The sequence below is a fragment of the Echeneis naucrates genome, chromosome 17 (assembly GCF_900963305.1).
Source record: "Echeneis naucrates chromosome 17, fEcheNa1.1, whole genome shotgun sequence".
Classification (NCBI taxonomy): Eukaryota; Metazoa; Chordata; class Actinopteri; order Carangiformes; family Echeneidae; genus Echeneis; species Echeneis naucrates.
In genome coordinates, this window is record NC_042527.1 from 10380181 (window position 1) to 10585355 (window position 205175).

The 205175-nt window shown below is 41.3% G+C and overlaps 16 protein-coding genes across 23 annotated transcripts; 7 read left to right on the plus strand and 9 right to left on the minus strand.

Annotated features, from left to right (window-relative positions):
- Positions 1-15056: 15056 nt before the first annotated feature.
- ccl20a.3 (chemokine (C-C motif) ligand 20a, duplicate 3) lies at positions 15057-15790 on the minus strand. Its single transcript, XM_029525421.1, has 4 exons — positions 15668-15790; positions 15403-15511; positions 15234-15308; positions 15057-15118 (listed from the first exon to the last, which is right to left on the minus strand). Exons 1-4 carry the CDS (start codon positions 15732-15734, stop codon positions 15073-15075), a joined length of 297 nt encoding a protein of 98 aa, XP_029381281.1. The 5' UTR covers positions 15735-15790; the 3' UTR covers positions 15057-15072.
- Positions 15791-18687: 2897 nt separating this feature from the next.
- On the plus strand, positions 18688-19535 carry ccl20a.4 (chemokine (C-C motif) ligand 20a, duplicate 4). Its single transcript, XM_029525570.1, has 4 exons — positions 18688-18838; positions 18974-19082; positions 19191-19271; positions 19365-19535. The coding sequence occupies exons 1-4, from the start codon at positions 18772-18774 to the stop codon at positions 19396-19398; spliced, it is 291 nt and encodes a 96-aa protein (XP_029381430.1). The 5' UTR covers positions 18688-18771; the 3' UTR covers positions 19399-19535.
- Positions 19536-20355: 820 nt separating this feature from the next.
- On the plus strand, positions 20356-26546 carry capn10 (calpain 10). Of its 2 annotated transcripts, XM_029524214.1 has the most exons (14): positions 20356-20596; positions 21008-21241; positions 21521-21652; positions 21748-21944; positions 22097-22326; positions 22406-22547; positions 22814-22980; positions 23068-23324; positions 23409-23611; positions 23984-24027; positions 24136-24239; positions 24943-25136; positions 25249-25294; positions 25534-26546. In XM_029524214.1, exons 2-14 carry the CDS (start codon positions 21098-21100, stop codon positions 25561-25563), a joined length of 1890 nt encoding a protein of 629 aa, XP_029380074.1. In that variant the 5' UTR covers positions 20356-20596; positions 21008-21097; the 3' UTR covers positions 25564-26546. The 2 variants fall into 2 exon arrangements, with proteins under 2 accessions (XP_029380074.1, XP_029380073.1); XM_029524213.1 differs by having other exon boundaries at positions 23984-24239; positions 25534-26545.
- A 120-nt stretch (positions 26547-26666) lies between these two features.
- On the plus strand, positions 26667-30647 carry eif4e2 (eukaryotic translation initiation factor 4E family member 2). 2 transcript variants are annotated; one of them, XM_029524219.1, is made up of 8 exons: positions 26667-26813; positions 27671-27779; positions 27862-27996; positions 28122-28226; positions 28311-28463; positions 28570-28710; positions 29255-29330; positions 29426-30647. In XM_029524219.1, the coding sequence occupies exons 1-7, from the start codon at positions 26794-26796 to the stop codon at positions 29288-29290; spliced, it is 699 nt and encodes a 232-aa protein (XP_029380079.1). In that variant the 5' UTR covers positions 26667-26793; the 3' UTR covers positions 29291-29330; positions 29426-30647. The 2 variants fall into 2 exon arrangements, with proteins under 2 accessions (XP_029380079.1, XP_029380078.1); XM_029524218.1 differs by having other exon boundaries at positions 28570-28706; positions 29426-30645.
- Positions 30267-33871, minus strand: LOC115057605 (phospholipid scramblase family member 5). The gene is made up of 7 exons (XM_029524771.1): positions 32939-33871; positions 32765-32842; positions 32460-32652; positions 31394-31505; positions 31209-31308; positions 30932-30990; positions 30267-30725 (listed from the first exon to the last, which is right to left on the minus strand). Exons 1-7 carry the CDS (start codon positions 33285-33287, stop codon positions 30699-30701), a joined length of 918 nt encoding a protein of 305 aa, XP_029380631.1. The 5' UTR covers positions 33288-33871; the 3' UTR covers positions 30267-30698.
- A 153-nt stretch (positions 33872-34024) lies between these two features.
- Positions 34025-40083, minus strand: chrng (cholinergic receptor, nicotinic, gamma). 2 transcript variants are annotated; one of them, XM_029524217.1, is made up of 12 exons: positions 40053-40083; positions 38675-38811; positions 38546-38590; positions 38296-38420; positions 37786-37941; positions 36890-36987; positions 36609-36809; positions 36400-36514; positions 36196-36310; positions 35805-36069; positions 35590-35723; positions 34025-35499 (listed from the first exon to the last, which is right to left on the minus strand). In XM_029524217.1, exons 1-12 carry the CDS (start codon positions 40081-40083, stop codon positions 35278-35280), a joined length of 1644 nt encoding a protein of 547 aa, XP_029380077.1. In that variant the 3' UTR covers positions 34025-35277. The 2 variants fall into 2 exon arrangements, with proteins under 2 accessions (XP_029380077.1, XP_029380075.1); XM_029524215.1 differs by lacking the exon at positions 40053-40083 and adding an exon at positions 39417-39520.
- Positions 40084-43086: 3003 nt separating this feature from the next.
- On the minus strand, positions 43087-45041 carry prss56 (serine protease 56). Its single transcript, XM_029524779.1, has 7 exons — positions 44937-45041; positions 44573-44762; positions 44365-44473; positions 44119-44275; positions 43838-43980; positions 43516-43675; positions 43087-43283 (listed from the first exon to the last, which is right to left on the minus strand). Exons 1-7 carry the CDS (start codon positions 45025-45027, stop codon positions 43087-43089), a joined length of 1047 nt encoding a protein of 348 aa, XP_029380639.1. The 5' UTR covers positions 45028-45041.
- A 9926-nt stretch (positions 45042-54967) lies between these two features.
- On the plus strand, positions 54968-64755 carry vwa5b2 (von Willebrand factor A domain containing 5B2). The gene is made up of 23 exons (XM_029524780.1): positions 54968-55106; positions 55863-56078; positions 56819-57044; positions 57165-57322; positions 57522-57653; positions 57748-57872; positions 57984-58160; positions 58241-58351; positions 59042-59244; positions 60136-60250; positions 60378-60563; positions 60647-60863; positions 60946-61107; positions 61147-61283; positions 61541-61763; positions 61848-62186; positions 62297-62446; positions 62844-62936; positions 63014-63064; positions 63508-63619; positions 63787-63910; positions 63997-64168; positions 64298-64755. Exons 1-23 carry the CDS (start codon positions 54968-54970, stop codon positions 64753-64755), a joined length of 4026 nt encoding a protein of 1341 aa, XP_029380640.1.
- A 240-nt stretch (positions 64756-64995) lies between these two features.
- On the minus strand, positions 64996-70569 carry alg3 (ALG3 alpha-1,3- mannosyltransferase). 2 transcript variants are annotated; one of them, XM_029524622.1, is made up of 10 exons: positions 70285-70569; positions 69468-69728; positions 68706-68805; positions 68456-68603; positions 68138-68298; positions 67837-67957; positions 67530-67735; positions 66678-66754; positions 66424-66568; positions 64996-66329 (listed from the first exon to the last, which is right to left on the minus strand). In XM_029524622.1, exons 2-10 carry the CDS (start codon positions 69646-69648, stop codon positions 66149-66151), a joined length of 1320 nt encoding a protein of 439 aa, XP_029380482.1. In that variant the 5' UTR covers positions 69649-69728; positions 70285-70569; the 3' UTR covers positions 64996-66148. The 2 variants fall into 2 exon arrangements, with proteins under 2 accessions (XP_029380482.1, XP_029380481.1); XM_029524621.1 differs by having other exon boundaries at positions 69468-69778.
- On the plus strand, positions 69732-73519 carry mul2 (mitochondrial E3 ubiquitin protein ligase 2). Its single transcript, XM_029524623.1, has 6 exons — positions 69732-69785; positions 70316-70450; positions 70847-70934; positions 71053-71173; positions 71364-71595; positions 71731-73519. The coding sequence occupies exons 2-6, from the start codon at positions 70334-70336 to the stop codon at positions 72244-72246; spliced, it is 1074 nt and encodes a 357-aa protein (XP_029380483.1). The 5' UTR covers positions 69732-69785; positions 70316-70333; the 3' UTR covers positions 72247-73519.
- Positions 73520-74566: 1047 nt separating this feature from the next.
- On the minus strand, positions 74567-150355 carry ece2a (endothelin converting enzyme 2a). 3 transcript variants are annotated; one of them, XM_029524935.1, is made up of 4 exons: positions 150224-150355; positions 148788-148952; positions 117000-117283; positions 74567-74862 (listed from the first exon to the last, which is right to left on the minus strand). In XM_029524935.1, exons 2-4 carry the CDS (start codon positions 148945-148947, stop codon positions 74626-74628), a joined length of 681 nt encoding a protein of 226 aa, XP_029380795.1. In that variant the 5' UTR covers positions 148948-148952; positions 150224-150355; the 3' UTR covers positions 74567-74625. The 3 variants fall into 3 exon arrangements, with proteins under 3 accessions (XP_029380795.1, XP_029380793.1, XP_029380794.1); XM_029524933.1 differs by lacking the exon at positions 74567-74862 and adding an exon at positions 87629-88132; XM_029524934.1 differs by lacking the exons at positions 74567-74862; positions 150224-150355 and adding exons at positions 87629-88132; positions 149981-150108.
- On the plus strand, positions 78376-81536 carry camk2n2a (calcium/calmodulin-dependent protein kinase II inhibitor 2a). The gene is made up of 2 exons (XM_029524936.1): positions 78376-78850; positions 79522-81536. The coding sequence occupies exons 1-2, from the start codon at positions 78682-78684 to the stop codon at positions 79590-79592; spliced, it is 240 nt and encodes a 79-aa protein (XP_029380796.1). The 5' UTR covers positions 78376-78681; the 3' UTR covers positions 79593-81536.
- A 3508-nt stretch (positions 150356-153863) lies between the features above and the next one.
- Positions 153864-160510, plus strand: map6d1 (MAP6 domain containing 1). The gene is made up of 3 exons (XM_029525385.1): positions 153864-154632; positions 155095-155425; positions 159648-160510. The coding sequence occupies exons 1-3, from the start codon at positions 154166-154168 to the stop codon at positions 159723-159725; spliced, it is 876 nt and encodes a 291-aa protein (XP_029381245.1). The 5' UTR covers positions 153864-154165; the 3' UTR covers positions 159726-160510.
- A 791-nt stretch (positions 160511-161301) lies between these two features.
- yeats2 (YEATS domain containing 2) lies at positions 161302-182165 on the minus strand. 2 transcript variants are annotated; one of them, XM_029524505.1, is made up of 30 exons: positions 182016-182165; positions 181464-181569; positions 181240-181337; positions 180992-181084; positions 180650-180883; positions 180418-180536; positions 179458-179619; positions 178186-178297; positions 177636-177680; positions 177385-177553; positions 177070-177312; positions 176192-176359; positions 175000-175091; positions 174106-174291; positions 173749-173977; positions 173247-173405; positions 172104-172231; positions 171217-171363; positions 169833-170015; positions 168218-168590; positions 168006-168140; positions 167431-167559; positions 166766-166916; positions 166394-166470; positions 166225-166304; positions 165327-165531; positions 164510-164745; positions 164322-164396; positions 164040-164113; positions 161302-162756 (listed from the first exon to the last, which is right to left on the minus strand). In XM_029524505.1, the coding sequence occupies exons 2-30, from the start codon at positions 181561-181563 to the stop codon at positions 162648-162650; spliced, it is 4311 nt and encodes a 1436-aa protein (XP_029380365.1). In that variant the 5' UTR covers positions 181564-181569; positions 182016-182165; the 3' UTR covers positions 161302-162647. The 2 variants fall into 2 exon arrangements, with proteins under 2 accessions (XP_029380365.1, XP_029380366.1); XM_029524506.1 differs by lacking the exon at positions 167431-167559.
- A 3525-nt stretch (positions 182166-185690) lies between these two features.
- On the minus strand, positions 185691-201469 carry klhl24a (kelch-like family member 24a). Its single transcript, XM_029524470.1, has 8 exons — positions 201280-201469; positions 199694-199812; positions 198759-199603; positions 196897-197081; positions 193032-193150; positions 188286-188474; positions 187012-187200; positions 185691-186886 (listed from the first exon to the last, which is right to left on the minus strand). Exons 2-8 carry the CDS (start codon positions 199766-199768, stop codon positions 186686-186688), a joined length of 1803 nt encoding a protein of 600 aa, XP_029380330.1. The 5' UTR covers positions 199769-199812; positions 201280-201469; the 3' UTR covers positions 185691-186685.
- Positions 201470-203632: 2163 nt separating this feature from the next.
- On the minus strand, positions 203633-204592 carry LOC115058276 (probable G-protein coupled receptor 148). The gene has a single exon (XM_029525589.1). It carries the CDS (start codon positions 204590-204592, stop codon positions 203633-203635), a length of 960 nt encoding a protein of 319 aa, XP_029381449.1.
- Positions 204593-205175: the final 583 nt, after the last annotated feature.

Below are 205175 nucleotides of genomic sequence, written 5' to 3' on the forward strand. Positions count from 1 at the left end.
CAGTCACTTGCATAAACACCCACACGGTTAAATTTGTGAAAGAGCTGTGATTGAAGCTGCAACTAAATTAAGAGGGAAGCGAGATTAGAAGCTTAAAGGAAATCAAGCCAAGGCTGGTGCTCTCATTTGGATGTTTCAAATTAGACTGAATACTGAATAAATCTAGGTGCTATCCTTCTGAGAGCATCAATCCCACCAGTTATGCAAATTAGCCTTCAAATTCACACAATAATCAGATGATGTGCTGCTTTGTTGAGATTTGAGCGTGCTATTTTATCGGTTTAACAGAGACAAGAGGAGAGCGCCTTTCAAAATAAAAAAAGAAGAAGAAAAAAGAAGAGCTAATTTGTGGTCGACGGCCTCTTGACTGTCGTAAAATTGTATAGTCACAATGAAATGGGTGTGATCTTCCACTTGGTGCTTCCTTCCTTCCAGTCGTACGGTCTGGGCCCAATAAAGGCCTGTGTGGTGCAGCGCAGACATGCTGCCTCTCTGCTGTGTGGAGAAATGTGTTCAATCACCATGGCTACTGGTCAGAGAAGAGCCCCCACTGTGGTTATTAGGATCTCTCTGCCTGCTCGCACACCGGCTCTGTGTGCAGGTTAACAACTCACGGCCTTTATTATGAATGCAAGGGTGTATCTAACAGACACCCTGCAGGTCAGGGGGTTAAGATTCAGCATTGCAATAGAGAAGAAGGGACGGAGTTTCCAATTTAAAGCATCATCTCCATGCAAAAAAAAAAAAAAAACAAACAAAAAAAAACCACCAACATGGACTACCTCAGTCTATGCCGCCTCCCAACAGTAGCACTGATGTGAGAAGGGGAACATGAGAAAGCTTTGAGCAGTATTGATTCAGCCGAGTACTCTCGGAGCTAGTACCAGAGGATCTGAAGAGAGAATTATCCATGCACCATTTCCTCCCCTGCTCCCTATGTGGAAAATTCTGCAGTTCCAGCTTTCTCGTAGCCTACATACAGCACACACATACACACACACACACTCAAGATCCCATACACACTCATGCATAGAGGAATACACACAAACAGAAAGCCATGCGCACACACAAAGACTTTTGTTGAGGTTTGATGATGAAAACTAATGCTTGTTTGATTTATTTTTAGTTGTTCCCTTCCGTCTGATTAGTGAAGCGTATTTTATTTTTGTCGGATCAATCTTAAAATAGGACAAACACTGACAAAAAAGCAAAACATCTTTTTGCAATGGTGAAAAGCGTAGTGCTTCTCTACATGCTACATCCTTTTTTCCAACAGGAAATTGCATTATGGGGATATTAGTGACCTTATACCAGGTCCTTGAGGTCATTATAAGCACTAATAGCCACCACAGACAGACTTAACCTAAGTGCTCCAATTTAACAGTTAGTCCATGTGAAGAGATTATTGAAAGCCATAACTGCACAGTATAAGTCCACCAATGAAATCTGAATTTTGTGAGACACAGGGCATTGTCTGCATATGCCGCTTGGCCCCATCCCTTCTCCACTCCCCACCCGGTCTCTCCTGAATAATACAGGACAGGCCGCCTCCCCCCTTCTCGCTCCTCGGGCAGCCAATCGCAGACGAGCATTTCATCAAGCTATCTCCTGTGAGCCAATCCCATTGCTCCCGGCGATCCCTGTAAACCGGATGCCCTCCCCTCTGCCTCTCACACAGACGTAATCCGTGGATCAGAGGAGCCAGCCACTCAGTCGCTGTGGAGTTGGTGCCGGATGGAGGTGATGGGAGCGAGAACAGCAGAATAAGAAGAAATCACATCATCCATTATCAGCATCGGTGAATCCTGCAGTTTTTTTTTTACAAGCAATGGGAAAGCTGTGTAAGTATAACCCTCATGTAAAAAAAAAAAGAAAAAAAATAATTGCATAAACTATAATATAGAGGGGATTGTCTGTGTAACCCATCAGAATCTGTGCGCATTTGGCGCTTTAGTTTAGAGGCACCGATGCCTGTTTAATATGGATAAATCTGCTGACTGTGCACGCGGAATCAACGCCAAAACTCACTCTCGTGGCACCATAAGGATTTGGTCCGGCAGCGACCGCGTCTCGAAAAATCAGCGCATGTGAATTTTATCCAACATGCCAACGGATGAATAAGCGCGTCTTTTCATCGGGTCATTTCATAAGGACACCCGTCTGAGTCGAAGGCAAAACGTTATTTCCCGGCGCTCTGTGGAAGAGGAAGCCCTTTAATGCACGCTTTAACTTTTTTTTTTTTTTTTTAACGCAGCCGGCCGGGCGCATCGACGGTACATAGTGTACAGGAAAAAGGAAAAATGGGCTGTTTGTGGTTTTGGAAAGTTTCAGCCATATGTTTAACCAGCCAAAGCAGCCCGGAGGGATCCCGGCAGGAGCGTCCCAGACAATATAAGTTTGATTCATTTCACTCATCAGACAGTCTCTTGTTCCTATCGAGGCCTGAAAGTCGGTGAACACTGATAAATGGTGGCTATTATTTTTCAGCTGAACAATGCGCAAGGGCTTTGTGTGGACCATCTGTCATTGTATCGACATTACAGCACCCCCCCCTCCGCAAATGGTTCATGTGAGACACCTGAAGAAGCAGAAAACAGACGGCGATCGTTCAGAGCCGCCACCCGTCTCTCACCGAGCCGTGGATGGGTGCGTAACGTAGCCAGAAAATTAGAGCGGCTCTAGGCTCTGGATCAGACTGGTGTTATTGAACTGTGTTACTGTGCTGTGCAACAGAATCTATGCATAGTCATGATGTTTTCTCTAGCTTTTTTTTTTTTTTTTACTGAGGACACTAACTGGAGTAGTGCGCCACACGCATGGTTTTGCGCATCCTGAATTCACGTTACAGTCTTTGCGCATCTGACTTCCTTCCCGGAATGTGGGCTTGTTGCACATGGCAGGAACAGCCTGCCTGCCATTTTCAGGGTGGGCACTCCAAGTGGATGCAGACTGAACAAATAAAAACACTTCATCATGAGGCAGTTTTTTTGTTTGTTTGTTTTTATTGTTGTTGTTGTTTATTTTTGTAGGGGTGGGGGCAGCGGCTTCATGTGCCACTTCCCCATAGTTGGTAGTTTAAAGCAGCTGAGACTGACTTAAAAAAAAAAGAAAGCAAGAAACTGCATGCTTAGTCTCTCAGCTTGCAGTGCCAAGCACTAATATGCCTTAAGGTTAATGAGGCAGTCTCCATAAATTCTTCTGCCATCTGGATATAGTAGGTCTAGACGCTTAGTGCAGCAATACATTTTACTGGCAATGGATTTTACTCAGCATGTTTTAATGAAAGAAAGGCGTTGTAGAAAAACAAAAATTTACATAAAGTTCACAGTCTTATAACTGCTTGCACATTGCATAATTTAGTTGGAGGGGGGAAATATGTGTAAGAATGATCTCAATATAGAGCAGCGTAGTGAAGGATGGTTACTGATGTGATCAGCTGTGAAGGCACCACTGCCATGCCTATCAGGGCTGAGTTACATATAATTCACTTTAGCTGTGTCCCTCATGAAGACAAAAAGCAGTGACCTCCTTCTCAAAGCAAAAAGCAATGACTGCCCAAATGCGTGACTGGGTTTAATTTAGTTTGGAGTCACTCTCAGAGAGTTATGAGGGACGGATGATTGGATGGAGCAAAGCCACTGTCTTCCTGCTAAGTGTAATGTGGGCCGAGGGGAGGCTGGATGTTGGTTTATCTTATCTCCAGCTGAAGCTGTGATCATCATGCCTGCGTAGCTCATTATCACATGTGATGAGTTTCATCAGCCGCACCCGGCAATTATATAGAGAAGCAACTTGCTATAACAATGGAGAGGCTCCATCGCAGTTGTTCCTCCACAGTTACACAGCACTAGTCCCTGTAAGTGGAACAGCATTGGCATCAGGGAGACCATCTCACGTCTCCCACCGTCACATGACTCCCAGCTGTTCTTTTCCTGTTGAACAAACAAATGAGCAGGAAGAAAAGTACTTCCGCACTCTCTTCTCCTTGATTGTTTTCAATCATTAAAATACAATAAGCAAACTTCATTAATTCATTTTTTCCTTGCGCCATCTGGAATACATGGAGAGCTTCAAGTCCCGGGGCATAATTAACTGCATTTACAGAAGAAGCACGAATGCTTGTGTAACTTTATTGTTCAACTATGGATTTAAAACTGCAAATCCTATAGCAGCTGTTTAGCAGACACACTTGGTTTGTTTCCATGTGTTACAGGTAAATGAAGTTACGGGTTGAATGAGTTCATAGCAGCAGGAGCCTGTGTGCACATTTGTGCTTCCCTTTGCGTGCCGTTGTGGTGTTGGGTTAAATGGAAAGGTTAGGTAATGGGGACCCCTACTCTCTGCCTCGGGCATCGCAACATACTACCTATCTAGATGAGTAGATGACCTCTGACCTCTTGTCTAGCCAAAGGCCTAGGTCTGCTCGGGTCAGGCCAGGTGACTTTCAAGAGCCCAGTGGCCTGGTTAGGAGCACATGGCATTTGAACTCTTTCCACTTCAGGACCAAAGGTGCTCTTTTGCTTAATTAATAAAACTCCAAAGGCTTGCCTGTGACTGTGTTACACTTAAAGTTATGGATTAGAAAACACTGATTAAGACATTTGGCGAATCAACTTGGCTTCTAAATAATAATAATAAACGTAGAGCATCTGCTGAAATAATCACATAAAAAAGCAATTGAATTTTTTTTTGTCCCTGGCATTGCAAAGTGAGGATATTCTCTGATGATTCAAAAGCTCTTTTATCTGGATGTATGGGAAATAACAGATATTCTAGTGACTCGTCATAGCCAGCTTTTGGATCTGCCATTTGACTTCACTCTCAGTTTACATATGAGACGGTGCAGCTGTTGTGTGGCCACTTTTATCGTGAAGTATGGTAGCTGTAAGACAAAAACATTGCATTAGTGCCAATCTTGTCACAGCAGAGAAAAACAGCCTGTCTCAATTCTGTCACAACACGCTCACTATTGTGTCACCGTGCAAGAAACTCCCCATGGAAATTTTGGAATCTTTCCCATTGTTCCTAAAGGAAAGGGGGCTTTCATATGGATGTGGGGAACGCCAGGAAATGACAGGCATTCTTTGTGGACTATTTGAAAATAAACTTGTGGGTCCTCGCTTCCCTGTCGACAGCTAAGCAAAAACTAGAAATAAGAAGAGAGGATTATAGTCTTAACAATCCCTCAATGGCATTTTCACTTTCTTACGTTTCCTTCTGCAATTTGTCCCGAAAGTATATTTTCTTCTTCAGCGTACTGGAGACGTGCCATCAGAGTTTCAGCTAAAGAGCTTTTGTTGAGGGCTTTTCAGTCTTTTCTCTGCAGTTTCTTGAATGGGTGCATTCATATTTCCCTCCTTATTTGTCCTTATTTTGCCTTATCTTTCTCCCCTAGCTTTAAACACAGCCCTGGTGCTTGAGCTCTGCTTTATGAGGTGTGACAGTGAGATCTGGCTGCCGAGGCAGGCTGTGTGGACTGAAACGCAAGGCTTTACATTCATCCAGCTGCACTCAGGCCTGAGGAGGACCTAAACTCAATTCACCCCATACAGTATCACATACAGGAACTTCCTTCATTTTGCTGAACAGGCATGAGTTGAGAATTGAAAGGAGGGGGAAAAAAGGCCTGCCTTCCTTAACCTCAGAGCTCCCAGAGTTGCTGCCTTTAATGAGGAAGAAACTTAAAACTCAGAAGAAAAGCCAGCTGGTCCTGATTTAGGGTTGTAAAAATCATATATGACATTTTTCCTTCAATGCCAACAAATATAACGTAAGTGCAGTTTGGTACCAGGTGTTCTTAGGTCTTCTAAGCTTTGTACAACTTCATCATTTAACAGGTCCCTCTCTCTGGGATGGTCAGACTCGCCGAACCTCAGACTAATACTCACACCTTACACCCCCCCACCCCACCACCCCCCTCCGCCCCGACCCTTTCACTCTTCTTTTTCTGTCTCTCTTCCTCCTCCTCTTGTTGTTTTTCCCACCAGGCCAGTGGTAGTTCCCAGGTATTTGACCAGTGTAGCGTAGCTAGGAGGTTGGTTGTTCTGTCCCCCTGTGAGACAAAGGCAGCGTGCCTCAAGGAGAGGGATGAAAGGAAACGGGGCTGTGCAGCCACTCCTTTTTACAATGGGAAACCTCTTTAGTGAGGTTGTAGAGCAAATAACCACCTTCTCTCTTCCTTTTTTTTTTTCTAAGAAGCACTAAGACCGTGGGTCTCTCTCTATGTTTTTATGGTCGTACGAGCAGTGCTGTGTGTTTACATATAGATGTACATGCAAAGAGGAAAGGGCGTCCTCATGTCTCCATTGAACAATTTTAGGCTTCCTCTTCCTTACACCTTCCTAATTTCAGCTGACAGATGGTGCCTCTGTAAAGATGTTTCCTGTATTTAAGTTGGTGTTTTTTTGTGGTTTAAACTGCAGAGAGAGATTTACACTGATGCTTTAATGCAACAAAAGGAAAGCTTTCAGTCATGTAAATGACAGCGACTATCAATCTATTGTTATAAGTACGAACATTTTTATTTAGAAGGGCATTTCAGGGGGTTTTCGTACTGGTGATGAAGTTATTAACCATTACAATATGAGAAATCTACACTCATGTATTAAACAAGGCTATTAAAAATCTTGTCTGAAAGCAAATAAATATTAGCCATAAAATGCATTTATGTGTTAAATGAGAAACGTTTGCAGTGATAAGAGTGCTGATGGGTTACGTGTGCACATATTTTAAATTCAGTATGTGATTCAGTGAGACCACATGACTACTCAGTGCTTGTACTGTCTCTAACCCTGCTTTGGCTACTTGAATCTAAAAATATCGTTTCAAATAAATTTTAAAGGTTAAATATTTTTTGCTTCAAGTTAAAAGAGAGCACGTATATTAAAGATGGAAAAGTAAATTCTAAGTGTCTCAAACACTGATCTGTGTACAGCCCTCAAGTTAAAGTATTTTGGTACTTTCCAACTTCAGTATTTCGCTGTCACGTCTTCAGTGACACGTTCGCATGTTAGTCATTGCCACAATATTACATGCTTTGAGTTTAATTATACATGTACAGAAATGTTTTGTTGCTGCAGATCTGTCTGCTCCAAGCCAGTGGCGCTCAGTCTATAGTGTTATCATCTCGGGTGGTAGCCAGGGGGAGGGAGCAGAAGCCGCAGGAGTCTTTTATGGCTCCAGCTCCAGAGACAACCTGTTCTCAGGCACTTCTCTTCTGGCACTTTTTTATGACATCATAAATTCCTCCATTTCCTCTGACCAGCCCTAGGTGGGTATAAAGGACATACCTGGCCAGTAATTGTCTGTCTGGCCCTCTCATCTGTCAGTCTCCCTCTCCTCCAAGTGACTTCCTCCTGAACCAGACTCTCAGACTGCCTGAAGATACACGGATCCCTCAGATCTGGACAGTGGTTTATTTGATGAGAGTTAGGATAAAAAGAAGGTTTTTCTTGGGTGTGGGTTTTTTCTTTAGGGGAGTAGGTGGATTTTACTGCATTTTTGTTGGCCATGTAGGTCACTGAGGAGGGTTAGCTTGGCAAAGCCTTCTTTGCATGTACGTGCACTTCAGACCAGCAACAAGAGCCCTCTGTCAAACCTATTGATACCTTTTGTTTGTTGAAATCATGGGATGAAGGGCAGAAAAGAAAGGATTAGGGTAAGAAAGAGGAGTTCTTTTTTGGGGGAGTGGGGGCTCAGAAATATTCAGTGCTCACATTCATCTGATGCTCGGTTGAGGTTCCTTGGGGAGGCTGGAACAATACACGCACCAGCACGACAACATTCCTTGGGGTTAAAAAGGTCAGAGGTCACCCAGCAACCCCACCCAACCAATCAGTCCCAAGGCACTAGCTTGCATTTGTGCATTTGTTTTTGATTTATGTCTTCGCACTTGTTGGACAGACTTTGCACCTTGTGTTACAATGTGCCCTTTGCTCTCTAATAAACCTGACTGGCATGGAGTGCATTTACTCCTTTTTAATTTTCAGGTATCAATAGTTTAAATGCAGACTGAAGGTGTTTGTGAGGGAGGAGGTCATGTTTCTGAAAAACTTCTATGTCTCGAGAAACAAATGCAAAATGAAAATGCGAAAGGCAAACCAAGAAATTGGCTAAATGCTGCAAAGACGTACAAATTAAGTTAGTTTATATTTATATCTGTTGACGATGGCACATACAGTTATCACAGCCAGATGTTAAGCATGTTAGAAAAAAAAAACACCTCAGGGTAGCAAAATTTCAATTACTGTCATACATATATTTTGAAATGATTTAACACCCCCTTTATATAATAAAACAACAGAGTTCAAATATAAGACCTTTAAAGGCCCTATATTTTTTTTCCGTTATTAAAAATATGGAGGGGGGGTGTTTGTTTGGCTATTTGTGTGTGTGTGTGTGCGCGCACACTTCAAATGAAGTCTGAAGGCTGCCATTAAAGTGGAGCATATGCATGTGTAGGCATGGGGTGGCGTGTGGGGCCCCTACAGGCAGACTGCAGGTCTGGTAGTCATTATGAGTGAATGTACAGTATACACTGGAGTGGACATGCAGCTACATTAAAGCCTCGCCCACGGCCACATCAGACCACCCCAGAGACACACCACCGGCACTTCCTCTGCCTGCTCCCATTGCTTATCCTCAGGGGAAATGCGATTTGGGATTTCCGGAGGATACACTGGACATTAATTGGCTGATGATTAGGAAAGCTTTAGGGTGAAAATCAGATTCATTGTGATGTTTAGATTCCAAAAGAGGGCGGCACTTTTTTTTTTATTCTTGGTGTAAAATCAGATTCCAGTTTTCACTTTTGCCTCTAACTGCTTTGTTTATTTGTCTTTTTCTTCCATCTGTAGGAATTTACATTGTCCCTCCTAATGCTGAATTTTGCAACTCCATGATCTTCCATCTTCCATCCGGTATACACCACTCCCTCATTAAAATGTATTTTCATAAAATAGTTCCTCTCTTACTGAATATTCACCATATGCCATATTCTTTTCTCCCCTTTCTCAGTGGAGTAATACCACAGAAAGATGACTATAAACCTCCTCAATTTTATCCTGCGCACTAAATCGGCTTACAGTAGAGGAAGGAGACATCGCTCTCTATTAGTCTGCAGTTAGGAATGAAAGCCTATCCAGCTGCAGCTGTGGAGGAGCTCCAAAGATGGGGACGTTTATTGTCAGGAACAAATAGAGGCCTTTTTATTTTGTCTAGCAGCTGACGACTCTCCCCACCCACTCCTCCAAAACCGCTTTTGTCAGTAATGTAGAGTGGCCTGCTCAGGCAAGAGCAAGAGACCATGAGAGTTTCACAGCAGAAAGAAAAAAAAATAATAAATTGTGGGGTTAGTCAGTGATAGGCTCAGGGAGGAAAGGCCCGGCTGTTTGCCATATGGTGTAATTATCTGCTATTTCAAAAGATTATCTCCCTCCATCAATATAGTGTTTAAATGTGTGTATGTATATGTGTGCGTCTGTGTGTCTGTGTGCCTGCGCCTGTGTCTGTGTGCGATTTGATCTCTAGTTTGTACCCCCAGTGTAATGTTGAGACTCTGTGGCCCGCAGCTTGGCCCCCCATTTAAACTGGGTTAACTAAGATCCCCCCAAGCAACCTAAGTCCCCCCTCCCCGTGATTACTCCCTCACACATACATACACATGCATAGTCTCTCAACACAAAAGAAATATTCAGCTGGAGAGAGGGGGTCCCTTGGAGGGCGTGACATTGAACTCAGAGGAAAGGGGGTGGGGGGGGAGATTAAGAAGAAATGGCTGGCTAACACTGGGGTTGCCATGGCAAAGCCCCCCTTTTTTTTGCTCTCTCTTGAACCTCCTCCTATTTTTCATTTTAGGTCTCATTGTGGGGTGAGGTGTAAGTGTGTGTGTGTGTGTGTGTGTGTGTTCGACTGTGATGGAGCTGGGAAGATGTAATATGGCTTATGAATTTAGCCTCTAATCTGACGCTGCTCATCTTCTCCCTGAGAGAAAGGAGACATTCACGTTCTGCAGTTCACATACCAGAAAAAAAGCACTTCATGGTGTTATTTACTGGGTGATTGCAGATATTATACCACATTGTTGGACGTTATTTCTCACAATTCCCTCTGTGTGATCATACAAATTAGCTTGAATGTTATTGCGTATTTATATAAAAAGCTCTGCTGTGAGGCAGTACAGAGGAAATAATTCAAAGGCCCAACCCACTCACAACACAAAAACCAAATTGTCTATTTTATGTCTTCCTAAATTATAGCAGCAATAACGTGATGCATTACTCATCCATTGTAGCCAGTGTGTTATCATGTTAGTCTGCTGACGTTGGCCTGCCAGCTCCAGCAGACTAATGAATGCAGGTCTGCCTTGCTCGATGACATCAGCACCGTAAGTCGATGAATGACCATAGATCACCGTTTACCATCCTGACGTAAGCCCCCCCCGACCCCGCTAGTCTGTGCAGCAGCGCAGTGACACTGTCGGTAGTTGTTCCCAAGGAATGGCCTGTTCCTGACAATGGGAGCTCTCAGCCTGTGGCCAGGCGAAGGCTGCCGTATAAAAAGCTTGGCTGCACAGTAGGACATCACAGCATTGTTCTCTGGTCTAGATATCCATAAAAATGAGGAATGGCAGCCTCTGAGATTATTCTGTAATATTGTCCTGAACAATGTCAGACCACAGAGACAGGCTTTGAGACTCACAACGCAACAGTATTTTTCTTAAAAAAAAACAAAAAAACAACAACAACTAAAAACCCAATCTGTGTTCTCACTTATCAATAGCAGTTTTGGTTTTATTTGTTCAGGGTTGATGTGACTGATTTTTGCCACCAACCCAAAACAATGGAGTTGAGTGGAATTTCAACAGCTGGCGACGACGACCGAAATATTACTTTTACTGGAGCTACTGAGATTTCTGGAAAGATGAATAAAAAAAAAAAAATAATAAAATGAAATTCTCAGCACTCTTTCTCTAGCAAGCTCCTTTTATCTCTATTATTCGTTTGTGTTTCAGATGCTGTCACGACCAGTTTAGACCTGAAGATAAAAGATTTCCAGTTGCTCTGATGAATCATGTGGCGGTAATGCGGTAAAACACGTCCTCTCAGTCTATCCTCTTGCTCGAACACACTGCATGATCTTATTTATGCGTAGCATAACAGCGACTCTTTGCCCTGTGGACAGTGGACTCATTCTGCCACGATGTCCCTGTGTTGTGTGACCCGACCTCAGTGGTTTGAGTGACGTCCCTGCCGCTGTCCCCTGCATTTCTGTCCTCCTTCCCCCTCCCTGCCTCGTCTGTCAGCTCGACTCACGCTCACAGCCACGGCCCTGCCTGCTTCGGTGAACATTCAACGCTGTCGGTGAGTTTGGTATGGATTGCATAAAAACCATCGACCGTTGACTGTGCCCCGTGGCTCGCTCTGACGACGTCGGGAATGGGGGGGGGGGATTAACGAAAGGGCAAGTGGGCACATGCAAATCCAAAGATGAAGACGTACACGCAGATTCACAGAAATGACATTCTGTTTCCACTGTACCCAAAGACCAAAGGTCACAATCAACATTCATTGCTGTCGCTGGGTTGGACTGTGTAGAAAAGCTCACTGAACAATGAGTGCAACTGTGGCCCAGATCTGCCTGACTTGCATCGCAGCCAATCAGCCAACCGGATGTGAAACACTCTGATTTCTTTATTTATATACTTCTTGTTTTTCACTTCTATTTTCTCCCACCCCGGCACTGGGAGTCTTCAGGGGAAGAGAGAAAAACAGTGAGAGAGAAAGAGAGAGATAGGGACACAAATAGACTTTGGGCTGCTTGCTTGTCCTCATCCTCCTCTCCTCTAATTGATGGTTTTGTGTGCAGCAAGGGGGAAGGAAGCGGAGTGAATGTGTAATCATTTGGAGTCTCTTCTCCTTTGGATGTTTCATCCCTCTCTTTTTTGTTTGTCTAATTATATACTGAGCTCACTTAACTCTGTTAACTGCACGTCTGTGCTGGCAAGATCCTGCAAGAACAAGCAACTGACAAAGAGAGAGAGGACAGATGAAATAGAGAAGGTGTAAAGATTGTAAAGCACAACAAATGTGCTATATTGCCATATATATGTAAGCAATTTGCAAATGCAGACAGAAAATAGTTTTGACCTTTCTGACGGAGGATGTCTCATTATCTGTGTTTGAGTTTCACGAGAGACTCTCTGGTTTCCTGTATGCCTCTGTCTGCTGTGTGTGTGTGTGTGTCCCTATGCCATGATCGAGGACCTGTCTGCTGATCACAGAGTGCAATATGTTATTTCCTCTCTATACTTCATCATGAGAAAGCAGTCTATAACCTTGTCTGTTCTGGGAACAGCCACACTGCTGCCGTTGCTCAACGCGCTCCTCTGCAACAACTCTCACACTGTGCTCTGTATCAGTAATTCATGTAGTTTAAGCTCACCGATCACACACTTGTTATCGATACAGAAATGGGTGTCGCTTTCTCAAGTGCTCACACTGTAAGTTTCTATGGTGGAATTCACTAATCCAATAAACTTAAAGAACCAGAAATAAGTGTGTACTGTGGTTATTCACTGTGTCAGTTACACATATAATGACTCAATTTTCTTTACATTACATCTGCCTATGTAGTCCCGCTATCATTTTCTAACCATGCCCCATGCCCATGTCCCTCTCTCCCCCGGCCTTTCTGTATTATTCATAGAAAAGCACTCTGTGCAGTGGTGCAGAACAGTGGAGATGATGTAATAGCGGCTGCGAGCGTGGGTCAGGACTGTCAGTCGGGTTGGACACATGCGACAGGAGAAAAGGCTCAGTTTGTTCAGCTCCGTTGGTGTTGCCAGCAACAGTTGCTGATGGCCAGGGAGTGAACATGAAGCACACCCGTGAATATACTTTTTTTTTTTTTTTTTTACATTTTAACACACATTTAACTCCTGAAATTTTATTTCAAAAAACCCACAGCAGGGTGTAAGCCTCCTGTGGGTTCTGCTGTGTAACCCTCAAAAAGTGTGACGGAAACAGTGTAAAGATGCACTTAAAAGCCATCAGTGCTGAAAAAAAAAAAAAAAAAAAAAAGCACAATGTGAGAGACAACACTCCAAATAAAACTCCCAGAAGTTGTTGTGAAAGTGTTGCTCAAGTGTTACGTCACAGTGCTCATCTTTGAAATGATACTACCTCCATCTAGTGTTTGAATGATTTTTTTACAGCACGCATAAACAGGGTTCATTCTGTCCTCAACGTCTTTGATTTACAAAGACAATAATAATAACTACAAATAATTACAAATGCCTATTTCTTCTGTTAACACTTTTGTAATTGTTGAGCATCTTGCTACACCGTTTTGAATATTTTATCTGGTGCATGAATAAAATCATTTATGAGGTATATGAGACCTATGAATATATTTGAAGGAGAGAAATTAAATTTAACTATTAATAGACCCTAAACATCTCGAGATTGTCTTCCCATTTGATTTCTTGGGCTTTTAGTCTTAGCTTTAACCTCCCAATACTAATTAAAGCAGAGTCTAAAATCACTAGCTCGGGAGAATGGTTGGGGCTGGGAGACAATTTCATAAAATGATGTTGCGTTCTGCCTGCAAATTGAAAAAAGAAACACAACCTCACCCTCTGTATTTGACTTTGTTCCCAGTTTTGAGTAACAATTTTATTTTCTAGCATGACTGCAGGAGTACACGCATAGTTTTTTACATTTCATATTTAATATTTATATTAAAGACATCCCACCGAGCCACACAAGGTGCCTGTATAAAAATGTTAGCTATGATCAGCAGCGCTGTGACAGTTTCAAGATAAAAGGAAGAATTGATTGACCTTTGCCGGAGATGAATGTGGCTGCTTCCTGTCTCATCTGAAAGCAGAAAGATGCTGTTTTCAATCTCACACCGCACTTCTCTCTGCGCAACTTAAAAATGTATGCAGCTGAAATCTATTTAAACTTAGTTTTATCTTCTCACTTTATAAACAGCCCATTGTAACTGCTACACATGAAAGGTTGAATTCACGGGAAGTAATTTAATGAAATAAACAAACTAAATGAAGATATATATTACTGACACCAGAGAGTTTGTTAAATTTAATAACGCTTCTCTGATTTTGCTTCTGTTGCCATTGTTCCATAAATGTCACATATGGTCACACTGATTGTTGTTCAGTCCTACTCAACTTACAAATTTAGGGAACACAGAAGCCTAACCCTAACCCTAACCATTTTTCATTGATGGTGAATTGTCTGTGTTAATTATAAAATGTGAGATATAAGTGCAGTGATTTTCATTATTAAATATGACATACTGGAATAAATCTATTTCAATAATCAAAATAAAAGACATCTTAGTTTTTTTCATATGATGTAATGGATGAACCAAATAGGGAAGAGCAGACGGAATACAGAACAGATTTTAAAAAGGAAATGGCATTGTAAGTGTAAATTTTGTAACTTTGAAACTATTGAAGGGGAAATGTATGGGAAAAACCCTTGTCAGGAGCTAAAGAGTGTTTTGTCCTTTGAAGATTTTTGTTTTAATAACTCGACATGAGTTCCTTCTGATGATGACACAGGACTTTCATCACCAGATTTTGACCACAGTACAAAACTGCCAGAGCAGCAGTTTTTCCCTGTGAGAAGGTAAACAGGTAAGAGAAGTGAACAGCTGGTGTGCTGCCATGGGACTGCATGTTTGTAGTTTGACTGATCTGTGTACAGTTTCAAAAGTCATCACAGAGGAGTGTTTGGGCAACTCTGTATTTCTTTTACATAACTTTAATGTTTGCATGTTACAACAAGTTTTAATACTGTACAGAATAAAATAAACACAGCAAGTACTGAAAACTAGGCTGATGCCTGTATTGCACAGCTACACATTGTTTTATCAGCATTTCGGTGAGGCAGGAGTTCAGTGAATTATGAAACCATGGAATATCACAAGTTACAGGACACCAAACAAAGCTGTGAGTGAAAAGAGCTTGTTGGCATGTTGCTTTATTGTTACTTGGCTCCGTTGTCTTGCCTTTGCAGAGCAGAAAAAGTTCTTCATCTTTGAGGCCTATTTTTGGACTTTTGAAGTCTTGTGAACCAATTGTGCCGCATTCCTGCAGTTATAATGAAATTAGTTATCATTTTTCTTGCTGTTGCGTGTGGACATGTCACAGACTGCTGGATTATATTTGCCAGTTACGTTGCATCAGTGTAATTGAGGAGTCTTACCGGAGACGGTTCACATACTCCATCACCCAGTTGAAAGCAGGATCCGTGCACGCTTTTCCCCTCTTTGTGTGGAAACTATAGAATTAAAATGAAGGAAATAAAAGAAATATTTATATTTGTTATTTTATGTTCAACCAAGTGATGATTTTATCATTTAATGGATACTCACATGATAGCATTTATAGGACACAGTTCTGTCTCTCTCTGGACTGAGTAACCCCTGATTACACCAAATGGTACTCTGGTTTTCATATATCTTCGACAGCATTCGACATACACTGAAACATAGAAAAGACAATCTGAGATAAAAGTTACGAAAAAAATAATCTGTCCCCTCATTCTTCGCACTGTGCAAACTAGCAAATATACCAATGAACTGACAATTAAAGAGAAAATTATTGAGGCAGAGCCAAAAGAGGAAACCTGATACGTACCTGCAGAGGTGTGTGTTGCCAGCAGACAGATACTGAGTGAGATCACTATCAGTTTGATTGACATCATGTCTTCTCTTGTATTGGCAGGAGTGAGTGAGCTGGACTGTTGTCTTGCCAGTCCACCGGTGCAGTCAAAGTGACTAAGATGAGGCAAGCCTTATATATGTATATTCCTCAAAGAAAATGGAACCATTCAGACGGAAACAAGATCTACAGCCACTAGATTAATTAAGCCACCACAGAAACTCCCCTCCTTTTCCCCTGTGACCAAGAGGGGGATGTTTGAGTACATCTTTTTTTTTGCATCCTGATTTTATCAATGTGAAAAACCCCCAAAACATAGAAATGTTGTCATGCTTACAATATTTACATTTAAATATCCATTTGCAGAGGAGAGTCTAAAAGCAACCACCATGATAAAACAAGATAAATAACACAATGTCAAATCATAAGAGAAGAGAGTAAAAACTTAGTTGACACATGTTAAGTTTATCGCGTGACATGCCCTGGATAATTTAAAAAGTCCTGTTTAACCAGTGAAGCATGGGCCGTTACAAAGGTGTGTCATTCATTTCCACTTTGCACACAGACACGTGCTAATTACTGAAATATATTCACTCAAACAAGTTATTTGACATTTTCTGAGAGGACGTTGGATGAAGAAGACATCACGATGCTCCAGTTTGACGTGGGTTGCAACAAGTAGGTTTCTTTGACGGTGCACAAAGGTTCTTTTCTAGGTCAGAGGAACTGCTGATGTGTATGCAAGGCCCATGCATCTAGGGGGAAAAAGTGCATCAAGACCACTGAAATAGGTCATGAAACCAATTAGTTGGTGAATTGTTCTACCTGAGTATTGCGTTACACGTTTTTCTTATTTCCTGCAATGTGCATTTATATTTTACATTGATGTGAGAGTATCACAACTAAATGTAACTACTCTCTTTGCTTCATCTTAACTGATAGAAATTGTATCTCACATCATGATGTTGACTTCCCTTGAAACACCAGTGGTCACATATTTTAAGGCCAGATCCGACAAATGAATGCTGATTCAATGAATTCCTGATATTTATTTTTATTAGTTTTAGTTTATAAGTATTATTGTATATTGTATATTGTATATTGTAGTCTCTATCCTTTGTTCCGACTTTTTATCTATATGATGATAAATTCCACCTATAGGTACACAGGTACTTATCTCATGTGTGGTGAGAGGAGCATTTAAAGAAACCAGGTTTCCAGATGACAAGACATAACCAGAGAAGGCAAAATGGTGTTTCAGTAAACTCTTCACCTGTGAACACATGCAGTATTTCTTTTATCCACCGCCCACACCAAACCAATGAGAGGAGCAGAACGGTCATAGAACTTAATATACCAGCCGCCTGGAATAACCGAAACCATTCTAAACTCAGTGCAATTCATAAAACCTTTCTGTTTGTAGTAAGGAGTTCATCAAAGCAGGTGTCTGGGTCCTTAGTATTTCCTCCAGTGGAAGATCTTTTTCACAGGGGCAATTTTGAAAAGCAAAAGGTCAATGAAGGTTAATAATGGCTGTTCTGTTCCAGAGTCTGGATGTTAGATCACACGCATTGAAACCGAAGCGGCAACAGAACAGATTTAAATAATCTAAGTGAATATTACTCTGACATATTGACTTTAATCACTGGTCCTGTCTTAGCATATCAAACTGCTCATGATTATTGTTTTCACCAGCATCTCCCAAATCACACATCTCTATTAGAATTAGTACTTTGACAACTTCTGAGTTATTTTTTAATTCCTACTATCTGCCTGATTAGGATTTACTAACGATAAACATTCACCATATTCTCTTCAGTGTTTCTCATATTGTTGGTGTGTCTCTGACTAAATGAACCCTCTTCTCAGCAGGGTATACATTGTCTGACCAAGCCAAGTTTGCGACACTTCAGATCACTAACATTTCTATTTTTTGTTAACTGGTATTAGAAGTATATCGAAAATGTATTCGCTTCAGCCGATTGGTGCTAGTGGTCCAGGTCCTGGATGCATAAATATTTGACTTAAAGGGAACAAAACTAGACAATCACTTTGTTCAGTACAATCTATGAATTTACATGCTTCCTGCACTTTGGCATTTCCAAATGTCCTCTGGGAAAATTAATAGAGGAACTTTCCCTCAGCTTGATTTTATACTCATACTGCTATAAACAATGGGAAGGTGTGATATTGATTGGGTATGCAGCTTGACAAATTAGACAGTCAAAATACTGACTGAATGGCTGCAGTTGTACATGTAAAATGCCTTGTCTGCATTTCTTCAGAATGTTGTGTGTTTGGAACAATAAGGTCAGCAGGATGTTATGTTACAAGTTATTGTATGTTTACTGTGGTGTACTATCATGCACAATCTGTGGCTAGACCTCAAGACTTTCTTGAGAACAGACATTGATCTCAATAAGATTACCTGGGACACTGCCAGAGTCTCAGCTACTATTAAGAGTAAATATCCAGAAATGCAAGTCACTCTTAGTCCTTCATTTAGTAAATTGTAAAAATATTACAAGTTAAATCTGCACAGTTTTAGTAGCATATGCAATGTCCAGAGAAAAATTTCTGTCAGTGTTTCATAATATATATAAGATTTGAAAGTATTTAAATGTTGGGAGTGCATCATTCTTATTTTAACCTCATAAATAACTTCTAAAGAAGAGCCCTGAAATAGAATACAAAAGACAATATTTGCGTCTAAAATATTGTGAGGTACATCAAATACGAGGCAAAAAAAGTGAGATAGTGATGAGGGTAAAGAAGTCTTAGCGCTGAAATTTTTATATTCAACGAATAAACACAGTTAATAACTACCCAAGGATCTAAAATGTAATTAATTGAACACTTTATAAAATCTTAGGGATATAACAGCGGATTTTGTGGCATTGTTGTATTCGTGCCATCCTTGACCTAAATTTCATGGGTATTTCCAGGACATTTTCTTCTCTGTGGTGGTATTGGGACCTTCCTGCTTCACACAGTATTTAAACCTCAGTAGAAGGGACCAAACCTATCAGTCTGTCCCATCCAAGAATCCAGACTAGATATCTGACTCATTGCTGGCAAGGATGACGAGGCTGGTTGTGCTTGTCCTTGGGCTGCTGCTGGTGGTTCTGGTGGAGCAAAGCGAAAACAGTAAGTAATGACATGAACAATTTACTGCACATGTTCATTTGTTTCACTAATACCACTGATTTAGTAAAACACAGGATACATTTTTTTGCATGGATTATTTTTCAACCAGAATGTTTGTAATTTTTTTCTTTTAAGGTCCTATGAAGGTTTGCTGCACACAGTACCAAAGCAAAGCAATATCACCTGCATGGATAAAATACTACATAGAGCAGGACGTCAATTTCTGCGACATCAGAGCAGTAATGTAAGGCATCTGAGACAACAAACATTACAATAAACTATATATTAACTTTGAGTGTTTAAGTGTCTAACCCTAACCCTTTTCCGATCATCTTCCATGGTCTTCATACAGTCTGGTGACCCTCAAAAACAAACTTGTATGTGTGAATCCGGACTCACTGTGGCTGAAACCCATTATTAAAACTATAACAAAGTAAGTTCATTTTTGCTAATAAACTACAGCACCATACGAAGCCTCACCAGTCACATGTGAACCTTTTTAATGTTTGTTATTTTATCTTTCTAGACGCAGATTGCAAGGCAACCTCTACATTGAATGAGGGCATCTGGGGATGCAAAGAATAAATGCATTATTTTTAAATGGATTAATTGAATATTTTCATTTTTTTATTTTTTAAAAACATTTAAATTTCAATTTTGTACCACTTTAAACCCAATAAATATTTTTTTTTTCTAATTTGTTGTCGAATTTATTTGACTACCTGGATTAAATGTTTTTATAGAGGTGTACAACATGTGAGCAGTACAAGTAGTTCCAGTGATGATGAAAAGAAATTCGATTTACTGATAATTTACTGATAGTAAACATCTGAAGTGTGGGATGGTGGGATAGTGTGTTGCCTCACAGCAAGAGATTTCTGGGTTTGACTCCCAGGCGTGGGACCTTTCTGTGTGGTTTGTGTGGTTCCTGCACCTACGTTGTTTCCCTGCAGTTACTCCAGCTTTCCATAGTTGCTGAGTCTCCCACGTTGAGGTTAACTGATGACTCTGAACTCTGCATATGGGCCTACGTCTTAAATGGCGACTTGAACTTCAGCTACCCTGACAGACAAACAGGGTAGATAATGAGATGTGATGAACACCTGAAGGAAGGAAGGAAGACAAAAAATTCTAATTAAAAGAATAAAGTAATGATGGAAGGGAAGCATTGAGTTAAATGAGTGTTGGCAAATCACATTGGAGCAGGGCTGAAGGATACATCAGTACAGATCATATTTTACTGTAGTTGCTGTTGTTGTTATTGCTGACATTACTATCATCATCAGCAACAACATAACACACTTGATACTAATTTTAAAAACAACAAGGTGATGAACTCCAATGTTGGTCACAAACAGCCTCACAAACTAAAGGCTCAAAAACAACCTGAGGCTTGTGTTTGATGGAGGAGGCGGTGAGAGGCTGCTGCAGGCCGCAGGGTGCAGCTCCTTCTGCCGCCTGGAGGGGTCAGGACAGGAAGGATCCACTCATGATCAGGAGCAGATGCTCAGCCGGAAGTGGGTCCACTCCCGACACGGATGAGGGTCTCCACCTGGTCTGGACCTGACTGTTGTCCGTGACCGAATCCACCGTGATGTGGCTGCAGCTGTCAGACACCATGAGAGGATGAATGGACCTGAAGATGCTGCAGCTGTTTCGGTCCAAGCTAACAGATGCTAACAGCGGCGGCTAGCTGCGCCCGTCAGTTCAGAAAATAATGGCAGCTTGGGAGGCAAAGATGAGTAAAAGAGCGGAAAGGTAAATGGAAGACGGACTCACGATGATCTCTCTGTCACTAACATTGCGTTCTAGTTTGGAGGCGTTTTCTTAATAACTAATGTTTTTGGGGTTCTGTCAAATGTGTCAGCGTTTCAATGTGAATTTAAGGCGAATAAGAACAAAATACGTCCTCCCCCTAAAAACTCTTCTGACGGTGTATTCACAACACACTCACACAAATATACACAAAACAATCCTGAGTTAAAAAGGTTAAACCTGCACCTTCTGATCTTGTTTATGATGTTATGATGTTTGCATGAAACCACTGATGTGTGTGTTTGTGTGTGTATACTACTACTGCATAATTACATGTTAATGTAATTAAGCAGTGACAATATGACAATAGTAATACATCTACAAAGCAACTATTTTTGTTTGCTTTGATTTCAGGTGTGGCACAGGTGAAACATGAGGTCACTGAGGATGGTCAGAACTGGCTGAGGTTGATCCACTGACCCCGGTTACACTGAAGTGCCAGTCATGACAGCAGAGGACAGGGGAGCGCGTGGAGCCAAGGCTCTGTTTGAGGACCTGGATTTTCCCTCTGACGACACGTCCCTGTTCTGTGACAGCTCCACACCCATCGCCGGGCTGCAGGGAAACATCGCATGGCAGCGCCCGCAGGTTAGATGTGGTGCTAAGAGGAAATGGGAAAAGCCGCAGTAAATTTTTACGTTTTCTTGTGAAGTTCTCAATGTGGAAATGTGGAATAACCAAATAGAGGGAAGCACTCAGCTTGATGAATAAGTCTAAGAAATTGACAAATCTATTGGAATCAACTTTTTTTTTTAAATCCAGTTTAAGTTTGGCGCCTAATTTTTTTCAACCACCCGCAGCACTCATTTGAGTGTTCTTTCAACAAACATGTCTCAGTCATCCTTTATCTCAATTTGACACCTCCAGGAGATCTGCCAGTCACCAGTTCTCTTCCCTGACGACATCACCTTGGGTCATGCTAAACAAGGCCTACTCGGAGACTGCTGGTTTCTCTGTGCCTGCACTGTCCTGATTAAGAACAGTCATCTACTGAACAAGGTAGAGCAACAACTGTTTTGTCACTGATAATATCATGTATTGTAACATTTGTTCAAAATCTGGACAACTGAAAACATGTGCATAATTCTCTGTAGGTGTTGCCCCCAGATCAGCCCCAGTGGGGTGACAGCAGGTATAGGGGCTTCTTCCAGTTCCATTTCTGGCAGCAGGGGCATTGGACAGAGGTGACCATTGATGATCGCCTGCCCTGTATTAATTCCTCTCTCTGCTTCTCACGCTGCCACTCTCCCACTGCCTTCTGGGTAGCCCTGTTGGAGAAGGCCTACGCCAAGTAAGTAACCTGTGGAATTTCCTTCTTATTGCTCAGCTAAATCAACTACGGAAATATGGAAATATTTTCTATATTATTTTGGAAACTTTCATTGATCTCGTCTTGTGTTAATGTATTTGGTAAAATGTGGAAACTCCTCACATCCTCTCCAGGTTTCATGGCTCATATGAGCGACTGTGGGCGGGACAGGTGTCTGAGGCCCTGGTTGATTTGACCGGTGGCCTAGCAGAACACTGGAGCTTGGGAGACTTGGGTTCAGAGGAGGAGCAGAGACCAGAACAGGACAGTGACCAGGTCAGGAGGAGAGGGCTGGACCTGAACCTTTTGTACCCTGTGAAGGATGACTGTGCGTTAAGCTGCTCCACTCAAAGCAGACCTGGAGGTTAGAATAGTGTTTTCCCTGCAGATAGAAGCCATCCTGTAATTTCTCGCCACATAACGTGTTGATCTCCTTGCTTTAGGTGCCATTGAGCTTGGTCAGTATCATGCTCTGACTGTGATGGAATGGTTGGATGTGAAGACCGTGTCAGGGAGCAAATTAAAGCTAATCAGGATCAGAAACCCCTGGGGAAGATGCTGCTGGGGAGGGGCATGGATAGATAGGTAGGCATGCATGTCACAATATAAATGTGTGTGTTGTACATCCTCAGGGCAAATGCCTGGCCTATGGACTTGGTACTCCGGAAGTGCTTACCACAATCACATCAGGGCAGCACGTGTGCTCTATCACATTGTGTGATGTGATGGGACCTCATAACCTAGACACTGACACAAGTATGACCAAGTTAGGAGCCTGCAGGCATGGAGAAGTTCAGAGATTGTTATTCAGCCACAGTTTGCATTTAGTCTTTCTCACTCTCTCTCTACAGTGGTGCAGGTTGGAGCTCTGTCAAACATGTTTGTGCTTCAGATCTACAAGCTAGGTTGGCTGAGGGTGAGTTCTGGTTGGATGAACGTGAATTCATGTCCCTGTTTGATGATGTCACAGTGGGATACCCCATTAGTGAGGAAGGACACCTAAAGAGCATCTATACTGGTGATTTTCTGATTTTATACAAGATGGTTTTCTGGTTTCAGTTGTTTTCTACTTTCTGAGCTCCTTGGTGGCAATTTTCTCTTGCAGGACGTCTCCTAAAACACAGCCATCAGCTGGCTGGCCAGTGGCTAAGGGGGCACTCAGCCGGTGGTAGCCGAAATAGCAGCAGTTATGGTACCAACCCCAAGTTTTGGCTGAAAGTGAGCGAGAGGGGAGAGGTACTGGTGTCCCTGCTGCAGCATAGGAAGTGGAGAAAGACAGAGAAATACGCACAAACGCCTCTTGAGGACAACAAAAACACAAAACACCAGCACTACCAGGCTATTGCTCTACACATGTGGAAGGTTTGTGAACTAACAGTGTGGGAATGAGTGATGCCATGCTTGTTTGGGGCTTTGTGTTAGTTGAATACATTTGTCTGTCATCAGGTAGAGAAGAAGCGTTTTAATATGAGCCGGATGTTGAACAAACCCCCATGTACTTCTACTCACTGCCACGCCTATGAGCGAGAGGTGGTCCTTCATGGGCAGCTGGATTCTGGATACTACCTGCTGATCCCCAGCACCTACCAGCCAGGAGCCGAGGCACGCTTTCTCATCAGGGCCTTTTCCACTTCTTCCATATCCCTGAGGTAAGTTAATAAATGTTAATTAATGGGAAGACGGTCATTTCCATCCTTTCATTTGTTTCCAACTGTGGATACAATTGGATCTCAAGTTAATTGTTGATATAGAAGTATCCTAACCCAATTTAGAAAATTTGTTAACATCCCATAGAAATAAAAGACAGTAGATTTATAGTGACACCTGCTGGTGAAAGAGTTTTGAAAGAACAAACTGGTAAATTTGTTTGAAGAGACCAAGCGCATTAGGAGCCACTAATTCACACAGATCACCAAAGAATGATTTCTTGACTTAAAGGTTTCATATTGTGCAACGCTGTTGGTATAATTTCCAATGTTTCTGAACTTTTGAGGATCTAATGGTGTTTGTGTTCTTCTCAGTGCCCTGAAAAGCCCAGCACCGTCACTGCCTTTGACAACAGATGGTGAGTGGGAGACCAGTTACTTCCGAGGCTCGTGGGTGGAGGGAGAGACGGCAGGAGGAAGCAGGAACTTCCTGTCTCACTGGCAGAACCCCTGCTTCCCTTTTACAGTGTGTGAGCACCCAGCTGTGACATCAGGAGTTAATGTCAGGATTACCCTGCAGCAGAACCGCCCTGACACTGACTTACACCCTATTGGCTTCCACATTTACAAGGTCAGTGAAATATTAAAGGAAAGTACCAGTCATTTAGAGATGTGGGCACCACTACTTGTCTATACATCCCCCTCAGTCATTCTGATGTAAATTCTGTTCAGATAAATATAATAGCTATCACATATGATTAAGATGCTTCTTTTGAATGGCATTAATCTGACAGTTGTGCTTGGCAGTAAAGACTTTTTTAATGAGTTATTGTAGTTGCTGTTATTTGCCCAAAGCAGCACTGGTGTAAAATGACAATATGTGGAACAAAATAAAGACCATACACAAACAAAGACAGACCTAAGTACAGGCTTAACCTTTACTGTAATGGATTACCTTTTGATAGCATAACTCCTTCAGGATATTTTTATGTCACCGACGTTTCTGAAAGAGGAAATCAGCCACTGATCAGTTCTTTTGTTAATTGTGGCATTTTCAAAATACCTGTGTCAATTTCTTGGTGTTTTTCTTAAAATAATTTCTTCTTGTCATGTTAAATTTAACAAACTATGTCAAACACAATAAGAATACCAAGATGCATGTACACACATATTATATGTACTGAAACTTAAGTAAATGGTACAACAGAAGTGTCACCAAAATATTCACAGTATTTATTATTCTGTAAGTAATTAGAATTTTGTTTACGTAAGTGGAATTTGCATTAATTATAATTATATCCAAGTACCTTAGTTTGAAGATGCTCTGTGTCCAGGTCGCAGAGGGAGCATGTGTGCAGACAATCTCAAGGAATGAGAATCCCGTTGCCAGTTGCGTCCCCCACTGTTACATGCAGGATGTCAGTCTGGTGTGCAGTCTTCTTCCTGGAGCTTACATCGTGTTACCGTCCACTTATGAGCCTGACTGCTCAGCAAACTTCACCCTGAGCCTGGCTCGTAGAATACACAGGTTAGTTATATTCCTGTTAGAATCCTGTTCACAACGTTATAAGACAGGTAATATCAGCAGCTTCAGGTTAAATCATTGTCATAAGTAACAATTGGATATTTTTCTCTTTCAGGAAGGTGGTCAAAAGTCAGGAGAGGCTGGGGAGAGCAATTCAGGAGGTCTGTATTGTAATGTAGTGTTGATGATGGCCCAATTCATCAGCAGCAACTTTGGCAACTGGTTAATTGCTTAAGTCATGAGTAAATGTTTGAATGAATTTGCAACAAAAACTTTGACAACAAATTGGATGTTTGCATTACATTCCATTTTAATTCTTATTCTCAAGTCTGCAACTGTTCTCAGAAGATGGCAGCACTGAATAATCCCTCTCTCCTTTATCTCTCTCTCTGGACGGCAGGTCTCTCACATCTCGGTGATGCAAAGTTAGTTCTCCGGGACTGTTGCTGCTCCATGGCCCATGATGAAAGAACCAGCTCTACCATCCGCCCTCACCATACAGACTGTGTATATGTGTTGGTGCACGTTTGTGTATGATGAGTGGTTGGAAAGGCAGGCAGATAGAGGGATTTAGTGGGAAGTGTGTTTCGGGAGTCCTAGAAAGCCCTTTATGTTGAACTGCTGAGGCTCAGGACTGATGGGCGGCCACACACTCTTCGGCGATTAGGACATCAGAGGTTGTCGGTGGGCTGGGCTGCTAATGAAGTATGACGGGACTGGCCGGTGTAAACAAACAGCAGCCATTGAATAGGGCCGCCACTGCTCTTGCTCATTCACTCACTGGTGCGCCTGCCGGCCTGGAACAAAGGGCCCTCTCATGAAGGTCCTCACAGAGGCACAGGGGGCAAGGGGTGAGGGGATGGTCTCCACCAGCAGAGCCAACCAAACCACACCACACCATACCGTGCCATACCATTCCAGAGCATTTCCCCCATCCATGCTCAGCTTAGCTCAGCTCAGCTTGCATTCTTCATCTCTGGAAACCTGAATTTTTCAGCTCTCTCATTCCCCAAACGTGCACAACATCGTGACTGTGTTTATCGTCATGGTCAGGCCAGCCCTAAAGAAGTCCACTTAGTTTTTGACTCTGACCTCCCCCACCTCCCTATTTGTTCCCCTAGACTTGGTCCAGAGCCCCGCTTGGACCTGAACACAGCCGCTTTTTGAAGTCACAGCAAGAACAAATGACAAGCGGATGGATGGAAGGGATGAAAGAAGGGAAGCGGCACATCAGAGGAAGCCGCTTCATGAGAAGAAGCCACCAGCCCTTTTTGTACCGAGGCTGCCGCTCATGCCCATGTCTGTGTGTGCAGGAGTCACTGAGTTTCTGAGGAGCCGAGGTTAACAGACACTCAGTGATCGGCTCACTGATCACAGTGGTACTGCTTTAGGGAGACAATGTGTTGAATAAAAACTGAAAACACAACCTGGTACCAATGTGTCCAACATCTGTTACACGATTTTATCTTTGGATTGGACTGACCTTCTGACATTCACATTACCACTGGGTGTAAGTCCATGTGGTCCAGAGCTTTGGGGGCCCTCCACGCTCATCATCAGTCGCACATGGCGTGCGCGTGCATGTGGCGTCTACTGCGCGCGCCGCCGTTCCTGCGGAATTCAGGAGGCTGTGGTCGGTCCCGAAGAAACCTTCAAAATAATGAACAACAAATTTGACGCGTGAGTAACGAAAAGTTTCCGTGGCCTATCTACCGGAGAGCTGGCTCCCCTTCGCGGCTGCAGATCAACCGGGAAGCGTTAAGGTTTACGAAAAGCTGTCGCGTTGCGTGTAAAAAAAAAAAAAAAAGAGGTGTGTCAGCTTCGTTGCATGGTCCTGCATGCTCAGTGTGTGCTTATAAACCCAGCCGGGACCGAGGTCCGGGCACACGGCTGCACTGGGGACACAAGGAGGCAACTACGGGGATGAAAGTGTGTTTTACGGTGGAGAATGCGCCGCGTTGCTAGGTGTAGCTTAGCATGGCGGAAGGCGCGCAGGCCCCGAAGCCTCGGCGTGGTGGTGGTTTAGAGGCGGGGGAAGGTGCGCGCAGTCTCGGTTCATTCTAGACTCACATGGCCTGGGAGTAGAGGGGCAGATGGCTGACAGCACACTAAAGCTGATTCCTGATCAGAGTGGTTGAAGTGGAGTTGTGCACATGTGCATTATAGTGAACAACAGTGAACATCCTTGTAGTCCACTGGGAAAAAGTCCACTCACTTGACAGGTTGCAGATAAAATTGTTGCAGTCTAATGCAGCAGCGCTGCAGTAAATATTATCTTAAAGAAGGTTCAGTTTCAGTTTCATACCCGATTTATGTCAGGTTACACTAATTCTAATGAAATAAACATCGGTTTAAAAAACACCATGAAATTTTACCGTCTACTGTAATCAATTATATTACTTTTCTGTTAAACTGCAATACCTAAAGCAAGGTATTCCTAATTAATTGGCAACACCATACAGGTCTCCTTTAATATAAACAAATCATTGCATGCCCTAGACAGTTGTTTTTAGAGTTTTCTGTTCCATCAAATCCAGACTGAAAGATGATGATAGTGGTGACCACGATCAGGACCAAGGCTCACCGAAAGACAGTGAGAAGGAAAAAGCTGAAGACGAGGACAAAGAACAGAACACAAGAAAAAAGGTGAGCCTGTTGAAATATGACTCACGTGCATGCAGCCTCATGATTTAATTATATGGGCTAGTCACCTTTTCCTCGCCTGCAGATGGTGGTGCCAGGGGCAGGAGAGCACCCTCTTCAATACAATTACACCTTCTGGTACTCCAGACGCACCCCGGGCAGACCAGCCAGCACACAGAGCTACGAACAGAACATCAAACAGATTGGCAGCTTCGCTTCGGTATGTTGCCCCACACATGACTCTTTTAGAGCATGTACAGACATTAGAAAGGAAGGCCGCCCTAACCTTTAAATACAAGACGCTGACTCATTCTCCTACGATCACCATTCATTCTTCTTTCTTAGGTGGAACAGTTCTGGCGTTTTTATAGTCACATGATCCGGCCAGGTGATCTGACAGGTCATAGTGACTTCCACCTCTTCAAAGAGGGTATTAAACCCATGTGGGAGGCGAGTACACATTGGTGATTTTCTACATGAAAAAAAGTTTTTAAATAAAAGCTCTTTCTGTAACCCTGCATGTCTTGCGTGTAGGATGATGCCAATAAGATGGGTGGGAAGTGGATCATTCGTCTGAGGAAAGGCCTGGCATCTCGGTGCTGGGAGAACCTGATCCTGGCCATGCTAGGGGAGCAGTTCATGGTGGGAGAGGAGATCTGTGGGGCTGTGGTGTCAGTACGTTTCCAGGTAAACTCACCAAGAGACACTTGTTGCATGTGTGTATGTATGTAATCCCACTCTATAAACACCAGCATACTTAGACATGCCTTCTCCTTGGACTTCTTCTATTCAGGAGGATATCATTTCCATCTGGAACAAGACAGCTAGTGACCAGGCAACCACTGCCCGCATCAGAGACACCCTACGCAGAGTCCTTAACCTGCCTCCCAACACCATCATGGAGTACAAGACACATACAGACAGCATTAAGTATGTATGTCTCCTCATTTTTATTTTTTATCTTTCTCCTCTAATTCTCTCACACATAAATGTTTGCATGCTCACAAACTTTTCATTTTGACTGTAATGTATCATCACAATTTGGTTCTTAAATCATTTTCTCATAGCCCACACTGATCAAATATGTTTTTGGTCAATGATTAATCAATTCAGCTTTATATGAAACAAAAAACTGCAAAAAAAATCTGTGAAACAGGTCATTTAAGGCTTTTGTGTCACATTTATGTTAAAAATTGGCAACATTATAGTTGATGATAATAATTGGTAACATTACACTTTACTTTATTTGGGAACTATGTTTAATGAATTAAATTCTTACATTAAAATAATCAGCCTTTTGATCACTGTCGCTTTTTGGTGTAATGGAAAAGTGGATTAGAAACAAGCGTGTAATTAATGTTCAATATACTTTTTCAGGAAATTGATGTAGCTGTGGCTCTGCCATTGAAAAGGCATAACTATATAAACACTTTGTTCTCTGTATTATGAATGATGATGTACTGCATCTTCCTGTGCAGAGCCTGGGAAGACTTCCATGGTCTGGTGAATGCTAGCGGTGGACGTTAGCCTCTCACACAGAGAACCTCTGTAAGGGTAAGTAACTGTTGCTGCATTAATCTAAGCAAAACAGTTAGTTTTCTGCACTTTGTCTTGCAGTGATGTTGCTTGTCTCTGTTTGTGCGCTGTAGGTGCGTGTATATGTGATATGTTGATGGATGACGAATCCAGAAAAGGATACCTCTGCGTGAGTTGGCACTTTGTGGTCTGAAGACAGAGTAAAAGTCAGGAACAGAGGCAAGAAGACCATTCCTTCTGTTTCAAATTGGAAATGAACAGAAAAGCCTTTCAATAGGACATTGAAACAAGTGGAAGAGAGAGATATGCGTTATTTTTAATCAACCAGAGGAGAACAAAGCCTCCCTTTTTATGTTTGAAATGCAAGTTATAACATTGGTTAACTTGCCAAAAGAGGGAGGGATGGCATGTTGCTGGTGTTTGGTCATTATCTGTTGACAAAGTGTACTTGAAAATAATTCAAGAAAACCAATAACAAAACAAATCTGTTATAATACCAGATCTGTTCATATTGCTTAACATACCATCAAACTTCCTGCTGTCAAAATAAGTCTGTGGTAATTGGTTTTATTGGGACTCAAACAGGGTTGCTTGTAGATGTTATTTTATGACAGTGCTGTATTTTATCTACAATTCTTTGGGTCATTTCAAACTGGAATGACTACCATTATTGTGTACAATGTATTTGTAAATACAGTCCACTTCAAAGATTGTGTTACCGAATCAACAATGATTCTTCATCTTTGACCTGGAAGTTGAATCCCAAAGGATGACGTCCATCCTGTGTTGAGCAGAACGTTGTATAACTGGCATCTTAAAACATGGACTGCCAAGCTGCCTAGATCACTGTGCCTGGCCTTGAGCCCCACCCAGGTTTCCCTTCAGTCCTGTTTTGTCTTTACCCTGCCTTTAATTAATCCAAGGGTTGGGCTCTGCTTTAATGTCTTCTGCAACGGTGTAAAAGGATCCTAAAACACTGTTGTTCACTCCTTTTCCATTTTGTAGAAAAAGAAATGACACTGGGCCCAGGTTCAGGGTCTGTGACACTTTTTATTCCTCTGGAGCAGGTTTCGGAACCATTTCAAGAAAGCGACTATAGTTTGTTGAAAAACTGTAATGTGTTTGATAGTGTGACGATGGGTGCAGGTGTGTGCGCGTGTCAAAAGTGAAGAAACGCTGTTGGATGTACATCTGATGGATTATATAGCAATAAATGTCAAATATGCATCTGCTGCTGAAATTGGTTCAGTGTCATAAATGAACATGGAGTTTGAATAGAAGTCCATTTAAAATGTTTTGGTGCACCTTGGGGCACATCCTGCGGTCAAGTGTGCGACCTGGCTGGTGCACCGCAGCAGTTAGTAATGACTGGTTGTTTTTCACTGATCAGCTCATCTCAAAGTACATGTGATTCTGTGGAGAAATTATAAGAATAGGTGACCTCAATAGTGAAGCCAGGGAGTTTTAATTATTATTTAAAATAAGGTTGACATATTTCTGCATCGGCTCCCTTTAGTAGGTTAGATCTACTTTTAAGTGATGTATATCAGAATAATTTCCAAACTAATGATTTCATTTGATTTTTACACAAACTATTTAATGAAGAAGAATATGCTTACCAACAAGAAAGTGGCTGCCAGCAGCAGGAGTTTAATGTGGGATTCCACACTTGGTGGCACTGGAAGAATAAAAACAAAATAATCACCATCATCATAAACTGGAAATGCAAATGTGGAGGTTTTTCAGCAGGCAAAAATTAAATGTAAGGTGCAAGTTAAGAGTTTTTATTTCCTTTTGTGTTGCTATGAAACTAGAGAGATTTGTGAGAATCGTTCTTGGTAATGCGATACTTAATAAATTGAGAGGAAAAATGAAATATATGCAGGCAGAACTCACCATCCAAACCAAAATACTCATGGTCCATGTTATGTTCGTCATTAAAGCCTGGCCATTTCTTCCATATCGTTCCAATTTTCTCGCCAATGGTTGAGACGATCTGGCACGTGATTGGAGGCAAACAATGCTGAAGGTGGATTGCTCGTAGAAATGGGGTTGATTCTGCGTTGATTAAATCTTACTACCTGAAATTTCTGATTGGAGACACAACGACATGGACAGCAGGAGCCATGGATTCTGAATGTGTTTACTCCTTCTGAGTCACACACTTCCAGGAGAGGGGTAAACATGCTCCACCTGGCAGCACAGTCAGCACAACACACTTACATTAACATGATTGCACAATAAGCAGGCTGGCAGGTGCACTGGCCAGTCCTTCACTCAGGGGCGCAGTCTGGCTTTGATGGTTGATCACATTTTCAGCTGCCATGCCTCCGCTGCACCAAAACCATTGTTCGCTTAGTGTCGGAGGAGTTCACGCTGGGGCATGCTTTATTTCAGCACACTGGGGGAATATTTATACCAAGTAGATCTCTGGTCACTTAAACTTCTGCCTGGTCAGTAATTGGACACAACCTCATCGAGTGCCACTGCCGGAAAACTCTAAATTTGTCACACAAACACACCCCAGCTAACTCTGCAGTCAAACTCAGCCAGATGAAGACGAAAGCATTTCGGTCTGGCCACAGGAGACAAGGTGCAGCAATTGCTCCCATTAGCCAACATTTCCATTATAGAGGATGTTGCATTCCTTCTTTCCCAGTGCTGTTTTTTTGGCGTGTCTGCCTGCAGTCAGCTGTTTTGTGCATTAACTCCCTCAGGTTTAGACTACAACCTGGCTCTGTGGAGCAGTAAAGGCTCTCAATTCTATTTAGAGACAAGCCCGGGCATCTTTGGGAGCTCAGGGCGGCCAGAGGCTGGGAACAACATGGAAAAAGGCTCACATGACAAGTTGTTGAGTAAAGGAATGTAAAGTATTAAAAGTTGGCCGTTAGAATATTCTGATAGTAGGAGATCAAAGAGTTAACGGGTTCATTCACTGCAGGTAGCTCAGACGAAAACATCATGGAAAAATCTGAATTTGTAGTACAGTCTGTTTTGTAGTAGTACAGTTAAATAACTAATAGTATAAAAAGTAGATTTCCCACTGAAATGTATTAAATTGAAAAGAGATTTACACCATAAGGTACAAGAAACCAAAAATATAATCCAGTAAAGGACATGAATAAATGCAGTTTCAAACTGTCCTACCTCTGGTATATAATGCCAATGAGATATTTTTTAGGTGAATAGACTCTCATCTCCATCAGGCAGCAGCCAAAGCAGCAAGCATCCAACCTCAGGGGCCTTTCAAGATAAAAGACCTGGTGACCCTGACAGTCGAAGCCCTTCAGGGAACAGGCCCGAGCTGGACCGCAGCACTGGAGACACACACATGAGCTCTCTGACAGGGGGCGACATTAGGAGAAACTCATTTACGCTGTCTATATAAAATGCAGATGATAAGAATGTTCTCAGGTCAGAAACATGTACTTCAGCTGAATGTTCAAAAGTACCTTCCACAGCCACAAATAACTGTGAGTTGCTGCCTCCTGTTGTGATGCTGTAGATCTGCCTGGGGACACACTGCGGGCCTGGAGAAAGCATTGTTCTCTTCAGGTACAGAAATTTCTGAACCACAAGAACCTTTTTTCAAATCAGAACCTTACATATAAGAATTTTTTTCTTACCCTGCAACTCTGGCCTTGCACTAACATGGATGTGACTGACTGTTTCCAGCACAGAGAGAAAGTCTGATCCTACCGCACCTCCAAGGTTCTGCTCCTGCACCCCTGGCCTGTTCATTTTGTCTGGTGGCTGCAGGTAGCCATTTTCCAGCTTCCTTCCAGGAGACCGACCTGAAAGCTGCTCGTTCGATTCCCACGCTGAAGGCGTTTTCTGGGGTTCAGGTGCAGGGGATTGAGTCTGGCACTCACATGAAGGCTCACAGCGGTTTTGGAAAGCCCTGAAAATCATCTGGATGTGCTTTTCTCGCTCCAGACGGCCAAAAGGAAAAGGCTGGTTGGTCACTGCCGACATGGTGTAAAACTGAAAATGTGGAATCGGCAATGAGAACCTTTAATTAAAAAAAAAAAAAAAAAAAAAGATAATAGGCCAACTTGCAGTGTGTGGAACCTCTTTCAGACTCAAGATTGTTGCACCCTCTGATGAAAAAAAATCAACTAAAATGTGTCCATAAAGAATAGCAACTTCTTCAGCCCCTGTACATTTCTTAATTATATTATATTTATATTAATTTGTTTTGTTTTGAGAACTAGTGGATTCATGGAAAGTAGTGTAGAGTGTATGACCATTCGTGTCAAAAAACATGGCATATTTTTGAATAATTTTCGGCTGCCTGTACATGTAAAACAAGACCATTGGACTTTTAGACTCAATATTTACCAATGAAACATTTTCATAAAACAAAACAAAACAGCAGAAAGCATTTGAACAGAGAGAAAAGTCAGGAAAGTCTTTTGAAAGTCTTTAAAAGAAAGTATTTTGGCCAGGCCTGCCACTAGTTTTTAACCATGGGCTAGATTGTTAAAAAAAGAAAAAGAAAGGACAGAAAGAAAAATTCAACATGCTTTTTATACATTCAAGATAAATACAGCAAAAAATGTTGCAAATGGCATGTTTTAAGGACATCTTGACAAAACCAAAAAATGAAAAGGGAACGTTCAAAGAAAACAACTTGCCGCCACACTGTGGCGTCCACTGTTCCCTAGCAGCAAATAAATATCTTCCTCTCAAAACAGCGATTTCGCCGTCGCATGCAGTCTGCTTTTTTTTTTTTTTTCATTTTCTACACTGTATATTTCTTGACAACTTACAGTAACTGCTACAACAAAGGAACAAGTGCTCACGTGGTTCAAACTCCCTTACATGAAATCAAATCAAACTTATTTATATAGCTCCAAATCATAACAGAATAACAGTTACATCAAGGCACTTTACATTGAGCAGGTCCGGACCAAGCTCTTTAAGGAGTTGTTTCCAGAGACCCAACAAATCCCTCCATGAGCAAGCACTTGGTAACAGTTGCAAGGACAAACTAGCATTCTCTCCTCATTATATAGGATATAAATAAAAAAAAATATATATAGAAACCTCCCAACGAGCATAATAAGTCACTGACTTACCCTCTGTGTTGGACCTGCGGACTGATGATGTAACAGTGAAAAGAAAGGCGAACGCTTAAGGGTCTGCAGGATCAGGGAGATTTAAGTGCCAGCCTCTTTACCAGCTCTGTGTGGCTGTGTGAATGTTCATGCAGTAATGTTTGGTTTTGTGAGTCTGTGTGTCTAGAGGTCTCACTCCCATTCTAACACCCCCAACTCTGTCTTTGCCCCTGACTGTTTCCATCCCAACTAGCCGGATCTGCCTTTTGTTGGGCCAGAAAGGCACCACTCAGCCATGTAATTGAAATCCTGCTTCCAGTGGTGGAGGGCTGCACTGTGGGTCTATGTTTTGGGAAGAGTCTGGGGGGTGTCAGTAATCCTGAACTGTGCCTTGAAAAAGGCATCAAACACCGGATTAACAAAAAATTCAATCCTGCAGTGGGACCTTCGCTGGTAAAAACAATTGTTTGGCATTTGGTTTTAATTCGCCTCGGTTGTTTACTAGTTACATGTGTGATCAACACCATGTTTTATGTTGACTGTCATGGGGAAGAAAGTAAACTGTCAGTAAATGTGCAGACAGGAAGTAAAAACCCTAAAGGTTTATCTATTTTTTTCTTCACAACAGCAATGCTGGCATTTTCCAACCTTGCAATTGACCCCAGTCTCTATAATTATGGATCAAATGTGGCATCAACGCTCATGCAGCGATTCATCCACATGACCAGGTATATTTGTCTGAACCTCTCAGGTAGTGAACACCTCCACAGTAGCACCTGACCACCAGTGCAGAAAATACATACAGTTGTATCTTTTCCATTCTCAGTGCATCCCAGTCATCAATGAAGCATCACTTACACATGCTGCCCAATTTCCACGTTGAAACCTAATGATCTTCTCCTGGTTCAGCCCAGGAAGTCTGCTCCCATCCCATTCTCAGTTGTATCATTAAGATTGTTTACCAGAGGAAGGTACTTCTTTGGATCACCAAGGAAAGGTGATGAGGGAGGCTGGTTGAAGTGGCCCATCAGGAAAATTCCGATAGTGCCAATCAAAAACACCAACGTCATGACAATAAAGCAAACCCTGTCGATCACCCGCGCCACCAGGAACCACTCTTCATTCTCCTGTTTTAATGAAAAAGAATGAGGTCCAAATTGATACTGATTTAAACTCGGGGAGTAAGATGAATCTGGTGTAATAAAAGTAGAACTCACGTTTTGAAAGTTTCTCTGCTGTCGCGCTGCCTCAGCTATGTTTTTGCATGATGCCACACACTGCTTCAACTGAGGAGAGGCCTTTGCCAGACTGGTACCAAGGTGCTCAGCTGTGCCCCCCTCCAGCCCGTCGTCTGAGTTCAAAACAGACCAGGTGTTTACTTGGGTTAAAAAGAAAAACACACTTTCAGGTAGCCAAAAATTCAGATACTTACGTAGCTTCTCTAATGCTGTTTTAATCAATCCATTTCTTTCTTTGAGTCGTGTAAACATGAGTTCGGACCGAGCTGTTTTCATCACGTATTCCTCCGCCTTTGTGATGAGGGTCATGGAGCTGCGTCGTCGACAGGGCACCAGAAAAACACTGTTACTGTCTGTAGTCAGGTGGTTACCATTTCCACTTACTGAGGTGTTGTCACTGTTTGGTGTCCATGGTTGCATCTGCATCCTCAGTAGTCGAGGAAGGATGTTAAGGAGGATCTGAAAGAAGCAGTTCAAAAGTTTCTCCAGTTGCAAACAAACTGATGTGGACTTCACAGTGTGGCCACCCAGTAGCCCCATCATGGAAATTCAATTTAGAAAAGAGACATCTGGCCTCATACTCACCTTTCTGACTTTGTCCGTCATTATGTGAGTGTTTGGGGTTCTCAGGGAAACGTTGAGAACAATCACACAGTTCATCACGACCATTGTAGTCACTGACATCGCAAACATTAGATACCTGCAGCCACAGGTGTAAAATTCATCACATGTATCTCAGCACTCCCTTCAGTCACCACTAGAGTCTGAGATGAACATTAATGAACTTACTTTCCAATAAGAGGCACGGCCTTCGAGGTCTCTGGAACCTTTTTGGCAATAAGCAGGAGGAACACAGTTTGGCCCAAGAGTGTTGCAATAGACATTGTGCACTTCTGACCACCAGCTACAAAAACGTAACCACACAGCAGTATTCATTCAGATTGGTGTCGTCATGTGATCTTGCAATGACTGACTATGACTGAAAGTAAGGGAAAGACCTTTGCCAGGTAAGTAGTAGACAAGCAGGCCGAGGGAGGAGAAGAGCACACAGGGAACGATGATGTTGATGATGTAGAAAAGGGGCTTTCGCTGGATGATGAGGAAAAAGACCACCTCCTGGTACTCTAGTTCATCCTTCGTATACTGAGTGTTGACGACTTTCTTAGCTGGCCTGTGTCTGATGACCCACTCGCCATTCTCTACCAACAAAGTGTTCATAGTACAAAGACATCATACCTCACTATCGATAAATGTAGAACATCTGTTCGTTTATTTGTACCTGTGAAAGCTTCTGGGTCGATATCCACCCACTCCAGTGTGTGGTTGTCCTCCTGTTTGAGAACCAGTTCGATCTCATTGGCACTGTACGTCTGAGAACTGCACAAAGGGGGAGAACACGCCATCTGTCTCCACAACAAACACAGCCATCTATTCACTTTTACAAGACATCAGAGTGAAAAGAGTCCATGAGTGACGGGAGCACTGTCCCTGTTCTGGACAAGCAAACAAAGAGGGCTGTAGCTAGGAGTTTACAAACACTGCTGTAAAACCTTGTCCTTCGTTTAATCTTCGTTTAATCTGTTCTTTTACCATTTTCTGAAAAGTTGTTATATTCAGTTTTAAAGCCTTTTAAGGCTGTTGTGCAACTGGAATGGAAAGAGTTTTTAGTTTTTATTACATTGCATTATATTGCAACATCATATTAAAATATTGAGTTTATACTACTATGGCTTCTGTTCATATTCCACAACATTGACTCGTTACTGCCTATTGTCAGTATATTACATATCTCTCATCTGCATGTGTGGCTTATTAATTAGACGTATATTGTATACAGTTTACTTTTCTTTATTATTATTTCACATGATTATATTTCCTTGAGATACATTTTCACTCAGAATTAAGGAAACGTGCTGCTGTAACAGGCATCAACCCTAAGGGATCAGCAAAGCCTCATTTTTCCATCTGTGTAATTTTTTTGCTAATTTTTGAAAATTATTGTTCTCAATGAGATGACAACCAAATCCAGAGATGCGCGAGAGGCAAAGGCTGAACCTGGGCCACCTTCATTTGCTGACAGATTTATAGTATCAAGGGTTTTGTTCCGAGTGGAGCCGCTTGGCTCACTAGCTTGTCATCAAGACCAGGTGAAGAACAGACCACCACTCTACTCACCGGAAGACCATGGTGCAGTTCTGCCAGTCAAAGGGAAAGTAGTTTACTGTGATGGTGCAAGCACTGCGGTAGATGGCAGGAGGCAGCCAGTACACACAGCCGTCAGGAGACACAAGTGCATTGCAGTAAAGCGCAACCTCAAACTGTCCATCCACACTACAGACCAGAAGATAGTGGAGACAGAAACTGATGCTCACTCGGTGCACACACACAAACATTTGGCCTTTAGCACTGTATTTTTTATGCATATTTATATAAACATTTTTCAAAGATAGAAGCAAGACTAGTTTGGCATTGTGTTACTTCTGGTGATTGACAGATAACATAACTTAATGCCTTTTTCTGATCAGACCAAACAAAGACAAATCCTGCATTATGCAGGACTGACGCCCTCAGTGACAGTGAGGTTCAAAATGCCACCTATAGCCAAATGCACAGCACTAAATGGCTCAAAGAGAGAGCCTTCTTGATTCAACAAACTTGGTCATATGTGGTAGGCGATACACTCACTTATTCTCCAGTATGATGTCTGGCAGCCATATGCTCTTGGAGGGGACACGAAGGTTAGATGTGATGTTCCCATAAAGTGCTGAGCGGGGAAGCTGGTCCCATCTGAGCCTGTAGTCACACCATTGCTGCAAAAAAAAAAAAAAAAAAAATGCTGTGAACTGGATTTGCTTTTGTTATTTTTTAGCAAATGTGCTATAAAACATAAAAATAAATACCCAGTGTGTGTGTGTGTGTGTATGTGAGTAGTTACCATTTCTATCCAGACGCTGGTCGTCAGCGCCTCTTCCTTCTCATTCTGAAGAGATAGTTGGGGAGACAATGTGAAAAGCCTTAATAGCTACTGACACTAATCAAAAACACTAGACTTAACTTCACCTACCAGGGAGATGAGGTTGGTGAGCGTCATCTTGATATCGACCCGAGTGATGTCCCCACTCCTCTCCATGGGTCGGACATTCTTGTTGTAGTCCTTCATTAAGTCCTTGAAGAGTTCCCCTTCGAGGTTCAGCGCAGATGCTATTAACACAAGTGACAGCACAAGAAGTCAATTTTAAATTTCACATTTTCTGTTCATATTACTACCTGTGTGTGATATGGTTCATGAGGAGTTTTCTGGATAAGAAAAAATCCTAAGTCTGGTGATGTCTGGGGGTCATTATTGGACAGGTGACAGTGTCTAGCATTACAAGAATTTCAACATTTTTCTATATTACATTACAGCAGCAGCAACGCCTGAACATCCCTCTTCTATTCTCAGAGCTCTCCATTTGAGACAACGGTAAACAGATCTTCATCGTTCTTTCATCCGTTGATGAATCTCATGATTTGGTAAACAGTCCTGTTCGGTTTACTGCCAGTCTCAATCATTTCAAAACGGTTACGTTTAGTTTGAATCTAAAAACGCAGGCCTAATCAATAACAGCAAACTGCTGCAGTTGTTAAATAAGTGTCTTTAAACTAGTTTCTCAAATTCCTTTATCACAGTTGGGTACAACAAAACATACATATAGCTTTGGTGGTTCAGTGAAGAACAAATGCTTACACAAGATCAGATATGTCAATACTTTTTGGTAATGTACAACTCCACAAATTCACACAGGATTATCAGCCAGCGTTCCTACCTGTGGCAAGAATATAAACCCTTATGAAGAGCGACAGAGAGAGTGGAGGTCCAGAATCCATCTGTGAAAGTGTTTATGCTGCGCTATCTGGCACAAAACTTTGACCACTAAACTGATTCTCACCGACACTACTTGGTAGAGCTGCTGGCCCCCCCAGCCTGTCTGTGTGAGTGTGTGTGTTTCCCAGCAGAGGTTAATGCTGTTGGAAGGGCTGAGGTTTAAAGGAATGGTCAGAGCTATGCGGGGGGCGTTGATGATTGTTGAGGTTAAATCCAAGAGTGTATTAGCAGTGTGGCATAGCCAGCTGTCATGCACATAGTTTGGGTATTGTAGTCGGTACATGGCTGCCCTCCAGTGTTAAAGTACCCCGTCTAAACACACACTGCTGGGTAATTCTATTCAGAGCACCTGGCTACTGTCATTCAGGCGTCCTTATAGAAAGAAACAAACTCTTTGTAGATTTAGCTCAGCAGTCTTCTATAATAAGATAGTTAACAGCTTTTTTCCACCAGAGGCCCGAGTTAGATGTGGTTTCTATAATAAAAGGATTACAGGCAGAATGATTAGACGATAAAGAGAAGGAGACCGGAGCATTGTCAAGAGTCTCTACGTGCCGGAGAGTAAAAAAAGCCTTACACTGGACAAGAGAACAGGTGATAAGTCTCATCCATTTACAGCACACCACCTGTGATGACTGACCGGGCTCTGTGGAGGCTGCTAACACATTTGTGGGCTGTCATTAGTTTGTGTGTGTGTGTGTGTGTGTGTGTGTGTGTGTGTGTGTGTGTGTGCGTCAGTCACAAAAATACTTGTTCCTGGCATGATATGGCACACTTCCCACAAACACATAAACACAAGTCAGAGGCAGTAGTTGCTCAATCAAAGTGTGCATGTCATACTCATATTAATTGTAAGAAAAGTTTGGTTTTAATCATCACCATGAAATCAAACAGAAGCTGAGAGTTGGTGATAATTGTGAGCTGTATATGCAGCAAAGAGTTTTCTGTTTTGTTTTGTTTTTTTTTAAACAAGTCAAGGCTGACACTTTTTGAAGTAGCAGTTGTCAGTACTCACTAAGAGGGTTCAATTACGATTCCTCATTCGGGAAATGAAGAGAGAAAACAGGGAGGTGCTGTTCATCACAGCACAGCAGCTGCTGTGATGATGGGAAATTGTTTTAAGCCTTAGAGGGTCAGAGGACTGAGGTCAGTCTGGGGCCATAATAGGAACTGAACCTGATGGAAACCTCAAGAGAGCATGTTTGGGTTTTTTACCAGTACAAGTACAGGATTAATATTAATGTTGTCTATTAACTATTGTCTACCATTTAACACGACCATGCCATAGCGGTGATAACAATTTTATTTATGTATAGATTAAATTTTTTATTATTATTTTTTTCTTACAAAAATACAAAGGCTTTTTTTGTACAAATAAATATGGCAGAACTTAAGATAAAATGATTAATATATACAGTCAGAGTGCCTGAGTGCCTCACAAGAGGCTCAACCTTTTCAAAAGACAATGACGATATGAATAACTTATCATTTTTTACAGATTCATAAGTTAGACAAGGCGGCGTCTTCAACTACAAAAGAAATCCAGTTGCGTAATAGGTGGACAAAAATTGGGTTGATACATTCATGGTTGTGTTTTCATTTAGAGCTAATTTCAGTCTCTCAAAGAAGGAAAACAGCAACAACAACAATAATAATAATGGCAACAGAAGAGGGTATGTCTGTGTGGCTGTGCGTTTTGTTTTGTTTTTTGTGTTGTTTTTTTTTTTTGCGTGATTCTCTGTCCCATAATAAGGGGTTTCTTCTGCTCTCTTTGAGGGTTTTTGTTTCTTTTGCTCCTTTCTTATTTTTCATTTTGTCTCACTTGTTGTTTGATGAAGTTAAGTCTTGAGTGCCTCTAATGCCAAAGCTATGATCCTTGGTGCACTGCGGTAGAATGACTCGTTCTCTAGGCCCACGAGACTGTAGAAGGTCAAAGGTCTTCCTCCCACTACTGCTCTGACCCGTGCCTGGTAGAGTCCTCGGTCATTCTTGGAACTCAGATCAACTAAAACCTGAGGAAAAGAAAGAAGATCAATAAAATAATGGATTTTTCCTCCCACCAGCACATATTTGCTTCTCCTCACTTCTTATTAACTAATAATTTACCTCTTGGAAATTCATGTGCAAGTTCTTGTTGGGGATGTTTAGGATCCAGCTGTAGGAGTCTCTGACTTGGCTGACTCGCTGTGAGGATTCTCTCACTCCAGGACAAGCTACATGCAAAAAAAAAAAAAAAACAAAAAAAACTTAATGGTACAAATAACAAGACAACTTAAAGGTATTAGTTTTAGTCAGTACAGGTTGAGGCACGTACTTTTCCCACCGGCTCCGAGTATCTGCCTCTTTTGAAGGAGGCTCCTGTATATTCTCTGAAGACTTTGTATCTTAACAGCATGTGTAGTTTTTCTGGGGTCAGCAGTCATCTCTGTCCGGTCACCATCAGTGTCCATCTGGACGATAGCTGGTGACTGAACCGAAGGTTGTAACGATGAAGATTTTAAGTCTCTTTTGTCTGCGGGCTCTAGAAATGGAAAATCCTCTGATGTGGCGCTCCATGATACATCAGGAGAAACATCTGTGATGGATGAGGTTTCACTTTGTGTATCTTTTTGCACATCCTGTGTCTTCAGTTTTTCTATCTCATTCATCAATGCTGTTAGAAGCGACCAAGGCTTCTGGGCTTCCTCAGAGGAGGAGGAGTGGACCGGTTTCCCAGTGAAAGAAGTGGGAAAAGGTGGAGCACTGGGAGTCTCTTTCTGAGGGTAGGCTGTGTCCAGGTGAAGGACTGGAGGAGCAGCTCTGGAGTCCAGTTTGAAACGCAGAGCTGAGATGACAGCCCGATATTCTTCCTCTAGCTGATGTACTGAGGCGTCCTCTGTCTGCAGATGACATGGATATTAATACCAGTTTAAAATAAACCAACATCAAGTGATTATAATCAGTTATGCCCTTTCCTTTCTCACTGAAGGTACCAGTGTTGACAATCTACCTGTAAGAAAATGTTGTGCTCATGTGTTGTTTGTGCAGCGGACGTGTCTGTAGATGTGCCGCTGTGTTGTTTGTCCATGTCTTCAGCCATCTTTCTCAAGTATTTGTCCCAGTCGTCAACCAGAGGGCCCACCTCTCTGAATAGAGCAGGAGGAGCTGAAGGACTCTGCTCTTCATCCACTGCCGCTCCGCCCAGCTGTTCTACAAGTAATAAACCTCATGTTACAACACTGACTAATAATGCAATCTCTTAATACACCACTGCATCTGAAAAGGAGGCATTATTTGGCTGTTTACTCATTTTCTAGACATTTGAACAACAGCAAGTTTATATTTTTCTACCTTCAATCTGTGTGAGACATTGGCTCAACCCCAGGTCCCTGCGCTCTCTGGTGTGAGCGAAAGCTGTGCTGTAGATGTGCTCCACCAGCTGAGGCAGTGTCTGGGTGAAGAAGGTCAAGTCCACCTTGTCCCTAATGTAGTCTTCAGCTCTCTGGAGCAAGTCCAACAGGGTCTGGAGGAATGAATGCATCTCTAGATGGCAGAGAGTGAACACAATTCAGAGACCTCTACAGGAAATATTGTACTGTGTCTTTTTTTTTGTAATTATCTATGAGAATTTTTCACTTACGACATTTCTTGAAGCGGGTTAGGCACTTATCCTCCGCCATTTGGCTGCAGACGCTGGCAGACTGACCAGGGGGGCAGGTCAGAGTGTAGAAATGACAGAGAGAGCTGAATTCAGGCTTCTGCTCCTCCTCTGTCATTTCTGTTGTCTTCAGAAGTTCTGCACATGTTGGCTCCCGGCTACCAAATGACTCTAAAAACATGAGAATGGATTTTAGTAATTGTACATATTGAATGTTTAGGTTTGGGGACAAGAAGCTCATTGTTTTTCTGAGCTGCTCTGGCACATGTGGCATATTCACTTTATAAAATGTTTTAAAAAAGGGGGGGGTTCTTTATTTTGTGGTGGGGGTTCAGGGTTAAGGTTAGGGAAATGGGAAAAAAAAAAAAAAAAGGAAGGGGGGGATTGAAAGGGGGAAACTTACTGTGTATCTCAGCCTGAATCCAGTCAGAGAAGGCAGAAACCCGTGTGTAGACTCCAGGCTTGCCTTTCTCTCCACAGCCGTCTCCCCAGGAAGTGATGCCGTAGAGTTGGAACCGACCTGAAATTCGGTCTTGGTATATCAGAGGACCTCCAGAATCTCCCTAAAAATGACAGAAAGAAGAAAGAAGTTTGGTTAGCAAATCGTTGGGTTTCCAAAAATGTTTCCCCAAAATAGCTTTTTACATTAAAATAAGAATGAGAAAATGATAACTGCTGACAATCAAAACACAGGGGCCCCAAGTGAAAATGACATCTCTGCCCACCTGACAGGAGTCAATGCCTCCAGAGAGATAGCCAGCACACAGCATGGTGTTGGTGACCAGCTCTTTGCCAAGAGCACTTTTACAGGTGCTCTGAGGCAGCAGGGGAACCTTGGCCTCCATCACCATGTCAGCAGACGGGCCGTCTGTCAAAGAAAACAGACACAGACACATATATATTCTATTTTGGGTATCGTCAGATTTAATTACTCAGAGAAATTTGTTAAGTGTTCATCAAAAGCACACATCTTTCATACAAAAATGAAACATGCAAGATTGCGTACCTTCATATAGGGAGCCCCAGCCTGCCACCAAACATGGACTGCCAGTAGGTGGCTCCATGCCAGAAGGGAGACACACTGGGGCAACATGCTCAGATAAGACCACTGGTGATGTCAGCTCCACCAGAGCTATATCGTTGTTAAATGTCTTTGGGTTGAACTGCAGAAATAGGACAGGTTTTGAATGATTTGTTGATTGATTGAATAGCTTAATGTCTGACTGAAATGGGAACTGCAGCCTGTTGCTACCTTAGGATGAGGAATGATACGGTTCACTTTGAGAACTTGCTCATCAGGGTCAGTCTTGGTGATGTCAAACTCCCCCACGACGGCCGTCCAATAGCTCTCACTACGGCTGCTGCAGGGGACAGACAAATAAGAGAAAGGAGGATTCAGAGAGGAAAGGGAAAAAAAAAAAAGAGCAATAATTTTACCACAGCAACACATGCACTCGTACCCAGCAAAACAATGTGCAGCAGTAACCACCCAGGAACTGTCCACCAAGACTCCGCCACACATCAGGCCACCATCCAGCTGCAGGTTGACCAACCAAGGCCAGCTGCCTGGAGGAGCAGGAGAGCCACCCACGATCCTGGAGCGCGGCTGTGTGATATTTTGCACCGTGGATGACCTTTGGCCGCACACTGCTGCTGGAACACAGAAACAATGATGGCCAACAAATACAGAAAGCGTTCCTATATGTGGACAAACGTCTATTACGAAATCCATGTAAATGAGTTGAATGAACTATTGATCTACTTTTGTGTTAAGTAAATAAAAAGAATAATTGATATGAGTGCGTCTTGATTACATCTCCTCACCTTGTGCATGTGACTGCGTGGCAGGTTCCAGGTTCTGCATTGTGTTGAGCAGGCTGCACTGGAGGACACGGGCGCTGCAGCTCTCACCCATGATCCGGATGCAGCTCTCCTTGTCCAGCTCCCCAGCTGGGCAGCGGTGCTGGTAGTACGCACAGGCTTGGCTCAGAGCCCAGCTCCGCTCTGCTCCATCTTGAATCTTCTGCGCTTTGCTGATGATGTTACAGCTCGGCTCTGATAAGGCACTGGCAGGGGACGCTGGCAAGAGGAGGAGCACTCCGAGTTAAAGTCTCACCAAGAACACACTGAGCGGTGACGCTGGACAAAGGTGGCTGAAAGATGCTCAAGAATGAAAAGGTAATGGTAATGTGTACTCACAACAGGTCCCAGACAGTTGTCCGCAGTCCTGAAACAAACAGGGAACGCAGCCCCGACAACCTGCCTCAGCCCGACTTCTCTCAGACGACGCACGCTCCAGAGCAGACAGGGCACTAGTCAGGGCGGCCTCCAGAACCACAGTGCCACGATCAGACAGGGCTGCAGGGGTAGACAGGAGAAAAGAGTGAGTGAGTGAGTGAGTGAGTGAGTGAGAGAGAGTGAGAGAGAGAGAGAGAGAGAGAGAGAGAGAGAGAGAGAGAGAGAGAGAGAGAGAGGTCAGGCAGGCCAGCATACAGGTATGGTATGTTGGCTGAATCATTGCAGAGACTGCAGTACAGAAACGGCTGAACTACATAATGTCTCAGTCAAAACAGTTTAACAGTCTCCTGTAAAAATCCTTGTTTACAAAACAATTAGGGATCCCAGTTTCAGACTCCATTGTCAGAATTATGCACCGAATTTAGTAATAAGAGGAAGAAAACGGCTGAACGTTAAAGAAAATGTATTTAGGCTTTGTTCACTTGAACACTTGCTCGAGTAGATGTGCAGTGTACTTATTGATTGTGCAAGAGTGCCCAAAACAACAAAAAGAAAACGTTGTCTTAAATTTGTGCAAATACATCTGCAGAGGCGTACTGTTAATTACCTATCTCTCTCTATATTTATATATCTATATCTATATATATAGATATAGATATATATATGTGATTAAACTGCCAACAGGTCCATTACCATCTATCACTGTTTGACCATTTCACATGTTTTATGGATTCTTCACTCCAGAGATTTCTTGTTATAACTTTTACAGGAAAAATGTGTCAACAGGCTACAGTAACAGGAAGGACATGAAGACTGTCATTTGCTGTGGGAACACTTTGTGTCTCCAATACTATGTATTGGAGAATTAACATGAACTAGTGCGGCTTTCTGTGTGTGTGAGTGTCCTTTTTCTCATGCTACTTGTTGAGCTCATTGGCAGTGTGCTAGAGGAGCTAGCTCACGCTCAGCGTGCTGGTGAGGCTTCTACAGAGACACTTCAATCGGACCGCCGACCATGCAGCCCCCCTCTGTGCCGCGCCACATCACAGGATAGGCCACTAACAACAACAATGTTGATTGAAGACTTAATTAGAAGGCCAGGGCTGAGGGGACAGAAGCTGGCGGGCAGGGACAGACCCCAGGGGCACAGGCTGGCAGCCCTGGGGCAGCTCAGACCCCGAGTCCCTTGTCCTAAACACTCCAAACACACACTGCTATCACCAGCTGCTTGGATGAAGGCTCTGCTGTACTCAGCACAGAGGTCCTGCTTCACTTTGTCTCTATTTGACATGTAACTCTCCTAAAAAGGCTACAAGAGATCATTTTATCAGCTTCTTTGAGGACAATTATTAACTCAAAGCTGAACACCTGCTACTCTGCACTGTATCTTTATCCAGTGGGTGATCCAGCACAGATAAGTAACACACAAACTAACGCACAAAAGGTCCATGGGTGTTCATATGCATCAGCTTTTCACGCTAAAACAAAGTAACTTGCAACAGATGACTCGCGAAAAATTTGAGTGAGCAGCGTTCAGATCTGTAAAATCAGCAGGTGTTTGGAGAGATATTAATGTTTCTGAGACATCACAGTGTCACCAGTGGTTCTTTGCATGCTTGTTGTGGCTGATACACAAAAAGATACCCGTTTTCCAAAGAGAAATTTTGAAACTATTTTTTACAGTTGATTCAGCAAATATCAGACGTCATAACTCTAGCCACTCACAGGCACTGTTGTGGGTACTCTTAACAAAATTGTTGTTACTGAGAAACAATGGAAAAACTGTTGTTGTACCTTTGAGTGCGCTCTGGGGCATCCTGTAGACCTCTCTACTTGTCGGGGCTCCCAGCAAGCAGTCCAGCCCCATAAACAACAGTGATATCAGCAGCAGCATGGTTGTCAGAGCATCAGACCTCAACTTCACAATGACAACAAGCAGACACGCAGGAAACACGAGGGATGACTGGACAGGGTGAAGAGGTGCTGGAGACGGGGCTTCCAAATCCTTACTGTCTGGTGGTTCTCTGCAGTCTCCCTCCTCCTGTCTTCTGAGATCTCTCCCACACTGTCGTGCAGGGCATCTGTCTGTAAGTTTGCTTAGAGGAACAATAGGTGCCTAGAGTGGTCCCTGGTATATATATAGAGCACCCAGGGGAACACCAGTAAGAGGGAGGGGGAAGAGGATAGGGAAAGACAGAGCGAGAGGGCGGGAGGAGGGAGAAATGCTCCCATGGCCAATACACAAACAGATGAATTCATTAAGACTGTGACAGCAAATCGGGTGCAACTTGCCAAGGCTGGACATTACAAAGAGGTTTGGTTCTGTGAAAGGAAACAGAGGGAGGGAGAGAGAGAGATACAGATAGGAGGGGGGACTGATTGGCTGGGCCGTAGGGAAGGGGGTGTTGTTTGAATTAATTAATGTGAGAGGAAGAGGGAGAAAGTTATGCAGAGAAGGATATGGGCTGCTATAGAGGAATGTACAGTGGGAGAGACGGTCAACGGGCGTCTGAGCCCAAGTCTCAAAGCGTGAGCACTGCGGGCAGGAGATGGAAGGCAATTCAGCGACAGAGTATGAGAGAGCCGGAGAGAGGGAGAGGGAAGTGTCTGCCATTCTGCATGCCCCTCAAAGAAGGCTTTGTCCCCGGCGTCCCTCTGAGGATGCCCACATCAAAGGCGTCCCCCGGGCATCACTTGGCTGCCGCTTCCATTGATCACTTACAGTCCTTTATCCCCCCCATTAAAATATTGTCAGTTCACATCGCTTTTGTCTTTCTCTGCTGAACTCTGTTTTTGTTACATAAAGATACATTAAAAGAGTGCTCATATGAACGTTATGTGTTTTTCAAGTCAAGAAGCCTTTCCTGTCAGCATGTTTGTTGCCATCACATTTATTAAAACAAAAGGGAGAAAAATGGTAATCGACTTACTTTCAGACAAAATCATTCAGTCTTACGTGATTAAATAAAATTAATCTATACCACTTTTGATAAAGTGAAACGGAAAACATCTCTGACTTTAACATCTAACTTTAAACATGTTTAGGATTTACAGTTCAAACTATGATATTATAAGAGCTAGAACTACTTAAAGCATTAAAGTGAATGAGCAAACTATTATTCGTGTTGCATTCTTTTAACCTAAAAACTAGGATATTGGCTCAATTTCATTGAAACATGTGGAAAGAAATGGCAATTTACGCAAAATTTTATAGTCCATTGTGAACTTTTAAGAACAACAACTAACGCCTATGTATACAAGATATTCATGCATACATCAGTATATAAAATGAAATGTAAAAATTGAGTTGTGTGCTTTGTGGAGATCCTGTCACTAAGACCATGTGCCAAAGAGTTTTCTTATTACTCTTTTGACTTTGGTTTAAAAAAAAAACAAAAAAAAAAAAACACAAACAGGTGTGATTCTCTTTATTATTCTAAAATTGTGATGCAATTCATGACATATTTGTGTTTTATAATGATAAAATGTCTAAAATCTAAAAAAAAAAAAAAAAGGTATGGGCAGAGTAATAAAACTGACATAAACACAATGTTCTGGGCCAGCCAACAACCCAAAGGAGTAACACTCAAAGGAGTCAACTTTGAGCCAACTAACTGGCTGAACGATAAAAAGAGCGGCAGTCAAATCCAGCAGGGCATTATCAAAGAGAGCTGACCACTGTTGCCTCAAGCCAGCACTGACAGCAGAGTTTACACCAACAACAACATATAGTATCCGTGAGACAGTGTGTGATTGTATGTTTATGTTTTGGTCAAAGTTTGTGTCGCCTAGTCTTGTGAAGTGAAATGGTTTGGTGATGGGAAGGCTCAAACAAACACATTTCTGATTGCAAGGAGAGGAAAATGACAAAGAGGAGTCAGAGAAGAAGGAAAAGTGTTTCTCCCTTTTTTGAGCCCTGTTTTCAGACATTGAGTGTGTATATGTTTTGTTGTGCGCACTGTGCCCCAGCCCCCTCCATGCACCCGTGCAGTACAATGGCCCGGAGATCTAAGAACAGACTCAGGCGGAGCGGAGCGGGAAGGGCATGGGACAAACGGGCGGCACTCTTTCATTCCTCCCCCCCTCCCTCACTACATCCACTTCCCTTTGATGTCCTTTGATTAATTTGCCTTCTGTGTAGTCTTCCTTCATCTATCAACCAAACATGCAGCACTTTTCCTCTCTTCTGTCCTGCCAGCCTGTCTCCATCTCCACAGTGACTGGTCTTCTACCTCATCACCTCATAGAAAACTGACACTTAATCTTTAATTTTCAGTGATATACTACTTATGACTTAAATTAACATGCACCATTGAGAAATATTAAGGGGAATATGGAAGAGTGTAAAAGAAGCCAGAGTGTTTTCAAATACAGCGTTTAGCATCAGTTAAGAAATACACATCAATTACACACACTCCATTTCACCAAAAAGGTATCGATCATTTCAAATACAAACATGCCTTAATTTTCTCAATGAACTTAAAAAGGTCTTTACATTTACCTATCATCATATGATTCTGATGGATGTGATTTTTCCTTGTCTTTCTTTTTTATTTATATTAAATGCATTTTCAGCTATAGGCAAGTAGGAGGAAGTAATGGCATTTTTGTCCTGTTATGCACTTTAAAAGACACACATCTAATAGATGCAAATAGATTTTAGGGTGTGAACAACAAAACAACACTTGTGTTACTTAAAGCAGTTAGCATAAGCATAATGAAAAGCAGCCTGTGATGATGTTGGTTTTTTTTAGGCCTTTAAATGACAAATACTGGTCACTGAATTGCTGTGCACGAGTTTGTCATCATTATAGTGATTATGCGTTTAGCACTAGAAAAAGTTGGAAACATTTCCAACACCCCATGTGTTTAAAACAGCAGTAAGAGGACGTGCTGAGCTGCTGAAATCCCCGTGAATGCACAATCTGTTGAATCATCTACAAGTGATCTACTGTGAACTGGCTGCTTGAGCAGGTTACATAAAGAAAACACAGCTCAGCACAAAATCACACCACAATGAGAACCTCAACAACAATCGTGTCGAATAAAGCCCAGGTATTGTGTTCGGTTATGAAACCATTTCTCCCATTGTCTCAGGCAGAAAACAATTGAAATCTAGGTCAGTGGGTTGCGCAAGGGAGAAGAGGTTCCCAACATTTAACGCAGACAGACACTTGAACCCCCTGACAATAGTCAATCAGAAGCAGCTCATCTGCAGAGGGCCGGTATTGGGTCATTGTTAGACATGTTGTTAATTAGATCTATTATGACCTCAACAATCACATTAACTGTCATTAAATGCACATGAACCACCAACTGCTCAATAATGAAATATCTAGTTTACCTAAGTGGAGTGATAATGATGATATGGTTGATTAAGCTCAAGTGGAAACGTCGTCAGATCATTATTTTATTTATTTATTTATTTATTTTACCAATAATGATTTAATTACAAAAGCCCTTTGTTTCATCAGAAATGTTGACAAAAGTTCTTGTTGAAATTCAATCAAAAGCAGGATTAAGAAATAAAATGTTTTATAGCACAGTTTGAATTGTTGTTTGTAAATGATTATTACTGAATAGAAAGAAAGGTCTGCCATCTGCCTTGCCCGGACTGAGCATTGGTCCAGAATGATGTTTTGATGGTGAGTGACACAGGAAGGCTCTCTCTTGTGCGTGGTGCCTCTATCCCCTGACTGGTGCACTTCTGTCCTTTTGCTCTTTAAGGCATTTTGTAGAGATGTATAAAAATGTATTCTACATCTGCTTGTGGACGTGTCTTACCGGCATCGGGGGGAAGCTGTGGAATATCTCCAGCATCCCGGGGCACTGTAGCAATGTTCACTCTTCACAGCTGCTGGTGTAAGGCACACCCTTACCTTAAGACACAGAAACACACCACATCATCTATTTACTGCTTTATAACATGACCAGCGTGCCAAACTGTAAAATCAGATTTTCTATTGCATTAAACTGTCAGTAATGCTTTACTGTGTGCGGGAGTACCAAAGAAATTGAGGTTTTGTAAAACAGGCACCATAAGGCAAAGGTGGATATAATTTTTAAAGTGTGGACAACAAAACATACAAAGCAAAAACATTATTTCAATGTTAGTTATTCAGTAACAAAAAATACATTATTTGCTATGAACCTGTGTACTTATGCCTTTCGACCAAATCCTGTCATTGTCACTCTGCTCTTGTGGATGCTAATAATTCTATTGTATTTGGTTTGTTACATGAACAAAAATACTGACTGAATATATCTCCTGTTTGGACCACTAGACTAGAAGACAGAACAAAGTGAATGTACACACTGTGTACTGTGATTCCAGCCCATGCTTAGCATCCTGTGGTTGATTTGAGAAGGCTGACATCTAGTGTCACAATAATGACATTTCTTTTTTTTTTTTAAATTGTCAGCTGGGATTAGTGTCTAAAATCTGTTGATGTAACGTGAAGTAAAAAGATTAAATGAATTAAACCTTCAATCTGTTTTTGGAAGTTTCCTGCAGTACACAGTAAACTATCAATACCGTTAACGTCCTCTGCCTTATTTCACCAAAAATTACGGTTAAGAAAATGGCCCTGAGGGGCCCATGATTATACAGTAAAAGTAACTTCTCATATGTGATGCAGGGAAAAAAAATGCTACAGAACAATAAAGCTAATTAATATTATCCCTCTTTGAGAACAACATGTGGCCAATGTTGCAGCTGTACTGACTCAGTTTAGACAAACTGCCAAATGAAATGCCAGTTAGCAACAGCATGTGGCTAACTGTAGTTTGTGCATCTGTTCAGTGCACCAATGTAATTATTATAATCAGGTGATGCTTTTGCTCACTCCTGGTACATGCTGAAATTGGCCATGGCCAAGTAAGGTTAATCTGTTAATCTGTAAAATGAATGCCCCGTGTCAGCAAACCTTAAATGTGTGCCTGTTTGGGTTACTGCTGATTACTCACCAGTCTCCACACATGTTGGCTTGTCAGCAGGCAGTGGCTGCCTTTTAACTGCAAACAACCCCACAACATTACTTACATCATTTAAAAAGGTAAAAAAACAAACAAACAAACAAAAAAACCCAAAACAAACAGACAACATTTGATGCAGATGAGAAAAACCTATTTTAGCAGTAGTTGCCTAAGCCAAATCACAATATGGCTGTTAGACATACAAAGGTTAGATCTGTTATGGAGAATATGTCAAAGTTGAACACCTTCAAATAAATGACTTTCAAAAACTGACTTTCTGCCTAACATAAGGGAAAGTCTATACAATAATGATGACCAATAACAGTATATTGAATCCAAATAGGATATTTTCAGTCATCATGGAAAACGGTTCATAGTAAATAATAATGACCTTGATTATTGTCTTCGTTATCCTATTATATTTCAAACAACCTTCAAATTCAGTCAGCAATATATAGATATATACCATTAATCTTCGCCTGCCACGCCTGTTGTTCCCATTATTTTATATTCAAAATGTACCTTTGTGAGACCCATTAAAAAGGAAGCTAGAAGGCAAAAAGCATCTGTCTCTTTGGTCTCACCTACACGTCTGCTGCTGCTGTCTGACTGACCTGGTGGAATAGGCAGAACACAACGCCCCTCACTTCCCCCTCCACCTCCTCTCTCTGGCCAAGCCATTAGCCGTGAATTATGGTGCTGCTACCATCACAGCCAATTGTCTGGATGAAAAGCAAGCTCTGTCTCAGTTACCGTTGTGTGCTAGCTTGTGCATGAACAGCAGGTTAAGGATTGCAGCTCTTGATTCGCTCCGTGCTTCAGGTCAGAGCAGGTAAGCGGATGGCACTCTGCAGGTTGTTGCAGAGGTGTTCCAGGACAATTTCTGCATTATGATTACTGAAAACACAATGCATGGAATTCCTTCAGATTATTGTTGGGTGCGAGATCAGATTGTACAAATTTGTGCATGTTAATGATAGTCACCTCATATTATTTTGTGCTTTGGAAGACTATATACTGAGATATAAGACGAAATTCTGTGAAATGACTGTGTTCCTTACAGGGCAACTGGTAGATGTGTGGCTGAGAGAGAGGGGGGGAGAGAGAGAAAGAGAGAGAGGGAGGGAAGAGGAAAATAGACTGAGGGAGAGCAGGGAGAGCTGTATCTCTTACCAGGAAAACTCCTGCAGTTGTATCACTGGGAAACCTGCAAGCAGATGTGATGGCTGAGTGATGCAGAGACTGGACACAGGCGCATTATCAGACACTGCACTGAACAGCACAGTAAGTGTTCCCTGACAATTATTTTGCTTGTTATCGGGAGCTTCTAACTGACATAAGGGGACTGCAGTGTTGCACAGGGCTCACTCTTTGCCAGCTATCCTACTGCAAAGACCCAGACAGCATTATCAAACCAACACAAGCAGAATTTTCTCTCAGTAAGATTTGGATTCACTCTTAGTACTTTCATTCAGTTGAACTGAAGCTGCACTAACAACTTTGCATTCTGTAATATTTTGTGTAAATTGCTCAAATCTGCATTTTAAACTGTGCATGTCTGCTGTTTTCCATCCATTCCATCCTGTGTGTTTAAATAGTGCCATTAAAACTTATCTGTCAATGCTCGCGCAAGTGTAAGTATTCACTATTTATTTACTGTACATCTGTTTTTTTCATTCTTCAGTGACAATGATGCATTTTGCCGTTTGGATGTATACTGGCAACATTAGTTTGCCATATAAAAAAAAAAAAAAAAATAGCAGCCATCTATTTGCCCCTTATGATCTGAAAGCACAGTAGCCAGATGGAGGCTGTTGATCTAGTTAGGAAGGGGGACGTGAAAAGACCATTACCTGGATCACAGCAAACACTTGCAGACACGCGCACACAAATGCCCACATGTGAGCGTGCACAAACACACATGCGTACACACCCACACTTGTACTCGGTCTACCTCTCAATAAGCAGTGATCTGCACACGGTCTCTGCACCTGCTGCACTTAAAGTTATTAAGTGTTCAGTCAGGAAGAATAATTGCATACAGCTTGAGTTACATAAATGGAAACTGTGATTACTTTCAGTTTAAAGTTACCCTAGATTACAAAGTACAGAAGAGTCCAACTTGTGGTGTTAGCCATGGTTTCAGGTAAAGAAGGGTAAGACAGTAATCATAAAGGCATATGAATTAGCATTCATACCCTGATTGCATATACTGACCACGATGCATAGTGTAATAAGTGCTGATCTGCGGTGTTAATTATTAACAAAGCCTCTGACACTCAGACTACCACCGTTGGTTGCTAAGAGCCGGAGGACATACCTTGGTCACAGGTTGAAGAGCTGACATGTAGATATAAATATACATCTGGTAGGTTGAAATATAAAAGAAAGTCAAACCAATGGAAATTTTAGATTCTTTTAACCAATCCTAAATCAAGGCTAAGTTAGCCAGTTTCACTGACTTGTCTAGCCTTAAATTTAAGGCCAATAGACCATTGTGACTGTACACTGAATGGAAAATGAGAGAATTTGAATGCACACTCACACATTCCTATTCCTGTCCGCTCACATCATCTCACCAGTCTGTGTACCTGTGTTCTTGTGCAGCCAGCAGAGTAGAGGCTTGCAGGTATCCAGAAAAGATGGTGGGACTGAGAAACCGCTCCACTTGGGAACCACTGCTCCTCAAGGCCTCCTGCATTAAGTCCTGTGCCAACGGCTGCTCCCTGGGCATCACCACAAACCTCACTTATGCTAATGCTGGCATAGAGTCTGTAGATGGTAAGTAAGGCAGTGCTATGCGTTTAAATGGGCTAAGAGTCCCAGCAGCTCTGTTTTGAACTCAACTGTATTTATCAGATGGTTTTTAAGGTGGAAGAAAAATACTTATACTTACTAATTCACTAAATCCTCCATACACCAAAAACTATCTCAGAGTAACACCGTATTCATTCTAGCTATGTCGTATTTATCAGAAAGGTTATTAAAAGGCTGGTGGAAATACATTTAACTTTGAAATATTTATAATGTTTGGATGTAGGACAAGACACAGTGAGATGGAATTAGTGTGGGCCAAAAAAAAAAAAAAAGAAAAGAAAAATGCAGGGCTTTATTTGGATGTGTAACTGGGTAATGTCAGCATAGCAGAGGTAAATGGCACTTCAAACTAAAGATGTGACCAATATGTGAAAAATATTCTGCAAATTGGAAATAATGGAGGTATAATAAAAATATCAAAGGCTGCAGAACAGAATTAGGTTGCCTAAAACAACAAAGAAAAGACTCCGAATTCACCCATAGGTTTGGAGCACTGATGTACCTGACAGCTGGGACCGACGGAAATAGATGATTAAACATTATATGATAGGTATGATAAGATAACAGGGTTGAGAAAAATGTTTAAAATGTTTAAACCGCTGTAAGTTGGTAAAGCAGACTTTTACCATCCATCCGGCTTTGAATGATGCTACATGTTTTCTAATTTCAGTGGTTTCCAAGCCAGAGTAAGAGTGTGATTCATTGTTTTCGGACGCGTAGGTGTGTTTGTGTACCCTCTTGGAGAAAAGGAGGTCGTGGTGGGCTTTGAGGCTGTGATTGCGGGCCGACTGGTAGGGGTCCAGATACAGAGCCGTGGGAAGCTGAAGGACTGTTGCCTGGATTGCTGTACCGGATCAGGTCCTGAAGGCCACTGTGGGAATCGCCGGGAGTGGGGCTGCTGTGGAAGCTCCAACCATGACATTCAATGCACCAATGGTGAGGATGGAGGAGGGAAGAATGCAATGGAGAGGGGGGGGGGAAAGAAATCTAATGAGTTGCAACATATTTATCTAACACAAAATTAAGCCCGCATTACTTTCACACACGCTCTCTGTGCTGTCCAATTTATTCAATTAACCAGTTAATAAATACGTTGGTTACTGAGCAGTAATCGGTCTAACTCATTTATGGATACTGCTGGCAGCAGCAGCTTTATAACACCCAGAACCAAAGAGAAATATCTTAACAAGTACAAATATGAATTCCTGTCAAATGCCTTTAACAAATGATGTTCTTAGCCCAGAAAATCAAAGCTACTTCTGTATAAGAAACTGTTTTGCAGTTTAGCAGAACCACAAATCATTTGAACTGGTGGCGTTTGAACTGCTGCAGACTGCTGTCTACTGCTGGAGCATAAATATAGCTACAGTAGGCCCCTCCTCGGTCCTGTGCTTGTCTCACTGAGGATAATAGGACAGACAAGGGAGACAAAGAGATTTGGTTGCCTGCCTAATGGTGAAATAGTATTTACTTACCAACAGACTTCGACTTGAAGTGCATAGCATTTTGTTGGAAGTGGTATCATGTACAAGGAATCCATTTCTTAATATAACCTATAACACTATTGGGATAATTTTAACATTATTTTTGATTTAGGGACACAATTACCAGTTTGTCTGGCTTTGTAAATGATCATATAAAGTGTGCTCTATAAAATAACTGCTGTATACTTTTAGGACATCTGATCCTGGACGAAGACCTTGAAAGAACCACCTTCATTGTGGGTACAGGGGTCATTGGTGCCATGGACATAGTGTCCATTATCATAAGCACCACACTTGAACTACCCACATTAGAAAATGGAGCAATCCACATCGTCTACCCCTCATTACTTACTCCAATAGTCACTGGCCAGATGACTCCTAGCAAGAGTGAAAATGGGGGTAAACTGGATGAAACTAGGTATTTACTTCAAAACTAAATGTGGTAACATAATTTTAACTGACATGAAGTGATGGATGTAATACAAATCACCTGCTGCAAATTATTTTCTTAAAAAATCCATACCACTGTTCTCTTTAGAGCCACCAGCTGTTTTGGTGCCACCACAGGAAAACAAGGCCGGGTCCTCGACTCTGAGCAGCAATGTGCCCACAACATCTTTACCAGAACTGCTGCCAGTCTGGCTCCATATGAACTCAACTTCCAGCTGCTTGTCAGAGGAGCCTGTCTGCTGGCGGGTACTGCCTTTCTTCTCAAAGCTCGAGTGCACAGTTATTGATTCAGCCAGTGAATAATTGGTAAAGCTGGCAAGCTAATTTCAAAAGAAATTAACAGACACCTAGAGAGTCCTTGAATCCGAGCACAAGCAGAACACAAAATCTAAAGCTGGTAGATGCAAGTTTTTTGTTGTTTTTTTTTAACTGGACTAATTTGCAGGACTGGAGAGCCCCACCCATGCCCTCAGGGCAGATGCAGACCCCAGTGCCCAGAGTGCATCTGCCACCTACATCACCCTGGCACAGGAGCATCCATATGACAGACACATAGAGATCATTTTGCACCTCAGTGGTGAGCGATGGCGAATTGGCATATAAGTGTATATATTTTCTTTTTGCGTCACTTTCTGTTTTCAATGAAAGTTTATGCTCAAACACTTTCACAGAGCCTCACAGCCCATTGGTCATCTTAGAGAGAGGCAGGCTTTCTTTCAGCCAGTATGAAAGGCAGATCTGTTCCCGTCGTGATTTCATCCGCTGCACCCGCAAAGACTCGGAACCTGAAAGGAAGGTTGGTGTATCTCGTCTCTATTTGCCTTTTCACATCTCAATCATTTATATACGTTAAAATAATAATAATAATAATAATAAAAAGCTGACCTGATTATTTCTCCCTCTGCAGGTGGAGTTTGTGAGGAAACGGTACCACAAAGACATTCTGAGCAGTCCCGTCCTGATGCTCAACTTCTGTCCTGACTTGCTGTGTGAACCTTTGGAGCTGCACAAAGCCACCAGAGAGCTCTTGTTCCTTGTAGATCGCAGTGGCAGTATGAGCGGTACCAACATCCACCGTGTTAAGGTCAGCTGCTGTCAGGACAAAAACATACAGACGAGGCAGAGTTCAGGCTGCATACCGTCTACCCCTTGTTGTTTCCACAGGAAGCCATGGTGGTGGCATTGAAGAGTCTCCCCTCCGGCACCATGCTCAACATTGTGGGCTTCGGCACCACCATCAAGCCTCTTTTCACCTCCAGCAAGCTCTGCACCGATGTTAGTTTTACACACTGGCTTCACTCACAATGGAGAATAATCTGAATACTTATTTATTAGACTTGCGCTGAAATAAATCATGTGTCATATTCATTATCTGATTATGACCCCTTTCTGTTAAAAGAAAATACTGGGATCAACCGTATCATGTCTTCTGAAAGCAGATGTTTTTTAACCATGCAGGAAAATGTGTTTTCATTTTGCCTACTTTAACTCTAATCAGGCAATAGGTCAGTTCCTGGGGTTGCCTTAGTAGCAGAGTATCAGGTTTTATCCAGACCAGGGGTTGCAAGGACAAACAGTCTTTGCACATACTCTTCACCATATGGTGACCTTTCATGCATTTTCGCTAAGGCAGGAGATGCCCTTCTATCTCATCTCCTGTCAAGCATGTTTGTCCACAGTGTGATTTGAGGCAGTTTTAAGGCAGCTGCTAATGTGTGTATGTTTGCTCTCCCTTTATTATAGAAGCACTGATTCAATTCTTTGCTACCCTTACAGAGTAATTGGTTCATCTGATGTCTAAAGGTGAATTTATCTGGACAACATAGGTAGTGTTTGCACAGGTAGCACAACAGTGGGACAGTTTTTTTTTTTTTTTTTGGGGGGGGGTTTCCCCTCAATGCTTGCTTCTCTTCTTTACTGTAGATCTGATTTCCTCTCTACTTTTCTGTTTCTGCATGTAAACAGGCTACTCTCATGCAGGCATACGAATATATCCAGAGGATGAGAGCTGATATGCGAGGCACAAACCTTCTGGGCGCACTGTACTGGGTATACCAACAGCCCATGCAGCGCTCATATCCTCGCCAGGTCTTTATCATTACAGATGGATCCATTAGCAATGTTGCTAAAGTGCTAGAGTTGGTGCGCAGAAACACATGTGCTGGCAGGTAAGGAGCCCTAACACTAACTGTCGATTCAAGATTCAACCCATTTTAATCATGCAAAGAATGGCACAGAGGGGTGGGATGTCATCAGCACTTAAAATTGATAAAAATGAAACCAAATAGTTACCAAAAGCTTTTCTAGCTGGCATGCGATAGGACATTTAATCACTGAGGATGACGGGCTAGCAGAGAGCAATGTGGTATGGAGAGTGCAGGCAGGGTGAGGTGATAAATCTGATGGAGACAGTGTGGGGGAGGAAAGGAGAGAGACGAGCCAATGAGAAAGAAAGGAGATGCAGGCAAATTGCCATGCAGAGTTGAGAGTGAGGCACAGTAAAGGAAAGGAAGGAAGGGGTTGAGATATTCTTCAGCCCCGCCCACTAATCCTGTTAAGTGCTCTCCTCTGCAGTGAGAGTCATGGCCCTCTGGTTTTCCTTGGGCCCTTCAGCAATACATAACTATTCCTATAATTTATTCCTCATTAGTATTCTCCTGCTGTACTGACTTTCTCCACTGTATTTTCGCTGCCCTATTATAAACTCTGTTAATATTTGCTTTTTCTTTATTGGCATGCAACAATTCCAGCCTACATCCGGAAAACATATTTGTTCTCTTGGTTCGATATAATTTTGGTTACCTGGCCATTCAGACAGATCTGCTGTTTTTTAAGACAATGCTGAAGGTCTCAGACTTTACAGTTATTAGAGCCCTTTTCTTTTCAAACTCTCAGTTCACCAATTCACACATGATCCCTTTGTGTGCACAAATAACAGTTTTCCTGTTTCACGACTAAAATTTTTGTCTTTCCCAAAAGTCAGGGATGCCTCAGTAACTTATGAGGGTGTCAATGTAAGTGTCATGTAAGTGAAGGAAGACACGATATCACCCCTGCAGATGCTTTGGGCTGGGCCTGGGCCCTCGAGCCTGCCGGAGACTCCTGAAGGGCGTTGCCAAACTAACCGGAGGGATGACAGAGTTCTTGGATGATGAGGAAAGACTCCAGCCCAAGGTCAGTAGCATCGCAATACTGCCACCTACTGGAAAAATAGACACTGACAGCCACTTTGTCAGCTACACAAAAGGCCTTAATATTAATAATGATTATAATACTTAGCGATACAAATTTCCGTCATTAGTTAATCAAGTCACTGAAAAAGGCCTTTGAACCCGTGCTGACTGACATGCGGATCGACTGGTACCTGCCAGAAAACATGGAGGCTCTTCTTTCGCCCAATGAAATCCCTCCACTCTACCCTGGGAATCGCCTCATTGGATATTGCACATTGTATGATATGACATATTTCAAAGCAAAAAAGACAGAGGTACCCATCAATACTTTTTTTCTAAGTCCCTGTGTGCTTGCATAGGAAAACTGATTTCTAATGTGATGTGACTTATTTTATAGTCCCAAAGCTGTGCCTTTAAAGGTTTAAATCGCGGCTCCACGGGTTCTGTTTTTGGCCAATCAAATGATGAGCTTTCACCTCCTCCTGCCTCTGAACTGATGCCTGTGGTGACAAGTGCAGATGGCACTGACTTGGAGGAAGCGCTGAGGGAGATCTCGAGAGAAATCTCTTCTGAGTTCTCCTGTGCCAGAGACGGTGACCCTGGCGCCAGCCCAGGTCAGTCATAAACGGAGCTTACATGTTCCTCCTGGACACTTTCTTCATAAAGTGTTAAATAGCTGGCATTTGTACACTCTAGGTGTGGAGGCAGACTGGTCCAACGACGTGAGGAGGAGGATCCAGGAGAGCTCTTACATCCAGGAGCAGTACGTCCTCACTCACTGCTCCCTCAGTAGTGAGCAGAGTCTACAGACACAGTCCCACTCACACATACACACCTCGTCCAAGTCTGAGTCGGCAGGTGGGGTGTTTCTACCTGACACCCACTCCTCTGGTTCAGTGCTGGATACAGGCTCTCTACCACAAGGCCTTGAGAAGATGCTACCTCCTGACCAGAGATCGTCCTTGTCTCGCTGGGCAGATTCTGCATGGCAGCAAAACCTCTCAGCTGAAATCCCTGATAACGGAGCCAAAAAGGCAAGATTGTTTGTGATAGACCCTAAAGCACTTTTCTGTAGCCATGCAACTTATTTGTCATAAAAAAGGTACCTCCACAGCTGCTACAAAACAGTTTGACAGCACAAAAGAGTTGAAAAAGTGGTCTGGAAGAGATTGTAGTGTCTGATGTTTCTGCTTGAGGTTGGCTGGCGCAAAATAACATTGAGAGATAATATATCACAGATAGATCGGAACCCCTTTTTGTACCTGTTGGATTTTCCCTTCCACCCAAACAGAGCGGGCGTCTGGACGGAGGTGAGGAGTCTAGGAGGAGACAAAAAGCACTGGCACGTTCAACCATGGCAGCACGGAGTTTCTCATCCCCACAGGGTGAGCTGGAGATGCATCGCCTGAGGAGAGCTCTGGAGAGGGTCTCCTTTGACCAAACACTGGGTGGGAGGTTGGATGAAAGTGACGGGGAAACGAAGCCACTGTCCTGCATAAGCCTCACTGACTCCAGTAAGTTACTCTAAAGAAAACCAGGATTATGCTTCTTATTTTCCCCCCATCACATGTCTGTCGCTTTCTCATGCATACCTTCAGATGGTCTCCTGTTCCCAGCATCTCCTCTGGACTGGGACAGCTTCACAGATCCAGAGTTCCTCTTCACTGCTGCCCGTCCAGAGGATCCCCCTCCAGGTCAGTGCCGCTCGCTCATTCATGGGCTGCTGAGTGGCAGGCCTGTGTCCTGGGAGGTCACTGTCGACCTGGGGCATCTCTGGACCCCTGAGGGCCAGGAGACACCAGAGGCTGAGGAATGCAGAGGGGGAGAAGATGTAAGAGGAGGGGAACCATGGGAAGAGATTATCCACCAACTGACCGCTCGCTCAGTTATAAGAGACTTTGAGAAAATGGCTGAGAAGGAGAGCGACATTGGACATGGTGAAGTTTTTATGGCAGTTTTTCTCTTACTGACTGATATACCAGTGACGTCTCCTCACTGTTAGAGGTTATCCCTAACTCTTTCTGTGGTGTATTTTATGATTCCCAAGGTTCAGCTAAGCGATATCGTATGAAGGCTATCCAGACCAGTAAGCACTGCAACATCATTTGCATGTACACAGCCTACACTACCACTGATAGCAACCCCAATACGGGCTTTCTGGAAAGTATGGACGTCCAAACCACAGGTACAGTATGCTGCTCAATCTCACAAAGGCAAAAAAGTTTAAAATATGAATTTTACATATTTACATATTGGATTTTAGTCTCAGAGCCAGAAAGGACATTACAAGATAGTCATCTTATACCCCTTTTGGCTCTGTGGAGCATTTGTGACCCAGATAATATTATTAGTGTTATCACAACTTCGTCTTGAGGCTTTAAAATTTCACTGACACCTTGTACTATAAATTTTGAGTTTAAGAGTTTAAAAGATAGAGGCATTTACTGGGCAGGGAGGGTCTCTACTGGAGTAGTTTGACCTAACATGATTTCCCTGAACATGCCTTGTCCATTTGGACACTATGTTTTATCGTGCATTTGTCGTGTGTGTTTGTGTAGGGATGCATTTAGGGAACAAGTGGAGTGCCCAGTCAGGTAGTCGCAGGCAGAGGACCTATTCTGTGGGACTGGGCAGACGGCGCACCAGCAGAGACAGTGAAGAGATGGGGGACACCTGGAACTCCACAGGTATTAGGACTGAATGATACCGTCACGCATTTCTCCTGTCAAGACTTTAGGTCATCAACGATCTTTGTATCTCTCAGACAGAGATGAAACTCCCGCTTCACCATGTAGCATTACATCCTGGGACTCTAGTAAGTATCGCTCAGTGGAAAAAAATTGTCACTGTTTTCTATATTAATCAGCACTAAAGGGAAAAAATAAAAGGAAAAACAGAAATAAAAAAGGAAGCGCCCCCTGACGCATCACTATCATCTGAGATTGTTTTTTCAAAGGGTGAATTCACACAAGACCATAAGACCAAAAAGGCAAGATATTCTCCTTTACAGAGCTTCTAGTGGCATTAAGTATAAATGCTGATATTTTAGTTTCATGAGACCTCAGCTTGACTCAACAAATTAGTCAATGTGGTAAAAATACAAACATTTTATATTATTACCTTTAAGAGTATTGTTTAAATAAAATTACCTTTCCTCTAAATAATTCACAATAATTTTCTAAATAGTTTTACTGAAGGTTTTGTGACAAACATCACCTTATAATTTGATGAAACTGTTATTCCATGATGCTGTCTCAGGTGTAGGAGGTAACACCTTCTCTGCTACAGCTCCAGCAGTGACAGGCACCTCGTCCACTCGTTCACAGCGATCTATAGAGAGCAAGTCTATGGAGAGTTTCTTCGGAGCCAGGTAAAGAGCCTGTAAATGATTATTATTTGGGAACATTTCTTGTCAATGCTGCATTCAGCTTTGAAGAGCATTGGCAAAAACATTAATGTATTAGAAGTCGCTCTGCTCAAATGGGTGTATTGGACTTCAGATTAGGAGGGAAACTTGCGTGTTTTTATATATTCCAGATTCCCACTGGGCAGACTCAGATCCTCCATTTCATCAGGAAAGCAGATTCCTCTGAAGTCCCACTGTTTGTCTGCAGAGATTGAAAAACAACCTGAAACTGAAGCCCAAGACTACCTTCCCCTGGTGAGCGGTGCTGAAAAACAACATGCAATCAACCCACAAGAGTGCAGACACAGTTATTAATTAGTGTCAATATGGTGTCTCATCAGGTGCGCCTGCAGCTGGCCTCTGGAGCTTTTCTTCTGACAGAAATCTACTCAGATTGTGTCCAGATCCCCCTGGACCGCCTGAAAAGAGCCTCGCCCTACAGCCTCCACCGGCGAAGCCTCAGTCCACCTTTCCGCTGCATATCCCCCAGTGCTCCATCTTTATCCACCTCTGCCAAACCTCTGGGTGCTTCCACTAGTCACCATGTTACCTTCTCTCCTTCTTCCTGCATCCTCTCCAAACCAACCTCACCTCCTTTCCACCACACGCCAGACGACACTCCCCTGATGCTGGAACCAAGGCTTCGTCAAAGGCACTTTTCAGACCGAGACCCCATCACCTCACCGCCTGACCTCCCCAGCTCTGAGGAAGGCTCCCTCGAGCTACCTGTTGGCCTCCCCCACAGCCAGAGCCATGGCCAGGCAGACAGTGGTCGCGGATCAGAGACAGATGTATATGAAGGCTCAGTAGAACCAGCAGAGCTCCAGGGTGGCTGCAAGTTGGCTCAGGAGGATCTGGAGGGCTCGAGCTGGGCCACAGCCGTGGCTCTCGCCTGGCTGGAGCATCGCTGTGCTGGCTACTTCATGGAGTGGGAGCTGGTGGCAGCAAAGGCAGACTACTGGCTGCACTGTCAGGAGCTGCCTGAGGGAGTGGACCTGGCAGGGCTGAAGGGGGCTGCCAGACAGCTGTTCCTGCTGCTACGCCACTGGGACGAGAACATCAAGCTGAACATGCTGTGTTATAACCCCAATAACATGTGAGACAATCATTTCTGAGGAAACTGAGCCAGACCTACTGATTCACAAAATCATGTGACTCCAAAGAAGCAATGCCTTTAAATGGAAAAGTAAATCTTGTATTTTTCTCTGCAGTGTGACTGTTAGCATAACCCAGTGCCAAGTTCATTCTGATATTAACGAAGCTGGACATAAAAAATTATTGATGTTATGATTCATATTAACCTGACAAGACTACCCTTTACAGAATATTGACTGAAGTGGCCTTTTATTATAAACATGCTATATGCAATCACAAGAATGCCTTTACTACCTGACTTGGCTTTTTTGTAGTCTTACATTTTAGCTTCCTTTCAGTATAATGTCATTTATTTGCAGAATGTATTATTGCAATTAGTCAGACATGAGTTATTTTGATTATAAAGATGATTATTTGATAAACTAATGAAAGATTACTTGAAACAATGAACTAATTGGGATAATAAATAAAAATGAACCATGCTGGAATTTAGCTGTATATGTTGTAATGTATAACAAACCAAGGTGTTCAAAAAGAAGAAACAAATAGCATCAGATGAAACATAACATCAAGGTTAAGTGGAATCTCTCTTTAATATAAAATAATACACTTTTGCCGTTTCATTCTGTTGTATAGCCTTCAAGTAACGTGCTGATGAGAGCGGGAAGCGCTCATAGCTGAGGATGGATCATTTAGCTAATAAATCAGACAAATACCGGTAATTGTTGATTGTCTCGTTTGCATAATTGTCTAAAATTATACTATTGGAAAAGCATTTGCTGGGGAAAATTGAAATTATTTCTACTTGCATGGGTAGCAAATGAATATGCCAGAATCTTTTGCCTGATATATAAGTGATTTCAAGCGTTGCACTAAGTTATTACCTAATGGTATGGTCATGGCTTTCTTTACACAACATAGAAGATAGTTAGTGCACCAGTAAATTAATTCTGATATAATGGGGTCAGTTGAATTATGGGCCTATTGTCATTTTTACACACTGAGTAGAAATATAATCTATTTAATCTTTTCACACAAGGGGGGGAAAAAAAAAAACAAACATTCACAATTTCCTCTTAGCACTGTACTATACTCCTATTGTGTATTTGAAAATGAAACCTGAGTATCCATATTGTTTCTTCTTTTCATCTCTTCAAGGAACGACTTCCATTCATTTCATCATGCAGGTATGTGTCTGCGGACTAAACCCACACGTTCAAGTACTTCACTCTTAGCAGTGAGCTGAGGTGAGAAGCATGAAGTGGCTCCTTTCATTAACAGTCTACACCAGCAACCTCCTTCTGCTCTGTGCTAAAAAGATCAATGAGAGGAGGTGGATGGAGACTGTTCAGCAGCTGATTTGACCGAATACGACATCCGGTCTGATCAGACTGTGGCTCACTGATTTTTGTCCTTGACCGGTGCATTTTGTTGTGTTTCTGCTGGGGCTGATTGCAGGGGTGGAGCCAGCCACAGACAGAGAAGGATGATGAGATGGCACACATGGAGCGTGGCTGAACTACCGTTAGTGGAGGGGTATGTGTTCCATGAAAGCTCGATCAGACCAAGAATCAGGACCCTGGACACGAGGACAAGCAATAATGTCTTAACTAGTAGCTGAATGTTTGGTGATTGTGTAAAACATGTCCAGAGCTGAAGTTAAACTTTCTTACCGAAGAAGGTGGGCCAACTTCTTGACTCCTCCACTCCAGAGCAGGTAAGGCAGCGTGTGGAAGTACCAGACGTAGAACTGGTAGTGCAACGAGCGACTGAAGCACATGCCAATGAAGTTAGAGGTGAAGAGAATGAGCACTATCTGTGTTGGTCTGTTAAGGTTTACCAAAGAAAACCCAGCTCTGACCAACGTGAACATGAATGTGTCCTTATTCTATAGATAGGAATATATTCACATGGGGCAGAAGGATATGATCCACAGTGTTCTTCTGAGGGGGAATTTTCCTCTTTCCAGGCTCCTTGAGGATTTCTAAGATGCTTTCTCGTGGCCTGTTAAGAGAAAAATAAGGAGGAAGTTTGCACAAAGCTTTTTTTTTTTTTTTTTTTTTTTTTTATTCCACTCCTATGACCACAATGTTATAATGATAAAAATAATGTTGCATCCCTTAATGACAGATCCAACATATAAATTTACCTGGCATTACCATTTTTGAGAACACAAAAAACAGAAAAAATCCAGATAATTGGATTGTGCAGGAAAATCTGCCCTTTTACTTTTAGGTCAGTAAGATTTTATAGCTCGTAAAATGATGCAATGTTAAAGCTTGTGGTTGCATAAGACACTTTCTAAACCAGTCAACCAATTTCTCTAAACTGTGCTCTCTTTGAGAACATTAAATCACATATTAATGAACACCAAGTCACCACTTCACAAATGTTATTTGTGCACGTCTGCTACAATAAACCCAACACGGACAAGTTACTTTCATATTATTGCTTTACAGCCGAGCACTAAACTTGTTCGTAGTGATGTGAAACATTAGTATAATATTATATATTTTATAATCCCAGAAAGATTTCCCCACTACGCAGGTGATGGAGATGATAGAGCAGTTGTTATAGTTATGATAACCTATTTAAATAAAAGCCCTTTGTGCTGCAAGTTGCTGCTGCGATCTATATAATTAGCACAGGCACTCTCGCTGAATATACAAAAACATCTAGGCCCATGACATGAAATATTTATTGAGTTAACACCTGTGGTGTTGTGGCAACATTTTAAGCCTGCCGACAGTGAACTTGGCACAGTAAAATTTTGTCTCACCTCTTCCACCGCCAGAAAGCAAAAAGCAGCAAGGTTAGCAGGTGGGCGGCCAGCAGGACCAAGTGAAAATAACGATTCAAGAAGAGCCATTCTGGCAGGAAGCGCCAGTTCACCGTCCACTTGAACATGAACTGACGGCCAAGATCGAAAGCCCGGCTCATGTACCCGATGGGATTCTCCAGAAGGAAAGGCAGGCCCAGCAAAAGCTGTGATATCAAAACAGATTCATTCAGTGGTCACATTAATATACATTTAGGTGATCATGTAAGAAAGCAAAGTTGTTTTTTTTTTTGCAGGAAATATTTACCTGTATACCTGCACAAAGAGAAAGTTTTGGGATTGTTCTGATCAGACCGAACTCAGAGAGGAGTAGGAAAAGTAGCCCAGGGGCAAAAAGAAATATGTTCATCTTGACAGATACTGCTAAACTGTCAGAAAGAGAGGGAGACCGAGTTGTAATTTCATAACATAACACGTGGCAAAAATTCACAACATACTGTATGATGATTTGAAAATAACTAAATAAACATATCATCTGTTAATACAGTACTCTTGATTATCAGTGGGAGACATTGGATAAGAGGATACATTGAAGTGTCCACACTTGCCTGTAGACACCACAACCCAGGGTCCATCGTCCATCCATGAAGAGGTTGACAGCTGCAAAAAGCAGCATCATGGCCACTGGATCATTGAAGAGACGCAGCACAAAGATGGAGTGGATCCGATAGGAAGCGCAACAAACAAAGAAAAACACATAGGGAGGAACCTGGAGAAATGAAACGGAGGGGAATAATTGTTATCATGGAAAGAGACCCCGGTTATGTAAGCCTTAATAACAAACTACTTCGACTTAGTGGCATATAGCAGGGGGAAAATAAATAAATAAATAAATCAAGGTTCCAGTTGCACAACTACAAACTCACCTTCTTAGTACGATTGTATATCCTGAAGATGAGCAACAGCGTGATGAGGTAGAAAACAGCAAAAATGTACTGGCCCAGACGGATGTTCAGCCCATGACTTGTGATATAATACAAAGCCGCGAAGATGTAGACAAAGCCTGCTGGGTACCTGCAACAACAAGGTGTTCATTGATCTCAGAGGCCTGTATTCAAAATTACATTTAATTACAGGATTGAGAGACCCACAACACAAAAGACATTTCAAACCTACACCAAGGGGCCCGTGTCTCCTTTAAGCTGAGTATAGTCATAGGTGCCATTGATGAACCCCTCAACTTCATCCATATAGGCTTTCCAGTCTATTTCAGTGTCTGCAAGTATAGAAATTTTCAACAAGATTAGCCAATAACCATTATCATTGTTGTAACACCCTGGGGGAAAAAACAAAACAAACAACCTTCTAAAGCCATAACTCAGCAATAGTACAAAAGATGTCAAAAGCTCCCTGGATCTTAGCTTTGTGGTTTAAATATGTTAGTTTTCACTCATTAACATCACGGTCAATTTTATAACTTTATGTAGGTAGGTCTGGGGCATTGGTGAGACAAATCAAGGGCAAAAAAAACAACTGGGTAATGGATAATGCAGTTTTTCCGCAAATTTCTGTGTATTAATTAATTAATTTCATAATGAAAAATAATAAAGTAAGTGGAATTAAGGACAGCAAAGATAGTTGACAAACTAATGTTCAGATTTCTGGGTTACATTATAGCAGTATTTAACATGCTTCTACAAGTTTACAGTCAGTGGAAAATTTTTACCTGCGTAAACCTTTAAAAGTAGCAGCTGCTGAGAACGATGCATGTAATTTATCGCAGTGACAGAGCTGCTGTCGGTGGTCATGCAAAGACAGTAAATTCCCTTCTGACAGGTGGCACAGAGGGTTTGCTAACGCTACCTACCTAGCGCACAGGCAGGTTCAATCCAATAACAAAAGATATTAGCATGCTAACTAGCCGAGCAGCTTACTCACATGCTACTTTTTGTATGACCCACACATTGATCCCGATCTCCAGGAACCACAAAACGGAAGTGACCAGGGCCGTGTACTCAGTCTTGAACAGGACCAGATGTTTGTCCTGCCACAGCGTGCGGAGCTTCCCCCACAGCGGGCTCGGAGCACCGGGAGACTTTCTCCGTACACCTCCTGCCATCTCGGCGGCGTAAAGGCGACGTGGAGGGATGGCGCAAATGACGTGCGCCGACTATGACACGTGACCGCCGTTTTCGTCCCCTACGTCATATGACATGGACGGAACGGCTCGGTCAGGACTTTTCTTTCCTCTGACAGGTAAGAAAACAAACCTGTTTGTTGCACTTTATCACGAGAATATGTTTACTTTTATACATTAATTATTGTTACCCTTTCGGTTAGCTAACATTAAATGTTGCAGTCTAATACAGCGCCATGCTAACGCTGGAGAGTGCCGATGTATGTCATCAATGTTATAATTATTTTTAAGATTATTATCATTTAATGAAAAGGTGTAGAGGCACTGTTGGGGCTGCCTTGACAACATCAGCTGGACCACAAACTCTTTTTGGCCAAGACTTCACGTGCTTTACAATCCATACTTATAAACAATAAATTGTAGATGCAAACTCACAAGCTGCATAAAACTTAATTCAAAATTGTTTACATCTTGCAGTCGGGAATTGATTCTTCTTCTTCTTAACAATTTTTCTCACTTAAAGAGACAGAATCAAAATATTGACTACTGTATTATTTAATCCACACTAACATTTGGCCAATCAATACTTAATTGATGTTGATGTTTCGTTATCCTTACCTAGCACCTGATTGTTCTGGTTTGCTCCTAGAACTGTGACAAGAGACCGATGGAGGGATTTTCAGTGACGGTTACGGAGGCGGTGTGTCTTGGGGCCAGCCTTGCCCTCTCAGGCATCTGTTACTATTTCTACAGGAAGAGTCGGACAACAGTGAATAAACTTGATGTTAGTTCTGGATCATGTGTAGTGGACATAATTTTACTTTATATTTTGCTAATTCACACTTTTTCTTTGTATTGCTATGTGAAACGGATAGAAATGGGAGTAATTGTCAAGCCATGTTAACAATTTTCAGCTTTCACATTCAGCTGGAAGTCATGTTTAGATCAACACTAAGGCCAGTAACCAGTTACCAACTTTAAGTAGTAAGCTTGGGGCTGAAGCAGTATTAAACTGCTGCAACAGTGACAAGGTGCATGGTTTAGTATTTTGAGGATTGTAAAAGTACAGTATAGTGCTATTCAAAAATAGTAAGAAAATGTTTGTGTAACAGAAAGCTGAAGCTTCTTTCCTACAGTATGAATGCTGTGTCTACAATTAGTGTTTCTTTTGTGTTGTCAGGATGCGCCACACTTCACCATAGATGGGAAACTCAAAGATATTTTGAAGGCAACTCCAGGAGCATGTCTACAGTACGCTGTCATTGAAGGTAACCAGATCCTTACTATTTCTGATGCAACAAAAGTTGATGCAGATTTGTCCTCTGAAAGATGGCATTCCTTCTTTACCTCCTATTCTGTGTTGTGTGTTTATGCTTGCGCATGCAGGTGCTGTGCAGCCCATAGGCGAGCCTCTGAGGAGTCAGTTTCAAAGAGAAATTTTTGGTGTGTTACAAAAATTCATGTTGAGAGAACACAGGCTTGTGTGGAACAGCATTTCAGGCAGTTGGTGAGTACTATGTCAAGGCAGTGAAGTATTATGATGCTGTGACTACTCCCACTTTTTAACTTAAATTTTTTTATCTGCCTCGATCATTTCCACATATGACATCACCTCATCTTAGTGTTGATCTTTTTGTCTTGTATATTAATATGTGTACACTAAAAAGACCAATTGCTTTTCCCTCTATGTGTTGCAGGATAGACAGAGAGCAGCTCTTGCACCAAAGAGTAAATTCTGTTCCCTTTGTGCTAGTGGGATCAGACGAAACTGCAGTCAGAGTCCTGTGCCCTTTGCAAGCCTCTGGACTGCACATGGAAATTACTCATGAGAAGTTTCACCAGGTCAATTACAGCTTGGGTGACATCGTAGGACAATATTTTAGTGGGGAGAAACTTAAAGGGCAACTGGAGACAGAGGAAATGCTCAAAGTAAGTTGTTTTAATAGATGCTAACTTTGTTAAAATCTACTAATGTCATTAATTTCCATTCAATTACGAAAACATAACGATAATAACAATTACTTCTCAAATATGATGTTTATAAAAATTCCCCTCCTCTGTCAGGTGGGTGCAACTCTTACAGGAGTAGGTGAGTTAATACTGGACACAGACGGTACCCTGAATCTTCGAGCCCCTTCAAACAGTGCACAGTACTTCTTGAGTACCATGGACTCTGACACCCTACGACAGGATCTAGAGAACGTGACTGTTTGGTGGAAGGCCATTGCTGTTGCCTCTGCTTTGGCCGGAGCAGTGATTATCCTCTGGGTCGGTCGACGCTATTATAACCACGTAAGAGTTCGACGGGAATGGGAGCAGATGAGGAGTGAATATGAGAGACTTCAGGCTGAGGTGCAGCGATCGCGTAGTGCTATGGCGGGCACCGAGGCTCTTCAAGATGGGCTTGAGAATCACATAGAGAATGTCTGTGTGATTTGCCTCAGTCAGCCACGTGACTGTATTCTGTTGGACTGTGGGCATGTGTGCTGCTGCCACAGCTGCTACCTGGCCCTTCCACAGCACCTATGCCCCATTTGTAGGCAGAATATCAGCAGAGTGGTGCCACTTTTCCATGTCTGACGCACCTGTGACACCAAATTACCTCAGTGGAACCTAATCACCATTCAAACTTTACCGGCTTTACACATATAAGGTCTAGAGCACTGCATTTAGAACTAAAAAACAAAGGGCAAAAATGAACTGTCATTACTGCCATGGGTATACTGTATGTACATATGTACTGTATGTATTCATAAAATGTGAGTTATAGAGGTATATTACAAAGATTTAGTTCACCATGAAGTTTCATTCAGTGCTACAAATATGTGCTAGGCAATTGGAAATTGCATGTAAAAATATGCAATAGAAATATTTATTTTCCTAGATGTTTATTATGTGCCTTATTCAGATAATTTATATGGCTGCTACTGGCTCAGATTTATTGAAATTAATAAATTAAATCTGATCGAAGTGCGAAGCTGTTTTTTTTCCCCTCCAGCCTGAATATGTGAGTTTCTTGAGTTTACTGAAGCTGCATCTAGTGACAGCAACAGGCACGAGTGGGTGTAGCGTTGTAAAAAAATTCAGTAAACCATCAATCATAACACAATGGGGATAAACTGATTACTAAAATATCCCTATCATTAGTTATTCATATAAAAAAGAAATCTAACGTCTAGAGATGAGATAGATGAAAGCTAAAAACAAAATGAACTATTGTGGATCCCATACAGGCACTGTACACTGTATGAGAAACAAAATACTCTATCGCTTTGGACTTCGTTAAAATTAACAGGCAGGTATAGTTGAAATCACATATTATGATCAAAGGCTTTGACCTTTTTGGTTTCGCTGAGGTCCAGGTTTGATAAGTCCAGTTAGCTCTAGTTAATGTAATGCACTGTACGATTGTGATATCCAACCACATACTGATATAAAGTTCTCTGAAACATAAGGAAAGTAGTTAATGCCTGAATAGATCCATGTGTTTCACAGGACAGCATCAAATTAATTCATGACAGGGTTTTCTGCCTCTCCATAGGGGTACACATGCTTGTTGACAGCACCTGGTGTCTGAAAAGACTTTAGTGAGTCATTGAGCTGACTATTCCTGTCATCTCTAACAAGCAGCGAGGAGATGTTTAGAACAGTGTGAACATGAAAAGCAATAACGCAGAAGGGGAAAAACTAATAGGCCCCAATATGTGCATGTCCGTGTGCATTGTGCTTGAGTGGCGGTGGAAAAGGAGCAGGTGGGTGACACGGGATCCCATAAATCTTCAACGGTCGTAAGGGTCTACTTTGACAAATTCTTCATGAGCTCTGTCAGCAGAACAGCAGCTGTGGCTCTCAGGGAGCACACTATTCCTGTATCCTGTATCTCTTGAAGACCTCTGGGGGCATGGAAAAACACAACGGCATATGATTTGTTCATTCTCGTTGAGCAATTAAAAGGATAAAAACACACTCCAAATGCTTTTGAGGAGAGTGAATGCTCCACTAATTAGAGTAATTGATCCAACTAATTTATAAATGTATGTACAATTTACATAGCCATGAAAGTTTTGAAAAGTACAGTGATGATTTTGCCGAAGTTGTGATCATCGTCGCTGTTACTTTAAGAAAATAGCTCAAGAAGAGGCATTTATTTGACCTATTTCAGACGATCTGAATGAATAAAGATTTACTGCTTCCACCACTAGAGGTCCGCCTTTGTTCACAGTGATAACGCTGCACTGGCTGACAATGAGCAAGGACACTGACCCCAGTGGATGGTTGGATGCAATTAATGTATGCCATAAAATCCTGTTTAATCTGCTGTGATAGCAGACAGGCACTTTCAATTATATGATTATTCCATAATTGGCCATGATTCATTGGTGGAGACCCTGCTCTGTGACGATGAGCGTGCCGACAGTGGAATTTCATTCAGGTGGAAACTTATTTATTCATTTCTAATGCGTGGATCTAATGGCTGTTAGCTTGTATTATTATCAGCAAATATCTTGACCATTCACTTGATGATAATGAATTACACCTGCTAAACACGGGAATCTTAGCAGTGCCATAGTAATTATGTGAGGCTATAAACGCTGACACTTATAGCCTAAAGCAATGTGCTGACAGCTGCTATTAGTGTTGATGCCATGGAGTGACAATAACATCAATTACCAGATAATTGCTTTGTTGTGCATGTATTTATATAAATGGAAGCTGACGTGATTTCGTGGTCTTAAGTCTTCAAACCAAAAATTGTCATAGACCAGCTAAACCACAGCAGATGGAGGTGAATTCTGTGTTTAGCAAACAATGGAGTGTAAAATGAAAATGGCATAGCTCCAGTTCTCCAGGAAAAGTTTTGGCTAAATCTTTGAAATCCATGCACACCATGACCTTATGTGCTTGTTTTCCCTTTGGGTAAAGGCGGGGTAGAGGCCTTTTTCCCCCCTCCTTCTTTTTTCATTCACTTTGGCAGCAAAGTGCTAGCAGACACCCTACCAGACAGCAGGGAGAAAGGTAGAGATGCAGTATCTCAGAAGCGAGAGCGATCACAGCGTGCCACAGTCCCTGATGCCAATTACCACTGACATCCATCTGCTTTGAGCATGCAGTGAAACATGGGATAAGTGGCCTACTTTCAGTGGTGGTGGTGACTGCAGTGCTTCTCCTCTCATCAACAAACTGTGCGCTCCCTCCCTGAGGAGAGAAGAGACAGGGATGGTGTCAGAGGGAAACACACAGCGGTACCATAATAACGATTCTGGCGTTTTGTTGGCTTTTCAATTTGAACAGATGACAACGGTTTGGTGCCAAATTGTAGCAGGTTGAGAACTCAGAATCGAAGAAATCAAATAACAATTGGACAAAGATAAACAAAAAGTAAATAATCATCTCCGAGATTCCTGTTGCCGTCCCAGTGCAATAGTAACACATCTCCCCACAAGCAGTGCTCCTGTTACTGACCAATCTACAGTAAATACTATCTGTACTTCCTATTTCAGGGGCTATTTTCAGACAGATCTGAGGCGTTGCAAGATGATTGACAAGATAGAAATGCTGAACAAACAGAAGTCTGCTACGTCGACTGGATCGGTACTTTATAGTCTACTAAAAATGATTGCCAGCTGTGTCCAGGACACTGGAAACACTGACAAATTATCATCTGCCTGTGGCCTGTGAATGTGTTCACATTTATGGAGCCAAATCATTCATTTGGGTCGTGTTTACAGCCTCCTGATGAATGCAAATCAGATATTTATCTTCCAACTCTCCACAGGGATGAGAAGAACTGTTGAGTCAGAAAAATGACAATTTTTTTCTAATACAGTGACTTTTCTTTTATAGAATATTGATTGTTGCCGGTATAAATAAAACAAAGGATAAATGTTATAAATGTTTAAATAAATGTTTGTAAGTAAATGTTAATGTTTGTTAATGTTTTACTTACAAACATTTATGCAACTGCTTGTTGGATGATTATTAATGTGAATTATTATGTTTTACAAATTTGCTTGAAATTACGATTGACTTAGCTGCTTAGTTATAGTAGTTACAGTTAAATGTGTTTACATTCAAACAATCAACATAGAAGTAGAAAGTAACTTCTTTTTTTTTCTGATGCAAACCTTGCTATCTCCAAAGATACCTGAACGGGATTTGGTGACGTAAAGTTTGAAATTACAGAGACTTTAGACTTTCTTTCTCAGCTATGTGCTCACTGATTCACGGAGCCACAGCTCTGTCAATGTTCTCACAATTTTTTTTTTTTTTTTTTGGAGGATGTTTATGCAGGAAAACAAACAGCATTAATCTTCATGACGCTTCATGACGAGGCAAGGAGATGCACACACACACGGTTCACTTGGTCCCCGACTACAGATGGTGTGCCTCTATCTACGCTTTCTGCTTATCCTCTCAGTTACATTTTTAGGTTTCCTGAAATATACACCTGCTCCCTCTAACTTATACAAATCCAAAGAGCTGATACATGGGAAATTGATCCTGGGCTTGTTATCTGTGTTTCTCCTCAGTGCTCCTCATGGAGGAACATAGTGTGTATTGACACAATGTGTGTGTAAGTTCAGCAGAGCTTGGTCTGCCTGAGGGAAGAAGTGGGGAGGGGGTAAGTGACTCAGCATGATGATTCATTTGTAATTGGAAGCAGTGCTTCAGGAGCACACACAGACACACACACACACACATGCATACATACAAACAAACACACAAAAACACTTAAGGGCGCCCTTGATGAGATGAGGGAACTGATTGAGTGAGTTGGATCATTAAGAGCTGCTGCCTGTTAAAGAGGCAGAGAAAGATAAGAAGAGTGAAGAGAAAAGAGTAGGAGAAAATCACAGCATGTGGACAGAGAAAAATCAATTTAAACTAAACAGAGATGGACCAAATCAGGAGTCATTGCATTAAAGCATGGCAGCGCATTATTAAGGGAAGAGGTAAGACAGAACTGTCCAGTTGGCATGTCACCTCCGTATCTCAAATGGTGACTATGAAGCAGCATCTGGATCCAGGTGGATCAGTTCTGTCCTTGTCCCTCACTCAAACCCCCGCATATGAATCATACCGCCACTTGTTGACAGCTCGAGGTTATTGTTTATTGACTGGGAAGAGCTTTGTGAGTCATCCCAAATGAATTATATCTGAAAATATTGGCGGATTAATGACACATAATCTATTATGTAGCCTTATATGTTGTGTTTGGAATCAGTTAGAAAAGTGGACTAATTAGTTGTACTTTTCCATGTTGGGAAAACTTTTCTAACCATCGAGATCCTCATTTGTGTCTAAATGACTGCTTTTTTTATATTGCATAGTTGAATTTGGAGGTTACTTGCAGTACCTTTGACTTCAACTTGACGTCTCATTTCTGCAGGAAACCAAAAAGCCTTTCCAACACCACTGATCTTAAAACTGTCAGCTTGCTGCTAAAGCTGAGAGTCACCGCATCAATCCAGAGGTTATGAAGTGTTTATAGACAGGTCAGCTGGCCGAAATTTTAAAATTGGGCTGGTTCAGTAATACGCTTTTTGTCAGCTCATTATTTTGGTTTTTTATGAGACACCATATGCCATGCAGACAAGGTGATGTAACACAGGCTTTAACAAAAAAAAAAAAAAAAAAAAAAAAAGATGTCATCTTTAATGTTGCTGGTGTATCAATAATGCTGGCTCTGTCCATGGTGCTGAAGCGAAACTTTTCCATTCTTCTGGGCCAATCTCATCCATACAATTATGCGTCTGCCCTTGTGTGCCCTACTGCTTCTGTGATGCCTTAAAGAGGTAAACATAGTACTTCACGGTTTACAAAGTTGGTTGACTTACAAGAGACTTAGAAAAGACTGATCAAAGACGTTTAGTCCTCGGTCGGCCTCAAGCTCCCAAAGCACTAAAGCCTATATTTTCCATAACGCAACCACTTGCATTTTTAGACAGCCTACTGCAGGGACACAGAAGAAGCACCCAACCGACCTTGACATTATGTGCATAATAATAGCATCACTTTAATTGTCTCACACAATATCAGCATAGTGTTATATGACTTGACAACTTTGATTACTTTATCTTATCTTTTCATTCAGACAGGGATTCTTTCTTTGTTCCAAACTTTTACAGTGTCGATATATTGTAAAGTTTTATCAACTATGCAATGACAGATCATTTTCTTTCTAAAAAAATAAAGACACTACACCACCTGGTAATAATTTGATCTCACATCTCCTGATAATGTGACCGATTTGTGGTGAGTAAAAAAAAAAAAAAAAGATCTTTTCGTTGAACTGATATAAATTTCCAGTCAACAGTCACGTGATTTGTTTTTTTTTACTGCGTTCATCTTCCGGGTCACTGTTATAGTTTTGTGTCTCCAATAAACTTAAAAATGGAGGGAGTTGGGACTCAGTGCAAGATAAGCAGCTACTTCTCGGAGTGATTTCATGTGCTGCCTGTTGATGTCTCTCTTGCTCCTCTGCCACCCGGACTATCACTACACTACACACGCACGGACACGTTGGAGCACGAACACGAGCACGACCGCGCGCTTAAAACCCGGATGGATGACTTCACCGTTCTGCCTGGGTTTCCTTTATGATCCCGGGATCTCCCACTTCCCTCAGCAGACATCATCCAGTTCCACAGGCGAACACAGCTCCATCTCTCTCTCTCTCTCTCTCTCTCTCTCTCTCTCTCTCGCTCTCCCCCCCACCTCCCCCCTTCCTCGCACACATATAATAGCTGTTTCTCCCTGCAGCTGCAACACGAGAGACGAGAGACCACAGAGACCACAACAGAACCTGGACTTCAGACTTCATTGACCCACACCGCTCAGAGAGGACCTCCCCCCGCTCCAGCAGGACGAACACTGATCCATGCAAAGTGAACGAAAAGGAATCTACCGCTTAACGAGCATATAAACCGCTGAGGAAGACTTTTATCTACTTTTTGTCTGACCCCCCCACCATCCTCCTCCCAGACGCCGGCGAGTCTTGCCCATTGTGCCACAATGTCCGAGGTGCTGCCATACAACGAGGGCAAAATGAGCGGCTACGGGGCGGACAGCGAGGTCAGCCAGATGTCCTTTAGCTGCGGACTGCAGGACACAAGCGCCTTTTTCTCTGCGTCGCAGGCGAAAAGACCCCCAAAGCTCGGACAGATCGGCAGAGCCAAGCGAGGTAAAGGACTGTTAACAAAAGGATTGGCATTCAGCAGTTCTGTCACCACAGTTGGCACACGTTCAGATTTATTTGTGATAAGAAAAATAGAAGAATTTCGGAAACATGCAACGTTTAAAGCAATGCCTGAGATTTTGCCGTAAATTCTCTTCGCATTAACCTGCTTTTAAGAAAGGATTCTCCAAATTCGTTGCTTTCTAAGCGCGCCGTGCAGCAGCTTTCATTGCGTTGGCTTGTTTTGGCGTGTTTACTTAGACAACATGCACTAAAACAACAACAACAACAACAAAAAAAAAAAAACATCTTCAATCAAGGACACACCCCATGTTGCAGGAATAAAAGCCTGGCTCCTCTCGCCATTGCCGAGAATGAGTTGTTTTCGCCAATCCAACTGATTATCGGCATTTGCAGTAGTGTTTTAATTCATTCGTGTGTTTACGTATTCACCTGCAGCCGCACCACAGTCACATTTCTCTCACCGGCTTTGGCCATTTAATGCACCAAGTTACCCTTCACTATTTGCTATAATAAGATCTGGACACATTAGACAGAGAGACAGAGAGTTTCCTATAATAAATCTAAATAACGATAGTAACCAGCCCCCATAAAGATGTTCCAGGAATCTCAGCTGACATGTTCTCAGTAAACATCCCCCCCTCCTGTCTCCACAGTGGTCATCGAGGACGACCGAATAGACGAGGTCCTTAAGGGGATGACAGACAAGTCCTCACCCGGCGTTTAAGCGTCGACGATGCCTTGCAGACTTTTTTAATTTTGATCACCGATTTGAAGCACTTGTCGGCTGTGCATGTTCGAGGATTGCAGGAGAAAACGGCAGCACGAAGTGAAGATGGGATGATGATGATGATGATGATGATGGTGATGAAAAGGAATGGAAAAAAAACAAGGCGAAGATGGGAAGACGGAGAGAGGGAAAGAAATGAAGGAAGAGCGAGGGAAATGAAGAAAGAAGGAAGAAGAAAAGAGAGAAAGACTCTGGAAAAGACCAAGACTTATCATGGGATTGCTGGCAATTCTTCAAACGAATCCCGATTTTAAACTACTGCTGCGCAGCAAGATGTTGAGATGGCGGACCCTGCTCTGTATCTCAACCTCTGCTGACTTTAATAATGGATGAACTTGTCATTACTTCACGACCATCTCTTTTTTTTTTTCTTTCCAAAAGCGCTGTAAGAAACAAAAATACTGCAACTGGAGGCTGACGCTAAAATCCCAGCCCTATTTCAATAAGTTGTACAGTAGGTAGGCTAAGCTCTGACCCCCCCCCCCCCCACCCCCAGCCCCTCCCCCTCCTCCTGTAGGCTTTGCTTTGTTGACTTAGTCGGCGACGGTGCATTCAAGGGAGCTGTCCTTTCAGCACGGTCCAATGCATTCCTGTTGCTGCTAACGCAAAAAAAAAAAAAAACAAAAAAAACAAAAAAAAAAAAACCCAAAAAAATACCAAAAACAAAAACCTAACAAAAAAAAAATCCAACAAAAAATAAATAAATAAATAAATAGAACAGACCAACCAAACTCTTGAGTCTACTAAATAGAGGAGACCCGTTGTATGTACAAACATATATCCAAGGACGGTGCAATGTTAATATTTTCTGTAGTAGAAGCCCATTCGTTTTTTTGACTTTTTTTTTTTTTTTCTTGGCGGTTGAACAGCATAAAGTCACAGATTAAACCTAAACCACAGGCCACATTCTTCTTCTGGCATTACTCATCAGTGGTCAAAGGCGCGAGATGGCACCTTCATGTAGCTGACCTACACCTACACATATCTAACCCCCCTGCCCCACTCCCACACCTCTTTCTCTCGATTTTTTTTTTCATTTGAAAATGCAGAGGATATTTACAGAGGCCAGTAGAGATGTGGAGATTATACTAAATGTTTAAAATAATAGTCATGAAATTGATGGGAAAAAATATGCTTTCTATGATTTGGTTCTTTTCATTTTTTGAAATTATTCGTATTTTGTCTTCTATAAATTGAAAGTTTTTTCTCCATCTATTTGCATGAACTTTCACTCCGGTGCCAACACAGGTGCCACCACTCTTACCCTGGCACGCTTCTTTATAACAAAAGTCATATTTGTATTTTTATATCTAAATATTTGTTATTTAAATGATATGCTAGTCTATCGTCTTACAATTCATCAACAAAAGTATTTCTACTTCAGAGAGGATATACGGGATGAGACGAGGCTTCATAGAGGAGAATCTAAGATTTTGGTGGAAAGGTCTCATTCTATATCAGAGGTTGGATGTTTTTTTAAAGACTAACTGAATGTGTCCGGGGTTTTTGCACACATCAATGTTCAACTATTATTAAGAAATCGTATACTGTGACTTGAGCTTTGTTGATGAATTTGTTAGAAAATGGCAGTTTTAGAGTATATTGCACTGTTTACGAGTATCCTCAAATAACGTTGTTATTTGACCGATTTTGAACATTACAGTTTTTGTTTTTTAATTTTGTTTATTTTGTACCATTATTTTAAAGAAACTGGATATGGTTTGTTGTGCATGAAACCTTAATATTTTCAATAATGAAACATTGTTTTATGAAGCAAAAAAGCAACAAAAATGTCATGACATTCTAAGAATGAGTCATTGTATATTACGATGCCATTTTCACTGTATTTGGTGAATTAATAAATGGTGAAAGAAAACAATACTTTTTGGCCTGGCTTTTGTCTTAAATTGAACATTTACGGGCCAGCATCACAGTGACTTTGGCTTGTCGAAAACATACCCTTTTACCACATCAGACATAGTCAAGTCAAGTGGAAAACAAACAACTCCCCTTCTCTAACATATTTCCCTGTATAGCTTTGAGCCTCACTGAAGATCTGGACCAGACCTCCATTACCTCATCAACAGTAAATACTGATCCTTAATGAAAGAGCAGCAAAGAAACAGTGATCCATCTGTTAAGCTGCTAAACAGCTCTGCACCGGCCTACTCTAGTGAATCCATTAAACCACAGAACCCTGGGGACGCACAACTGGCCACATTACTATCCATCAAAGTCTGACTGCCCACTGTCCTCATACCACGGCCCTTTAGCAGGCATGAAAAGCATCACTCTAGTTCGTACCACAATGTTGATGCACCAAGAGTAAACCTTTCAGTGAGGGGGAAATACAGTATGCCTGGTAGAATGGCTTTAAAAAACAAAGTACCCAACATGTGCTGTAGTTTGCTCTGGGGTTTCCCGGCCTTCACTCCTCCCTTTGTGACAGATGTGCTGGTCCTCTTGGAGTTCTCTGATGGCATTAGACGGTGAAGTAAGTCAATGTAGGACACAGTTATACTGAAAACTATGTGCAGGCCTCCTCCTATATTTATCCAGCAGTTTGTGAAGTTTTCTATTCATGCAGCACCCATGTTGAGTGCCTAAAGGTGTTTCTTTCTCCAAGCTAATGCTCTTGGCCTTTTGTTGACTTTGTGCTAGTTGTTTTCTCTTAATAGCAACAATTTGCTATAAGGTGTTACAACTCAGTTATTTTCTTTCCAAATGCAAATAAATGTATACATCTTTGAAGTTTACAATCTAGGAATTTCTTTCACAGTACTTAACAAATTTGGCAAGCCACTAAAAAACATTTCCAGTATTTGTAACACACTGCTGTTTTGCATCGGCAGACCTGTGAAATCAGGTGAACCTGTCAGGTGGAAGACAAGCCGAAAAAGATTCTAACACATTGCTTGCCAGCAGTATCAGTCTGGAAATTGTGTCAGCTGATATCACCCCTCCTCCACCTGTGGTACACAAACCTGGCCAGCATCAAATAATAAAAATTAATTTCTTGTGAAACAGGTTTTTCCTGGAAATCATGTGGCAGATATAACATGTGGAAAAACATCAACACTATCAGGAGGAGTCTATAAAAAGCTACGTGTTGTGACAACAATGATCCTTATCTCAGTCCGAACTGCCCTTCACACTAATAACAGAACATCAACACAACACGTCATCAGTATAACCATCAGTGAGATTATTGACTGTCCTGATAACATCGGCACCAGACAGCGTGAACACATAGTGCTATCGATCATATTGTTGTGGTTGTCCTGTGTGCTTGTGTATGGGGCTGTCTGAAACCATGGACGGTTACACTTAACACAGCAACGGGAAGCTCTGAAAGGCCGGAAGTGGACTGAGATATTTGGGCAGATATTGAATTACATCATACCACATCTCTCCCCTTTGCACGAGTCTGACTGTGGAGGTGGACTTTTAGAATCATTCATCTAAATCCCACTACATAGAGCTGCAGTATGGTTGGTTCTTTAGTCTTGTAATCTAGTTTGCGATTCCAATCTCCTTTGTAAAATGTGCATATAAAATCTCTATAAAACTTTTATTGTGGAGATATTGTCGCATGTTGGTGGTTCAAGATCAGAGTTTGCCTGCCTACGAGAACTGAATGAAGTTTATTTTTTAAAACACAAAATGTCCCACTGTCACAACTCTTTGATAACTTGTGTTGAAGACTTGGTCTCGTGAAGTCTTCTACACAAGCGTTAATCCCAGTTTGTTGCTTCTATGTTTTACAATTAGATTTTAATTGCACAAAAAAGTGATCAAATGATCCGTGAAAAGTGCATAAGGTTGATTAATGATAATTGGCTCTGAAGCTTTTAACTGGGTCTTTAAAAGGTGTTTAACTAACTTGATGGCAAATTAAGATACAATCAGTTTGAATTAGAACAATAAACTACATCAGCTACAGGTGATGAGAGTAAAAAAACAAAAAGTGTTTTCTTTGGCTGCTTCACTTTGGTACACACATATATTTAAATATGATTCAAGTCGTCATTGTTTGTATCATTTTTATCCTCTAATAATTGAGTGCTCACTTATTTATTGAGGTTTTTCCTTGAAGTTACCAGTCAGCATTCTGCGGCTCTGAGGGTCAGGGGTTAATTGAAGGTTAGCTGAAGCTGTAGCTGTAATCCAGCATCACCGTAGTTGACCTGGCAGTTGGGCTGGGAGTGCTGGTCATGTTGGAGTCAGCGCAGACCTGCTGAAGACACCTTCTTAGTGGACAGTCACCGGGTAACCACACAAAAAGAGGAAGAGACACCACAAACAAAAGGCTGAAGCAGAGGCATTACGTTGCGAGTCAAACACATGCACAGTGATGAGCGACTCTCAGTTCTAGGTTCAAATTCAGTGTGTCTGCTGGGGACAGAGAGCTTTGATCTGATTCCTTTTTCACCCCATCCTGAGTGGACAGCCATTAATATTCCTCCCTCCAGTTACATAAGCCTGCCATACAGTATATCATGCCATTATGCTCCCCCAAGGGAGATATACAGAGCTGTTGAAAACAGCAGCAACACTTTCTCCTCATCCACACTGCATCTAATGCCAGCAATTCCCTCCATCCTGTCTACACTGACCTGTAGCTAGATGGGCTACAAAGGCTTTAGATTAATAGAATATTCCACTTTATTACAATGTGGGTCATATTTTCATAGTTTAAACCATAATTAATATCTGTACTCATTAAAGTAATTACCGAGTTCTGGGGATGCAGAGGAATTGCTACTTAAAAAAAAAAAAAAATCTAACAAGGCAAGAAAAATTAAGCTGTTTTCCTTGTATAAGAAATATATCTTTCATTCCATCCTATTCTAGTAATCCACTTGTAATGGCTCTGATCTAAACTGCTGGGCCATTTGGGGTTAAAACTGAACATGAGTGATTCTGAAAACCAAATGACAAAGACCAGGCACAAAAGAAAAATTAGTGTGTTGACAACTACAGTAAATTAGACAATTTGCAAGGTATAGTTGCGTGACTATCAGGGCTGAGCACTCATTACTGCAAACGAATGCACATCTTTCAGGTATTGAAGCCAGGGGCGGGGCCTGTCCGGAGTTTATTACATGAAAATTCTGTGATAACTTCAGTATTTGCGTGTTTCATCTTCCAAACAAAACTCGGCCACACTGGGTCTTTAAGATCTGAATTTTTGGTATTATTGTCTCACAACTTGCCAAATTGGACATTTTAGAAATGTTGCAGCGTTCCCAAATCTCAGAAAATGACTTTATTAGTACAGTGGTTTCCGTATCAGTAGGGCAGATGTGCAGATGGGAATGCTGCGTCATACTTCAGTTGAGCGGTAAACAGAAAGCACCATCATACCAAAAGAGTTCAGGGAAATCAATGCAGACAGAGGGGATGGGCCTGTGGTGTTGAGAATAAAGAGTGTTTGTGTGAGTAAAAGAGAGACAGGAAGACACATAGAGGGGGAGAGAGAGCCATTGAGCATGCAGCAGATTAGTGTTATTGCTGCCCTTGGGCAACAGAGCATGGAGGACAATTAACAGCAGGTGAGAAAATTCTGGCTCTAATGTCTCACACATTTTAATACAAAACACAAATCCAAAAGCTGCAACACCTGTATAACAAAGGCAAACAGCCGAAGAAGCAGAAAACACCAAAGAAAAGAAAAAATGATGGCCAAACTGCTGCTAAACGAGGCCTGTGCCCTGTTCGGTGGTTATATAACTTAGTTCAGTCAAGTTAAATCTCACTGCCGCGGTCTCTGCCATTGCATATCAATCAATCCAACTAAAGGAGCTGAAAAACTAACTGAATGATTGGCAAATTTGAATAGTTATATTTTGACAGAACTGAAATGTAAGTCCAAATAAGGAAAAACCAGGACTGAATCCTTCAGCTGGCTCCCAGTGCTGCAGTGAAAGACTGAAACGTCCCTGCTCCCCTCCAACCCACTGCCATTTCCAGAAGCCCCATCCAGGCTGAACACAACCTCAGCTGTGTTTTGTTCTTGATTTATTTATTTTTTTACCCTCCTGTTCAGACAGTTACAGTATTGCTTGTGTTCGTCACCATGTAACCAGATAATAGCCAAACTATCCAACAGGGTAGACACCACGAGACAATGAGGGAGATTTATACCACCAGTGTCCTATAGTGGTCCAGAGCCATCCATCAAGTCTACAGTAACAGTCTCACCTCAGGAAATCAGACAGGAAATCCTCTTAGTGTGTAACACACATAAAGATCAGCATAAATAAATAAATAAATCTTCACTATCTGTTTAAAGTTCAAATGGACCTAATGATAAAAAAGTTATATCCGCTGTTGCGCTCCTAGTTAAAAAAAAAAAAGTGCTTTCATGCTTAACTATTTACACATTCAGATGATTAAATCCAACCACAGACCATTAATCATCCCATCCCTGTCTGAGCATCCCAAACTAGGCCTGGCATGACATCACTTGTTTTGCCCTTGTCATCCTGACAATGTGTTCTGAGAAATACTCTGCAAAAGACAGAGTATGAGCTGTTTAGCATGATGATATCTGCCACTCTATTTAAGAATCCCATTGCACGACTCTTATTTTAAAAAGAGTTAGCATGAGGATCACTTGTTTAAACGTCAGCAACCAACAGCATTTCTGACCCAACTCAGGGTGTCACTTGTTTGGCTGCTAACAGCTTAATTAGCTGTCTAGCTACAGCTGATAAAATCGGCCAGTTGTCTATCCAGCTGGCAAAAATAAACTGTCACCATCTAGAAATAAGAAGTCTGAACAACCGGAACAGCTTACCCAATAGACCCCGCGGCGAGATTGCTAGGTATCAAAGTTAAACTACAATGTTGCACCATCAGAAATATAATGGAAAGGACGATGAGCCATCTGAAAAATCACATCTTTTTTTTTTTTCCTGAGTCTTAAAAATAGGCAGTAATTAGATCTCGGTGGAGAATTAAAAATAAATGATTTCTACTTTATTAATGTGGTCCCCCCTCCAGTCACCAGCCTTCCTGCCTGTCTGCACACCCAGTTCTCTCTCCCCTCTCTGGTCTATATTTAAGCAGCACAAGGCACAGGACTCAAGACCCATCTCATGTTTCCTCAAGAAATAACACGCAGGGTGAGATATCACTTGTATGTACATGTGTATGGGCCCTCGAGCAGCGCCAGTATGCTTGACAGGTGTGTCAGACGCATTGTATCTCCATTTGCAGCTTTTGTCTGGAACCTAAAGCCCACGTGGGACAAATGTAGACAACTCCAACATAGCGGGGTACGCTGACTGACATATTAATAGACTTTAACACAGGTTTTACATGCAGGCTGGTGCTGCTGTTTTGTATTCTGTCTAGATGTGCCAGTTCGTCTTGCAAATTGTGTAACACTGAGAGGCTTGAACTTCTCCTGAGAACCCCTTTGTCTTTAATGTCATTATATACACAGGTCATTACATTACATAATGACCACCTACCTAATATTGTTGCGCTGGGTCAGCATGGACAGCCTGAATGGTCTGTGCAGCCACAGAACAAACTGTGTGTGCTGACATCTTTCTATCAGGGAAAATGTTCTACAGCAATTTACGGCAGTTGCTTCTGTTGGATTGCAACAGGCTTTAGTTTGGCTTAGTTTTTCTCCCTTGGAAAACTTTTGGTAGGTACTGATCACTGCAGACCACAAACATCCAAAAAGAGTTTTGGAGATGATGCGATCCAGTCATCTAGCCATCACAGTGTGACTCTTATCGTTCACATCATCATTTTGTACTTAATCGTGCTTCAAATTCATTAAGGATGGATTTTCACTTGCTGCTTTATCTCCTCACTCACTGACAGGAGACACTGTAGCAAGATAATCAATGTTGTATTAGATGTTTAATATGTTAAGTAAATAAATTACATTTCGCCTATTTTCAATTGAACTTTCAATTGAAATGAAGACATACTTTCATTTATTTCTGCATGCATTAAAATTCCATTTAAAATAATAAAACATTCTTTGCGTTGGTGTGTTTAAAATTACTACAACTAAGACTGGACTATAACGAATAAAAATACTTTACAAAACCATACAAAATCATAAACATTGCGTTAGAAATTTGTTTGCGTTTTGGAGGTCCTTGTAACACATTCCTAAAATTCCTTCAAATAATCGGATAGTTTTATAAGTCAATATTGGACAGGAAGTCTTCTTGATCCTCCTTTTCTGCTGTGTCGGTCCTGGTAGTTGGGGTTTTGTTGTCATTAGACATCTCTTGCTCCAGTAATTTTTTCTCCAGAACTGCATCTTCTGGACTAAGCTGCTCCCCTTTTGTCATTACATAAACAAAATATTCAAAGCCTTCTCCGTAACTATACTGTTTGATCGACCAGTTGTACTCAGCTCGAGCATAGAGGCGTTTCCTGAAGAAGGGTTGGGCAAAGGTAATAGAGACAAACCGTCCTCCTGTCTTCAAACAGCGGCTGATCTGGGAGGATAAATATGAGAGGCAGAGTATCAGAAGACAGTCCTGCATACATTATCACCAAGACCATCGTAATTATACAACTATGAATGCCAGCAATCCAGCAGTCCAGTGGGTGGATTATTTGAGAATGGAGGAGCAATTTATAAGCATGTTATTAGTTTTAAAGGGATGCCATGTTTTTATTATTCATTTTATGGGTTCTATTGGATATACGTTTGTACATACTGACTTAATTACTGAGATTGGGGACTATGGTGGAGGGAAAAAAAAAAAAAAAAAGATCCAAAGGGGCATGAGTAAATACCCAAATTTATTTAGGAGAGAAGACCTGCATCTAAGCCAGTGAGATAAAACCTGCATAATCAGTTGAGTACCCTTTTTTCTTGCCCCACTTTTTTGCTGTTTTTGAGATCACAACAACTTTGCATAGTACAATATTACCATGAGCTACAAACTTGAGGGACGGACCAAAGACTATAAAACCCAAGTGGTAATAAACTGCAGCTTTCATTAAGAAAAGAAACACTGAGCAAAATTTTTAATTAATTAAATCCAAATTTGGACATTTTCGGTCATCTGCCATCTACCAAATCCCCCTAAATCAGCTTCAGTCAAAACAGGCGTGTGGACTCGAGCATACCAGAACAAGCACTGAGCTTTTCAGTCCACAGCGCTGGCTGCTTAGCCGTGCAATCCGATAACATGGTGTGACAGCACAAAAACTCTGATGTGTCTACATATGAATAATTGTTGTTCTGGGTCCTGAAACCTCCCAGTGTGTTGATCCTTCGTGTGAAGCACACGTGTGCATCAGGGCGCTTTAAACTTCACGATCGTTCAGGCAAACAAGACTGCGCACACACGCAGAACTGACACAAACACGAAACACATTTAGTTATATTTTGGCAGGGAGTTTCTCTTGAGACAGAAGTGTGTGGGAGTGAAGGGATAGAATCTGCAGAATACTGAGCATTGAGCAAAAACTTTTAGATATAAGAAAAATGTTGGCCAGGTTGACATCTCCCAATACAATGTTAGAGAATGATAACTGGACTGCAGTAGATTTAAATTAACAAGTCGGTGTAAACCAGCCCATAACTGATGACTAATTCCCAAAGTACGGGATATGAATTCTGTGACTTGGACTCAAGTCAGACTGAACTCAAGAATTTGGAGACAAAAGCTGTACTTGACAAAACCCTGTAGTCAATCAGACACCAGATGGTAACATGGAAAACATCCAGTTCAACATCTATAGCTGTAGATAAGAAGACTTTTAAAACTCAAATAATTTAACACTAAATTATTTGTAAGACATTCTTGAAGATGCAGGAGATGAAGCTAACAATGTTCTCCTTAAAGTAACATAAACAACAAGGTAGAATTCAAGAGTTAAAAGAAATAAATAAGGTCTTGACACAGTCACAGTAACTTCTAATATTAATGCCTATGACCATTAGATACAGCTGAAAGCTCTGCAAATAACTGAAAGGTGAAATATTGTATATGTAAGCAAAAGAAACCCCATTGACATCTTCAATCGAACCAAATATTTAAAATGACTCTAGTGAGGTGCAGCACTGGGAAAGAGCTAAAAACCTCCCTTCATATGATATTTTTAACTAATTCATGGAGACTTGTGTCATATATAAGCTGTGGTAGATGTGCACTGGGCAGCTATGGCATGGTTGCTGTGGATGGATGGCTTTGAAGACAGAGTCCCTCTGGTGCCGAGCTCACGTGTGACTATCGTGAAAGCTGCAGCCGTAATGTCATGCAGGCAGCTGGGATGGAATAGTTGTGGCTGTGTGCGGTAAGCCGTACAGTAAAGCTGTGGCAAACCCCACCTACCCCAACACTGTCCTGGGGTCTGTGGGGAGAAGAGTCCCGGAGAGGTGAGCACGTGTATTCTGCTCCTCTCACATGATCGCACTCCACTAGCGAGTAACCCAAGCATGAATTATTCACTCTCCACTGTGACATGGAGGGGAAAAAGCAAGACAAAGGATGGAGCAGTCATTGGATATGGTATAAAATGAGACACAAAATGCATAGAAACAAGAGCGAGAGCTGGGTGGACAGAGAGGTCAAAACATTTAGAGTTGAAGTTATGATGGTCGATAGAATGAAGGACAAATATAAAATAAAAAGAGACTGACTTACATTCTTTTTCACTTTTTTTAAATTTCTGTTTTTACAGCACAAAGCTAACTTTCCTCATTTGCTCATGTTTAAGAAGCAAACAAACAACACATGAAGATAGACATATCTCAGGATTTGTGATAATCTCCCTCCCATTGAATATATGCCTGGTATTTACTCTCAATTTAGTATAAACCAAAATGTTTGGGCCTCTATATGTGCTGTGCATTTGACAATGTTTAGTTGCTCTTTGGTGGCACGCAGATGATACAACATGCTTACGGGGTGTGAAAACAGCCGATTTGACAAAGCTGGACTATGCAGTAAATATGGAGGAATTACAACCAAAGCATTTAGCTTAAAAAAAAAAAAAAAAAGAAAGAAAAAAAGCTAATTATACAGTTTTATCCTATATGTGACCTTGTAAATGATTTTCAGTGCCAGCAGTGAAAATAGTGCAGTTCAAAAACTAAGCCACCATTTGAGATCACATCTTTACATAATGCCAATTTCCATAGACGTCCAGATCTCTGGCCAGATAACTGGAACTAAAAAGGAAGTCACAGTCCAGCATGGAGAAGAGCCCTCGAGTGTGAGTCCTGATTTCACCCCTTCAGCCATTATTCATGACAAGATGTATGGGTGGCTCTCTCTGTACCTGGGTAGTGTAACTCCAGACCCTTATGTCACAGGTGACTGGAGGACTGACGTCACTGCAACCCAAGATGAGAATGAACTATAGCAAACAAGTCAGCTATAACCGTGGCTGCCTGACAGCTAAGTTGGCAGTTGGGGAACAGCTTGGACAATAAATTACAGGATATTTCCGACCATTTAAAAAGAAATGGCAGATAGTCACATATCCCATGACCCTATCCATCCTAATGTGTTTGCAGTTTAAACTGCTGATCCTGTCTTATTCTTAGTGTGGAGCAGCTATACATACACAGGGAATCCTGAGGAAGGGGAGGATGTTTTATTGATGGTTGTGAGTGACTTTTATACACACTCCATATGTATACCAGCACGTGAGCAATCACTACAGCGCTGGCATTTTGTAAATCATCCACCCACACTTGAGGCTGGTGGTATTATTACGATAAAGGAACAGCTATAGTCGTTCTTGATTGATTTGATGTTGTCCTCTAAGTGCTTCAGATTATGTGTGTTTCACCTTTAGGAAAGATAGGAGGTTAGATATAATGATAAATATATTAAGCTATAATGCAGCTATATTTGGTGGAGAGAAGCTACACCCAAATCAAGTTAGTATTCACCACTGCTAAGCACACACATACGGACACGTGCGCAGATCATCTGTAAGCTGATCCTGGCTGGGCCTCTCCCATGGAACTGGGGAAATACTCTGTTAGCACCCATCTTTACACACCCACTCTGTACTGAACAGTTCCTCAACATACAGTCAGACAACATGTCTGTTCAAGCAGACACCAGACAGGCAGACAGACACACAGCATCATAGCCACTCCTGAATTATTCAGCATGGTGGAAGTCTGCGTCTCAGTGACGGGGGACCTGTCTTAAGTGTGCTTCAACAAAGAGATGAAATGAGATTCAGTTCCTCATGAGGAATCCCATGTAATCCAATTGACATTTTAAGATGCTTTATTTTATATTAATATCAATCACAATCACACTAATGGGTATATTTTTTGGTATTATCAGCTGCTCGTTGTCATTTTGGCTGGACAACATTCAGTGGTTGGCTCAAATATATTTCAGCATGTAGATGCTTTGCACGAACATCCCAGTTATATCACTAATTGGCCTGAATATCGCTGTGGCACACACTAGAAATTAGCCATACTAGTCACATAACACAGGCCAGTCGGTTCACCACTTCTGTCTGCACAGAATTATCTTAACAACTGTTAGATAGATTGCAACTTTATTGTCTGCAGTCATTAATAGTTTCCACAGGATGAATCCTAATACAGTTTTTTGTTTCAAAAATTAATATATTTTATTTTTTTTTTTATTATCTATTTTTTTGTTTAGTTTTAAATGCAGCAGCTAGACAAACAGCCCCATTCCTTGCGGCGGTTATTTTTATTATTATTTTTTTTTTGTTTATTATCAAAGTCGTTGATTTTTGTGATGACCACATTAAGAATTAGTTGGGTCAATGCGACCCAAACAGTCCTGAGAGAAGCAGATGAACATGTCTAAATCTTTGAAATATTGTCTTTGTATATGTCAGTGCAAGTCCCTGTCTGACCTTTCCACATTAGTTGGAGAGGAGATAAGCTGTGGATCCAATGAAGAATGACCTTTCATATACTCTGTAGCCTCTCTTTCTCCAGGTACGCATCCTCAATTTCTCCCCTTCACCGCTTTGTCTGCCTAAACCTCACTGGACCGTAATATTACAACTCATCCTCTCTTATCTCCATTCTCTTTCCTATGAGCTCAGGTTTGCCTGAAGATACTGTACATGAGCTATCTGATTGTCCACAGTGGTCAGACAGGGACAGGGTGGCGGGTGGTCACATCTTACGTATCCCATGACATCTTACGCTGCAAGATGTTCAGGTTATGCAATCTGTGGTCATTTCAGACTGAAAAGGTATGTCTGTTGTTCCTGAGGCATAGAGAACATATTGCTGCCATCTTTTTCAACAATCTGTCAGACAGTTTGGGAAACACGATCCCGTCCGTTGTGCATCTTCTAATATATCGAAAGTAAACAACAAAGAGCAAACAAATGTATTAGTATTGTATACAAGACATTAGCGGTGAGGCCGCTGTTGGACCAGGTTGATGTTACTTTTCTCTCACTGAACTTTTTGTTATGACGACTTGTAGATAAATGCCATAAGATGGAAGAGAAGATGTCTCTCGGTTCCAGCGAGATCATTTTCAGAGTTGTTTTGTTAGACCCATCCAGATAGATCACACCCAGGGAGCTGTTTGTAGTGTTAAGTAATGGCTAAAAGGCATTTTATGACTTCTGACCTTCAGCCACTGATATCCATTCAGTTTATCTTTGATCCCAAGGAAACTAAAGAAACTGCCTTGAAATATTACATTCACAAAGCAAGATCATGTTTTGTGCCATCACCATAACTTGAACCTGTGACGTTTCACCACTAATGTCTGCTCAATTTGTTTTTGCATCCTAGTGAACATTTGTGCTCCATTGGAAGAAGTCCTTTTGAGGCATTACCAAGAAACAGGGCCCACAAGAATGGGACAGACAGATGGACAACCTAAAAAATGTGATACCACGTCACTGACCGTGTCTGTGTCAGTTTTCATGTTTGTTTTTCGTTTTTTACCTGTCCATCCTGACTGATTACATTACAAACTTGTTGACTGAGGAAAAAAAAAAAGTCTGTTCCAACCTGAAGATGGAGGAGGATTAATGAGGGGCAAGCAGAGGTGGAGGTGGCGCTGTGTGTTAGTGTACAGTGTCACCAGAAGAGACAGTAGCTTATGGTCTGTACAGGTCTGCTGTCCAGAGATAGCACTGTGTTGTTGCCTCTGCCCACTGATCAGCTCTGCCTCCCCCACAGAGGAGAGGTGACTGTACACAGACATGTTAACACACAGACGCACACACATGCTGCTAATGTGGGGCGGAGAGCAAAAGCAGGAATGAGGTACGCTTTTTATTTAGGCCATATTTTCATTTCATATTTTATAGATTCCCTCTCATCCCTTTCTAAGCTTGTTTGCTGGTCTCATGTAGCTCTGTAGACCCCCTCACAGCAGCCCCCCCCCCCCCCCCCCAACCAACTCGAAGGAATGTGCATTTGAAATCAGCCTCACTTCCTTTTCATTTCACCTCCGCCATAGCCTGCAGCCAGGCATGTGGATGGCAAAAACGTGTAAACGTCTTGAGGAAAAGAAGAAACGGAGAGGGAGTGGGTGAGAACACAGAGAAAAGGAGGGGAGGAAAGAGGAGAAGGATGGAGGGAGGGAGGGAGGGAGGTGTGAGAGAATGAGGTCTCAATGCCGGTGTCTTAACAAAGCAGATCGACTCTTGTGCTCCTCCCTCCATTGGTGCAACAGCCTGGTATGTGTCCTTCATCGTTCCATCCCTGTTTCATCCCTGTTTTTGTCCTCTTCTTTCTCAAAGCTCCTGCCTTGAGGAGCCAAATGTGCAAATGCTATAAAGGCACCATCTGCCCCGTAGAAGCATGATTTTGTGCAAATACTAATTTGAACAAAGTGTCTCATCTTGAGGAAAAAAAAAAAAAAAACGTAAAACTCTCCAAACAAATAATGGAAAGGACACCACGCAGCACAAGAACAAAACAAAAGGATTTGTAAAGACTCGTTATCCCACTGGACAGCTTACAGTACTTGGCATAGTGATAACAGGGAAAACATGAGGATGGTGGATTCTCCCTTTCTCCCCCAATCTGCCTACCCATCATTCCTCCCCCAAATATCCTCTCCACATCCAGCTCACACCCCATCCCCTCATCTGCACACCCCCCGCATAGATAAATTATACATCAGAGACCTTCTTGTCTTTTCTCTTCCCTCGCACCACGTCTACCCTCCTCTGGCTTGCCGGGACAAAAAGAAAAAAAAAAGATGGTTTTGTGTGAACTACATAGATTATGATGATGAATGCATCTGTTAAGAGCTGACACTGATTGAAAATGGAGATTTCTAGGCTCAGGACCTTCCTGCGTATCTGCTCTGAGTGCAGGTTGTGTTCACTTGTGGAGGCTCAGGCTGCCATAGGATAACAACAACATCCTGCCTTTCAAGCAGTGGCACCCCCTCCCTCAACTCCCTCTCTATCTCCCACACACACAAACACACACTCTTGCATTGCCATGGAGACAAAAGTTTAGTGTTGGTCACGGTAACATATGTAGGTCAGAGCGGGACAGCTCTGGCAGCAGGGCAGTCAAACTGGCACATTCATCGGATGAGGAGAAAGTTCTGATAATCAGCACCAATGATGTGAGAAAAGAACTCAAGCAACACAAAAGTACAATGAATGTTTGCGGTGGAAATAAACATCAATTTTTCACTGCGATTTAAGACCAAGCACGGTCAGAGAGGTCGTTCTTTTTCAGCAGCCTAATTAGTCAGTTGACTTTAGGTGAATACAGGAGTTCAAAACAGACAAGGAATTGCTTTCCCCTTTTTCTTTTTAAACAACAAATGCCTTGAACTGGGTCACTGCTGATTCATTTACAAAGCACTTGCTGAACATGAAGAAAACTGAAAGCTTTGACTTGGTCATTTTAGACTGAGGAAACTTTGTCTTCAGGCTCATTTTCAACAGCGTCTAGATTCTGCAAGAGGTAACATCACGAGTGTGTCCACAAGAGTGCACGGACCTCTGTCTAACCGATAACAGCATCTTCGCATCCGTCAGCCATAAGCTCCCCTCATGGCAATCTGGTATGCCGAGCTAAAATTAAGACCTCCCTTTTTTTCCTCCCTTTCATCAAGAATAAGAGTCTGTAGCTTTTATCTCTCCTCTTTTATTCATCTCTCCCTTTCGCTGCCTCCTCACCCTTCTTCCCTCCCCCTTTCCATTGGGAAATGGAGAGAGGTTTGCTTTAATTACTGAACTACTTTTTCAAACCGGCAGAGAAAGATAGAGACGCACTTCAGACACCCACAGCCGCCCACTGTCATGCTCTCAGCATCCCTGCACTGCCTTTCATGCCTTTACTCCCCAGTGTGTGTTTGTCTGTGTATGTACACGTGTGTGTGAATATTTGCTCATATTTTATTCTGTAAGACTATTTAGCAGGCACAGATACAAATGAGCAAACTCACTATGGTTAAACGTGCTAAACTAATTAAGCAATGTTCTCTATTCTTGGTGCAATGGGATGGAAAAAAAAAAAGAGGATGCAGAGTTTGTGGGGGGGGGGGGGGGGGGGGGGGGACGACTTGCTGGATAGGAAGGCAAAGTCAGCAAATGAGTAATTAATAAACTCATCTGCCATTCAGAGCAGTTCCAAAAAACCCTCCGAGAAATAGATGCAGCGAAACTAGAGCAAAAATGTGAGCGGCTGGTACAGTGACACGTTTTGCTTAGAAGAAATAGGGAGAGTGTTCCCCTTCCTTTTGCTGGCTCCCTTTGTTTCCTTCTGAACTCCTATCTTCTCAGTCTTTAAATCTGACGCTAGCCTTTAAAGCCCAAGACACTTATTACACTTATCAAGCCCTTACTTGCACTTATATGTAATTATCCATTAAGCTCTTGTGGGCAGTCTTGCATCCGCAGCGGCTGAGTAATTAGTTTATTGTAGCCATTCTCTAGCAACATTTGCAACTTCAATCTTAAAGAGCAGCTACTGTCTTACAACTTTATATTATTGCTTAATTTGTTTTTACCTATAAACTGCCACTGAGTATTTAAGTCTATCTATCAGCACTGCCAAACCAGAAGCAAAGCAACTTTCATAAAATCTTACATTTCAGTGTCTTTCTCTCATTTTAAATGGCAAGCCAGAAATAAAGGGAATTTGGCAGCAGCTGTAGAAAGACCGAGAGGAAGCAAGGGAAGCAGAAGAGGAGGGAGGCAGAAAGAAGAAATAAAATGGGACAGCGTGTCTGGCTGCTGAAGGGATGTCCCGCGGGATGGAGAAGGGGAACAGGACAGCCCGGTGGAGGTTTCAGCAGCACACTAACACAGTCCAGTCCATTCACTAGGCCAGTGGCACAGGGAAGCCACTACAAATGTTACATGACACAATATTGGCACCTGTCTCACTTCTATATTCCCATGGCAGCTGAAAGGATGTTAATCAGAAGGTTTGGTTTTGGCGTTATCTTCTTATTGCAAGAAATGTCAGACCTTCATCAGGTCGTAAAACGCCACGTTGGAACATTAGCATGCAAGCAGCACAAACTGTCTGGAAAAACAGGAATGATCCTTGTTACGACTTTTACTTGAAAAATGTACTGTTATACTAAAGCAAGAATCAGGCAGGACAGCGGCCTTTCTCAAATCGAAAGTGATTTCTCTTGAACGTCTTTTCAAAGATTTTACTCTCTTTATTGCCCTTGGACTCCTGTTATTCAAGCTCTGTTCCTGTTTATTGTGTTATTTTGTGAAGTAGATATGGATGTTATACATTTTCCTGATTGAAAGGTGATTTACAACCACTCTTAAACTGGCAAGCAATGCAATTTCCCATGTCCAAGATTAGTATGTTGTGACTATATGAAGGGAATGACGAAGAGGTATACTTGTGACAGTAGTGATTTTTTTTTTTTTCCAACTAAATCATCACAGAAATGAACAGGAAGCGCAATCCAGTATACAGTGCACTTTGTTTTTTTTTTTACATACACCAGAAATGATGCAGAGGAACTAGATTTAGTCGCTGCACCCAGATTCCTGGTCCACTGGAAATGTCTGGTGACATATCAACAGTTGAGAGACCTCCTGATGACTCATACTACAACAAACCAGACGAGGAGCTCCTTTGCTTTCTCTCACTGGCTTGGTTAATCCAAAAAGAATCCAGAGACTTTTGATCCAACAAGTAAATTGCCTTTACCTAATTGCCTTGGGGGGAGGGGGGTGGGGGGTGTCTGTCTCTCAAATATGATGCTTGTCAGAATAATTACAGTTACAAGACACCGATATCTATTTACTCACCTGCATTTACCTCTTTCACTAGTTCACATAAAGTAGCTCTTGGTTTCCTTTAAGCATCAATGAATAAATACTGTAATGAGAGAGGAGGTTTTCTAATGTCAGTTTAAGTCTTCTGTGCAGCACAGAGCTGCTACAAATGGTAGAAGACCATGCAGTTTCCATAACAACCTGAAAAAAGGTTGAAAAAATTGATTATACATATGAAACAACTTAAGCTACTTTATTCTTGAAGTTTGGGCGCACTAAAACACCAAAACAAGTCTGTTTATCTCTTTCTGCTACTGATGTACAGAAGAAAAACATATAGAGCAGCTGCAGCCAAAGCTAATCACAACTTGATATGAATTGTTACAAGAAATGATGTTTCTGTACAGTATACCTAAACTGAAACAGCAAATAAATCAATTTAAGGTGACCTCCTTCATGTCAGCACAATGACTGTAGTTGAACATCCACATCAGTCCTCTTTTGGAGAAAGGGCAATAACTTATTAATCCCCAGCTGAGGATCAGATCTGCATTTGCAAGTGACACATTATGTGTTTAACTTTACATCTGCATTAGTTTAAGCAAGAGAAATGTTTTGGACTGGAAAATGACACTGAAACTCAGGCTAACCCAAACATGGATGTGATGCTGAGAATGCATTTTGGAGTTGGCAGATTTTAAATGAGGGTGCAAGGATGCAATGAATTAACCCTAAACCCAGTGGCTGCAATGTGTATAATGGTGAAATAAGATGTGACAGTCATAGTCACAGCTGCACTGTGGTCCAGTAAAAGGGTTTTTCAACACTTAAAATATCTTGACATGTTTCTGACTCCAGTCTGTAGTTGAGGATAAAGATAAGATACAGATAAGTTCAAACTGTAGAAGACCCCCTCATCTGTGTACACAGCAATTATCTTTCTATTATTAGCTCTGTCTGGATCTGTAATAAGGCAGCACTGCCTGCTTTTCCTGCTATAGAGCCAAAGCTTGTTCTATATCTTGCATATCTTCATACAAAACTAGTTGGAGTCTCATTAAGTACGAGATCATAAAACTGTTCTTTAACTACACCTCTACTGTCTCATTATCCAGTGAGAACGCAGGATGAGAGTTGACACTTCACAATCGAGCAGGAACAGACTCGGGGGAATCAGTGATGGGTTTGAACCCGCTGTAGTGTGACTGTACTGTGTGTGAGGGAAGACAGGAGCAACTGAATTCTGGAGAGAAAGGGAGAAAAATAGAAAAAAAAAAAAAATGGTTGTGTAAGTGGTAATACTCATTTGCACAAATTTCCAAGGTGTGTGTGTGTGTGTGTGTGTGTGTGTGTTGCCTATTGTTTTGTGCATATGTCTGTGCATATAGTATATGTCTTCAATAAACTGCAGAGTTCGGGGATACCTATAAAATCCCCTACACACTGGTTGCCTGATCAAAAGTCTTCTCCACACTGTCTGGGCATGTACAATTAATGACTGCCTACAGACATCTAAACACCTCCAATTCCACCTATCTGCAGGTCCAGTCAGCTGGAGTAAATGACAACACAATGATGTGAACGTAGATGAACATACATTTTACTGTAACTGTGTGTGTGTGTGTGTGTCTGTCCTAAAGTCAGGCCAAGCTACTGAGCGCATGCTGGCTTGCAGCCCCCAGAGAGCAGAGCAACTTACTTACAATGCAATAGCCACATAATAAATAAAACAATCAAAAGGTACTATCTGTCAACACTGCTGTTGTAGCAAGATGTAGTGTATCTGGCATCCAGTCAATAAGAAAGGCAGTGAACAGAGTCAGCTCAAAGGCAAATAGCGTTTACTGGAGGGCAGAGTGCTCCCGTAGTCGGCTTCATTCTGACACTTTATACTAATTGCTGTGCTGGCAGCACCAAACCATGTTTGGACAGCTGCTACTCAACCACACTTTGCTGGTGTCATCGAAGATTTATTAACTCCACGGCAAGAACAGTAGATGGATGGATGGAGCTGATGGAGGGCTTGGCAGAATGGGATAGGAAGCTCACACTGACTCACTGACTGCTGGGCTGCTGCAGCTCACAGGTGTTTTCCTGCTTCCACCCAGTTGGACTGGACTCCTGCAGTGAATGAAGTAGCAGTCACTGTAGGAGGTGATGTTGAATGGACTGAGTCACCGGGCTTTAATCCAAACTTAACAGCCAGAGGAATTTCACGACTGTTGTGCTGCTGCATCAGGTCTACGGGTTCACGATGAAACAAGGCTTGGTTAAAATTTAATATCTGGCTAGACCTCCTGTGGTCAAATGCTCATTTACATCTACAGCTGCAGGTAAGAAGCCCACAGTCTTTTTTACTTCCCCTTCTCTTGAGACCTGAGAAACCAATTTTGTTCTTCATGTACCCAGTACTCGTTGAGAATGAAAATACATGTTCTTGAATCTTGAATGAATAACTGCACTTCAGTTTACATGCTAACACTGTAACTGAAACCCGCATCATCGCTGTAAACAGGCTGCGTGAGGATTGGCAAGCATCTGGTTTGGGTAGCCAGCAACTAGTAATGCGACCCTTTTGCCAAGCGTCACACTTGCCTAGTCTCTAAAAACAGAGATCAAAGTTAACACAATACAGAAACAGATTGAGCACAATCATGTGAATAAAATCTAAATGAAGAAATGCAACAATTTCCTTTCAATATTGTTCAGTATACCCAATTATATGAATTGCACACATCAAAACATTAAATATCTCTCTTATTTTCTCCCGCTCATCCATCAGGGTAGCGGTGGGTGCTAGAGCCAATCCCAGCCATATACAATATCACAATGACGCATAATTTATAGCCTTTACCTAGAAAAATATGTTGTTTAGTAAATCCAAAAAGAGGCTGTTGAGCTAAATTTATATTCATCTTCTAATTCTTTTAATTATATTTTTAAATTATAACCTCAGCAAATTGTGTTGCAGACAGCTAATCATTGCACTGAAGTGCAGTTATTTGACCTTTGGGTTTTAATCAGTCACCCTCTACTTATTTGGATAGCACTATCATAATGAATATTGAAAGAGAACTCACTGTTCTTACTCAAGTTCATTTGGGGACACAACAATGTTATGAGGAAAAGATTCCCCCCTCCCATAAGCATTTACCCAACACTGAACATAAATATGAAGCTCAAATGCAGATATTTCAATGGTGATTTCAACACCATTTAAATTACTCATGACAAAGCAAAAAGGGCCGCTTCTGGTTCTGTCTGACTCCACAGCTGTGCTTTAGGAACAGACACATCCAGCTACATTTGGGTAACTTTGAAATTCTCAAATTGCAAGCAACACCTTAGCATCTTCTACTTCAGCCACTCCTCCATGACCCTTACCTTACCTCTATATCATCAATATTATGTTAATGTTGCCATCATTAACATAAAAATCAAGACAGTAACTCACCAGTCTAGGGAAATCCATAAAGCTCAGTGTTATATTGTTACAGGCTAAATGCAAACTAATATGTGAGCAGTGGGAAAGTTTCACATCTTGCTGTCTCACTCAGATGAGTAGAAATGGCTGTATAAGACGGCTAGTTAATTCAATATTTAACTAGAAAAGTAAAATATACTCGCATCATTCATCAGAAGTGTTCAAAAACAACAGCCATTTTCTTTAGAATAAGTTTGACTTCACACCAGCTGTGTTGCCAACATGTCTTAAGTAGGCGACCACATATATTTTCCGAAGGTGCATGGTAGCCTGATTTCTACAGACAGTAATGGTAAACAACATCAAGAATATCTTCCTCAGAGCTAACCCCAAAGGGGGCAGAACAAATCCCTTTGCATCTTGCCTCTGGCATCAAAGCTGGAAAGTGTAACACCACCTAAATGTGGAAAAAAGCCAAAAAGATCTGTGCCTAAAAATGCTTTGAAAATACAATCCACCTCATTTTGTCGTACTGTTTCTGGCCCATCTAGTGAATAACTTCAGCAAACAATCAAATGCTCACTGCTGTGAGCCGCTTTGTCCAACCTTAAAATGTCACATCCAATTCAACAGATGCTCAGTGTTGTCCTGACTCTAAGTCCTGGTGAACTGTTGCTATCATTTCAGAGCTATTTTTGCGGCTTGAGTCGATCCTGCAGGCACAATATGCAGCATTTAATCACGTGCCCCAAACCAGGTCAACTACAGCATTAGAGAGTAGGAGGAAATTCCCCACTTAGGTCCCCTCAGATCCACCCTCCCTTTAATTGTGTTTACATGTATGCAGGGTCCTTCCAAATATCCCCACTGAGGGACTAATAAAGGATTGTCTTATCTTATTGTGCAACAATATAGCTTGAATAAGGTTTTAGACAAATGTCCAACTGCCTAATTTGTCCACATTGGTTTGTGGACAAAAAAAAAAAATCTAATTTTGGTAACAGCAGATACTGATACCACTTCAGCAGCAAGCATAATGTTGTCGCTTCATCAGCATCGCACCTTCCATTTGTTTTTGCTTTGCTTATCTGTCACTCTTCTTTCAGTCTGTCTGTCCCTCTCCACCTCTCTCCTTCTCTCCAAGCACTTGGATTCAAGAAGCTGTGATTGTTCTGTGAAAAATCAATGTGTCCCCAGGCTGTTGTTTTTCATAATTAAGTATGAGAGCAACAATCTGGCTGCAAACTGAACCCACAACAGACAGGGACGCCGACACTGCCAGGCTATTTCAAAAATATTTCTCATTTTCATGCCCATACTGTACACAGGCCACAACAAATTGTCAACACACAGTAGTCCAAAAGTGTTTCCATCAAGTGGAGGCACTTGGTGGCATTATACCTGCTGTAAACATGTGAGGCAGCAAAGCATCACCAAACTCACCCTCCATCCTTTCCTATCCACGTGAGTAACTTTGCATCCTGGAAGCTCTTTTGCTATCTCTTTCTCTCCGCCTGTTTCTAAATCTGAAGCGACATAAAAGCCGAGTCCAATTTTTGCTGCTTCTGTGTAATTGCATCATTTGGCAAGTGCTGCAGTTATTTCTAGCCTTTGAATATCACTCAGTACCCAATGCAGAGACTCAAAGGGACATGAACTTGAGAAAATTCGGTCAAGGGGGGTTTGGGGAAAATCACCTATTTCACCTACATGGAGTCATTTCCACCATCAAATCATCAAACAAGTCAAAAAAGTTATGAAAGTGTTATGTTGAAGTTAAGACTGTATGGTGAATTGTGAAATGTTTCTCAGTTTAATTTAAAGTAAAAACCTAATCAAGTTGGGATTAATGCAGCAAAAGAAAAAGAAACAGTCTATAAATAACACTTTGTTTACATACACTGCATGCAACATATTTAGCAGACAGTTGAGAATAGTTTTTCTCGGTAGGTGTAAAATGCTATTTTAAAGCTAAATTCACCCAAACACACGGTTTCAATTTCAATAAACCGATGGAAAAACAAAACAAAAAAAACTTTCCTTTCTTGAACACCTCTTGTCTGGTGATAGCAGGATGGGATGCACCACATTGTCACCTAGTTTCCATGGTAACCTGTTGCTATGGAAACAGGCCCTGGAACAGACTCGGAGTCGGCTGGTGGAGAGGCAGAGGGAGGTGAGGATAGGAAACGAAAGAGAGAGAGAGAGAAAAGAGAAGCATGCGAAGAAATGGAGAGACGGTGAAGTGAACAGGCTGGAATTCAGTGTAATCAAGATCTCAAGCAGTGAGTGCATAGTTGACTCCGAGCTGCATTTCCTGTATAGGTTATTGCAGCAGGACTTGTTGGGAGTCAAGTGGGTGATAACGAACATGACACCACCATGGAGGAGAGCATGGAGCAGCCTTATTGACATTCATCTCTCTGGTCAGATGGTCATGTACAGCAAACATTACATAACCTCTGTGATGGCTGGCACTAAAGCCAGACACAGCTGCACCCTTAAGATGCTTCTTTTACTCCTCCTGAGTGAGGAAAGACCAACTTGAGTTTACAGTCAATGCTCAAACCAAAACCATTTCCTTTGTGACCTCTTGACAGTTGTTTATGAAGATATAAGAGAGTTGAGATGAGAGTTAAAAGTTAATTTAGGCACAAGTTAATGCACTATGTTATGCCTGTCTTGATGATTGCTGGATGTGCAAATGAAAAGAAGAAGTTTTAGTGCATGTGTGACGTGAGTGTAATTAACTGTTAGAGCTTATATAAATCACCTTATCAAGAACGCAGTCAATGCTAATTTAACATACACACTCAATCTCAAATAATATCAGCGGAGAGGAAATGTGGCAACCAGCTTAATTTGTTTGTTACTGTGAAAATAACAAATAGGGTGCTTTGGCTGCCGGCAGGCGAATCTGAGCGTGACACACTCATTTGCAGATGTCCATAAAAAATAGGCAGTTTCCCAGAAATCACAGACTGACAGGCCATTGGACTACATTTGATTTTCTATAACATCTCTTACACACACACACTCCATCTCCAACTCACACTGTAATTTTTCTCTGGTTGAAGTTGGACTACAGTCTGCTGGTTTTGCCTCTTTCACTCCCATCACAGAGAGAGCCTTGAGCATGTTGTGTACAGTCAGTGAGAGACAATATGGACAGCAACTGGCAGGGTGCACCAAAGGACAGATGGATTTATGCATACACACAAGCACACACATTCAGATGCACGCTCACTTTCTCAGAAAGACAAAATGAGTATTCTGTCATTCACTCACTCTGACAAACTCCACCAGTCGGGCCTTCTACATACTGTACACAAGTCTGTAAAATATGAACAAAGCTGATAACAGGTCTGTGCAAACAGGAAGTGACTTCTTAACTTCACACTTTTGCACTCAGCCCCCCAGTACACCACATACTGACTCCATTTTAATCTTGTTGTTATGCAAGAAATCTTTGAGGTCAAATCTGTGAACCTTGTGTGTCATAAAAAAAAAAATGCAAATATTGAATTAAAACTATTTGACTGGTAATCTTAAGATGTTTATATAATATCCATAAAACGGTAACAAATTTGAAATGATGCTATTAGTTTGTTTCACTGTAAAAGAGCCATCATCTTATTGCCTTTTTTTTTGGGGGGGGGGGGTTAGGGTTAGGGTTAGCGGGGGGGCGTCCAAAAACATACTGTTGACTAATGGCTGCAGAGTAATGTTGAAGTGTGAGTTTGACCTGACAAATGATCTTTGGCGAAGTGCAGACTTCCAAAAAGCACATGAACCACCAGTTACTACCATTTTAATTTGAAAGAGTAACTTGCAGCCCCCCGATGTTGGTTATAAAAGAAAAAGAGGACCAACCAGTTTTAGTGAATAATTTGCTGGCAGCAGAGCTCAGGGAATGTGACTATTTTACCATCTGAGAACTGGATTCAAAATGTGGTAGCCTACTGAGGCTGAAAACGGTTTTACAGCATTGTTAGCTTTTATTTCCCTGTTAAGGGATCACGATGATATGTTTCAGTTACATCTTACACTGACACATGGCCTTTTGAATAGAATACATGTTTCAAATCACAGCCCCTCAGGATACCACCAATGACTAGAGGAACCAAACAGGAAAGAAAAAGTAAAGACAAGGCAAAGCAACAAGAGTAACGACATTATCTGATGTTCACAGCCAGAGGAGGAGGCAAACTGAGCATTACAGTTTTCTGTGGAGGACTGGATAAAAGGTTTGTAGTGACTTCAGTCTGTTGGCTGTGAAGGAGGTGATTTAATTAACTGATTGGGAGTATTACACAACTCCACTTCTGTCCAACCAAATGCACAACCCACATCTACCCCCTAAAACAACATCCAAAAGCCTGAGTAATACTGCACAGCTCTCTGATTTGTCTATCTATACACAATGCAGTGGCTAATTATTCTGAAGGTTTTCATTATGTAGTTGTGATAAAGCCAGAAAAGTGGTGTCGTTTTAAGAGGTAGGTGAGCCATCTGCACTGGGGGACAGCCAGAACAAAGTAACTTTAAGGTGTAATGAGTCCTTGTGATACAATAATGTGATTTACAGGTCTTATATGTAAAAATGTTAATAACATGCATTTGATTGCAATTGATTGCATTAGTATTTCTAATGTGCCAAGGAACTGTAATATAACGTGATGTACTGTTGGTCTATAACCTGCAGACTGATTTCTATGTACAGGATCTTCTTAGAAACTTTATGCCTGCTCCTGAGTGCCTCACCTCAATGCCTCCTTTCTGCTCTTCTGCAGAGCCAACTGTTGCTCACATTAGCTGGTAAAATGGATTCAACAAATGTCAACAAGCAATCGGACGCCTGCACAATGTAGACCATAACACACACCTCATGTGACCACAACAACAAAAAGAAGGTCAAGAGGGGAAGCTACGCAGGGCACTGGATTAATGGAGGGCCCATATTTCTGTAAGTATCAAAACTACGCCTGGCACAGCAGAGCCAAATTGAGTCCATAGTCTCAAACATAGTTTATAGTACAATAATAACGGCTCAACTTCAGTCACCTCTTTTCCTAAACTGGTGCTGATCAATCACAATAAGATGTTTGGCCAATACACCGATCGCTCCCTCTTACCGACCCAGTGCAAGAATCCAGCTGACTCAGTGGTCACTGGTGACATTCAAAGCAATGGTTCTCAGAATGCTGCCATTGTTGCCTTTATAATGTGCCATTCATTGCTTCATATCAAAGTTCATTTTAATAGCAAATACAATTACACAACCACTTCTGTTTGAAGTTTGTTTAACCAAATGTGCTCTTTCTACCAAAGGAATGACATACGCTATAACATTTCTTGGACGCAGTCTTTGCAAAACTTCCTCGTTTTCACTCCACTGGGACACAGAAACCTAAATAACATTTTTCCCCATATACAATACGTGTGTATTAGAGTGCAATGCCTGCCAAAAGCCTGCTGACATCCGCTGGCAACTACTGCGCTGCAGATGCATAAGTCACTGTCACAGCGTCATGCTTCCTCTGGCATGGGTGGTGTCAACTCAATAAATGTATAATTATCTGGAGGTTGTCAAGAGGTACTTTAGTGTAGTGCTACGCTGCCTGACCCAAAGTGAATAGAAAGATGAAAACCTCAGATCCCTTCAGTATTGACAGTGCAAAAGAGATGCAAAGAGAGTTTGTCTACACACCTGGATCTCTGACAATGAGTGCACGGCAGCATCCTGTGTGCCACACAACATTTTTTATCTGCGTGTTGTTGCACATACTGTGTGTCCTATGTACGTGTGTCTCTTTGGCAGCAGTGGCCAGCTGTTCAGCAGTGGGATCCCAGCACATCTGGCAGTGTGCTTTGGCCTGGAGTTGAGAAGCTATCTGCCATACAGCAGCAATGGTGAGGGGGATGGGAGAAGGAAAAGAAAGAGGAGGAGCTGGATAAGATTAAAGGCAGAGGGAGGAAGCGCAGGAGAGCTCTAAAACAAGGAAAGATGGATGGATTTATATATTAGATGCAATTGAGCAGATTAACAGGGAAACACCTGGCTGTGTTAGAGAAAGACCAGAAAGAAGCTGGATAGACTTTCAATTTTGCTGAAAGATAGATAGATAATTTAACATTTAATCCAAAAACATGAAAACTAAGAAGTTGAGGTAAATCATGTGGTGCCTTCAAGTGATTCTTTATGTGTCAGTGTTATGGTTAGATTACTGGGGCCATAATCTGTAGCATGTAGGCTGTGGGTTCAGTATCGAATTAAAATGCTCCAAATACGATAAAAAAATAAAATAAAACAAATCCGCAGGCTGTCTGCCTCCATTTTGTATGCGGGACATCCTGACATCACCACAGAGCTCTGGACAAATGTGCGGTAAGGACCAAAACAAGGAGGAAACATCATGGAGGAAAGAGAAATTCAACCAGCCCGTCCTCGTTAAAAGCAAAGATTTGGACTCATTTTGGTTTTTACCAAGAGCCCTATAAAATCCGTTTTATTTTTTCCCAAATTAGTTTTTTTTTCTACAGCTTTTAATTTTTTTGAATTCCGTTTTCAGCTTTTTACACAAATTTAACCCAGAGACAGTGTTTTAAGTAATGAAATATAGATTTATATTAAATATAGATTATATAATATAAATATCTTCAGTTATAACTGAAAACTTCAAGGCTCCCACACATTTGAGGAAAAACATAAAAATAAAACAATGAAACATACGTCCCACAACTTTGGGGGAACTATAAAATTCACTGTAAACTTTTTAATCTCTTCTGTCCACAGCTCTTTTGCACCGTTTTCCACCGATTACTGACATCTCCATTGAAGTACATGATAGTCAACCTCTGTGTGTTTAGCTCAGTGAGTGACACTCGTTTGACTTAGCACTCATTATTAGTGACCAGGGTCCAGTCTCTCGTCTCATCTAGTCTGGTCTGATCTGGTCTAGTCTCGACTCTCTGCAGGGCTCCAGTCTCTGGTCTGACCACTGCGCCTCCGTGCTGCTCAGGCCACCACATACATTCAAGTCACCAATTAACCTGGACATGTTTAGGTGCCCCCATCGGGAATCGAACTGCACCCACTACGTGCAAGACACCACATTCATTCATTCATGGGTAGGGGGGCGTGCATTAATAGAGACCCCCTTGGAGCATTTTCCCGACAGATACGTTTTTTTATGTTTTTCCTTTTTATTCCAGCGGGGTGGACTTTGCAAAATGAGGAACCCATGTTTAACTGCACTATTTTTTTTTAATAAGGAGGCACTTTCATTTTTGTTACGCATTTGTTAAGCAATATGTGATATTGCATTTATGCAACAATTTCATGTGAGCATGGATAAATGTTTAAAACTTAATAAATGTGAAAAAGACACTTCAAATGTCTCCACTTGTCATTCTGTCTTGTAAAGCAGACTGGAGTAGATCATAAGGATCTTTTGCACACCTATAGATAGAAGCAGAAATCATTATGCATCAAATCGTTTTGAATCAAATCGTGAGATAGTTAAAGATTCCCACCCCTACTATATACTACACATATTTTGTGTGTGTATTATGTTTTATTTTGTGTTTCTAATAAAAATGAACTAATGAACCAACATGTTCTGTTTTAATATAAACAGAGTTGCGTAATAGGACATGAAAGAAGAACATATTTTGGAATTTGACCAATATTAATATTAAGGACCTCTTTGCCAACGCTGCCTCTACTTTGACCATTATTCATATTTTTTATCTTGTCAATCATTTGCTTTGTTTATCTCTGCTTCACTTGTGAAAATGCTGTACTAAAGTTTTCTGTGAAACCTGCTGATACAAAATCTGAATCAAAATGAACTCCTCCTCCACAAGCACATAAAATCTACAGAAAATATTAATAAACTACAGCATGTTGACATAAGACACCCCTTATATAACTAAACAAATATGGCATCAGGAACAGTGGAGAGGAAATTTTAATTTTTATCAAGCTAAGTTTGCAGAGGCTTTCTCTAAAGTTAATTCTGCTTCAAAGCCAAGATCCCTCCATGGCTGACAATGGATGAGTTACATGATCTGTTTGTACCTGCAGGAAAGATGTCTATTTCTGGTGAGAGGGTCAATCCCCATGAGTCCGAATCAGCGTCCTTTCTCCCTGCTTCATCCAGCATGCTAAGCAGCAAATAGCTGTTACCTTAGCAGTCTGCCAAGGTCCATTATCTCAAAAGTAAGGAGGTCATTTTGGTCACTTGAGATGGAACTAGCATAATGTTGGGTGGACATGTGCCAGCAGTGAAAAAGCAGTATCTTATGACTCTTCTGTTGGTCCACTGCAGGACTGGAGTGTGGGCAGATCACAGGCTTCAGCCATCAACTTAGTCTGGCTTTCAGTGGACAGCTCAAGGTTCAGGCAGCGGAGAGAGAAAGACAGAGAGACAGAGGGAGATATAAATTGCGGTGGCGAAGAGAAAGTGGCCCAACTGCTGGCTTGATTGATCTGCTGTGTGGAAGGAGGCTGTTTTCACAGTTGGCTGGGTTCTATCTATCCAGAAACACCTCTCTCTTTCTCTCCCAACCACACATGCTTTCTCCAGCAAACACGTGCCAACACACACTTTTCCTGCATGCACAATGATGCCTCCCGCATATAGGATTCCCATGATATCCACACCCATGCACACTTCCAGCATGCATAAAAATAAGTCAGAGCAATGTTTTTCCTATTAGATGAGGAAAAATTCTCCCTGGTCTGCCTTCAGCACTGGCTATACCATCCACTCTGGCATAATAATACTCACATGAACATAAGCCTGCATGTGTACTAAGGCCCTTGATCTTTTAATGTGCACTGCATGATAGAATATGCATATAACATGTAATTATAGACAAACATGATACTCAGCAAGATGATACTCCAGATTAACCTGGTTGCAACCAGACGATAACACATGTAGGGAAAGGCGCAGTGAATTTATGCAGGGGTGACAACTGGAAGGCAAAATAGATTTAACCTCAAAAAACACTCCTCACCTTTCAAATGGTGGAAAACAGGAAAACAGGAAAAATAGTAAATTCCTCCCATTCCCCCTTCTCACCTCTCTGACATTGTAATGAGGAAAAAAAGAGCTCAAATATAATTTTTTATGCATTTTAGTACGTGATTGAACGAAAGAGAAAAAAGATATGGACAGAAGTAGAGAGCTTGTTACTGAAGAAGCTTCCAGCAACTGCAGCTGACAAAGGAAGTGTGAACTCTATAGAAATAACTCTAATTAACAGTCTGAAAACTCCACAGTGCAGGCAGTTTTTGTTGAAGTGTCTCTCTGTACAAAACAAAAAGGCACTTCTTTGTGTGTGTCATTGTGTCAGTACAACTTCTTACCGCCAGTAATAATAATGTAAAAAACTGTGTGAGGGCCAAAAAAGTTCCTGGACTGTATGGATGACATAGGAGAAACTGCAAAACTATTACCTTTAGAAAGCATATCATGTCCAATGAAAATACTTTCTGTGGAACAGTAATATGGAGATCAACACAAGAACAGTAAAATCCAAGTACCAGCATCTACTGGAGGAAGTTATTGAATACGTTCTTATATTTGAGCACAAGAAACTGAAATAGATTGCTACTGTAAATGTAATGTATTTGCTGAAATATCCAAATTGAAAATGAAAAATTAACTGAAGCGATTTAGCGTTAACATTATAACAAACATCCCAAGATCTGTGAGGTCTACTAGCCTTCATCGCAGGCTATACTCCCCTTCAATTCACTGTGGCCTTTACTTATTTTACCCACATCACTAAATATGGATTTCACCCCCTTTTCACTCTCTACTAGGTTGCGCCAAAATCTCCTGGACAAGTAAATTAATGCCCTTTGTTTTATTATAATAAAAAACAACAATTGCTAAGAAGACTCACTGATAAACTGGCATAAAAAAAAACAGATAATAAACATGCATAATAACTTATTTCCAAGTGTATAGGCATTTCTCCTCACATCATCTGACGACACCTCTGCTGAGCCACTCTCATTATCCTTTCCCCTGTCTCTCTTCCTGCCCCTTGTCTCTAGCCTTCCTCATCCCTCTTGCCTTTATTCTTTTATTCCAATTAATGATCATCCTCCTTTGGGCATCCATTGTCTCCATAGTAACAGTGCTGTAGTCCATAATGGTCGTCAAGGTAACGGTGAACCAGGCAGGACACTCTGTGTGTCAGCGAATCTGCCACATGTTCACTTGAATTTTGGTTGGCCCCTCACTATAGTGTAGGTATTCACTTCTTGTCAAACTTTTTATTAAAAACCAATCCAATATTTTCTTTGCTCACGTCCTTTTGTTTCATCTTAAATAATAAAAAACTGTCTTCTCTCACTTTCGTACTCTGTTCTGCAGCATATATCACGTATCTGATAATACTCCTATATAATTAATCCCTATATTGTGCATATAACACACACACACACACACACTACTAAAGGGCAATCCCTCTAGATTATAATGTTTTTAAATCTCTCACAGTAATAATGTAATCAGGTGAACCAATGCCGTGACCAATGAGAGTACATGTGTGTGCGTGCGTGAGGAGTGGAGGGTGTGTCTGTGTACAAGGGAACAGACATACATCTGGCTCTGAGGGCTTCCCTAATCACAGCTGGGACAAACCTTAATGCTGGATTAACAATAGAGAGAAAGAGCAAGCACAAGGCGGCGAGTACAGAGAGGACAACCAGGGCAGAAGAAAAATGTGAATATTAAACACGTGAAGGGAGAAACTGTTTTATTCTTGTATTGCTCTGCGGATACCAAATGTTTTCAGATACTACTTGCAGAGCATCATCATATGTGATGGTGCTGTGTTCCTGTATGTGTGAGGCGAGCCATCTGCCGATGTGTGTGTGTGTGTTAAGTGTATGTATTACAGAGCACGTGCAAAGAATCCAACCATCCAAAGTATGTACAGCTCTAAAGAGCCAGGAGGTCTCAGCTCAACTGTCCACCACACACACACACACACACACACACACACACACACACACACACACACACACACACACACACACACACACACACACACACACACACACACACACACACACAAAATTAGAATTACATAAATGCCGATGTGTAAAAACGCTCGCACATACAGGCATTTTGTAAAACCCCTAAGGTGCAAACGCCACAAGAAGCAAACATGCACATAAGATGAAAAGATACACTGCTAGCAAATATGAAGGTCTTTGCAGCTGTTGATCCCATCCTCACATCTCTACACATGCGCAACCAGAATTACAATAACCCACGCTCCCACTCACTCACGTGTGCTCCACTGCTCTACTTTCCCTCCACGGGAACTGGAGAGGGGAGAGCACATTGGCTGAGCACTCTTACTTATAGATAGGCACACACACACACACACACACACAAAACCATAGAGGTGTCCACACCAAATTATTCAGCATTACACACAATGTTATGAATGCACAATATATGCACACATATAGATATGCAAATTCAAGATTATCAAGACACACTAAAACAGATCGGCAACCATGTATATGGCTATATGTGTATTTTGGACAAATGTTTAAAAAAAAAAAAAGCTTGCAAATAAAAGCAATGCTTGATAAGATGATCAGCTTTCTTAAGTTTAGCTTCACTGAATGCATCATTTTGGCAACTGGGACTACAACTAAATATGTGTGTGTATATACTAATATGAATGTTTCCCTGCAGCCATCTTTCCAGCAGGTATCCAAACTTCCCAGTAATGGCGCAGGGGAGAACTCTCCACAGAAGTAGCCAGGGACATCCAATCAATGTCAATGAACGTCTCTGCATTAAAGCAGCTAAGGATGATGTCATGGTATTAGCCTCTTTGCCATGATGAGCAAGTGGACACACTGTAGGTTGGAGGTGAGGATGTCTTACAAGTCAAACACACCAACGAAAAAGCTCATTCACCAAAAAAAAAAAAAAAAAAAAAAAAAAAAAAATATATATATATATATATATATATATATATATATATATATAGAGAGAGAGAGAGAGAGAAAGAGAGCATATTTGCATCATGCACAAAACTAGCATAGACCTCCATTACAGGCTTGAACTACTTCAGATTAACTAACAAACCCCTGTTTAGAAAATGCAATGGCAACAAGTTTGTTATATGCAAGAGTGCATGCATCTCCATACTTTCAGGTCATATTATTGGTCTTTTGATTGACTTACAGTATAAATGAATGTGAGTCAGAGCAGCAACCAACTGGTAGGATTTTGGTCTTAAATGCCTAAGACCATAAGAATTTCTACACAGCCTGTGTGTGATCACCAAAGCTCTCCTTTAGCCAGACGACACTTTTCTCTCACCGCTGTCAGCTTATTTAAAACTGCACACTGATTGATTGATCTCTGGTATACTTACAGTGTCTAGTTTATTTTATCCCTGATAAAATAATCTGATGGGCTTTTGAACTTAAACTCTTAACATAAAAATAATAATTTAGGTAATTTATGACAAACTATAAATACAACAGTTGAGTGTATTCCAACTATACTAGTTTCAATAATATAATGCATATAACCTATTTCGCCAAAGATTGGTGACAAATACTAGCCACAACATAACCGAGATTTAAAAAAAAAAAAAAAAAAAAAAAAAGAGGGGGAGAGTCTCTAACAACTGCCAATAATTCATCGACAATTATTATAGCAAAGCTTTAACTCTTCAACTTCTTCCAGTTTTTCTTGTTTCACAGAAGCACAACTTCAGATCCTCTTCCTAATTACACTGAAGCTTGCAAAATTACAAAAGGTGTAAACTGGACTAAAATTACAGAGACTGCATTATCAACAATCTACACTTCAGAGCCTCCCCACTAAATAAACTACTCCTTCAGGGACACTGTTCTTCAGCCAACTACACTTGCTCTCCCAGTGGAAAGAGAAATAGATAAAACCTCCAATTGTCACCTTAAATCAAATCAAAAAACAAGTTTCACTATTTAAATGCATCCAAAAACTAAGCCTGATCTCCCTGAATGAGCCCAAAGACTAGCCTTTACCTCTTTAAAGAAGACTAAAGGTTAGCAATTAAAAGTGTTAGCCTGAGATAATATCCGACGGAGTCGCCATAGCAACAGTAAGACTGATTCACAGAGCGTGTCAGGCTATGAAATAAATTTCACACCTCAGTGTGCACCACGGCCTCGACTGTGAGATTTTTGTTTACGTGTATGTGTGTGTGGATGCTGCGACTAAAATAAAGCTATGTTTGTATTGTACCACGGTTCTTTACAGTATGTGTGTCTTTGGCTCAAACCAGTTTTGCTGCATTTTCTGGGCATTTGATCTGTTTGCTGCAGGTTTCTGCCTTTGTTCATCCCTATCTTACAGCTCCTCACCAACTATTTGCATGAGTTGTACTTTCTTTTTTTACCCCAACAAGATTACTTTTGTTAGGAAACACTCTCAAAGCAGTTTTTAGATCAAAGTGGGCTCCGCTTTTTTTCCCTCCTCTTCTCTCCCTCATTTGCTCTTTCTCTCCTCAGCTACCTTCTCTCCATCGGTCTCACACTGGTGCACTGCTCATTAGCTTCCTGTCAGTCTTGGTTTCTGTCTCCCACTCTCACGCTTTTTTCTCCCACTTTTACTTCTGCTGCCATGCAGTTTTCCTTCAGTCCCTCCTCCATTGTTTGAGAATTTAAGAAAAGATAATTAAGGGTTAGGGTTAGGGTTATCTCCTCCTCTTTTATCCCCCTCTCCTTCACTCAGGTCTTTTTCCTGCCACTTTAGCCCTTTTTTTTTTTCTTTCTTTCTCACCTGTCTGACTTTCGGCCTCTCTCTTCTCTCATCTCATCTGTCCCCCTTTTTTTGTTTGTTTTCTTGTTAGGAATGAAAGTAACCACCTCCCACATTCCTGCAAAGCACACACACACAAACAAAAATCGTGACTGCTGTACAGCCACAGCAAGATAGAGCAGGAATATGCCAGCACAGAGGACTATCGACTTCTTGCTGATTACAGACATAAACGGACAATGGTAACTGCACGTAGATGCACGAAGATGCACTTACACTGCTTAAGAAAAGACAATGTGAACACAATTGCACATTAACATCTCCACATAAAACAGATCACTGAGCAGGTGAGAGAAACACAAGTGGAAATGACTGAAAACGGAGTGAGAGGCAGACGTGAGAAGGAAAGATGGTGTGAAGGGAAGCACGTGATGCTGAATGAGAAGGAACTCGACTTTTGCTGCGATGGCTTTCAAACGGAGCTGCTTCATGAGTTAGCTTCAGTTCTTTTGAAGGGGAATACAAATCCTCCCATCTGTCCCCAAACGTACGCACTAATCCTTCTTTAATACCTCCTTCTGTTAGAGGGAAAACACCCAGGACACGGTCCACTTTTGTGTATATGCATGCGTGGGTCTATTGTAAGAATGGCTCATATACAGCAGAGTATATGACCTTAATTTGTGCATTTGTAGCATTAAAACCTGAGCTGGTTTGGGGGTGATCAAGATCCTTGATGTACCTTGGTTGAGTAACATATTTAGGTATCATCCTCTCTAAGGGAATCACTGAATGGATGCAATGGATCGTGTGAATCCTTTAGGGTCTGTCTATTTTACCCCAGTGACTGCACAGACACTTTTTCAAAAAACAAGTTCAAACTAATCTAGCACAGACTGCCACTAACAATGCACAAAACTTCAAAACTGTGTGAATGTCTACGCGTTTCATCAACAGGGATGTTCCCAAAAAAACTGACTGTTCATATTATTTTCAACCTTACAGGTACCAAATAGCAAACAGGAAAGGACACTCTGGTTGCGGGCACCACAAACACATAATGGTATGTGGAGACAAAGTGTGTTAAAATGCTGTACACCTTTCTGTGTGTCAAATGGCAGTGAGCGCATCATGAGTAATTCTTCCCCCATCAGAGCTCGGGAGTCACTTATATTTGTTGATAGTCGTGTTCTCTTGTCTTCGTGTGTCAAGGTCAAGCGTGGCTAATGGCCAAAACATCATCATTGTCACACTGACACAGTGGTGGTTAGAGCTGCAGTCGGCATTTGAAGGGTACTCAACGTCATGCAAGTCAACTGCTGGGCAGCAGAGATGAAGTGGAATTGTAAAGTGGAGCTATTATCGACTTCACTGTCATAAAGTCTTTTACAGAGAAACGCCTATTGGAACAGAGTACTGAAATCTTCACAGGTGTGTAAAGACTCTTGTGGTTTACACAAGTGCTTCACAATCAAATATGCATATGAATTAAAATTTTGACTTCAATTACATGAACCCACTATGACATCCCCCACTGGATTGTGAGCTGGCATGTCGAATCCTCGTGTTTGTAATTTGGTTGTCACCATCTTGGTTTTTTGAAAGCAGAAGGACCCATGCTTAATGCCTAACCTGCTTAACCATTTCTCTAAATAAATGGGACCATCATTTGAAAAAAATACAGTATCATTTACATAGACCATAAATTCATTAGGAAACCATTTACTGGGGTAGCAAATCAAGTGAGCAACTTTACATGAACCTCAACACAATTCCAATCATGGAACCAGGTAATCTCACCATAATCGCATATAATTATTGTATAATACATGCATATTTCTAACTTTGCACGCATTATTCTGTATTAGTCATGTTTTAATTCTTTTAAACTTCAACCCAGGTGTGTATACACAATACCTCTGTGAGTGCTTGGTGAATGAAACAGGCAGTCTGAGGGGACACCTCCCAAGGTGACTTCTCATCCACCATTATGGCGTCTAGTGTGGCCTTCTCGAGGATAACATCAAAGCACATACTGGGGAAGCAGAGCTGGCGCACATCCATCTGATGCCAGGTCATCCCAGGGCAGTTGCTGTATCTGGCGGTCATTGTACTGATGCACACTGAAGAGTAATCTATGTTGGCGATGGAGCAGTAGCCGGCACTGTACATGTCACCGCTCATGCTGCTATTCCCACAACCTGAAGGAAGAAAGAAGGAAAGTGAGTCTGAGGCATATTGGGAGAGGAAAGCACAGAAGAAAGAAGGAAGTGAGGAAATGGGGAAGAATGGAGTGGGTGGTTGGAGTGGGAACTGAATCCAATATGTCTCTGAGGACTCAAATCAGCAATATGTTTTCCAGAATAAGTAAACAATGGTGAGATCATGACAGCAACGACTGCTACATTTGGGACTATTTCCTGTCAATGACAAGACTAAGACATGCACACACATAAACTGTTTATTTTAATAATGTGGTATTCAGTCAGAAACAGAAGGCAGAGTTAGAAACCTCCCACTCCAGAGGAACATATGGGCCTCACAGAAAAGTACATTGAGTTGTGGTTGGCCTATCATACCAGCAGCAAAGTTTCAACTTGTAGCTCGTCTCTAGGTGACAGATAAAAGCAATGAGAGAGAGAAATTAAAAGAAGACTAAAGGGTTAGACTAAAAGTGAAGATAACCTCTCAAGTAGCAAGACAAGATGAAAATAATCTACTGAACGCAGCATCTCACCTTTTGGATCAGATGACTCATAGATCGTGTAGATGGAGGAGGAGGAGGAGTGGGTGGAGAGGACAGGCAAAAGAGAAGAGGTAGGGATAGGTGTGGGAGGAAGCCTGGGAGGGAGGCATGCAAACTTACTTCATGCACTTATTTGTTTCAGTGAAGATTCTTGTGTGTTATCCTACGAAATGATCATGTACTTGTGATTGTATGTGTCCATGTGCATATATAAACATATCTGTGTTTATGAGTAAAGGGGTAGAGAGTGTGTGTGTGTGTGTGTGTGTGTGTGTGTGTGTGTGTGTGTGTGTGAGACAAGTGGGGTTGTGACTTCCGAAAGCACACTGGCATTGACACCTCTGCTGCAAACGTGTGGCTGGTGCTTGTTATCGCTTTACTGCTTCTAGTAATTACAAGCCTTTGAAAGCTGTATATATATATGTGTGTGTGTGTGTGTGTGGGGGGGGGGGACAGGGAGAGAGAGACTGATTCAATTAGCAGCCTCACACACTCCACAACACATTTGTAACCTATTTAGATGAGTGTGTGTTGCTGTAGAAATTTTGACTTGTAGAATCAAGTGAGGCAACAGATATGAAAACTGATTCAACCAGAAATATAGTGATAAAGAGAGGAAAACAAAAGCAGCAACAGATACATTAAAACATGGCACAGGAAGATAACCAGTGTGCTTTTGTGAGTGCGTGTGTTTTGGTGCTGTCTCCTGGAGGCTTCCCCTGTGACGCTGGCTTTAAAACAAGAGTGGAAATATGTCCGTCCTTCTTGTCACTCTCAGATAGTTGAACACTTTTTTAATGGATGGCTGGAATATGAGAGAATGTTTCGGAGTTAAATTACACAGCCTCAACAGGTTATTTTAGATTACTTTAATCTTACTCTGCATGTGCCAAAAGCAAGCAACAGCTTTGGAAAACATGGAGGAAAGGCAACCTGACAAACAAGATATGAGTTACAGGAAAATTCCTTCCACCCAAAAAATAGGTCAGAAACATTTAAAATAAATAAATACAATTTGCAACCACTGTCCTCATTCGGAGCAATTTAAGGTCGGAGTGAGTGTCCAGGGCGTTCTTATATGCCCACATTTGGTGTTCTGCAGAGTGGGTTAAAGTGCCCCTCCACTGCCCCTCCCCAGATCCCCCAAGCACTCCACACATTGTTTCCAAAGGGTTCTCCCCGCTGACACAGCTATGTGGGTGAGTGTGTGTTTTCTTTTTCCATGCACTGGACTCTGAGGAAAGAGTGTCACATGATGGCTCATTCCTAGGGGTTGTCACGACAGTTATAGTTGCCGGGCTGTCACCAAGGGCACTCCTCTCATTTTGGGTGTGTGACATCAGCTGGTGCCCTCCACAACCTCTGACCTTTATACATGAACATGAACACGAACACGAACACGAACACACACACACACACACACACACACACACACACACACACACACACACACACACACACACACACACACACAAAGGGGAAGCATAACAGGGTGTACAGATATATCAGTCTGTTTGTGTGTGAGTAGAACCCAGAGTGTCTGCACTCTTGTGTGTTTATGTGACAAGGGTTTATTCATGGTCCTAGGCCCTGACCAGCACTGTTTTTTCCTCCAGCTGGAAGGAAGATAGCTAAAGCCTCTTTATAAACAGAGAGCACATCCTAACTGGATTATCCAGAGGGGCAGACTAAAGTGAGAGGGGTCATATCATCTTGTTCTGGAAGCTGTGGCAGTAAAAGCAAGTGTGTGATGGAAAATTTGACTCCTTGTCTTAAATCTGCAAAAACAAACGTTGGTAAACATCAGTCATCTTGTTGTGACATTTGTAAACTGTTTGTTATTCATTTTTGCCTCTGTGTCTATTTAGATGGGAAATTCTGCTCAAACAAGTCTTTTTAAACTTGGAGAAGAAGCAGAACAGACGCTGGGTCGGAGAGGAATGTTGTCCAAACATGGAGGCAGTTTTTTCCTGCAAATTCAGAGATGCTCTGACCAACAATGGTATCAGCTTGCATGACAAACCAGACAAAGCCTGTATATGTGTATAACATGTATAACATGTTTTTTTATAGTTAAAAATTCACCATCAAGTGTGCACTGATTAAAAGGAACCCCCAAACTATTCTTAAATGATTACAAAATGTTGCCGTGAAAATGCTGGCTAGGATTTGTTTTAATTTAAAGAAACTCCCAACCTATACTCAACATGGACCTTCTGAGATTTGACCTTTAAGCTATCAGATGACCTCCCTCCACAAAAACAGTGCGTGTCTGGAGACCATCTATGGTCAGAAGGGGTGGTGGGTGGGGAACCCCTGCAAGTTAGCCAACTGTATAAAATATCAAAGCTGCTATCCCTGAGGTGAGCCATGCACAGCACTGGAAACTCCATGATGTCAGAGGCATGCAAGGTATTCATTCACATCCCAGATTGGTTTAGACACATTAAGGTTGGAAGAGTGGAGCCAGTGCTTGATGAAAGGAAATGTCCACATGCGCTTGAGCAACAGCACTAAACCCCACCACCCACGCACACCTCAGGCTCCAGGGTGGCCCGAGGTAAACTGATGCCACGGTGACACTTCACAAAGTTCAGCTGCATCTACTGTAAATGTCAGCAACTGAAAAGTGCGCAGTTTGCTTGTGATTCTTAAAGTACACACACACAGTTGTATGCGTAGTGCACCGTACTGATGAAATGTGGTTTGTTTCCTGCAAAAACAGAAATCAGACAACAGAATGATAACTGACTTAAAAATGGTCAAGGAGATGAATTTTACTATGATTGTTTTTGTTGTCATTATTATGATTAGTGGTGTTATATTTGCATATATTTGTATTTATTCGTTGACTCACAATGTGTGATGAACTCTGACATTGAATCCTTGTGACAGATCAGTATAAGCCTGCATGTGTGATCATGCATATGTGGGCATACCAGGACAAAGATGAAAGTAGACAGTGTCACACTTTGTGTTATTTAAGACACAATTGTGGCATCTAATTTTGTTTGACCTTTGTGTTCTCTTCAGCTGGGTTGGAAATTTGGGAAGAGGAGGAAAACTGTATAAATCTTTGACAGCATATGTGATGTTTCAACCCTTTTTCTAGTCTAGTAGTGATGAAGAGATGTAAGTAAAGTTGATAAGAGGGTGGGATTGTTTGTTGTATGCATGCCAATCACTTTATGGATACTCTTAATTTTTAGTCGATTGAGAAATCGTGGCCTCACAGTGAGACAGATGACAGACGATTGAGGAAGGAAGGGGGAGAGGAAGAGGAGAGGAGAACAGAAGAAGATTAAAACACTGGAGGAGAGAGGGGGACCACAGACAGTAATAAAAAGGGGCAAATGAACAATCTGTTTCTGAGAAAACTACTCAAGATAAGAGAAAGGTGGGGATGAGGGTGAAAAGTGGAGAGGAGAAATAATCAGAGTAGAGTAGGGAAGGCGGAAGAACTCAGTGAACTACCAGCCCCGTCCTCCATGGAGCTGAGCATCTCTCACAAGACATCTGCTCATGCATTCTCTTCTTCTAAATCTCTTTATACCACATTGTGCATTTATACATTTAGCACATGACAAAATGGCAGGCATTTACGAGGACAAAGGGATAATTAAATAGACAAAATCACACCCTCTCTGCACCTTCAATGCATATAGCTACAGTTTTATTTTCTAGCAGTTTCAGATGTTCCCCAGAAGTTGCATCAGCAGCAAAGCCAGATGAAATTCTCTCAAAGAGATCGGCTTTTCCGGCAAGTTCTCCTCAGAAGTCTCTCTTCTTCTCTCCACTCACAAAAGCAACCTCGGTTGCATAACTGGGCATACGAGATAATTAGCGACTGAATAATTAAGCGTGTGCTCATGACAGTGTGACTGTTTGATGAAGTGTGTGTGTGTGTGTGTGTGTGTGTTTGATGGAGGACTTTTGGAAGGACTCCATTGTATGAATCTGCCTCTCTCTGGTGGCATGCAGCCTAAAGCTTCTCTCAGATCCAAAACACCAACAGGCACCAAGAATGGGGGCTTAGTGAACGGCAGTGAGAAGAGGAAGCCATCTTTTCTCTCTTTTTTTTCCCCCAGTGAGAACAAAGTTATTGAAAGCCACCCACTATCATCTTCATATTACTATTTATGCTTGGTTACCTCTGCTGCCAGATATCACATAATACCACAAGCATTTGTTGTACATAAAAGTTCTTGAAACCTAAGAGCCTTACACTTCGCCGCAGTATGGCGTAAAAAGAAAAAAAAAATCCCACTCTATTGTAGAAACTGCAGCACGAGAGTCTACATGTCAAACAAGTCTCCTCTGTCCTTTGTGGGGGCCAAACAATGGCCAAAAAAAAAAAAAAACTGTGCCATGGTGTCTATGAGCAGTCTGGAGATCAAGAGCGATGGATAGAGTGCTAACATGTAGGGTGGGCAGCTGTCAGACAAAGTGGGCGAGCTGGGAGCAACAGGGGTGAGTGAGAGTAGGAGTGAGGGAGACAGAGTCCAAAAGAGCCTGTGGTAAAGAGCCTGAATAATGCAATTTGACCTGTCCTCAGCTACAGACACACACATACACAGTAGGAGTCAGGTGTGTCACTGCAGATCAAGTCCTTGTAACGGATGATGTTGTGACCTGTTTCACTTGCAGCGGCAAAAAAATCATCAAGTGATCCTCCCTTGAAACAATAAATAATGAAGCAAGCAGATGTCCTCACAACTGACTGTACAGCACAGCTATTGTGTCCAAATCTGTGCCAACAACAATCTCTCATTAGATCTGTCAACACCCACAGCATATCAAAGTACACCCATCATTGTATCATGACATCCCCAGTCACAAACACACAAGGAAAATACATGAAATTTTAACTAACTCTACTAGGGGGTTGAACGACATTTTTCTAAAAAGATTTGGTGTTTTGGTGAAGGTCAAGTCTTGAAACATCTCCAATCAATATCCTCCTCTATTTAGGCTTTCCTGCTTCTACGGTAATGCTGACATTAAATCTGCAAAGAATCACTGGTACGTAACACTTTCCACTGTTCCACACCCGTCACGGGGAAAATCCCCTCTTCTGTCATCACACCACATACATCGCTGTCTATTGCATCTGAATGACAACTCAAACACTATGGGGGGCTTGTATCATTTGAGCAAACCAGTATTATACCACAAGAGCAAACCTAAAACCATTTCCTCCATTTGTTGAAATAACCAGTTTGGTATTATTTTCACTGTGGTGGAAAAATCCATTCTCATAGCCTTTGTTTGTTCATACAGCCTTCTTCAGTTACTCTGAACTGGAGAAGCTTGTCGAGGGTTGTTCCCTTGCACGTTTGTGTTAATAACCGTGGCTTTCCCCTGTCACCCCCCCTTGATATTCATTATAGCAACCTGTAGTCACTAATATTTATTTTTCCATGAGCATGTTCGAGGAAGAAAGCATGTGGCCGTTCCTGTGTGCTCCTCCTGTACTGTTTGTTCTCTTTAACTGGCAGTGTTTTAATCTGTCCGTCAGTCAGTGGTGTAGCCGCACAGAGGAAGGTCATGATTCAGCAAGAAAAGTGAGTGTGTGAATGTGTGTATGTGTAGTCACATTCACAGGAATCCTTTCTCTGCTCCCTTTAATCTGGGATTATCCCCCCCCTCCCGTGCACTATGACTATGTGCACACACACGTAACGGCACAGAGAAGCACCCGCAGGGGAGTTACAGATGAAGTTAGGAAAAAAAAAGGCTATTTTGTTTCGCTCAACAACTGACATGCTATGTGAAGTTATAATACGCCAGCTTGAGAGAAAACACCGTTTTCTAACTACGTGCAGTGACGATTCAGTGCAGACTACCGCAGCAAGAAAACACAGATGAATATAAAAGAATATATTAGGCAAAGTCACAGAGATAAAGACAAAGACAAAGACGCCTCGGAGAGTCCATGACAACTAGCACAAGTTGCTGTGGAAATAGGTGCAGGGTAGGTTTAATCAGCCATTCCCTCTAAATCTGAATGTGAAGTAAGATTAAAATGAGGCCAAAACTTGGAAAAATCTCTGTCCCAGTGTGTGTGGATGGATAGTCTGGCACATGCTGTGAACAAGAACGAAAAAACACAAATAAATAGATACACAGAGGCACACGCACACACACATACATTGCTGTGTCGAGGGGGAAGCGAAAGTAACAGCAGTATAGGCATTTTCAATTAGCCACCTACGAAGACCACGTCTGTGACAAAATGAAATGGCCGAAAAAGCACAGGTATTCTGTGTTTTAAATAGGCACGCACAAACACGGACACACAGAGGCTCCAACTTGACTGGCTCATTTTCTGCCTGGTTGGCAGGTGAGTTTGTCAGTTCAAGGTGCCTGCGTCTGTATGTAAATGGCTCTGTTGCCTGACCTTGGTGCGATTATGCAGAATGGATCAGGTTTTACAGATGAGAGCCAGCCCAGCGTGAGAGTTTTATGGCTGACCAAGCACATTGATCCGCAGTGTCATTTTGTCATGGCCTGATCTGAGCGGCAGGTCTCAACAAGAGAGTGCTGCAACAGACTCAGGAGCTGAAAGACTCTGGGGCCCTAAAACACTCAACATTGTTTAATGCTTGTCAGTATCAAGAATAATCATCTCCTCCTTACACAGGAGAGACCTACCAAAGGACAAAAGAACTAGACAAATGAAAAGAGTTTTCATGTTACGTTTACTTGTTTTAGGGATAATTGAAATTTACTGAAGTTGGCATTTTTCATAAGGTACCCATTTGTAATAGAGAGTAAAAGTCAAAACACCAGAAACACAGGTTCGTTCAGTCAGCAGTCCAGTCCTCATCCCCGCTTTGTTCCAAGCCAAGACATAAAATTAAGGTGAGCCATTAATCCATATCCAAACTTAAAACTGTCCTTTCAGGCATGGGAAGCCCTGCACCCATGCATGATAAAATTGCTGTCTGGTCATATAAAGACACGGGGGGCTCTTGGCAAATACCAAACTTTGATACAGGAGGTCAGTTAGTTTCCAGTTTCCACATTTAACTGTGGCAATTTTGTGCTAAAACCATCAACTCCATAAACATCAGCCTCTTCATTAATAGTGTGACAAAACTAAGTCAGGAAATGGCATTCATTGATAGTCCATCTGTCCCAGATGGGTGTCCACAGATGTCCACGACATCTGTGCCAGCTACTCAACTGTCTGAACCTGCTGCCTGCCTCTATATTAAAATGGTGCCGCTGTTGAAAAAAAGCACATGCTTAACGTAATGCATGTCTACATACACAAGTTCAGAAAGGAGATTCAACAAACTCTGAATCTAATCCTGAACTCTGAGTTGATTTACTCTGAGCTGAGAGTTTATACTTTCAGAAAAGCTGATTTGAGTTAGTTCAATGAACTCAAGAGTTCAGCAAGTACAACACAACTATAAAAAGGTAACATTAATGGAGGACCAAAACAATGATTTACCCACATGTGAAAAACAATAGACTTTTCCTGAAACCATCATGCAGAGCTTGAACACACATGGTAAAAGTAACATGGCTGCAGCAGCAAAGGAGAGAAGTCAACAAAATGTGCTTTCATGTAGTCTATTTATTTAGTATTTAATCCCACTTTAAATATTATAGGTGAGAACTAGTGGAACTATATTGAACTCATTTCCATTTAGGTGCATTCCCCTGGGATTTGGATGCATCTTGAAATGACATATTGACATTACATAACTCAGACAGGTAAGACTTATGTGTGATAGCCTCCTCAGAGCCAATCACCCCCCAAGACACAAGTGCTTTCATAAGATATAATAGACCAAGGTCTTTGCACTTCCATTTATATATTTTTATTCATTTTGAAGTATATTTTATTTAGCTGTCAATGGTTTTTCATTTGTTCCAACAGATTTTGATGGTAATATCTGCCTTGTGGAGTATCAACAGAACTCCTTGCAGCTGTAAGTGGGTTACTCAATACTCTAGACATCATGCCAAAAAGTAGTTTAGAGTATCCTGAAACATAATGCTAATCCTCACACAATGATAAGGATGATATCGTCACATTGTTTACTGTCACAGAGAGGGATCGAGAGAGGCCAACAGAGGTAGTGTCTTAGTATTACATGTTACTGATAGTTATCTCCCCATTCACATTTCCTTCCATCCTTGTGTGGAATATATGCTATTTGGCATGTAGCCTATACTGAAATATAAATGCCTGGACTGCAGGAGGAAGGTCCATGAAATTCGAAACCACAGATGAACACAGTGATATGTTCAGCTATGGTATTGGTGGTGGTTGTTCAATCTGTGAAGCATCTCTAGCATATGTCTCTGATTGCTATGCCATTCTGGATATTTGCAGGGTGGAAGTCTTCATTGAGGTACTCTATTTGTTGGGCATCTCCTCTAATTGTAAAAGGGACCTCTGACATCCAGCAGAAGGCCATCAAACTCTCCTGTAGGTAAGTAACATTAATTTATATAATGCTTTTCATATCACAAAGTGCTTTAGGGGTCAATTTTAAATGACTTCCGGTGTAATGCAGACTCACAAAAACTCAGTCTTAGTACTACTGGATTTAAGACTTTTGACACAGTAAATCACCACATTTTATTGAATAGACTGAGAAACCTGATGGGCCTCTCTGGTACTGTTTTTAACTGGTTTTACTCTTATCTCAAAAATCAATGTTTCTTTGTAAGTATGGATACATGTTACTCCAGAACACATGAAATTAGGTGTGGGGTACCCCAAGGGTCAAGTTTAGGTCCAATTCTTTTTAATCTTTACATGCTTCCCTAGGGTGACATCATCAGGAGACATGGCAACAATACGTAAAGAACCTGGGTGTTATTTTTGACTCTGAGCTTTCTTTTGTTCCACACATAAAAAAATATTACAAAGATAGGTTTTTACCATCTTAAGAATATAGCCAGAGCTCGCCTGTTTCTCTCTCAGGCTAGCACGGAGGTGCTGGTGCATGCTTTTATCTCCTGTAGATTAGATTATTGTAATGCCCTATTCTCTGGTCTGCCCAAAAAGAGTATTAATAATCTACAAATATTACAAAACTCAGCCGCACGCATGCTGACGAGGCGCGGAGGGCAGGAGCACATTACACCAGTTTTAAGATCACTGCATTGGCTCCCCGTCCACTTCAGGATGGATTTTAAGGTTCTCTTATTAGTTTTTAAATGTTTTTATGATCTAGGGCCATCTTATCTATCTGACCTGTCTTTACCATATCAGCCCTCGCAGACCTGACGTCCTCTGGCACCGGCCCTTTAAAACAATATCACAAGTTAAAACAGAGAACCTCAGGGCCCCAGAGACTGTTGTTATTTTTAAAAGGAAGCTCAAGACTCACCTTTTTAATTTGGCTTTTAACTGATTTCTTTTACTCTCTTATTTCTGTTATTTCACTATTCTTGTGCTTTAACCATTTTAATTTTATTTGTATTTATTTATTTACTTTTCTCCTCATGGGGGCCCTCCACGGAGTTGTGTCTGGTCTGCCCACAGGAATGTCATCCTGGAGATCCCTCAGACCTGGGGGACTGGGAGGGCTCTGCAGTGGTAGTGGAGTCTATCCTGATCTGGGGGGTCTCTGTGGTGCCTCTCTGTGTGGACGGCTACCCATAGGTGGCTTCTTCTCACCTGGCTCCTCAGTGCCATGCCATGTCACCAGTCTCTTTACTGTCTGTGTGTGTGTGTGTGTGTGTGTGTGTGTGTGTGTGTGTGTGGTGGGGGGGGGGGGGGGGGTTGGGTCTATACGTGAGGGGTGGGAGGGATGGGCTTTCATTTGTTATTGTTGTATGTTTTATATGTTGTTTTATTCTGTGAAGCACTTTGGGTTGCATCCTCATATGTATGAAAAGTGCTATATAAATAAGTTTAAGTTTACATAAAGGTAAATGTATACCGTATTGACACAAGTCTCTGAAAGGAGGGAAACAAGTGGCCTACATTGTACAAAGCTTGTACCATGACCATGACCATGTTATAGTCTGTTGCTCAAGGACTCACCACATATCCCTGAACCATGCAAAGACCCAGGATGCTTTGCCTCTACATTAGCAATAACATGTGCAGCATGACATTTGATGTTGGCTGTGCAGAAAATGAGAAATGTTACTTGGGGAACTGCAATGTAGTCTTTATTCATTTTAGACAGTAGTCGATGTGCCTGAATACTGTGGATAGACTTCAAAAGTGCATCATCTACTTTATTTTGTGAATGAGCAGTGATGAGAATGTCAGTGCAGTGGATGCAGCCAATCAGATTGGGAAATCCTCAAAGAAAGTCAGATCACTAATCCCTGTCTGAGGCTGCAGCACCATGTTATTGACAGAATTTACTTTATTATTTCAATTCCTTTCCATAAAATGTTGTGGAGATGCAGATATTGAGTAGAATGTAGAGAAAAACTGTCATTTGGAAATAATACGGCCTCTTCATCTGCAGGCTCCTTCACTAAAGGCACTGCCACGGTCAGGGAAAAAAAGTTGTACATCTTTATGAATATGATGTAAAAAATAATTCTACATCAATATGGGGTATCTACAGGCCTCTGCAAGAGACCGATGACCAATATTCCCTCATACAGTTGGTCTGTGGTAAAAGAGCACTTTAATGGATGGTCTACTATTGTAAGTCAGTTACCATAGTAACTGACTCAGAGTTTAATTTACCTCCCTCTTTGAAAAGGAAAACTTAAGAGTTTCCCTCAGTACAGGGTCAACAGAGTTTTTACTAAACCTGGTTTCTGAAACAGGCCCCAGGTGGAGTTAGGACATCACAAAACAATGGCTGCCTTGTGTAGGTCTCACCTTTCCGTAATTCAAGTATAATAAAGGCATAGAGTCACAACAGTGCCCAAAGCTGTGCTGTGTGAATTCACGCTACTAGCGAGCAGCTGAAACAAGTGAAGTATCTAATGAAGAGTGAGTCAGCCTCTGAGACAAGCTGGTGGATAAAGAAGGTGATTAATGCTGCATGCTTCCTCCTCTTCCTCTGGAAGGCTACTACATGCAATATGCCAGTACCTCATCACTACTCTCCATCAGGCAGTGGCAGACATGTACACACACTTTGATTCATCTAGCCTTCCAGCTGCTTGTCTGATACTTTACAAGGAAACTGTCTCTGATCCAGTTCCATCTACAATTTGTCCACCCATCTGTGCCTAAACGTCGCATCATAGCAGATGGATATAGGGTAGGTGTAGTGCAAACATATGCTATCCTGCTTACAGAACGACTGGATTGCACTTGCCAGCATGAGATAGACACACTGAAATACACAAAATGGTCAGTTCTCACTGAATCATGACCACTTCCTGCTTTGGCAGGAACTGGATGTTCTTCGTACATGAGAAAAGCAAGAAACAAGAAATGGAGGAGGTGAGACAGAGGACATGAGCAGAAGTCAAATTGTGTTTGTGTGCGTGCCACTTGTGTGCGTGGGTGTTACAACAAACTCTATCCAACCATAATCCAATCTGCAACTTTTAGAAAAAAATTAATAAAAAAATAAATCTAATTTGTGACCTTCACTGTGACTGCTCAAGACAGAGCAACACTTATATCAGTCATTCAGCCAAATGGAAAGTACTTATATGGTCACAGGAAAGGGAGCCGGAGGAGTAGTTATGAATGTCACAGAGGTAATATCTGTGATGCTTTGGCGCTCGATGCAGGGCGGGAGGGAGGGGGGCTGCTAAAACCCTCAACAGCTCTTTCCAGGCTGCAGAAGATTGAGAGAGAGAGAGAGAGAGAGAGAGAGAGAGAGCGGTATGAATGACATTCAATTTGGTTGCAACGGGAAAGCGAGGAATGTGAATGGTTGGAGCTATGTATAAGGATAAGAGCAGGGGAATTTAGAGGGTGGGGTACAGAGTGAAAGGGAAAAGATGCGGAAGAGGAGCAGGCCGAGATGGATGAATATGAAAAGGAGTAATTGGCAAGTGCAACGATAAAGAGGAGAGAGGAGAGGCTGGAAGTGAGTGGGTGGGATGACGTATTCAGAGTCTTTCTCTAACACTCTCTTCCCTTCTGCTTTCTCTATTAGCCATCTCTGCTGCAGCGTCAACTCCAACTGCATACTTGATGAGAGAGGCAACACAGGCCCCATACAAACACAGTTTGATAAAGCAGTGCCAGGCTAAGTGCTGAGTCTGGCACAGTCCTGAACTGACTGCTACCCCTGCCCGTCTCTCTCTCTCTCTCACATAAACCTACACTGGGCCTTACAGTCAAAGAAAACAGGTTATGAGCGGTGTTCCACTGTTTCTAGGGATTGAAAATTTTGTTATAAAAAAATCTAGTTACAACAAACCAACTACATTACTTAGTTACAGACATTCACGTGTCCACCTTAATAAAAGTGGCTCAGACATACTAATAGTATATAACAGGATTTATAAACAGTTTCATAAATGATACTGAAACTGTTCCTATCTTTTCTGCCCACAGACATCATTTAATAAGTTAGTGAAAATACTGGATATGTTGAAATGCTCAAAATGTTCAGGTCTGCTCATGCCTACAAACAATTCAGTCAGGCAAACCATTGGTAATCCAGTTAATTTTCCTTTGCAGACACACCCAAGAGCAAGGAGGGATTCCATCCAAAGCACTCACAGAGCATGCATGGGCATGGTGGAGAAAGAACAAGCTGCTAGCAGCCATGCAGACTGATCCATGTAAGCGGCCATCTTTGCAAGGTTATGAAATGTGACTAACGTCAGCCTTTTTTTTAATACTGGACAGGCTAACATGAAAAGTAAAAAAAAAATTATCACATTCCATATCTTCAATCTGTTGAAGCATGCTAACATCGGTTATTAAACACAAAGTAAACACAAAGTAAAGCTGATAAATACTTAAATTTTGCAAGTATTTGGTTTAAAAACAAAAAGGAGCTGTACAAAGCAAAATGTCAACCTGCTGCTGCTCTTGGTAAAATGAAAAGTTGCAGGATCACCGCTCAGCTTCATTCTCCTGGGATCATGAATGTCTGTGTGAAGTTCAAATGCACACCAAATATGCAAGCAGAATATTTCATCTGATGTCAAAGTACGTATGTACATACACGTGCGCACACAGTTTTAGTTGAATATTTCAGTAGTCTTGATATAAAAATATCTCTGTGTTGTCAAATGGGCATTCATGAATACATAGACAATGACTAAGGGCTGCCAAAGCCAAAGGCTGTTTAGCAGTCAGTGACAATCAGATTCAAAGTTAAACAGTAAACTGTGCCAGCTGGTGTGATCACAGGGTGATGTCATGCTGCTGTGTCGCTGAGAGGAGGTTAACACGCTTCAGTCCTCCAATGACATGGACCCCGTTTCCTGGTCTTGGAGACTGATCTCTGACAAAGCCCAGACCTCTCAGGGGACCATCTCAGGTTTAGGTCCAGACTGCAGGTGATACAATTACAACAGCAAACAAGGAATGTGTCCTCAAAGGAATGCAGGCTTCTGAAATGTAGAAATAAATTACAAATTGAAGTTATAATACACCTGGACGGTCAAATAAAAATGAACAATATATTTGGTCCCCGTGACCCACAAATGGATAAGCAGTTGAAGATGAATGAATGAATAAATATATTTGGTTAAGTGATAACCAAAAAAAATATATAAATAAGACCTCCTCCAGCTATAAATACTAAATACTAAACAGCGCACAATTAACAAACCAAATTTTGCCACGCAACCATTTTACAAAATTAAAAGGATACCACAAGGAAATTGAGGTGCTTTTATTACTAAAAAATATTGAGAGAAGACTGGGAAGTCAGAAGTTAGAAGAAGAAATGAGATAAAATCAATATATGTATATGAATCTACACAAATCACCTGCATGGTTCATATTCTGAGAGCCTTGCAGTCCTCTCCGAGGAACTTGCTAGCTAGGAGTTTAGAAGTGCTAAGGCCCTCCCCTAAGGGCTCAACCAAAACTGACTAAATCTGTTTATCTTCACTTTCCCCCCAGTGGGCAACTCTACTGTTGGTTCCCATAAAAACAGTAAAAGTTATTTAAACAAATTCCAAATGAATTCCAAAATCTCAGAGGTCTGAGGCAACATTGCTCATGAGCCAGGTAAACATGGTATAATCTGCTCCCATATAGGGAAGCCCAATGCAGCAGCAAGAAGGGTATGAATAAAATAATCCAAATCGGCTATGTGATAACTGTCATGTAGTGAGTTTCCTCTGTTACACATATTACTGCAGTGGATTGCCATTTTCATTTGTCGTATGTACTCAGCATCAGGGAAAAGGACTTTGTTACAGATAGTCATTTTTCATGTTTGGTGAGAGTCCATCTCTGAGCCTTATGGCCAAGGACTAAAGTGGGATAACCTTGGAAACACACTCACATAAATTTATTTTACGGAAGACAACTGTGTTTTAGCCTTACTCATTACTAAAGCAAGCAACATTCCTGTCCTATAGAATTTGCTCTTTATTTTCTTATAGTCATACAACTGGAGCACCAAATCATCTGGGAACACTCCCAAATTCTCTCCCCTTTTCAATCTCATGCCTCTCACTGCCCATCCCTACTGCTGGGAAACGCATTAGGAACAAGATTAAGAAAAAAAAAAAAAAAATGGCCAGAGTTGAAAAGAGGAGAAGGCTGAGAGGGGGCAGTTCTCAGAAAGATGGGAGAATGTAATGCTTGCTGAGGGTGAAGCCTGCTGCCAAAATGTAGTTACATCATCCTAGGTCAGCGTGGCAAAGTGTAATCATCATAGAGATGAGATGATGAGGGGATGAGAGAGGGAAGAGAAAAAGGGGAAGAGAGGATGGGCAGACCAGATGTCAACTATTGAAGATGAAAAAAAGAAAAACATTAGACCAACAGTAAAGGCTGCTAATTTTCAAAAATATACTATATTATGGGAGGAAGAGAATAAAGCAGACACACATATTTATACATATACACACGCACACGCACACGCACACACACACACACACACGACATAAACCAGACTGTGTCATGCCAAGCATCAGGCTTCTCAGTAGAGCAGCAGAAATCTGCCTCCCCTCCTCCATTCCCCTCACGTCCTTACTTCCACCGTTCCTGCATCCACCTCTGTCTAATGTATATTATGTAACCAGAGCTACACACTTCACATGAGAGGAAAGTGTGGGGGATAAAGAGCAAAAAGACAGTATGCTTCAGGTGGAAACATGGGAAAGCCACAGAAAGAGGCAAGAATGAAGAACGAAAAGAAAAGGAAGAGAAGCATGCAAAGAATGAAACGGAGTAGAGCAGAGTATTTGGCTGGAAGAAGAACTGAAAGGTAGAAAAAGAATTAGTAAAACAAGGAAAAGTTGTTTTTTTTTTTTTTAAGAGAGACATGGTTGATGTGTCAGTGGTTTAAAAATGATACAGTGCATGGAATAAAAACCAGAGAGACTCTGCGATTCACTCATCATCAAATAGTCATGGATGGAGCACTCATCAGTTTTCACACAGCTTCATAAGTAGCATACTGTGACAGAAATCACATTCATCATCCAAGCATAATGCACAGCACAGTAGCCAAATGGGAATGAGGCACCTTCCCATTTCCCAAAGTAAGAGCTATGTCTCATCTACAGACACACATATGGACACATCGCCAACCAAAAGATTGTGGCAGCAAGTGCTGTAAATCAACACTCTCAGCCCAGTTTGTATTTTCTGTGTGATGGTTGACATAGTTTAAATTTGGGTATTTGTGTGAGTGTGTGTATGTGATTTAATCTGCATGGGAACACAAGGTCTGGAAGGAATCCCAACAGTGGGATTTATGAAAATCTGCAGCCATCATCCGTCTCTTTCCTCCCAATCTTTCTTTCTTCTTTCCCTCTTGTCTTTTTTATTTTTTACTCTCTTTCATGAACCAAAAACCAGGTATGCTGAAACTCCTCCCTCCGACCAGTCACTGTCCAATCATACCTTAGTAACCGTAACTAGGCACAACAGTCCTGCCAAGTTTTGGATTGCTGAAGGGTCTGTGTGTGTGTGTGTGTGTGTGTGTGTGTGTGTGTGTGTGTGTGTGTAGCTGCAGTCAGAGTGAGACTGAATATGAAGTCGGGTATATTTTTTAGCCTCTCCTTAAAAAAAAATAAATAAATAACAACACTAGGGCTAAAGTGTAATGAATCCTATCTGTCCAGAGGTGAAGCTGCCAGTCACATCCCTGTGCCTGTCCCTGACAATATATTAAGAGACATTGTCTCCATGATGTGACCAACAGGTTCTTGAAGAGCAGTACAGCTGTCATGTGGGGAGATATGAGATGTAAAGTCCACGTTACGTTTTCAGCTCTTGACATATTCATGTTGAATATGTTGACCTTTTACCTAAAATGTGCAGTTTCATCCTCAATCTTTTGACACCATATAAAGTATGCAGCTATTACTTGGATATGTTTCACAAGAATCTAAATTTAAAATGAATCCATTGTGAACACAACAGTTCCCAGCATTAAGGCCTCTGTTGTCTACATAAACAATGTTCAGTATTAACTTCATACATGCTGTTTGATAACCGAAAGCTTGGAAGAAGTAGCAACAATGAGATGGACAGGGATATCCAACGGTCAACTGAAGTCAAATATGTTCAGGTCTTCTCCCAGTGGTAGCATAACAACATTCATGCAGCTTCAGACATGGTCCATGCTGGCTCTCCCTCTCATAATCTTCACACACAGACACAAGAACACCTTCACGTTGTAATCCATGAGTAAAATGAATGCAAAAAATGTGTTTTTAAATAAATATTGTCTTGAGGAGTAGGTAGCCATGGCAACAGGCAGAGTATTTGACTGTGCAATGGTGGTTTAGATCTGTCTCTCAGTGATCACACACTCCAAGGTGATTTAATACTGTATAGATGGAAGATACGGTGTTGGTAATGTGTGTTGTATTAAACAGAGCACTGGACTCAAACCTCATGGGTTTGCTGCTCTCCGTCTCACTTAATTAACCAAAAGGGTCTCACACTCTTCCACTCTTTGTTTCGTGTGTGTATGTTTGTGTGTATGTGTTTGCAGATAGTAGAGGATGTTCGAGGCCCTGATTCTCAGGTGAAGTGAACAGACAATTACAAACTCTGGCAGTCCATCTGCTCTCTGATTCCCTGCACAGGCTAATATAGGCCAAGCATACACACAGTTTGTAAAGCTTTGATAGCGTAAATAAATCCTAACGCTAGTGGACTAATGGTTCCGCCGTAAGACCCCTTTTTTAACTCATCGTTGCATCCCTGTCCTTTAGCACTGCTTCAACTACTTCATAGTAAAGGAAAGCTCATTTCTTCTGATCATTTCTAATGAGAAGGCAGCTGAAATGGCTGACAGCTGGAAGAACAACACAATAAATCGCAAATAAAACAAAACGTCCAGTAGAAATGTGATCATACCAAGCAGTAGACAAAATTTGGACCAACATCATTGCCAGGCCCATTCAATACATTTTCCAGTCTAACGGGGGAATGTCAATACTTCTAGCTCCAATTATCAATGTTGTTTACTTGTCTATCTCACATCTAATTGTAGGTGTGGCCCATTGATAAAATCTATTATCGTGGCACAGAACATGTAATTTTGCCTCACTTAGGGCTGTAACTACTAAAAATTTCCATTATTAATTAAACTGATTTCTCCTTGATTAATCGACTTATCATTTCGTGTATAAATTATCAGAAGATAGCAAGAAGGCCTGATATTAACATAATTTAATGAGTTGCTTGCTTGTACAGCCATAATCTCAGAAAACACAAATTTGTGAAAGCAACGTGACATTCTTCTTCTCCAGATCTTTTCAGTGTGAAAACATCTCACTATAAGCCTCAGAGTAGAGGCTCGAAGTAGTCAAAGTCAATGATTGATGTGCAGTGAGGCAGCCGAGGTGACAGGTGGCTTTCACAGAGCCTCAGTCTGCAGAGTGGTTTCCACCATTAATGAATTTAATCTCTCTAACATATATACCTCATTTCGCTCTCCCTTGCCTCACCAAGTGCGCCCATTGGCTTTCTGGTCAGTTCACACAAACACCAACACCCACAGTAATATATATAGACAATGCAAAAAAGAGACTCTAAGAGCACTGTCCTGAAGAGAAAAGCATCAGAGGATCGGCATCATCACCGACTCTGCCTGTTGTCCTAAATTTTTTTTGCCCTTATGTGCAGCATGAATTGTTAAACATCAGGTTATCGCCTTTCCTAACTATGTTGAGTCACATTATTTTTCCACAAGTGGAGTCAAAATATATGCTAGGCACTTCTCAGTGAAAATTAAAGGCAACAAAATGCACCCAACCACAATTCATAGACAAAAAAGCCTGAAATAGCAGATTATTGTCCTTGCAGTAACTAAATGATCAGGAATCGGAGGACAAGACCAAAACATCTAACACTGAAAAGTAACACAGCTACAAAAAAAAAAAGGAAAGAAATAAAAAATAAACCTGCCATAAAATGAGTAAATATCAAGAAAACAAAGCTATTGCTGGTGAGAGATTGATGCCCAATTCAGTGCACAATAGCAGCAGCAAAAAAATACATGAAGTTTACGAACAAAATTACCCAGAAAATAAATCTCTGTTTGTCAGCCCGCACAAACAACAAAGAAATAGATATCTTACACAGATAGATATTACAGAAGAGGCAAGTTTATTAAAAACAGTGAGAGGAAAGTGTTATTGTCATTCTAAGTGACTAAACCTGTGGTGCTCTTTTGTCCAAAATAGTGTGTGTATTTGAGACAAAGGAGAGTGCAAAGTGAAATGGATAGTTAAATAAGAACGCCACAACCAAGCCGAATGAACTCTGTTACACATTGTGTGAGAGAAAGCATGCATAGTAAGAAAATATCGAAGACTGGCACTGACTAGGGTCCAGAATCAGACAACGATGTTGACGATGTCATGGAGTAAGTCTAAGAGGCACAAAGACATAAACAGATGCATGTATATGTATATGCTGGCATTCAAGTACTCTGACTGGGTTTGTGAGACAGAGCCAAAGAGACAAACAGAAATGTGGACTGACATGAGGATGCAGAGGTGGGAGGTGTGGGTCTGTTAGTCTGTAACCTGCAGCATTACAAGCATTATTATGTAAGAATGCTGGGGACCGCCTTGCACAAAGCCAGTGCCTGCCTAAAAATCCTATTGGACACACACACACACAAAAAAAAAAAAAAAAAAAATATATATATATATATATATATATCAGTGTATTTAATGACTTAGCTGCAGTAATAGTCTTACAGGGCTAGATGATGAGGGGATTTCACGACTTGTGGAAGATACGGCAACGCAAGTTTCTGGTGAGAGATAAAAAACTGATGAATCCTAGCAGGACGCAGCTGGCCGCCATTGCCAGCAGACGATGATATTTGGTTATATGTCAGAAAATCTATGTCAGGACTGCATCTCATGCCAACATTAATTTGATGGAGAATAGTGAAGACAGCAGACACTTGTCTTAAGTCAACAAAATACCAACATCTTCATTTCTTATACCATCTTAAAATACAAAACAGTGGCATAATGGTTGGGAGCTAATCCCAACATCTGCAAAAACAACACAATGTCAATTAGTTCTCACAGCATAAAGGCAAGCACACATGTCATGATCAGAGTCATGCCAGTGTATACACTGCATACACATAACTGGTGTTCTGCAAAGGGTAAAATTAAAAAGACGGGCCTTTGTACCTCTGAACCTCTTACTCTGTATGTGAATGCCAGTAATATAGAGGACACTTAGGAACAAGCCACAATTGTGTTGAAAATGTTTAAAAACTAGAGCTCAAGTATTAAAAATGAGTGGCTCCGGATCAGACTTCAGCGGAGCTTGATCAGGAGCCACTCATTTGACACCTCTGCTTTAAGAGATTTATATTAGCCAGTTGGCTGCAGGCAAATTAAATGTGAGCACAACATTGGCAGTATCATTACCTTTTGTGCTGAGATGGGAAACTTGTTAGGTTGTCATGTTTACACATCCAGCAGACACAAAATGAAATTAGCATTCAAGAGCAACTCATGCTCCTGATGTAAATTCAATATTCATTCTGTATTTGTTAGGTCTTGACTATCATCTGAGGGAATGACATACTCTTTAGCATTGAAATACCCCACTATCTTCATCCGTGTTGCAACATGGAGAAAATTTCTGGAACTTTCTTTTTACTGTAGTGCTGTAGAGTCGCTATAGATTTGTTACTACAAGCACATATGATAATGTGATAATAGCGGCTTTAAGTATTTGGAAAAAATAAGTATTGCTGTTCTCCCTGTGGCATTTAATGGCGGTAGCATCCTGTTGATAACTGAATGGATCTGTACCATAGAACGAGGATAAAGCAGTAACACGTGGTCTTTACTATATGGGCCAAACAGTGCTACACAAGTATAATCTACATTCATGTATCTGACTGTCCAGTCTGATGTTCATTTGAATCCCAGACACAGGCAATGCACAATCTGTGGCTGTGGAACCTCAGTCCAGTTAACACCACACAAAAAAACCCTCATTATACACAGCACCACAACTACTCACAGGTGATTGAAGCCTACAACTCTGCAGCACCACAGCATGCTCACAGCCACACTGCGTCACTGCAGATGACTGAACTGAAAGAGGACATCAGTGACGCACATACATTGCTTCCACCTAGCTGAAAGGGCTTTCCCTGCTCAAAGTTATGTGATGATAGATTAATGGAGTAATGTACTTTCCTCTCTCTGACAAGCAACACAATCATTCATTCAGTCCATTCATCTTTTACCACTTATCCGTTTCCGGATTGCTGGAGCCAATCCCAGTTCACTTTGGGCAAGGGTGGGGTACACCCTGAACAGGTCACCAGTCCATCACAGGGCCAACACACAGAGACAAACAACCACTCACAGTCACACTCAGACCTAAAGGCAAATTATAGTCAGATTAACCAGTCATTAAGCTAGACATGCATGTCTTTGGACAGTGGGAGGAAACCCAAGAAGACACGGGGAGAACATGCAAACTCCCCATAGAAAGGCCCCAGGCCCAGGAACCAAACCTGCGACCTTCTTATTGTGGGGCTACAGTGCTAACCACTATGCCACAGAATCAATCACAGCCAAATTATTCCCTCTGACAAACAGGCACAGAAAGCCTTAGATATAACAGTATAACAGTTCTGCTATTTGTCAACCTCTATAAGAGCAAATGAAATCAAGTCATTCTCCTAAAGCATTGCCATTCTTTACGCAGAGCATTAGCTGCTATATTAATGTACATGTTGATTTTTTCAGACAGTGCCTGTCACTGAAATCACAGATTCAAGCATACAAGGTCACAGAATGTGACTGCGTGCCGCACCATGCAGCGATTGTCACAGTGAGGGAAGTCTGTCTCTTGGCATTCATGAGAAAGCAATGAGCATGAGCAATGCAACTCTGAATGCACTTGGATGACCTGTCTTTGAGGTCGACATAATGTCTTTGTGAGAAATACACAGCAAACTCAAGGATGACACATCAGCTCTTTGAGAGGCAGCTTTGGCTGCAGATGCACCTTCCAGCAGCCACTCTTCCTCACTCTGTACCCACGAGTTGGGAGTAGAGGGGGCATAGAGAGGAAGGACAGAAGAGATGGGACAGAGGGGAGGGAGGGATGGAGCAAGGATAATATAATAGTGTGTGCAGTGCAGCCTGAGTAGGTGTGACTGTCAACCACCCTTATTCCCTCTAGCATCAACACACAAAAACCCACAACATCGAAAATCCATGACTTTTCAGACCAATGACCTAATTTTGTCATGGATTCACTCATTAATGAAGTATTTGTGTTTTTTGGGCACTTAAATAAAAGGGAGGACTCAATCTTTCAATTTATGCACACACAAAAACACATACATTAGCAAGTCATGCCAATGTCCTCCAACAACAGAACTGCAGGTACTTGTAATAGTGAAAATGCATTAAAACTACTGTGTACCAGGGATTTGAAGTGAATTAATTCAAGACAATCGTCTTTTTTTTTTTTTTTTTTTAAAGAAACCTTTCTCACAACTTTCATCTGTTACTTTTCTACTTTTCTTCTCGGAGTATTGAGGATGGCATTCAAACTATCTTTCCATTATCAGTATCCCCATGACCCTGGATAATCCACAGTTGGACCCATATAGTCCCCCATAGAAAACTCCTGACTGTGCATTTGGTGGATTATCCAGTTTATTGGGGACATTGTCTTCAGAAAGAGATGGTGAAATTTAAAAAGTAATGGTTCAATGCTGCAAGCCCAGCGAATGCATTTCTATCTGCTGAGATGGAAGTAATACGCATCTCAGAAAAACAGTGAGGGATATCTAAAAACTAGGGCAAGTAAAGCAAAAAATGATATATTTATATTTAGCCAGCTTCAATAAGTCTACAGTAACCAGGTGATGAATTACACATTAGGCACTATTCGGTAATGTTTACATAGTTCTCATTCATAGTGGTGGATATTTCAATATACCTTATGAAAATTTCCACTTCCACTCATATGTATTTAAAGTAGATCACGGGCTAATAATGTAACAATTCTGTGCACTTTTTGACAATTTGTTCTGGTTTAAATTGAGCAGATCTGGATGCATATTTGACGAGCAACAATTCATTTAGCATTTTTCCTAATGTTGAATATTCAAAAAACACTAGGGCCATCTTCCTCACATATTTCTCTCCATCCTTCTCCCTTTGACACCCTCGTTAATCTTTTACATCTCCACCTTTAACAAACAGTATATTTTCCAACACACTGGTTCATAAACACATCTGCTCTTGTAAAACACGAGATTGCATGTAGCTCACATTCATTTAATCAAATAAAGTAGCCAGTGTGAGTCATTTGCTGGCTGTAATATTTGCACTCTGTGAGGTGGTGAGTAAAGCAAGGCAAGTTTATTTATATAGTGCATTTCAAATCATCTTCATCATCAAATCATAATTAAAGAACTTGCATAAAATCAAAGTCATAAAGTCATAAAATTATTTAATTAAATCATTAAAAGAATACCCAGCAGTTTGGATATGAGCAGAAAAATACAGTGCAAGTTTCATGCACAAGAGCAAGAGAAAAGAAATTTAACCTGGATTTAAAAGTATCGGCATTTGGTGCTGATTTCACCTCCGCTGGTAGTTTGCTCCACTTGTCTAGTGAGTAACAGCCCTGCATCTTTTCTCTTTCCAACAGCCATATTATTACAGTAAGTCAATGAGTCAGGATAATGTGTAGTGTGTGTCTGTTGTGTATGTATTCGTGTGTTTGAAAGTGTGTGTGCGTGCGTGCGTGTTTGTAATCCGCCCCAACAAGCCCTCTAACCAAGGGCATTCAGAGTCATTGAGAACAGTAATTCACGAAAAACAAACCTGTTCGTCCACACATAAACAGAAAACACACTTCCAGTAACATGTATGAAATCCTGGGAGCCCATGTGTCTGTTTGCCATGTATGTACCCATGCACACACATGGACACACAACAACAGCGTAAGCACCATAGGTCAGAAGCAATTTCATTGTGTTTTCTAATTGTCCCAGAACAAAGAAACTCCCACTGCGACATTAGAAACCTTATGACACACAGACACACACAAGCACACTTGCTCTATTCTCTGTTTATCAGGGCCAGACCCATCGATCATCCTAGCCTGGTTGCCTGGGTAACCCCGTTATTATTCAAAGCACGCAGCTCCAGCTTGCAGTGAAAGCTGTATGTGTGTGTGTGTGTGTGTGCACGCGCAAATGTTAGCTAGGTAGCAGAGATTCCCATTGGCTCATTGGCAAAGCAGCCACCGGTCCAAGCATCCTCCCTGATATGCATACCTATGAGGGTGGACATAATATCTCTCTCTCTCTCTCACACTCACACTCACACACACACACACACACACACACGATGCTGGGGATACAGCAAATGGAGCACTATTACACATTCTCCTCATTTCTATCTCCCACCACTGCAGCCCCCCTTTCTCCTTCCTACCCGTGATTTTCATTCAGCATCTTTCCTCCATTTTTCTTCCCTGCTTTGCTGCAGTTCATTCAGCCTGCATCCCTATCTGCTCATTCCCTCTCTTATTTTCCATTCACATTCTGCGGCTCTGAGGCTCATTCATAAACACCACCACTCCTTACAGCAGCAAAAAGTAGGGAGGAAAAGAGGGGAGGGTGGGGGAGGGAAGAAAGAGAGAACAGGGGGTGGGATGTAAGGAGGGTTGCCCCTACTGACTTACTGACTGCATGCTGAGGGCTCCCTGAAAAGGGAAACAGCCAATCAGGATGCTGAGAAGAGGGTGGGGTGTGGAGGAAGAGAGAAGAGAGGATGGGGTACAATAATCTAGCTACCACAAAAGAGACCCCCCTCCTGTTATTCTTTCTTTCATTCATTGATTCACAACCACAGCCATCAATCAACCTCACCCTACATTCATACAACACACCTCACCACATCTGCTGCAGATGTTTCAGTATCTAGATGAAGCTAGACAGTGCAGTGCAGTGCACGCGCACACACGCACACACACACACACACGTGTATGTCTAACTAACTTTCCTTGCAGTCAAAACAACCTCTACTGCCTTTGCTTCTTGAGAAGCTACATTTATTTTATTCATCATGATGAATTTACAAGTTGTGCCAATCCTTGGGCATAGTCGTTGCAAAACCACACCATCAGTCTGACTTAGATATAGGTATAGGTAATATACCAGGTAATACATAAAAACAGATATATTCCCTGAATGCTACTGTGAAGAAGCTGGATACCAACTGCCAACATAAACTAGGGCAGCGACATGAAGGACAGAGCTGATACAAGCCTATCTGATCAGACATGCTCCGCCTTCAGACACCACAGGAAGGAAGGGCTGCAATCAATAAAAGGAAGGGCAATGGCCGAGGCCTGGCTCCTTGTTCTATTATTCCTCTGAAAGCTGCCTGTTCCTTGCTGCTGTTGTTATTATTCCAAGTGTGAGACGGAGGAGCTGCATGAATGAAAGTGTCTGTGCTGTCTGTGCACAGAGGGAGGGAGACAGGAAAAAACAGAGAAGGAATGGAAAAAAAGATTAAATAGATGTATGGTTGTGGAGATGAGGGAGGATTGAGAGAAAGGGTTGCGGAAAAGAAAAACAAAATGTGGGGGAGCCTTCAGTGAGAAATAGAGGAGGTAAAAATGACATGGAAAAATGCAGAAACTCGAGTTTGGAAATGGTGACTGAGCTTTCCATGAGCAACAGCATATCTGATATCAGCTGGATCTTCTGACAGCTGCTAAGACATGACTCCTGACTTCAAATCGCTCTCCCCCATGCTGCCTGTGTTGCCAGTTACTTTCCATCACATCAGCATTTTGTGTCTAAGCATGTGTGTGGATTTCAAGCACTGCAGGAAATGGGGTTGTTACCTATAAGCTCCCTATTAACACTGATTCTACATCCTACTGTTTGTCCTATATTTTGTGCATGCATTGCATAGGTTTGCAAATAAACATAAAATGAATGCAAATGGGCTCCCTGTTTTCACTGTCATACCGATACACAAGCACAGAAACACAAAGCTGTGTCTAAACCGCAGCCTTGGTGAGCGGTAGGAAGCAGCACAGCCTCCTAAATCTTTAATAATAATTATTTGTATTAAATATTCAAAACATTGAGTACTGAAATTATATATAACAATACACCAAGATTAAACAGCTGCACTAAGTGAATGCATGTTCTCAGTGAGATGGCTGATTTCTGAATGAGCTGGTGCTCAACATAGGAGCCGTTAGTTAGGCTCTCCTGTGAAAAGTGCAGCTCCAACAGCTCTCAACACTGTTGTAAACACCTTTGGCACATATATATTTATAAATAACAGGACTGGATCAGGGAACACAGGTGGACGCCTTTGATACCAAATACTGACAAGCAGTCCAAGGGGACAGCAGGGGAGGCACAAGTGAGGCAATAGTTGATGAGGAAAGAGAGAGGTGATGTGAAGAGGCGGAAATGGAGGAAGTGAGGTTTTGGGGGGGGGGGGGGGGGGGGGGGGGGGTTAGAAGGGTTAGAAGGACATGAAGGGCGACAGGTGGAAGGAATGAATGATCAAGATGGGGCCAGCTGGAGGTATAGAGGCTGACAGAGGAGCGACTTCAAGAGTTACATTGTTGCTAGGATGTAGTAATGTTCTTTACAAAAGTTATAATGTCATAGTAGCTGCAGCAACGTGCCACACAGTTACAGAGCAGCTGACGGAATAGTCACATTCATGGTCTTTCACTATTCATTTGTCAATAAACATCTCCATCACTCTCAGGATCTGAAAGGACTAACCGGCTGACATGATATCAGTGAGTTATCTATAAAGTAGGCAGCGATGTGTATTTATAGGGATGACAGATATTTCTCTTCATAGTTTATTAACTATATGCGTACAACTTGAAATCATTAGGATTGTCAATGAAGCTGCATTTATCATTACATCATGGAAAAAACAGCAGACAGTGACCATCCCAAGATGCCCTGGATGTTGCCAATGGCCACCTTTATCCAAGAAAAAAGGTCCAGTTTAATGTCTCCTTCCTACTGTTGTTCGGAGCTTCCACAGGCCTTTTTTTCTGCTGAAAAATAATAATAATAATAAATTATGTAAATGAGAAGTGTCATCTTCACAATTACATAAAGCTGGAAACAACCAAATTCCAAAATTATTTTCTGATAATTGAATAACAATTTAATCTATTCTAAACCTGTTGTGCACAATACATCGTACACATACAAACACATATACATTGAAAACACTGGTAATTCACTCCTGTTCTGGAAACTCATAACAGCCAAAAACAATCCAGCCATTGTGAACAATGAAATGCTAATCTGAGAATGTACAAACTGGATTTTAGTATTAGGATTTAGTAGTAGCAGGATTTTAGTGCCTAATAATTATTGGTCAGCTCCTCGGCATCCCCTTCATCCTGCAGACACTGAAATGTAGATGTTCTTGCAATGGTGAAGATTTAGTGTCATTCCCTCTTTACCAAGTGGACTAAAATTAACATTATAAGGACAATGTAAGTACCCTTAAAGTTTCCAAGATACATATCTCGGCTCTACACAGTCAGGCAGACTGAGTCATTACATCATCAACCCCTGGCCTAGGGTACAAAGAATGAGCGTTGACCAGTGGGAGACATGGGGTCATTACATCACCGGCAGCAGCCTGGGGCAGATTAGACCATAAAAGAAAGAGCTGTGGTTGCGTGGCAGGCGGGAACTGGACCTTGTGAGAGCTGATCATTGCTAATGCTCTGTAATGTGGCTAACTCACATACAGGTCAGGTAGGGGAGAGTCAGAGCCTTTTTGACGCAATGCTGTGACACACACCACCCTAGGCCCTGCAGCTCACAATGCAGATGACCCAACCATTAACGAACATCGTTTTGTCACATTATAATACTCTATAGGACAGTTTATTCTGCATTTTTACTTCTGGTCATGCATATAATCATTTTAGCAAACATTTCTGCACTCTAAGTGGGGAGTTACCAACTTTCTGTATCATTATAAAGCAAAAACAACACTGACCTAATGTCAACATGGTTGAAGTGGGTGTGTGAGGTGGAAGTGCAGCTTATAAACACAGCATGCTATTATGAATGATTTTACCATCTTGTTGATAACAAAGTGAAGGATCAATACTGAATGTCCATTATCCTTACATAAAATAAACAGTAACAAAATATTTTCTGTAAAATCTATGAAGGTAAATGCTCATGTAATGTTGAGAAGGTGAAAACCATCCATGTTAAAACAGCCTAGTTATTATTAAAGCTCAACAGCAGCTCATCTTCTCCAAAGTTTAAATTACCAGTAGGCAAGACACTGAATCTTGTGACCAAGATGAGTGCATTGTTAATATTGGTCACCTCTTTTATTGGCTCTGTTGTCCCACATACAAAATTAACCCTCATCATATTGCTAACCACCTAAAAGAAAATAATTTCTTAGTATCACATGTTCTTTCTGGTTCCACCTTTAATAATGTTGACATAACAGCTTGAATTGTCTCAATTCTGGATGTCAAAAGTCTGTTTTTGTACAAAGACAATATTATGTGGAGCTAGAATCTCGATGAGGTGTCAAATGTTGCTGAGTAAGTGAGCGTAAAAAGGCAGAAGAAGTTTACTTAAAAGAAAAAAAGGTGGGAAGGAAAAACTGAGATAACGGCGGCAGCTATAATAGATATTAGCAAAACACAAAAGAAAGAAGCGAGGCTGGGAAAAAACAGAAACCTGGGTGAGTAACAGCAAGATGTGGTATTGATTTGTAAAGTAAAAAAACAGGGGTTGACCACATCAAAACTGTCATCAGCGTACTCTTCACGTGTATACCTCTCGCCAACTGCACAAATTATCTGAATGGAAATTACTTCCACCTGAGACAGTTAAGTGGCCCAGACCTGATTAGTTATTTACCTCCCCTCCATCTCCCTTTCCTTTATCCCCTCATCACGCAATAACAGCACTGTGACACATCTTTCTTTATGTCTTCCCTCTCCTCCCTTGCCTCTGCCAAGTAATGTTCTGGTTCCTCTATAGTGATGGTAATTTATTGTGTCATTTCATATGAACCAATAGTCTCTATGGATTTAGAGACTTGACAAGTGAGGGCAGTCAGGAAATGGGTGCAACCGTGGCAGGGATTTGTCCAAGTGTGGCGATATTTACGTGCTTTGAAGAGCTCTTCGTGTCTGTATGACACATGAGGCATCTCACATCTTTACAGTAGGCTTCCCTATATAGCTTATTATCTGTGCATGTGTATTTTCAAAGAGTACGACAACAACGTGCAGTTGCATGATTTTGTGAGAGGGGGGAGTTAAGAGAGAGAGGTGCCCTCCAAGATGAGAGCTCTGAACCGATATAATGGTTCTGCTTTGAATTTGTATGCAGAAAGTGGTCTGCCCTGCCTTCCGGCCGTGGAGCCCACTCATTCCTCTGCTGTAGGTGTGCCTATGACGCACATTGAAAAAGTGAAGCTTCATACGATCTGTGTCTGCCTGTCTGCCAGTGCTCCGTCTTAGTGCTTCAACATGCAGCTCTAAAGCAGCAGGGTGCCAAACCGTGCTCATCCAAATTCAAAAACAAGCCCTCCAGGTATAATTTAGCTGTCTGCATGTTGGCACTGTGGTGTTGCAGGAATTAGAAAGCAGCAACACACAGAGATTTCCATCAAGCAAAGAATACCCAACTTCTGACAACTTCAGTGCCCCTCCCCCACCCTTCTACACCCCCTCTCTCCCACACACAAACACACAGAGTGGGAAGCTACCATCACTCCCTGACACAAATTTAACAGACCCCCCAACACACACAAACATCACAGTGCACACAAACAACAGTCACATCAACAAGAGACCATCAGAGCCCTCTGTGCTTCTGTGCAGGTGTAACATTCAACATTAAAACACTTTAAAGCTGAAATTTGAGCAAACTAGCATCATTGCATCCTAATTATAAACAACAAATCATCAAATCAAGGTACTCAATCGGTCTTTTGCCTAAAAAGACCATTGCATTCCATCAAAACTGAGTATGTCAAACTACCATCCCCCTACAAGCCTCCAAGATTCCTCTAGAGGAAAGAAATTGTAATTATGACCAGGACTTAAAGATCAAACAAATTAAGAAGCAGGTGCACAGATTCATAATCGCAAAATTCTCCATCAACAGCAAGCAAATGGCGATTGCATATGTAAACACTGGAACATATAAAAGATAAGACCAAGGGGACTTCATTCGTACCAGCACATTAGAATTTGAGCTTAATGTGTCAATGCTGCTGCTTTTGGCTCTCAAGACATCTGTTCTTCAATTTGCACAGCTTCCACTTCCCATGGAGGTCTGCTCTATGTTCAGCATTCAAAACTCAGTTTTCATGCATCAAATGTTTTGAGGCATGTTTTACAGACCTGCAAGGACAATACAGCAAACAGAAAAAACTGGTACTGCAGGTGGTGCTGAGTGTGAGAGATGTAGATTTATTGTTAACAGAACAGTGACACCTTATGGGCATTTACAGAAAGTTCACACCAAGACAGAAGGATCCAAACACCTCAATTTGGCAGCTGCAGAAACACTGCTTATTGGTAATAACCTCTATAATTAGATAAACTACAGTATGTTTCGCAATAGAATACCAAAAACACAAAAATAAAATCTTTCTACAAGGCATTTTGTACCTCAGTAAAGAGACCAGGATCCAATCACAAGCGTCTTGATGGCAAAGACAAGGTTTGGGCATTCAAAACTCTTCCATAGTACAAAACTAAAAGCAAAAGAGGACACTGAAAAGTTTCTTCCACAGTCCAAAGACATGCATGTCTAGGTTAACTGGTGACTCTAAATTGCCCATATGTGAATGTGAGTGGTTGAAAATGTAACAAATGATAGTAGTGAAATTATTTCTCTTTAGGTCTACCACCAAAATCAACAGTGACAATAGTTTTATAAACTTCCAAACAATATCTAACTCTCCTGGTTGTGCTAGTGAAATAAGCAGGCTGTTACACAGCACATGTCCGCACATCGAAGTGTCAGATTCACGAATGCTTTTCTTATCTAAGTACTCAGGCCATGACGATGCAAAAGACACTGTGGGCAGATTTAACCATGGTATAAGTGATGCCAGTGACAGCACTGACAATCATGGCCATGGTATGTGACACTCATAATGACGAATGGTGACTGTCACTTTAATTGACAGCAAAGTATAGACAAATGACAGTAAGTAAGCGAGAGCGAAGAGAGCTGATTGCAACGCAGGTCCAGAACTGGACACAAACCTCTGGTGCCACAATCAGACCACCAATCTACCAGAACAAAAACAAAGATGATGATGATGAAGGGAAAAGGCTACTGACCAAAGAACAGAAAACTACTAACCAAGTATCAGGATGCGGTCTTCTTTCTTCACATGTTTTTCCAGGAGGTGCTGGAAATTAGAAAAGTCCCCCAACCAGTCATAGCATTGCTCTGTCTTGTATCTTTCATCCCAGTAGTCAACATCTTTGTATCGGGAGTTGTCATCTGGCATGTAGTCCATATCCTCTGTAACACATAAATACAAAACCATGAGAAATCTATTAACATAAAAAACACAATGTGCTTTAACTGTGGTTATATTCTTGTCTCTCTTCACTGATCATACAAAGATTTATTATTGGTGTTGCCAAAGTGATACCATTAATTTCAAACATTCTGTGCTCAGAAAGTTTGTTGGCTGAAGAAGAAATTCCACAGAAAACTAATCAACATGGCACTAATTAGGTTTCATGTTGCCAGTCATAGAAAACATCATAAATTGTGTAATAATTGCAAATTTTGGCTCTAAGGGACCGTGAGCTTCTTTTTTAACTACTTTATATTGTCTCACAGACCAAGTGATTAATTGTCAGAATAATCTTCAAATAATTTTTTCATTTCCTGATTAGCTTTAACCTTGTAACTGTAGCTAATTAGCAGAGCTGTATTAGTGAAGAAATATCGCCAGCTATCCATCAACCTCACAACTTCTGAAGCGTTCAGTCTTACATAATCACTAACTTGATGTAAAATTGATGAAAATTTGATTTAGGACAGAAAATGAGTGACCTATGGCTACACAGGCAGGAGGAGAGGAGTGGAAACAATTTGTGGAGACAGCTAGTGAAGTCATGTTTTTTTATTTCTTCTTTCGACCCCATCTAATAGGATGTGCTGGAGGAATTTGTTTTAAAACTCATAAATCCAGCTGTCTCTTAATACCTCTGGTTCTCTCCTCCTGGAGTCATTGGGATTTCTGAATGTGTTTTTCATTAGATGGTATATTCACATTTTAATCTACAATATAAAACACGTGTAACTACACAGCTCTTCAGCGCCTCTGGCAAGTAAGTTGTCTGAGACCTCAAAATGCTGACCAATAATCTAACATGCTGAGTAAAACCTGACCAGAACTTTTGTTGTAAAACAACAAACACAGAGCAACACATCGGCTTTTAGTTGAGAGAACCGGGGTAATGGTGACAACCCTGCAGGATGTGTGACAAAATATCCCTCTGCGTTTCCATTCACAGTCAAATCAAGCTCCGTTTTACTTGGCGCTGATGGAGACCCTTGATTTGCAGAAAACACGCCACGCTGTTGCCACGTGGATTGATATTTGTCAACACTGTCCGGGTTTTAAAGGGTTGATTCGCGCTCTTGAACTTCCTTGACCATAAACGTTCATTCCCCGGCGGTGCTGAGCGCGCATGCGTCGTCGAGTATCAGTTGTAACCGCGAACTGTCCGTTTTACTTCGCTTCGAACACGTTACGGATTGTCCGCTTGGCTACTTACGGGCTCCACGACGGTGCCGGTGACTCGGTGGTTGATTTAAAAATTAAAATAAAAAATAAAATGCCGGCCCGTCTAGTTTGATACAGACGTTTCTCTGCTGCTCTCTTCCTGACCTGCTGCTCAGCGTGTGCTCAGAGGGGGCGGGGCCACCTGCCCTTTAACCCTTTCCTGTCCGGAACGGGCGTCTGACAAAACCCCTCAAATCTGAGACGCTGCACTTCCGATTCACCAAAGTTAAGGGAAATGTAACTTGATGAGAGAGACCAAGCCTTAATGTTGTTTCATTTTTGTTATGCAACTTTTTGCTAACTAAACCATAGAAACTTTTGTTCGCTTTGTAATGCATTCCAAAATATACAATTTTACATTTTTTCACATCTGGGCCGAGGCAGTCCAGATCACGACCAAAGTTGTACTTCAACTGGATCAATCTGGAATAAATAGATAAATAAATTCATTTTGTTTATATACTTTGTTATATACTTATGTACTTCATGTTCCCATTAGACCACCTAAACCTCCTACTCTGTAATGGCGCCGTCTGTGTTGAAAACTAGAAACATTTGCACAAAAAATATGTATAATAAATATAAATCTACTGAAATGCAGAAATACCCCCCCCCCCCCCCCCCCCAAAAAAAAAAAAAAAAAAAAAAAGAACTGTCCACTTATTGCCATCAATATCCCATCAATTACAGCTGAAAGACATCTAGGCCTGCTCTTCTGGAGTTTTCTGTGCTCAAAACTCCATTGTGAAAATAAAACATTTGGTCTGTATGGTCTGTTTTCAGCTCCATATCATAGTTGGTATGAGCACTGGTCATATGTCATGTAGCTGGCTAATTGTAATCTAAATTTAAACATTAAAAAGCAAGTTGGGACACAGAATGGGAGTGTGTGTCCAAGCTTTTTATTGGAAGTGCAGTCTACATCTACATTTCTTTTATTCTCTCTGCTAGCAAATACTAGCGAATGCACCTTTGGATGGAGAATGTTTTGTTTGAATATTCAGACCTGAGTGACTTGAACGTATGCATTTGCATTAATGTAAACAGATCACCAACTGAGAAAGTACCACTTCTATTATCTGGTATCTGATACATTTAGGTCAACCTCTCTGGCTTTGTATCTTCTGGAGTCCTGTCCATCTATTCCAGCTGGATCCAGTTGAGTTATGTTCATTTCTTCCTCCAACAAACACAGGCTCAGATCCAAAGGAGTCCAGGGGATGGACGTTTCAGTTTGGACAAGCCACTCAAAATAAAACGTCAAAACAACAATGTAATTGTATTGAATCCGTTCAGGTGCACAGTGATTTAAGGTTAATGAACGAATGGACAAGACCCGTGACTGTTTCTGTATCTCAAGGAGGCAAAAGAAAATCAAGCTGACTCTTAAACAGCCTGAAGCCAGAGCTGGACTGCCCTTTGCACACCAGTACTGTTATTATTACCACTGATGTCAGCTACATTCACGAAATCCATCTAATATAATGTTCTTTCAAATATATATGTGCTTCATGCTCAAAGGTGCCTAAAGATCTGACATTGTTACTATGTCATGAGATGAAAATGTGTGTTTTTGTTGGTTTCTGCATGTTTATTCATTTGTTTTTGAAATGAATGAAACAATGTTTATGTCTTTAATATCATATCATGTCACTGCCTCCACCAAAGTCTGTTTTTGTTTCAGACTGTACTCTTCTCTAATTGCAAATAATATCAATCCTGAAAACCACAAGATTGTATTTGTGCCTTGTTGTTGGCAGTTCCAATAAAACTTGGGTGGACCCATTTAAACTTTTGAAGTTCATGGGGGATAAATTACACAATATTTCACAATCAATGAACACAAACCACAAATTCTTGGAGAAAAAAAAAAAAAAAAAGAAGAAAAACATGTTCTGGACTTCGTGTTTTGCCTATTTCCACTACCTCATCAATGATCTCATCTCAACCAGAAAATCTTCAAGCAATGTTTCCTGTTGATGAACTACATCTGGTCATTTCTGTATATTGTACAGTTTATACTCACAGTACACCTTGAAGTATATGCGATGAAATGGGCTATTCTTAGTGCTGAACTAAATCACAGTCATGCATCGTTTTGACCTTTTCGGACATAAAGAAAAATAACATACATACAGTATACTTACAATTAAGTATCAGACATGCAGATTTAGTTCATTGCATGTCCAAGTAATGCCGCGTTTTCTCCTGCAGGTGGTAGTGTCGTATTGGTATTTCCAAGCTTTTATTTTGTCCAATGCCCAGTATTTCCAGGGAGCACTCCTCCACCACCCCCTACCAGTCATCCGATTTCATTATGTTGTTGAGAGGTCGCCTGCAGTTTGCTATTTAGCTCACGCTAGCAGACACAGCACAGCCCCTCTGCCATTTATCAGTGAGAGTAACATTGTGAAAAAGAGCGGCGGAAACTTGAACTTTAAGTTGAACCTATGGTTAAGATGATTTATGGTTTGCAAGTGCCCGTTCATCTTGATCAGAGAGTCATTTTTTTCTGTGTCAAACCAAACCAAAAGGTGTTCTTAAAGTTCTTGTGCTGCCTCCCTTCGACACACTGAGCTCGCTTCCTCCTCCAAAAGCAGCTCAGAGAGGGAAGTTCTTCATTCTGTCACCTTATGGCTTATCCCTTCATTTCACACAGTTTGAACTGTAATCAGCTGTAATTCTTTACATACATTCTGGCACTAAGAGCCTCCCTGTCAGCACTCTTTTGCAGCTTCTCTCTGTTACAGATACAGAAAGTTATCTTCGAAGAACCAGGGCACATCAGAGAGTCTTCACCATTTCTAATGCCACTTGAAAGGCAGACTGCACTTGTTTGGAATAGATAAGCACAACGTTCTGCTCGATTTGGAGATGTGATCTGCTTATAGTATCAAGCTTTGAAGTATACTTCGTTCACTTTATGTAACTCCTTATGTTACTTTTAGACAACTTTACTGTCAAATCCAAGAATTGTTTCCTGCGTTACAACAATATTACATGCCCAATTACTAAAAGTAAACATTGTTTCAATGCCAGTTAGTCAAGAGAGGACAGACCCTTAAAAAAATCTAAGAAATATAAATGTGGCTTGGGAGGAAAGTGAATACAAGGAATCACAGAAAAGCCACATGGTGTCAAAAAGGTAACAATGTTCCAACACTTATGAACAAAAACACAATATAAACTTGTGGCACACAGAAAATGTATGTGGAGTCATGATGGTGTAAAGTTATCCAGGGGCCCTTCCTGAGCTTTCAACTTTTTCCTCTTGAAACAATTTTCCACTGTCTTTTGTGCACCTCGATGTTTTCATTCGTGGCTACAAAGCCCAGAGGGCACCGTTTATTTCCTGAACCTCACAACCTTAATGGAAACTAAGCAGGTTGATTCAACACATGGAAAAAAAGTGCTGTGAGAAATTTCTGCCAGCCATTGAAAAAACCAAACAAACAAACAAAAAAGAAAGGTATCATCTCCACACTCAGCTGCTGTGGAGAGTAACCCACTGTCCCTGCCTTTACTGTGTAATGTATGTCGGAGGCTGCATCATAATTATGTAACCCTCGTTCCGCTGAGGGTACGCGGAGAAGCCAGAAAGCAAAGCTGACAGTGGATGCACGAAGCGGGGAGAAAAACAACGACGTCTGCTGAGACCGATGCGGACTCTCGGAGAATGATCTGCCACAGATTCCTCTGCAGAGTGGAGCCACTCTCACACACCACGTGAGAGGAATATTCAGTGACGGTCCCATCTCCGCTGCTGACATGGACTCTCGGACAGTCTTTCCTCCGAGCTTCACCTAAAAGGACGCGGAGGGAGGAATGTAACCTTTGATCTCTCCCCCCTTTTTTTTATTTATTTATTTGTTTTATTTTATTATTTTCATCCTCTCGCTTCACTCCTCCGCAGTTCAGAGGGTCGGGGGGTAGTATGGCTTGGCCGTGCATCAGCAGAGTGTGCTGCCTGGCTCGCTTCTGGAACCAGTTCGACAAATCGGACCTGTCCGTCCCGCTGACCATCCAGAACTACTCGGACATCTCCGAGCAGGAGGTTCGCTCCATCACCAAGCAGGTCTCCGCGTCCGAGCGCGCGTCCGGGAATAACTACTCTACGGCGGAGCCGCGCGCCGCCGATGGCCCCGGGTCCCGGGGATCATTCAGGGCCAGGAAGGAGCCCAGTTACAAGCCCCGGGAGGACTACCACCCGCCCGGAGTGCCTTTCCCGAGCATCACCCAGTACAAGCAGGATTTCAAACCCTGGCCCATTCCCAGGAAGGAGAACTTCCCTTGGATTGGTAACGGGGGCAGCAGGGCGGACTGCGTGACAGACAGCCCGGGGAGCAGCTGCCCCGGCAGGGGGCAGAAGTGGGGGGAGGAGAGTAAAACCAGCTCTTACAGGTAGGACGTTTCAGCACCTGTCTATATTCCAACTTCCAGTCTTAATATTTACCTTAACTTCTTATCTTCATTGAGTGATTAAATGCTTCATGTAAAAAAAAAAGAAGAATTATTATAGAATAAGAAAACGTTGTGTGTTTTCTGCGATTCAGAAATGTTTCTCTCAGATTTACATTTTGAAGTTTTGGGAGATGATTTAGAGTCAGAGGTCTTGGAAATTAAAGGGGTGCTCTGGTTTTATTTAGGTGTCATTTTTGGAAAAGCTGACGTTGAGATATCTGGACTTTTAATGTGGGGTTAGCCCGATAGTCTTTCACTACACCCTCTTGGTCTGTTGAACATCACCTGATAAGAAACATTTGTTAAAAACCGAAGTATCTCAAATCTTGAAGTCTCTGTCAGATACAAACTGCTGCCTTTGCTGAGCCTCCATCAGACCATGATGCTTCCCTCTTTCTACAGGCAAGAGTACAGACCTTGGACAGGGGTGAAACCAGCCAAAAGTGCAAGGAAAAATCCTCCAGCCCAATACTCCAGCCCCGGGACAGAGGCCACACAGGTCCCACGAGAAACCAGCTACCAAGCTGCCTACAGCGGGGATATGCATAAGTCGTCAATGGGGCTGCATCAGGGGGAGCAAATCATCCCCTCAGCTGCCTCCAACATCCAACCTGCTGCTGTTCCCCAGCCCATCTCCTCCGCTGTGCTGGTTGGTGGCACACCCGTCCCCTCCAACCTCCAGCAGCGCGTCCCACCCGAAAGGGCCGAGTTGAGTGGAATAACCAAGGGAGAGGTAAGCAAAAACCGCAATGCTGTTAGAAAGATGCTAAGCTCAACCAACCCAAAGACTTGATCATTCTGCAGGAGGACTAACATTATGCATTTTATCAGAAGGAGCTGTACTGTTTCAAAGAGTTCACTGAAAGAGCTACAGCTTGTTCCTCCTGAAAGTCGTCTTCACTCATCTCCCTGGTGGCCTGTTGCTGTTGGGGCATCTCGGAAAAGTGATACAGCATTATGTCCCTGAGCAGCTCAAAGTGACCCAGCTGTTTAAAACAGGCCATGTGCTGTGTTAGGTAACACTACGCTGGTGCTACACTCATTACTTTGACCTGAATTGAACGAGCTTGATGGGAGCAAAGAAATGGGTAATTCTTCCAACTGTTCCATTTTGGTCAGAAAATCTAACAAAACAGTGGAAAAATAACCTGATATCTGATCACACTGACAAGCATATTGATTTTGTCATTTTATGACAATAAATAAAAGAAAGTTCTGTGCCCACGAACACACCGTGCATCCCATTAGAAAAATCGTACAAACCAATTTCTGTTTAAATTGGACTGGTGGTTTGAGGAATATCATTAAATGCATATTAGCATGACAGCCAACAAAATGTGAGTGGGCACATTTGCATGATCAGATGTAAAAACTACATACAAAAACACATGCATGTCAATTTTAACGTCAGGTAAGAGTGGCCAAAATCAAAAATAAATGTTAATTTTAATGTGACCCTATGACAACATTTGACAAATCAAATATACAATTGTGTGTTTGGCCCCAGTTGTGTTCTTGGGCAGAATGAAACACAAAGAAAACAGGGACAGATGTACAGCAACACTGAAATTTAAAGCAACAAGGTGAGAGGATTTGCCTGCGTGTTCAGTCAGCTTGTTCCTGATGAATGCAGGATAACCTGGGTGAGAGGACACGGCCACCTCCCGGCCATCTTCCCCTCTGTCCACTCAGGTCAGCTGTTGGGCAAACAGCTAAACAAGGCAGTTTTTGGGAATCTCCAGAGGTTTAGTGCCAACCCTCTTCCCCGCCCACACCACTCTGCCATCTGCCAGTGGAGAGCTGGACCAGGTCAGGCTGGTTTATGGATGCAACAACAGATGCCTGAGTAAAACTCATATCAGGCATCAGGGTATCAGGGAAGGTTACAAACGTGGTCTTTGTGATGGGGGGAAAAAAAAAAAAAAAAAAAAAAGACGACCTTCTGGTTATTTGCATTGTTTTCTGATTAATGACTATCCTCTTATTTCCTCTTTATTCTTTGTGACGTGATGGAGGTCCAAGTGAGAACTGTCAGTGGCAGGACACAGACTCTGTTAATAACGATGGCCCAGTTGGGCCAAGAGTTCATGGCACATAAAGTGCATTCAGCTGTGGTAATGAGGTCTACGGTCAATATTACTTCCTCACCCCACAACCGCCAACACCACCAGCAACGCACACACACTTACATGTGAGCTGTGGAGTTTCGCTGTGCAGGCATCTCTTCAGTCGTACCACAATATGGCAGAGAGACACAACCCAGACTGGCATCAAATCAAGTTGAGCTTAGATAATCTACCCCTGTCACCACTGGCCCACTCACTGCCAACTCATTATTGACTCACCAGCCCCCTGCAGAGGTGTCTGACCAAGCATTACACATCCCACTCCACTAAGAATTACACTGGGTCATGGCAGCTATTTTTTTGTGAGGGCATTCTCTAAAAATACAGGACTACACCAAAGTGTGTTACGAGCAGCAGACAAAGCTTCTCAGTTTAGTGTGATTCAAAGAGACTGGCTGTGTCTATTCATCAAAGGATCTTATGGTTAAGTCCCAAATAAGCTGCTGACATCAAGATCAATCTGCCCCCGGTGAAAAAGGAATTGGGCAGACATGAAATTGTCATTATTGCTCAAATCAATCTGTCAAATTGCACGCTCCCCCACCTGTAATGGACAAAATCAATCCCAACAGATATAAGCCGGCTAAAATTTTATGAAATTCGGACAACAATTGAGCGATTAGAGTGCACCAGGCTTTTTGTGAGAGAGCTGTGCTTTTTTTTTTTTTTTTTTCTTGAACTCACTGAACCCAAAAACCTAATTTAAAACATCCCAGTGAGAGATCGTTGAGAGCTGTCAAAGGAGAGAACAAAACTCTGTTAAACCTGAAACCCAGCTTGTACAGCTTGTCTAGTTTATATGGGTGCAGTTCTTGACCCTCAGCTCAAAGTGTGTGTGTGTGTGTGTGTGTGTGTGTGTGTGAGTGTGTGTGTGTGTGAGTGTGTGTGTTTTAGGAATCATAGGGCCTGCAAACACAAGGCAAACAGATTTGTGAGGATGGGCTGCTTAATCCGCAGTGTGTGTCGGGGATGAGCGAGACAAAAACGGCTGTGTGGCGAACAGGTTCAATGCGCAGAGTGGAAACCTCAGCAGGAAAGTCTTCTCATGACAAATTCTCAGTTCTTTTACAGTCAGCTTAGAGGCAGCAGCCCCCTCAGATTTGGGATTGTGCTTCACTTCTCCACCCGGTGTAAAGCAGAGATGTGTTTTCACATGGCAGAGACACAGACGGCACAGCGGAGGAATGGAAATGCTGCTCACAATAGTTTTAAACTGCACGAAGAGATTTGGACGGCCTGTGGGGGACATCGCAGCCTTAAATGCACTTTGCTTCTCACAACTTGCGTCTCTTCAGCAACCCCGAGACAGTGGTCAGAGGGATGGCAGGGGCCAGAGTCAGGGTACAATAGGTGGCTTAGTGAGACTCATGCAGAGATGCTGATTGTTCAGCCAACGGTGTGGAGGCTCAGGGTCCCCAAATCCACTGATATACTGAGTAACTGCTCACATTTCTAGCTGGCCAGCAAATCGAAACGCAGCAGAGAACCAAAAGAACTGCAAAGAGACATAAAACAGCTAAGCAGAGACAGTGCGACAACAACAAAATGTAGGACAAATACAAACACATGGCTACACACCATCTAATGATTAATGAACAGGGAACGATACAAAAGACTGTATGGCCACAAACAATGTTAGACCTGTAGACACATTGTGTCTGAATATATACAGGAGGGGAGGGATGGGGTTTTTATCCCATACACTGCCCTGGAGGCCATTTAGAGTTTTAAATAAATGATGTTAGTAGAAATTGGGTTTTTTTTTTTGTTTGTTTGTTTATTTGGTCGAAGAAATCATGTTACTATTAATAGCATCTGAACACATTACACACATTAGTGAATAAACAAATGTGCCAGAAGAGCATGCTGGCTTCAAATGTTTCAAAACCCATCCCTGCAGTTTCCTCCTCATTCCTTCATCCATTATTTTGCTATCTCTCTCCCCCCATCTGCCTGTTACCTCAAAACACCCAAAGCCAGTCTTTCTCTGTTGTTTTTGTCCCCCCGCTTCTTCCACTTGGACCTCTTCCCTTTTCCCACGCTGCCCAGGACTACAGAAACGTTTCCCATGCCAAATTGGCAGGACACTGGCAGGGAGGAGAGGAGGGGGATCGCATTGAGAGAAAGACAAAAGACGACTGAAGTGGGGGGGGGGGGGGGGGGGGGTGCGGCGAGACAAGGAGAGAGGAACAAGCTGCAGCATGTGATAGATAGATGGCAGAGAATGAGAACGGGAGCAGAATGTAGTGCACCATTTGATGGATTATCTGTTAAAGTGCAATGCTGTGCCAGGTTGCACTTTTCTTTGGCACCAATCTAATTTAGGAGAGAGGCAGACCTGGATGCAACACACAACAGCAGTGTGTGTGTGTGTGGAGAGGAGGTGAACACACTCATACACCAATCTAACTTGCTGAACAACATGTACTGCCTTCCCCGACACCCACAGTGCTGTATCATCACATTCAAAAACGCTGCTGGGACAGCAAGGCGACGACTGTCTGATAAAAGCTCCCACAGCAACACAAGTAGACAGCAAACTACAGCCTGTTGCACTTTCATTGACAGATCCAGTCATTTCTAGAAAGGATTTAGGAGATGAAACTATGGATGACCTTTATTTATTAACCACAGCCAAGATAGATTATTGTCTGGCAGCTCTAAGCAGAGCAACCACACAATAAAATCCAGTTTGTTCACTTTGTTATGGCACATCCCAACCAGTCTCCTCTGGTCACATGGGTCCAACGTAAGCACCACCGCCGCCCTTCTCTCTGATCTGCTCAAAAGCTGCTCTCACACCTGACCCTCTCTCTCTCCCTGTCTCAGGAACATCTGGTCAGGACCAAGCTTTCTCCCAATCCGTCTGCTGTCTTCCAAAGTGGATCAAGGGTCTTTAACATCTGAGGGATGCTCCAATTTCCAAACTTTCCACTTTGGTTGGTTTCAGTTTTTAAGGAATCAACAGGAGTTTGTTGTTTTTCAGTCCATTCCACAACACAAGAATCTATGCAAGGGAATGTATTGTTGTGAAGCCTGTGGAGCAGCAATGTCAATCTCCTCCTCAGTGCAGATGAACAAACAGTAAGCTAGATGCCTCCCTATTACGCTGCTTGCCCCTTATTGCTATGGAAATGAATATGCATGAAACAGAATAGTTTTGAAACAAGCTTTTTTTTTTTTTTTTTTGCAGTTATACGCACAAGAAACTGGCTGCTTTGTGTTTGTGTGTGAGTTTGTGTGCGTGTGCACCTGCTGAATTGTCCTTTTCTTGTACAGTCGTAATGGTGTTTGCCTTGAGTACTTCGTTTTCCCTTTGGTGTTGCTAGAAATCGGCTCAAAAATAAGTTATTTCCTCTGTGTTTGATCGGTTTATTATTTTGGGTAAGTCTTGGTCAGTCTCTTATTTTGTTATTCTATTGTTAAAGAAAAGGAGCAAATATATTATGTAAGTGAAATGAAAATAAAACAATATTAGGTTCTTAGCACTTTCTATGAGATGTCACTTGGCTCTTTTTGTCAGCTGGACTTTTTATAACATCACTTTTCTGGGTGGTATTAAACATTGTATGGCTCGAATTGTGATTGCAGTTAACTGCTATTATTCCAAAGGTCAGGTCGTGAAAAAAGTTCAAAAATCTGTCAAGTTTCACAGCTAGTATAAACCAATTTGAATTATAATATGAGCAATAACTGGACACTAATGATAAAGAATAAATGTTTGTGGTTTGACAAAACTGAGATCTAATTTGCAAAAGTTGTGTAGGAGAATGATTTACGTGATATATGCTTCTATGCTTTCCTTCCATGAGTTTTGTGAGAAGGTTGGTACCACTTTTATGTCTACGCCTTGACAAAGTTCTGGAGGTGATTAGGTTACCTTAGTATAAAGGCAGAAAGAAGGGAAAACAGCTTGAATAAAACTCAACCTATCGGCATCTTGCCAATCAAAAAAATCATCAAAATTCCATCTCCTTTGTGTATTTGGTAACGAATGTAAGCAGGTTTGTTGTCTTTTAAACGGTTTATCCATTCACTAAGCACAAAATCCATACATCTCCCTGCAAGAAAGTGAATACACATTTCCCCAAAACACTGAAGTATTACTTTCTAGCTCACCAGCAACATCTTTCAAGAAATAATGGTGCTGTACTTGAAGGTCCAGCAGACCTACCTGTGAACAGCTACGGTAGGTTTCATTGGAAACTGTTCACGGTGATACCCGAGCATGACCCAAGGCGTTTCGGACAAGACAGAAATATGAGAATCCACCTCAAATGTAGAAATGGTAATTGTAATTTGGGTGATCTGGCCCAAATTTAATATTTGAGTTCAAGATGTGCCTACATCACAATTCCTGATTAGTTAAATTCATTGTCCACAACTTCTCCTGATTGTACTCATCAAAAAACTAAAAAAAAAAAAAAAAAACTTGCTCAAAAGAAAATGTATTTGCAAGAAATAATTCAACCATACTTTTTCTTTGTTTATTACAAGAATATTGATGTTTTTGGTTTGCACTGAAACATGAAAATACAATGCTTGGATATCTTCTACACCAATTTGGTTTAACAGGTATCACAGCCACTCAGCCCACACTTCCACTCCTGAAATCATCCACACACATCCACATTACAAAATGCGAAGCTCCACGTGAAACAGAAATACCAGGAGAACATCAGCCAGTAAAACACACACAGACATGCACCATTAAAGCAGTTAACGCACTTACAAATACACTCGCACACACATACACAACTGTTAGGGCACTGCCGTTTGCAGGTGTTGATATTAGATACAAAAATAAAACAGGATTTGAAAACATCCTCTATTTCACACCGGCCATATACACTGTATATTTTACATGATAGATACATTGTGGTTATTAACCTGAACAGTTGAAAAGAACTTCAACGGGATATTGAAGCTGGTTCTTGATGGACAGAAGTTAAATATTGAAAGTGTTGTCTTGATTTTTGTTCATGACAACAGAATGATTTGTTCATTTGACTAATACCTTTAACTTGAAATGAGATTTGGGAAATTAGCTGTGTGGGTCTGAAAAATATGACGTGAATTTCTTCTGAAGATCCATAGAAAGCACTTCCTGCATGTTTGTATTATTACTCTTTTTATACCTCTGCCTGGTGACTGAAATATCTTAAAGGGTGTTCATAGTGACAGATCATCAATTTCCATGTCCATGGCATCATAAAATTATCTCCCCGTGTGCTTTCTCCAAAGTATCCACACGGAATTACTATGAATGTGACTGACTTCATTAGTGTTACCCGACTGCTGTTAGTCTGGTTATGGTCTCCTGGTGAACTTCACCTTGTTCCCCTTTCAAAGGCCCAAACAGCTTCAAGATGACTGACAGAGGGGACACCTCTCTGTTGTTGCATGGCGTTTTAGCCATTTATAAGTCACTCTTGGTTCAGTTTCTCAATGACTCGCTGTCTGGCAGGAAACTTTTAATCCTTAGAATAATCATGTTACCAGGTAAGTAGGAGCACAGTGGCCTCTCAAACTCAACCGACATAATTCCCACAATGATGTTTCTCTCGATACATTAGGATTACATGTTACAATATACCTGTAGTATGAGACAGATTTTTTATTCTTCTGCAGTGCAGCTGCTATGAGAAACAAACCGAGCCCTTTCTATAATCAAGTTAATGAATACAGTACATTAATTATGAATGTGCTACCTGAGGCAACAGGACAACATGTGGAGGTGTCAGAGCAGTCTCTGTCATAATAAACAGTTCAGACAGTCCTCACATGTGTGTTGGTGTCAGTTACCAGCCAAGGTCAGTCTTGTTGTCCTCAGTTGTCCTTAGCCAGGTAACCCATGTGTGTGTTGGTGAGAAAGTCGCTTGTGGGGATGCTACGGACCGCCTGGTGGATGTTCAGGGCTGTGATTTCTCTGGGAGCTCTGGAAACCCCAATTTACCCAAGTTAAGATTTTGAGCATGGTTCAACAGAGAAAGTATGTTTCAGACTGCCTGTGACATCAGTGGTTGTATTTTGATTTGATTTGATTTGATTTATTGTCATTAAAGGCTTCAGTTCTGAATTCACTTTCAATTCAATTCAACTTCAGGTCCTCTCCCTGCTGTCTTACATCATGTAAACAGTAAAAAAATTACAACATACACAGGAGACATAAAATCTATTGATGCCTCCTTAAATTGACAGTTTCCAAAAATAAGTACAGAAACAGCCGCAATGCTGCAGTTTCTGCAGATGTCATACCATCACTTGCAGACTTCTACTTTACACAAAAAAACCACTGTGTGAGGAAAATACTCACAAATTAATTTGATTTTGAATAGACCTTTTTTTAACCAGTGATAATAATAAATGTAACTACAGCAATAATCGCAGTAATCATAGTTACATGAATGTCATGAATGAAATGAGCTCATTGGGACATACACAGCCATTAGATCACTTCGTAAAAAAATATATAAATAAATAAAAAATCTTTACAGGATAAGGTTAGCATTACACTGCATTTCTATCAGTGTCAAAAAAGTTAAAAAAAATACATAAATAAAATAAATCCAACAATGCTAAAGCCTCTACTTATTACGTCTCTACCACTTCATACATTAGTCCTGCAATTTCAATTTTTTAAAGTAAGGCTGAAAACTATTTATTGTACTTGTTTAGGACAATTCTCAACTGCAGAGTAATAATCATTTGAAGTACTGGCAAATATTTTCCCCAGCACAACATTAAATGTATAATGAACTCAAGTTAATCCTATACCCTAATAACGATATGCAGTTGTGCAGTGAACAATGGAGCAAATATGGGTTGGCAGGTGTTGATGTTTGGTGTTAAATATATATAAATATATATATATATACCAGGCTTATTATTCACAATTTGTTTTCATTACATGTTAAAACCAACAAAAACACTAAATATAAAGCTCATAGAGTCTATCTATAAAATTTTGCAGAAGAGTGATACGTAACATCAAGCATTTTCAGCTGTTGCAAATTCTGTAGCTCCATAATTTTCTGAAACAATAGTGATAGAATATCTATTAATTCTAAATTCATTCAGATTTGTTCAAATTAGGAATCATTTATAGCAAAATAGCATAATGGGAGTTGGGAGTCCAGAATGCTGTTTTATGCATGAAGTGAAAAATAGAGCACTAAGCTGGTTGCATGTTAGAGAGAAGGAAAAAAAACAGAGGCTGACCTGTTCTGAGGGGATTTGGCATAGGCCCCAGCCAGAGCTTCTCTCAGGATGTCACTGGCAAACTGTTCTGTAGCCTGCCATGAGGAATCACACACACAATCGCTATTACTCAATAAGAAGCCCAATCTCTCAAACAACACAAGGTGAAGCATGCAATACTGTGTGGGTGTACATCTTATACACACTGTGTATTCATCATTCAAGTCAAGGGTACATCACGGTAATGATAAGCTACAGTAAGTGGCCAACTTTTTTTTCTATTCTGGCTGTAATGTGACTGACCTTCAGAATCATGGCTTCAATTAATGGAGCGAACACATTCTTCTCCACCTCAACCGGCTGAAAAGTTACTCCAATCTAAGAAACACAGAGGAGTCATATGACATAAAAGTAGACAAAGTAACGTAGCTTCTCAGCCATAAAGAGTTCAGATAGGATGTATTTTCTGTTCAGTCTTAGAGTTTTCTGACCTGCTGAGCTGTTTCACTGACAAACTGGGTGGACATGGAGGGGCCCAGAAAGAACTTGGGCTCCACGTCAGGTTCTTGTTCCTCCTCTTTCACCTTCAGTTTCTGACAGGGTGGAGTCGCGGTGACAATGTCAACTATTTCATCATCTGCCTCCTCTGGTTCAGTCTTCAGTAGAGCTTGCATCTGCTCTAGCCGCAACACCAGTTCATCACAGCTACTTAGGGTTGATGGGCACTCTGTGGACACATCCATGCTATACATTTAGCATGCTGCTTCAGAAGCAGCAGGATCAGCAGTGAAGCAGAAACGTGAACTGTTTCACTCAGATTACAGTTGTTGATGTTTGACTGTGTGTCAATTGCATAGTTGCAAATTGTCACGACTGTAATGACTGCTTTTGTAAAATATTAGGTCTAAATAGCTATAAATAATTTAATTTCTGCAAGCAGAAATGAGGACACAAACAGAAATGATCAGATGTCTGGCTCAGGCGAGCGTGTGACTCAATGAGCTTAACAGTCTCGTCTCTCACCCTTTGGAGACAAAAGAAAGAATTAATGAGAACTCCTTGTAAACACAATTGAACAAAAACACTGAGGCTGCACCCTGTCCATCCTCACATAACTGGATTGCAAACACATTTCTAGGATGATAACAGTAGAAGCAATACACCCACACATGCAACACTGGAAGGAAAATATTGATCTTCTTTGAGCTGCTGAAAACAGAAAAAGGATTGACTGAAATCGCAAAAATAAGCCAAATAAAACGAAGCTCCTTTGTAAGCTGTGCACCAAAAACACACTGAGACACTAACCAGGCTCATTATCTATCTGCGTGAGGATGTCTTCGATCGACTCATCATCATTCTTGCGCTGGGGCTCAGGGTCAGGTGGTGTGTAGCCCCTCTGCCGGCACCACTGCACCACCTCTCTGGTTTTTGGAGGAGTGAGGGCCTGCAGGCGGGGTGAGCGGTCCAACACGTCCTGAACAACTCGCTTCACTGCCACAGCTCTTTGAAGCTACACAGAGACATGACAACAGTCTGAAAATGTACATTAGGCATAGGAATGACTCACATCAGCATTTTCTGGCTGCAAAGACTTCACATGCATAATAGTGTGGATAAAATCCATCCAGTCTAGTATAGAGTACCTTATACCTCATACAGTCTAATGATGGCCTTGGAGACCGGTGTCCCACACACCTATTGGTGACTTGTAGATATAAATATCTCATCCTTCTATAGTGTTTTTTATAGAGACAGTAACTAAAAAATGGACTGGGCTGGTGAAGCTACCGATTAGGAGGAGATGAGAATGCAACCAGACGGAGATACACATCTGACCAGATAAATGGGCAGACATGACGCAAACAGAAAGCCTGCCGAGTCAGGAAGAACCGCCAAGACTAATTACACAGAATACAAAACCGCCAACAATGCAAATTATCACTGACATTGTAGATGCTCTCACCCTGGAACGTGGAGGCTAAAAGAAGGTAGCTGAGATATCAACAACGCTGAATTAAACCTCTGCTGCATTTTTTATGCTTTAAAATTAAGAGATGAAAAATGATCATATGATCATATCTTTTCAAAACTATTGTACATTTTTACTGGCCAGGAGCACAGTACTGTAGCTGTGCTGGCATAAATTAGAAGTTTAACCCTTTGACCCTCATTTCATTCATACATAAACAGAATAGAAAGTCACCTCTGATGCTCTGCGCTTGCCAATATTCCAGGAATAATATTGTTCTGTTGAAGAGGCACAAAATGGATGGGAGTCTTCGGCTAAAAAGCAAACAAAACCCAGTATCTTAGCTCACAGCCTGTTTTTACAAATGAATGTTTAAGAGGAATGCTCATTTAAGCTCACTCACTCTTATCTGGCACAATAAGGGGGAACTTCTTCACCACAGCTGTGAGCAGCTGCATCATGGTCTCTATGTGCTCAGTGCTGAGGAGAAGGTAATTCCAGGTGTCAGGCAAAGTGTAGAGATATTCATAGAATACGGCAGGCACAAATGATAAGGGTTTTGCACAGTCCTTCATTAATATCTCAGTAGATATATGTGATAGTTTTAATAAATTAAGTTCTTCAGTGAGAAATGAGTTTAGCAAGTTAAAACATAAGTATTAAAATAAAAGTATAAAAGAGGCTATTGCACTCCTCACACCTCCTATCAAATGAACAACAAACGACCTATCCTAGCAATTATGAAAATAGCATTGCGACCTGTTCTTGCACTTACTTGATGAGGTCGTGTGTGGGGTTATCTGCCACATGTTCCTGTTTGACGGTGGTAGTTGCAGAAGCAATATGGACAGAAGTCGCAACCGGAGCAGTCGCTGGGGGTGATGTACCAGCTGTGACAGCTGTGTTCACACCTGGCTCTGTCTTTACTGCAGAAGTGAAGAGAAAAAAAAGATTGATTTTGTGTAAATCCCACCATGATTCTGTCACAGAGAAAAGACAACTGGTGTGCTCCCCCAGAGAGGGGCTTCAAACCTCAAAACTGCCCTGGAATCATCTGTAGCAGCTAATACTGCAAACTTGTTCTTGTTGGCTTCCTATGCTCTGTCATCAAATATTGACTGAGATTTTAAAAACAATTTACATCATTTGCAGTGTAAATTATTCAAGTTCTGTTTTGTTAATTCTATTAAACAATGATACATTAATGTTTGTCTTTGATAGACATTTGACAAGCTTTTGTATAAAAATGCAGATGTGTATCAAAAAAAGTATGTTACCAGTTCAAAACCTCAAGTTTCATATGACCACTGGTATTAAACAACTTCAAGTTATATCCAACCCTAATGATACGACAGTGGGAAGAAAATGGAGGTTGGGAGTCAAAGGAAAGCAAAAAGCAATGACAGGCGTGACAGTGGAGTTTGGATGGACCCCTCTCACCTTGTGCCAGAGGCAGGACAAGGGAGGGGGATGCCTGGATGGCAGGGCTTGGGGAGGCTGCAGCTGTTCCAGGGGTGGTGGAAGAAGAAGAGGAGGAAGGAGTAGTAGAGACAGGGCCTTTAGACACAACTATGCAGGAAAGAAAAGACACACTCAGGATGGATCAATGGTCCATTAAGCAAATAAGCTTAAAAGTCAAATGAGAAATGAGAAGAGGGGAAGATGGGTTCTATAGAAGCTGATTATCATAGTAGTGGATAATCTCTGATATGTGTGAGTGTCAAATAGCCATATGTACTGGCAAAACAAACTCAGTTTAGAAAGACTAAGTTAATTTTCCTACTATATTCATACACCGCTAACCTAATCCCCTTTTTCTTCCTAGTATTTGGAAGAAAAAGTGTTTTGTCTCAATACTTACAAATCTAATTCCAAATGACAAAGCACCAACAAATCCAAGCCCGCTGCTACCTCCTAGTCGCTATTCTGAGAAAAATGATCATCTTGATGTTGAGCAACCAGAATTTCTATCTGGAGGACACACTTGCTGTCCCTTTTCTTGCAAGATACTCTACCTTTCCCAACTGGCATAAGTATGGTCTGCAGCCCTCCAGTGCCAGTGCCAACCCCAAGCTGTTTGAGCTGATTGGCAGGGATTGTTAAGACTGTCTGCTGTGAGCTGGAACCGCCAGAATGTATCTTCAGCATACCTGGACAAAACAAAATGCAGTGAATTCACATGTTTAAACCAGGTGGCAGTTAAGGTTTGCAGGTTGTCTCAACCTACCTGAGAGAGTTGCACCAGACTTCCCACCACCGGTCGCCATCCCGCTGACCAACGAGGCTGTACTGACCAATGATGTGCCACTGCTTTTAGGCACACCCACCACAGTTCCTACTCCAGCACCCTTCGACACGCTGATAACAGGCATATTGGTGATACCTTTAGCAACAGTTACCACAGCTCCAGTTGATCCCGCAGCGCTTTTTGTCAATGTAGCAGCACTGCCAGCAGCACCCTTGACCAAAGTGGCCACAGCTGTCTTCGACAGGCTGCCAGCAGCAGCACTGGCGCTCTTAGCTGCACTTATTACTGCTGCTTGGTTGGCTGCCACCAGGAGTGAGTGGTGCTGAGACGTAGACTTCCCAGCTTCAGCAGCCTGCAAGGAAGGCACAGAACACAAAAAAAGCATTTTGCATTACATGTCAGTAAACTCAGCAAAAGACTAAAACAATGATAATGGTGCTTTATAATATCTATGACAAACTTTGCTTCCATGGAATATGCTCCAAAGAAAAATGCAACACAATGATTCTGATCACGATTATGATCCTTATTTTAGAAATTAATTTGAAAGCTTTCAAAGTTTTTACAATGACAACTTTCTTTTGCAAGCTTAAAAACTAAGTGAAAGAGCGTGGGGGAAAAACATTTTACAGGGAAACAACTGTTTTCCTGTAAAATGTTTTCCCTGTTCTTTGCAACTTTACAACAATGAAAGTGCAAGTGATATGGAAATTATTTATGTGAAAATCCAATTCAAAGAAATTAATCGGCTTGCATAAGGGAAAGATCAGTGCTGGGAAATTAAATTCCATGTGGGGGACACACATGCACGCACGCACGCACGCACACACACACACGGGTTTAAAAAAAATAATTAGCATCTGTTTTCCCCAATTTGTCCTCAGAGATTGAGTTGTACTGATCAGGTCACTGGATTTGTGATCCAGTTTCTCCTCATGCAGAGTCATAATTAAATAAACAGTCCTGAAAGAACCAAAATTCATCGCTACTTTTCCTATCTTGGAAAAGCACTGATGAGTGATGAGCCCATAGACAGAGATTATTTTCACATTCTTTATGATATACTGTCTACATATTTGTTTTTTTGCATGTGAACATTGAGTGTTTTTTTTTTCTTTTTTCTTTTTGTGAGTCTGCATTTATCAAGCTAATGAGGCCACAGACTCTGAAGCTGTAATCACCCAAACACAGGCCACCCCTGACGGACGGCTTACAGCTCTTTGCACCCTCTACTACACCCAATGAAAAATCCACCTTGCTACTGCACTCACACTTAAATGCTGCATCATTTACCACTTACACCCCTAACCCTAACCCTAACCAACCTGTACAAAGAAAAGTGAAAACAATTAAAACTATTGACTGAGATTATTTCCTATAAAAACAATACTCAAATCATAATTAATATTAAAACCTATTTTGGTTGTTATTAGTAACATTACTTATTGCTCTCTTAATAATATATTTAGGAATTCTGGGATCAATTAAAACATTTTTTTTTTTCCCAAACATGCAAAAACTAATCTTAAATCAAGTTTAATGTAACCACTGTTGAGTTTCTCAGGCAGAAAAATAAAAGTACTGTGTGACTTGCCTGTTGTTGGCTGCTTGCTGCTGCAGCACTGACAGAGCTGGGGGTGGAGCTAGCAGCAGTGATGACTCCGCCCGTCATCCTCAATGTGGTTGTTCCCGGCTTGGACAAGTGGCCTGCTGCTGTTACTGTCTTAACGGAGCCATCCGACAACTTCACTTGTGCGGCCTGGGAGCCGCCTACAACCTGTCAAACAGAAAAACATCACACTATTACGAAGAATATCAGCATGCAAATAAAGTGGCGGAACACACAGAATTAAAATTTTGGTAGGCAAAATCTCAACAAAAGAAAAGAGGAATGTTGATTCTACTTGTGCTACCAACTCTGAAAACAGCCACAGTATATTTTGAGAAAGCCAAAAGTAGTTGGAAAGGAAAATGACTGCTGTGTTGTTATATAAGTTGAGACAGATTAAAGTGAGTGCAGGAACTTGTCCACTTCTTGCCTAGGCTAGGCAAACACCAGCTGTTGCCTGGAAAAGTCCTTCAATGTTACACCCAGCCACTCAATCACACACTGGATGAAACAAAGAGAAAAACTGACGAAACACAGAGAGAAGTTTCTGTGTCCCACCAACACTGAAATACTTTCAAATTTTTCTTTATCAAACAGTTAGATATCCCTCTGAAGTGCTTTAGGCTACAAGACATGCAATAAATTATTTTAATTACTTTGAATCAAGCTACACTTACATATTTTACGTGTCTGAATTTGCTCAGACACATGTCTGGACACAGAAAGGCAAGTCAACAAACACTCTGATGTGAATTGGCTATAATTACTGCTCTGATCAATGCATTACACATTAGTTCTGATCTGGCAAACTGTTCTGATCCTTTAAGCAAATTTTGGCAGTAGCAACTAGATCTGTCAGGCCAGGTACAAGTTTTCTTTGTATTCATAGATATACTAACCAGAAAGTTTGTATACAAACAAATCAATACATGAAATGTTGTCTCTGAGAAAATTCTGTCAAACAGGTTGCAAGTTGTATGATCTTTTCAAGGCAACACATTGGACAGGAATGCCTTTCAACACATCAGGCTAATTTGTTAATTCAACTAAATAATGATGAAAGCATAATGCGGTGCGATGAAAGCAAAGGCAAAAAAAAAAAAAAAAAAAAAAAAGATATTTAAGTGAGAAAAGGAAGCAAGGTAGGCAAGGGTGCTCTGAAGGGACAAAAGTTCTGGTAAATACCAAAGTGGGCATTCAAATCAAAAACTTGTGATCATCACACGAGCTGGTCAGTTAATATCAGAAAGAGTTTGCAATTCCTAACAGTATCAAACTAAGGCTTGTTAATGTGATAAAGTTTAAGTACAAAAACACAGCAGTGGTAACTACAGCAGAGCTCATTAGGATACAAAAGCCCCACACTGACCTGAGCCAGAATGGCTGCCTTTTGTCCAGCTGTCACTCGGATGGCCTGCTGGGTTACAGTTGATGGAGATGATGCTGCATGGCTTGCCGAACCGGAAGCCGCTTGCTTCCCGGAACCCTGTGCGGGCTGGCCAACTAGAAATGTGCCCTGGGAAAAATGAGCAAACCAGGTTTAGGGTGGGGTAGCAATCCAACACCTTAATTACTTAAATTCAATATGAATGGAATTGTCTAGCCTCGACTCAAAAAAATCATCAACAGACAGAGAAGGTTACTGTCCTATTTTTTACCAATCTTGAGCAATGATTTTTTATTGTCCCACGAGGGGAAATTCTGCTTGCAGTAAAAGACACAACACATATACAACACAACATACGAAAGAACAGTAGGACAGTCACAATAATAAAACAGTAAGAAACAACCATTAATAAGAATGCATGATGATTCCAAGGATGTACAATGCTTCTTTAATCAGCCATCTAGATTCTTTATTTAAACGTGAGTATAAATCCTCAGTGAAACCTCTGAAAACAACTTAATTATATACTCTACTAAATGCACAGATATCACTATTGAAGAGGTGACAAAAAAAGAAAAATCAATGATGCTATAACAATTGTACCTAATTAAGTATAAATGAGAATCCAACTCTTGCCTAGAATGCCAAAATTTGACATTCAAATAAGAGTGTTTACAGATTGCCCACACAACTCCTTATTTGTAACTGGGTGTCCCTACAGACATTGATGAAAGACTTGAAAACAGGCCAGCAAATAAATACTTGCTATGACATACAAAACATGAAGTCACAACATTCCAAAAGACATCAACTATTCGGCCAGAGTATGACTAAGTTTTACTTCATAACATAAATCCATCTCTACCCACCTGTGGGGTCTGTTTTAGGATATAGGACGTGTAGGAGAGGTTGGAAGGCAGACTGCTTGGACAGGAAGAGGAAGAAGAGGTCTGAGAGCTCCCAGCGCCTGCTGACGAGCTGCTCTGGGACTGCTGACCTAAATTACAGACAGCCACATTCACATTACTCACAAATCGGATATGGAACTATGTTATTCTTTACAATGATATGAGAGGCATCAAATAAGTGCAAACATATTTATGGTTATTGTGAAGCAGAGCAAAGGGGAGTAATGTTGGTCTAATACAGTGAAATTTATATTTAAGATAAAGGATGGTATGTTCTTAAATCTCTGTAATCTAATTCCAATTTGGCAGAGAGCTGTGCTCTCACAGAGCCTCTGGCTCTCAGTACACATTTAATACTCTGCATAGAGAAACAATTGACGCCATCTGACTCGCTGTCCAGAAGGTAAATCTGTACATGAGCCTCAAGTTGTACAGTCACTCAGTGGGTTTCTTACTTTTCACATATTTTACAATGAGCTTAGAAATGTTTTTTTTTTTAAATATATATATATATTTGTCATCAACTTGAAGCTTTTGAGGTGGAATACAAACAAAAGAAACTGAGTAGCCTATGCTATCAAGTTATTGTTTTGGCTACTACCATAAGTAATTCTAACCCATAACAAAGTCACCCGATTCCAATTTCCATTGGAACGACAAAAAAAGATAAGGCTTTTTTTTTTTTTGCAGTGAGCTTATGATATTACATATCAGCTTTGAACATTTGCAGAGAAAAGCAAAACTATGTTCAGACCTTTAAAAACTACTAAAACAGAGCATCAGATTGCCATAAAGGTCCAAAGTGAGGAAGAGAATGATGGTAGTCTGAGCCAGGTACAGTCTTTTAGCAGTGTAAATGGAAAGGTGCCCTGGCCCAGATTCAAGGACTACCAACTACACTAATTTTTTTGCCAATGTTTAATTAGTCCCTCCACAATTTTACAATTAAAACAAAAATATTATCTTATTTGATATGCCTAAAACCTTCATCATAGAGTTGAACAAGAATCTAAAAGGGTCAAATGTGTGACTTAAAAACAACTTGGCATTACTTTGCTAACATCCCCAGTTAAAACACTAAGTACAGCATGAAGCAGGTCTCACTTGCACTGGAGGCTCGGAGGATAGCTCCCTGTGGGATGAGAAGCAGCTTTCCCTTGCCTGATGGGTTCTTACTGTTGGTGGTCAAGTACAGCTTGGTACCTGGGGGTAAATTGGCTAGATTGGCCAGGTTGTTGGCTGGTAGCTGAAGAGTAGCCATGACTATGGACAAAAAGAAATAAACAGAAGATTCAATTATTCAAATTTTATGAGATTATGTTTCAAATTTTGGAATAGAAAAATCTTTCTTGGCTTATTTATATATAATTTATTTCAAAAAAGAATTTTGCACAAGGTTATTTATTATCAATTATTAAGGTATTTCTGGTAAGCAAATACCAGTGTAAGATGTGTACTTTCTGCTTATCATGGTTAGTTGATTGTGAATGTAAAAATCTTGACTATGAAAAAAAATAAATAAATAAATTGAAATTTGCCACATCAAGTACCTGTTATATATAGTGTGTTTGTGTTTCTGTGTGTGCATGTGTGTATGAACTCTGACCTCCACTCTTGCCACCAGAACCACTGGCTGCCTTCGCAGCACCCTGCTGATTGGAAATGCCACTTGCTCCACTAACAATGGCTTTAGCAACACCCTGAGCCAAGACTTGCTTCCCACCCACCACTTTGGAGACAGACGGGTTGCCCTTGGCAACCAGGATTTGTCCACTGCTGATAGCCACCTGTTTGACGGCGGACTGAAGGGTCGAGCTAACGGGAATACCTAGCATCTACGAATGAGAAAAGGGTCAAAATTAGCAACCGAATCACAGTAACTATTGAAAACACATGTATGGCACTATTACCATGCAACGCATTTTGTACATGTGTTTGTGGGTGAAAAGCAACAGAAACTAACCTTACTAGTTGTGGCCCCTGTGGCCCCTCCTGCCTGTTTCTGGGCTGACACAGAAATCATGTGACCTCCCTTCACTGCGACAAACTGGTGTGCCGCTGTAGCAGCAGGTTGCTGCTGGCTAGTTACTGTGGAAACCATCTGCTGCTGCTGTGTCGAAACTTCCCCCGGCTCTTGCTTGATAATAACCTACACGTGAAATGAGTGCACATGAAGAGGAGAATTGTAAAAGAAAGGCCCTAGAGCTTTGAGATTAGAGATAATAGGTATGGTAATGTGGTGTTAATTTTATTAATTCATTATTACGCATTTTGTCTGTAAAATAACAATCCCATATTCTACAGATAGCAAAATAGTAAGAAGAGATTTTTTGCTCAAAACTGTTTTTTGAAAATCAGCATAATAATTTAATCATCAAGAAGAATTTTTTATATTTCACATCTATCTCCATTTTTCCTGGACTTAGTCACCACCACAAATACCTATAAGCGAGAAAACTGTACATCTGGGCTTTTGAATGCAGCACCATGTGAAAATAAAGTTATAAATCATGTCTCATTCTTTGTTCATGAGAGACGGGATGACGAACACGTCCAAGTGGGAGGATTTTGCAGTAGGATTTTGACATTGAGTGAAATAGAACTGTGCAATTCTCTCTTCAAAGCTCCCTTTACACCCTCCCATCTTCACAGTGATGTCCCATTTAAATAGCTTGCCAAGGCACTCACATCTGCTGAAGATAGCACGCCAGCCTACTATTAATACCACACTGCTTTGTTAAAGATACAGATACCACAGGGAAAGGCTAACTTCACAGTAGGAGTGGATCAAATCAGTAGCAAAAAATGTTTTGGCACAGAAGAATTCTTATTGAAACCATGGAGACTTTCAACTCACCTTCACCCCTGAGGAGAGGAGTGTACCAGTATGAAGTTTAGGGGCTGGAGAACGGGTGCCTTGAGCAGCAGACTGTTTGGCTGAGGTGCTTCCTGTGGAGTAATTTACACACAAAACAAGTCAGGGACTAGAGGAATGTACTACTGATGCCTCACTGCAGTTCCTACTATTCTTTCCACAGACATCAAGGTCATTGTCGTGCAAGGGTGCGCACTGCTGAAGTTTTACTCCTCACCTACTGCATTAAAATTTGTTTTTATCCCAGGATTGGTGAATCGCCCACAACACCCACATCAACCCCATCCACCGTGAGAAAACATTACTTAATAGCACTCCAGCCATTCTGCCAGACCTGGTTGAGCTGTGCATTTGTGGAGGGAGTGTGGGAGCGGCTGAGTGGGTGAGAATGAGCAATCTTAGAGAAAGAGCACCAAAGCGGAATACGAATTGATCCTGCTGATGTTTGGAAGTAAATACAAAAGCCTTGGTGCTGAACGAACCCTAACCCCCATCTCTTTAGTCATTTTATAAAGCATTTGGTCTAGACCTGCTCTATATGTAAAGTGCCCTGATGTAACTTTGTTATGATTTGGAGCTATATAAATAAATCTGATTATATTTTTATTCATTCATTTATTTATTTATTTATTTTGTTGTTGAAAAGATGACGCTCTTCATGATGGGGTCTCTCATACACCCACAGACACGTTTCAATTGACACTAAACCATTGTCCTTGCAGATCATTGAATTTCAACTGTTAATGAGGAAATCAAATAAATAAAACAAAACTTGGTGTGAGCATGACACTTATCCACCTAATTGGGCCATCAAACATAAGTTCATCACCATGGTTCCCTTTTATCCAGAAACCACCCCTCTACTTTACTCTGTATCATACTGTGTATGCAAAAACAGGGATAAGAGAGAGAGACTGTGATAGAAGGGGACAGAGAAAAAACAGAAGAGCTAGAAAAGGGGGGTGAAAGAGGACAAGCAGGAAAAGTACAAAAACAGAGAGGGTGCGAGAAAAGGGGAGTCCAGGGGGTATTGTTCATCATATGCTCTTCTATTAAGTACATTCTCTACAGCCATTTTTACATTCTATGTGGGAGGCTCAGACACAGCCTCTCGAATTTGCCTCAGGTCCACTTCCGATTTCAAGCAGCACTTTGACATCGAGTAGACGTGTACCTGTGGAGGCGGAAGATGAGGAAGCCATGCCGATCACCTGGCCTGGCTTGTCAACAATGATATAAGGGTTATTTAGCACTGATGAGGAGCTCTGCTTGCTGTGGACAGGGGTGGAGGTTGTGGGTGTGCGAGGCAACGGGGAGTGACTCGGGGTGGAGATTGGAGACCCTATGTAAGAAAAACACAGGATAGTGGATGAATAATTCTTTTATGAGTGCTCATAACTAACTAACAAACACAGTAAAACGCACATGGCTTGTTGAAAAATATCTCAAATAAAGCTTGCTAAGGTGACCTTTGAGGCTTGAGTGAACAACTCAGATTTTTTACATAATTTTATACTGATGAATTAAATTCTTAGACGGGGTTTCATTTCAAGGGTTTCCAAACTTTGTACACTTGCTTGGAAATTTGACAACTCATACATATGCATGTGTATGTATTGAATGTATGCGGTACTCTCCGACTTCCCTTGGATTTTTAAAGCAACAGTTTAACCAAGATAAGAATTCAAAACTATATATATATATATATATATATATATATATATATATATATATATATATATATATATATATATATATATATATATATAGTTTTGAATTCTTATCTTATTTTTTTTTTTTTTTTTTTTTGGCTCCCTAGGTTGTCACAGGGGTACATTATAGAAACTCTTTTGCCAATGTTTGCCTCCAACAGCAAAGATTTGCCTCAAGGAGTTGATGAAAATTTTTGAGCAAAAGAGTATATTCAAACAATGCCTGCTTTTCAAATGATGGGACAAATGTAAGAGTAAGCATCTACACCAGAGAACTAAGAATACTAAGCAAAATTCAAGGTGGAACAAATTCAAGCTGAGAAATGACAACAGGATTTACCTGAAACTATTTTGCAGCTCATGGTGATTGGTTGGAAAGATTTCCCTGGAGACTCAGCAGGACTGGGTGGCTGACCTTGAGGGACAATTTTACAGCTTGCCGTGATAGGCTGGAAAGCAGAGTTGCTGTGGGAGCCCAAAGTGATCCTGTCACCAGCTTTGGGTCTAGTCGGAGTGCGTTCACCAGTGGCAACACCTGAACTATGACCCCCTGCAAACCTCCCCATCTCTGCTTTGATGAGACCTAGGAAAAATTAAGTGTATCTGAGTTTAGGGGTATTCATGTTCAAAAGGGTTAATGTTTCTGTTGACATACCTTTGTCTGCACTAGGATCATGTAACATGGGTGAACTAGAGTGTCCATAATTTCTGGTCTGGGATGCAGCAGACATCGGGCTGGCTGCTCTGTGTATCACCTTGGATGAAGAGGGCTGAGGAAGATAGTCCTCCCCAAGAGAGTTCCTATGGAGCTCAACATCAACCACCTGGAACAAACATAGCTCATGGTCACAGTAAAGCTCTCAAAGTAAGTCACTGCAGGACACAGAATGAACATTTACAACTTACAGTCTCTGCCCCAAGTGTTTGCAGCCCAGTATAAGTTCTGTCCAGCTGAAGGAAACAAACAAAGAAACAAACAAAAACAAACAAACAGACAAAAAAAAGACATTATTACCATTCAATTTATTCAATCAAATTACAAAATTACATAACTGTCAACAATATTAATAAACACCATAAAATCTCATGAGGTTTTTGACCTGTTGTAATTTACTACTTTTTTTGCTTTAAATATTATCTTGTAGTTTCTTTCCTTATCTTCAGTCTTTTTGTCATTTCACAATTTCTCTTTGCTCTGTGTAATTTACTGACTGATAATGTGTCCACACCAATTAAACAGGTTGCCACACTTGTGAGCACAAATTTAGCCAGAAAAGTGAAGGGACAGCTAGGTGCTACCAGTGTCTCATTGCTAGTAGCAGTACAAACGCCATCACATAAAGGACATCATGTAAAATAGGAAGCCTGTATGAGTTAAACTGCATACTCAGATCTCAGTCTGAAGAAAGAACTTGCTGAGTAATGATCTGATCCTCGATCTTTGATGTGGTCTGACCTTTAGCTGGTGGATGATGTCAATACGTTTGTTGCGAGGGTCTTTGAAGTGAATTTGGATCCTCACAGGAAACTCACCCCAACCACGACGTGTTAAATGAAAGGGGGGCTCACTGCGAACACACATTCAAAACACATAAAAAAAATCCCTGTATAATGTCATTAAAATATAAATCTGGAGGAAAGGAATCTATAGAGAATGCATTACAATGATTTAGCAAAAAATACTAAGCTCCCACCCTGACTCAGTGAAAAATCTCTTAAAATCAATTATTTGACGGTCACTCATCTTCTCCCCCTTTGAAGCTTGAAGCTTTCATCTTAACATAACAGGCACTAATCTGACTGCCTGTATTTGCCAGAGCATGTGTGTGTAAGTACATATTATGTGTCCACCAAGTACCCTTTGAGTGATGCATTTGTTTTCTCTTTCTCGTGCTCATCCCTTCATCTACATTCAGGCTGTGTCAACAATCATCAGAGAGCATTGGGCTTGTGTGGGGTTCTCTGGGAATGAAGAGCAGAGTCAGTGAAGGGGGAGCTTAAGAGCGGCTGCTACAGCAACGTGAGCGCCTTGTCAGCTGAAACAGCCAGGAGGCTACAGCTCAGGATACGGATTGCTGACTGATGAAAGAGATCATTTATTCACAAGCCGTAAGCAAAGTTAAATCCTTTGCTTTTTTTTAGAGGATAGTAACTAGACATTGTAACTACTAGACCTTGAGGCCACAAAAAGTTCACCTCAGATGGCTCCTTAATGAACTGCGCACCACAGGATCTACACACCCCAGTGCTGGGCAAAGTTGAGATATTAATGACACACACTTTTCTAAAAGACTACACTGTGTGTATAATTTGGGTGTGGCAAATAGTCATGCTGTCATTGACTTCTTGTCTAAAACATTATATGCTAAATTACATCACAGACTCCACCTAATAATATGTGATAAAAATAATATAATGAATATCTCTTAGTGCATAGTAATACCAATCATAAGCAAGTGTGGGTGGAGTAAGCATTACTCAGAGGGACAAATATTGTTTTTCACTTTCAGCCATGATTGCAGGTGACTGGGTAGAATGATCTGCATCACTAAATACCCACAAGGGGGCACTACCATTAAACCATTTTAATAATAGTCTGTTTATTGGCCTGTCTCTGTTCCACTTCACACATGATTTGAAAGTTTTCCTGAATAAAAAAAACTCAGCTGATGATGTCAGTCAGAAGTACTTCACAATTTATCAGTCTCAAATACAGAATGTCACAAACCTGACTTCCACAAGGTCATTGGGTTTGTAGCTAGGATGCAAGAAGAACCAGACTTTCTTTACAAAGTGGTCTATGCTGGGTTCCCTCCTTGAGCCTCTAACGTAGACCATCCACTTATGGGTAGACTGGTCATTTTCTTCCCGTTTATCAGGGGGGATGTACCTGAGCATAAGAAACATAGGTTAGAAACTGCCAGGGGGACAACGAAATAAGCTTCAGTTAACATGAGGGACAATGTAAAGAGAGAAGGTCTTTAAGGAAGAGTTAGGCACTATAGAAGTAGCAAAGACAGACAAAAAAGTGGGGAGGCAAGACTATGTCAGAGCTTCTTATTCTCTACAACTGTGTATATTGAGAAGTGACTATCACATTGAGTCCTCCAAGACATTTAGTGTGCTTAAGCTACATGGGTCCTTTTAAAAAAGTTTACCAGATCTACACGTGCTTCATATTATCCTAAATTAAATGGATTCAACAAATTGTTAGTTATGTAGTTATGTACTAGAACTAAGTGGAAAATAAATTTCACAATCATGATTTTCAGCATTCATTGAGAGTAGGCATGTTCCAAAAACAAATTATGGCTCTGTAGTGTACTGTTATGCAAAAACTAAGTGAAGTGAGAAGCTGCGCCTTAAAAACACTGAAATGTTTAACTACAGGGTTTTTGAGAGAGAGAGAGAGAAAGCAGTTTTATTGGGGAAGCAATGTAAAATCAAAATGATCACTTCTATTAACACTTTTGAATAATTCTGGCTACAAGAAAATAGCTTTTTCAAGGCTGTTTTTAACAAAAGTTGATATGCCAAGTACTAAATCTGTCTAAGGTTTCCAGGAACACTGATGTAAACAAAACATTTTATCACGTGGTTGTGTGGCTCCAGAGAACTAATATACAGAGTGATAAAATCAAAACTAATTCTTATAGTCATGAAATGCGTTCTTAATTTTGGTACGTACTTGGATACATTCCCTACTACAATAGTCTTCTTTGCATACAGTCTGGAAGCTTCGTCTCCGGTAGTGTGATAGGTGACCCTCTGATCTGCTCTGATGGATGATGGCACCCCAAAAGTATCCTGCAAGTAAAGGAGAACATAACAGGCTTAATTAATGACAGAAAAAGATGCAAGATGATTCCTGATTATCACTTCACATTCATAAGTTTGCCACTTCTTTCAGCTGTACACACTTGGCCAGTATTTCGTCCAGGTCTGCGCTCCTGCCGACTGCTGTCCTCCTGCCATGCTCCCTCTACCTCCTTCCCAGCTCCCTCTCCTTGCTGTGAGAGGGATTCAGACTCCGAGTGTGCAAGGGAAGGCGTCTCAGAGCCCTGGTTGAGAGGGGAAGAGGAACGGGATGGAGACTCCAGAAACCGGCGGATGGCCGGATGGTTCAGCACAGCAGGATCACTCTTGGAGCCATGCTAGAACACAGAAAACACAATACTGGTTACTGCTACTGGTGCTACCATGCCTTGGACCAAGTGACAGCCACGTATGAATATACGCAACAACAAGATATTGAAATTCACCTCAGGGTGCTTCGTCGCCCCAGCATTGGCATAGTAATTGGCCACTATGCATGCCCTGAGCTTGTCCATCATCCTCCTGGCTTCATTTAGTCTCTGTAAAATGGACATGCAATGAACCAAAATACTATGTGACTTTGTAACATGTACACAGCAGAACACAGCTTAGATCATAAATTACTGCTATTATACAAGTAACGCATTGTATTATGAATAAAGGAAAACATACTTTGGTTGGATCATCCACATACCTGACTTATGACATCTATCTCATGCTCTTTGCTCTTCATCTCCAAAGAAAACTGCTCTCTGATGATGGTTTCAATCTTCTGTACTGCTGCTTCTCGTGCTGTCAGTGTGGGAAGAGACGGGGAGAGTATATTAAACTACCAGGGACCTTCTGAGCAGTGTTAGTTGTTGACAGTCACAGTGCATAAAGCAGGTGTACTGGCCCACATTAAGGGCAGCATCTTACCACTATGTTCATCCGCTTTATTCCTCTTACTGTTTTGTACCAGGGAAATGTCTTCGTAGTCGGGATCGTTGCCCTCTATTTTCCGTTTAACTCCTGACATGGCTTCCTTAAAAAAAGCAAAATGGAAATATATGATTTTAACTAATTACATCAATTCCCGTATGTCCACTTTTGATTACACTTAGCATCTAGTTAGCTGGCTAGCCCAGAGCCGCCCGCACACGGCTAATGTACAAAGCTAACGTTAGCAACGATTAGCCACCTAGTTATGCTAATATAGCTTAGCAAGACGCGACTTCATTTGGGTTGCAGAATGAACAGCTCATAGTAATTTTAAACAAGAGCTTCCAACTAAGCCAAGCAAACAAAAAGCTTCACAATCCTTGCCACTATATTCTGCCTTACGACATCTCCTTTAGAGAAATCCCTGCTTGTCGTCCATGCAGCCGGCAACACGGCAGCGTTAGCCACCGCTATCCCTGTTTGCTAACTGAACTAGCGTTAGCACACATCTGAAGACTCCGATTGAGTTCGTGTGAAATGCAGACTTACGGGGCTGCCCTGTGCTGTCGAGCAGCGTTTCTTTGTGATGCGTGTGTTTTAATTCAGTGAGAGCACATCCCTTGCGTTATTGCTGTTTTAATCTGAGACACTCGTGTTTGCTAAAGTGCTAAATCTCGAGGTGGACATGGAGGCTAAACGGTGGAGCGTTAGCTTTGCACTTTAGCAGAACAGCCGCGAGGGGCCGCTGGTCTACAGACTGGACTGGTCGGCGACACTCTGAGCTATAAAATGTTTTTATTATTTCTGCGGTATTTGTTCCCTGGAAAAAGGGAAGTGTAATTACCTGTATTACAGGCGAATACTTTACATTCACAGAAGGGTGAGAGACAGCAGAGGCAGAGATGCTTTCGTTTTGTTAAACAGTAAATTCTGTGGTTTTTCCAACTAAAAAGGAATTAGATGACATTCACACATACATTTTAATGCCAGGCGTGAACTGACGCGTTCAGAGCTGCATACTTGAGACATCAACACAATGAATGGTACATAGATGTGCACACAGCTAAACTAACACTTCAAATGATCTTACTACTTCTTACTACTTCACAACTTCTTCTAAATATATCAGCCTCACACATTACTCAAATTCTGTTTAACAAGGCAGGTGGCGTGTATGATGTGGTGATCTTTCTCTGAAGCTCAATAAAGGGCCCGTGTATTTTCTAACCCTTTCAAATCGACCTCCAATCAATGTCTGTGGTAGTAGTCTAAATTTTTGCTGCGTGGTTTATTTACACAGATTTATTATTGTGTGGGTGTTTTAATTTACTTTTCACGGGGTCGTAACAATGACCAGTGTTTATCCATAACTGATACCTCTGCATGTCTGCGGGTCAGGGTGTGTCAAATGTCTTACAAGATGCATATGTGTTCTTACATGAACTGTAATTTCCAATGTTTTCCTGTACTTTCTATGCACTTGATGAACTCTGAATTCTCCCATTGTTTCATGTGAACTCAAAGACGGTGTCCATCACCAGCTGCAGGAAGTTGTGGTTGAGGTTTTCATGGAACCAAACCACAAAATATGGACTCTCTAAATCAGCACACAAGACAACGAGAATGCCTAATGATTGCTTTTGGCAGAAGAGTCCTAACTTGACATAGGGGGCTCGCTTTATAGCCTGTTTTTGTTTTTAAAATCTTATGATTGATTCATCCCTTGACAGAATCACATATTTGACAGCCACATTGAGTATATTAGACAACCTTTAATTAAACCTTTTTAATTAAAAATCTGTGGTAGTTTTATTTAAGTCCTTGGTTGATGACAACAACATCTGTGGGTTCACTATTTTAGCATAAATCACTTTGCTCTATGCTGCAATTGATGGCTTGAAGGTTCTGATGGGAAGACCATTTATCTCTGAAGATGACCACATTCTGACATGATAAATTCACTGTTAGATACATTTAAATGTGCATTATTAATGTGTTACTCTTTTTGGGCGCCTGAGATGAGAGACAAATGTTGGTAGGTAAAGAAAAACTTTATTGATATTTGTCTTACACAGTCAACTATTACATTTCAACATACTGCTGTTTACAAAAATTCAAAGCTTTCTTGCAGTTAGATGAAAAGAATTCAGGAAAAAGTTGTGTGAAAACAATACATCATACAAACAAGAAAATTAAGGTTTATAACAGAACGATCCAATTTACTCATCCCCAGTTGTTATTCAGGCATCAAAGCCGCCATCTTCCATGCAAGCACATTTTTTTCACTAACATTTTTCAAGTCACCTCTAGATCAAGTCCACTTTGGCTTGCATCCATACATATATCGAAACCCATCAATTATTTGTTAATTTTTAATTTAAGGCATGCCAATTTATTATTTGTATGTCAACATATTTCAAATATTAGCAAAACACAGTCCCATGATTCACCACAAAAAGCAAAAAAAAAAATAAAAAATTCACATAAAACAATGAATAATCTTATGAAAACCAAAGAATTTATGAAAGCCTCTACATTGTGAATAATGAAAAATCAACAAACAAACATACCAGGACTGTGTTTGTGTCCCATATTGTGTAAATACCCAGTGAAATCACAGACGCACACACACTACAATTCTCTCTCTCACGGTTTTTCGAACTCCCATGCTTTTGCCTTAAAGCTTTCTTGACCCTCAACCTCCTCATGTTGGCCTCACAAATTACCTATAAGTTTCCTGTACTACAAAGGAGTATGGGTTGGCCTGGGGACGTTTTCTTCACTAATGCTGAAAACCTGTCAAAGAGCAAATTTTTCTCTGAAAACGCCAGGAGGATGGCACAGGCACTGCTTTTGTCTTCAGGTGAAAATACATCCTCTACTTATTACTCAAAAATGAAAAGTCAAAAACTCTCTCAGGCAGTACATTTTTGTTGTCTTTGTTATTTTGTTAATGTCAGAGCCATGGCATGACATGGCCAATAGGAGGAGCTGGCAGACCCTTTTACCTTCTCTCACATACGTCACATGAAAGCAATGAACATTTACTGATACAGTAAAAAAGAAAATCATTATAATATTATTCTACATTTAACAGGATTCTGTCAAAGTGCACAACTGGGGCTCTCAGTTACAGAAAAAAAACCCAATATGTAACCAAGATAAAAGATAAATTTAAATACAAGATAAACAACATGAATACTAAAAAAATATTAAAATTGTATTCACAGCAATATCTCTAGTCTATCAACACCAATTGTACTAAAAGGTGACTTTTACTGACCATGAGCCATCCCACATACAATCCTTGTCATAGAGCAACCATAACCCCCTACATGTGAGGTATGGCAGTGCTACACTTGCCATCTTAGCTGACCAGTAAAAATACACAAACACATACACACCTGGAGGTATCTATGGTTACCCCGAGTTACATCTTTACATGTAAGCACACAGGTGCCAGCATCAGCATGAAGATTTCTGTTAGCAGAGGTTCGAAGCTGTCAAATGCTTAAAGCATGACTCCATGACGAACGTCTGTGGCCCCAGCTCATCCAAACTCCAGTCATAAAAGTCACATGCATACAAACAAACCAAACATGCATGCCACAAATTCAGCGCAGTCTTCTGAGTTTGATCTACAAAGGCATCTCATATCTACAACACCTGCAAGCCCAGTATACCAATGAGCTACCATTGATATTAATTCACACTAAAGCTACAAATAGTACAAGAAACATTCAAACATTTAAAAAAAAAATAACACATGACTCAATAAAATAAAATGCAAGTAATGAGTGTTATAGGAATAATTATTTAAAAAAAGTAAGATAAAGCCTAAAATGAGATATTAATGTAAATCAGAAAATGAGGTGATGGCACAACTGGAGCAGGAAAAGAAGAAACGCACACATGAAGTAAAACTATGTGATGTGTGCAGAAATGTGAGATGAAGGAAATGAGGGCAGCGCTGACAGTGGCCATGTTCCAATATTATTGTACAGTCTCCTCTCTTTATCTCCTCTCTTCACCCAGGTAAGGGTAATATACATTTACGGCTACTGATATGGAGGGAGAGCAGCTGGCTGACTGTTAACCATTTTTTTATCAGGTAATTTTTAGCAAGGAAAGGAGCTAAAAAGGGAGACTGCTTTTCTTACCAGTGCTGTGGCGTACACAACTGATCTATGAATCGTGAGTACAGACAAGCTCAGATGCTCATCCTTTTTTTTTTTTTTTTTTTTTTTTTTGCAGACAGATCATTGTTGGATTTGTATGGATACTTGGATACTTCTTAATTGTTACCTCAAGGCAATTGCTTTTGTTCATCAGCATTATCTCTGACCACTTTACCTTGTCAGCAAAGTAGGTCTTAGGGAGTAGTCACTCTGCAGACGTTCATTTTCACTGAACTGATTTCCTGCTTATCTACTTTACCTGCTTCCTATCACAGTAAAACCTCAGTGGCGTTCAGAGTTTAGGCTATTGAAGTTAGTATGAAATCCATAAACATGAAACCCAGTAAACAGAACATTTGTTGTGGAAAATAAGGCGAACCATACATTTGTTTGCTTAAGACCACAAACACTACCAGCCAAAAGTCTGACGCACTTTCCTGTTCATTTCAATGAGAAAGTGTGTTCAAACCTTTGACTGGTAGTGCACATTGGCCTCCTTGTTCAGCATATCAAAGCTCAGGTCTAACATGTACTTAGGTCACATGATGGGGTATATTTAAAAACATGAACCTTGAGTTTATAATACAGATATGTGCTTCACAGGTTAGGACACAATCTCCAAGTTTGATTTAACCTGAACAAGTAATCAACAAATAATCGTGTTGTGTAACCTGACAGGTAACCACTGTCATGTGTTTTTCCTTAATTCTGTTATAAGTGATCCAATATTCCCCCAACAAATCTGCCATGCCAGCCTGACTCCACCTTTCTCAAGGTACCAGTCATCAGCATTGTTAGCCACCGAGCAGCTGCGTTACATAATGAAGATTCACAGCACCACAGTGACTCCTGCTACATGATGATGTGAAGAAATAAATTAGATTAGCGGTATTGCTTGATTAAATGTGACTGTTTTATATAAGTGCTTGATTGTGTTTGTACTGTACATAAGATGAACATGTAGAGTTTAAGTGTGAAAGAGTTGAAGTTCTTTAGTTTGTGTTCTCATGTAAGTGCGTGTCTCCTTGTGTTTGTTTGTGGTCAGAGCCTGTGATACTTGTCATTGTAACGGTGAATGGTCACACAGCCATGGTAGGAGATCGGCCGCGGCATGGCTGCCACTCCTGTGATGATGCCTGTCGCAGGGTCGTAACACAGGATGGTGTCTGTGGCTTCGCCATTTTCTCCTCTGCCACCAAGTATGAAGATCTTACCGTTGCACACCGACATGCCACAGCTCTCCTGTGGAGAGAGAACGGGGTTAGGGTGAAACAATTGTTGTTGTGTCACAGTGTGAAAATTCAAGACTCTCAGAGATGAAGTCGAATAGTCTGTTATGTGCCAAACATTTCCATTAAATCTATTACCTGTTTGTTAAAGGTGTGAACCACATGTATCCAGTAGTCCTCTGCAGGGTCATAGCAGAATATGGACTTTGTGAGGCCTCCGCACACATAGATCAGGTTGTTGAGGGACACTGCTGTAATACAGCGCTTGGCAATGGGGATGTTGGCTCGCAGTAACCAAGTATTTGTCTCTGGATCATAGCACTGAACCTGTGACACACAGTTATACATAGTTGTGTTTTGACTGTGGTTTAACAAAGAAAAAGAAATGCACACTGTCTATATTTCTATATGACATGTGGTGGGTAAATATTTGTTCATTAAAAAAATCTGTAATGTATGTTTCTCATTCTGTGGTTTTACTGATGTGTCCTGGGCTGAGTCTATGTATACAATGTATGCATTCTATCACGCACTTCTCTTGAAAACAGTATTCTTCCAAGTAGGTTTATCTGACAACAGCCTAAATGACCCAGAGATAAGCCGTACAAATTGACTGGGGCCAGGATGAACTCTGCTTCCTTTCATCAAAATGTCAGTCGGGGAGTTAGAAAAACACAGATAGTTAACTTTTATCATCATCTTCATCTATCGGTGTGCTCTTGCATACACAGGCAGAAAAAAAAAAAACAGTGCTTGCGCTTGTATTTACTATACTGTAAACTACCGTGAATGCTACTTTCTTCCTGTTTACTCACAGGAATGTTTTTAGTCAACATAATGCTTTTCCAGAGTAGTCTATCATGATCTGATTTTGGAAAAAATTCTTTTACTCCCACATTGTCATGGTCATCTTACATAAGTCAATATGCATCTATCAATGACTCTGCCATAGAAAATTAAACCTGAAACAGCAAAAAAATATTTGGGATGTAGATAAGTTGAAGATAAAATTAATGTAATAAAATGAGCTTAATCAGGATCATGCAGACTGACCAGGATATGACAGTTATCGCATCAAGTTAACTGCCAATGTTTAGTAGGAACATGCACTTCCTGTTTTTGTACTGTAACGCATGCCATTTTTTAAAAACTAAAATCTACAGTTAGCAAAAATTGACTATTAGCAAATATAAATATAAAGTGTGTTGTGACAACGACCAGCCACGTTCCTGTTCAAAAAACCCTCCAATGAGTCTACTTTGAAAAAGATTTTTTTCACATCCATTGGACATCACTTGTGGCTCCAAGTTATAATCACTGGAAACAGGTATTTAGAGACAAGAAGCCTCTAAGAAGCTGTCATCACTATGTGCTTAAGTGTGTGGTTGGCGGAGCATGCATGCGTTTCCCACCTTGTCTGAACAAGTGTCATCGTCAGGTCCTCCTCCAATGACAAAGAGCTTGCCAGCACAGCTGGCTACGGCTGGAGAGCTGACCGCCTCTTTCATTGGGGCCACCTCGGTCCAGCGGTTAGAGAAGGAGTCATAACACTCTACACTGCTCAGGCGGCTCTGGCCATCATAGCCACCCACAGCATAGACCTGAGGACAGACACAGACATATCTGGATTAAAGGAAACATTGTAATTGCCAGAGAAGAACATCTAACATGGGCCATAAGCTTTTTACACATCCATAGTTTGGGAAATGAACTAGTGAGTTGTTTAATAAACCTTTTTATGCAATGTATTAAGACAAAATCCCACATCTTTATTTACAATAATTAAAATATTTGTATTGTGGCTGACTCGTTAATGAATACAACAACGAGTCTGTCAGGTACAGTTAAAAATGACATGCTACTTTTGAACAATCTACCATTGTCTGCATCCTCTACCCTGGATCCCTGCAGGCACTTTCAACTCCATTAATTTGTTCGGGAAACAAAAAAAAATGCTACTGCTTGTCATACTTCAATGAATGCCTAGTTTTTTTTTCTCTCATACCTCATGACTCGTTTTAATATACATTCTCCAAATGTGAATCAGGCTGCAGAAGATCTGGTTTGTAATTAGTATTTATGTGGCATATGGTCTCTTCTGTTACTTTTATAATGAACACTTCTGCCGGAAACAAGCAACTGTTAAATTTCCATAACATACACCTTCCTGTTAACTAAAGCCTAGCAGCCAAGAACTGCACCTTGTGGTTACACATACTATTCCACTAGAGCGCAAAGAAAGGCTTAAAATAATAATAATAATAATAATAATAACAATAATAATAAAAAAAACTTGTTCAGTGAGACATTGGACAATGTTAGGTAAGGTGGAATTATACATTTCTTTTCCTCAATAGGATTCTCTGGAAGAGCAAATACAGTAATACATAATGAATACCATTGTGGTTATAAGAATGACATTGTTCATTAACAGACTGGTCTTATGCAAGAGAGGACCATCAGGCTATACCTGTCTCTCCACAAAATGTGAGCCATAAACAAGTATGGCGAGAGAGAGAGAGAGAGAGAGAGAGAGAGAGAGAAAAGACCCAAAGAAAGATGGCAAGGAAAAGGGGAACAAAAAGACAGAAGTGGATGGGGGACATGGATATATTTCCATTCAGGCCCTGGGCCAACTGATAGCACTACTGCCTTATTTCAACTGAAAAACTGAACCGGCGAAAACACCTTCATTAACTTGTTGACTTAGCAAACATCTCATGTGGCGGCTCCAGAGAAATGTTGCCTTTGTGTGATTACATTCATGTGTTGTGAAAGAAAATAGGCCAATCTTTGCCAGATGATTTTGTGGAGGGAATTCATGAAATGGCCACATGCACCAAATAAAATTGTGTATCTTAATAGCTGTTGCTGTTCTAGCTGATATGAAACACGAAATGAAGGAGAGAAGAGGAGCGTGTGGTACAAAGATTTAGTCAGTAAGTAACAAATGATTATGCTCAGAAAGATGTTTAAAAGGTATAATTTACAGCCAACTGACCCAACTGAAGTGTTGATTTGTCCATATTACAAAGCCTATTTATCACTTACTGGCAGAATGCAATGAGCCTTAATGGACAGTTTTTTTGTAGCTTCATTTTGCCCCAAAAATAAATAGTGACAGTGAGATCTGTGGACTGCCCAGAGGGACAAGAAAGATCAAATGAAAACCTTTTTTTATATATCACTTTTGGATGAAATGACCCTTTAATCCTTCACTGACAATATCCAGACACTAACTTGTTATAATACAGTGTGGTTTATGGGGGCACTGGATTGTTTTTCTTTTCGCACACACAACACTACACCCACTAAAACGCCCTATATTTTTTCAATATACATTCCACAAGAGCTTGATGATCCAAGCACATAATCTATAGGAACTACATGTATGTGGTTTTTACCTAGTCCCTAAGTGGAATGTGATTTAACACTGTCAGCAGAATCTTCCTGAGTACATACCCTCGATACATATTATTGCCACTTTTAAACATTGGCAACAGCTGAATTATGAACTTCTCCATTCACATGCAGTGAGGCGAAATGTAGTGACTACAACAGAAACACTTTGGGGGGGGGGGGCAGTGAAAGAAAGTGTGAAACATTATGATGGATCAGAACAGCCGTCACGAAGTGCAGCCATAGTGGGGAGGGGAAAATAACTGGTGACCTATTTTTGCTTATACTCTATGGAAACCAGACAAGTTCAACTGGACACAGACACAGAATGCAAGACAAACATGTTCATATGTGTTTGTGTCTGTGTGTTCCTGTATCAAATGAAGGAGCATATGTATTTTTTGGCAGTATACAGTAGTAAAAAATGCACACACCCTCATAACACGGACCTGTTGTTACTGGAGCATCCGTGCTACACTTCAAAAAGGGAAATTACAGACTGAATGAAATGACTGGGTAGAAACTCAGGAGGAGTTGAAATGAATTCTGGGGGAAAACAATATTGCTGGTACACTGTAACCATAATCCTACATCGGAGAAATATGACATTGAGCCAAACCATAACAATGATAGGAATTTAAATGGGGTTTCTGAGGAAATTTATAAAACAGGTGTGACAGATACAGGACGTGCAGTATAAGAACACATCACATGACGCTGGTACATAGCAACTACAGATTGCACAGTTAAGTTATATAGCAGCCTTATCAGTCCAACTTGTTTTCACCATACCCTGAACATGACTCATTTTGGAGTTAATTACTCACTGTTACAGCTCAAGTGTGGTCGTCCAGCTGATGACCTCACTGTTGTGGACAACCATTGTGTAGTTTGATTGCTGACATGTGTGTTTGGTGCTTCTCTGACAACAAAGCAACTAAGAATTTTGAATGTTGTTTGGAGGTAATAGAATATCCAGCGCAGCCTCAAGCAAACATATTAAAAAAAAAGCATGTTTGCTGCAGACAACAATAATCTATCCTGAGTCATACCTTAACCCAAAGTAAATAAAGTCTTCTGACAATACTTGTAGTGATCTAGATGTCCTTTATGTGACTATTCAAATGAGCACACTAACACGTGTCACACAATGACTATCACACATGACATGATTGTCAATGGTGTGTTAGCCTGAGTCATCTCATCTGCACAGTTGAACTGCTCCTCATGTACACAACACTAATAACAGTTCAGAAATATTTGATTAGGGGCACTTGCCATTCTGTTGCAAGTGGTCACATGTTTTGCATTACAATGGCTTTTGTAACCACAATTGCAACAAACAAAACGATGATGACAGACTTGATTGTTTAGTTTTTTAAAAATTTCATAACACAAAGTGATTACAAGCATTTTACAGGTTAACATAGCATAAGCAGGCTGAATTTTATCCGGTTTTGCAAACCCAGTGTCTGTTTATGGGCTAATTGGGAATATTCACAGCTATGTATGGTCAAACCTTGGTTCATGTGATTGAGCAGAGACACATGAAGCACGATACAGGCAAGGGAAGTGATCTTAGTTCTTAATTTGGAAGCGTGAGGTGCTGGCACGACTGCATTAACCTCCCACTGCCCTCAATCAAGAATGTCCACCTGGCCATATAGTACACGCTGCAAATAGTAACAGCTCACAAGTAATCAACAGTAAAAAAAAAAAAAAAATCAGGTCAAATGTCCACATTATCTTATCTCATTATCAAACTGGTGTCCACTATAGCATGTATATAGGGGATTGAAGACTGAATAATCTGACACAGATAGATAGACAGGAAAATGTTAATCCAAGATTAAAAAAAAAAAAAAAACAGAAAAAAATTTCATAAAATAAATAAGAAAGTGATGATTAAATTATTTTTGCATGTGTGGGATAAAGACTGTTCTAGCTGACGGGGTGATTGTTTATTTTCCAGCTTTAAATATTGGGGAAACATCCTTCTGCTCCTGTATACAGGATGTTTAAGATGAGCTGGCACCAGCCCTTTACAAGCCCCGGGGCAACAAACAGATCCACACAAAAATAATAATCCATTTCCTGCCATAAGGCACTCTCATAAACCAACATGCAAGTTCAATGCTGAGCAGAGAGCAGGCCAGAGTGAAATGTAATTATTTAGAGTGGTGTCTTTTGCTGGCACTACTTGGACACTTAGGTCTAAGATAAGACACCAAATGTCAATATTACAAAGTATTGAAAATAAAGGCCTTTTTGCTAAGTATAAAAACACATTTCTTCAAGTCTAAAAATAAGGCAATATGTCTAACAGTGAAATAAGACTGTGATGATTGTGAAAGCTATGAATTCAAAGGAGCTTTTCAGTAGGCAAGTGAATTAATGTCCACACCTTCTATTTTACATTGGGTAACTAATACCTGGAAATTTAAGCAGTTGTGGTGAACTTCCCCTTAATTGGAAGTACACAACGGCTATTAATTTTGGGTGGAATGCTCATGAAAAATTGGATTTATTTATTTCTTTATTTTTTTAAACAGAAGGGAGGGAGATAGAACAAAAGGCGGCTTAACAAAGCCATGCATGTGTGTTACATGGCTAAAGACAGAGCCACAACAGGCTTCTCCAGTCATGATTATTTGACCTGCTTAGTATTCAGAAAGGCTCAGTACACTCCCTTTCAACATATTTCATGTAAAATTGCTACAGGAGTCACATAAATTTGTCTGTCGAGACTTCCTCCTTACCTTTCCCAGTAAGACGCCCATCTTGTGCCTCCAGCGGCCTTTGTTAAGAGAAGCCACTCGGATCCACAGGTTGAGCTGTGAGTTATACATCCACACATCTCTGCTGTTGATACGACCACCTAAAAAGACCAAGAAACAGTACTCAATACTCAATATTATATATATATATATATAGACTCAAGCGCAGTTTGAGTAGAAAGGCAAAAAAGCACATGAGCAAATTTCGCCTACCAGATACACAGGAAAACCTGAGGTGCATCTGGTGAAAAGCCAGATTTAGGTTGTGTGTTCATGTTAAAGTAATATTTATCTCTTAAATGTGGAAGAAACTCTGGTTGTCATTCTGCTTTGAACTGACCAAAACCAAAATACATGTATCCACCGGTGTTGAATAACCATCACATTTTAAAGCATAATCTGGATCTCTAGGAGCTAACAGAACTACAGGAACTTCTCCACAAGCATAACACCTATTATCATTTGACAAACATTCATTCATCTTCAGCTTATCTGTTTCCAGGACATGGGTGGTTCTGGAGCGAATCCCAGCTCACATTGGGTCAGGGCGGGATACACCCTGGATAGGTCATCAGTCCATCGCAGGACCAAAATACAGAGACAAACAACCACTCATACTCACAGTCAGACCTACGGACAGTTTGGAGTCACCAATCAACATGATGTCTTTGGATGGTGAGAGGAAACAGATTTACCCGGAGGAAACCCAAGCAAGCACGGGGAGAACATGCAAACTTCGCACCAAAAGGCCCCAGGCCCAGGAACTGAACCTGCGGCTATGTTGTTGTGGGGCAACAGCCCTAACTACTCTGCTGCCGTGCTGCTTTGACAAACATGTTGAGGAAAAACAACAGTCAATCAACCTGGTTACACTGCAACCCACACACATTTTTAACAAGCCTTGACAAGTGTCCCAACACATAATGGCATGACCACCATCAAAGAAGCACACACCTGCTCGTGCAGGCTGGATGGAACATAAAACAGATATCTCATAAATACAATGGTTAGGCTAGGCAGGCTAATTTCTTAGCATGGCAAATATGGCATAAAACATATTTTGTGTAAAGTTGAAGAAGAAAAATTATGTCAATGTTTCTCAAATCCCAACCCATTTTAGTACACTGTTTATCACTGCAGGGTTAGGGTTAGTTTGCTGAAACTCATTTGGGTTAAAGGTTAAAAGCTTAAAAAGTCATCTAATTTAATTAATAAGTGACTATACATTTCTCTTGCGCCTGTACTTTGTTGGGGGTAATGCAATGTAATTATTGTTCAGTCAGCCTAAATTATACTGTTGGACACACACAAAAGCAAACAAGAGCAGGAAGTTCATAACGTCTGTCTCCTCAATAATCTTTTGAATGGTTAAAGAGCCAGACTGTCTGCTGGCCCCCAGGCACCTGTTTTAAAGATTTGCATGAAGTTAATGCATTGATGGCAGATGTAGCACTTCAAAGAGAGATTTTCAAACCAGCTAGTTAGTCAGTTAGTCAGCTAGTTCAAAGACATTTTTTCCTGTTCTTATTAGATGATGGGGAGGACCATTGCTGCAAGCCACTGTTGTTAAGCAACATGAATCTTCAACCTCAGGAGTTCCAAAACTGATTTGTGTTACTCTGTTTCATCAATGCTTATGATCTAGTATGATAAGACGTTCAAGGAGGTGGAAAGAGAAGTCAAACTACCTGTGACCATGACAGGCAACCCATACAATGAATGAGGCAACACATGTTTTATTAGTCACTAGCTGATAAAACATTCTCCACATGCATTTAATCGCTCCAGTAAAAGTAGCAATCCTGTTGTTAGATCCTGTCGTCACATGAAATCAAACATAATTTTAATCTTTTGAGATTAGGTCATAGCCTACTGGAATCTGATGTACTCCTGAAGTCAGAGCATTTCTGTGCCAATCCAGTTTACCCACTTTGGATCTGACAAAGGGACGTCATCCTCTGCTTTGAATGTCGGTGTCAACAAGTGGCCAGAGTCCCTGTCCCTGCACAACCACACCTAAGAGATTCTGTGTACCCAGTAGACCCATATCCTATTTATGACCACAGCTAACTGCTGCTATGCTAGAGGCTGGAAGACCTCCAAGGAATTTGCAGCAGCTCCCACTGCAAGAAGAGAATCAGAGGCACGTGTGGGAAAGTAGAGAGGAGCATTCAAGCATTCAAAATTGATTAAATATATCATTGCAGCAGAGCAACAAAGAAGGAATATGGGGCAATAAGGATCATTATATCCAATACAGTAGTAGTGTGTGTGTACTGTACATGTGTGGGGCACATGGGAATGGTAATTCTCCCAGGCAGTGAACGAAGGTAGATTGATAGCACATGTGAGGACTTGTCAAAGTGAGAGCGTGAAAAAAGCATAAATACTGAAGAATCTTAGCTGAAGGTAAGGACCTTCATTTTTTCCCCCCTCCTCTATAACGTTCAACTGCTGTTTTTATTCAGAAATGTCTTCAGGCACATATAAGGCATGTTTGAGCATGAGCAGTCCTCACGTGCACATTTAATCTTGCGTCAACACATTTTCTTAGAAAATAAAATCACACCACAAAGAACCCCCCCCCCCCAAAAAAAAAAAAAAACATACATATCTATTTAACCATTGTGCAATCATGTCAACAACATACATTTAAACCTATGTGTTAACTGGCATGTGCATTTACTTTGACTCATGATAAAAAAACAAAAAACAAAAAAAAAACAATATCATGTTCAATTTTGTCTTTTTTTTTTTTTTTTCACTAAAGGAGACTGACGCCACACTTGGACTGTGCTAGACTCCAAAAAATGCATCAGCTTTGCCAGCTATAATAGCTAAGCATTAGGGTTATTTTAAACTTATCACATCACAACTCACTGAAAAGTCTCCAGTTGCTAGATCTTTGCATAAACCTAGAAACCCTAGGAACCTGCTGAACAGATGTGAAAGGTAGTGACCTTGACACCCGGCCAACAGGAAGAGGAATGATTAGTTTTTTCTTTTTTATCAGACATCTAGTTTTAGGTTTGTTACCTGACATGCTTTAACGTATGTAACTGCTGTCTTCCTCAGATTGTCACCAGATGTTATTGGTGACGCATCTTATCAGCTGATGTTCCCAAAGGCATGACCTTCCTGTCTGGGTTGACAGGTCGGTCACACCTGTCCGTTTTGGAACGGACAGCAGAAGGCTGTCTTTGCAAGATCTTGCAGGGGGCGAATAAAATGCGCCAGGACAGGACAGGAAGGTCAGGAAACATCAGTTGATAAGATGCGTCACCAATAACATCTGGTAACACTCTGAGGAAGACAGCAGTTACGTACGTCGAAGCATGTCAGGTAAACAAAACTAAAACTAGATGTCTGATAAAAAAGAAAAAACTAATCATATCTAATATAACACATAATGAACGTAATAGAGCGAGGAAGAGGAATGGACCAGGCAAGCCAATGACGAACCAGTCACTGTCAGCACTGAGCCTTGAGAGTGCATCCAGATGTTGCTCTCATATTTTCCTTCAACTTAACTCAAACAGGCTGAGACTGTAAAAATAACACAGGACTAACAGCCACTGAGGCCTTTCCTGCCACTCCACAGGGAGATTAGACTGCAAGTCAAGCACAGACACGCACTGACCACGTATCTAAAGTGAATTTTTGGTTTAGGGTATAAATCAATCCTAGAATATTCAGGAGGAACTGAACTGAATATACTGAGTCGACAAGTGGGCTTAAATTGACTTTTGGATCACTAGCCATTATATGACTTTTGACTGAAAGTTAAAAGCAGTTTACACTGCCCTAAAATTCTTATTGAAAAAAACTAAATGTAATGAAGTCTTACCTGACACCAGAATGTCGTTACGGAGGGCACAGACAGCATACTCTGACTTGGTGAACTCAGGCAGTTTGGCCAGTGACTTCCACTCTCCTGTGACTGGATCGTAGCATTCAGTGTAGGGTAGGTTGAACCCCCCCACCCTCTCACAGCCACCCACGACCACAATCACTTCGGAGAAGCCTGTCGACCTTTGCAGAAGAATTCAGAGAATTCAGATATGTGGAAAATATGGAAGGTAAATAGCAACAGAGCTTAATAAAAACACAAACACAAGAAGAACATGTTTAAATTAAATGTTGATTTACAAGCATATACAGATTTGGTATCTAATTAAAATACCGAATCTCTGTAGGCCTATACAAACTAGGGAATGAAGACATGTAAACATACACATCACCACTTGGACAGGTTTCTAATTACATGAGGAAAAAATTTCTTCCAGGGCCGTACAAAATAGTGGTAACTTGACTTAACTTCAAAGAAGACAGAAGATATATATGCCTACATGCAAGGAAAATATAAATCTAGTGTTCAAAATTAACAAACATGGACACTCAATTTCCATGACAACAATGCTTTGCTATTTGGCTACTGAACAACAAGCTTAGAACATGGTCACATTTTCTCATTAGGAGTTAATTAACTATATATATTAATATGTGTGCATACATGTATATAAAAACACACACGTGTATATGAATGTTTGTGTATATGTATATATATATATATATATATATCTTTGCACTCTCCCCTACATTTCTCTGTCTGTGTACTCTGAGTACTGTGCGCGTGACGAGTAGTATAGGTTATGCACAGGTAACAGATTAGGGCTGTTGTTTCTTTATGTGTGTACGTGTGTGTGTGTGTTTGCATGTGATTAATTACATTCTAGAGACTTCCCTGAAGAAGAGAGGCCCAGTGTAGACACAGAAATGGGGAAATCAAGCATCTGTTTTGAACAGAAGAGGATTTGGCCCTCAGGGCAAACGAAGCAGATGAAGTGGGAACTAACTGCCAGACACCTGAACTGCATATCACACAGCCTCAATAACTGACAACACTGGCACCATTCCCACTCTAACCATAAGTAGATCCAACAAAAAAACAAAAGCAACTGTACTGGTGATGGTCTATTTTTAATCTCATTCATGAGGCTTCAGTCATTACCAGCTTTTGACCTTCATCAAACATCACATTGTGAAATCCTACAAGAAAGACATAAACACCATGTTAATTTGGTCTGAAGAGTCAGGGACACATCAGCGAGGTAAGTTACACTGGTGGTATTATAGCAAGACATTTCATGATTGCCATTTATTGCATCACATAATTTCTTTTCTTTTCAGCGTACCAGTCTATGCACGAACATGTCCTCCCTCCTTCATTATCATTTCAATTTCAAAGTAGGCCTACAAAACACTGCCTAGTCAATGACACATTTGTATGTTCAGCACATAACACTCCCTCTCTCTCTCTCTCTCAGTCTCTCTCTCACAGTCTCTCTCTCTCTTCCTCTCTCACGCATATATACAACAACACCACTAATGGGAGCACTGAGTTCATGCGCATTAATAATCCCTCCCAATACAATGTGGGATGAAATATCAACTGTATAAAGAAAATATGTTTTCTTTACTAGCTGCACTGACCTAAATGTTTTATCCCAGCAAGACAAAAAAGATGTCAGAAAACAGCAAACATTTTGTCTTCAAGAAGAAATAACTGCTGTGCAACAAAGCAGAAATAAAGCTCTGCTAGGGAGATAAGAGTTAAAAACTGTTATCTTACTTCTGGACATAATTTCCAGTTTATCTGATAAATGGATAATTTATCAGTTACCTTATTTTACCAGTTAAATAAGTTACCTTCGTGGACGGGTTCTGGGTGACATCATTTCATTTCCCAGCACGTGGTAGCGCCTGGCTTCGTGGAGAAGCTGGTAGCATTCTGGAGCATTTTGGATGAGCTGGTCACCCTCCACTGTCTGGACAAAATAGTTGGGGTGCAGAAGGGGCAGGCGCACATGGTGCAGCAGGGCCTTCAGCATAGGCCTCCTTGGCTCCACGCTGTGGTACACCCATCGCATCACCGCCTCAAACACCACCTCCTCTTTGCCAATGGACAGCTCATCACTTCCAATGTACTCTTCCAGCTCTTCTTTACGCAAGTCGAGGAACTCTTCGTGCTGAGCCACCTCTAAGAAGTTGGCCAGGGCATAACTGCGACAGCGACTGGCGAGCTGCTTCAGGGCATGGGCATCTGCAAACCGCTGAATGCCCAGACAGTTGCATGGGTCCAGCTGGTCCTCCAGGAACTTTGCACAGGCATCACGCAGTGTGGTGATCTGGAAAAGGCTGGAGGTCTCAAAGAGGAACTGGACATTTTCTGTGGTAATCTTGGCCCGACCTGTGTAAACATAGGTGAGGAAGGAGTCCATCGCCTCTGCCAGGATGCCATTGATCTCCACCAGCATCTCACGGCTCTCACGGTGATCATTGCAGAACATGGCTCTAAAATAGGAAGAGCATGCAGAGAGTACAGCACGATGGCAGGGGAACTCGCAGCCCTGCACACTTATGACCACATCAGTGAACAGGCGGCAGTCACGAAACTCATTGAACACCTGGAGGATTCCCTCTGAGTGGGATGCACCAGAGCAGAAGTCCAAGACATCCTGGCTTGATAAAGTTTTGGAATCAACCTCAAACACCTTAGGAAACAACAACATGCATAAAGATTTCATTATTTTGACTTCAAAATAAGAAAATATATCATATATAATGTCTGCCTGTGACACCACCTTGCGTTTAACAGCTGGTGAGTCTCTGATCCCAGGGTCCTCCCTGTTCATTCTTCTTCCCAGAATCAACACCATGGCTGCCACCTTCAATGTAGACTTCCTCTTAACTTTAAGTTGGCCTTGAGGGCAGAGAGCAGCAAGTACAGTATTATTACAAAGAAAATGTTTTTGTAAAATATTGCAAAATACTACGCCCATGGCATCCCAACAGACACAGTAGGAGGGAATAGCTGGAGAAAGATTACACATTAATAGACAAAATCTACTTACACCACTGTACTACAAATTGAGAACATTCATTGCACAAAAACAAAGTTGTCAGACGGAGCAAAGCGACAAAACATATGTTCCAGCACTTGAGAAAGTATGTGAGCGGCAGAGACAACTTCCTAAAACCCAAGGGGGATTGCTGAAATATCTTGGAAAAGAAGTTCCTCAGTGTGAAACCCGAGTTGCACACACTTCCCCTAGCTCTTCACTGCTGCAAAGCAGTTGTGCCATGCAGAACAATGCGCTCAAGGAAGAGGGAGAGAGGTTGAGCAACGATTCGAAGACCATCATAAATGTGTGTCAGGTTTGTTTTGAAAATAAGTGGGGGCAGGGAAGCTATCAGCCACTGGATAATCACTGTTTGACTAACAATTGCCAAGTCAGGGTCGTTGATAACCTTCAGTCATATTCTCTTTTTTAACTTAAATCTGTGATTAAAATCTTAACACACTGGCCTCTTTCCAAAGAAGTCCATGTAGTAATCAATCAAGGTGCTTGATGCTTTTGACTTGGCCTTTATACACATCCACAAAGACTGTGTGTTGATCCAGGACATCACGTTCTCAGGTTCTTCAAGTCATTTGCTCAAAACATGAAAATCTCTTATCTAAGACCATATACTGCCTCTGTTAAAGATGGCTGCAGGTCTGCTCTTTGCTCCCGTGAGGTCATTCATCTTAAGTTATTTATAACTTTGGTTTTTGGCTGAGCCTCAGCAACCTTAGCCTGTTCACAAAGGCGATATTTGCCAGCAGCACCCTGTTGAAGTCATGATGGAGGACTCGTTAAACCAGCAGTGTTGACATCAGAGATTTCCTCCCTCACAAATAACCAGCAGGCATGAAAAGAAAAAAGCAAGCGACATTTCAGGAAACAAAATGTACTTTGTTGCACTGTGTTTGAACTGTTTATCTGTTCGTTGTTATCCAGGTGAAATGCAGGCTGATGACAGATAATAACATCCTATCATTATTATTAAAAATAACAATATTTTTACTATTTTAATAACCCCCACTGTTTAAACATGGCGTTTTATTAATTCATTATTAATTAGAAATCGATCAAATAAAATAGAAGTTGGTGACTCCTTCGGATCATTGGACAAAAGAGGGACTTGCTCCATGCCTACCATTAGTCCCTGATTTAAAAAAAAAAAAAAAAAAAACCAACAACAACTCAACAACAACTAAAAACTGAGTAGCTGGGCTCGCTTTAATAAATAAATTGTGACAAATTCAGATGGAGGAAATAAGTGTCAGTTCACAATTCAAAGACGTCACCAACACAGATGTAGAGTTGTTGATCAAAGTTGTTACCTTATGCAGAAGTTTCCAGATGAAGCGCCTTCTTCAGTTACAAATGGAGACAAAGCAAACAAAAATAAAGTAAGGAGAAAAATGTAGTTCTCCTGAAAAAGCCAAAAGTTTATTTAACAATGTTAGGTTATGAGGACGAAACTAGGCTGGTGCACAGCCGGGGCATTTTGGCTCTAAGATGGTGACAAAAACAAAGACCTCTAACTAGCTAACTGTAAACACTGGAGCCATATATATACTTGTCAGAGAAAAAAAATCCAGCCCACTGCGCCCACTCAGCTGGGACCACCGGTGCATCATGGGTAATGGAGTTCATGAAGGGACTTTCTAATAGTTTTTGCCCCGTGCCAAACAGCACTTCCCAGGTGCCTGCGGCTCTCCACGTGGCCGTCCTTTGTTTGCAAACAAACTCGACTTTTAGCGAGAGAAAAGCTGGCAAAATAAGTGACAGCGGTTGAGCAATAGACTAGAAGTTTTACATTTTAACAGCCAAACATGTACGAACAAGAAAGAAGAGTTATTGACACGTTTTTACGTACCATTAACCTGTCGGTACAAGTTACCGACCGGTGAAGTTTTTAATAGTATTAAAGTTTAAGCTTTTAATAGTATAGTCTGCTTGCAGAGTCGTTACACAGACATAAGATGAGAAATAAAACAAAGGGGATAGCGTGAAGGTCTAAGAGGCAGACAAACAAATGTAATGTGATCCTATGGACACGTGAATTCAGGATGAGATGCAGCGTGCCACGCTTCTTTTATTTTTTCAGGTGAGGAGGAAGGAGGAGCTTATCTGTATGAAAGAATGTCGCAACTTTCTTACCCTGTTGCTAAATATTTCCTAGAGCTCCCAGCTGAGCTCCCTGAACGGATGCAGCAGGTTTATCAATGAGCCAGTCTACTCTGCTTTGAACTATGTGTTACCAGTACAGAAGAGGGGCTCTTCAAAGTTACACAATGTTCACAAACTGTGCCCACACCTTTAAGGCCAACAGGATTACATATTTGGAGACACAAATAATGGTGCTGTCTTGGGCTGTACCGAGGATGCAGTGCAGGGCCCCTCCCGGGTCTCAGGTATACTGTGGGCATTTTTGCCCCCTCACCAGTCATAGCCAAATTCCACACTCTGGACAACAAGAAATATACAAAATTGCTGACGATACAAAAGGGATAATGTGTTAATGGCCTTCAGGGAGCTTTACCAAAAAAAAAAAAAAACAACATGTAAGAAGAGAAGAGCATGATTTTCAAGTTAATCCTCACAGCCAGGAGCAATCCTTTCTCATGTAAAGCAGGTAAACTAGTTAAGTGAACCACTAAATCTTGTCTTAGCTATCGTCATTAGAGCATAATTAGTAGAAAAAATGGTAATGGTTTTTGTACATACTGTATCTAATCCAGCTGCAGATACATGAAGCAAGCAGAGGGATAGAGTGTGTATGTAGGGACGGAGGCAGCCCTCCCATAGAGAGGAGCTGACAGTCCAACGGACAGAACAATGTATCCCTCTGCTGTTGAGCTGTTGTACCTCTTCCAGATCATGTGTGAGAGGTAAGAAACAAAGAAAGCAGAAATGACTCATTATCAACAGCCACCACACCTTCCTAAATGAGGGGAGATACTCTCTCTTCTTGTGCTTTTAACTGTCAAGTAAATCGACTGTTGTTAATGATGGACATTCAGTGTTACACAAACAAAGCTTTGAAGGCAAATGGAGTTAAGAGCTTAGTTCCTACAGTCATAAAACTGTGAGAGAGCTTTTATGTAGCTTTTACATTACATAATGACAATGCAATAACGGTACATATGTAGCTTATATATTAAAACTATACTTTAGGTTTATTGGTCCCTTAATAATAACACATGAAGTTAGACAACACAAGATTCATTTCATTCATTTTCACAGCACATTATTTCAGGAGAAAGCACGGATAAGGCAGCACATGTCCTCATGTTTCCGTAGAAGGGTTTCTGTTCTACAGTTACATACAAATATAATATTTTAGGTTTGCTGTAGACAGATTCTCGGCATTATTGGCACAAAGCTTTGAAAGACCATTTAGACAAATAGATTTAGAAACATTAGGGGTTAACCCTAATCCTATACTGACATAGAAAAATACAAAAATATTTTTTTTTTCTATCATAATTATATGTCTTAAATACACTGTTGTTCAAAAAAGACAGGGACAGGAGAAACTAAGGAAATGTGAATCATGACCTCATTATCTCTAAAATCCCACATACTGCCCATGAACGTCCATCTTGTTTGGCAGAGAGTTCTTCTGAAGACACGTAAAATATAGAGAAATTTAATGAATATGACTCATAGCCAGTTCTGATGAGTCATTTATGATACTGTAGTCTGGCGGAGCCTCCTTTGCCGATGCACCAGCTGCATTAGAGTGTCAGAGATCTCCCTGTACCTCAGCCCATAGAGGTAAGGGGCAAACGCTCTGGGCAGCAACATGAAAACACACATATTGACTGTGCTGATCCACACACGAACATCTTGGCTTATGTCTTTCCTCTGAAACAAGAAGAGCTCCAGGGTGAAAATAAAGCCAGGGGCAAAGTAGAGCAGGAGCAGAATCCCATGGGCCAGAAGGGTGACCCTGGCCCTGGAGAAGCGGCTCTGCCAGATTCCCTGAGTTCTTGTCACCATGTAGAGCCTAATATAGCAGTAAAATATTAGTATGGCACAGATAAGTGCAGCAACAAAGAAGTAGATATGGATGCCCACCATGTTCTTGACTTGAATGAAGCCGAGAGAGACGAGGACCAGACAGACTGACACCTTTTCATTGATATTTCCCCTCTCCACCTCCATCATACCCACCAGGGTGAACGGGTATGAGGCTGCCAAGACCCACACACCCAACAGTATGCAGTGGGTTCGAGCAGGTGGAAGCATATCGTGGTAGTGGAGAGGCCAGCGGACAGCAGCGTAGGTGTCGACCACCATGAGGGTGACGGAGAGGATGGCACAGGAGTAGGCAGTGACAGTGACAGCTGTGATCAGCTCGCAAACCAACCACGGCATGCGGGCTCTTACAGCATTACAGATCACTGTGGCCAGGTTGAGGATGAGGAAGAGCATGTCTGCTGTCAGGGTGTTGGCCACCAGCAGGTAACGTGTCTCCCGGCGTAAGGATCGGGACAGAAGGATGCACATCAGGAGAACAGGGTTGGCCAGTAAGGCGGCCAGAGTGGCGACTGTGGTGGGGATGAAAAAAAACTCCAAGTGCCACCTCCGCAGGCTCTCGACCCACTCCTGGGTGAGGTTGGAAATCAGAAATGTGGATGTCATTTTGTGTTTGAGTTATGGAAGAGGCAAAGACTCACTGAGGTGTGTTTTATGATGTATTAACCACTTCCTCCTGTAGCTCTCTGTGAAGGAAAACACCATAAATTAACATCAAAACTATCGTTTTTTTTATTGAAACTGTTGTCATGGTTTCCCTACTTCTACACATATTGGTATGAACGGGATGAAGAAAAGCAGCAGTAAATACACTATGAATCATGGCCTTTAAACAACCTAGGTGCTTTTATATCCATCCAGTTTTGTATTTCTCCACTTAGAACAATTTACAACCCTGAGTGAATGACTTTAGTGTGGATCATTATTCAAATGGCCAGATATACCGCTCCCAATACTCAAATACCAACGGCACACATTCGTCAATTTTGGTATATACTAAATGAAAACAAATGCAAATGATGCTTGTGATGTACGTTATTAATGTAAGAAACATTAGAAAAAATATTGCATAAAAATGGTTTACAGCTGACTTAAGTTGTACTGTTGACAAAACTATATCGTGAATTTACTGGCACTTTCAGGCAGGGCATCAGTATTTGAAGGATAACGTGAAGTTTTTAGGGTAGTT

Bases quoted from the DNA above. Each gene is read 5' to 3' on its own strand.
- ccl20a.3 (XM_029525421.1), bottom strand. From the start codon at position 15,734: ATGATGTCAATCAAACTGATAGTGATCTCACTCAGTATCTGTCTGCTG. The intron at 15,512-15,667 runs GTACGTATCAGG...TCTATGTTTCAG, and splicing joins GGCAACACACACCTCTGCAG to TGTATGTCGAATGCTGTCGA. The intron at 15,119-15,233 runs GTAAGACTCCTC...TTATAACTGCAG, and splicing joins GAGTATGTGAACCGTCTCCG to GAATGCGGCACAATTGGTTC.
- ccl20a.4 (XM_029525570.1), top strand. From the start codon at position 18,772: ATGACGAGGCTGGTTGTGCTTGTCCTTGGGCTGCTGCTGGTGGTTCTG. The intron at 18,839-18,973 runs GTAAGTAATGAC...TTTTCTTTTAAG, and splicing joins GGTGGAGCAAAGCGAAAACA to GTCCTATGAAGGTTTGCTGC. The intron at 19,083-19,190 runs GTAAGGCATCTG...GTCTTCATACAG, and splicing joins TGCGACATCAGAGCAGTAAT to TCTGGTGACCCTCAAAAACA.
- capn10 (XM_029524213.1), top strand. From the start codon at position 21,098: ATGACAGCAGAGGACAGGGGAGCGCGTGGAGCCAAGGCTCTGTTTGAG. The intron at 22,327-22,405 runs GTTAGAATAGTG...TCCTTGCTTTAG, and splicing joins CACTCAAAGCAGACCTGGAG to GTGCCATTGAGCTTGGTCAG. The intron at 25,295-25,533 runs GTCTGTATTGTA...TCTGGACGGCAG, and splicing joins TGGGGAGAGCAATTCAGGAG to GTCTCTCACATCTCGGTGAT.
- eif4e2 (XM_029524218.1), top strand. From the start codon at position 26,794: ATGAACAACAAATTTGACGC. The intron at 27,780-27,861 runs GTGAGCCTGTTG...CCTCGCCTGCAG, and splicing joins AACAGAACACAAGAAAAAAG to ATGGTGGTGCCAGGGGCAGG. The intron at 28,707-29,254 runs GTATGTATGTCT...CTTCCTGTGCAG, and splicing joins ACACATACAGACAGCATTAA to AGCCTGGGAAGACTTCCATG.
- LOC115057605 (XM_029524771.1), bottom strand. From the start codon at position 33,287: ATGTCGGCAGTGACCAACCAGCCTTTTCCTTTTGGCCGTCTGGAGCGA. The intron at 32,843-32,938 runs GTAAGAAAAAAA...TGCTTTCTCCAG, and splicing joins TGCAAGGCCAGAGTTGCAGG to GCCCGCAGTGTGTCCCCAGG. The intron at 31,506-32,459 runs GTAGGACAGTTT...CTGTGCTGCCAG, and splicing joins ATTGGCATTATATACCAGAG to GTGGAGCATGTTTACCCCTC.
- chrng (XM_029524215.1), bottom strand. From the start codon at position 39,477: ATGGATTCTGGACCTCCACTCTCTCTGTCGCTCTTCATAAGGGTTTAT. The intron at 38,812-39,416 runs GTAGGAACGCTG...TTGTGTTAATAG, and splicing joins GGTTTATATTCTTGCCACAG to CATCTGCGCTGAACCTCGAA. The intron at 36,311-36,399 runs GTAAGTTCATTA...CTGTGGCTGCAG, and splicing joins GCCGTGCCTCTTATTGGAAA to GTATCTAATGTTTGCGATGT.
- prss56 (XM_029524779.1), bottom strand. From the start codon at position 45,027: ATGGGTGAGAGCTGCAGCGCCCGTGTCCTCCAGTGCAGCCTGCTCAAC. The intron at 43,981-44,118 runs GTACGCAATCTT...TTTCTTTGACAG, and splicing joins CTGGGGCTCCCTATATGAAG to ACGGCCCGTCTGCTGACATG. The intron at 43,676-43,837 runs GTGGGCAGAGAT...TGTCATTTTTAG, and splicing joins GAGGCATTGACTCCTGTCAG to GGAGATTCTGGAGGTCCTCT.
- vwa5b2 (XM_029524780.1), top strand. From the start codon at position 54,968: ATGGTGGGACTGAGAAACCGCTCCACTTGGGAACCACTGCTCCTCAAG. The intron at 55,107-55,862 runs GTAAGTAAGGCA...TCGGACGCGTAG, and splicing joins TGGCATAGAGTCTGTAGATG to GTGTGTTTGTGTACCCTCTT. The intron at 64,169-64,297 runs CCAAACCTCTGG...TGGAACCAAGGC, and splicing joins TCCATCTTTATCCACCTCTG to TTCGTCAAAGGCACTTTTCA.
- alg3 (XM_029524622.1), bottom strand. From the start codon at position 69,648: ATGGCAGGAGGTGTACGGAGAAAGTCTCCCGGTGCTCCGAGCCCGCTG. The intron at 67,958-68,137 runs GCAAGTGTGGAC...TCTTTCTGACAG, and splicing joins CTGGGTTGTGGTGTCTACAG to TTTAGCAGTATCTGTCAAGA. The intron at 66,755-67,529 runs GTGAGACAAAAT...TTCTCTTAACAG, and splicing joins GCTTTCTGGCGGTGGAAGAG to GCCACGAGAAAGCATCTTAG.
- mul2 (XM_029524623.1), top strand. From the start codon at position 70,334: ATGGAGGGATTTTCAGTGACGGTTACGGAGGCGGTGTGTCTTGGGGCC. The intron at 70,935-71,052 runs GTAACCAGATCC...TTGCGCATGCAG, and splicing joins ACAGTACGCTGTCATTGAAG to GTGCTGTGCAGCCCATAGGC. The intron at 71,174-71,363 runs GTGAGTACTATG...TATGTGTTGCAG, and splicing joins AACAGCATTTCAGGCAGTTG to GATAGACAGAGAGCAGCTCT.
- camk2n2a (XM_029524936.1), top strand. From the start codon at position 78,682: ATGTCCGAGGTGCTGCCATACAACGAGGGCAAAATGAGCGGCTACGGG. The intron at 78,851-79,521 runs GTAAAGGACTGT...CTGTCTCCACAG, and splicing joins GATCGGCAGAGCCAAGCGAG to TGGTCATCGAGGACGACCGA.
- ece2a (XM_029524933.1), bottom strand. From the start codon at position 148,947: ATGGACTACATGCCAGATGACAACTCCCGATACAAAGATGTTGACTAC. The intron at 117,284-148,787 runs GTTAGTAGTTTT...TTCTTCCTTCAG, and splicing joins AGACCGCATCCTGATACTTG to GTTGTGGGAATAGCAGCATG. The intron at 88,133-116,999 runs GTATTGTGTATA...TTATCCTCCCAG, and splicing joins TTCACCAAGCACTCACAGAG to ATCAGCCGCTGTTTGAAGAC.
- map6d1 (XM_029525385.1), top strand. From the start codon at position 154,166: ATGGCTTGGCCGTGCATCAGCAGAGTGTGCTGCCTGGCTCGCTTCTGG. The intron at 154,633-155,094 runs GTAGGACGTTTC...CTCTTTCTACAG, and splicing joins AGTAAAACCAGCTCTTACAG to GCAAGAGTACAGACCTTGGA. The intron at 155,426-159,647 runs GTAAGCAAAAAC...TCCCTGTCTCAG, and splicing joins GTGGAATAACCAAGGGAGAG to GAACATCTGGTCAGGACCAA.
- yeats2 (XM_029524505.1), bottom strand. From the start codon at position 181,563: ATGTCAGGAGTTAAACGGAAAATAGAGGGCAACGATCCCGACTACGAA. The intron at 178,298-179,457 runs GTTTGTGACATT...GTGTGTTCGCAG, and splicing joins AATGACCTTGTGGAAGTCAG to TGAGCCCCCCTTTCATTTAA. The intron at 177,313-177,384 runs GTATGTCAACAG...AATTTTTCCTAG, and splicing joins TGATCCTAGTGCAGACAAAG to GTCTCATCAAAGCAGAGATG.
- klhl24a (XM_029524470.1), bottom strand. From the start codon at position 199,768: ATGGTGTTGATTCTGGGAAGAAGAATGAACAGGGAGGACCCTGGGATC. The intron at 199,604-199,693 runs GTGGTGTCACAG...TTGTTTCCTAAG, and splicing joins CACCAGCTGTTAAACGCAAG to GTGTTTGAGGTTGATTCCAA. The intron at 197,082-198,758 runs GTAACTTATTTA...TCTTCTGCAAAG, and splicing joins CCCAGAACCCGTCCACGAAG to GTCGACAGGCTTCTCCGAAG.
- LOC115058276 (XM_029525589.1), bottom strand. From the start codon at position 204,592: ATGACATCCACATTTCTGATTTCCAACCTCACCCAGGAGTGGGTCGAG.